General features: G+C 42.9%; 1 protein-coding gene across 1 annotated transcript; it reads left to right on the top strand.

Annotated features, from left to right (window-relative positions):
- The first annotated feature begins 40,191 nt into the window (after positions 1 to 40,191).
- Positions 40,192 to 191,235, top strand: TMTC1 (transmembrane O-mannosyltransferase targeting cadherins 1). The gene is made up of 20 exons (XM_062010316.1): positions 40,192 to 40,520; positions 55,634 to 55,811; positions 57,467 to 57,540; positions 58,673 to 58,849; positions 60,791 to 60,997; positions 100,498 to 100,579; positions 101,543 to 101,646; positions 113,200 to 113,389; positions 126,119 to 126,240; positions 140,353 to 140,517; positions 148,674 to 148,787; positions 164,847 to 164,990; positions 174,069 to 174,177; positions 179,234 to 179,336; positions 182,343 to 182,478; positions 183,283 to 183,427; positions 183,546 to 183,683; positions 183,871 to 183,993; positions 185,030 to 185,107; positions 185,853 to 191,235. The coding sequence occupies exons 1-20, from the start codon at positions 40,192 to 40,194 to the stop codon at positions 185,991 to 185,993; spliced, it is 2,859 nt and encodes a 952-aa protein (XP_061866300.1). The 3' UTR covers positions 185,994 to 191,235.
- Positions 191,236 to 245,634: the final 54,399 nt, after the last annotated feature.

The following is a 245,634-nucleotide window of genomic DNA, read 5'->3' as shown; positions in this document are numbered from 1 at the left end:
CACCCAAGAAATTTGCTAGGTCCTAGTGTTTGGATCACTGCTAATACCTTCCAGAGAAGCTCTGCCAGAACGTATTTAATTTATGAAATAGCTTAGTAACAGTGAGTTCCTCTATTGAGCTGCAATTTTAATCTAGCAGCGACATTGTTTAATTGTATCTTGTGTGGGTTGCTCAGTATGACGAGCTCTCCTGTAGAAAAATGGCTAGGTGATGAATGACATCCCGATTGCTAATTCTTCTTGAGGCTTTGAAGTGAACCTGATGATGTGGGGGCAGAGCTCCAGGTGGCTCATGGAATCATGTATACCATGTACCAGGGTGTTTGGAAGCTTCTAGCTTCTCTGCAGTTAGTAACAGACATACTGGATTAGTTGGGAAGTTGTAGGTTGTGATTGCCACTTTTAATAGGCTGTAAAATGTATATTTTTAAACAAAGTAGATAAATGGCTCCCGTGCTGCTTCCTGCCCTGACAGAGCATTGATCTCCTTCTAGCTAGAATCACATTCTAAAGCTGAATTCTAACTCCAGATCTCTTAAAGTGGTAATTTCTTTTTTGGTCGGTCTCCAATAAGGGCGAAAGATGACGAGGGTTTGCTTTTTCTTGTTACCAGGTATGTAAAATTAATAATTGAAATAATTTTATCACTTGTTTGATTAGATCACTGGGACTTCAACCAACCCCATGCAGTTCCCTACTGAGTTTATGTTTTTTTCTGTCAGAGCTCAAGCTGCATGGATTTGTGTGCGCATCAGGAAAGATTCTCCATATTCATAAAAATGAAATTCAGAGTAAAATACATAGAGTCTGGAAAGGTCATACTGGAATGTGAATAATGGATGTTTTCTTTTTCATGAAAGATACTGGTCTTTTGTCTCTCAGCACCTTATAGAACAGGGTATGCAACTGCAACAAAGAAAGGTACCTTAAGAAGCTTCAAAATAATTTCTCTACTCTTATCAAATATAAATAATCTGCACAACATACTTTGCCTTGCTCCCAACTGCCTGGACAGGTGGTTGTGCAGAGTGCGATAAGGGAGCCAAATGGCTGCACCTTTGTGTAGGGATTTGACCACAGCTGTGGGACTGACATTGGGACCTTGGTAGCTGTTGTGACTGTGCTCTGGATGAGCTATATGTGCATGGAGAAAGTATACTCTGTGTCGTGTTTTCCTCCTGACATATGTATCTTTCTGGAGAATGCAGGAGGTTAGAAAAGGCAATGAGTAGATGGAGAATGCCCTATATTGCACCTGACAGTGCACTCAGCAGACCTGGCTATCACCATCCATTTCTATGTATAGACCACTCAGAAAGGTGTCAGCATGGAGCGAGATGAGACAGATATATGGAGTCTAGTGTCTAGTTCCTCAGCACAAGGAACATAGCTGTTGAATTCTGCCAAACCCGAATCATCTCAGTTACTGTGAACATGAGTAGCTCCATTTGTATTATGGTTTTGAAGAAAGACTGCCAGGATCTGTCTACTATATCATTATGGGGGGGGGGGGGGGGGGGAACCACAACAGCCTGCCCATGCACAAGAAGTCCCCCAAGCATCGGTTTCACTAGGAGAGCAAGCATGGAAATTGCTCCATTGAAGAGTTACTTCTCCTGAAGCTCAATTACAGAATATTTATCCCACTGTATTGTTAATAAAAAGGTTTACTGATACCATGAAGATCGGGGTAAGGTAAGACTGTTGCTCATACTTTCCCATTGTGCTCTTCCAATCTCTAATTCAGAACCCAGGGCCATCTGAGCCACCAGGCTGGAGGATCTAAAGGACTTTCCTGGCTGCCAGAGGTCAAGAGGGGAGAATTCTGTGTAGCCTTAGACTGCCTCAGTTCTTTTGGTTGCTTTTTCCTAAGGCGTATTTGATTTTTAAATGGCATTTGCTGTTAGTGATTGATATTATTCTAATAAAACACACATACTGAAAAAACACTGCCACTGCATGGCTGAAGTAGCAGCTGTTTGTGGTTGCAAATTGTGCCTGGCTGCCTGTCAGAAGAGCTGGGTAGAGCGCTTGCGTTTGTCTCCTGTCTGCTCTGACGAGGCTTTGTTAGCCTCTCACTTTGCTGTTCTATAGCTTTTGGCTGCCTTGGTCTTTCAAGGTGTGAGGATCTTACCTTAAATCTTCAGCTTTTGCTTTTATTAAACAAAGACATGTTCTCACTTAATCATGGTTCTGCATTCCTCTGTCTTGCTCTCACATGTGCAGTTCTTGGGAGTGCGTGGCTGTCATCTGTGGAATTAGGAAGAATTGTGGTCTGATGCTGGATTTTTCTGTCAACAGATATTCTCACAAAGCATGGTTTATTAATCATTGGAGTCTCTTACTATTCTTTTTCTTTCTTTAGATTCAGTATTGTGTAAAATTTCTTTCCAGGCAGATTTTGAGCAATTTTTTTCAGTGTTTCAAGGACCAATTGCTGAATTAGGACTCAAATCCTGATTGAATGAAATTCTGTAACTGTACAGCAAGTTGGAAAGGATACAGAAAATGTGAGGCAAACAAATCCAAGGTTAACTATTGTTTTGTTTATAAACTGTAAATATTCAGTTTATAGCTTCATATTCTAGCTCTGTTCCTGATTTTAACAGGGAAGGAAGCTAAATTTACTTTTCACTGGACTGTGGAGTTGTGCTTGACTTTTAACTCCAGATTTTGGTTTCTGACAGTACTGCTACAGGGAAGAAAAGCATCAGCTACTTTATGTCAAAAGACATGTGCTAGTTTATTTTGTTGCCATCTTTGTGGCTTTCATCCAAGGTTTCTTGTGTTACGGAACACAAGTCCAGGATTTATTCTGCTGCAGGAGAGTGCCTAACAGGACACTTAACAGTTCATAATCTAACAAATTTCCAAAGCCATATTAAAGCACAAGGAACCATTCCTGTCCTGAATGGTTTCTGTTTCACAAGATAAGAAAATGTTACTGTACAAAATTATGGGTTGTTTTATAATATACCACTTTTAGTTGAAGAAAAATAGGGGGGAGGAAATCACCAACTGTGGATATGACCTTTAAAGACACACAGGTGAGCATTAGTGTATGTAGTGCTAATGGAGAGAGAGGGAAAAAGTTAAGCACACCACCTGATTTTAGGTTAGAAGGTTTAGCTTGTTAGGCTTTGGTAGGAGAGTGAGGGTAGCCAGTTGTGCTCCTAGATTATTCCATGCACTAAATCACCCTCTGGCAAAGCCTGCTACCCTCTCCTACAAAATGAGCCCAGGGAAATGAACCATCCAGGTTGGGTAGATAATTCTGGTAACGTGAGCACACCCCTAGTGAGTTTACTTGGAAAGGAAAGAGAAGCAGACAGGAGGTTTATTGCTGACAGTAATTATATAAGAAAAGTTTCCATTTACTCTTTAGTGGTTGTGTGCAAGTGTATAGTCAGTTTTGCTGATGCTTGTACCTGAGAGATTCTGAGACGCAAGTAATTACATGTATATACTTTGTCAAGTTACGGTAAATTATGGCCTTTCTGTTCTCAGGAGTTGAGCTATAGCTCTTCTTCTGTTTAACAGTGTGTTATGTTGCCATAATTGCACTAGCTATTGTGACATTTTTAGTGCATTTTATTTTTATCTCTTACTGTGGATATTTTAACCCAAGTAAATGATACCACAGCATTCAAGAAGCTTGTCAGGCTGCATTTAGGGTAGCAGTTCATCGGTGAGTGCTGTGAAACAGTGTCTATGAACATCAAAATTGTAGGACCTTAAAAAAAGGCAATTGGCAGTAAGAGGTCAGAACTCTGCTGAACAGAAGTGCCTAAAGGTAGGTGAGGTTCTGCTTATGAGATACTGAATGTGGCCTTGGGTGTGTGGTGTCGAGATCGAGGGCTTTGTGGTGACTGTTAGTCTAACCTTTAGACTTAGACGAAAACTGTAAAGAAGGGAAACATATAACCCATGGGGGAGAGCATGTTACAGAGCTGGATTTTCTATTAATTTCTATTACTATCCCTGCTTGAGTATTTAGAACCAGCAAGTAGTTCAAGTTAGAAAGGAGCTTAGGAAGTTTCTAGTCAACCTGCTGCCCAAAGCAGGATCATCTTGGAAATCAAGAGAAGATTGCCCAGAATTTTAATCCTGTTGGTGTTGCTGCCCTTTCTGTAGGATGGGCAGGGGCAATTCACAGTGAGCAGTGGCAGAATAGCTTGGCTGGGCTATGTGGGCAGAGATGATTAGGAGGGCAGGTGTTTGACTTGTTCAAAATGTGGTAACAGCAATAATCATGAATGGAATGGCTCTGTTTCAGACAATCAGAGGATAATTAGACTTTGCATTTGAAAGGAAATGAGCAGAAAAAGCAATAAGCATTAGGCATAGGTCCCACTACTTTGCAGTTTGTAACTCTGGAAACTACAGCTTGCTTGAAGTAGTATTAGCTCCATTCCAAGGCTATGTCACTTCCTCAGAGCAGTCCAAAAGCTGAAGTGTGAACTATAGTGTTCTGCGTTTTTATGAATGATAAGAGTTGTGCAGGCAGGGAGGGCACTAAGGGTATGTGTATAAGTGGTTATGGTGGTTTAACCCTGGCTAGGTGCCAGGTGCCCTCTGAATCATTCTATCAGTCCCCATCCTACACTAGACAGGGGAGAGAAAACTAGAATGAGAGGTTTGTGAGTCAAGAGAAGAACAGAGAGATCACTCAGCAATTAGTATCATGGGCAAAACAGACTCAACTTGGGGAGAAATTATTTGATTTATTAATGAATAATCAGAACAGAGCAGGGAAATGAGGAAAAAAAAAACCCCAAACCCAAATCTTAAAACACCTCCCCCTACCTCTCCCTCCTGGGACTCTCCCTCCTCCCCAGCCATGGCGCGCGGGATGGTGGTTACAGTCAGTTCATTGCAGATGGACTTTGCTGCTGCTTCCTCTCAGGGGGAGGCCTCATCACACTTCTTACTACTACAGTCCTTCCCATGGGCTACAGTTCTTTACAAACTGCTCCAGCATGGAGCCTCCCATGGGGGCAGCTCCTCACACCCTGCCCCAACGTGGGTCGTCTGTGGTGAGAACAGTCCTTCAGGTACCGACTGTTTTGGCGTCGGTCCCTCACAGGATCACAAGTCCTGACAGCAAACCTGCTCTGGCATGGGCTCCTCTCTCCCCACAGGCTCCCAGGTCCTGCCAGGAACTTGCTCCAGGGTGAGCTTCCTACAGAGTCACAGCCTCCTTCAGGCATCCACCTGCTCTGGTGTGGGCTCCTCCACGGGCTGCGAGTGGATCTCTGCTCCTTGGTGGCCTCCATGGACTGCAGGGGCACAGCTGCCTCACCATGGTCTTCACTACAGGTGACAGGAGAGTCTTTCCCCCAGCACCTCCTCCCCCTCCTTCTCCACTGACCTTGGTATCTGCAGAGATGTTTTCACGTTCTCGCTCTCTGTTGCTGCTGCTGTTTAGCAACAGCATAGCAATTTCTTCCCCATTTCAAATATGTTATTCACAGAGGTGTTACCTCAGTCGCTAATTGGCCAGGCCTGGGTCAGCTGTGGTTCCGTCTTAGAATTGACTGGCAATGGCCCAGTCAGCTACAGGGGAAGCTTCTGGCAGCTCTTTGTTTAAAGAAGCCACTTCTGTAGCCCCTGGCTACCAAAAATCTAAGACAAAACCACTACAAAGATATAAACTCTATAGCATAAATTGTAGAGGTGTGTGGGACGGGATGGTATAAAAGGAGAACCTATGTGAGAAATCAGTGTTGAATTGCAAAGTGTCAGCAGGTGTCTGGTAGGTTCTGCTTGCTGAAGGAAGCAGGTGGCTTATACACCAGAGAAGAAGGAACATCTCACTGACAAAGAATCTAAGCATGAGAGAAGTGGATGAATGAAGCGATCTCTGGGTTTCAAGGAGATGGGTTGTGACCCCCATGTTCCTAACCTTTTCCAAGATAACAAAGCATATTGAAAAAGGAGAAAAGGCTAGACAGGGAAATACTGGCTTTTGAAAGTTGAGAAAGGCACCTGCAGTCATTTACTTTGTGTTGCTGCAGGGGAGAGTACAGGCATGTTCCCGACCCTGAAGCTATTTGCTCAGCCCCAGCACAGAGCATGCAGCCAGCACAACTGTGCCTTTCAGTCTCAAGCTTTGCCATCAAGCTTTAGTATCTTTGCAATGACCCATCAATGAGAGGTGCAAATGCATTGTCTCTTTATGGATGTTGCTGCAGTTTTAGCACCAGTGCAGTAACTTCTTCTCCTTCTCCAATATGTTAATTAGAGGCTCAGCCTTTGTCAGTGATGGGTCTGTCTGAGAGCCAGCTGCCACTGGTCCTATCAGATACAGTGGACGCTTCTAGCAGCTTTTCAGAAAAGCCACACCTATAGTCCTCCTGCTATCAAAATCTGGCCACACAAACCCACTACAGATACACTAGAAAGCCAGATAGGAGACACCAGGCTGTGGGAAGGCCTAGATAAAAAATGGGAGAGAGAGGAAGAGAACACAGGTACACACAAGTTTAGGGGAAGAGAGAGTGCTATTAATACTTACATAGCCCATGTTTTCTTCTTCAAAACAATTTAGAACACATTCGTAACTCACTCCTAGATTCCTCCTGTCATGCAGGGGAAACGTTTTCCCTCTGCTGCCAAACCCAGGTGGCTAACGCAGAGCCAAAGGCTGCCGCGTTCAGGCTCAGCTCTGCCACGAAAGCCCTGATCTCGGCCAGTTCCCTCTCTCCGTCCTTGAGTTCTGCCCTCGGAGACGTCTCGGCGCCGTGGGAGCTGCTGCAGTTGCTGCGGCGGGCGGCCGGGACAGGCGCGGGCCGGCGGGGCGGCCGTGCCGCTGTCCGCGGTGCTGAGCGCCGCCGGGCCGCCCGCTTCTCAGCGCAGCGGTTGTTCTGGATACCCACCTCCTGCTTCTGCCCGGGCAGGAGCTCACGGGTTTCCTACTGGCTTCCTGCTTGGTTTTAAAAAGGCAAGCTGCTCTAGAATCTTTCTGCTTATTGTGTCTCTGTCATTTCTCAAGTAGTGAGGCTTTGTGGCCCACTGGAACCCACAGGTTTTACCCATTGCAGGTAACTCGAATACCTCCAACCAGGGCCACTTTTCCTATTTCCTTGCAGAAAGCTACTATTACTGAAATAACTATCCACTGAGAACAGTGGGGAGTTCTCAGGAAGATCATTCTGAAAATGGCTGTACTATGCCAAAACAGGGAGCAGCTCTGCTCACACCATCCACAGCACATTGAAAGAGCTGCAAAACCTGAATCCTTAAAATCCTGGCTGAACTGACATAGCTGAACTTCTGTATACTCTTGATTACAATACTCGATTGCCTAGAAGTGTTTACAGTACCTAAAAATAGCTGATAAATTCAAATTATCAGCAACATGTTCAGCACATAATACTGGATGCCACCCACTGGCTTGAAACATTTTTTCACTGTGTGCCTGACTTGCTGCAGGAGCCAGAAGACATGGAGGTGACACTGAAAGAAAGTCTTCCATCTTATCTAACTTGGTGGATCAGTTTTTGGTTCAGAGTTTTGTAGTACTAAAAGCTCTTTGCAAATGCAGAATTGGTGCAATCTGCCTGATGGTGTTGGAGAGCTGCTTCAAGTCCAGCATTTCCCAGGATAGCTGTTAACAAAGGCATTTCTATAGGTTTTATAGCATACATGTGGCACTGTGGGTTTGATCCATGAGAGGATCATATTGGGCTCTGCTGTACCATTCTATGGGTGACTAAGATTTAGCAGTTTTAGAACAAAGATAGATTTATTTTTTACTTTATTGATATGTTTAGGAGTTCCTTCTGACAGAGTATGTGTACCAGGCAGACTCAAGGAAGAAGAAATCTCAGCACCCACTGTAACCTTGATTCCCTAGGCTAACTGAGCATCCAAGGAAGGAGTATTTGAGAGAAGAAGATCCTAGATCTCTACACACATGACTTCTGATGCTGTAACCTCTGTCTAGCATCTCTTTGGCAGTTTTCTGGAAACCCATTTTTAGCAGTCTAGGACATTTTTTCCTTATGCTTCTACTTTTATCTTGCATTTGGCCCTACTACTTATTTCAGGGAATGACAGAATGCCTTTATCAACAGAAGGAAACCTTGATTGTACAAGTCACCAAGTTGCATTGCAGCTCTTGATGTAGAAGAGTTTTATTTCTGTATGTGTATCTTCACTTGCATAAAGGACACAAAGTTTCATCTACAACAATCTTGCTTTTAGCATAAAGGCTTGTCCTCAGGATCGTTGTTAGTATGGGATATTTTTGTGTTCTATGTTAGAATTCATATGATTCTAGGATTCCCAGCTTCTTTCCTCCCACATGTTCAAATAATGGCTGTACAAAGAGACTACTCATCTTGCCTCTGCCAAGGAAGAACTCATTTCTGCAGTCCTTGTACCATCATCCAGTCAGTCTTTGCCTACAGGACTATTCTGCCTAGAAAGAGTCAGCTGTAGAGGAAAAGCTCCAAGAGGGGAGCACAACTATTTGAAAACCTCCTGCAGCAAATCACAAAAACTGTTTCCCATTACAAGTTGTGCTTGAGGACTTCTATCACGTATAATTTTTCATCCTAGGATCTTCAAGAATCATGTATATGTAACTTTTAGATTTTTTTAATAGTGAACATGTCAGGAAGATCAGTTCAGGCAGAGCTCAAGTAGCCATCAAGATGATTTTCATTCTGTATGTCACTCATTTGTCTATTTGTCATTCCCAGAAGGCCAAATTTTTTGTTAGGTTTGATTGTATGAGGTGACAGACATAGACTTAGCTTCCTCCTTCTTTGCACTATTTGAAGCTTAATTGATGCTGGTTACAGAAAGATACTGGATACCTTCAAACACTGAAACATTTAAATCCAGGTAAGAAATTATACTGTCTGGCCAGTGTATTCTGTCAAGTGGAAGAGAGCTTCATTAAAGCAGAGCCATGTCTGTTAAGTCCCTGTTATAAAATGCTGCTTTTACGACCTTGTTATTCATATGGACATTTTAGAGAGACATGGAGCACCCTTAATTGCTCTGTGAACAATCTTAACATGCCATTCCTTTTCCAGAGATAATCACCTCCTAGTTGTCCTAGTCTAGGATATGACTAGGCTGCAGGGAAACATTCTATGTCCTTTTTCTTCCCTGTAAAGTGGAAATTTGTCAGTTTTGTATTAGCAAATGAATGAGAGTTTGGTGGAGCCCTCTCAATGCTCCACTGTGATATAAGGTTATGCAGTAAATTTACCAATGGCTTCTGCTGCCCAACAGGATCTCCACCTTAAGACTGTGTGGCAAATGTTCTGTTTTCAGAGCACATGTTTAGGAAATATGGCTCTCTGATTAAAGAGGCAATGGATTAGCTGTGGCAGCATGTTATTCTAATGAACAATGGCAAGGCCCCGAGCTACCTTCTAGATTTAGTTGGCCCTGCTTTAAGCATCCTGTTAGACTAGATGGCCTGCAGAGGTTCCTTTCAGACTAAATTATTCTGTGATTCTAATATAGCTGCCAGAATCAAGGGTGGCTTATACAACCAGTGCTAGAGCCATTGCTGCAGCTGCTCTTGGGCAGAGGTTTGGCTCCAAGTGCTGCTTTCATTTCTTCTGACGAGTGTGGTGGCACTTGGAGATATGGTTTCGGTGACTCCACTGTGGTAAGGCTGACTATGTGGTCTGAATGCTGTAATACACAGCTGTCTTGATGTGCCTCTGCCTCTCTGCATCCCATGCTTGGTTCTCTGCCTGCCACCATGGATGTGGCTCGATGACTACCTTTCTGCAGTACTTGCACGGAAGAAGAATCCCTGCAGCCAGACAGAACCCCTTTGAGCAGCTCTGGTGCTTTGTGAAAGGCTCAGGGCTGTCCAGATGTGAAAACCTAAGGCTGCCTGCCATCCCAGCTGGTGATCCACTGCTCTCTACTGTGGGTTGGTCGTTCTCTGTGTTTCTCACAAAGTTTCTGGCACAAACCAGGTCCAATTTATTCCATGGTCAGTCCTACATCTATACTGGAATGCAGATTTCACATGCCCCTTTCCACTGCTTCCAAACAAGATAAATCACTCAAGACTTTAACCTCTGATTTCTACAAATTATCTTTTTCAGCACTGTGTGCTGTGAAACCTTCCTGTAAACAGGCAGGAATTGAAAGAACAGGAGTTCTTTTGAGCTATACGTAAACCAAATCTGAGCCCTAACAGTGACATTTATGGAGGCAGGTGGCTTGTTGAATAGTATGCTCAACTGCAAGCCATGATACTAAATGTCAGTCTAGGAATGCCATAAATCCTATCTAAAAAGTGCTCTGATTGTTTTATGTCTCAACATGTTAGCCCAAAGCTCCACACACAAGAAAAGAATAAACAGTGTGGGTGGCATAATTGCTACATTCTTATATCCCAAACATACGCTTTTAGCAATCAGGACCTCATAAATTTTCCCTCAATGCTTGTCAGAGTTGCTTTGGTTTCCAACCAGGGACTTTGAAGTCTGCTGGCCCTTCTCCAGAGCTATGATCTTGCCTGTACTAATGTCTGCAGTTTTCAGGGTCTAGTAAAAGTGCTCCTGAGGTAAAAAAAAAGAATGGCTGCTATCAGTGAAAGACAGAACTTCACAGGTAGGAATAAGATGGGCCCATTTTAAAATGAGCCTTCTTTTCCTTATCACCCTCACCTTTGTACTCCCCTCCCTGCCTCAAGCTGTGGCTATCCTACAATTCAGTCCTTTTTAGGTTTAGCCTTTTGCAGCTTGTGCTGCTCCCATACTCATTTCCTCTGCAAATTCCCCACCCGATTGGCATTCGAAAATCCTACTCGCCTCCTCAACAGGGTCTGTGCAAATAGTGTCACCAGATTTTGAGACTGTTTGTTTCAACTACCTGTTCTAACCTGCTGGAAAGGCTCTGTGAAGCCTGTGACTGTAGCTGCTGGAGACAGGCTGCGGCAGGGTTTGCAGGGTGCAGGAGTTTTCTCAGGGAAAAGGATTTGAATTTATTTTACTTGTATATGCCTTTATTGTTTTACCTTTTATTTCTTTCATTTTATGGGATTTTTTTTTTAGCCTCCCTGGTATTGCCCAATAGTCAAAGCCTTTTGATTAGCATCTCCTGTAGGTTGAGGCCCAATAAGCCTTTAGCACTGGCTCCAAAGATATGTTCTGCAGTGTGACTTTTACTTTCCTCTGTTTAGACCCTCATTGCTGTTCTCACAACAGGACCCAGAGTATAACTCTGTCTAGAGTTCACCCGAGGAGCTGAAAAGGCAGCATCCTGCTTCTCTCTTGGCATGAGCTGACTTAACAACTCAGACTGGGATGTGAGTGCCAACCCATGAGCATCTGCTGCCTACGTGGGCTCTGCTGCAGGTCGCAGGTGCATGCTGGGCTGAGGCTTAGGCAATGCACAGTGGGGACTACGTGGCCTGTCAGCCTTCCTCAGCCATGGCAGGCTACAGAGCTCACTGATTGCTGGCTGCTGCTGTCCTCCAAAGCAGATGTAGCTTGGCCTGGTTTGGGTTTATGGGGAATGGTTTTCCCTTACTGAAACTCAACAAACATGGCACTTAATTGGGCCGTGTCTGATGACAGAGAAGTGAGGAGAGGAGGATGGGGGCATATTTGAGGTTGTTTTTGCAGCCCTAAACAGGCTCGTTCTGAAGTATTTTTTCCTCCTTCTGCTGAAAGCAGATTTCACTGTGTTCAGTCTAACCCTTAACTACAGCAGACCCACCACAGGGATGAACGCCTTCTTTGTAGAGGAGGAAGAATTACGTAGTGCTGCAGCTTTTCAGTGTGGCAAATGTGAAGTACTCAATTTATGCCATTATGACTCTTCAAAATGATCTAAGAAAATCACTTCTGAAGCCCAAACTTTGCTTACTTCTCGAGTGCAAAGATTAACCTTTTATGAAGTCTTCCCATTAAACCGTGCTGCGTTTGGCAGGAGTTGAGGGAGGAGGGAAGGAAACGATCTGGAAAGACAATCATGATTTAAGAAGCTGCTCTCAGACAAAGCAACCTCATTTTAAAATTTCTGTTTATCCAGCCTGTCTTTCAGAGACCATTTTTTGGCTATCAAAACACATTTATTTAGCTCTTTCTTTTATGTGACTAAGACCTTGTCAGGCAGTTCCTGGCTTGTAACTGCTTGATTCTGCAACCTTAACATTGGTTTGTATATAATTTCCTACACTTGGTCTTAGGAGACAAATGGGGGGGGGGGGGGGGAAAGCATTTTCCCACCATATGGAACCATATGTACCCTCACTGGGGTCAGCAAAATGGCTGAGCTCTTCGGACTGAGATTTAGCAGAGACCTCTGTTTGAATTAAGAGTGTGCAGAGAGAGCACTTGAAGAGCTGTTCTCTCTGGCAGGGTGGTCTGCGGTCCATGCCTGCCAGTGACCATGATAAGCAGTCCGCAGCTAGTCTGCAACAATTGTGTCAGACATCAAAATAAATGTAAGTTAAAGGTAGGACCCCCTGTTTGAAAAACATAGGCTGTGCCATGGTTTTACTGTGAGCCACTGGGCTGCAGGGTTTGGGAACTGCTGGTCTATGTGGCTAACTGTTATAAGAAGGTGGGCCACCTTCTTTGCTGAGGTGTCCTTCAAGTGACTGAAGAACCTGGGCTTTGATTCAAGTTGCTATGGAAGAGTGCTTTCACAGATATCCCTCCTATCTCAGCTTCTGTCTTTCTGTTGCTTGTGAGGGTGGTCTCTTCCTTCTAACTGTACAATCTGAGTGCTGTGACCAAGAGTGAAGTGACAGGAGAGGTGCCATCTGCACATATTGCTGACGTGGCTTATGCCACAGCGATCCTCAGCAGCAGAGAATTTCAGGATTGGCTTGGTGGGCTGTTGGATGCTTTAACTCCAGAGACCAGGTCCACCCTACATCTTTCTGTTTCTGTGTTGTCTAAAGGCTGTTCATGCCCCAAGAAAAGCACATTGTTTTGCAGTATTTTCTGTATTTCCTTAGGGGTAACCAGCTGAAATGAATGTAGCCCTGCCTAAGCAAAGACAATAGTAGGGATTTTTTGGCAGCAATAACCAGGGCATTGCTGTTTAGTAGCAGTTTATGAGAAAAAAACCCCAAACACAAGCTTTCTCATTCCTCCTTTCTGACCTTCTCTAAAGCTTGCAGCTTGTGCATATTGCCCAATATTACCCAATATTGCCATATCTCTGTGGCCCTCATAGCTCAACCAGCCTCCGTTCACTGCAGCCTGCTGAGCAAACACGATGTGGTCATGTTGCTGCACACTTGCAGCATTGATCAGCTCCTTGTAAATGATGTTACAAACATCCACTGTGGGTTTGCTGCATGTCTTGTGTGAGTGCAGAGGTCTCCCATTGTGACGAAGCATGCCAGAGCAAGCACGTGTGGGTAAATGAGAGGGGCTGGTGCACAGTCAACAGCTGAGCAGGAGCTGTGGGTTTTGGGCACAACTCTCTTGGACTGGGGACAGATTTCCAAGGCAGCAACTCATCCACTTCTGGGATACAACATACTATTTCCTTTCTGTGTTTTGAAGCCTTGCTTTAAAGCTTCAGAAGCTTCTAAATAAGGCAGTTGGAGACTTTTTTGATGATGGTGGAACACTGTGCTTTTCCCTAAATTCATCCTGAAAATGGCTGGACTAATTTTGCTGGAACTGTCTGAAAACATTTTGCCTGAGGCAAGCACATTAGAGGGAAAATTTCTGCCTGAACACTGAATATTTGGCAGTTGCAAGCAACTGAAATCATGGTCTTATAAATGGGAGTACGAGGCAAATTTAACTATTGTCATCCATGCCAGGTGTCTGCCTATGCTCATGTTTCTGGGTGGATACACAAGCAATGTGTGCAAGTTTGTAATATATCCTTTCTCTTTAGGAACCAGCTTTATTCTGGTAAAACTCATTACAGTCTATGAAATTACAAGCTCATAAATCTAATATATCACTGGAAAATCAGGCCCTATAGATGTGCTCTGCGTGTGGCATCAATCTATTTGCAATGTATATATAAATAAGATTTGTGGTGAAATGAGAAAAACAAGCTGCTTGTATATCATCTACGAATGAGCTCTATGTTGTGCTTAATATTTTCCAGAGACAAATGTGGTGACAGACTTATCAGAAACACTGGCTGAAATGGAGCTGTTGATCCAAACATCCTCCTCATCCTTTATCCCAAAGCCAAAGCAAAAATGAGATGTCCCAGCGAGTGTGGGGCATGGTAACATTATTTTTTATCATCATTATTATTATTATTATTACATTCAGATGTTGGTTGTGTTTACAATTACAATGCTGGCAGACAGACTCCATTAGAACTGCCAAAGCTGATCATCTAGCCCCAACTCTGATCATATTACTGAGAACACAGTCTGGGATTTTACAGGGACCGTATACAAATTGACTCTTTCTTCCTTGCCAGCTCATCTTGCTGTATCTATTTCAGAGTGAGGTACAACATCTATTTTATTGAGCCTCCACCACTTGTTTTGGATCCTTCTGGGTGGCTGTCATGCAGAAGCCAACAAAGTTAGTGGCTTTGTGCTAGTAGAGGGAAAAACACAGGGGTGTCCTTGTGGGTTTGGCAGGTAAGTGAGCTCATGTTCACTGTACATGAAAGATAAACAAGGGCTTTCTTTCTCATTTCGACACTTTTAAAAAAAATACTCTTCTTTTGTAACAAAAGGAATTTGTTTCTGTGGAGGAAGGGAAGTGCCTGACGAGCCAATATATGTCATTTCTCTGTGGTTAGGCTGATTATTTTTCTGTCCCAGGGATAACAAGCCAAAAGCACTTGGATGGTGTACATTGCATCCAAAGAATAAAGTGGGCCTAGCAGCTAAACTAGGACAAAACATATCCTTCAGGCAGGTCTAGCAGCCAGCGCTTCAGTGAGTTTCTGCTACACAGACTCTGTACCCTGAGTTTAATGGCTCACTGAGTGCAAATGAAGAAATGAGCAGGTTAGCTTGCCTTCTGGAGAGAAGAGAGATGTTCTTTGGAAAGTGGGGTAGATATTCGAATTCTATGCAAGCAGACTTGAGGAAGCAGGAACCCCAAGGAAATGGCCATGTGCAAAATGATTATGCTGAGAAAATGATCTAGGGTAAACAGTGGAGCAAAACCACCTGAGCTTTGATTTTTACTCCAACAGAAGGGCTATTTTCTACCGTAGGAATCACTCCCTGCAGCTGAATGTTAACTGTCTTAAAAAACAGCACTGGCTTTCCATGTCCTGCTTATTAAATCTCAGGACAGGAGCTCACGGGGCTTTGTGACAACAGCATCCTCTGTCTCATAAAACAGGGAAATCTCCAAAACTCCCCCTTTACCTGGCACTACAGCAAGGACACCGAAGTCTGTGGGTCCAGCTCTAATTCAGGGAAGGGGATTTCCTGTATCCCAACCGTCTCTTCCAAACACTTGGTGTGGAAGAATTTGGAAGAATTACTCCGTGGCAGCAGCTCCTTTCTTTACTGCTAGCAAGAGCTGTTATAAATGGAAATCCTCTTAAAAGAAAGTTTGTTTTGATGAAACTGAAATTTATGTTTATGTTTATTCCTTGGTGGAAACTGCTTGCAGACGTCCTTGGGTTTCAAGGAAATTGAAATAACCTTTTTAGTGGCAAAATTATTCATTCCATGCTACCCTGCACTGTACAGTGCTGCTGGCATGAAGAGCCTTGGAGAAAGGATGTGGCTTCAGGCTCAGTGGGAAATGGTTTCAGAAGCAGGCAACCAAAAGTAGCTTCTCACAGCAGAGAGATGCCATGGAAAGCAGAAATCTGCTGAATCCTGAAATCAGTGGGAGACGGATGTCAGGAGTCTGCTGCTCACAGAGATAAGACCTGCCTTGGAGGAGTGCAAAGGTCTTCTGTCATGTAGCTTGCAGGGTTTCCCAGATGCCTGAGCACCATAGTTGTTTTTTCCCTGTCGTTTTTGGAGGGAAGGCAGAGTTGATGTAGTTCTGCCAGTTCTCTTATAGCAGCAAGATTGTGCATCCAAAGTTCCTACTCTGTTTTGGGCTCAGGAAAAACTGTGATGTTGCTTTGAAAGTGGCAGGATTTTCCTGCCCTATCCAGCTCAACAGCCATGGGAGAGAAAAGTCTGGAGAGGGGGAAGAGAAGAGGCTGATCCAGAGCTGCTCTTCCTTAAGGCAATGTCTATCGGCCTCAACAATGCACTGCGAAAGTAAAAGGCAGTGATTCCTGAAGCACTACTCCATTTCCAGAGGCTGCAGATCAAGAGCAAACACCGAGGTTCTGCAGTCAACTCTTCATGGGCGGTCCCTCCCCCAGCTCTGCATCCTCTTGGAGAGAAGAAAAGAAAATGTGGAGTAAAGAAAATGTATCCACACATCCCACTTCAAAGACTTGGCTGGGCATGCATTTACCATGCTAAGAAACAGAGCTCTTTCCACATACTGTTCCTCTTGCTACTTGGTACAGTATTTCCATGTGCCCTTTGCTTTTATGAGATGACTGTTCTTCAAACTAGCAAGTGCTTTCCTTCCTTGCCCTCCTTTGTCTCTCTCCCTCTTTGTCTCTCTCCTTCTTTGTCTCTCTCCCTCTCCTAACTGCATAGTCACCGCTTTTGGCTTTCTCCCTTTCCTATCTGTTCCTCACCCCACACTGCCAGTGAATTGAGAAACATGTTTCTGTAGCCCAGAAGCCCTCACAAGAAAGTCATAAAATCTTCCCTGTCAGCAGTGAGGCATTCAGAGCTATCCAGGAAGGGATTGGTGGTGTGCTCTAGGCTGTAAGCCCACTGGAGGTTTCTGAGCCTTTTAGGTTTGTGTGAGCTGAAGTGGGAGGTAGCTTTGAGGACCCTTTCTCTGAGTTATTTTCTTGTTTATTTATTTTCCCCGAGTTCAATTTTTAGTACTTCTTTGGGGGAGTTTGTAGGTAAGTAGGGAATATGTTTAGCCTAAGTCAGCTGGTGTTGTTCCAGCAGCCCTTTGTTGTGGACAATTCAGGTCTATCTGTGTTGGACTGCAATCCAGAAAATTGCTGAATTTGAAAGAAATGATGTTGAGTCTCTTGGCTTAGAGAAGCTCAGCACAGAGGAAAGTCTTTCTCAAGCCCTTCTCTCTCAGCCCTTCAGATGGGCTGAGTCCTCGAAGTTGCTCTTTCAGACATCCAGGTCTTAACATTGGAAGCTGCCTTATGTTTCCCTTCAAGCTGGCAGTTTCAGCTAATTGGAACTAATATGTGGATTTTTCTAAGCATATACTTGACTCTTCTAATGGATTTAAGAGCTGATTTGTGTTGTTTTACTGCATGGTTTTTCAGTGTGCTGTGATAGACAATCCATATGGGCCAAGTAAAAGCCACTGCTGTGTGTGCAAAAGTGAAAATAAGAAGAGGAAGGTGCAGATAGTGCTGTCAGCACGGCTCATGGAGAGGAATCATTCCCCCCTCTTCTCTAAGCATTAGATATTTAGGTTTTGCATGACTAAGGACATAACATTATCTTCCCTGTAAATTTTGCTTGTTGCTAAGTAATTGTCTTTTTATTTGAATGAATAAGCAATTCTGAAGAGGAAACATAGCTGTTTGGTGGCTTGTTTTGTTTTGTTTTGTTTTCCTGTGGACAAATGCTTATGTAGAGGAGCAATGAAGCTCAACTTAGATGTTATTTTAAGCAGCTCATTTTTGCTGCCTGACCTATATGACTCAGTTAAGGTCAAAGAGAAGTGCATCAGATTAGATGGTACACCTCATGCTTTGGGCTGATGCTAATAGTTTTGATTTCTGGGACTGGAGGTAGAGATAAAAAGGCACCTTAATTCTACTAGTCCTTGCTAAATCTTCTCAGAGGATTTCTATAAGCTCCCTCTCTAAACCACATCATCCTTTGGTTTCATCTTAAAAAGTAAGGGCATCAACTGCCCTGTGAAGGACAGCAGCACAGAGTGCTTTCCAGCATAACTCTGTCCTGCTTCATTCTGAGCTTATCCAAAGCCATTAGGCTGTCTGTCATCTGTTTCATGATACTGCTTCCATTTATTTTGTGTATTGGGAGTAACTGATATGCTGGAGGGCAAGGCTGCCGTCATTCAGGGGGACATGAACAAGCTGGAGAAACTGGATGACAGAAGCATCATGAAATTGAAGAGGATGAATGCCAAGTCCTGTTCCTGAGAAATAATAACCTCATGCAACAGTACAAGCTGGGTCATGTCTGGTTAGAAACCGGTTTAACCTAGAAGGATCTGGTTGTCTTGATCAACAGCATGCTGGACAGAATCTAGAATGTGCCATTTCAACAAGAGCCACTCACACTGGAAACGGGGTGCATTAAAGCCAGTACAGCTGGCAGGTCAAAGGCAGTGATTGTTCTCCTCTATTCAGCATTGTGAGACCACATCTGGCATAACATATGTGGTTCTGGCTACCAGGAAGTATGAGAAAGTATGACTTTGAGAAACTGGAGCAACGTTACTGAACAGACATGAGCATGGTCAGGGGGCAGGAGTTCATAATGTTCAAAGAAAGACTGAGAGAACTGGGTTTGTTCAGACTTAAGAAGGAAACTCAAGTGGAATCTTATTGCTGCCTTGAACTACCTAATGGGGGTTACAGATGCAAAAGAGCTGCTGAGAGATGCCTAGAGAGAAATGACGAGAGGCACCAGGCACAATTTATACCAAAGCTAAAGAGATGCCCAGAGAGGCTGGAGGCCCTGAGTGTTATCAAAACTTGACTGTGTGAGGCCCTGAGCAATCTGAGCAAGTTTTGAAGGTAGCCCTGTTTGAAGGGAACAGTTGGACTAATTTTTCTCCCTATTATTTTGTATTTCACTTTTATTTAGTGGCCCTGTGTTTAGTCTTTTCCCAGCTCATCAGACTTCCCTATTGGGCTGTTAGATATTCAAGTTACAGCTGTTCATAGTATCTTACAAAAGAAATATGGCCTAAAGCTCTTGAAAGATAGATGTAGATGTGTGCCTGTGAACAACAGGCTGCCCAGAGGGGTTGTGGAGTCTCCTTCCTTGGAGGTCTTCAAGACCCGCCTGGACATGTTCCTGTGTGACCTGATCTAGGTGACCCTGCTTCTGCAGGGGGGTTGGACTAGATGATCTCTAAAGGTCCCTTCCAAACCCTACTGTTCTGTGATTCTATGATCTAGGTATGTCTAGGCACTATCCATTGTATGTCTAGTGCCGCTCTCACTGAATGCAACAGTTCAGCATTCAGGGGCTTCAAAGCGTTTGAGCCTATCACCCTTAACATTGAATTGTTATTGATTTCACTGGGGTTTTCTTACAGGATAAAAAAATTAACTCTTTACAGAAAAGATGGCCATCAGTAGACAGGTTACTGTTGCACAGCCCTTGTCTGTATCAGACAATCTGTTGTTTCCAAAGGCAAGTAAGAAGTGCGCTGCAAGAGCCTGCTTTGCTGAGCAGAGGGAGGAGAGCGCAGGCTCCTTGAAATCAATGTGACCAGGAGCTGACAGGACTTGTTGGCATTGCTTCCCTCATGATATCAGCAGAAGAACTGCAGCAGAGATGCCTGGAGAACATCAGGCTGCTTATCTAAGCCACAGTCTATCCTTGCTGTGACACAGGAAAGGTCACATTTGTGACTGCTGCACTAGGCTTCCTTCAGACCCTGCCCAACAGTTGCCTATGAATATGGAAGGGAAGAAAGAAATGAAACCCAAAGCTAGTAATGAGAAGGGGAAGGTAGCCACAGCATTATTATTGCATTGAGAACCTGTACATTTGCCAAATATATCTTGCTCCTTTTTCCCTAACAGATAATCCAACCTTTGCTGTTGCTGCCCATGGATGGAGTTATTCCTTTGGTTCTCACTGGTGGGTCAGAGGCTGGAGTCCCTCCTTGTCCGTGTTCCTGTGCCAGGGATGTTACAGTGGCTGTAAGCTTTCCTCATGCTTGCACTTTCCCTTAAAAACAGCAAGGCTGATCACAAGGAGACACAAGGCTGATCACAAAGAGAGAGGGGAGAAAATAACAGCTTTGGAACTTTTGCTTCCTCAGTAATGTTCTGTGAATTTTCTTGGAGGAAGTCAAGGAACTTGAAGATCCTGGGGGCAAAGTTTCACAAGGTCCTTCACGCTGATTGTGTGTTCTGCTACCCTTTTGCAGTTCAAGAATGCACTGCTTTCAGACTAACTCAGTACTATAATGCTTTGTGTTAGCTCGCTCCGTTGCTCAGTGTATTAGGAATATGCTTTTTTTCCCTAATAAATAGAAAAATAACTATTTTTCTCACTTAAAATTTAGATAGTACTTTTACCAATGACTCTTTCAACAAAGCCACCTTAATGTAATAGAAAATGCCAAAATTGTATTTCTCTTTTAATATATTTTGACTTCATAATAACTTGGCACAGCAGTTGCATTTCCATTGCCAGTGTAAATGGTACCTACACCCTATTACCAATAATCATACAATACCTGGGCACATCCCTGTAAATCTCACCCGCAATCTCAAGTGGATTGCTGTTCCCTCCTAAGGCCTGATGAAGATCAAAACCTAATGGAAATACATTTGACAGAAAAGCATTTTGGAAACCTATTTATTTCTTAGGACTACATTAGAGCACAAACAGTGAAATTATGCTAGAAGGATAGAGCCTTCACATCCTCGTATCTCTGAAATGCTTGCAAATAAATTGCAGTACTGATCCATATGTTTTAACAGGGTCACTGAAAGAGAGCCATTTGAATGCTTCATGCTCTGTATCTTCCAAGTAACTGCAGTTTAAGGGCTCAATTTAATGTTGTTTTTCCCACTTACATGTTTGAAGCAGAGCTTGGAATTATACAAAAAAGAGGCATTTCCCAATCTATTTTGAACCTGAAACCAACTGCCTGTATAAAGCCAACCCAGCATTATAACTTTGTGTGTTAAAACTTTTTACATTATGCTTTTGAGGAGGTGAAAGACGAAGGACTCAGGCTCTTAAAAATTTCCCTGATCAAGAAAAAGACTGGATGTTGAATTTTTTTTTTTTAATCTGACTCACACTCCATCCAGTTCTCAGTTCATTTATTTCTTCTTTGTCATTTTTCTTTGGTTATTTTTCCCAAGACATTGCTCCTAAGTTTACCTGTGGATTGACAGGACCTTCGGGAAAATGAAAACCAAGAGAAGTTTCGTGATGACTGAGTGACCTTTGAAGCTGAGGGTTGTGGCTCCTGCATTCCTCTCCCAACTGCACCCATAGCCTTTGCCATAGTCAGTGTGTGCAAATCGCTTAAAACTGTCTATGGTCCAGGCTGTCAAGATGCCTCAAGGTCTTTGCTGCCAGAACCAGTTTGAAAATGTTTTTCTCTCCACAGGAAATTCTGGCTTTGGTGGTTAAAAAGGAAAGGAGAGGAGAGGAGAGGAGAGGAGAGGAGAGGAGAGGAGAGGAGAGGAGAGGAGAGGAGAGGAGAGGAGAGGGGAAAGGAAAGGGGAAAGGAGAGGAGAGGAGAGGGAAAAGGAAAGGGGAAAGGAGAGGAGAGGAGAGGAGAGGAGAGGAGAGGAGAGGAGAGGAGAGGAGAGGAAAAAGAAAAGAAAAGAAAAGAAAAGAAAAGAAAAGAAAAGAAAAGAAAAGAAAAGAAAAGAAAAGAAAAGAAAAGAAAAGAAAAGAAAAGAAAAGAAAAGAAAAGAAAAGAAAAGAAAAGAAAAGAAAAGAAAAGAAAAGAAAAGAAAAGAAAAGAGGAATTTCTGTCCCAAGCCCCAAATTTGTAGCTAGAAGCTGCAGCAGGCTGAGAGCTCTGGCTGGGGACCATCACCACGATGTCTCTGAGACCTGTGACTACAGTGCCTTGTGCCACAGTGTCCAGTACAGGACAGTCTGGGCTTGAACAAACCTTCCCTCATTCACCAGCATCCTGCCCCTTGCTTAGGTGCTGTGGGGGTGCAGCTAGTGTGGTGTGTTCTGGCAGATGAGTTGCAGCAGGAATTCTTGGCCATCTAAGGCTCCTGAAGAAGAAATTTGTAGGATTTTGCAAATGTGTGAATTTTTTACATCTGATCAGGTAAGTTACCAAAATGAGTAATGAAAAATGTTGCCCTTTTTTTTCAGCCAAAGCAGTGCCTGTCCATCATCCCTGACATTACTGGCCCTTCATTGAGATAGTGGTGTTTGCTCTGAGATGGCTCTGGTCTGCAGCTAGCTAGTTGGTACCCCAGCTGCCAGCCTAGCTGTAAAGTCTCTTCCAAATCTTGTCCCTTCTCAAAACTGAAAAGGAATGTGAGCATCCAGCTCAGGGCTTCCTTCACCCCTCCATGTTCTATCCACATAAATAGAAATTGCAGCAAAAAGGAATTTTGACAACTTAACTTCTTGACTTCTTCATCACAGCAACTAGCACAAGAATTTCAGGGGCTTTATGTCCCCTTACTACAAGACTTGGCGTCCTCCAGGGTCTGACAGCCCTGAGGATTCCGTAGTTCCAGGTTTTCTTGAGTCTGTCAAAGCTCTGGGGCAGTCTCTCGCTTGAGTGGAGATGGTTACTCAGTTTGCTTTGCAGTAACCCTTGTAGTGTGTTAAACCCTGTAAAAGTCAGTAAGGCAGAACAGCTATTTCCCCAATAGAAAAAAAGGGGGAAAAAAATTGTTGTGTAAGTAAGTGCTTTTGCCAACTGGCCACTGGGAAGGGGTAGCCTCAGATGCACTTTTTGGCACGCTGGTGGAAGTGGCTCTTGAGGCAGTGGGACAGCCTTATGGAGCAGAACTGTCGAGAGTGGGTTAAGTGGTTATTGATGGCAGGGACAGTGGCTGGAAGCATGAGTGGGGCTATTGGGATGAAGAGAATGGTGAGAAGCTCTGAAGATATGGAAAAACAGATGAATTAGATTGGAGAGTCAAAGCAAATGGCATTCTTCAAATGACCAGGCAGGAAAGTCAGCTTCAGAAGGAAGACAAAATGATAGCTGGACAGTAAAGAAGGCAAATTAGTGAATGATACAGATTTTATTGCAGAAATATGCAGCAAAAGAATTTAATTACAGTCATGATTTATTAAAATGAGCTGGGAAGCATCCCAGTTCAAGGAAGCTTTTTATAGAGGAGGCAGCCCACATATTGCCTATCCAATTAGCAAGAGAGATTTGTGGACATAGGATGTGGAAACTGGCAGGCAGAGGGTGAATAGAAGCGTGTCTGTAAATCACATTTTGACAAACAATGAAGACTGTCTTGGCTCATCACAACAACTCCCCTGTCTGTCTCTTTTTTTCCAGTCCAGAACTGAAGTGTTTGTCCCCTCAAACAGCTGTCCTGTCTTTGTTTCTTTTGATGCTGTGAAGTTCATCAATATTCATCAGGGCTAGAGAGAAAGAGAGAGACTAATTTTTCAGAAGAGGCAGCTGAGTGACTCACTGTCAACACCAACACTGGCAACAGGATCCCTTGTCTTTTGGCATCTCCCACCTTCCTGCAGTAGGAAATCTACCCTGCCACTGCCATGCTGCTGGCTGGGGAGGTCTGCTGAGGACTGCAAGGATTCAACCATGACACCCCCACTAATCCCAGCAACTCTGAAATGACAGCACAGGAAAATCTAAGCAAGTTTGCAACGTGATGGGCAGGAGATTTAAAGGATGTGTGCTGCTGTGGCTATCTCAGTGGCAAAGGAAAGCCTCCCCAGTTCCTTTGAGAACTTTCCAACCAGCTAGTTGGATTGTCTTTTTTCTTTTTAAAATATAATTATTTAGTTGTTACCTAGACATTAAGGGTTTTTTTTAACTTGTGCACTTCTTTTCCAAAGTTCTGGTCTGAGCAGACTGCTTTTTTCCTCATTCTAAGAAGTGACTTCCTAGTTGGTATAATTGTAAAGCACCTGCATTTGTTTGAGGATTTACTATTGTTCAAGTGTTAGATGTTTGGCAGGGCACATGCTTAGGACAACTGTATTTGGGGATGACAGTCTTAAAGCCTGTTTCAAAAGTGTCAGTTACTTAATGCAAAGGCAGATGTTGTGGATCTGCAAACACTTGCCAAACTGGGAAGAGAAGCCATTGGAAGTGTTGGGCTGAGACACTTTGCAAGGCTCTGCAAGACAGTTCTGTCTCAGCAGCAGGGCTGACAGCAGAGCCCAAAACTATGTCTGCAGCCATGCACCGCATGCCTCCAACTGAGCAGCCCTGGTGACGTGGGATGGTGAGCGGAGGGACCTCATGACTCTGTTGACCCCTTGGTCTGTGCCAGCCTCCTTGGGGGTGTCACGTCATCTCAGTGCCTCTGACAGCACAGAGGCACCCTCTATGACTTGTGCATTTCTGGAAAAGATACTTGTGGTGTTGCATTTAGAAGTCACAGGGCTTGTTTCCCATGATGGCAATGCTGGCTGGAAGGAATGGCAGCAATGAGCCTTGACCCTGCCCTTTTCTATTTATTAGTCTCTGGGGGATGACAAATAACTGGTCTTTTGTAAGGTCTGGCTGTTCCATGTTGGCTGTGGCAGATCTGAAGTGATTCCAGAATTAACAATATGTCCCTTCATCAGGTAGCCAGTGCAAAAGCAAATATTGCACCCCACTGAGGAGAATGAAGTCTCACAGCTGAGCTGAGAGCAAAATGGCTGGGGTTTTTTTTGTTATTTCTGTACTAAAAGTTTAAAGGTTTCAGGTTGTTTGTGTTTTCTTTTGTTTCTTTTCAGGGGCTCCTTTATACCAACCAAATCAAGACATTTCTTCTGTACAGTCAGTGGCACTCCAGAAATGCTGATTTGTTCTCTGGAATTTCCAATGAATTTCTGCTGGCCCCTCAGGCTGTAACTCAGTGATCTCAGGTAGATGCTGTGAGTACTCTGGAGTCTTAAGTTTTATGTTACCTACATACTTACCTTTACTAGAATGAAACTATGGAACAGCAATAATCTTCTCCACTTATGAATCTTCATCTAATGGAGATGTCAATAAATCTGCATCCATAAATGCAGAGAAAGAGAAACAAAAATGAAACCCCAAAAGGTTAGGTATATCCTTTTGCAACTGTCTGATACTTAGGAATCTCACATTGTGAGGGACAAGCAAAGCTGCTGCTTTGGGGTTTTGGGGGTTTTTTTTGTGTCAAATTAATTTCCCACCGGTCTGGCCTTGCTATCAGCTTGGGATGTAAATGTGAAACTAACCCAACATCACTGAGATTTGCCCAGTTTCAAGTCTGAGTTGGATTTGCTCTTGGCAAACAGGTGCTTGTAGCTGATCCAAACCCATTCAGATGCTCTGTAGATGCTTCTCTGAGCCTCTCCTATGTTTAAAAATTGAAATGAAGCATAAAACCAGGTGCTTTCGGTGCTGTTCTGAACTATGGATTTTGTTCTTGTTAAAACACAATTTACAATATCTTCTGGTTTATCATTTTCAAAAAATGAGGCTCTGTAAGATAACAAGGTCCTACTTGTCAAATGATAGTGGAACTCCAGAAACTGCACTTTTCTCTGAGGCTCTGTTCCAATGCACCTGAATTCAACAGCCAACCCCTCAGCAAGGGGGAAGTGAAGGCCCCGTGTGTTGCAAACAAGGCTGAAATTAGTCATGGACCTTGCTGAAGGACCCCAAATAATGCAGAGGTTCAACCAAGAAGTTCTTAACAAGCCCTCCTAACCTGAATCTCAGTGAAAAAGGGACTCACATTTTCGAGATTCAGTATCAGAGGACATTTTTACAAAGACTTTTCTGAGGAGGCAAGAAACAGTTTGCTTTAGTTTTCTGGTCTGAAAACATCAACAGTTTGCTTTATTTTGGGGGAAAAAAAAGAAGAAAAAAGAAAAAGGTAAAGCCATTGCCACCATGCCTGCAGGTTTGCAAAAATAAAGGGAAAATGAGCTGCTCTATCTTAGATATTCCACAGGGTATTGAGATACAATAATGTACTGATAGGTTTTGCATTTATCAAGAGTGATCACGTTAATACTGAGCTAAAATGCTAAGTGGAGGAAATACTATTATTGTCCTGGCTGGAATCTGGCAGGATTCTTTGTAATTTGTGACTTACATTTTAAGTTGTTTTTCAGCTACTAGAACTATGGCTCCTCTGTGAACTGAGCTCGGAAAACGAAGGATAATAACGGGAGAAGAAAAAACTGCTGCAAACCCATCTAAAGGCAAATGGTTTAAACCTCTGGCTCCCAGTAACTTGCAGGAAATTCACTATCATTTTTTTTTTTGCAGTGATTAAAGGTGAGCCACTTAGCCCTGTGGGGGTTCTCTTGCCTCTGAAACACGTTTAGTTAATTATCACCTCTTAATTTATTTTCTACTCTGGAATAAGCCTTACTGTGGGAAGCAGAGCATAGGAAGCACAAGATGGTGCTTTTCAGTGGCAAAGCTTCAACTATGGCATCGTTTTTCATACTTGCACTGTTAAACCACAGCATCCACAAGGGAGGTACCGTAATAGCGAAATGCTATTAAAAATGATGGTGTATTTTACAAGAGCTTCCAGTGCCTCTCATAATATTTGCAGATAATCTCAGCTTGCCAATTTGTCAAGTCATTATTCTCCATCTGTGATATCCACTGGTAACCAAATAGATTTAAAATTCTTTTTTGTCAACATTAGTGAGCTCATCACTAACGTGTACAAAAAACAAAATGCAGGCATTAAATGCAGTGTAAAGACATATTGCTATTCTAGCATGCACTCAGACTCACACAATAACTGCCAATTAAAAATGGTAAGGTCTTCACTTTAGAAAGACAGAGGGGCTATCTGCCTTTGTACACTACTATCCAGGCATCTTTTTTTGTGGTTTGCTTTCTAGGGTTAGTGACCATGGGCTTTCTTCATCTGGCATGACACAGTTTCACTGAGACAGCCGCATGTATTGAATGTCAGCAGTTGCAGTTAGACAATCACTTGTACCAAATAAACTAAAACTAGTATGTGCACACAACCATAGATCCCTAAATGGCAGGCACCTTGCAGTCTCTGGAGAGGAGCATAGTAAAATTTGAAACCTTTTCTTCATGACCTGGATGTGGTCAGACAGGCAAACAAGTCCTTGTCCTGCAGATCAAGCAGGAGCCACTTCATCAGTGCAGCAGAAGTTCCTTCAAGGAACAGATGGAGAAAGTAGGTGGGAAAGACGAGACCTCTGCTCCCTGCCTTAAAACTTTTGAGTACAGCGTTGGTTTGAGCACTTTGCACATCACAGAATGGTGGGGGTTAGAAGGAACCTCTAAAGATCATCTGGTCCAACTCCCCGCTAAAGCAAGTTCACCTCAATCAGGTCACACAGGAATGTGTCCAGGTGGCTTCTGAAAACTCCCAGAGAAGGAGATTCCACACCCTCCTTGGGCAGCCTGTGCCAGGGCTCCCTCACCCTCACAGGAAAGTTAATTTTTACTTACATTTAACTGGAACTGTTTTTGTTCCAACTTACATCCATTACCCCTTGTCCTGTCACTCAAGACAACAGAAAAAAGTGTTGCTTCATCCTTTTGACATACACCTTTTAAATACTTGTGTTAATGAGATTCCCCTCAGTCTTCTCCAGGATGAACAGTCACATGTCCCACAGCTTTTCCTCATAAGTAAGATCCTTCAGTCCCCTGATGATCTTGGTGGCCCTGTGCTGGACTCTCTCCAGAAGTTCCCTGTCATTCTTCTCTAGAGGTCTTCAGAACCCATCTGGACATATTCCTGTATGATCTCATCTAGGTTGACCTGCTTCTGCAGAGGGGGTTGGACTAGATGATCTCTAAAAGTCTCTTCCAACCCCTACTGTTCTATGATTCTATGATTCTTGAGCTGGGGAGCCCAGAACTGGACACAGTACTTCAGATGAGGCCTCACCAGGGCAGAGTAGAGGGGGAGCAGAACCTCCCTCGACCTGCTGGCCACACTCTTCTTGATGCGTCCCAGGATGCCATTGGCCTTCTTGGCCACGAGGGCACATTGCTGGCTCATGGTTAGTTTACTGTTCAGCAAAACTCCCAGATCCCTCTCCACAGAGCTGCTCTCCATCAGATCAGACCCCAGCCTGTACTGGTGCAGGGTGTTGTTCGTCATACAACAGTACACATTACACACTGGCACTATGTACCTAAAAGAGTGATCTAGGTCTTCCATTTGCACATCTATTTGATTAGGTTGTGTGCTATTTTCATCGTCTTCCTGAACTGCAGTATTTCAACTTGACACTAGAGAGCTCCTTTTACCAAAGACAGCTCAGCAATGCGAAGGGAAGCTCCCCGAGATGTGCCTTCCAAGCATTTCCCCGCCTTCTAGGGGTATTTTACTCTTTTAAAGTTATTATTATATTTATGTTAAAAATTAATATTCTCAAGTGAAATATATCTCAGCCAAGAGAAGGCTGCGGCTGTAACTCCACATCTCCTACTACCCACCAAGGAAGAGATCTCACAGGAGCTGTAACTTGGGAACTAATTATACTGTTTCAGAGATGGCAAAAAGTAAGTCAAATGCTGCCAGCTTGGAAATTATAATTAACTTTTCCTCGGAATAATAGAAATACTTAGCATGTGTTTTATTATAACTGTTACAGCATTAGTGATAGTAATAGTCTATGTCATGCACCTATGCAGAGTACATGTTTTTGTCCAAATTGCTGGATTACAGTCACAGATGCAGGATGAATTCTAACTAGCTCTCTGCAGTCACTCTGCTGATAACCTCAAGCCTTACAACACACAAGCTATTGCTAAACACTACTCTATTAGCCAGCGATATAACAGGATGACGACTGGGTCTACTTTTTTCATTAGCTGTGTTTGACCTGTTCCTCTCCGTGTTACCTTTACCCTATCAATCATTTATTCAAAACCAAATCCAAATCTTCTGTGCTGTCACGGAAAGGGCATATGCATTCCTGCTGCTTAGACACAGGCACTGGCTGCTGCAAGATGCTATAGCCATGTGACATCCTAACATATTCCCCGTTACGGATTTTGCTGTAGGGTTTATTTACAGATAATGGTGTCCTGAGGTCAGAATAGTCCCATCCCACTGCTCTCTCAAAATCCTGGGATGTGAAGACTAAAAAAGTCAGTGCAAAAAGTTCAGAAAGGCTGGGGAAAGCCTTGTTCTGGCCTCTCCTGTGCACTGCATGGTTCTTGGCCAGGGCAGAAAAATACTGACCTGTAAGAACATTTGCACTACTTAAATGCTCACCAGAAGCAGAGTTTTCCTTGCTCCCACCTCCTTCCAGTGTGAAGCAGAGCATAAGAGCTGGTGAAATGTGGAGAGACTTTATGCCTCATCCAAATCTTTCTGTTCCCAATCCTCATGTCTCTCAAGGGCAGAAAACGGCTTTGCCATCAGGAGATACTTTTACTTCCTGCCTGTGTTTTATACCTGAGTTCCTTTCCAACTTTGAGCACATTGCTCAGCCTTCCTATACCTCGGTTGCTTCAATACTGAAGCCAAGAGTTGCTTTCTTCAAGCATTTCTTTTTCCTTGTTCCCCTGCCCAGGTTGGGACCAGGAGGCCTCTGCTGGTCAGGTGTGAGGGAATGCACCTCTGTGGGTGGTTGTTACCAGTGCCAGGCCAAGGGTGCAAGTGCCTCTTGGCACAGTGTCTAGGTGTCCATGGAGCTCGTGGCACAGCTGGGAGACCAGGCTGGCACAGCTGGCATTGTGGTCCACAAAGCTGGAGGCTCAATATTGCAGTTGCTTAGTGACCCTTTCAGCCGGATGGACCAATTGATTAGGAATGAAAATGTTCCAGATCTGATTAGATTATGTGCAGGCAGCTGACAAGGTGAAAATGTTTATTGTTGTCTTTGCCTGGGTGTTGAGGAGGATATTCTGCAGGAAGGAGTCTGATCTGATCAGGTTTATCTAGAAAGCCAAGGAAACAGTAGTGAGTTTTGAGGAAGCTTGTCTTGCAGACAGCCCAACTGCGTTAATGACAGCGAGCTGAAATGTGGCACGAACATCTCGTCACTGAGGTTTCAAAAGCAGCATGCGACAATGAAGGCTGAAAGACAAATTCTAATGTTTCTTTCTTTGTTCTTTTCAACTCACAGTCCTCTGAAAACGTATAGATAGATAGAAAAAGAGGATTTTCAGCTTAGGGCAGCTCCAAAGAAGGTCGGTGTGGGAGGGGAGAGGCTGTCTTTTGATTCATCTCAAATTCTTCTCTCTTCTGAACTGCTCTGTGTGAACCTTGGCTGTGTCATTATGCAGTCCATACACTGGCTCCCATACATGCAGAGCGAGTCCCCCATATGGCACTCATCAACTCTCTTCCTCAATGACCTTTAGCTACCTGGAGAATCCTCTCCTGTCTTTGAGAACAGAGAGCTCTTAACGATAGAAAAGAAAATGAAATCCAGCCATTACCTGCTGATCTGGAGCTGACAAAATGAAAGGGTGTGGTGAAGTCAGGACCAGCATGTCCCTTGCAAAACCCCATTTCTCAGAAATTTGTGTTTTATTATTTCCAGCCCTGGGGGCTCACATTACACCCTAGCCAAACCTAGCAGGGCCCTGTCATTCATCAGTCAGTTTTATGGCATGACAGGAGTCTGCAAAGTTAGAAGCCAGTTAAACAAATTAAAAAATTTAACAGGATCCTCTGACTGCTTCTTGCAAAAGAAAAAAGGAAATGCCTTGGGATATCTTTTCCTCATAGAGAGGATCATATGGGCCCCCCAAAGGCAACAGCAGCAAGGTGGTCACTGGAGAGAGGGAAAAGCTTACAAAATTTTTATGAAGGAAATTAAAATGTGATTCCTGTCAAGTCACCCCTCGTGAGCCTGTCTCTTCTCATCAACATTACAGACCATGTGATATTCAGAAAAAAAAAAAGCAAATGCTAGCTGTGGCTGTAAACTATTTCCCCCTTCCTAATTTTATTTTGATTCAACTATCCAGAGAGAAAATCTTTTGGGAGGTATCCAAGACCTCAGTGTCTGAGGAACTCTTTCTAGAAACTAAATAAAACAGCTCTGCCAATTTAACTGACAGATGTAGTTATTTCAGTGACAGAGCACCCTGGGACCTTCTAATTCTATTTAAAAAAAAAATGAAATTAAAAAGTTCACCAGTATTGCTTTGTTCATCTCCCAAAAATATTTTGATCTTAGGAAAAATAAAAGGCTCATTTCATACCGTTTCTATAAAAACTTGAGTGGATGGTGATCCATAGGCTACTCTTGTCATCAAGATGTTGCCCACTGTCAAGCCTGACTAATAAGAGTTTATAGAGCAGCAGTGAGCATAAGCGGTCTCAGTGACAGGAATACAAACTCGGCAGCTTAGCTTACTGCAGCTTAGTGAGGATTAATTTCCCACGGCAGACACCAGCCTCATGCTGAAAAGGCTAACCTCATCTTTATGAATTTTCTTGTCTTCACGATTGTCAAGCTATGTAAACACAGAAAAAACTAGAAATAGACCCAAATTACAAAGTGTGGATCTCTGCAATACTTCTTTGAAGTCGGGCTGTGTCTGAGTTTTCCTCCAGGCTCCTCTCCAGTCCTCTCCGTTACAAAACCATTCAGAGCAAGCTTGGTATGTTTTTCCCCTTTCCATCAACAGGTCTGTTTAAGGAGTAGTGAGATAAATTATGTTGACTCTTAGGTAATGAATTTTTTTTCTCTCTCTCTTTTCCTAAAGAAGGATTAAGAGCACAGAGGCATATTGTGGTTTGACAGAGCGTTTTGCTTGCTATTATTATCCTTTTTGTTTATACAAGAGAGTGTTGGCCTTTTGCACTGAGAAGATGATGAGGAGGGCATGAAAATCCTTGGGCCTTGTGGAGAATTACTCGTTATTCTTGAATCAGCTTCCAGGGAAGCTCTGTCTCAGCATACATGACCTTTAATCTACAAAGGAAAAGGTTGCCTTGTGCCCGAGGAACAGAGCTGGGGAATGAAGTTGATCATATTTAAGATATACCTGGCCACAGAGCATCTCTGAAAGCCTCTAGACAGCCTGCAGGTAAAACTAAGAAAGACCTAGGATGTGACAGTGAGGTCAGAGGAACCTCGAATGAGGCTCCTGAATCTGATGGGATGTTCCAGGGATGGAAGAAAAGAGCAGGTGTAATGTGCTGGAACTGGTCTACTAGAGATGACAGAAAAGTCTACTAGAGATGACAGAAAACCCTAAAGTGAGGTGTTGCTGAGGAGATTTAGTAAGAGTGAGCACCCTAGGTTTGCTCTCAAACTGTGTCTAGTTTTGATTTCTGCATCTTGCAGACTCCAAATGCTGTCCAGGAAGCTTCTGGACTCCTATTGCAGGGATCCTAGCAGTATTTCAGCTGAACCGCAGATGACTTTTGGCTTTGGGTTGAAGCCATGGGAAATCTTGTTAGCTCCAAACTAGGCAAAGCTCAGTAATTTGTTTTTCTTTTGTTTTTTTAATTGTTTAACAATAGAAATTCAAAGGTTACAAGTTCCTACCAAATGAGAGGAAAGCTGGAGTGGAACCAGGCAGGATAAGTCAGCTGAAACACATGAAGGGAGTGTGGGTGGGCATAAGAAAGCAAGAGAGACTCAACTTGGAGAAAGGCTGTGTTCCCACATTCTGAAAGCAGGAAGTCCTGTGGTCCCGGTTAGCAAGAGCAGATGAAAATCCCGAGCTCACATGTGTATGCTTGTCTTGGGAAAAACTAAGAAGTCACACGTATGTCTTCCCAGAGCATTTCAGGCAAGCCGAGAGTTTGCATTTATGTGGGTAAGAGGTGTGTGAATATTGTTAGCACATATGGCTCATAACCCCGACGTTGCCAGCTTTGTAGGCCCAAACGATTTTTGCAACACTGTAGTAGCAATGTAACAAAGAGGAAGGTGATTTTACCCAAAACAGGACTTGCATGCCCTGGATTAGGATTTCTTTTTCTCTCCTTACCTGCATTTCATGGCTCTATGCCTGTTCCTTTCTTCCTTGCTTCATTTCTTTAGGGCTTTGGTTTATAGCCTGTCTTCTGAGTACAATCTGTCTTCAGTTTAGGGAGGTCCTGGTAAGCTGCACATAGACATGCTGGCATCTTGATGACCTGGGTGCCATTTGCACCTACCATTCCCACAGTTCTTCTTTCAGTAGTCCTTCTGGTGTTTCTACACTAGATAATCACTTTCATTCAGAATAGGCTCGATATTTTTATTAAAAATTCCTTGAGTACTGCAACACATTTTACCTGCCCACAACAGCCACAGGTGTACAGGTGAGTGTTGAAGAGTAAGGATCACTGGGGAAGGGTCCAGTTTATCCTTCCACCAGTGTGAGGGCCACTGAGCTTCATGGTGTATGGAAACAATGGAGAGGGAAAGGGAGCACTATTGTTCCCAGTTGCCTGCTCCTCCACTCTCTTCCTCCCGATGCTACCCTTCTCAATCAGGCTTTCAAATTCTTTCCTTTGACAAGTTGTAGAGGGTTTTATTGCTTTGATTTTTTTAAACCGATCTATTAGCTATCTGTGAATTTCTTAAACACTTTAGGAAAATGGCAGCTGGCATGTGGTGATGTTTGCAGTGAAAAGCAGACCTGTGTGATGATTTTCCAGCTTGCATAGCATCAGTGTTGGCTTAGCTGGCTGTAATTGTGCTTCAGAACTTACCTTTGCTTTAACACAGCCAGAGCTTCTCATTACACCTTGGTGTAAGAGGACTAGTGCGAAGATGCAGTGCCCAGAGTAGCTGATTGATGCATAGTTTTATCTGGACTGTTTGTTCAACATAAACACTAGAAAGTTAAGCACTGTAAAATAAAACTGTAGCTGCTTGCAAAAATAAAATCCAAAGAAGTCACCTGAAAAAAAAGAGAAGTCGTATTCTTTTTCGGTAGCTTTTGGAAACTTTTGCCCTCCTCAAATTACAGTCACTCCATGTGGCTTATTCTACAATACAGATTTTCATATTTTTACTAAAATTTATTCCAGCTGTTGCTAATCATAGAGATAGGAATAATATTATTATACAGAGTCTTTTGACTGGGCTCGGTGCAGATTTATTAATTTGTAATTCCTCCATTTTAAACTGAAATAATAAAAAAATAGATGAAAGGAAAGAAAGGTAATTGTAACCACTGGCTTCCTCTTCTCCATGATGAAATCGAGCTTGCTCAGTAATCAGAGAATAAATGTAGAGATTTCCTGATTTTATCTGACTGTCTGATTTTATCAGACCGTTTGGAGTGACTGGAATTCAGTTGAAACTAGGGATGCCAGAAGACCTCATATATAAATCCGTTACTTTTTGGGAGAGATCTGCTACTGAATTCCAGCTAAGAGATGCCCAGAAAACAATTCCAACTGAATCTGAATAGGGAACAGACTTTGTTTTTTAAATCTCTCTTCTTATTTTGACATATAAACTTCCAAGAGATGATTACTTTGAGAAATGTACAGCCAACTCTGAAGGCTCAATGTAGGGTCAAATTAAACTGATTCACATCAGTTCAAGCTGAAAATGCCTCCTTTGTCTTGCCAAAATGAGATTCTTCTTCTGAATCCAATGTCTCCTTGCAGGAGTAATGGGAACCCAACCAGAATGCTGTGCCTAAATCCATGCTGCATTTGACTGAGATGCTTTCAGCACCTCAGCATTCACCTTTACAGCCACATGGCAACTTACACGTGCTTTTGGACAGCCTTGTAGGAAGCCTGAGTTACTAATGTCCCTTTCTCAGGAAAGCTATTCTTTTAAAACAACTTCTCTCTAGTAAGATGCCTGCTTTAAACAGTCTCACACCCATTCTCACCTGCCTGTAGTCAGAAACAATGTTCCAAGTAGAGTGAAAACATGGTCCAGGGCTATACACTGTAAGTGGAAAAAAAAAAGTTGGGTTATCCAAGAGTCCCCTGTTTTCTCATCCAGGAATGAGCCTACCTTAAGTTGGACCTTCCCTTTTAAAATTTGTAGTTCTTAAGCCAGTATCTGATTTCTGTGAAGTACATAACAATTCAACTTAAACTGTCTCGTACTTAACATTAAATAGATGAATGTTACAAGAGATAACTCTTATGACTCAAGCCCTATAGGCTGCACTTTTCCCTTGCTCTGATGCCATTAAAAACATCTTTCAGGCAAGGGCAAGACTGAGGACTCTCTTTGGCCTTGGGAAATATCTGCAGTGCTTCTGAAGAAGGAAGATTGCAGATCCATGCTCAGTAAGGAAAGAAAAGTGCTTTTTCTCTTCCACTCCCCATTCCATCATGAGGCTTCAAATACCCAAACTGAGCACACAAAAATGGAAAGTACTAATGCCCTCAGCCAATGAGTGAGTCTGCTGGAGTGGATGACTTCAGCAGCCTATGTCATAGTCTGCTCCATAGCTGAAGAATCTCTCAAGATTTATTCGGAGGTGAAGAATTATTCTAATTGCTGGGACTTGTATCACTTCTGTATTGCCCTTGACCTTTAAACTGCCAGTCACTCTGTATCATTTGCTGGATGCCTCTCCCCTGTCAAATTGTGTTGGTTCCACCCACCATACGGGTTCAAAAACCCTGTACAACCTTGCCCACAGACTAAGGCTTAACCTGGATCTCCTCAAAGGCAGAAAATGCATTTGTTGTATGAGCTGAAAAAGAGATTCTCTCTAATCCATTAATAACTATGACAAGCTTTTTCTCTGCCTGAAATCTCTCATTTTACAGAGGATGTGAAACAGGTGAGAAATGGATCTAAAAAATGGGTCACGGAGGATTCTGTGTTACATGCCATCTGTGTTGGGGTGAGAAACATGCACTTATGGGGATTCACCAAGCAGTGCTTACCACCATGTGATATCTTCTTCTTTACATAGCTTTGGAAAAAAATGGAGGGTTTGAATTATCAGGGATAATATTTAGCACACTGTGTGACTGACATAGTGAAAAGGTTTATTAGGGGATCATGGACTGAACTTGAAACATTACTTCCCTATTGAAAAGGGGAGGTCATCCTGAGGATGCTGGATTGCTTTGTCTCTTAAGGAGCACAGGACCAAGGTATTAAGGGCAAGAATGTTCCCTCTCCTGCTTGCAGTAATTATGGCTCTTGGCCACAGTTGAAAGTGAAACCAAATCCACAGAAACTTTCGCTTTAGGAAGAATTCACCAAAGAGCAGCTTTCTGTGGCCTACATAGACCTAGAAGCAACTTGATAACAAGCAAAAAGATCATAAACAAGGTTTCTCCAGCTGACTACAGCACAGCCTTTCGCTGCACCACTACAGTGCTCCCGGTAATGTCAAAGTTCTGATCCTACTTGGCTAAACAGAACGATGCCTGCACTGAACTCCTTGGAGGGGCTCTGGACTGCACAGATTGCCCTCTGCCTCTCCATAGTTCTTCCAATACAGGCAGCACGCTGAATTAAATATGCCAGACTCAGTGGTGGGGTTTTTTTATGTGTTTTTTTTAAGCATATGAACGTAATCTGTGTCAACCACAGATTATATGCGTGGCAGACAAGAGTTTCATCCTGGGGCTACTGAAATGAATTGGAAAACCACTCAGTAACTGACTACAAGCAGAAATCAATTGTACCGGTTACCAAATGACTTAGTTTAAATGTAAAATTGTGGTTATTTTTTTTCAGACAGTAAGAAACTGTTTACATGTGCTGCCTTTGAAATTTACCTCTAGCTATGACCATATGGCAATTTAACTTTTCAATTGTGTTTACCGCGTTCTCACACTTTAATCAGCCAATGCAGAGCTAAACTCCACAGAACTCCACATTTAAGCTTGAAACCCAAAACTTTGGCAGTGTCTCTCTGCCTTTGAGCAGCTGCCATCTTCGGATAACAACAGATCAATCCATGCTCAACCCTTTCAAGTGTAACAGTTCAAATGTATCTACCGCCTTGTACAGCCTACCGTATGTTTTACTCTGAGTGAGGGCTAAACTTTCCTGCTTCAGAAGTAATGAGCTCTGCTTAATTAGCAGAGCAAGCCTTTTTTTTTGAGCATCGCACATAATTAGTTTCAAGGTCTCTAGTTTTAACAGCCATTTGTTAACAATCTTTTTATATAGCTGGCATGAAACTTGTGATTCAAATATAACTAGGCAGTCAAATAGCTGGAGTGCTTCAACTGTACACATGAGTCCAGAACTCAGTAAGGCTTTTCTGAGAAGCACTTTGGCTTTACATTTCAGAAGCTGTGACTACTTTTTTCTCTACTTTAGGTAAAGAATCAAGGCTTGCAGGAGGAGGATATGCTTCTTATTAGAGCAGATATTTTTGGAAGTGACAAGGTAGCTTTGGAGCAAACCATCACATGGCTGGAATCTCTTTTCCCTCTCCCTCTATGTATATGCCTACATATATATATATATACATACAGACTTAAGACTCAATATACAGCAGCATTCAATACATGTTCTCCTGTTCTCTAAATAATGACTTTTTGCTGTTAGTTGCTTTATAAGAAATCAGGACTTGTATCAATAGACAACATCTTGAACTCCATCTCTGCTGCATGACAAGATAACATTTCCCTTTGGGGATCAAAAGGAGAAGACTGAGGGCTTGCATTTCATCAGGTCTTGCTGTGAAGAACAGGAGGTCTTCCTCTGGGGCTGAGTGGAGCATTGCTTTGACTCTTTCAGATGTTTGCTTGAGGGAAGAAACAAAAGATCTGGTCTATCTTAGAGAAGTGAGAACAGATTTTCTTTTCAGAGAAGAAACTTGACAAATCAGTTTGAACTACACTTTGCGTGTTACCTTTTGATAAGCACATAAGAAAACACATGAGAAGCAAATAGGGTTTTTTTCCCTTGAAGTCTGTAGGTTACCATGACAGATGAAAGCCAATAGCCAGTGTTGGTGTCTTGCTAAGGAGAGTAAGGACAGGAGGAGTCCTGAATGGGTCAGGATTTCCATCTCTTTCCATGCTTTTTTTGTGTTATCAGAGCATCATGGGTTATGAAAGTGAAGGAGAGATTTTAGATCTCTATAGGAAGCAATGTTATCTATTGCATAGAGTATGTTGTACTATGCTACATTATATGGCTGTGTATGTTACCATCACGAGATACTGACAGGAAAACCCTTGATGGGAAAATGATTTTTTGATCACCTCTTCATCCTTTACCATTTTAGAACTCTTCACTTTTTTAGGGGAGCTTTGAGCTAGTTAAGCTCAAAGGGTTGTGACACAGCAGGGGCTGTACTGGATAGCGAATGGAGAGACCTGTCCCCTGTCCCAGCGTTGTGTTGCCTGATGGCAGCCTGGAGCCCTGTTTTGTGACAGTGGGCTGCTGCCAACCTGTGATGAAGGAGAACAGAGGCTGAAAGACATCAACAAGAAAGGCTGTGTAGACCCCGGTTCATGGGGTATACCACAGGTACAAGGGTCGTGGACAGCCTGCCGATGCCCAGGTAGGCTGCTGGGTGCTTTGGGTGTGCTGGGGTTGCATCAGCAGTGCTGCTGACTCCCCTGCTTAGGTTGCCTAGCTCATGCATGGGTGGTACATTTGCCCCAGAGAACAGTTGGACCCTCAGCTGCCCATTCCAGAACTACAGATTCTGTTTGGTGGAGTAATTTAGGATTTCAGATATTACTTGCAGTCTACCATAAGGCAATTTCAACCTTTAAATCTTTCACACAGTTTTCACTTTCAGCACTACAGTCCATCCTTTCTGCGGGCTCACGGGCTTCAGTACTTCAGTGTCTCTGGATATCAGGCTGTTTCCTTCTGTGCCCAGGCACAGATGTTGAAGTCTAGTTTTACGTGCTCAAACTTTGAAACCTTGGTGAAAACGAATACTGACACACCACTACAAACTGTCTGCCATGCTGGAAGAAGCTCTGGGGAGCCAACTGCCAAATTGTCACCAGCCACTTAAAGGGAAAGTTTGAATTGCTGGCCCTGCTTCTGGTGGAGTTTCCTTCTGTCCCGGATATAAACATGCCGTCCTAGACGGAGTTCACTGTTATTTTTAGCTATGACAAAAGTGCATCTGAAAAGCCTGTTCTGTTGCACTTGGAAAATACCAGATCACTTAAAGTGCCAAACATGCTGAGGGGAAAAGCATTCCTGGAGAGGGCTTGCCCTGGACAGTCTGCATGAACTCTTCACAGCTTCCGCTTCTCTCTTTTTTCCCACGGGCAGGCAGGCACGCTCACAGTCACACACACACACACAGAGTGCAGCTTGGGACTGCACAGGCTTGTGGTGAACCATACTCAGGGTATCCTTTTTCAAGTACAAATTCAAAATATGTCCATCGTGTTCATTCACCTAATTGAATAGAAGCTTCTTTGCCAAGCAGTATTATTTCTTTATTTGATTTATAAGCAGGAGGTTTTATTTAAATGGTAAAAAGCATTAACAGAGTCTTTGTTTTTCTCTTTTCTGAAAAAGCCATGGCCACATACCTTTTATTTATTCATGGCTGAGTAGATGATCTGAACGTGGCCTTTCCTTAAGCAAAAGTTATTGAGAGTTGTCACGGACACAAGAAAGGTCACATTTGGGAGGGGACAGGCACACTGCAGTCATCAGAATAATGCTTGGGAGAAGGCATCTCTCAGGTGATTTTGGAAGAGGGACAGGTGATGGACTGGAGTAAAGAAAAGAAATTCCGTGGCACCAAAATGCCTTCCTCGCCATCAGGACACGATGGGGGACTGTTTGGCACAGATGATTCTGCAGCCTGGATGCTGTAGAGCAGCGTCGAGACTGCGGAGCAGCATCGATGCTGGGATCAGCGTCCATGCCGTGGATGCGTGGAGCCGGCTGGGACGTTCCCACTCCTCAGGTGAGTGTCACCCGCCGGGACGGGCCATGGCGGGGGAAGCACACGAGGGGATGGAGGAGGCCCCGGCAACAGAGCAGGCAGGCACCCGTCTCCTTCGAGTGACAGCAGCGACCCGCCGTCCCGGGGCTCCGCTCTGAGACCCCCAGCAGACCCGCCACCCGCGGGTAGCGCAGCCTCGCGTGGGTACTGCCGTGCCGTGCCGTGCAGTGCCGTGCCGTGCCGTGCCGTGCCGCGCAGCACCAGGCCGTCTCCCTCCCCGCTGTGCGGGGGGCCACCGCGGGCGGAGCCCACCCCGCCGTGGGGCTGAGGTGGCGGCGGGGTGACAGCGCGGCAAGGAGCATGCGTGCGGGGGGGAAGGAGGAGGAGGAGGAGGAGGCAGAGGAGGAGGGAGGAGGGATGGCGCGGGGAGGCGGCCGCTGTTTATTTGCAGCCGGGCAGGCTGCGCCTCGGCAGAGCGCGAGTGGCCGGCGGCGGTCCCGCTGCCCGCCGCGCACCGCACCATGCGGCCGCCGCTGCCTCCCCGCACCGCGGCGGCGGCGGAGCCGGGGCCCCCTGCGCCGCTCCCCGCGCCCGCACCCGCGCCATGGTGACGGGCCCGGTGCCGGGCTCCCGCAGCCGGGACCGAGCCGCGCCGCCCCCGTGCCCGGCCCCGGCTCCGTGCCCGTCGGCGAGCGGGCGGCGCGGCGGGGCGGCGGCGGCGGGGGCGGTGCTGGCGGGGCTGTGCGCCCTCTGCTACGGCAACTCCCTGCGGGGCGAGTTCGTGCACGACGACGTCTGGGCCATCGTGAACAACCCCGACGTGCGGGCGGCCGCCCCCGTGGCCGCCGCTTTCGCCAACGACTTCTGGGGCAAGCGGATGGCCGAGAACACCAGCCACAAGTCCTACCGGCCCCTCTGCGTCCTCACCTTCAAGTAAGTGTCCGCCGCCAGCGCCGCAGGCGCGGGGCTGGGGTGGCGGCGCGGCTGCCCTCCGCCGCTCGCCCTTCGTCCGGACCCGTGCACGGGCAGCGGACGGACGGAGGCGGACGGCCCTGGAGCGGGATCGGGGGAGCTTCCCGGCACCGCCGCCTCCGGTCTCGCGTCCCGGGCTTCGTGATTCAGCATTTCGGCCCGGAGCCGTACGGGACGGGGTGCGCCCCGGGGGCGGGCGGGGTGGTCCGGCGGGTCGGCCTGCTGGAAGTTCCCAGGAGCAGAGGAGTGATGAGGAGCCGGTGCGGGACAGCCCGCCGCTCTCCCGGCTGGTACCCCACTTCCTCGCCGTCTGGGAACAGGTGCCGCGTCTTCTCGGGGCTACCGGGGTGGGGTGGTGGTGGTGCTAAAAGGGAAACCCGAGCACTTACGAGTGATAAGGGTGTTCAAATGGAATTCCCTGTGAGGTCCTTCTCTGCTTGATGTCTGGTACTTTTCTCCGCAATTGAATGATCGTACCAGAAACTTCCCCGGTGCTGTTTTGCAGCAGACCCATAGTCATGCTCGTCGTTCTCGTTAGCGCTGAGCGAAGGGTCTGACCGCTCACGGGGACCGCGCAGCCCGGTTCCTGCCGGCAGCCTGGCGGCTGTAAGCCTCTGCTGTCAGATACAGTTGCCTGCGAGCTTCGAATGTTCTCCGTGCACTGGGCTGAGCTGTAGAGGAGTTTAGGTTTTACAGGGATAAAGAGAAGTTGAGTGGCGGCAAAGTAACTGACAGGTACCATCGCTAATCCTAGAAGAAACGCCCAGATGCTTTTCTCTCTCCCTCTCTCCGGGGAGAATGATCATCTTAGTTACAGTTCATGCAGTTGGTCATACTTTCCCTGAGCTTGTTCTCTTTTTAATCTGTTCTGATCGAACGGAAATGGTGGTGAGTGTTTACCACTGTTTAGTATTTTAAAATGATGTGGGTGCTTGCAGGGAACTGTGCTGAAGAACTGGGGTAAGCTGGACAATCTTTAGCACTCAGGTCCTGTTTGTGGGTGATCGGTTACAAACCGATGGCAGGCATGAGAACCAAGCTAGACAGCCAGTGGTGAGTACACCAGGAGGAGGTGTTGCTGGAACCTGGATGATTCTGCTAATTGTGAAACTATTCATCAGTATACTTGATTTATAAGCAATGTATCCAGAACTCTGTGAAAACTGTTCTGTTTCTGAGAGGCAAGAGTAGTTTTGGGGAACAGAGCACCCCTTGTGCTCTCCCACGGAGCACTTGCCACCCGTTTATCGTAAGGGTGGGCTTGGAGCTGAGAGCCGTCAGCGTTGGCTGTCTGGGAGAGCAGGGCTGGGTGGACACAGGGTGGCACAGCACTGATAAACCAACGCTAAGCAACACAAACTAGATTGTTTATGACAGATTTTGTACCTTCTCCTCAAATGGGCTCTCAGCAGGTTTCTGTGGAGAGCTGCAGGGATGTAGGCAGCCACAGGCAGAGCTAGACACAGAGTGCCTTCTCTGTCGGGTGTCCAGCCAAACTGTTGCAGTTTCGGGAGCATTTTGATTAATCCATCCCTCCAGAATACGTCTGGGGGTAATTTGAGAGCTGAGTGAACCTGAGTGTAGCACCACTGACCACCTTGCATATGGTATTGGTGCTGGACTTGGCCTCCGAGATCAGGTGGCAGCTTTGAGGTTATGTTATGCTAATTAGCAAAAGAATCTGAAACTTTAATAATGGAACGGAAACTAAATGCTTTAGCTCCCATTTATCTGGGCTCTGAACTTTTTTTGCCTTTGCCATTTAAAGGAAGGTGGAGGGATTGTGTGTGTGTGTGTGTGTGTGTTTTTAAATAAAAGGATGAAGTACTCTCTCCATCTAGTCCTTTTTGGATAATAGACTAATTTTGTGAGGAAGATTTCATCCTGAAATAGTTACAATAACTATACAGCTAAGATGTAGGGTCTAAGGCAATCATTTGTTCTCTGCTTTGCATTTGGAGTAGGAAAGGAATCGTTTATCTTCCCTGGCTGCAGAGGAAGATTATTTCTACTGAGCCCCAAAAATCCTTTCTGCCCCCCCAGTTTCCACATTCTTCCCATTTCGTTTCTACCAGTAGGGTGTCAGAGGAAGATGTTAAGATCTGAGTGCAGTGGATCCTCCAAATCCAGTGCTTCCAAAGAGACTCGAGGAGCTTTTGCCAAGCAACACTGAGCCTGTGCTTGAGCCCTACGCTGCCTGCCGGAGCCCTCTGCCCCTGCCTTACTCAGCAGCAGGTTGCTGGTTATGATCTGTCCTCCTGCAGAAGGAAAAAGGATTTATCCTGATTTCTGTAAAATGCTCAACAGAAATGGACTTTTAGCAGGATGGTAACGAATGTCATTTGTTAATATTTTTGTTACAATTTACTGCATCCACTTAGGATACTTGAGAAAACTCTCTGATATGGGCTTTACAGGATCTTGCTGAGGAAGAGGAGAGACCAAAGTTTTTCTTTTTCCTTTTTTTCCCCCCCTTTTTTTCCTTTTTTCCTTTTTCCTTTTTCCCCTTTTTCCTTTTTCCCCTTTTTCCTTTTTTCCTTTTTCCTTTTTCCCCTTTTTCCTTTTTTCCTTTTTCCTTTTTCCCCTTTTTCCCCTTTTTCCTTTTTTTCCTTTTTTTCCTTTTTTTCCTTTTTTTCCTTTTTTTCCTTTTTTCATTTTTCCCTTTTTCCCCTTTTTCCCCTTTTTCCCCTTTTTCCCCTTTTTCCCCTTTATCCCCTTTTTCCTTTTCCCCTTTTTCCTTTTTCCCTTTTTCCTTTTTCCCTTTTCCCTTTTTTCCCTTTTTTTCCCTTTTTTCCTTTTTCCCTTTTTCCTTTTTCCCTTTTTTTCCTTTTTCCCTTTTTTCCTTTTTCCCTTTTTCCCTTTTTTTCCCTTTTTTCCTTTTTCCATTTTTTCCCTTTTTCCCTTTTTCCCTTTTTCCCTTTTTCCCTTTTTTCCCTTTTTTCCCTTTTTCCCTTTTTCCTTCTTTTTCCTTTTTTCCTTTTTTTCCTTTTTTCCCTTTTTCCCTTTTTTCCCTTTTTTCTTTTTTCCCTTTTTCCTTTTTTCCCTTTTTTCCCTTTTTTCCTTTTTTTCCTTTTTTTCCTTTTTTTCCTTTTTTCCTTTTTCCTTTTTTCCCTTTTTCCCTTTTTCCTTTTTCCTTTTTTTTCCTTTTTTCCTTTTTTTTCCTTTTTTTCCTTTTTTTCCTTTTTTTCCTTTTTTTCCTTTTTTTCCTTTTTTCCTTTTTTCCCTTTTTCCCTTTTTTCCTTGCTTTTTTTCCCCTTTTTCCCTTTTTTCCCCCCTTTTTCCTTTTTTTCTCTTTTCCTCCTCTTTTCCCCCTTTCCCCCTTTCCCCTTTTCCCCCTTTCCCCCTTTCCCCCTTTCCCTTTCCCCCTTCCCCCTCTTCCCTTCCCCCTCTTCCCTTTTTTCCTTTTTTCCTTTTTCCTTTTTCCTTTTTTCTTTTTCCTTTTTCCTTTTTTTCCTTTTTTCTCTTCCCCCTTTCCCCTTTTTTCCTTTCTCCCTTTTCCCCCTTTCCCCTTTTTTCCTTTTTTTACCTCTTTTCCTCCCTTTTTCCCCTCTTCCCCTTTTTTTCCCCTTTCCTCCTTTTTTCTTTTTCCTTTTCCCCCTTTCCCCTTCCTTCCTTCCTTCCTTCCTTCCTTCCTTCCTTCCTTCCTTTCTTCCTTTCTTTCTTTCTTTCTTTCTTTCTTCCTTTCTTCCTTTCTTTCTTCCTTTCTTTCTTTCTTCCTTTCTTTCTTTCTTTCTTTCTTTCCTTTCTTTCTTTCTTTTTCTTTCTTTCTTTCTTTCTTCTCTTTCTTTCTTTCTTTCTTTCTTTCTTTCTTTCTTTCTTTCTTTCTTTCTTCCTTTCTTTCTTTCTTTCTTTCTTTCTTTCTTTCTTTCTTTCTTTCTTTCTTTCTTTCTTTCTTTCTTTCTTTCTTTCTTTCTTTCTTTCTTTCTTTCTTTTCCCTTCCCTTTTTCCCTTCCCTTTTACCATTTTCCCCCTTCCTTCGCTTCTCTTTTTTGCCCCTCTCCCCCTTCCCCTTCACCAATTTCATCAAATCCAAGGCATTATAATAGTAGCAGAATTCTTTATCTAGTTGCTCTGCAGCTAGATGAAACTCTCATCTGGAAAGGCTTATTTTGAGTCTTGCTGTACTTAGATTAAGAAGCTGGGAGATCTCCAAACTGCATGCACAGAACAGATGTGAAGGGTGGGATGAAATTTATATCTACAGATCCATCAATCTGCAGAAACTTTGTCTCAGTCTCTTTTCTGTCCTTGGTGGCTGTGAAAGCAAGAGAAAGAACTCTTCAGTCTCTTTTTCTGGAGGCTTTCAAAACCTGCCTGGATGTATTCCTGTGTGACCTGATCGAGGTGAACCTGCTTTAACAGGACTAGACGATCCCCAGAGGTCACTTCCAACTCCTACCATTCTGTGATTTTTGTGATCCTATGATGCTCTGGAGATTTTTCATTAGACTGAACTTATCCTACATATATGCTGCATATTCCTGAAATGATCTCAATTAAAAAAAATTATCACCTGTCTGTCAGAAAAAATGTAAGGAGACATTGGGGAAATATTCTAACAGTAGTTCAGTGTCCCTGACGAATTGAAAGTCTTCAGTGGCAGTCCTCATTCCAGTAGACTGATGCTCTGGAGCGAAACAGTGAAAAGACCTCAAGTATTTGACATTACTCACACCAGATCTGTCAGGATGAATGATCAGAGGAAAATAAGAGCGGCTCATGTTACTGGAACCATTGAGAAAACATTATTCAGAGAACTGCTGCATTGCTTTGTGTAGGTTAACATCAGAAGGAGGGTAAAAAGCCTGCACATGAACTGTTGAATTAAATTATGTTTGCTTTGTGTCTTTGAACTCCCCTCACCTTTTTTTGCTACTCAATAAAGTGTGTTAAAACTAGTTGGTTCAGAAACATTCCTACTAAATGTGGGTAACTGTCAGTTGACAGGTCTAGCACAACTCCTCATCTGCACAGGAGCTCACATGGTAGGCAATGGTTTTCCTTAGTCTTTTGGAAAACTTACTTCATGCTCTCTTCTTCAGTTGCTGTCACTCAGACAGAGATGTTTATCTCCAGCAATTTTCTTCTCAAAGAGGTGATTCAACATACTTCTTTCTAAAGAAGGCAGCTTGTTGGACTTAGGCTATACTATTTCTTGGTGTCTTCCCTGTAAAATGTTAAGATGAAGTGTGGAAAGAAAGTAAAAAAAAAAAGATCTGTCAGTTCTAAATTCACTCAAGATTTTAAATTTAAACTGGGAGCTTTCTGTCTTACACCTTGTCTCCACTAACAGAAGTTCAGTGAATCATTTATTCCCTCAGTAGCACTGAAGTTATTCCTTAGTTCCAGTGGTTTTGAAAAAAATGTTTCTCAACTGTTGAGGCAGAAGGTGCAATCCTCAGTGCTGTCTTCCTCCCTCTTTCTCTTCTTGTCTGCCAAATCCCTGTTTAGACAGATTTTCAGGCCAGAAACAAACAAGTGATGGAAGTTTGATGTAGTCAGCAGCAGAGCAGACTGAGCCTGAAGGTGTGCAGTGGTAGGAAATAGTGAGAATGAAGCCCTTTGAAAGACCTCGATGCCAAGATTTAAAGACTTTTAATCAGAGATCAGCCTCCTGGTTTTGCAGATGGTTGAGAAGTGAAGGCCCTGACTGCTCCGCCTCTTTGGCAGCAGGATGGAGTGCACAGCCAACGCAGATGATGGTGAGGAAGATGCCTCAAGGAACAGTTCACCAGGGACAAAGAGTGGGCAGAAGGGAAAAGGTATAGACAGGTCTAGGCCACACAGCCATGACAAAGACTCAGGAAGATGACACTGGATAGAGAGGCACAGGAGATAACCTGGTCTTGCTTGAAGGAGGTGGGAGTGACTGTTGACTGGAAATGTGCTTGACTCTGTGGGGAAGCAGTGAGAGTGTCCACTCTGTCTGCTTCTGAGTGACTCTGGTGGCCCAGGAGGAGAGGAGCTGGAGGAGACAAGTTGTAAAGGGGAATGCAACACTCTCACCAGAAGACATATAGACACACAGTTTATGCCCAGAGCCATCCTACTAGTACTCTGTCTGAAAACAAAAATGGGAAAAACTGACAAGTCCAGGCTGTGCTCAGTTGCTGACAGCGGAACAGATGACTCCCTGGGTCTGCCCAGCAAGGCTGCTTATCCAGTGATGGCTTGGGTACATACATGGCTAGGGAGTGAATGAGACCCGTCACCAATGGTTCAGCATTCTGTGTGGGCACCAAGAATCTAATGTAAGACTAGCAGTGGCTTCGGATCAAAGCCTTAAGCTCGAGTTATATGTAAACGCATGGCAAAAGGGAATAAATTCAATAATTCATTGCCAACCTTCTGATCTATCTAGTTGCTTACAGCTGATCCGTCTGTTGTTTCAGCTAAATCACTGGCATGAGTTTCAAGGCCAAAGAGCTTAAGAAAACCAAAACAACCTGGGGCAGAAAAAAAAAAGACCTTAGATTTTATTTGTTCTTGATTTAATGCTATATTACTGTTTGACATCACAGGGTAATATAGAGGAGCTATAATGTGTCAGGTTAAATACACAGCACGCGAGTATTTTCTTCACTTTGTACATCTATATTAGGGCAATACCACAATATTTAAGGTTGTGTCAGTATTTCTCCTACAGCTTAGTCTAATATTTCTACCCTAGGTATAGTAATCGCTCTCCATACTGATATTGTGATACCTGCCATGAAATTGATGTAGTACTGGTGTAGCTGCGCTGGGTGAGGTGGAGTTTGTGAGTGAGGCAGCTGCTTTTATTAGTCTGTTTGTGTTATAATTGGAATATATAGATGCATTTCTAGGCATATAGGCTTTTCATCTGGCCCAGAGCAGAATGCCTTGCTGTAATTTCAGGTCTGGGAGAGGGTGCTTGTACCTCAAGGCCTGGGTTTTTTTTCACCAAGTTCCCGGGGCATAGAAGTATCCCATCCCTGTCTCCCACCCCTGCCTTGAACATAATTTTTGTAGCAGGCGTGTGATGGTTTTGGTTGTAGGTTTGAGCTGTGCTCTCATAAGAAGACTGGCAGGGTTTCTTGCACCTGGAAGGAGGAGAGGAATCCCGAGGAGAGTGAGAGGGAAGCTCCCTGCCTGAGGAGCAAAGGCACAGACTTGGCTGGGGGTGCATGCCACTGTGTTGCTTGTAGCCAAGCCCAGAGGTGAGGATGTGCCCAAGATGAGAGGTGGATGCAAAACATGTAGAACTTCTGCCTACTTGCAGCATTTTCTCAGTCTTTAATACTCAATAAAATACATCTGTCTCTTGAATTAAAAACCTTTGATTATGAGGGGAAGAGTTCACTAAAAGGTCCAGGCAGATTCTCCTGAAAGACTTGGCTGAGGTGAATCCAGTCACATCCACGTTTGCTGCTTGCTTTGGTGGTATTTTGTCTCTATTTAACATCTACCACTTCCTGAGGATTTTCGCTCATCTGGCATTGTATTCCTCTTGCACCAATGTCACATTTTCTTTTGTCATCGTTTACCTAAGAGGCTCAGCTTTCAACCAGCCTTCTTCCCCACAGGAGCATCCCTGTCAATACTCTTTAGAGTCCATGAAAATAAAGTGCTCTGGCTGCTGCTGGTTAGCTAAAGGCATTTCTCTGCGTTTACTTACGTGTTTCTGTCTGCTTTCCTGGGCTTTTCCATTTATTGTCTCTCAGATTTAAAGAAAGGTAGATTTAAAAAAAAAACCCAAACACTGTGCTCTTTTCACACAGTGTGCTTGGGTTTTTTTGTTTTGTTTTTGTATAAATTAAAATGACACTTCCTTCATGGTCTGTAGCTCGAGCTGAAAGATTACCAAACTAATTTCAAAGTTGGTGGAAAAGTCTTGTACGCAGTTTGAAATATTGTCTTCATTAAGCCTAATAACTTTAGACTACATTTCTGTTAGTGTCATTTTCTGGGCTGTCCTAGCTTGGTCCTTGATGACATCTCACATCTTTCTCTCTCTACACTCAGAAGAGGGCTGCTTGGTCACTTCTCAGAAGTTTCACGAGATGTTTGTTTCCTTCAGCGCATGCTCTTGCTGAGATGCCACTGAAGAATTATTTTGAGGACAAACTCTGTTTTGTTCAAAATCTAGGTAAAATTATGCCTTTGTCAGTTTGTGAATTGTCATCATCTGGCTTTACTCAAAGTTTTCCAAGGCCATTTTTGGAGACAAATCTAAAGCCCCGTGAATGGTGCTTTTGGTATTCTTAACACAGGAATGATCATCAAACTATGCTTTCTGTGGTCTCACTAGAAATTTCTGCCCTGGCATATTTGCTGCTTCCCAGGTGCTGCTGCTTCCCAGTCTGATTGTGTTTTCTGTTTTCCTAAACATGCTGTAAAGCAATAACCTGTCTTGAATACCAACACTTAACTAGTGCTCTTGCAAGTGATGAGTGTTGTGCTCTAAGGCAATTACTGTAGCTTGGGAATTGATATGGCCTCTGTCTTCTCACCCATCCCCGTTATAGCAAATCAAGTAACAAACCATGTAAGCCTTATTGTCCATTTAATTCTGAGGCATTGCACTGTACTGTGAAAAGATTATCAGCACAAATCAGCACAAAGTGCTGTTGCACTGCAGTAGGAACTCTGCCCTGCTTGTGTTGGCTATTGCATGAACACTGCTGCAAAGGGGGCTTATTTTCTTTTTACTGCTGCAGGTATTTCGTTAATCTTTGAGCTGTTTCCACATAGAGCTTTAACCATTATCGCCACTGATGCAGCTGCACCATTTTTGGAATGCAAACACTCATTTTTCCTGGCACGTACTAAGTAGATGCATCTGGAGTTTATAAGGAGGTTCCACCATGCACTGAAATCAGGCATTAGTTTGCATAAGTTTGCCATATATATCACACATTTCTAAAAGGAAGGGAAGATCACAGGGAACTTAATCCATCCTTGTATGTTAGATTAATTTATATAAATCTGCGTGTGAGCCTTCCTCTATAAAAACTGTGGGGGTTTTATGAGGTGTGGGATGCTCTGAGACTTTCCATTAACTGTTACTTGCTATAACAAATTACCATTATTATCCTGTGCATTTCTATTTCATAACATGTTGTATTTTTTTGTTAGTCTTTTGAAAATAATAAACCAGATTAAACTAAACAAGAGCTGCCCAGGGATAATAACAAAGTCTATAAAAAGAGAAACTCTCCAATTATGGTTTACCATATTATTAAATCATAAGAGGCCTTAAAAAAAAGGTTGAATGAGTCTTCATGCATACAAGTGGATAAAAAGCACTATATTAGAGCCTGGGGGTGCTGATGATTAAATACTATAACTGGATATGTATGGATTTGTCTGTGAGCCTGTACTCTTGCAGCATAGACTCCTCTGGTTCACCAAATCCCACTCAATTTCCAAGCCCTTCTGTATGGGGAATTGCTTACCCAAGAAGATGTGTTCCTGCCTGATAACTTATCCAGAGGAGGCTTAAGTGCCCGTGGCTTGAGGGTAATGTGGTGCATGGTCTCCCCTCTACAAATGCTGTTCTTAAAATGAAGCAGCTGTGCAGGGTGGAGGGACGGCAGGTGGTTAACTAGGGATGCTGATAGATGTTGCTTATTGTTTTAAGAGCAAGAGTGAATAATTTTCTTCTGGAGAGCTCTTTTACAAATGCTTCTCAATGGACCTTTGACAGCTGGTGACTGTGAAAGTCTCTTTTTGAGATTGGAGCTATGTAATTCCTTTTCCTAGAGCGAATGGTGGAGAAAAGGAAAAGCTGCTGTAGGTGACAAGGCACACTATACTACTGTTCCTGAAAAAACATTCATTAGCCTTAACAAAATAATTGGATTTTTGTGTTAGGGTATATACCTTTTCTTTTGATCTATCTCCTGCCTGGATATGTAGTTTTGGCAGTGTTTTGCCTTGAGTGTGATATGCGGAACGACACATACTGCAACACATGGGAGATAAAGATTGGTCTTGGGTCAAGAGTCTTTGCTTGAATACATGCCCAGATGAGGCATGTGATCAGTGCTGAGATTTCTGTAAAGAGCTTTATTTTGATGGTAGCTTGGGTGATGCTGATCAGTTCTGTAAGAAGATATCTGTAAATATCACCTACTATTGAAAGAATGCTTGGTATACATTCTCCTGTTCCCCTGGGCCTTCTGAGGACCTTTGCATTTGAACTGCTGTTCACCACTTCTCTGGAGGCTTAGCACTCCGTCTGCCTCCAGGGAGCCTTCCAGCAGAACTGTTGAAGCAATGGAAAACTTTTCTTCTCTTGAGTGTTTTGCGAGCAGCTCCCCTGAGGAAAGACATCCTTGTCTGAGATGGTGGTATCTCCATTCCTAGGAACATGGTAGCTTGCTTTATTCAGCCCCAAATCTTTAGAATACTATTCACAAACACCTCTCTGGTTTGATGAGTGGTCAGTTCAAAAAGCCTGGCGCATTCCAAAGTGTCTGCTGTCTTGCCTGTGTGCTCTAACAAGGCCATAACACCTCTCTTACAAGTTGTGTGCTAAGCTCAGGCAGATGTTGCGTTCTTCATGTAGAAGCAGCTAAAGTCTTTCAGCCCACAAAGTGCTGCAAATTAGAAATGATGATAATATTGATGTCTTTGGGACTTGAAACTTAAAAAATGAAGTATTTTCCCTGTTTGTGAAATATGTTAAAATAAAGAGAACATCTCCTGCTCTGATAGAGAACAGCTGTTGCCTGACCGAGCTTCTGTTCATTAACATCATGTTGGAGAAACACCAGTTCTTACTTAATTTTGAGATCCCAATCTCTCTCAAAGTCTTGTCTGAGAGACCTGGGGCTGTTTGGCCTGGAAAAGACAGAAGGGGGACCTTGTCAACACTAATGGAGACCCAAAGGGTGGTGTCGTGAGGATGAAGTGAGTCTTTTTTTCTGTAATGTCCAGTGAGAGGACAAGGGTTAATGGACACAAGATGGAACACAGGAAGTTCACCTTGAACATGAGGACAAACTTCTTTCCTGTGAGGGTGAGGGAGCCCTGGCACAGGCTGCCCAGGGAGATTGTGAAGTCTGCATCTCTGGAGGTTTCCAAACTCACCTAGATGTGTTCTTGCATGACCTGATTGAGGTGAACTTGCTTTAGCAGGGAGTTGAACTAGGTGATCTCTAAAGGTCTCTTCCAACCCCTACTACTCTGTGCTTCTGTGATCTTGATGAGGGAACAGAGGGCACTGTCAGCAAGTGGGAGTGACTGACACACCAGAAGGCTGTGCTGCCATTCAGTGAGACTGGACAGGCTGGAGAGTTGGGCAGGGAGAAATCTAATGAAATTCTACAAGCATAAGTGTAGAGTCTTACATCTGGGAAAGAGTAACCCCGCGTACCAGTACAAGTTGGGGAATGAACTCTTAGACAGCAGTAAAGGGGAAAGGGACCTGGGAGTCCTGGTGAACAGCAGTATGGCCATTAACCAGCAATGTGCCCTCTTGACCAAGAAGGCCAATGGCATCCTGGGGTGTATTAGAAGGGCTGTGGTTAGTAGGTTGAGAGAGGTTCTTCTTGCCTTCTATTCTGCCCTCATGAGACTGCATGTGGAATATTGAGTCCAGTTCTGGGCCGATTGGTTCAAGAAGGACAGGGAGCTGCTGGAGAGAGCTCAGCGCAGGGCCACAAAGATGATGGAGTGGAGCATCTCTCGTATGATGAAAGGCTGAGGGAGATGGGGGGCTCTTAGCTTGGAGAGGAAGAGAGTGAGGGATGATCTCATTAATGTTTACAAATATGTGAAGGGCAGGTGTCAGGAGGATGGAGCCAGGCTCTTCTCAATGATGTTGAATGGTACGACAAGGGGAAATGGATATAAGCTGGAACACAAGAGTTTCCAAAGAAATATAAGGAAGACTTTCTTCACTGTGAAGGGAAGGGAGCGCTGGAACAGGCTGCCCAGATGGGTTGTGGAGTCTCCTTCTCTGGAGACATTTGAAACACACCTGGATGAGTTCCTGTGTGACCTACTCTAGATGGTCCTGCTCTGACAGGGGAGTTGGACTAAATGATCTTTCTAGGTCCCTTCCAGCCCTTGAGATTGTGTGATTCTGTGATTTCACTTCCTTTACTGGCTGAGCTGTATACTATGTATAATTACTATACAAATCTGTGAGAATGCTGCTGCCAGCAAACAAAGACAGGACTTAATCTCTGTAAGGGTATTAAAGTTTAAGAAAGGAGAAGCATTTTTTGATTTACCCATCCTCTTCAACTCCACTGCCCTGAAGTTGCTCCAGTGAAGCAAATTTGGTTTTCCAAAATAGGCTGCCTTTTTTTTTTCCCAATGGGTGTGAGAGTTTGCTAGGGAGCTTTGTAAAGTTTTTGTGACTTGGATTAGAGCTGTTTAGAGCCCCAGATTCCCTCACCCATTTGATGTACAAAAAATTCAACCGCTGCTACTGTTTCAAAATCATTCTGATGGCATTGTTTCAGGACAAAAGAATGTTTGCTTCGTTGCCATGCGGCCTAATTTCTTGTGACAAAGAGCTTTAGTAGCAAAAAAACACTGATGTGAATATAGCACCTGCACACATTCACATTTAGTGTTCATGGACCACCAAAGATGGCACTTAAAACATACACTGAGGCATACTTGCAGTCACACTTTGCTATTTAATGCCAGGCTTATCTAAATACCATGGTGGTGTTATGTTTGTGTCTTGTTCTGCCTTTTTTTACTTTTTATTTTTTATTTTTAGAAGAATACACAGGGGATTAGCCAAGCTGTGAAGCTGATGCTTTTTTGTAGCTGTTTTCAATAGCTTACATCAGGTAGCTCACAGCTTACCTGCCTAGTTGAACTGACGCTGGCCCCAGGAAGGAGAGTGAAGAGCACACCCTGCCTTTGGGATAAGTGACCTGATAGAGGCAAGAAGATCTCTTCTCTGCAAAGTTTTGCCTCTCTTACCAGTAGACCTGTCTGGAGGATGGGAAGTAATCAGGTGTGAACCATGGAGACTTAATGAGAGATTCTTTAAGATTATTGTCAGATGTCCTCACAACCTGGCCAAATGAACAAAAGAATCTCTCACATTTTGGTGTGTGGGTTCATATCTGAGCCCATTTGTCCTCACTGCCCTCATCTGCCTGCATCTATTTTCTCCAGAAATCAGGTTGCTGGAGCCTACTTCGGTGTTTAAGGGGGAGTGATGGTGCTGATTTTACTCCATCGAGCTGATTTACTGTCAGTAGTGATTACTTTGTATGAAGAATGGGGTTCTGCAGGTGATCTGTGCCATTGCACACATCTACAGGTGCCTCTGAGCGGGAAATTCAGCTCCTTTGGGACAGGGTGGCCCTGTGCTGCCCCTTGTACCCTGCAGCGTGCTGAAAACAAGATTTAGGCCCGGGTATTCCCACTGCTGCAGCGTATTTACAGCTGAAACTCTGGCTGGGTGTCTGTTACTGCCATTTGCTGTAGTTTGTCATTCTGTGCTGGTAGAAGTGAAGAAAAGTGATGTATACTGCTGACCTAAACTGGCTTGCAGGAGAAATTGGGGGGGGGGGGGGGTAAGAAAAAGAAAAAAGCCCCAACTCTTCATATATTCTTGAGTCACACAGACTGATGTCTTGTCAAAATATAGCTGCATCAACCCATACTTCAAAGGGAAAGGTTAAGTCATGCTAAAATCTCACTTTTCTCAAACTCTCCGGGTTTCAGCTGTTGCCTCCACAAACATTCCAGTGGGAGCAGAGTAGGAATGCACAAGTAAGACTCCTGATCTGGTAAAGTTGGATTGGCCTGGAAAATGCAGCCCAGGACAAATAGCACTCTGTTACTTATGAATAAGGAATGTAGAGAGTATTTATAAAAAGCATATGTTGTCTGGCCCTCACAGGCACACCATACCTCCTCTGTCTAACAAAAAGCCTACAGCATTTGTATAGTAGTAACAAGTCAGTGGCTTTGCTGTTGCATCATGTATGTCATGAGAGACCTGGAGTCTGTTAGTAACAACAGGAAGCATTATTGACCTTTAGCATGTTTGTCTGTTAGTAACAACAGGAAGGATTATTGACCTTTTAGCATGTTTACAGCTACATGCAAAATGTTTACATTGGGTCTTTTTCTTCACTGTGTGTCTTGTCGTTTTGTTTTTGTGTTTTGTTTTTTTAATGTCCTTTACTATCAGTGCTTCCACATTTTTTGTTCATAGATGGAGTGTTCTGTAAATACACTATGTGTATGTGGGTGTATATATGTATATATATGTTTATCCAAATGTACAGATGCAGTTAATTCTAAAGAGTTATCTTCAACTGCATGTAAGGCAAAACCTGTCAGCAGCTGTTAAGCAAGCTGGCTATGAAAAACAGTGACCAGGAAAATGTATTAATACCTACTGTCAAGCAAATGTTGCAACAGCTTGTTATATATATTTTTTAATGATCGACATGAATATTGAACCTTATTTGTCTCATTGATTCTAGGATGACATTAGCTAACATGTCTTTACCATCAGTGTCCTTATAAAAACGATGCTAATTATTAGACCATCTTGTTAGTGTAGTCATTCACTTAAATGAATGCTTAACCTTCATTATGTGAAAGTATTTGAAAGTTAAATGGGAATAAATGCACCTGTGATGCCAAGCAGATGCTCCAGCGACTTACTCAGTCCTTGTCTTGGCTGTTTCCAAGCAAAACCATCTATTCTGTAGTCAAAAATAACTACGCATATAGTAAAGCTGCCACGTGGCTGAGACAGCCGCAGAAGGTGCCAACAGGGAAATCGGACAAGTGCTGATGTTGGCTGGTGTTAGTTGCTGCTGAGGAAGCACAGACATCGTCTTGCTGCAGTGAACTGTACTTGGAGGGCGTGAGCCTCTCCCATCTCGGGTGCCAAGAAGGTTGTGAAATGCAACTGCATATTTTCAGAATCGGGGAGTGGTTTCCCTTAAATCAGATAAACCAGAAGTTCAGAGTGGTTTTCACAAATTAGTTTAATAGCACTTACATTAGAAGACTACAAATAAGGCAAAAAGCCTAATTTCAAGTGTTTGAAAATGTTCTGCTATTACAGGACCCCTCCAGTCTAGTAATGGCTCCTTTTTGTTTCCTTACAGGTTAAACATATTGCTGGCTGGTATGAACCCCTTCTATTTCCACGCAGTGAATGTAATTTTACACTGTCTAGTGACTCTTGTACTGATGTACACTTGTGACAAAGCTGTGTTCAAGGACTGTCGACTTGCTTTTGTCACGGCGCTGTTCTTTGCTGTGCATCCCATTCACACCGAGGCTGTAAGTATGTGAAAAAAGGTGACACAAAAGCTAAAAATAAACACATGCTTTATTTACATCTGAGTCGTATATAATAGAGTACTTGTGATCTTTGCTGTGGAGGAGAGAAGGGGAGGATATATTATATTTAAAGTGATTTCCAAGAGTCATTAAGGGAAAAGTGTATTGATACTTGCCATCTTGCTGCTCTGACACTAAATTCTAATTGGCGGTCCTAATTGGCGATGACAGGAATAAATGGACAGACATTCAGCTGATGAAAATGCCGAGTCTTCTGAAACGAAAGACCTCAGTGAGGCTGTGCTCTCCTGCTGGGGCATTGTTGCATGCCTTCAGTCATCTCCTATGGTCATCAATTTAAGGGAGAATAAGTGAAGGGAGCATTAGTGTGTATTCTGAGATTGTTCAGATAGAGATGATACGACCCATAGATTAATTTTTATTGATTTCAATTAAAAGCTAGGAGGATCATCTTCAGAAAAAAAACCTGGTTAGCTTAATAAACATTGTGCTAAGTTTACAGAGCAACAGCTCATATTGGACGTTTTTCTGTTTGTTAGAATGAAGCGTTTAAATACATAGTCACGCTAAAGCCACGATCTGTTGCTGTGGGGAGGCAGTTCTGTAGATAAAATGAGTCTCGCAGTCTTTGAGAAGGAAATGCAGTGTCTAACTATCTCTACTTAAAAAAAGAGATGCACTCGTTAGCTAAGATACATCACACTCTCCTTATGAGCCTTTTTAAATGAGCGAGGGAAATGGCTGCCACAGCTGAGAACTTTTGAGGAGAGATTACCTTAATAACAAAAAGCCACAAGCTTTACAGTTACTCCCTGTGCTGTCTCATATGAACTAATCAGCTAGGCTCCTTTTGATAATACAGCTTTATATTACAAGGGAGGTTTTTAGAAGAGGCACTCTTTGAATTTATTTTTGTCTGGGTCAGAACTTAAAAAGGTTAAAATAAATGCCAGAGCGCTGAGTATAGCTTAATTATGTAATCTCAAAAGAGCTGAAATTTCAAAGGGCCTTTTATTTGCTTTATGGGCAATTTTTAGAACTTTAGGACACAGAATACTGACATAGTTTGTAAAAAGAGTGTTTGTACGATCTTCAGTATCCCCTTTCTTATAAAAAGATTTGGTCAATTAATACGTAGGAAAGAAAAAATCTCATAAACTCTGATTATTCAGAAAGAGGGTAAATTACATACCACTCTATCACTTTTTTTAATGACAAAACTCATTCAAATATTAATTATGAACTCATTCCTGTATAATGTCTTCTCCAAAGAGTTGCTTTTCATTCGCCTTTTTCTTTAAAAGAAATGTCAGTTCTGGAGGTTGGATATGTTTCTCATTTGTGCCTTACTGTACAGAATTGAAACAGTTCACTAAAATGGGCATTTCTCTGTGCAACTTTATTAATGTTTTAAAAAGAAAGAGTGGGCTTACTCATTTGTTTTGCCAAGTGAGAAACACAGTGTTTCCTGAGCATATCCTATACTAAGTAACATTTCACTATATTGAGGGAAGGTAATACTGAAAGATGAAAAGCTTAAAATAGTAGCAATTAGTACGTGTCTTTGAAACAGTCACCACGTGCCTGTTTATAGATGTGTTTTTACATGTATGTGTCTCTTTTTTTCCTTTTAGGTAACAGGTATAGTAGGCAGAGCGGATGTCCTAGCCTGTCTACTCTTTCTGTTGGCTTTTCTCTCCTATAATAGGTGTGTATCCTTGCTATCGCTTGTGACAATATCAAGAAACGCTGTAGTCTGAGGAGGAGACAAAGGGGAAATTGATCAGTTTTCAGTTGTTGGCAGAGGTACTTCCGCCAGCACTGTGGTGTGGAAGCGCCCTGGCCTCTACTTGCAGCTTTGGTGCCAAATAAGTGACTCTTACGAGAACAAATAAACATAAAAAGAGAAGTCAATGTGTAAGAGCCCCTGTTCCATCGGCATTACAGCTGACCATATACTAGAGGAGGGCTTGTGGAGCTAAAAATGACAGAGAAATGTTTTCAGCTGAATGGGCCTTTGAAATGCACGCTGTGACTGTCAGACTCTGAAATACCTGGTCTCTGAGAGCTAAGGGTTGTGTCTAGACCATTAGTCATCCTTTTCAGATGAAACCTTGGCACTGTTTGCTGGTCTGTGTCCTAAAACTGTGACTCAACAAGTACAGATAAAGAAATAGCTTTAGTCGGATGGGCTTTCTGCCCCTTTCGCATTGCTGTTTCATTTAGGAATAGCACCCTGTCCTCATGGCTGTGGAAAAATTGTTGTATCCCTCTTGGTCTCTTTGCTACAAATCTGTAATGCTCTTTTCATCAGAAGATTTCAAAGATATAAAACTGGTAGTGACCCTTCAGGGATCGGCTTTTCCGAGTTTGGTTCTTTCTTACCTTCTTCCCTCTCACACAGGCTTGCTGCCCAGTCTCTTAATGATTAGGACATATCTTTGATTCAGGGGAGCGTGGGTGGGATGGAGGAATTTTTGCTTACATAGTGCATTTTGTCACGTAAGGAGAATTACATATGTGTGTTCTGGATGTCAGAAAGCAGGTGTTTTTCTGTCCTGTCTTTGTACTTTCTCTGCCTTCTGACTGTTTCAAGTCCACTTTATCTTTCTGCTTGTCATTTTTCCTTCCTCTGCTCAAATTCTTGGTGCATCTCTCAGTATTTGTGTTTTCCCTTCCTGTCCTGTGTCTAAACTTTACTTCATTTATCAGCGGAGTGGATTGTTCATGTCACATTTACTAGCATCTTAAGAATTAAAGCATCTTGGTATTTGTGTGAACATATTAAACATGAAAATAACAGAGAAGTTAAAATATTTGTGTCAAATCTATTTTTTCAGGAGTGTGGATCAGCTTTATGTTGGGGAACATTTCCCTCCCACTGCCTCCCCATTCTTTTTGCTGCTTAGTTTATTCCTTGGGACGTGTGCAATGCTGGTGAAAGAAACTGGAGTCACTGTGTTTGGTGTGTGCTTGGTTTATGACTTCTTTTCCCTCTCCTGCAATGGACTCAAACTGTAAGTAAATTGCTGTGCTCGCTGTGCTTTTCAAGTGTTGCCACCCGTGTGTGGAAAAGATACATGATTATATACAGCACTGTGGGAGATAGACATGACCTGCTGAATTAGATGGCACACATTTGACAAATTTGGAGGGCACCCAAGATTTCATTCTGGGATTTTGTTTTGTTTTGGTTCTTTTGTTACTCTGTTGTTTGCTGAGTAGGTAGACCAGATGCGAAAATCTGATGCCTAAAATGCTTGATTCAAGTCTGCCAAAACTAACATTTACTTCTGCCATGAGACCTCTGACTAAGCATCGACATCTTAAATTTTTTCTGGCTTAAATCCATCCTTTTGCAACATCTACTTGATTATTCAGTCAGAATATCATGATTGTATCAAAAAGTGTTGTGATTGTGGTAAAATCAGGTTTGATCCCTTCCGTCCTTACAGAATGGAAAAAGAGGGAAAATACCCAGCCAGTTCTGGAATGATTGGAATTATTAGCAGCTCTCAGCAGTCACTGGAGAAAAGTCAAATACTTTGAAGCTTGTATCTCTCAGCCCACTTAGTGTCACAAATAACTATGCTATTCTGTGTCTCCATGAAAAGTCAGGAGTCTTTTGTTTGATAGAAGCAGTTTTCTATCCATTTCTCTGTCAAACCATACCTGCTGCTGATCTATAAACAAGTGAATGTAAGAGCTTACTGCTCTTGCTCCTGCCATAACATCTTGTGTTCCTACTGGTGCTGCCCCACACTCTCTGGAGCTTGTCACACCTCTGTGTGAAGTAACATGTCTTAGGTTGTGAAGAAGGACACTGAATTCATGTTTCTGCAGTAGTGAGTTAAATCAGCTACCAGAATGGTTTGGAGCATGCCAGAGCTGGCACAATGCGAAAGTGGCAAATGCAGGGAGGAGAAAAGAAACTCTCCCTATTTCAGGAGCATCCTGAATTCCCTCCTGTTTTCAACCCTTCCTCTAGGTTCTAATGGGGGATGAACCATGTTTCAGGCCCACGTGCCTTCCCTTCAGCCTTTCTAGCAGGAATAGCAGTCAGAGAGCAGGGTATGATGGATCAGCAGAGGATTTATTTTAATCAGACATGTAATTCATAATGGTGTGACTGGTGGGCAAGTAGCCAGCGAGGAGTTTCTGGGGACTGACAGCCAGCATACTCGTTAACACTTGCATTTACAGTCTGCCAGGCACATTCCAAGAGCTGCCTGGCTAAAGGTACCACAAGAGGGCAAAATCTTGTGCCCTCCTCCTTCCCCCTCCCCTCAATCTCAAGTTTCCTGTAGGCTTGTATTCCAGTGGCCTCTTCAGGTTATTCCTTTGCTTCAGTGGCATCCATTTGCCAGATGCAGCAGTGAATTAGCTTACGAGAATGAAGCTCTGTAGTCCAGATGTGCTACATTCTTGGATTTGCTCTGGTTGCATGTATTGTGCACTTTTCTCTGTGGCACCCAGGATTTTATGACTGTATTTGGCTTTTTTAGGGGGCAGCAGAAGACCATCAGCTTTCTACATACTGCTGAAACTCACCTCCTCCTGCTCCTTCCTCCAACCTGTATAGATTTGTTTTCTGTTTAAATGAGGCAGAACACCAATTCTTTTTTTGCAGGAAAAAAACCTTAGGAATAGCACCATATTCTTCCTCATGGTGCTTCCCATCTCAACCAGAGGTCCAGGGAACAGCTTGGTATGGAAATTCTCATCTGCTGCTGCTCTCTTCCTCTAGATCTAGTTAGGAATTAATAAATCCTGCCCTCCGATCATGCAAAGACTTTGTATTTTGGATTAAATAAAACATTGTCTGTTGCAGTTGAATATCATGTTGTGTTGTTTTCATCCTGTTCAACCTTTTGATGAAACATGAAAAATGAAATTCCTTAAATCCTTTTCATTCACATTTCCCCTTTTGTTTCCCTTTTCTCTGCATGTGTCATCAGGAGAAATGGAGGGATCCACCAGAGACTTGCCCGGCAGCCGACGGCCTCTCCCTCTGCCCCGCTGCAGGTGCCTCTGGCTGGCCGGGAGAATGGGAAGCAGCGCTTTGCTCACCGGGGCACCTGGAGCTCCTGCCACCCGGTGTCACCCGAGGAGCAGCGCAGCGGTGGCCTTTCTGTGCCCAGCAAAGCCATGTGGGCCATTCGGAGGTACTGCTGGCTACCCGCCGCTCCGTTGGGCTTTAGTTTGCAGCTGATCTTGCTTTAAAGTGTCAGGTCATTCACTTCAGTTTAGCCATTTTTATCCTGAAATGGGCTGTAATTTTTCTTATGCTACTGGAGAGGGAAGGGAGGAGAAAGTGGAAGGAGAGAATTGAAAAACGCATTTCTTCTGCTTGGAAAGAGGAGAATATCTGAAGACTGTTCATGTCCTGCCACTTTCTATCCTAATAACGATACTGCTAGGCAATACTCTTTCCCAGCTTCTCCATTGAAAAAGCCAAAATTATAAGGCCAGCTTGCATGTAGTCATGGTTCATTCCCAGCGTTGAAGCACCATGCAGTTGAGTCTGTTTTACCCAGAACCATAATTGGCAGTGAGCCCTCCCTGCCCTTGTCTCAATCCACAAGGCCCTTGGTTATCTTTTCTCCTCCCATCTCACTGAAGCCTCCACCATCGTATGGTAGGTGGGAGTGTGTGGTGAGGGTGAGCAGACAGCTGCGTGGTGCTTCATTGCTGACTGGGCTTAAACCACGACTCACGTGAGGAGAAGGAATATATGCATGTATACAATAATGCTTGAAGTGAGGTAAGTGCAGTGTGACCAGAGTATTATGTGATGCTGCTATTTACATATGCACTTGTTTGTATAATTTCTGCATGTGGCTATACATATATGTAGAAGTGTGTGTGTGTATGCATATTTATGTATATATATGAAAGCAGAGGTGGTGCCCACTTCTGCTTTATGCCTAAGAATGTGCATACAATGGTGAGAACCAGGCTCAGGCAATAACAGAATGATTTTGACCAGTTGTGTCCAGCCAGCTTGGTGTGTTCTTTGGGGAAGGAAGTACTCCAGGGCCACACACTGGTGTGGGAGCAGTTCTTGGTGCCCATGTTCCTGGGGAACGGCACTGAGTTAATAAAAGCATTTAAGGGGATATGACTCAACAGCCACCCCATGGATCTGTGCCGGAGGGTGGGGGGATGGTTCTTTTAACCTTAACCTTTGTACAATATCCCTGGTAGCCTTTGCCCTTCTCACCCTTTGTTACTGGCTTTTGGTTTTAACTACAAAACGGTCACAGTATGCTTTAATTTAGAGACTTGCAATAATGAACTGGCCCACACTACCAATTCCTTGGAGAAAGCATTTTGTTCTTTAAATAGATCAGTAATTACTTGCTGCATTTCTCCGATTATTTAATGGTGGGCAGCTGAATGGGCCCCATGGAGCACTCCTGAAACCTGGGAAAGGGAGTGTTTTATTCCCAGACACCACCCCTCATTAATCAGTCCAGTAGGAGCTGTTTGTTTGTTGTTTTTAAGTAATCTTGCTGCATCAGTATTGATGGCATATAGGTGTTAGATGAGAAGATCTTCTCAGATCACAGAGTCAATCTCCTCTACCTGTACTTTAAATAGTTCAACTCGAGCAATTCTGTCCTGCGGATGTTTTGTTTGATTGGTCTGATTTAGGGATGGTTGGGTTTTTGGTTTTGTTTTTAACAAGGAAAGGAGGGGGTTTGTTCATGTTGCCTCTCTGTGTGGGAATCTGTGACCCAAAAATGGTGAGGAAATCAAGGCTTTTTAGAGGTAAGTGGGTAAGTGATAACTGCTCCAGCACATCGGGTACAGCTTCTGAAGTTGTTTATTTATTTGAATTTATTTCTTCTCCTGTATCCCCAAATGGGTAGCACAATTACTACGTGTGAGTGACATGGGTTGTTTCTCACATGCCAGGCTGGAAGGGGCTGTCCAAAAGCCTTGTTATAATATCATGCCTCTAAAGTTTAGGACACGGAGAGAGGGAGTAAGCTGAGCACAACACTGGTGCAGTTGCTATTCCTGGCCTTTGTTCACTTTTCTCTCAGTGCTTTAATTCTCTTTGATACTTGTATTTGTTTTTATTTTTCCTGATGGATACTATGGTGATCAATAGAAAAAAATGTCTCCTGTCTTGCTTCATCTTCTTGTTCTTTTTCTTTTACCTCTGTTTAATTCTTTCTTCCTACTGCTCTTTTCCTCCCTCTTTGGCTTTGTACTTTTTCCAGACACCCTCCCTCTGCCCCTACTTTTGGGAATGTCCCTTTCTTACACCAAGGGGAAAACCTCTAGTTCTCCAGCCTTTTCATGAGAGGCTACAGAAGCATGGAGAAACTGTGGATGTGAGATGGCTTCAGAGAGAACTCATCCATGCTGCTAACTGGCATTTGCTTTTCTGTATAAGCCACTCCTCAAGTGACTGCTTCTGTACAGCACACTTGCAACAGCGTGTTCTGTGATGATTTGGTGTGGCATGCCCAAGGCAGGGCTGGCTTGATAGCAGTGGCTGAGAGAGAAGCCTACTGACACACACTTATGTGAGAGTTGTGCCGAAGAGAACAGGCCTGGGATGGGTTAATGGATGCTGCTTGGAAAGAAACTTCTCTAAAACACTGTTGGCAATCTTCTTTGCTACTTTCTTTCCTTTGTTCTGAATTTCTGTTTCATCCAAAGGCAGGATAAGACCAAATAACTTCTTGTGGCACGGAATAACAGCCTCATAGAACCTGGACAATTTGACCACTGTCGGCTCATCTAATGTCAATGTTTGCTGGTCACTATGAAATAGATGTGCTGCAACAGCATTTGTAATTCAAGAGATCTTCTCAATTCTTGACCACATGGAGCGTGCTTGCAGTAGCATGGAACAGCAAGATTAAATGTACTGCATCTCACTGACTTTTCATATGACATCCACGTCATGTGGAGGTCTATGGACTGCTACCTGATCATATAACTGCACTTCTCCGTACTTCCATTTGCTGACTCCTTTCACAGGACAGATTAAAATAGTTGAAATACTTCCTGTACACAGTCTTTTAGTGCTATTGGCACATGATACGAAGTAGGAAGCATTCAAGGCAATTGGTGTGTTAAAATATAATCCATCTGGTTTTTTTTAAAATAAAAGGTAAATACTTGCTGTAGATGGAAAAAAAAAGAGGGATGAAAATTGTAGTTCCTGTCAAATATACAAAGTTAATGACACAATTTCTCCTCTGTAATCGATATTTCTCCAATGAGTTGTGGAGGTCTCTTCCATGGCAAAAGGGAGGGGAAAAGATTTTAAGTATTTCCGAACCTCCAATATTGGAGAGCAGATTGGGCACATTGAAGTAGCCTCAAGTACCTCAACTAGTGTACCAGGTTACTGTTTGTAAGGTCTTCATTAGAATGAAATAGTTGTGTGCTCCTTAAACTGTACTTTTAAGTACTTGTAATGTGATTAATTCGATTTCTATTTAATTTATTACGTATCTTGCTACTACAGCTGACAGATAGGCAGCAAAATGTAATGGAGGAGTTAAGGGAATCAGTCTAATTAGCAGTAACTAGAGCTAGTTCTGTAAATTCTTGGTGCAGAGAGATTTCTGTTCTTTATTGTCACTTCAGCTGTCCAGTGAACACGCAGATTGCAGTCCCAGCTGCCTTCAGGGGTAAGGAATGAGTTAGTCTGGATGAAATTGCAGCTTTTATCACTGCAATTTGTTGCAATTTTGGAGACGCCAGCATATATTACTATTCAAACAAGGTAACTGGGATCTCTTAAGAGTTTGATCCATCTCCCTGAGTTTTAAGACCTGAAGAGGCTTGTGACCATATAAGCCCTCCCATATGACACAATGGAGAAGGGCAGATGGGGACTTTCATGTCAGGCTTGCACTTCTGTTTGAGATAAGGCCAGAGCTTCAGTGCTTTCACTGTGACGGTGCAGTATACATAAGCAATATTAAAAAGCAATATGAGTACCAACACCTCATTGCTCACCACAACAATACTCTGTTAGATCCATGAACATGTTTAACAAGGAAGAAATATGTAAAACAATAAATTGTCCCAGACTCTGGTGCAAGTTGTATCTGTAGTTATTGTCATTCATTCTCTTTTACATTCTCATTCTCCTAGTTGAAGGCCTGTGGCCAGTGAGGTTCCACAGGAGTCAGTTCCGGGGCCAGTCTTACTCAACATCTTCATCAATGACCCGGATGAGGGGACAGAGTGTACCCTCAGCAGGTTTGCTGATGGCACCAAACTGGGAGGACTGGCTGATTCCCCAGAAGGCTGTGCTGCCATTCAGCGGGATCTCGACCGGCTTGAGAGTTGGGCACAGAGGAACCTCATGAGGTTCAACAAGGACAAGTGCAGAGTCCTGCATCTGGGAAGGAACAACCCCATGCACCAGTACAGGCTGGGGATTGACCTGCTGGAGAGCAGCTCTGCAGAGAGACACCTGGGAGTCCTGATTGATAATAAACTGAACATGAGCCAGCAATGTGCCCTCGTGGCCAAGAAGGCCAATGGCATCCTGGGATGCATCAAGAAGAATGTGGCCAGAAGGTCAAGGGAGGTTATCTTTCCCCTCTACTCTACCCTGGTGAGGCCTCATCTGGAGCCCTGTGTCCCAGTTCTAGGCTCCTTAGCTCAAGAGTGACAGAAATTCTGGAGAGAGTCCAGCAGAGAGCTACCGAGATGATAAGGGGACATGAGTGATCTCTCTTACAGGGAAAGGCTGCAAGATCTGGGGCTGTGTGGTCTCAAGAAGAGATGGCTCAGGGGGGACCTCATCAACACTTATAAATACTTAAAGGGGTAATGTGAAGAGGATGGGGTGAAGTTTTTTTCTGTAGTGTCCAGCAACAGGGGTAACTGGCACAAGATGGAACACAGGAAGTTCCACTTGGACATGAGGAGAACCTTCCTTCCTGTGAGGGTGAGGGAGCCCTGGCACAGGCTGCCCAGGGAGAGTGTGTGGTCTCCTTCTCTGGAGGTTTTCAAACCCACCTGAATGGGTTATTGTTTAGCAGGAAGTTGGGCTAAATGATCTCTAGAAGTCTTTTCCAACCTCTACCATTCTGTGATTTTGTGATTTGTTGAGCCCCCTTAAAACTGATATGTGTGGTTTTGACACACATATTTTCTTTTAATTCCAAGGCTAATTATAGTTGTAATTGTGCCTCACACTCAGCATTGCTAAATGCTGTCCAGCCTGTGGACACTCTCATAGAACCTAATCACCCTGATAATTTTGATCTTTGTAAATGAACCTGTGGTGAGCCCACAGTCCAAGCTTCTTGAAAAACAGTTTGCATACTTTTGAAACTGAAATTTCCGTTTCTCTTTGGTGACTTACAAACTGATTTCTGTTGCAGTCTACTGTTGGTGATTTAATCAGTGAGACTCTTCCCTTAGAATGGACAATAGGCCGTTGTTCAGTGCTGTCATTTTCCATGTACATGAACTGTCATATTATGTTTCATTGTGGTTGGTTGGTTTTTTCTAAATTTTGCCAAGTGAGAATTCTAGAGAGAAGCAGCAGGTGTACTTGGAGCTGTGCCCAACAGCATCACTTTAAATCTCTCTGTATGTGCAAAAGAGGGTGAGGGAGCTCAGTACTCATTAGTACTGTGGGGTCCAGACACAAAACCCCATTGATCCAAAATTCAATGAAATCCTTCAGGCTATAGCAGGGATAAATGTGATCTGATGACTAAACTGGTAGCAATGTACTTTTCTTTTGCAGTAGCAAGGGAAAGAAAATGGAAACACTCTGCAGAATGTGGTGCATTACAGGGATGGCTGTGCTGGCCCTGAGATTGATGTACTATGAGGAAAAGTATGTTGAGGTCCTAACATATCTCTCCCGAGTCCTCATGCAGCATGAGTGGTCAGTGTTTGAGCTGAAACAGATGCTGTTCTCCAAGGTGAACAGAGGGAGAGGATGGGGGAAGTGTCGACATACACAATGTGCAAAGATCTGGAAGTTGCTTGATTTGTGTGCTCACTGTGTGCTTCTCTTTCCAATTCTTGTGTAGCAATTATTTTTATTTTTTAAAATGATGGATAATATAGCACACTTTTACCTTTACATGAAATCCCTCTTAATAAAGGAGAAGTCTCAGCTGCGTTTCCCCTTGCCATGCAGTGTAATGCTGCTTCCTAGGTTTAGACCCAGTATGGTCTGAATAGCCCTTATATTTTCTTGAATTTGTTAGAGGGAGTTTTATAGGAAGGTGTGGCTCAGAATATGAAACCGCCTGGGTTATACAAGTGTGAGGAAGACACTTTCTGTTAGATTTGCTACAACTTTTGGGAAAGTTGTTCTTAGTTGCACCCAGGTCAGCGTCATTGCATTCATACACAAAGCACAGCAGTAAGATGCATTGCATGCCTTGTAAGAAAACATGCATTGTTTTGATCAAGGGCAAATGTACGACAAAAGAGAAACCTGGATACTTGCTGCTGGCTGAAAAGTTCCTTGCTGTGCAACTGCAAAATAGCAAAGAAGAGTTATAGAGCTTTGCAAACACCACAACAATAGTTAGTGGAGAAATCCCAGGGCAGTGGCCTGGTTTGAGATTCAGCTTGTGGTGAAAAAGGCCTGGGAGTGTAGCAGTAAAAAGTATTTTCTTCTCGAGGAAAGCAACATGAGGAACCTGAAACATTAAGCAATGGAGCCAGCCTAGGCATTCCTCTTCCATTCTCACTCATGACCTCCTGAGGGTTCTGAGGTTTTGAAAATAAAGAAAAAGGTCCTAGTCTGCGATGCTCTGAGCAAAAGTTGGTGTTGGATTGCCTCCCTGTGAGAGGAAGGGAAGTTCTGACTTGTCACTGGCCATAGGCAGATTTTTTTGAGAACTGATGTTTAAAATTGAACAGAGAATAGGATGACACAATTTCACCCCAAAAGACAACTAAGACCATGAGTCCCAAGGCCTAGGAAGGCACAATGTGTGCTGAAAGATTACAGATTAGATAAGTGTCATTATTATCCTAGTAACTGTGGGATGCCTCTTCTATGGTGTTGCAAGCTTCATTTTTCATTGTAGCAGGTTTGCTAACATTCTACCATTCTTGCTATTTAGTAAACTAAATGAAGTTAGGCCCCCTTTGGGGAGGTGTATTGTGGAGGTGGATTTGGCCTGTGGTTTGCTCTTCTTTGAACTCAATTCGGTAGACCGTTTCTGCATTGTGAATCTGAGCAATAGTTCTAGATACTGCTGTGTCTATGCCCTGTCTTTTCAGGAAGTGTCCCCTAGCAATAATACATGAATCTTCTCTTTCGCCTGCAGTCAGGGATGATATTTATTGTTATGCTCAAGATGGTACCTCAGGCCACCAGAAGACTCAGCTAGAGTCTAGAAATATGTGAGAGATAGGTGCCCTTATGCTTTTAAAGCCTTGGTTTCAGCCAAAGATTTATGCACACTGGCCTATGACTGTCTTTCCAGTGAGCCCTTGTGTAATCTTGGAAAATAATTCCAACTCCTTTTTCCCACGGTGTGTGCTGGAAGATGAGGTGAAGTAATCCATGCTGCTTTTCTACCTCCATTTGTGCGATGTGGTTGTTCTAAGCCTTCCCCCCAAAAAGCCAAAGACTGTGTCTTTTATGTGTCTTAATCTTTGAAATCTGCAAGTGCTATTTCAATACAAATAACTGAACTCATTGCTAGCTAACTAAAGTTTATTTTAAAACAGCACTACTTTGGTATGGTGATGACTAATGTTGTGTGCACACACAAAAAGACATGTTTAGACATCATTGGGCTGCGAAATTATGCATGGATCAGGTAAGAAAGGCCTGATTGAATTTTGGCCCTGTTGTTTGTTTGCATTATGGCAATCTTTATCACATATCATTTTTTTCTGCATGATCCCTGCTCTATTCATTTCCTAGAATGTATAGTGCTCACTTAATGAGCAACTATTCAATATTTGTGTCTTCCTTGTCCAGAGCATGGCCCCATGTCCTATTTACTTCATGTTATTCAAGTCTTGCTTGGAGGCAGATTAACATCTAACTTCTCGATAAATTCTCTGTGTACAAGCTACCAAGTCCTGGTATTTCCTTGCAGTTTGTTGCTTCAGTCTGTAATCTTTTAACTTTTGGCATAGCTTCTGGATGTGTAATTTCCTTGCTTTTCAAAACAAGTAGAAGGAATAGCCAAAAATTTTGCAGTGGGGAACCACATGGGTGTGAACAGTTGGATTGAAACTGTTGGATCCACCTCACTGACATATGCTGCTTGAGCAAGCAGACTAGCTGATGACAGCAATAGATTGTGCTCTATGGGAGTCAATATTAAGAGAAGGGGGATGTTTCCCCTTAGATATTTGCTGACAGAGGAGGCACAATGACATGGTGTTCCCTTCCAGACGCAGAGAGGAATAAACCTCAGCATGCCCCTTCCTTCCTCTCTCGCCAGTTTCTTGTCCTGCCTTGTCTACTCCAACCTGCCTTCCTCTCTTCCCTTGCTTGTTTCTCTTTAGTCATTTAATTGCTTCCAGTCTTTTGCTCCTCAGGCTTTGCATTTTGGATCTTGTGTTTTTCTTCCAAAGCTACTGTGATAAACTCTCTCTGCCAGGGTCCCCCAAAGTCCTTGCCCAGCTTATTCAAGAGCCTCCACCTATGTCCTTGCATTGCATATCACATCCTCCATGTGCTCCCCACTCCTCCCGTCTTTCAGGTTCAGTCTTCTGCAGTAGGACCTTTGCCCAGCTAAGAGGGCAAGGTCCCTCTGGGGTTTTCCAGATATTAGCACTTTCTGTCTCTGGTTATCTTCTCCTCCCCTGCTTCATGGGCTGCTCTTTTTGATCCCTTTCCTACAGTTTTAGGAATTGGGCTCTCCTCAACCCTGTACCTAACTCAGGAGTTAACAGCTGTGTGTGCTGCCTGGGCTTGAGGAGGAGAGCCAGGTAAAACTGAAGACCTTGCACTTTTGTTTGTGTATAGAAAAGGAGGCACTTCTGCAAACTCTCATTTGAGTAGAAGAGACTTGGTTTTAAATTTGACTTCCTTTATTGACTCATTTTAGCTACTATTCTGGATAGTGGTTCTTGTCTTGCAGTACAGAAAAACATCTCTTTCTCTGTTTTAAAATCAATCCAAGAAAGAAGTGGAAAGTAAATGATATCCACTGGATTATTAATATGTGGCAGTATCAAGAAGCTCTGTTTATTTCAGCAAGTAGCAAATAAACTTAAGTAGTTGGGCTTCACACACATTAAATGTCAGAAAAAAAGAGCAAGACTGAGTCTGATGTTATTTTTCTTCTCTGCTGATGACTTAACATGTTTTAGCTATTTATTTTTTTCTTAGGGAAGGTCCTTCAGACTTTTGTTTAGTCCATGAAGATCCATTTTTGTGAGTCCATTAGTGGAAGCTTTGCCTGGGACAAAGAACCACACTGTGAAAAATAGAATTAAGAAGGAGAGTTAATGGCTGTTTTAAGCTGTTTTTTTTCCCATCTTCTGAAAGATGCTGATCACTTACTCATTCATGTGCAGAGGCAGTGGGGTTTTTTTTTCTCTCTCATTAATGGGAGTTGCATTTAAGCCCCGAAGGTTGCTTAGGCCTCTTCTGTTCCCTCTGTTGCTAATTGGAAATCCCCAATTTGTAGGTGCAGTCTGTGTGTCTCAGAGCTGACTCACAGGAGACTGTTCATTCCCTTTACTTCACAGGACTGCCTTTCTATTCACAGTTCATGGCATTCTCATTAAACCCGCGTTTGAAATAGCAGAGCGCCGTGTTCATTGGCTTTCTCTGAAAGCCCTGTAAACCAGTGTCAAGGAATTAACAGCGTCTAAGAAACAGAAAAACCTTAATGGCTTGCCAGGTCATTTTCCTTTCAGTAAATCTGGTTTAGTTTGACACAGAATGTTATTTCAGTCACCTAGGAAATTAAAAAAAACCCACAACAAACAATCCATAGCACCTGAGGATAAGTGGCACCCAGCTTTTTTCAGGGGTTTCCCCAGAGCTAATCTAAATGGAACAATTTCTCTCTTACATCTTTGACTTCCAGGCACATTTTTGGACATCTAGCAGAAACTTCTAGGCTTTTCTCAGGAGTGAAGATTCAGGTGAAACTACCTACCTCATTAATGACTGATGCTTTCCAAACTGGTCCATGTCTCCTCTGTGAAACTGGTAATCACAGCATGTATTAATTGAAGGACAGCAGGCTTTCGGGATTATGTGGCTGTAGGTTTTCGCAGCCTGATACAAGCAATCATTTGCTTGAAACCATGAGGACGCCAGTCTCATCAAATATGACTTTAGGTGGATGGTTCCAGTTGTGTGATGAGTGTTACTTTGATTTTATTAATGTGAAGTAGCTGTTGAGATTTAGTATTTGGTTTAAAAGGACAAAATCCATTCACATGTCTAACGTGTCTCCCATCCTCCCTGTATACTTCCAAAGATTAATAGATCCTTCTCTGACTAGAAACTTAATCTTCAACTTAATCTAAATAAGAGGACTAGTAAATCCACTTTCACCTTTCTAATTCAGTTATCCCAATATCCTTTTCCAACTAGTGCATTAGAAACCTTAATCCTCTTCTTGGCTTGGAAATGTTGGAATGCTGCAGGATTGTTGAAATGCAGATTTTTTGTTGCCGTTCTTTTAGGCAATTTCCAGAATGTGAATATCCAGGAAGCTTCCATGCAGTAGGGGCTCTTGTAAATGCATTCCACATTCCCAGACATCCGTGCTGAAATTCAGATACTGAGCGAAGTGAGCCTTGAAAGACAAGGTTTGTGTATGGGCTGTTAGAACGCTGCTATAGTGTTTGCTTTCTGGGTCTCACAGGTCTCACGGCATCTGAGGAAGCTTTACTTTGCCTTTTGAATTTTCATTACCTGCCACAACTGATAATGGAGCTTAAATGAAAATCTGCCACTGAAATATGTTGTAGCTGTTGTTATTTTTTTTTTCACTCTCATTTCTTAGATTTTGTAGTCTAAAGTATTCTTTTGCCATGTGGATAATGCAGTTGTTCCTTTTGTTTAGAGCTTTCCCTGGCAGTGGTTTGCCATCATCAGCCCTCTGTTCAGGCTGGAGGCTGAGAGTCTGCTCAAATATCTCCTTTTGTGACCTTGTAATCCCTCATTTTTGCAAATCAGCTGTAGAGTAAAGAAATATGAAGCATAAAATTTGAACTTTGAAACTAAATGTGATCGTACTTTGGTTATACTGGTACAGAAACTATGGAATAAAACACAGTTTCTTGTAATCTGTGAAAGATGTCAACAAACATGCTGGGTATTAATTTTAGAAGAAAATTAGAAGGAAAACCTGTCTCCTCTTTGCTTTCCATGGAGATAAGCACATTAGGAGTGGAGGGGAGAGGAAACATCACCTTTGTTTCTCTCCCATGAAATGCAGTTTTATGCAATCATGCAGCACATACCGTTCTTCCAAGAACACGTTAGGAATTTCTGCAGAGGCAAAGCTGCTGTAAAATGAGGGCTTTGAATTCTCTTGCAATGTTTTGACATTGCCTGGTTTAATTGCAGGTATGTAATCTCTACGTAATCTCATGTCAACAGTTTGTATCACTGCCGTGCCTGAGAGTTATCTGTAAATGTTTGAAGAGAGATGTTTCTTTTGTATTTTGTTAGTAAGCTCAATTCGTTTGTTGTTGTTCTTCTCCCTCTTCTCCACCTTTGTCTCCAGTGTTAATTATGTCACACATTAATTTTAGAAGATGAGTTACTCGGAGTATAAATGTTTTTGGTGCAAACATCAGGAATTTTCATCTGTAGAAAGCTGTCACCTGGTCTATGACCTAAATGACTGCTAATGCCAGTTTTTCCAATCTATCCGTTATGGATCAGCATTCCTTTGCTGATCTTGGCTGATGTTCTGTGATTTCACTGTCACGACCCTGCTTATGATCCTGAATGAGTAATTCCATGATGAGATACCAATACGGAAACCCAAATTCCTTCATTCATTGCCCGTATAAATTTTTGGAGATGATGGAAAACTTTCCACACAGAAGGCTTTTTCATGCATTCAGTCTAATGCTATGCATGAATATGAATACAGGATTTTTTTTTGTGGGAGTCCTGTTTATTTTCCTGAAGAAATACATTTACTTTATATTAGGATTTTCTATTGAACTCATATCAGTTTATTCAACCTATTAGAAGAACATTGTGGGAACATCACACACAGTGGTCCACCTAGCTCTAGTATCTGTTTTCTGACTGTGTTCATTACTAGATGCTTACAGAGAAGAAAAGAAAGGGAACAGGGCCAGTATAGGGTTATCTTTCCTCACCATGTATATTGAACGTGTGCCAGTCAGTGATTTAGAGTCTATGGATCTGGATGCTTTATCTGGAGCATTGTGTTTAAAGCTCTCCATGGACCCGTCCTCTGTGGAGTTCCATAATTCCCTTTCTAGAACCCTTCTCTCCTCCAGCTTTGAGGACATCTTGTTGCAATGAATTCTGTGATTTAATTATACCTCATATCAAGAAATCTTTTCCTTTGCTTGAAATCTGATATTTTCATTGGGAGCCTTTTGATTTGTGTAAAGCAGAAAGTAATTTATCTGGTTCCCTTCCCCAAGCCCTTCATAATTTTATAGTATTTTTATTTATACTCCCTTTTCAGGATGAAGAGCCCCATTCTGTTGAGTATCTCTTGACGTGAAAGCTATTGTGCATGTCTGATGAGCCTTATTACCCTTTCTGCTACCTCTTCAATCTCATTAGATCCTTTGAAAACTGGACAGAGGACAGAATAACATGCAGTGCTTCAGATGCAGGAACACCTTTGAATTTTATTCAGTGTATTATTGCTTGTTGTTTCTCTTCTAAATGTGTCTACAAAAGTTGCGTTTTTCAGTGCTGATTTACGACACCAACCTTTAAAAATATTTATTCTTTTGCTCTATCAGCAGACTGTGTAGGTAATTGAGATGTACAGTAAAAAACTCAATGGAAAATGTGAGTATCTTTTATTAGTGTGTTTTGAATTGTGTGTGCTGGTTTTGCCTGAAGAGCATCCTGCAACTGCCTGGCCTGTTCCCCATCACAGAGGGAAGGCTAGAGCAAGATGCTGAACTCAGCTAAGATGGGCCACGCTGATTTTAATGCCAAAGAAGACACCATCAAGCTCTGTATCAGATGTGTCTGGGCATTAATTACCTAGGTAGGGGTTTACAATATCTCCTCCTTTCCTTAACTGCTACTTAGGGATGAGAAATAACTCAAATTAACCTGGCTTAGGCAAAGCTTGTGGGCCTCCTCAGATATGAACTCATAAGACTGACTCTTTCTCACTGCTTTTTCTTGGCTTCAACAGTTTTCTCCTCTGTGGTGTGTTTACAGTGCAAAGGTGCTGCAGCCACCATCTCAGCTGCCTAGGACCTGTGATGTGTGTGTGTGTCCTCTTTGTTCAAGTGTTTATGCTCAGTCAGCTAGGGAGAAGTGTTACCTTTCTAAACCAAAGGGCAGAAATTCACAAAGAAAACTTGATATAAGGCAGAGAATTAGTCCAGGATTTCCCAAATCTTGAGCTAATCTACCTCAGCAGAAGTCTTCCTTTTCTTTTTTTGCCAGTAAATTGCCAATTTATCTCTTAAAGTTTGCTGAAAAGACAGAGGCTCCTGTCCCCCTCCCCTTTACTATAAGCTGAAAGCTTCAGCATTTGTTGTTATGAAGATCTAGACGGTGCAAGCCATGATAGCTGCTATCCTAGGGCTTTCATGTCACTATTTGTTGCATTATTTACTTTGATCTAATTTGGCCTCTTGGCTCCATCAAAAGTGCCTTTCAATATGAATTAATTAAGAGAACTGTATTTTCTTCTTTCAACTGCCTTTAAAAGAGAAATGGTCCCCAGATGGCATTAGAGGAGGCGGGAGGTGTGTTTTCTTTCTGCACAAGCCATGCTTTTGTCATAGACCAAAGGCTTTCTCTGCCCTCCGTTACATTTTGGGAGTTTGCTGTTTTGATGGATTGAAGGTGCTTTGGAAATGGAGTTTGGAAATGCCAGAAATGAATGAGTTCCCCTCAGTGGCATCCTAGCCCAAATGAGCAGCTTTCTAATAATAAAGATGACTTTAATATTGCAGCATCCTGTCTCTGCAGAGCACACAGTTAATTATGAGGTGTGAATAAGGAATATGTTTCACAGTGCCTTGGCAATTTTCTGAGTTCACTGATCCGTAAACAAGATTATTCCCTAATAGTCCTTCATCTCTGCCATTATTACACAAGGATGTTCAACTTTAAATTAAATTAAAAATGATCATCTTTAAAGTTTGTTGAGCCATGGCTAATCTTTTGAGAGTGTTTCCAGGATTTACTGTATTAAAATTGCTTAGTTATTTGGGGAGGAGAGATTCTTTTGTCATTCTTGCTGTGCCATTTTTATGAAGACCACACTGTAGCAACTCTCTGCTGGGAAATGAGAATTGCACTCATTTTTCTTTCTTTCTTACTTTCTTTTCAAAGTCCCTGACACTGTCAGGCAGCTGATGTTTTGGGGGGAAGAGGCTTCATCAGGGCACATGGTTTTTTTTTTTTTACAGTTCTTTCAGTAGCTGCCAACCCAGGAGAGAGTGACTAAATTTGATACCCAAATGCCAGTTATCCAGACTAGCTCTGTCCCTGGCCCTCTAGACAGTTGGTATGGGATGGAACTGACATAATCTATTGGCACAAAACTGTCACATGGTTTGCAGTCTCTTGGGGTTATGCAGAGCTACAGCTCCTTGAAGAGAATTTTACCATTACTAGGAGTGTCATTGTAAATTTTTAAGGTCAAGAGAGACCATTTATGATCATCTAATCTGAACTGGAGCATGATGCAAGAGAAAGAGCTTTGTCAAAGAATTACTACGTGAAGCCTGAATTTGTTTGAGCTATGTTGCACATCTGTCAGTGAGGTAGCACAGCCCTGACTTTAGACTTGGTGTAATGGAACGTTTGAAGTATCCTTAGGTAGATGACTGCAGTGATATGCTATTCTCACTGTTAAAAATGTGTGCCTATTTCTGGTCTGATTTATCTAATTCGACTACCAAGCACTGCATCTCATTATGTCTTTTTCCACTAGATTAAACAGGGCTCTCCTAGCTGAAAGTTTTGCAGTCTGTGATAGTTGTTTTATCATTCTTCCAGGCAGACTGAAAGGCTGGGCGTCCTCAGGGTATGTCTACCCAGCAGTCACTGTTGTGATGCAGTTTATGTACCTGGTCTGAGACTTGTTCAAGTATGATTATCTCGGGTCCTGCTAATATGTCTGCAATAGCATGGAGATCAGAGCAGGTGAAGCAAGCTTTCTAAGCATTTACCAGTCTTTTATTGTTTGTTTGTTTGTTTTTCCTGTGGATTTCATGCTAATCTATTTCAAAATAGTAAAATAAATAATTTTTCTAGCACCAAAGGTGCACATTATACAAGTCAGTACTTTGAGTAAAAACAAATGGATTAGAGTAAAATTAGCGTGTCTTCGATAATAAATCCCTACAGGGCAAGAATGAGATCTTCCCATGTGTTTGTTGTGTTTCTAGCACAACAGTGTTTCAATCTTAATTGGAAAATTAGTCTTATAAGGAGGTGCACTTGATACTGCATCTGCACACACAGATGACATTTGGATGGTGCACTGCTCTTGATCTTAGGAGCATTGCCACGCATTAGCGAACACAAGTGCTCAGAGCTTGGAGTTGACATTTTTTTCTGGAGGGGCTGTGAATGAACACGTGCTCTTTGAAATGCTGCACTGAGCCCTTGTTCATAGTAGCATTGGAGAAAAAGGGATGGAGAAATCCATAAAAAAAGATAGATCATCCTTTTTAACACAAGATTGTCCCTCACAATATAGTTCCTGGCAGGTTTTATATCAAGTCTAGTTTTAGAAACAAGAAAAGATATAGATTGATATCTTTATTTCACACTCAGTGTGTTTTATAATCAGGAAGTATAATTTCAGAGGGGAAAAATGCCTTCTGCTGAATTGCTGGCAGCCTTACCTAGAGTGTGTAGGAAGCTGTCAGGAAAGCAGGGATGTCAGGTGTTGACCTACGCTGATGGTGCTTCATTTGCAAGATTTAGTCAGATTAAAGCACAAAGTAATATGATTAATATGTCTCCAGCTTCAGTGTTAAAGAATACATAAGACAGAACATCAGCATCATTCCTTTATACCAGCTGAGACCGTGACCTGGCTGGCTGACTACTCCATGGGTACCATTATCTTTTACATAACAGGTTTCATATTCTCACATTTCATTTTTTTAAGCATCTGTTGTTACCTCTTCAGAAACCCCTTACAAATTAGAGGTGCATCTTGCATAACTGAAGAGCAATTATTGTTCCATTACTAAGTAATGAAGTGCACACTTTTATGGAAGGAGTGATGACTTTAAATATGATGAAGTTCATCAAGATTCCCAAGGTGATTTCTAGAAGTGTTTTCTACCTTCAAAGTTTATATTTTAAGAAGTGGCAGATCTTACGTCCAATATCGTCTTTAGAAAAGCTGTTAAGGAAGAAAATGCTTCTATGAGAACTTGAAGAAGGAAGCTGTTTCCATATCAAAGTCAAGGGAAATGTTTTGCATCATCTTGAAAGATGCCTCCCCTACCATGGCCCAGATTTTGAGGTAACTTTGATTTAGTGTGGTGTTTTGTTGTGCTATTGGCCCTAAAGTAATTCTGCCAGGATACAGAGTAGGTTTTTGGGGAGGCAGGAGTCCATATGTTGTGGTCATACCCCAAGTTACATCTGAAGAAGACTTTAGTTTTCAGCTAGATAAAGTTGCAGAGCTCTTGAGTGAGTCCAGATGGTGCTCCCGGGGCCTGCTTTTGAGCGTGGAATTCCCAGCGCAATCACTTGAAGTGGTAATGCTCACTGCTAGTTAGGACTTCTTGGGCTCCCAGACATTGAAGTACTTGAGCAGGGAATTATTTCAAACATTAGTCCTCATGTTTAGTGCTTTTTGAGTAGAGCTTAGTGTGATGATCATGACCTGCTAATCCCTCTAGCAGAGTCCCCCAGTAACTGGGACACATAATCGTAACAATTACTGGGTCACTGCAGCCGAACAGCTGGTGTTGATCACTGTAACTCTATTTATGCTCTGTACAGTTAAGGTTTCCACATCTCTAGTATCCTCATGACAAGACTCAGGCCTCTGCAAGATTAGTGAATGGGATGGCTAGGGTTGCAGATCTGACCATCTTGCTAAGCCTGCATGTTGGATTCTTTTTACCTTCTTAAACTAGGCATGGTGAATTTTAGACCATTAATTTAAAAAGCCTTTTCCAGCCTGTTAATGCTTATTTTATTAAGTAGCTTCTCTGGTAGGAGTTGCTATGGCTGTAGCAAGAGAGGTGTATGCTCTGATACGGTAAAAGAAAATAAACCAAAACCTAAACGAACCAACACAACTCTGGAGACAGTGTACAGATTGTCACTTCTTAAAGTTATGTCCTTCCTTCTGTCCAAGGAACACCAGATGGTGAGGAACTACTTGGTTTACTTGGCATAATCCTCTGATTCCATGAGCAGGCAGTTACTTAATCCCCTCATAGACTGGCTCAGCATATCCTTGTGTCCATTTGGATCCTCTCCAGGGCTCCTCTTGAAAGGGTCTCCACAGTCCGACAAGCTCTCCTTTCCCAGCCTAAATGCCTCGATGGCCAATTTATGCCCACTTAACCCTTCTGTTGACCTTTTCTTCTTAATATATGAGCATTTCTCTTGTCTTCCTTCCTATTTGTTAATTCCTGGGCACACAAAACTAGAGAGACTGCTAAATGAGGTACAAAGCTGGTAAATGAGGTACAAAGCCAGTGTTAAAATGTGAGAATTCAGCACCAACTCTTTATTTCCTAAGCTGGAGGAGGGAACACAGAGGATTGCTATGGGTTGTTAGTAAATAAGGTAATAGCCTTCTTAGTGACTTTGTCTAGGCAAGCTTTGTGTAGTGGCAATGGCTGAGATTCTCCAGAGAAGCTGCCTTTGCTTTTGCCAGAGAAAGGTATGTTTGGCATGTTTGTTTTTATTTTTATTTATTTCTTTTGGTGAAGTGCCATGAAAAACTCATTCTGACTTGCAGCCATTTTGAGAAAGCACAGAACAAAAAAAGATCACCAACTGTAGAGAACCTCCTGCCTGACAGCTGGACAATGGGAAGAATGAATTTGAATTACTTTGGATAGTGTCTTGTGCCTATGCCCTGTTGTACACTAGTGCAAAACAATCTAAGTGAGGTGAGAACTGAAAGTTAAGCTGGACCTGAAACTTAAATGTCATCACTTTCTCATAATGTTAGTCAAGAAACTTGCTGCTTCATGCTTTCTTCTGAATGCTCAGAGGCATTAGTTCTTATTATATCAGCCCTTTAGGAAATGTCAGCTCCCTTTTCATGGTTAAGCTTCCTTTACCATGCTGGTGGGGTCCTTCTTGCCCATTGTGTTAAAGTCTGAGTAACTGTGTGAAAACAATGTAGCCTGTAAGCAAAGATAATATGATTCACCATTTAAGAAAAGAATGTCTTTCTTTTACAGGTAGTGTACTTCCTAGAGGGACATCTCTCTTCTTTTGCTGTCTTTTCCATGGATTTCCACCCTGAAGTCCCCATAGAAAGAGTGTGTTTTACTGAGCAGGAGTGATTAGCTGCTTTTTAGCTTTGGGAAGGGCATGCACTTTAAAAACCTCTGTCTCCTTTGGAAGGTGTGTAGGCATGGTCCTCCCCTTGCCTGGCACAACCACAGTGCTGACTAACCTTTTTAAGTAATTGAACTTGAAAATCTTAAAGGTCTTTTCCAACTAAAATGATTCTATGATTCTACAGCCGCTAGGTGAAGTTGGAGGCTTTCCTTGGCTACAGCTGGCCTCTGTGGACATGTGAGGCAATGCTGAAACTGCTATTGGATGAGTTGTAGTTTGGGGTTGCTGCTGAGTGAGGGAAGACCTCTGTGGGCTGGATTGTTTTGCCCATCAGCTGTGGAGCAACGGCTTCAGGAGCATCGCTCTCCAGCTCTGGACAAAGAAGCATCCATTACTCAGCAATGGTACCACCTCCTTTTTAGCTAAGAGGGAAAAAGCTAAAGAGGAAATAATTTGGACCTTCATATATTAGTGGTCTGAAGTGTTTCTGGTTCAGAGAATGAAACTTTCTGTATGAGCTTGTGTGTGTGGCACTCTGCTCCCTCACCAGATTCTGATGGCAGTGTCAAGTGAAGGCATTTGACCTTTCAGTATTGGCATTGGGAAGATACTGAGGCTTCTTCACACTTCCCAGCAGTTGAGTAACTTTAATTTCCTGAAAGCAGTGGAAGGAATGTTGTCCTCTCCTCTCTCTGCCAGACTTCGAGAGGTGAGTTCCTTCGGGAGGTGAAATTGTTTTGGAAACAAATTTGATCTGAATTATTTTCTGTAACAAAAATAGACTCTGTGGTACAGTCTCTAGACCTGATGTGAAGGCTGAATGTTTCTGTTCTGAGGAGGTGCCTTTGCTGTCAGGCAGTAGATGGCTCTATGTGTGGATGCCATGGTATCTTGTCTGAATAACAGTCATCAGTTATGTACTGAGGTCCAAAGAGTTGAAACTGTTCCAGTGTGAAGGGTTTCAGATTTCCTGTTTAGTCTTCTATTTTTCTTGCTCAGTACAGTCTTTTATATGGAGCTATTTATGTTAAGAAACAGTGCCTAAACAGCTCTGCTGCTCTGTTTGCTCTGCTTTCCTCTCTGCTTCTGCCCTCGTGCTGTCTTAGGTCTGGGTGGCTCAAATAGAGAGGATCTCTGCTCGGGCATGTTCTGTCTTTTCTGGTGGAGACTTGCTGCAGTGTGTGGCGATTGTGATGTCCCCTGACCTGCTGCCTTTGGGAAAGCATTGTCATTTTGCTGCTGAACTCATGGCTTTTCAAATTGTTCTTTATGTCTGATAAACTACTAATCAGTTGCTGCTCCCCTAGAGACTGCTTTTTGTTGTTATTTTAAGAGAAACAGTCATTATAAAACCAGCAAACGATGTCTGATGTGAATGACTCTCCTTTGTTTTACTTTCTAGCCCTGCCATGTTGGTAAGGAGATATTAATGGCTTTCATAACCTTAGTTCATTTTGATGGCATGGTGTTTATGTATTATAGGGTAATAAATGTGTACTATTCAGTAGAAATGAAATTGTCACGTTAGTTCTACTTTTCTTTTGTCCACAGATTTGTTAAGCAAATGGATGTATATTTATGGATTAGGTATCTGATGTAGGAAAGTGTTCCCAGAAGACAGTAAGAAATTAATATATAGAGACCATGTTGCAAATTGTGTTTAAATAGCTATTGCCTTCATTTTCCCACACTTCAGTAGGAAATCGTGCTGCAGAAAGAAATAAAGACTCTGTGATAAATCTTGAAAGAAGTACAGATGAGGCATCCTTATTAGACACAGCAATTACCAACTGCTTTGTTTTGGATGGTGTGGATGGTCTGTTTGGATGTGGCTATTGTGTAGGTGTACTGGGAAAGCAGAGGAGGGCCAGGATTAAGAAAACTATCTCTCGAATCTCTGTTTTCAGTCTCAACCAACCTAGTATTTCATAGCAGGAGCATAGGCTACTGAAAGCACTGCAGAGGGATAAAACGCTGGTTTTACTCTTCCTCCCACACCTCTCTGCCCTCCCAGCATCACCTCTCTGCCATCCTCTGCAGTATATTGTCTTTGACATGGTTGGTATGTTGTCAAATCTTTTTTGTCCTTTTTTTTTTTTTGGTGGTGGTGGTGTTTTCCTTGCTCTGAAACAAAAGATTCAGCTTTACTCCCTCTTCTTGGTGTCTGAGTTTAATTAATGTTTTTGCAAAGTGTCTTAAGATCCTTGGATAGCAATGTGTTTTTGGCAGTGGTTCAATCTCCTGGGGAAAAGCGTATGCCTTAGAGTATAGGAGAAAAACAATCTAGAAGGTTTTTAGGGCTAGAAAAAGGTAAAAAAAAAAGGGAGATTAAAAAAATTACTTTGACTCCTGTAATCTGAAGCTTCAGTCTCATAACAGCATATTTTTTACTAAATAGAGTATTATTCCTTCTGGAGTTGGGAGTCATTCATCCCTGTTGAAATCACAGGAACAATGTTCATTTTGCACCTATCACACAGTATTTCCTTATGCAGCCTTAGCCTTCTCTTCTCTTCTCTTCTCTTCTCTTCTCTTCTCTTCTCTTCTCTTCTCTTCTCTTCTCTTCTCTTCTCTTCTCTTCTCTTCTCTTCTCTTCTCTTCTCTTCTCTTCTCTTCTCTTCTCCCCTCCCCTCCCCTCCCCTCCCCTCCCCTCCCCTCCCCTCCCCTCCCCTCCCCTCCCCTCCCCTCCCCTCCCCTCCCCTCCCCTCCCCTCCTCTCATGATAGAAATTAAAAAGAAACTTTGAAACCTGTCAGCTGTTGTCTTAAAAAAGATGGAGTGCATCCTTTTTTAAGTGGTTGAAGGAGCAAAAACCACAAAACCCTCTGGATTGCTGTGAGTCCACAGTTGGGTAAAGATCCTGAACATGTCTCATAAACTATGCCAGGGCTGGTGGCTGTACTAGCCCTCTTTCTCAGTCTCTAATGTGAGTGCTTTGAAACGGTTTAAGGCTGTTACCATTCTTCAGTCATAAAGTTATCAGTGGGACAAAACTGGTGAAATGGTCACTCCTGGATTTTAAACCCGAATGTAAGAATGGAGTTTGTAATTCATTATGAGGAGGCTGTGGTGGTATCCTAGAGTCTCTGACAGTTTTGGCTCCTGCAGTGCCTCATCAGCATGGAGCTGCTGTGGGCTGGACATGCATGCATCAGATGCTGCTAAGCTCTGAAGTAGTCTTGCAAATTTTCTGTAACAGCGTGGATAGAGAAGTCCTGAAAAAAAGACTAGTTAGGCGGGTGTTTTGGGTTTTCTTTTGGTTTTGTGTGTTTTGTTTGTGTGTTTTTGTTGTTTTGTTTGTTTGTTTTTTTAAAGCCATTATTTTCATAAGAGTATTTGTTTGGGTGTTTGGGGTGGTTTTTTTGTGGTTGACTTGCATGAAGTGGCTGCTTACAAAATACTCTTAAGGAAACCAATGTTGGTGTTAGGAATGTCAGGAGTTACCTCTGCAGTTCCTGTAAAATGGTTAGCTTCATTTTGTTCTACATTTTCCACATGCTTGCTCTGAAAAGTGTCCATGAAATAGCTTGAGGACATCTGGAAAGCTAGATCATAGTACTGCTGCAGAAAGCAGGGAAGTCATTTGGGATGGAAAGCTATGTGTTAGATTTGACAAAAATATTTACTTGCTGGTGAAGATACATTGTAGCAAGCACAATCAGCTCCTTTTTTGAGACAACAAGGAATTTCATGTCCTATGTTCTCCCAGTTCATTTCCAGCAGTGATGATGGTGCTGTTTTTTCTGTGCTAGGCATTGCTATGGATTGTTTGGTTTAATTCACTCTGCCATTCCCAGAGGTGAAGTCCTTGAAAATTGTGATAGAAAGTATGACCATGGCTTATACATTTCTGGAGAGCCATCTGATAGATACTGTAGTATGTAGGGTGGACAATTTGCTTATGTACAAAGCGACACAGGTAACAGTTATAAAAATTTGCGTCTGAGGAGAAGTCCATCAGCACAGCTTGTGTTTGGTTCAGCAGTGGTCACTGAGAGAGGGACTCTGGTGAGATGCAGCACCTGTGGGGCAGCCATAGGTGCTCCCCTCTCAGGCCCTAGGTGTGCAATCCCCAAGAGCTTGTCTTGAGTGCGGCATCTTGGGAACTGTTTGGTCCCTGGATCTCGTCTGAAGCAGATGACTGAGGTATGATCACATTGACAATCTGCAAGCCATAAAGCAAACTTCCCCACCTTGTTTTTTCAGAGTTGCCTCTGCCAAAGTGCTCAAAGACTGGCTGGCACTTGAGGCTCTGGATAAGCTTTCCTGTGGCCTTCTCATTACTGATTTTAAACATGAGTTACCATATCAACATTATTTGTATTCTTTCTTTTTTTTACTCCTGTCAAGAGGCAATTTGTCTGTGTACCACTATTGTGAGATGACAGAAGCTTTTCCATTTATGAAACCGACTCTTTGACCCACAAAGCAGCAAAGGCAAAGCTAACCCCATGCTTTTTAAGGCCTGACAATGTATTTTTCCATCAGTTGCTGGGAAGTCAAAGGCAAGGTTGCCAAGAGGGTGAAAGTATCATGCAGTCTTTTGTTCAATAAATACTAGACCTAGATTCCATCAGTAGTTCTAAATATTTTTGTCAGAGCCTGAGCTGTATCTGGACAGTGTGGGTTTTAAGAGAGCAGAGGGATGTGAGGTGAGCTCTCCCTGTAGCTGATGAAGAGAAGGACGGTCCCCAGAGGGTGACTCAGAGGGAAAGATGTCTCTGCGTCAGCCCTCCTCTCTCCTCCCCTTCCACTGCTGATCAAAAAGGGTGCATGGGGAGGCTCATTTCCTGTGGCAAAAAGTAGCCTTTCTGTATACCTCATTTGCTTCCACTACTGTTTTTTGCAGGGGTTTCCAACAGCTTTCACCAGGATTTTAGTATATAGCTTGGAGTGTTTCAGGAGAGCAGATCTATCAGACTCCTGGGCGCATGCTCTCCGGATGTAGTTGTAAGGGCAGAGCAAAGAGTGCAGGAAGGGAAGCGTGTCCCCTTGGGTGTGAGCGCAAGCATTGAATCCTGAGCGGTGGGTTGGTTAACGCCAGGAATGCTGGCAGGATGTGGATGAACAGCACCCGATGGGATTGTCTCATTCTCCATCAAGTGCTGGCCCTCTACCAAAAGTTGTTTTAACAAATAATAATAAAGAAGTGGAAAGAAGTTACGATTTCTGCTGTGAAATCAGCAAGAGGTGGCCCCTGATAGAAGTGAAAGTGGGTGGGATGGGGTCTGTAGGGCTTCGGCTCCCTTTTCTGTAATGTGGTGTATGCTGATATTATTTATATCAGATGTGGCCTTGTGCAGTCAGTAAGAGAGGAGAAGAAATTTAAACAAATGAAATACCGGGCACTTTTTGAGTTTTAAAGTGAGTTTGTGTGCAACTAGGGCATGGTTGGCTGAGACAAGGGGTGTGATCTGGTGTCATACAGTCCTTATTCTAGAGATTTTACCAGAGAGGCATACACAGGACCCCAGTTACATGTTTAAAATACTTCCACACTCACCAGGTCAAAACCATGAAGTTGGCTGCAAGCCTTGCTCTGTGGCCAGGAGATGGGCAAAGGGGCAACCTCCATACATCCAGCACTGCTGTAACATGTGCTAGAGGTGGCTGTAGCTTCCAGCCTGCTCACCCCTGCCCAAGCAGATGAGCTGGTAGTGGGGCAGCCTTGGCTTTGCACCACTCCAGCTACCATGGGAGCTGCCAAAATCAGTGTGCAGCCTCTGCCAGCAAGGAAACAAGGCAAAGTGCAGCCTGCTGACCTTGGAGGAAGGAGGGAATAAGCATGAGCTCCTGTTGACTCCCAGCAGGGTGAAAATTAATTTATTAGATTCATCCTATTAAAAAAGGCCACCTGGACAACCTAAAAAGCTTTGCTTAAACTGAACTGGTTTTTATTATTAACCCTAACCATCTGCAAAATAACCCCAAAACACAAAAGAAAAAGTAAAAAAAGCATTTCTCAGTGAACAGTATGTTTTGGGCATTTTGTAAATAAGACGTGTAGAAAAAGAGTTAGATTCAATAACAGCCACACTTTTCCCAGGAGTGGGATAGAAAGAGGAGGCTATTAAGATGCTACTCCTTGTCCCCACCAGCCTGGGTTGCTGAAGGCTGGTCAATGCTACTCCACTTGTTTTTTTTTTTTTACTTATGGAGCTTGCAAAAGTGCAGTGTGAAGATGGCACAAAGTTATTTGCAAATCTGTGTTGAAATAATCGAAAAGTTTCAACTGAAACATATGCTCCCTTCCTCTCTGAGCATTTTAGAAATGTTACTGGTTGCCTGTGAAACTATCAGTATGGCACATAAAATAGCTCAGTCTGTGTAATAAAAAGGGAAAACTAACCAAAGGAGACAAAGAATCAGTTCTTCAGGAAGTGGTATTTCACCCAGCAGTAAAAGCCGCCTTCTGAGATGTGGCAGAGTGGGGTCAGATCAGCTCTTTCTGGAGAAACTTGAGTTTACACCTCATCTGAGCACCTGCCCACTGTAGTCAGTGAAGCTTGGGCTAAACAGTATTGTTCTCTGGTCCCTCTCTCCATATTGCTCATTTGTGTAAGATAGTGCAGGAGACAGTCTGATGCCTTAATCTGTATTTACATAAGGATGCAATAACCTTCATTCCTCCTCTGTGTTCCTCTGTCGTGCCCCATGTTCCCCTCCTCTGTATTCCTCTATCCTCCCCCCTTTCCCCTGTTTGGAAATAAATTGAGGACTCAGTTTCATGTGATACTTGTAGCACTCATGGCTCGCCTTCAGGAGTTCTCCATTTTTTTTCCCCCCTTCAGTATGTTCACAAGGAAGCCAAATCATTTAAAGCACCTGGAAGATCCCTGAACCGCTACAATTCTATAATCATTTCCCTCCCAGCTTATAAAACTGTCTCTCTTTAGTTTGCAGCCATGCCTTTTCATTGCAGATTGAAAAAATAAAGGTCTCTGTGGACTGTGCTTCTCAGTTCTCCGAGAGATCGATTGGATCAATTTGCCTCTGTGTGTTTCGACATCTCTGTCCTAATTCTGCAGACAGCCACTCTGGTGTGCTGTCAGGTGGGAGAGACTCCTGGATCTGCTTGAGGCAGTAGAACAAGCTAAAAAAACCCACCAAAACCCAAACTTCAACTTGTTTAAAAATCCAGTGAACTTAAAAATGGGAGTGGTGGGTTATTGGTCTGTAATAGGTACTGGTGAATCAGGCAGAATTTTTCATTTTACCTGAGGTGAGCAGCCTGCAATGGTTTAGTCAAGACTTTAAACTGATACAGATGATTTGTAATGGGTTTTGTAACATGAGTTTTGTTAATTTGCCCAGAGCACAGCATGTTCATCAACACTTTGCCTTAGTTTGCTCCATCCATCTTGTAAAACCTGTTTCTTTTGACCATTGTGAAAAGTGCCCTTTTCTGCCTTCTCCATCATAGCCCTGAGCTATCAATTAAGGAAACACAACTGGAGCAGATGCAATAGCTTTGCTCAAGAAAAGTACACTTCAGCAAGCTTGTGCTCTCTGAATGAAGCTTTGATAGGCAGCAGCCACTCAGGTGAACTCTGCTCCACCGCTTCTCTGCTCCTCAGAAAACACCACAGTAACCCCCTGCCTTGAGCAGGGCAGGTTAGAGACACCTCACCAAAAAGGAGAAGTTCTCAGCCAGGGTGGGTGTCCATAGAGTAGATACCTCCTATGCTAAGCACCACATGGGAGGTGTGCAATGTCCGAATTTAATAGAAACTGCTGCTGGTTGGGACATTTCTCCTTTCTTACCCATGTGGGATTTACAAGCTAAGTGTGATTTGAAAGCCTACGCCCTCAGTGAAGATATGTAGCTGTCATCTTCCAAAACACCTGGGTTCTTCCCTCTGTGGGAGATGGTAGTGCATGGGGCTCGCCACTTGCTTGGTTGGCCTGTAGGGTCTTACTAGAGTGGCCTCTGCTCTCTTCTGCCTCTGGCTCTTCAATCTTAGTGAGTCTCAATGAGGCCTTTGGTAATGATGTTGGTCTCTGTATTGGTTTCTGGCCAATCAGTACAGACAGCTGAATCAGTACATTTGTATGGTATTATTCTTACTTTCTCATTTTTCTCAGAATAACCTCCTTTCTTCAGGGTCTGAGGGAAAGAGTTTTACATAGTTAATTCAAGAATGTTTTTCTTCACATCCATTTCATCACTTAAGAAGAACTTCAAAAGAAAACTAGGAAGCGTAAAAAAGAAAGCCACTTTTCTGGAATAAGCAAAACATTACCATTTCACATGTTTCCTACTGAGACATATTTTGGAAAAAGACTTTTTCCTGTGTATAAATACCTATGCATGTGACCCCAAATTTTTCACAATGGCTTACAAGCAATAGCCTGTATTGAAACATCTCGTTTTTGCACTGTATTTTTAAAATCTTGCCTTTGTTTTTGCTCCACGGTTCAGGTTGCTGTGATTCGGTTTTGTTTGGCTTGTGGGTATATTGGGTGCTTTACTCGTTTAATTGCATTTTAACCACAAGAGTATATGTGATTGGCACTTGAAATCAAGTCTTTATTTCTCTGGGAATGTTTGCAGAATAGCAATTCTGATTGCTGCTTTAAGAATGATACATTTAATCAATAACTCAAAAGAATGATACATTTAATCAATAACTCAAATACAGAAATAATGGCAGCTATCTGTCTTCAGTCTTGGCTGGTAACATTAACTACACCGGCTGGTATTTTTTTCTTAATTATTCAACAAGGGGCTATTTATTGTGTTTAATAATAGGATCAAATGCATGCACTGCAAATATCAAAGGGGAAAAAGAATTGGTTAGCTTAATGAAAATATTGTTTCCTGCAAGCAAATCTATGCAAAAGTCTTTAGATCAGGTTTATTGCAGTGTTGCTTGTTCTGTGGCTGCTTTACAAGTGAATTTGGATTTGGGTTTTCCTGCTTTAGCTGCGATGGGACTGCCACCATGCTGAAGAGGAGAGGCTGTGCCACTGTTCCTCTGTAGTGACTTTTGATGGCCTTTGAGGCTCTGCAGCAGTGGTCCTGCAAGGACCACTTTTTGTGGTAGCTCAGGTACTGCTTCTTCTGTTTCCCCTCTTCCATCACCTGTGCTTTCTTGTCTGGACATCTGCATTGGTTTTGACCAGATTCCATCACTATTTGGAGTCCAGAAAAGCACAGAGCATGGGAGTATCCTCTGAGGGACCTACAACTTTTCCCGTGATGTGTGGCTCCTTCTCTGTTCCCACCAGGGCCTGTCTTCCGACACCCTCACCTCCCTCTTTTTGGCTGGCTTGTGGGATGGGTGTGATGCTGGAGGATGCCCCGTGTGGTAGCCAGAGCGAGTGTCTCTTTGGCATTGCGTTGTGTGGTGCGGCTGTGGAGGAGCACAGATGACCTTATTAAAGTGATCTTTTTTGTGGCTTACCAGAAGGACCCAGACTATGGCCATGTTGGAGGGTGATGAAGCCTTGAACAAACTTCATGATGTGTTTTTATGGGTATCCCTCAAGCTCAAACAGGCAACGTACCTTCTAGTGCGGGGTGCCTGGGGAAGAGAGGCTATCACTTATGTGGGAAGGAAAAACTATTTTACTGTAAGGGTGAGGGATTGCTGGAACAGACTGCTCAGGGAGAGTGTGGAGTCTCCCCTGGAGGTATCCAAACCTGACTGGGTGAGTTCCTATGTGACCTTAACTAGATGGACCTACTTTAGCTGGAGGGTTGGACTAAATGATGTCTAGAGGTCCCTTCCACTGGGGCTCTTCAGCTTGGTGAAGAGGAGACTGAGGGATGACCTCATTCATGTTTACAAATACATAAAAGGGTGGGTGTCAGGAGGATGGAGCCAGGCTCTTCTCATTGATGTCCAATGATAGGACATGGGGCAATGGGTATAAGCTGGAACACAAGAGGTTCCAAAGAAATACAAGGAAGAGTTTCTTGACTGTGAGGGTGACGGGACACTGGAACAGGCTGCCCAGATGGATTGTGGAGTCTCCTCTGGAAACATTCAAAACCCACCTGGATGAGTTCCTGTGTGACCTGCTCCAAGTGGCCCTGCTCTGGCAGGGAGATTGGACTACATGATCTTTCGAGGCCCCTTCCAGCCCTTGAGATTCTGTAATTCCAACCCCTACCATTCTGTGATTCAGTGATTCATTCTGTGAAGATTTGGTTGTCCCTGCAAATACACATCTGAGCGTTACTGAGTGTCAGCTCTAGCCCCATCCTGTAAAAGTTTGATGTTGGGGAGCATGTTACAGGCTGCTGCAAAATCTTCAAGGCAGAAGCTATTATTATTTTTGGCAACATCCTGTAATCTTTCCTGTGAGTAATTGTGCAGGATCTTTCATGCTTGCAATGCTTTTAAATATCAACATTTAAACCCACTTCTGTGGAGACAGAGACTACAAAATTATGTAGTTTTCTTGCTACTGCTTATTTTTGGAAGTTGCCAGTACAGTTCAAAGCAAATATCTTAGTGACTTAAAGAAGACTGGAATATTTGTGGTCTTAGTTCTCTGGCAATAGATGAGACTGAGTTGTGGTCAAAATAGGATAAAACATAATTATTTTTTTTACTTCTGCCAAGCTTCAGAATCACTCTTTTATTGGTGTGCTTTTGCCTTTTACCACTTATTATCTGTTTAGATGAAATATAAGGAATAGCTTTGCAGAGGAAATCCATTTAAAGCAAGCCACTAATCTTTACTGGCTATTGCGGATTATTTGTCACAGATGAACCCTATCATAACTGAAACACGAGTGCCTGTGATGAAAGAACCGGTCCATTTTTAATTTGAAGAATTTAAGGATTTGTGTGTAGATGGTTGTGTGGAGAAGGGACAGAGATGAAAGTTGCTGGAAGTATGGTGTTTGGTATTCCATGCCAACAGTAATTGCACAGGCACAATTTACTTACAGGGCTGCTGACAAAAGAAGTAATTTGCTGCCAATTTTCAAATTGTTTTCTTTCAGATTCTTTCTGTGTCGCAGTATAACTTTTTCATTGAGTTGCACTTGATTGCAAACATCAAAAAGTTCCTCTGAAAGGATGCCAGCTCTGAAGAGTGTTTTGCTGCTTTGCTGTATTGCTAACAGACGCATGTCATTCATATTTTAAAATAACAATCTATTTTTGAGGATGTTAAAAATAACAGTTTCCTAAAATGAAAACAGTGAGGAAGGGTTTGTTGTTTTTCTTAACCATTTATTTTGTATTTAGAGATAGCTGTGACATATTTACAGATAGCTTTATTTAATCTGATACAGAAGCAAAGGGACATGCCAGATCAAATGTCAGATTAAGAATTTTCCGGAAAGGAAATACCTTCTTCCTGTAGTATTTAGCATTAACATTCAGTAAACCGTTAAGTAACTGATGCATGGTTTTCATTTTGAAGGAAAAGTTTGTGGAAAATGGGCCAGGCTTCATTTTGAGGACAATACATCTGAATTTAGTGTCTCTGCCACGGGTGGCTTTTGACAGACAGGCTGGATCCAAACAAGGACCATCCCTTTCCATTGTGTGAATTCAGGGAAATTCTCAGTGTAAATGAATGTTATAACCTCTTTTAATTTAGAAGGCATCAGGAGAACCCGTGCAAGCTTTTCGGTCTTCATTAACACCTCTTATAAGCAAACTGTAGCTGCTGCTGTAGTGCTTCATACACTAGCTATTGCTCTCTCCTTGCTTGCTATCTGCTCCCACAAAATCTGTGCTAACATGGTCTTTTAACCTAGCTCCAGCCCTTAGAGCTCACTGTCCTAAGGCAGAGGTGGTTAGAGGAGGAAGGGCGAAAATTATCAAATGCATGGATGTCCTCCCACTGACTCTTGCCTTGTTCTCACTTATTTTTTCATTGTCACTTGCCGTTTTTCCCTAGATGTCCATAAACTGGTTTTGGACATCAAGGCTGCTGAACTCCCCATACAGTCCCCTGACTCGACCTCACCTTAGCAGTGTGATAACTGCTTCTCCTTCCATCATCTTACCTCTAGGTCAAGGATTCAAACTGCTAATGTGTGATTTCCCCCCCCCCCCCAAAATTAAGTGAAAAATGTGAGTTTAAATAGAATTCAAAAAGTAGTTTAGGATTGTAAGTAAACTATGGAAGAATTTTTTTAAAATCAAAACAAATAAGTTTTAAAATAAAGGGGTATTCTTCAGGCTACATTTATGAGGGTTTCAAGCAGTTATTTTCTCCTCACATTTCTTTGCAAGTTGTGCCCACATTTCCTTCTGAATCCAGACTTTCACTTGCCACATTCACTTGATTTACCAGAAATGCTTACAACTAAAACATTATGTGCCTCTCTGAGCATTTAAAAAAACTCGATTTTGAGCAGATCCCAAATGATGATTTAAAAAATATAATTCACATCAGGAAACATACTTAAGAAAAAACCCCACAACTGAGCATTTATCTTGATTGAGAGCAGGCTCAGCTGTGAAAGTTTGCTTTCTTCCCTTCCTCCCTTAGGTCAAACTCTGTACCAGTAAGTGATTTAAATACCACAAAGAGTGGTTTCAGGAGCTGGGATTGGGATCAGCTGACCCTTACCTACCCCTATGCTTTTCATTGGTGCCTATCACTTTTGTTTTTAGGGCTGATGCATGGAGGAAGAAAGAAGTGAGGGGCCTTTCTTCAGGAGAGTTCTTTGCTGCTCCTGGCATATCCTCATAGTTGTGCGGGGGTGGGTGCTTGGGCTCTTGCCTTCGCTGGGTATATCCACTGCTGAACTGTGGTCCTCACTGCATTTTCTGGAGTCTGGTTGCCTGACTGGTGCCATGTATTTGTCCATAAGATGTAGACTGCCTGAACGTGGTAGTTTCTGTTTTGTCCTGTTCTTTATGTTGTAGCTCTTCTCTCCTGCCCCCCTCCCCCCTGTAATTTTTCATTTGGTCTTTTTTTGGCCCTGTCTTTGAATCCAGGGTGGTTGGCTGTTGTTATCAGTGAAGTGTATTATTTCCTACTTGGAGGTGTGTATCTTTCCTCTCCTGTGCAGAGTGAAGGAGGCTTGCCAGAAAGAGACGGACAGTCTCACAGACATTGATTTTTGTGCTCTTTCTCTGCTGATAGAATGGATTTATTCCCCCTCTTCCATCCTGTGGTAAATTTGTAAATTTACCTTTTTTATTTTAAAGTTTGCTTACTGAGATGCTGGGTAAAGACAATGACAAAAAGTTAGAGCCTTAATTCTCTAATTATACATACATAATTATAAAGCCACTATGTCTTCTCCTGTAGATTAGCAGACTACTTGAACTAGTGTGTGTTTACTGACATGAGACACCTTATGGAGACCATCAAAGCAACACAGCAGGCCTCCATGTCTTTTATGGCCTGTTTGTAGATTTTTACTAGGACATTGGATTTGCAGGGGGACACTTCAATGTTTTCCACTCACAATACTGGAGCCTTGTGCATGAGTGGAAGATAACCTCCTCCCCCTTCATATAAAAGCTGGCAAGTCAGCTATTTTTAATTTTTTTGTTTTTGTGATTAGGGGAGGATGTTTTGGAGACCTGGCAGATTGCACACGCTCTGCCTGTGCCCAAGCAGACTCCCTTACCCAGCCTGGCTTCCAGAGTGACTGTGGCCCTTGGGTGCTATGCTGCCTTTTGGAGAAAACTGTACTTGCGAGCTGCCAGCTTTTTTTCAGTGCAAAGACACAAAGGCAGCAGTCAGTCTGTAGGAGTCCTGGCTATCCTCTGTGGTTTTGAGTCCATCTGTTCGTGCTAGATTGGTTTGTTGAAAGCACAGCTGCTTTTCTTAAGTAGGGCTGCTCTGGGGAAGGCAGGCTCTTTCCTGTCTCTTGTGCCACAGTCCAGCTCCTGAGTGCTCACTGGGGACACAAGTGAATGTAGCTCCAGTGGCAGCAGATTTTGGATACTGCTGCTCAATCTTTGATAGCAGCAGGGTCTGAATTATCTCCTGGTATCTCCATCTTTTTCTTCTTTGCTCTCCAGTCTGGACTCCTCTTTGCTCCCAGTCTTTTATGCCTACCTTCTTTCTTTTATATCACTTCTCTTATAACATGTATTAACATAGCCTCTTCAGCCACAAATTTCCTGCCCTCTGCAGTTGAAGCAAATGGTCTCCTCCAGGCTTAAGAATATGGGCGTTGCAGGAGACAGAATCTTGTATCTCTAATGCTTTGCAGGAGCAATGTAAGGAGAATCTGATGCTGTTCCGGCAGGCTCCTGCTAGATGGGTATTTGGTAGGGCTATTTGATACAAATCTTTAGTGAGCTTTGCAAATTAAGATATTTCTCCAGTGGCTTGTTGCATGCCCAGAAGCAGAGCGAGTTGTTACTGAAAGCAACAGCAGGCGCATCTCTGCAGTCCCTCTGCTAAATTTCAAATCCCTGCTCCAAAGTACAGAACCACTGAAGTTTTCCTAATAAAGCAGTTGCAGGACTTTATTGATATGGGCAAATCTCTAATTGCTTTTTCAGGAACAGACTGTTTTACTTGATACTTTTCAATGAAGAAAACAATTTAATCTTGACACAAAACCTTCTGGAAGAGAAAACTTTTTACAGCCTGGATGAATAAAGATTGTCAAAAGAACTACCATCTGAAAACAGGGGTTTGTAGTTGAATGTGTGGAGCAGCCAAAGCTGCTATCAGTGCTTCTGATAATTCAGTTGCTTGAAATACTTCTACACCAGCCTTTAACTGGCCTAGGATGGGGAAACAATGAGCCTCGTGGTGGCTTTTAGTGCCTCAGGTGTGTGTTGCAGAGGAAACAAAATGGCGGAAATCAATGGAAGCTTTAAATTCCGGGCACAGTTCTTTGGTTTCCTGAGATTGGGTGGAAGGTGGCTGTGCTTTGGTGAGGTCTTATTTTTCCTGTTAGCCCTGCTCCACCTTGTCTCCTTGTCATGTTGTCTGGTATAAAGGGAAGCCCTTTTTCATCTTCTTGGTCACATCTTGTTACTTTTTTCTCTTTCTATTTCTGTTCCCTTACTGTGCCTCTCTCCCCATTCCTGCCAGTATTCTTCCTCTACTTTCATCCCACACAGAATAAGGTATCTATTGCCTAAAAGAATGAGGAAAAGCTACAAGTGGGATTGCCTACTCTGCTGTATGTGACAACAGAGTTATGCCTTGCTCTGCTTTCCCTGAAAGTCCAATAAATAAATAGCAGGAAGTCCAAATGTGGTCACAACTGAAAATATGCATGAAGAATGTTACATTATCAGTGCAAGTGAGTTAAAACAGTTGTAACTTTCTGAAAACCTCCCCTTTGCCCCCCACACAGTTGGTAAAAATGCTTCTGTTTGTGTATGTTTATGCATCTGAGTCTATGTGGATAGTGGTGGCTGGGGTTTAAGATTTTCTGGGGAGATAAAGAGCGAGGATTCCACACCTATGCTCTGAGGAATGTCAAGACTACTCATAAAGAAGGAAGCAGGAGGGCTTCTCTTTCTTCTCCCTTGCAAAACCTGTAGCTATGACAGGTGTTTTTTTTGCTGTATTGGCAGGTATTTTAAGCAAATGAAAAATCTATGTGTGTCTGGAATATATTGGTTTTTCTTTTCTTAATTCAATATTTTTGTTCCACAATGAATTTTCATTCATGCCCTGGGATATCACATACGCTTGTCCTTTGACACTTACCCTTAAGGAGGAATATAGGCCAAGTTAGGTTGAAAAGATACTTCTCCCATAAGATGTAGCTGGCTGGACAGATTATAAGGCGGTCATCTTTAAGCAGAGAAAGTAAGATGGTCTCTACAGACAAAATGTGGCTCCTGTAAGACTTGTGCATTCTCAGCAGACGAGTCTATCAGACTGGTCTGGAATTAGATGTGCCTTGACCAATGACCTAAAGCTTTGACATTCAGTTAAAATGACCCCTTCTATGTTTAAAAATGTCTTGATTAGAAGTGTCTTACTGTTGTTGTTCATTAAGAGTAAGTTAACAGCCTGGCTTTTTGGCTCATCCTTCTAATGTTTTCCTTTAGTATTAGGGTTTTGAAAGTGCTGGTTAAAAACTCTGGCAGTTGCTGGGAGCTGGATCTGTTTCCTGAGAAGAATGTAGGAATTAATGATCTTCTCACAGCAGAGACCTGGACAAAACAAGATTTTGGAATACCAAAGCTTGTTTTACTGCATACTTATCTTGGTCTATTAGATGTCCCTAATGGGGAACATCCATTACACATCTTAATTGTTTGTTTGCTTCCCTTGAGAAAGCTGTCAAAGCAAACACAAGAGCAAGTTCACATTTTACACCAAAGCTGAGTCAGCTGCAGTGTGGGATAAATGCATTGCTGATATGGGCCTGTGGTATCTCACACAGCTGTGGCAATGAACAGCAGCTGAGGAGCTGCCCCACTCCTTTCTGCGAACTCTAGATGCCTCCAACAGTACAGGCAGATTAAGAAGGCTGCCTGCTTCTTAGAGAAGTTTGTTTTGATTAACACAGAGTCCATCTGGTACCAGCAAAGTTTACATTCCTGTAAACTGCACAGTATTGAGTTTTACTAGGCCACCTACCCTGCTGTCTTCAATTATAAAACCTCTGAGTGCCCTGATGATGTAATTGATTTCAGGATGAGCAGTGCTTTTCAGGAAGCTGGAGCTGCCAAATGTCTGTCTTGGCCTCCGCTTGAACTGTTTGGGAGAAGTCCCTGTATTATTAAGTATTTCGTGGATTTATTGTTTGTTGTGATTCTGGTTGCTTCAGGGAGTATTCCTGAAAGGCTTTTAAAAGATAGCAAATAGGTAGTTACATGCTGGGTTTGCTTTGTGGGAAAGCTGGCATGAAGCAGAAATAGAACCTCTGCCTAAATAGGCTCTTTTCACACTTGTTTAGCAGACCTGGTGATCTGTATTTCCTCCTCTGACTTTATCATTTCATTATGAAAATCTGAGAGACTCACACCTTGAAACCTTCACCTTCTGTGAAGGTAGCATTTTCCTGCGCAGAGCTACCATCAATACAGTTTTCCTATGTACATCCCACACTTGTTCTCATGTGGGAATGAATACATGTGTGTGTTTTGGCATGGGGAGCCACATTATGCTGGTCGGGGTGGAGCAGGTGATAGGGAGTGGTTGTCATGAGCAGCGGGATGCTTGGCAGCCTGGAGGGGCTGGCAAATGCATAGAAATCTGACCTGGAAATGGCTATAAAAGAGCCATTTAAAATGGGTAAAACCCAGTTAAACTGTTGTAATAATAGTGTCTTTGATTATCCCAGCTAAAGACAAAATAGAGCTTTGGCTGACCACAGGTTGTCATTTTACATGCTGTGTGTCACTGACATTTAGCCAACTTCCTCATCCAGGTCTCATTTGCAGTTCATTTGATTTTAATGGATAAACTGTGTACTGTTCTCCACCTTCACCAGATAGGAGATATTTTACTTGTTACCTTCCCTGGAACAAGCCTTAGTGAGGCATTCTGGAAAACCATAGCATTCTTGTAGAGCTTTGATGTATTAAGCATAACCCATATGTTTATGATGCTCCCACAGGTTGATCTGAGGGGCAGACAGCTGGATTACCAAGCAATGAACTATGTTATCTTTTGTGGTTTCCAGATAGACTTCAGGACAACTTTGCTTCTTAGTTGAACAATATTGGAAAGAAACATTTCTTTACTGAAGCTGCAAAGTAGCAAAATGTTTGGAGGAAGGATCAGAAAGCTCACAGCTCTTTGAACTCTTTTGCTTCACCCATTCCCAGTTACCCATTGATTACATTCTGGTTCCTTCTTGCTTGCTGCCCATCTGCTCTCTAGTACAGAGTAATGATTTGCAGTTGCTGTCTGCATGAGTTTGTTTTTCTCCTGGATATGTTACTGCTCCACACAATAAACTGTGAGGGCCTGTCAGGATTTTTTTAAATGCTTTCAAATACTTTGCAGTGGACAGAGCTACCCTGCAATTCAGATTAACTTTGGCTTGCAGGTAAACTCATGCCTCAAAACTGTGTCTGGTAGCTTGCATGGTGTTATGCTTGCTGCAGGGAAGGTGCAAGATTTGGTGAATGGCATTTAGTTTTCCATAAACAGACAAAAAAAAAAAGTAAAAATCGAGATGTTTAAAGAGTAAGCATTCCTGCACTGTACTGCTAAGGATGAAAGAGCAACTTTCAACTTTCCATTTTCTTCTCAGGCCAGAATTGAGAGGAAACAGAGAGGTGCTAATCTTGAAGGCTCCTCTATGTTCTGTGGTGGTCTCCAGACCTAGATCAATGTTTGCAAGGCCTCAAGTAGAGGCACACTTTCCCAAGCCTCAGCAACCTAAAATGTTTATCCTTCATGTTGAAGTGCTGTCTTCACAAAACAGCATGTTGTCCATAGAAGTTGTTCCAGCTGGAATAACTTTGCTGCAAGCTTGATCTGTTAACAGCCAGAATCTTGCTGAGCATGGCAAAGCAGTGGGGTCTGCATGTCCCCACCCTCATGCAGGTGCAGCCCCATGAGCTTGTAGCCTGCCCAACTATGAATGGCTGTTCTGGAGGGTGACAAACACATGGCCTGGAGATGATGGCCACCTCATGAGTTTTAAGTCACTAGTGCGAGGTGATGCAGTTTCTCAAGGATGAAATTGTCAGAGTTCTTGGCACCAATAAAAGTACTCTGCTGTCTCTAATTGAAGTCTTGGAGAAAAAGTTGACCTGTTCTGGCTGATATTTTCCTAGAATAATTCCATCTAAAGCAAGTATTTGTAATGGAAAATTTATACCCAGAATTTTGCAGATAATTAAAAACTACACACAAGTGAAAATCAGTTCTTGAAAAGTCAGACCACGCGATTAATAGACGGTTCTCCTTGCTCCACCCATAAAAACATAAACAAAATGCGACTCAACACTTCTGTTCCCACTGCAAATCACGAGGGAGTTGAGTTTCATAAAAGGTTTCAGTAGGGAACAAAAGACTGGGGTTTTATCCAAGTGCTATTAAAGTCATTGAGAGTCTTTCCTTTTGGCACCAGTGGGCTGTGGAGCAGGACCATGGTGAACACTTGAAGGCCAACCTGACCTTTCATGAAGAGAGAAAGCTGAAGGCTTAGTTTCATCTCACTTGTACTTGCTGGAGCCTGATTAAAATCAGTGGGAGCTCAAAAAACTATGCACTTTGCAGAGTTTGGCCCTTGAAGACTAGTCTGACATTTACGTTGGATTCGGTGCTTAAATGTCAACATTTGTAAATAAGTAGACACCAAAGACTGAAAGTCATCTGGCTTGCTTTATAATGTATGTTTTGGTTCCTAAGTTTTAAGCGTGAAGCTTAGGGAAAGTTTTCTGAAGAGCAGTCATTTTGTAGAGAGTACGCAGATGTACTTCTTTCTTCTTGTTAAATGCTACTTCTGTTTCTTGCTGGCTTTGCCCCTGGTGCTTTTGTCTGCAGTGTAATCTTTTCTCCATCTTGCCATGGTGACCAGGCTTACAGACTTCCTACTATAGAAAGTTTGAACAAAAAGTCAGATATTAAAGACTCTTGGCAGCATAAGGAAGTGCCACAATCTTGTTTTTTTCGAAGACTTGAATGGTGGAAGCAATCACGATAGACTATCTTGAGGAATGTTGAAAGGAAATGCGCTGTGTTTTCTATGCTAGATGCTAGTTGATTATTAATTATGTCATTAATTATTAATTTAATTAATATTTCCTCATATTTACAAGTATCTAAATGGGGAGTGTCAGGAGGCTGGGGCATCCCTTTTATCTGAGCTATCTAGTGGCAGGATGAGGTGTAATAGGATGAAGCTGGAACACAACAAGTTCCATTTAAACATAAGAAAAAACTATTTTACTGTAAGGGTGATGAAGCCCTGGCACAGGCTGCCCAAGGAAAGTGTGGAGTCTCCTTCCTTGGAGGTCAAGACCCGCCTGGATGCGTGACCTGATCTAGGTGGACCTGCTTCATCAGGGGGGTTGGACTAGATGGTTGCTAAAGGTCCCTTCCAACCCCTACCATTCTGTGATTCATGGGAGCAATGTATGATGCTTTCATGCTTCTTGCATGCAGGAGTTGTGATTCATGCTGCTGTTTTTGTAAATCACTTAAACAGAGAATCCTGAAACTGATTGTATTTTACACAGAGGAACCTGCAAATGTTTTCCTTCTGAATTTATTTTGTTTACTTGGTATTTATAACGTCTTAAAATTATTTGTCATTTTTTCAATAGTTTTCTACTTTGTACATGCTTAAAATATTCCTGTTGTCTCTTCTATATTTCTTTTGGTTTCTCATCATTTTATTACAATGACAAAGCCTCTGTAAGGTTCAATAGAAATGGAATTACCATTGAATTAATGTCATAGATATGGCACCGTTTGTTATATTAAGAAAGCTCCTTAGAATTTGGCAAGTACTTCTACTCTGTATTAAAATTAATTTGTAGTTTTGGCTCCAGATACAGTTACATTTTGTTCATTGAGAAACAAGGAGGTTTTTATGAACACTCCTGCAACAACAAGCCACCTGTGTGTTTATCTCTGCAGTTAATTATCATAACATCTTTTCAGAAGAACTTGTAGTGAAACTTAAGTGTGCAGAATACATTTAAAAAAAAATAATGCTTAAAATGAATTCAGTTCTGCCAGACAGTTATTCCCACCTCTAGAGACTGAGCAGAGAACTGGGAACAGGGAGTTTTTGCATTTTAATCATGGCCTAAAATTGAATCGTTCTGTTTGGGTGACCTTTTAAAAACGTGTCTTGGTGTAGTCTTTTGGGAATCTGAAGACAAGATATCTTAGTGAGACACACGTGGGGGTTTTCTGAGGATTAAGAAGTTAATTAATGATTTATTTTTGGTTTAAGTCCCACTAAAACAAAACCAGATTTTGATGGGAAACTGCAGTGTATTACAGTGTGTGTTATTTGAAGAGGTCTCAATATTTTACTTTATTTATGTGGAAAGAGATTTAAAGAGTAAGAGTGATGTCATTATTGCTGCACATTACTTTAGAGTAGTTAAAACAATGTACTGCTTTCTTTCCAGTTTGAAAAATGAGTTAACAGTTTCAAAATATTTCAACAAATACTTGTTTCCTCATATTTCAGCTACTTGACTGCAAATAACAACCAGAATTTCTTGTATACTGCAAGGCCTTTTTTGAAGAGAGCTGCTTTGGTGATAAGCTATGTAAGTACAAATGGACTTGACCATATATTCTTGTGTTTGTGACGACAAAATGCATTGCATGGTGGTATCCCAAAAGACTCGGACAGTTTAGATCTTAATACAAAGTTAGTCTTGTAAAAGAGTCTAGAAAACTTCAGCTGAGCAAAGACAAGAGTATTGTTGTGTTTTCAGCTAAAATTTTATTTAAATTTATAGTGGTGGCTTGTACAACTGTGTAATCATCTGCAGGTATTTCCTGACCTAAATACAGGGGGCTTTCTGACGTGCTGTGAGTTTCAGTGTAGAGCTCAGTAAGAGTCACAAGAAAAGCTCAGCGTGCAAATATTTGCTGCTTGGCACGCTCCAAGCAGAACCTGACAAGTTGCAGGGGCGAAAATAAGGACCTCTGTGGGGATGTGCAACTCCCTGTGCTGCTCTAGGAGCTGGACCCCTTTGCTGGTCTGTTGACAAGTGGTTCCCAGACAGATGGAAGAGTGCCAACCCAGAGAAGTCCTTCCAGGGATTAGGATTACACAGCATGAGAAACACCAGTGGAACTTATCCTTAACACCTATGCCAGCACGAGTGAATAATAATAGCTTTTAAGACATCAGCTATGTTTTTCCCTTCTGTATTTTGGTAGAGGTCAATAGCAAAACTGCAAGTCTGAGCCACAGCAGGGTGATAGATTTGTCCTTCAAAGTGCTGTCTTTGTCGTGGGTAGCTGAGATCTGTCACCTGCTGCCAGTAATGAACACATGAAGGGTGGGAGAATGCAACAACTTAACATGCTATCTGTGCTGAGGTTTGGCAGGTTTTTCACTATGCATAGGGTGGCAAAATTCAATTTTGCTTAAACCGGGCTGGCTGGGCTGACTCACTTCTAGGCACACAGCAGAGCATGGAGAGGTATCACAACAAAGTGTTTGCTGGAGGCCTTAGTTTTAAGTAGCACATCAATAACCGAGTTATTGTTCTTTGAAGGTGATTCTCGTGTTGTATTTCCGCCTCTGGATAATGGGAGGATCCATGCCAATGTTTTCGGAGCAGGACAATCCAGCTTCATTCTCACCGTATTTTCTGACGAGGTACAATGCCAGTAATCAAAAAAAGTTTTCAAAAGTGAAGTCTTGACATAATTTTTTCTTTGGACTAAGAAGTGTTACAAATGGTAAATGTGAAGACTTACTTTGTTGTCTTAATTCTCCTTTATTTCTCTGTCTAGAACAGTAAATAACCAGCATGATTTGAGCACCAAAATGTACTCTGGGTCCTGTAACATTAAATTACGAATGCTTTCTTACTGAAAAGTGTGGACTTATTTTTATGCAAAGCCCAAAGTATATTTAATTGTCTGAGTACAGGACTGGGAAGCCCAGTGATGGAAACCGAATCCTAAACTTTAAAACTGACTGCTCCTGGGGTATCATAGAATGGTAGGGGTTGGAAGGGACCTTTAGAGATTGCCTAGTCCAACCCCCCTGCAGAAGCAGGTCCACCTAGATCAGGTATGGGATGCAGGCATTCAGAGTTTCAGCTTCAGCTGAAGTTTGCGTAAAAAGTGGATGCCTATGCCTGATGGTGGAATATCTGTGACTGCTTGGTGAAGGTGGAAGGCAGGATCCCAGTGACACAAAGTACTGCATAACACTGGCTATGCATCCGATGGGCTGTCATGGATTAATTAAAACTAACAAACCTAAAATTTCTGCTCATAGATTTTTGTTATTTTATCACTTTTTGTTTGTTTGTTTGTTTAAGGTACATAAATGTTTAACTTTGGTAAAAAAGTTGGATTTGTTTTTCATCTTGCCTTGGACTCAGTGTGTGTTTATATAAGTTTATACCACAGCCTTCTGGCTCTGCTGGGCCTGGCCAGCAAGGCAGTGGCAGATACAGCTTAGCTCCTCCCTTCACACCTAACCAGGCCAGTGTTCCCAGAAGGTGGCAGGAAGTTGATTTCGCCTTGAGACAGGGCCATGTGCGTAGCTGTTTGCTCTGGTTAGCTACTGAACTAGGGAAAGACACTTTGAAGGTTTCTTGAGGAATTTCCTAATGCCTCAAAATGAAATGGGATCGGTGTCACTTTCTGGCCTTGCAGACTTCTCATTCCAACAGTGGAATTGCAGCTGAGAGACAGGGTAAGATCAAGAAAACCTTATTCAACATCTGCGGCGGAATCAGACTGGATCTCATTTAGGAGACCTTTATGATAATGTGACAACAGCTCCTATTACCATCAAGGCTAAAAGTGCTTCCAGGAAGCACATTGTCAAATTTGGAAAGCTCTGATCTGTTTGCAGCATTTCTGGCAGAGTCATTAATACCAGACCCTGTGCAGCACAGCATGAAGGATTTGCTGCTGTCTCTTTTTGATATGTTTATGCTAAGATGGGGGTCATCAAGTCAGAAATGATCCTGGCCTGATTCCAATTACATGTTCTGTGCTGCAAATGTCTTTCGTGTGTTTGTCTCTCTACATCTCATAATGACAAGGGAAGGGTTTTTAAAACCTAAAGCAAAGTCATTCTTGGGGTATGAAACAGTGACTAATTTGTACCTCTGGTGCTGTGGATTTTATTAACAGCCTTATGAAAGACGAGTGTGCTGCTGGGTGAGATCTGCCCTGACCCCAGCAGCAGCCCTGGCTTCACCTGCAGTCCCGCAACACCTACCTGCTCCAAAACTAATTAAGGAAACCTTTGCCTGCAAAAAACCAGTATTATTGTTCGAGAGGGATTCTAAAACCCTATAATTAGCCCAGTTCCTCCACTTTTGCTGAGCTTGATCTTAATCCTCCCTTCAGCCAATTTACTCAGAAGCCCGTATCTTTCATCCAGAAAACCCAATCCTTCATCAAGCCTGGATGCTGGCTGTTACATGGCTTTCTAATATGTAGGCTTAAACTTACCTGTTCAGTTACTTCCCTGCTGATCTATCTCCTGCCTCTTGTGGCTGATGCTCTGGCATGGGTCCTCACAACAGAAACTGAAAAGCAGGTTTGTTGCTGAATCCTGATCAGGATTCAGTTCACAGATGAGACTGGAGGCAAGGCTGCAACATTGGCCCAAACTCCATCCAGGAGAAAGGGTAAGAGGCAGGAGTAAGGACAAGTGAGAACATGCATCTGTAGAGGACCATCCAGGAGACAAGCTACCTACAAGCACAGTTCCAAGATCCATCCAGGAGACATTCACCGAATCACAGAGTGGTAGGGATTGGAAGGGACCTCTAAAGATCATCCAGTCCAACCCCTCTGCTCAAGCAGGTCCATCTAGATCAGGTCACACAGGAACGTGTCCAGGCAGGTTTTGCAAACCTATAGAGAAGGTGATTCCACACCCTCCTGAGGCAGCCTGTGCCAGGGCTTCCTCATCCTTAAGGTAAAGAAGTTTTTACTTAAGTGGAGCTCTGTTTTCCAGCTTTTGTCTGTTACTCCTAGTCCTATCACTGGACACTACAGAAAAAAGTGTTGCCCCATCCCCTTAACGTACACATTTCAAATATTTGTGAGTGTTAATGATGTCCCCCCGAATTCTTCTTGAGGCTGAACAGCCCCAGATCCTGCTGCCTTTCCTCATTGCTGAAAGGCTTGAGGATATTCAGCGTCCAAGTAGGTGCTAGTGTGTGTGACAGCTTGCCTAGCTGGTGAATGTCCAGTTACATGGGAGAGTTTGTGGTTATGGCCCACCCTCAAGGTAGCTACCAAGCAATGTGGGTTCCTCGGCTATGGACGCCCACAGCAGCAGCATATGAAGAGTTGGTGTGAGAAGCTTTTAATGAGGTTTTGAAGGCAGTAATTGGATCACAGCACTGAATTTAAAGCCAGGATATTTGCAATTTGGGTTGAGATGGGAGGAAGGGAGTGAAAAAACTAAATTTAGTGTGAAGACCAGAGGGAGAAGCCTCGTGAAATTAAAACAAAGGCCAGTGTTGAGTGATGATCTTGAGGTGGTTACTGACACATTAACTGTGGCTGAAGCAAGACTTAGTGCTCAGGCAACGGGCAAGTTGTTTTGTAACTCTGAAAATCATGCAGGGCACAAATGGGAGTTTCTGTTTGCAATCATTTGTCTTTATTTACACTGAGCTGGAAATGTGGCTATCGTGTCTTGCCAGGGTAAAGGTTATGGTTTTGAACAGAGTTAAAAGTTACTGTAAGACTTGGCCAACTCTGTGGGGCTAAGATGAAGGCTGATGCCAACAAGGGGAATAAAAAAGAAAAATAATAGCTTGAAAATATGTGGCAGTCTTGCGAAATGCGCAAAATTTGATCTGAAGTTGGCTGACATATGATGAACCCAAAGAGGTACTGTTAAGTTTTGCAAGGTTTCTGTGTCTGCTGGTGAGCTGCACAGGTGTGGTTTGTCCCAAGGCTTGGCAAGTGTTATTGGAGCTAGGGTTAGAGGCAGGTTTAAGTTACAAGTTTGACAAAGTATTGAGTAATGCATTTTTGTCAGCCCTTATGATGCTTGTAGTATAAATTAGATGACTGAGGGTGTGAGAGATAGATGTCTTTGCATCCATGATTTTGTGGAGGAGAGGAACATATAGAAATTAAGATGTATCAAATGAATCCAAGGAGAGACAGGTTCAAAGCAAGCCAAAGGGGTAGCTTGCAACAGGTAGTCAGGCTGCTTGGTTGCAGGATGCTGTGGGTGTACTGAACATTTATGCAGGTTCAAAGAGAGGTTTACCAACTTAAAAAAAAAGGAAATCCAGGTTACTAAATATGCAGAAACTGTACAAAAAAATATGTCCTTGCATACTTTGCTTGGCATTAATTTTCAGTCACTGCTGGAGAGAGGATCCTGGTCTGGACAGATCTTTGGAATCATGGACTGTGCTGAAATAGTGACAGTGTGTTCACTATCCTTAAGGTTACAAGTAAATGAGGGTGTAAGTAAATGCTTTGGAAGTCAGTACATGAATGCATCAGCTCATGTAAGGTACTGGATTTTTCTAATATTCTCAGCCACATGTCCTTCAGTGTATTGCTCAGCAAAGGTGATCTGAGAACATGGAGTCTGTCTATCATTCCCTTTCTTAGTGGAAGCAGAAGTGAAGGTCTTGGGAATGCTATTTATAAACCTTACCATTAGAGCCGGTCCATACAGGCTGTTGTATGCTGCAGAAAGGATGTACACTGGACCTTCTCCAGTGGCCTACCTTATAGAACACAGATTTCCTGTTGCTGTGACTTGCCATCCAAAAATCTGTTATGGGTAAGCTATTGTGATAGAAAACCCAATCCCAAACGTCTTTTAAAATGTTCTTGCTTGTATTGGATGAAAGTTGAGGAAGAATGCGATTAGAAAGGTTTTGAGAGCTACCCCACTTTAGGTATACAGTGTGCTGAAGTGCAGCTCGAATGCTAGCGGGGCGTTGAGTGGTGGGTTGTCATGCTTCAGATGTTTTGCACAATGTTTCTTTCTTCTGCCATTCTTGAGAGTAAAGACATAGGAGGCCTCTGGGTAAACAGATTGTATTACTAACACCACAGCAAGACAAAGGAAATGTCCATCGTACAGCGTGTCTCAAGGTGTGTGAAATGGATTAAATACTACCAGTAGTTTAAGAAAATATGGGGGGTTTAAACTATATCTTTGGGAGTCAAGTTATATTAATTTCTGCTGGCATCTGCCTTGTGACCTCCCTTGGCTGATCACTCTGTGCGTGAAGCAGGCTTATTTGTGGTGTTTGCATTAAATAGTTAAGGCATTTCTATTAAGACTGCCCTGAGATAACATTGTCCTGTGGCTGAACTGCTCTCTCTATAAGCTGCCTTTCTGTATTTCTTTGCTTTTTCAATCAGGCAGATGAGAATTCAGTGCCACAGAAAGCTGAAAAAATGCCTATATGTAAAAACTGGCACATACTCTTTTTCAGAGAGATTTGTGACTCTTTTCTGATCAGTGCAATTAATCATCCCAGTTGAAACTTCCAAGGGAATGAAGTACTGATAGGTACACAGTGGACCTGTGCTGGAGAAGTGAGTCTGTGTGCCAGACAGTTCTGCCAAGGCAACGGAGTCAAGTGCAGCTACTACTCCAGTATAGGACTTTTACTGACCTTAGGCTAGAGGCTGGCATTAAAATAGATGCCATGTGATGTTACATGTGCTTAATCAGCCAGACTTGCACATGTTTTCTGAGTGGAAAAGTCCTGCCTGTTTTGTCAGGTTTCTCTATTATGTACCCTAAGGTGCTTAACTTCCTTCCTACACGTAAACTTTGCAGGCACCCAGCATTCAGGGCTCCCTTCTAGACAAAAGGGAGAACAACAGTGTCAGTAAGAATTGTTGTCATTCCCACCCAGGAGCCAGACAGTCTATACATTAAGCATAAAATGTATTCTTTATTCCGAAGGGGCTGAGGGTCAGAGGAAGGCCTATCTGGAAGATGGTGCTACAAAGCAAAGGCCATCTTACTGTAGCAGGTTCTCAGAGCAACCTGGTTTCCCAGAGAAAGACTTGAGCATCTCTCTCATTTAAGTTTTCTTGGTTTAATGAACAAATCCAGGTAAGTAGTGCTGCTCAGTACACTGGCTTGATAGCCAATTTTTAGTGAGTCATGACTCTTGCTGCAACTGCTGGTTATACAACAAGCCTTCCATGACAAAAGCCTGCATATGGTTTGGAGTGGGTGCAGCCAAAGCAGAGGCCATTGACTCCAATAGGCAATGCATTCTGCTTTCCAAAAAACTTCCACACAGGAGGGCTAGATCATGGCCAGTCTCTGAGGCAAAGCAGCGTGCCCAAGATACCCCTTTGGCTCCTGCGAGTGTGGGTTAGGCAACACTCTGGGGTACAAAAAACCATTTGCAGAAACACTGTCACAGGCTTTATCAAGTCTGTTTTTTTAATTTCCTGAGGATCAGCCAGCAGTATCTCAGTGAGTGCCCAGAGGACCCTCCATGCCTTGCTGCCTCAGTGAGCCTCTTCTGAAGCAGCTGCTCAGTGGTGGCTGGGGCATTTTGGCGGCCTGACTTCTGGAGTGTGCTGCTGTTGATGGCGAGCTGAGGATGGCATTTGATCACAAGGCATGCTCTCACCCACAGAGTGCAGGGCTTTCAAGAGGGAAAACAGTATGAGATCAGTCCCAGGTTTTCCAGCATTGAGGCTCTGACAGCAGGCTTCGGTTTCACTGGAAATTCACAGGCTCTCTGAGAGTCTTTACTCTTCAGGAATTTGATATTTTTCAGATTCTTAGCCACAGACTTGAAACAACTAAGAGAGCACCATTCACAAGATCAAAGCTGTTCAGGCTGTGAAGCTAGAGAGGACAACATAGCCTGCCTTTTCCCCTGTGCCCCTGGTGCGCATAAATCCGCTTTCCCAAGGAGCTACCTTGCGATTCATTAAGCTGCAACTCTCTTGTTTATCCACATCTTTGTGTCTCCTACTCCTGTCCTCTACTGACTGGCAGCTCCTTTGCCCTAGATGAAAAAGTTCTGATGAAAGGGAATACACAGGCACTTTTTTCCAGCTGTGAGTATACTGTCTCTAGCTGATACTTAGGCTTGGATGTTAAATTGGAATTTGTCCATTGCTTGTTTGTGTAGTCTTACTCCACCAGCACCAAATGTACCCGATAGACAGAGTGTGATTTTTCTTCTAAGGCTATGGGAAGAAAATGTTTAGGCTAACGATATATAGAGCAGAGGAATAAACTTGTATGACTGGACTGGCAGTTCCCCAGGGGAAGTGCAAATATATGCAATTTTAAGACAATATCCTTAAATACCACCACCTGGTTATAATTGCATCCACATGTGTCCTAGGAGGACGTTATTGTGAAGCAGCTCATCAAACACACTTTGTTTTAGGGCTTTGGGGAGAATGAAGAGAGCCTCGAGCTGAAGTCAGTTTAGCTGTTAATACAAGTGAGAAGTTCTTTTCCCTAATAAAGTGACTTTTCTCATGCTTACAGTGAACTGAAACCTCCCTGAGCCCCTGGCCATGTGAAGGTCTTCTTAGAAGAGCATTAACAAGATCTGTGTCTTCTGAAAAAGCAACAACTATCTTCCTGCGTCCGGGGGGGGGGGGAGGGTTCATATACCATGTTCTTTTCCCAAATACCCATTAAATGCACTGTCATTGCCTGTCTTCTAGATAAGTCCATTTTTTTCCCAACCAGGAGAATACTTTGCCTTTGCTTTGCTAAAATCCCCAGTGCAGGAAAACCTCACACTTGAAGGTGGATGCCCTACTATGTCTTCAGGGGAAAGGAAGGTTGTTTGTCAGGAATGGGATGGCTTGTCCCAGAACGGGGTAGGTGGTAGTTTGCACCACTGTATACACTTAGAAAGAATAGGGTCACTGGCCCCTACTTTTCCATGCAGCTTTGGTGGGGTACAGTCTGAATCTTGTAATCAGTAGCGTAGCACAGTTTAGAAAGAAATGTATAATCTTAGTCCCTTGAAGCTGGTGAAAAAAGCTTAAAATGCTCCAAAATCAGAAAGCAAATGAAACTCCTCATAAATTTCTCCAAATCTTGTATTTTTTAGCTAGTCTCTGAATCCTCATGTACTCTGATTGCCTGGGTTTGGCAGAGGTGAGACTAGAGCTTTTCTAAGCTCGTCAGTCTCTGTTACAGCAAAGGGTAACAGACAATCCCTCAAGTACTTTTCTGTCATATTGTTTATGGCTTTAAGTAGTACCCTTTACTTTCATTTGTGCAGCAGAAGCAATCAGTTCAGATAGTTGTTTTCTGCAACAGGTTCTAGGTATGAGTCATCCTGTATTTATCTCAAACAAAGCACGCAACAGTACATTTAAGCTAAAAAAATTTAAACTAAACAAACTGGATTTCCATGACAACACCTGCTACCTACAGGAGAGGCTGTATGTTTCAGAATATGCTAGAGATTCTGAGAAGTGAAAAGAACCACTTGATACCCACTGAAACTTGGATTTCCATGTTCAATTTGCAAATAGGAAAAAAAAAAACCCCACCCCAGACTCTGCTGTAATGCAAATACTGTTACCCAGCCTGGGGGAAAACTGATTGCCAATTAAGAGGCGAATTTTTTCAGTCACCTCACCAGTAATACACTGTCTTTCCTGGGATTAGCTGATAGAGCTGGAGATATTACAGGCAGGGGTTTTTCTCTCTTGGAATTCCTGAACAGCAATATAGAGAAGATCATTAATTTCAAATGTAATTCACTTAGTCAACTAATTAAAAGAAAACACTTTTGTTGTCATTTGCAGGTAAGCTGCTGAAATGTAATTAGCTCCTGGAATGATTCCATGAATCTTTGGGTCTTTTCAAAATTTGCAGATTATTTCCTTGATGTGTCAGCTTTGAGAAGGTTCTTCCAAAGTTTCTCCTGCATTTACCTTTCTCCCTCGTTAGCCTCGTGATATGAGTGCCACACGAATGTCAAGGAATATCATGTGCTTTCAAGAGCCAAAAGTAAAAAGCAGTGCTGAATTGTCAGTAACTATTATTAGCATCCTGTTATTTTTCTGTTCCTAGTACCTGGAATAGCCATAGCTTGTAGTGCTTGATATTATACAGCCATCAATCGTATTCAAGGATGGGTTACCAATGCTGAAAGCATAAACAAACTTTTTGCTTGGATCGGAGCTTGCTCTTTTGAGGCTTTCTTGCAGTTTACAAATGCCTCCTAAAATCAGACAGTGCCCTACTGGAGCTTGCTTCTGTGCCTGCTGATGGCACATGCATGTTCAATGAGAGTGGTTCAGGCTTGACAATGAGACATGTGACCAAGAGTTCTCTAGTGTAGTGTCTGGAGAGGCGAACCAGTTGACCATATGTAGATCGTAATGACTGTTCCCAGGCTTTAAAATAGCTCACTGCTGTTGGCTGAGTGTGTTTAAGATAATACCTATTACAGTTATGAAACACTGATTGTCCATGTCCTCTGGGACCTGCCTCTGGCAGCAAGTCGTGAATATGGCTCTCAAGGAAGATAGAAACCCCACATGGAAGGAGAGACTTGTTTGCAAACCTTTCCAGATCAGTGTGTGTCCTGGAGCGTGTCTTCTCGTCTTCAACAGCAGTTTGTCCCAGCATTCCAGGAGAAACGCATGGACGCACACTAAACTTACTACCCTGAATTCCTCTTAAAATTTGTTAAACTGACTCAATTTATTGTGGCAGCAAACTCTGTGTGTTTATTCTGTGCTGTGCAACTATTTATCAGCTTCTGCCTTATCAGTGAAGCTGCAGAAAAGCAACTAGTCTGCCTTTTAACTGCAATGCTGCAGTTTGCAAAGACTCCAAATGTTGCCTCTTTCCTACCCAGCAGCCCAGTCTGAGTAAGTAGGGCAGGATTTCTGGTGTACGTTGTGGTTTGCATACAAACTGTCACGAATATTGTGATGCTTATTGAAAATATGAATGGGCCAGGGCACAAAAGGACACTCCCTGCAAAAACTAGCTTCTCCTGAGCCATGAAGTGCAAAACTAACTCAACGCTTCTGAAAATCCTATCTGATATACACAGTTGGAACTATATAGTATGCTATGAGAGTATTTAGAGTGACATAAATGGACATGCAGTACCTCTAGAAATGGATCTCAGTTTGGCATTTACTATGTCAATAAAATGCTGACAACCTTTTCTGACCTGATGTTGTATTGGGGCTGGTACAGAATTCTGGTTTGTATTGTGGCTGAGCAGAAGTGGGGTCAGGCCACATGTTGCATCACGAGTGAACACCTTGGTTTGCTTAAGCTTTACAAGATTTTGTGCAGATATATTTCTCTCTAATGCAGGACAGGAAGGATTTGGCTTGGTAACTGGAAAAGACGTGTGTTTCTTTTAGAACTATCGCAATTGTAAGTGAACAATCAAAATTGTAAGAAGACTTTGAGTAAAATTAGATTATGTTTTTGAGGGATAGTTTCTTAAATAGAAACTGACTTTTTAATCACTGCCTCTGTTAAGAGAGAAGATGGATTTTCTTACTTTGCCCCTGGTGTACTACCTCAGGTTGGGAAAAGGAAGGAAAATGGAAGGATGGAAGAGAAACATACCAAATGTCTGAAAACCTTGAAAATGTGGGAACATTCTATTTTCCATCAGAATTTGGAGCTTAGAAGGATTTACAGGGAAATGAGAATGTGCCTTTTCCACTGTTTACAGTGAAACATTATTCCAGCTCTGTAAGCCTCCCTGCTTTTGGGTTGCTATGCTGCTGGAGATGTCTGTTTTTTGGATGAGAAGAGACATTGATACCCTATTTGTGGTTATTTTAAAATCTTTGTACAAAAACTTAGGCCTGTTTCATTCCCATGTCTTGGTTCAAAACCCCATTGAGAACTTCCATGTTGCCTGCCTATAGTCACATTTAGCTTCAGTGTCTTACCCCTTCTGTCACAAATATAATGTTGTAAGTGTCGTAAGTAGCTGTATTTTCACCCCAGGGAGACACATTTGTAAATGGTGAGTGAAAAAATCCTCTATCTACATGGGCTGGCATCGCTTAGGCATTCTTTGTTATCATTTTAATAAACCTGCTAAGGTACCATAACAACTGGGTGTGATAACAACAGCCAAAGCAGCCTCAGATGGAAGAAATCCTATGAAGGATAGAATATAATCTAATTTCTTTTTAAGTACTTGCTGTCTTTTGTGCTGTGTACAATGTGAATTTTTCCACTTGCAAACCAAGAAAGGGTTTGTCTGTCCTAAGACTGTTGCAGTTTGACTTGACTGACTTCACAATTGCTGGAATGATCTCCAGCCTCATGCACACAAAAGTATTTGAACTTTCATAAATTTTGTTTGAGGGGATGCAGTGTTGGGCAAGTAAGTGCCAAGCAGCAAAAGGTGAAGGGGAGAGGAAATGTTGATTTGATTTTCTTTTCTTGTTTTCTTGTTTTTTTTGGTTTTGTTTTCTTTAGCCCAGTTGCACACATGCTGCTCTTGTTCAGTCTTCTGAAAGCCCTGCATACTTCCCATAGGGCAGCTTGTTCCCCATTTCTATTCCTTATTAATTTCCTCTCTGTTGAGAATACCAAGTAATGAAGATTACAGCAATTTGAAAGACTCCCTACTTCTCCATCACTTCTGTGGCACATCTCATGCAAGTTATCTCCAGCCGTAACAAGCTGTGATGGGATCAGCCAAGAGTCAGCCTGTGCCTTCTTTTTTCTGTATTTTCTCTGTGTGCCAAGATCCAAAGAGAAAAGGCAGAGAGATCTGACTTTAATTGCTCAATATTGTGCACATAAGAGAAATCCTAAATTGTCAGTTAAACCCAGCTAGAGGGATATTTTGTGTTGCAGGAGCGATGCAGTGAACTGTGCAATGATTCTGTGTATGTACCTGCTTTGTTATTACCCCTTTATTGTTGAAGCTGATAGAAAGTCACTTCAAAAATCTAACGTTTGAATGGGAAGTGTTAGTTTTTCAAAGACTGGTGCATAGAAACCACATAAATATTATTGCTCTTCTGTTATTTCTTTAAATGACTTGTTGAAATACCCAATATCTATGTTAGCATCTCTTCATTGAGAGAGGGGTATGGTGTTGCCTGTATTTGCAGAGTTCTGTTGTTGGACATTTTTTCCTTCCTTCCATATAATATGGGGTAATTGCCAAAGGAGAATATTTCATGTGTTGGTAGTCATTCCATGTATTACCTTATTTGCTTTCTTTTGCAGGTTTCTAACTTATTCCTACCTTCTGGCCTTCAATGCGTGGCTTCTGCTGGCACCAATCACCCTGTGTTACGACTGGCAGGTCGGTAGCATCCCTTTGATCGAGTCCATCTGGGACACGAGGAACTTGGCCACAGTATTCCTGGTGCTGGTGATGACATTACTCAGCCTACACTGCATAGCTGCATTCAAGGTAATGCCAAAAGACACGCAATACAATATCTTGTTTAAAATCTTGTTTCCTAATCTTCAGATGGAATGGTCAGTAAGCACAAGTTTTCCTCTCAAATGCATGGAATGGAAGTGAAAAAAACCATCCCGCTATGTAACTAGTGCAGGCAAGCTTAACAGATGAAAATATCTAATTGAATATCTCAGTCTCTAATTGGTCTGATTTGAGGGCAGAACTTGGCCTGGAGTCCTGCACTCAATTAGTGTTAATGATCCAAACCCCACTGAAGTTGTTACGCATCTCTGCCTCTCCTATAGCCATTAGGCTCTTTGTCATTTGCTTCAAACAGGGCTGGGAACTGTCATCCACAGAGCCATTTGGAAATGAAATCAATTATTGTAGTTGTACCTTTGCTGAGCTTCTAAAACCTAAACATTGGATACATCTTGATGAGAAGATTTCTCATCAGTGGAGTAATGGAACATGGGAAATCTGAAATGATCTGGAAATTTTTTAGTGTAAATAATAGAGTTAGTATACCATGCTTCAAAATTCAGCATTTCAGATACACTTAATCATATGGCAGAATTGAAAGGGAGGTTGGACTAGACTTGTCAGAGGTCAGATATACAAGTACCCCTTTCATAAGGGGTTTGTTTTTTCATGTATCATAAGGAATTACAAGCTCCCTTCAACTGCTTTGCGGAAACATCTTTAGGAAAAGTGTTGGTATTCATTTTTTAAATAGTGCAAAAGTTTCTCTTCCTTAAACGTGCATGTCATTGAAAAGCATAGTAGGGGAGTGATAGGTTTTTAATACCTATGTTATAATAAAATGTGCAGGTCATGTATGTGCTTCAGTCCATCCTGTCAGTCTTCCCTGTGCTCCTGATAAGAGACAGAAAATGAACCAAACAGTTTGAGACTGTGGAGTCATTAATTTAGATTATACATTGACAGATGCTGTATGGGAAATATGGGAAAGTACTCTATTAGGTATTCACTAGTTCTTCCTGCAAGTTGTACACCATTTTGTATTCCTTCTACTTTCATTACCCACTGATAGAGATATTCAGAAGTGTTTGTATTAGACCTAATCTTATTCCCAGGGAAGTTAATGATAAAATTCTCATTAGCCCAGTACTGAACACTTCTGAAAAATCATATCCCGTGGTGTTTGAAGTTTCGGTTGCTTTTTATTTCTTCTCCTGCTGTCAAAATTGGTACTATGTATAAGATTAATGTTGTTGGTTTGCTGTGAAAAAAAATCTTTTTTAAGATTATCTAAAGACATTTTGTTTTATTTTATTTTGGGTAAAATGATAACCCAGAAAGATTCCTTTGGGTAACATAATTGTTTGTCTTCCGTCAAACTGCAAACCAACGTATTTCAAAACTCTTTGTGCATTAAATGTCTAGATTTTATCTTGTTTTTATTCCTTCTGTTTTTGTTTTCTTAAAAGCAAAACAATTAAGTCTGGATTTATGAATACCACTGTTTGATTTAAAACTGCAACTTAATGATTTTTTTTGTGAGAAGAAGTTCACTTCTTTGCTCTTAACCACTGTTAATGTTGCATTAAGCAACACAAATTTTGGTCTCTAGTTATTTATCTGCTGGATGCTTTGAAGTCAATCTTATAGATCCTTTTGTGTTTATCTTTGAAAACTCAAAATGAATCTGAAGGGATCTGTTTTTGTGTCTAACTCAAGTAAAAGCTCATCTTGAGAAAGTGCCCCAATCAATCTTACTGAGCCTTCCAGAAAACCCAGTGTAACCCTGGAACTGGTAATAGTTCCTGGGGATCAACTTGGATGTGCTCCCCAAAGCCCTAGATACTATTAGAGTATTAGCTGAAATACTGTGTTTTCCAGGAAATTCTAAATGTTTTGGGCTATTTTCTATTTTATTTTTAAAGATTCTCATGACAACCCAGTTGTGATATTGCTGTTTAGTAGCAAGAAGTGTTATGCTAAGTAATATGAATTATTGAAGAAAGCAAGCAGTAGGAAGAGGGACATTTCCTGGAATTAAATTATCCTGTTTGGCTTCAGTTGCTATCAGGAATCTCTCCTAGAGGAAGGAGAGGGAGTTCAGGACATGTGAACTGCAGACATAATTCATTATATTGGACTCTTAAGAAAGCTTTTTTTCCAAATGCAACAGCAGTGGTCTTTCATATGTCATTGTTACTCCTCAAAAAGACCATCCTTTCGTCAGGCTCTCAGTATTTTGCAGCTTGAGGACATCATGAGATGCATCAGTTGATTTTTCACATTTTGTGAAGTCTAAGATATTCTGCTCTGTTTTTGAAGAAAACAGACAGAACTGTCTTTGCAGCCATTTTTTCTCTCCTTTTTCATTGCAAAGTCTGTCCTGGAAGCAGTAGCCTGCAATTTTCTAAGAAATGGTTTTAGAGTGAACAGGCATGCAGTTTGTGTGCCCTTCATTTGAGTTGTAGGTGTGCAGGGGTAAGAGAGGACAAAACCTCATATTAGTTCTCATTGTCACTGACACTTTCTGTGGCTTGGAGAACAGAAATGCTGGAAATTATTTTGGCAGAAGTGAAGACATTTGTGCAATGAACACTGAACCAATTTTCAGTGGTGAGAGGTGATGTGTGTGGATCCACAAAACAAGCTCACAGGAGACTCATAGACTATATTACATGGACTGTAATTAGAGAATGCAGGTATTGGATTTCTGCCTTCATTGCCATTGAATTTTAAACAGGGCTAATTTGTTGTTGACGTTTGTGATTAGGATAATAACCCTATTGGCGTGTATCTGTAGTGCTGATAGAGGGCATCTAAGACATGAAGCTTTTTTGTTCCATTTCATTTTGTGAATGTTGTTATACCTCAGAGAAGAAACAGTGCAAAATTTCTACCCTTAAGTGCTTTACTTCAAACATCCCTGTTACTAGATGGGAGGTGTAATGCTGAAAACTGCAGAAAAAGAGAAGACAGCTCATCAGTTTGTTATTGTTTTGAGAGAGAAGCCTCCCTTCTCATCCTCTTCGTGCACTGTTGTCCTCCTTACATAATGAGGAAGTCACTTGAAACACCGCTGTGTTAATTCCTGTATATAACTTTCATTTGCTGTGTTGTTTAGTCTGCAAAATGCTAATCCCTCTTGCTCCCTCCCAAAGAGCTCCCCGTGAGCAGTTCCCCAAAAAGGACTTGTTGTTCTGCACAGTATTTGGGTGCAGAGCCATACTTGTCTCTTGCTGCCGTCACCTTTATCATACATGACAGCATGTGTCTTCAGGAGGCATGACAGGAGTAAATTTCCTTGTTACATCTTCCACTGTGGGAATAAAGAACCTTGCTATCATCTCTGGGCAAGATTTTTATATAGTGACTAATGTGACAAAGTTGCAGTCCATTGTTTAGCAACTCTTTGAAACCTCTGGAGACTTAATTTTTCAGCCCACAGGTGCCCAGCATGCTCTGCCAATTTGCCTCTCTTGAGCTGTGTTAGCCAAGGCACCGATGAGTCTTGAAATCCTCAGGTTCTGCTCAGCTCCTTGTGGTGAACTTCCTCACCTGGTCTGGTTGGGCTTTGAGTAGCATGCTGGGGATATGCCAAAGGCTGAGGATGCTGTTGCAACCCCTGCATCCTAGAGAAATAATACTTGGTAAAAGAGGATGAGATTTAGTTTTTGTTCATTTTCAAAGACAGTCTCATCTGCAAGGTGATCTGTCTTCCGGCTTTGGGACTAGGTAGATTACAAAGGTACCAGTGAAATGGATGAAGCACTCTCTTTTTTGTTGCCAAGCGTGCCAATTACAAGGCCAGAGAAATCATCTTTTTGATGCTTCAAATGGCCACTAATGTACTCAAAAGGCCATAGAACTGCCTTTCTGTGCTGGAAGAAATAGTGAGCACCTGGTGAACTAGAGTGGACAATTGTTGGCATATCATCAGGACGATAGTTATTTCTTTGACATGTCATAGTAATTCTATGAGCATGAAATGAAAAACCCTTCAGATGTTTGAAACTCCTTATGGCATTTTTAGGTCGTTACTTAATTAGCAGTGTGATTAAAATGCAGGTTGTCCTGTAGTTGCAGCTGTGAACACATGTGTAGTGCACATGATGAATCAAATTCCACTTTCTGTATAGTATCTGATATATCGAGGGCTGATAGTGGGAAAGCTCATGTGTGTGTGATAGGGTGATTCAGAGTAAGGCGATCTGGAAAACTAATTTGAATCAGTCTGGGGAAATGTATTGTCCCTCATGCTGCTTGGCCCTCATCTTACCTTTATACTCATGACCAGCCCTATGGAGGTACCTGGTGGTGGTTCACAACACTTTCTACTTGTTCAGCAGCAACACATAATGATGTGCATGTCTCCCTGCTCATGTCTGAGAAGGGAGTACTACTGATGTAGTACTCAATTAAAAAAAAATAATCTCTAATGTCCTTTAGGATATATCTTTTCAAAGAACACGCTTTGCTGCTGTGTGTCACATGGCTACATATGGTCCAGGAAATTGAGATGATTTTCAGGTTATTTGCACGAGATATGAGATGTATATGAGAGATATATTATCCTGTTCTTTGATATGCTACAGTTGGTTGTTTTTCACTTCAGGTCTAATTTTAAGGTACTGCTGCCTCTACATTTCTCTGCATACAAGGCATTTTACACCAAATTATTATGAATTTAATTCATGCTGTAATTGGCATCATATTGCCATTTATCTGGTAGTTTATATGTATGGATATCATCTAAGCACATTCCTCAATCACTCACAGACTGTATTTCTTAGCTGACAGTGTTTAATTCCATCAAGGAGAAGAATGTGTTTTATGTCTTCTCTTTGTGTGCATGTTTCTGTTGTTTTTGCTAGCACTCATTATGTGAATTCTGTCATGCTATTTACTTTACTCTGCACTCCTGAGACCTTTGCCTCATTTCCCAGGTTTGGCATTTCATTAATAAATCACAGCTTATGGACCTTTCTGGGGAACAATTGCCTTTTATAATATTCTACAATAGTATCAGCACAGTTAGAAAGCATACCTAGCAAAATTCATATGCCACAACACTTCCAGAACAATACCTGCTTCAAAGGCACAGCAAGGTGAATAAGGCTATTTATCGATGGAGTCTATCTGACTAGCTGGAAACCACAGTCATTTTCATAAAAGGTCCATTTAAAATAAATCCTGCTTTCATTTTCCTGAGGGCCCATTTGAATTCCTTCCACAGAAAGAGAAGGTCAGGACTGATGTTCTTAATCCTTAGCAGCGAGGTCTTTGCTATGCCGCTTCTGTTGTTAATGTTTGCTGCGGGGAGAGAGTAATAAGCCAGAAAGACTCTGTTTAGTGAAAGCTGGAGGAAGGGAGGGAGCTGCTGGCGGGCAGGCCCGGCATGCCTCGTCGACTGCGTTTCTGCTCCATCGAGTGCCGTAAGCGGATCAGCTGCGGGTCTCCGGTGGGGCTGGAAGAAAGACGAAAGCCTTCCCAAGGTGTTTGCCGTGCCAGCTGTCAGACTCAAATGCAAGAAGACATCTTCCTCGGTCTGTATGTGATTGCCGAGAATTAAAAGAGCAAATGTAGGAACTATCAAAGTACTTTTTGCATCAGATTATTTTATTCTGTTGGTAGAAGTTTGAAATGTGATATGCTGAGTAAAGTATGTGTAAAGCTAAAGAAGCTCTGCTTTGGCTCACCATGAAGGACAGGCTCTTAACTTGTGCAGGAGTTTCCATGCTAGGCAGGTCATTTTCATAGGGGCAGGTAGTTCTGCCCATCTCATCATATTAACATGGAATTGCTGTATTTTCAAAGCCACTCTTTTTGTTTCTAGCATTTTCTTCTTCTGATTTGACTTCAAGGCCCAATCAGAGCTGAAAGGTTTTGGAGTGCCACAAATAGTAGGGGTAGATAGGGGAGGGTAGGTGGAATGAGGACCAAGAAATTTACAGCTAGGGGTGATAGTAATACTCATTGTAACATTAGGCTGCCAAACTACTGTGTGATTTCTGTTAGGACCCTCTTTCTCTATGTTACCTCTTAAGATCAAACTCACCATGATCAGTTTTCAGAGAAAATGCTTTTACGCACTGCAAGCACTGTGCATGCATTTAAATTTTAGCTTTGCTTCCACACCTCACGTGCCAACCCCATATGAAGTGAAACAACCTGCAGACACTGAATGAAAGGGAAGAGGGGAAGAACAGCAACGAAGTCAAAAGCATTATTCTAGTTCCTGGAGCGATTTGTTGACTTTCCTATTGGAATGTTCCACTTCTCTTTTAAAGATGCGTGTGCTCCTGCATCCTGCTCAAGTCAGCTTGTCAAGTGGAATTAGAGGCTGCAGAGATTAAAGATTGGGAAAATGAGTTTATATCTTCAGGGAATTTTAGAAACCTGGGTAAGAAGGACTGTAAACACACAGCTGAATGGATGGGTAGCTAAGATCTACAGTGAAAAAGAAAGTAGTAGATATCAAAATTTTGCTTTAAAAAGCAAAATACTAAAATACTAAAATAAAAAGCAAAATATTGGTAGAATATACTTCTGTGCTCTGCTGTGGGTTATGGGATTGGGAAAGAACTATTGTGGTGGTTTGGCCTTGGCTGGGTGCCAGATGCCCACCAGATCATTTTATCAGTTCCCCGCCTAAACTGGATAGGGAGAGAGATTCATGAGTTGAGATAAAGACAGGGAGATCGCTCAGCAAATATTATCATGGGCAAAACAGACTCAACTTGGGGAGAAATTGATTTATTAATGAACAATCAGAACCGAGCAAGGAAAATGAGAAATACAACTAAATCTTTAAATATCTATCCCTACCCCTCCTTCTTCCCAGGACTCGACTTCCTTCTTTTTAAATAATCTTGAGTTAGGAAGCCAAACATACTTTCAGGCCTTTTGATTCAGTTTTTGAGTTGTGTATGTGTGACTGTATACCAGTTGCTAAATAGCTACTGCTGCTGGTGGACTGGAAAGTAGTTTTTATTGCTGCCAGGTGCTTGAAATAGGATTCAATGTGTCAGGTAGTTAATAAGCAGGCAGCAGTAATTGTCAAAGAGAGTTGGAAATCTCCATGGCTTGGAAGTATCTGTGAAGTATAAAAATTCTAGTCAGTAGTAACTGTGGGTGATATGATCAGAACTAGATGATCACCAAGGAAAGTGGAGTTATTTTAGGAAGACAGTGAGTTGCTAAGTTTGGCATTCAAGCATCTGGCACTACTGAAGATGCAGATTTCTTTTTTTAATGAGATCAAAGAGTAAAACTCCTGATAAATTGTAGTGATTACAGAATTTGTGGCTCTTTTGGTAGGAGCAAGCTGATTCAGATGGATGTCTGAACAGATTTGGAGTTGGGCAGTTACCTTTTCCTTGCCAAATGTTTGAGTTTTTCAGACCGTCTGCTGACAGTTGACTTTTGGCACCATTCACTCTTAAGTGATAGCACAGGAAGCAGAGTGAAACAGCTACAGCTCTGCAGTGCCCTCTTGTTTGGCCACAGAAGATAAAAATGCATGCATCCCATCCTGATTTCTGCTGGTAACCTGAAGACCATACAAAGGGATGTGTCCCTAGGACTGATTCCTGACTAGCTTTTTATCACCTTATGCATGAATGCAGAGGGAGTTTTACATGCTTCTGTGTTGTCCCTTTTATCTTTAATACCATGCATATATAAAATGCAAGAGTGGATATTTGGAGATCCTGAACTCTTGCCAGGTGAGATGCTGCCAGTGGTTTGGTGCTGGCTGGTGAGGAGTCATGTTGCTGAGCTGCTTATGGCTTCACAAGTGATTGGTACAACAGGAATACATGAATTGTGTGCAGCCTGTACTAAGGGTTTGCACAAGTGGAAGTTTGGAGTAAAATGAAGAAGTGTAATCTTCTTTCTGTGGTCTACAGTCACGTAGCTTCTTTGAATCTGAGTCTCTTTTGATGGATAATGCATTTACCTCCTAGGCCTGCAAGCATTTGAAAACGTGTAGTAGCAATCATTGCTTTTATACAGCCACGCACTACCAACTTTCCTGGATATTGGCTTTTCTGCACTTGCAGACAGATGTTCCAAGCATAATATCTCACTGTCTGCAATTGACCGTCCAGAGCTTGCTGGCAGAGGGTGATTTATGCTTTTGTACAGAGAAAGTTTTTACTCCATCGAGCTGTTACTTCCAAATGGTGAAGAGGTGATATTTGCCTCACTCTCAAAATAAATTTTTAGGGAATGAAATTAAAACCATTTGATTTCCACCTTCCCATCAAACAGACAAACATGTATAAACACCTTTGGAAATGTTCCAAGGTGGAACAGAATGGTATTAGCTTGGACTTGTTTGTCCAGCTGCTGTCTTCCATGAGACAGGACTTCATCCAGCCAGGAGTAAGGTTGTCTTCATGGCTCTACTTTCCAACAACTCAGCCCTTCTAGGCGCTGAGGAATGTGAACATAAGTCCTGCCATCACAGTGTGAGACTTAATGGATCTGGCATGTCAGATTAAGCTTTCTCAACTGGAAAAATAGGGAATTTACAGTAGGCTTATGCAAGTCTGTAGTTTATGACAGATATGTCGAAGTAATCTGCATACTGCCTGTATGTACTTTGTGAGCTCTGGCATGAGAACAACTTGTAATTTAACAGTAGTCAGCAAATATTTATTTGTGGCTCAGGAATATGTGTTATATGTAATACAGGAAAATCTCTTTCACTTGTAAACTCAGGACTTTCTTCCTTTCCCCCTAAACTGCCAAGGAAGTCATTTTTGGAGATTTATTGCGGTATTGAAGTTTTTGGCCTTGGAGTGCTTCTCTACTATTTTGTTTGAGGAAGTTTGTCAATTTTTTTGCCTTGCCTTTGCAAGACGAAATGATGTTCTTTAGTTCTTTGATAAGTCTGTGAAAAATAGGAGTTTGAAAAAAACATTATTTTTTTTTGTTTCTTTTGCTGGGTTTGTTTTGGTTTTTTGTTGACTTTTTTGTGTTTAGTTTTGGTGTTTGTTTTTTTTTTTTAACAATATAATGAAGACCTAATTGTAATTAGGCCCCCCACCAAACTATCTGCTATATGGAATGCTATTTTAGTTTGAAGTCACTTGCCTTTAACAAAAGGAAACATCCAAAGGTTAATTCAAAAGTACTGTGGTGGTGTTCTCTCAACCCCCCTGCTGAGAACTTTGTGACAAATAGGAAGAGAAGTTTTATATTTCCAGAAGAAAGCACTATGTTTCAGAGGAAAGGAGATACCTCTCTTCAAAAGGAATGACATGATCTATAATTTCTAGTCCAAGCTTTTCTACTTTAAAGAAAAAGAAAGACAAACAGAATTGCCTACTACTCTTCAAAACCTTTTACTACTGCTCCAGGCACCTGGAAAGTGCAGGCCCTGCCACCTTTAGCTTCACTCTCTCTTAAGTAGTTAAATTAAAAAAATGGTCCCAATATTTCTCTTTTTTTCTCTATAAAATATCACAAGATACAGGTTGATGGTTTTTTTTCTTATTTTCAAAACACGTGGAGGGCATCTCCTTTGGCTTGTGTTGGATGGAAGATCCTGCTGCCCAGTGTTCCTGCAGCCCTACAGTACCAGTCCTTGCTGTTCTTTCACAATTCTCTCCTGCTTGTCTACTCATTTATAAATCTATCAACCCTCCCAGAGGAGGGGGGAAGAAAAGGTGAATCTGCTAAGTAAATTTTGATAGGGAAAAGGATACGGTGTCTTATGAGACTCACGCTGTTAGCTTTTATGGTACCTACGGTACACACAATCTTTTTAAGACATCATGGTCACGTTTCTGTCCTTTTTTTCTGTTTTCTCTGAGCTGCCTAGGCAAGCAGATGTTAGCCTTTGCTGGGACAGTAGGGACAGATAGCTCTGCCATACTTCCAGCTCTTGCAAGACTGGGACAGAGGAATATGCAGCTCTTGGGTCACGGCAAAAGCTGATTTTGCTCATTATCTAAACTAGGGAAGTAAGAAATGAGATCTGACTGTGAGTAGGGTAAATTTTTCCTCCAGTATAAATTCTGAACTATAGGCAGCCAGTGATTTAGGAATTCCTTGTGACAGAGGCCATATCCAGACCATCTTGTTAACGACTACAGATGAGTTTCAGATGACCGGTTGCTCTTCCCGCCAAAGGGCTCTCTTCAGCCTCTCCTTTTGCGCAGGATCTAGCCACATGGCCAAGGTGTCAAATACACAAAGTTTCCGTACAAATCCTGGAAAAAATAATGGCTGTGTGGAAGAGAGAAACCCCAAGTGAGCTCTGGAATGACCACAGTCCAAGCTCAGTAGTTTGACCTGCTGGCTCACAGGCAGGACCACACGTAGCACAAAATCAGCCGAAGCCTGGACTTCAAGGCTGATTTGCAAAAGCTTCTACCTTGAACCAAATACCTTAAAAAGGGTGCTGCTGGCTGCCAGATGTTTTTTATTTCAGAAATAAGTAGCGCCATGGGGGGCTCTGCTGCTCTGTGAGGCTGGTTTATGAGTGCTGAGCTCCTGCCTCTGAGCCCTGCTGGAGGGACTGAGCTGGCAGCCCTCAATGGTGTTAGTCTAGAGCTGTGACTTCTTGTGAAGGGAGAAAGGGCACAGAATTGTTTTTTCCTTCAGCTGAACTAATTCCCACATTTTCCTCTTTTGCATTTCATGTATGGATTTTATTTGTCTTTTGCCAGCATTCAGTTTCCTTTGCTTATCTGCAATGCTGCAGCCTTGAATAACACTGTGTCCTTCCTGGAGATGTTAACTAGAGGTTGCTTTCCCAATTATTGATTTAACGAACAACAACCAGGGTAATATTTGATAGCTGGTTTGTTTGAAAGCAAGAGTGTATCTTGGGGACAGAGAACATTTTATGCATTAGCAGTGCTCTCCCTTTGGGCACAACGTATCTTCTTGTATTTCTGGGTCTTTGTTGTACTGGGGTACAGTAGTGGCAGGAGATGGGCAAGACAAGGTGGGAAGTGAGTGTCAAGTGGCAGGACATCCAGAGCTGTGTGGGAAGGAAGTTAGAGTTGAGCTACAACTGATAATTTGCATTCAGAATTGAGAAATAATTTTTAATTCCTTTTTTTAAAAATTTCTATTCAATATTCTGTTGTAATTACAACCCAAAATGACCATTACTGGTCACCTCTGCTCATTAGCTTTATACATTGGTGTCATCTTCAGCTCTGGGAGTAATGTATTTTAGATGTTTTTGTGACTGGAAGAAGACACTAGTAACTGTAATTCAAAGATAATGAAAAATCAGGTATTAGAAGTAGGTAACTGTGGTGTTTAAAGCAAGTATTGATAAAGAAGTTTGGAGACATGAATTGTGGTCTCCTCTCTGCCTCGTGTTTTCTCTTTGAGCCAGAGGAAGCCAGCGCACTTTTTTGTGATCCTGTGGTTCAACTCAAAAGCGACATCAGAGCCTCCTTGATGTGTTACCCTTGCAGTTGGTGTCCATCATAAATGTTCATTGTCTTTCCCACAGAACAGGATGAGCATATTTTAATACTGGGACTTCTGAATTTCAGTCACTGACTAGGCCAGTGGTAACTGGTCTTACAGTCTGTAGCTGTGCAAAAGCAAGACAGGTCCCACATCATTGATTGACTCTGTTCCTCAAAAGTCTTGTTCAACATTTCTAAATTTAGATCTCCCCAGTAAAGAGAAGACAATTTGCTCTCTGAAGCTGAGAAACTGCCCACAACAATTAAGAAGTGCTGCACCCATTAAGTGATTCTGGTTGCATCTGTTTCTAAGCATGACAAAGCTTCTGCTGATGGCTTCAGTAGCTGATGAGGCAGTGGTATCAAAGGATGGGAAAGCACAGATGTCTGCCCAAGTGATATAACAGACCTAATGTTACGCTTCTGTTAGCCTGATGTCATTCTTTGAGACCATCAGAATGAGCTGATTCCTCCTCATGGATTGGAGCTAAATCTGAAACTCAGTTTGCCCAAGGAGACTTGGGGTCTATCCGTGACAAGAATGGCAGCATCCTGAGATGTTTGTGTCGCCTTGCAGATCACAGTTGTTTTGAATTGCATGTGGCAATTTTATTTCTCCTCAAAGAGCGAGCCAACATTTAAGTGAGCTCAAGTGAAGGGCATTAACTGAGCTTAAGTGAAAAACGTTAATTTTTAACATATAGCACGTCTCAAATTTCCAACTGTGTATGAGTAGGGAGACCTCAAAAGTATAATTTCAAGTTTAGATATCGTCTGGAGAGGGATAAAATGACTGCATTAATGTGCCATTTGGGGCTAGTTTTCTTTACAGAAAATGTGACTGATTGCACAGCTTTTTCTCAGTTATAAACACTTAGAATTGAGCACAGCAATCTGTGTGTATGTGATACGTGTTTCTGTATTTACATACAGCCACAGGGAGGTAGACTTGCTAATACACACATTCATGCTATTCTATACGTAGATATTAACAATATAGAGTATACTTTAAGTACTACCTATGCCATCTGAAGAGAGCTGCATACAATAGAGCTGAGCTTGGAAAAGGTATCAAGGGTAAAAATACACACTGTGGTTAGCGCTTGTGCACTTTCTGGGCATACCAGAAGCACAAACAGTGTGTAAATAGGGAAGAACAGTGTATTGGGGTAATTTTTTTAAATGCAAAACATATTAAATGTTAATCTAAGTTTATTTTCTAATAAATAAGAATCTCAAAAGGAAAGGGAAAAGTTAAGGGTGAATTAAGTTGGATTTTTTTAGTTGATATTTGTTTAATTTTGTGTTATTGCAGAAACTGGAACACAAAGAAGTTTTGGTTGGCTTGTTGTTCCTGGTTTTCCCCTTCATCCCAGCCAGCAACCTCTTCTTCAGGGTGGGATTTGTGGTGGCAGAGCGAGTCCTTTACATGCCGAGGTAACTATTGCAATTGAATTCCTTTCTAATGACACCACCATCCCTACTTTTCTAAAAGCAGGCATGATTGCTTCTTCCCTTTACATTGCAATACTTCAAACATTAGACTGGTAGTGAGTGTGTTCTCTGCCTTTGAGTTTTGGCATGATAGCATGAGAGATTTTATAGCTGGCTGAGAGCAGATTGCTTGTCAGGAGCAAAGCTACCCAAAATCTGGTTTTGGTTTTTGGTTTTTTTTTAAACACAGTTCTTTTGGTGTGCTTGAAACAGCTTAATACGGAGATAAGGTATTGTTTCTTGAAGATTGTCTTCAGAGACTCTTTTTCTTGGTAGCATTATCATCTTAAGTTTTCCAGTGTCCTTACCTTAAGGACAGCAGCTGAAAAAGTAACCTGTCATATTTCTATTGTTGTATTGTTCAGCTTTCCCACTATATTAGGTGGTCATTAAAAGCAAAGGTGACTATTGCTATCTTAAAAGGCTGCTGACTTCAGTTCTGGAATATGCATATGCCCTTCTAACTGTAAGCTATTGATTGCATACACATCTAAGAGTGGAGGATTCGCAGTTTTTGAAGAGGATGAGGAAAGTCCAACCACTTCTCTGTCCCTCAGTTTCTGTGCTGGGATATCCCTCAGCTTCCAGCCTCTAACATTTGTCACTTCAGCAGTCTGAATGCTTAGGATGGTATTTACTCAAGGACAACATTGAAGTGTTAGTTCTGACATCTCTACAGTATCCAGACCAGAGGCTGCAGTGGCAGTCAAAATATATTAATCCAAGATGCACTATATCATTGCTCACTTCACAAAATCAGAAAGTGGTTGAGGTTGGAAAGGACCTCTAGCGATGGTCTGGTTCAAACCGCCTGCTCAAGCAGGGCCAGCTACAACCATTTATCTGGGACTGTATACAGACAGGTTTTGAGTATCTCCAAGGAGGGAGACTCCACAAGCTGTCTGGGCAGCCTCTGCCACTGTGCAGTTTGTTCCAGCCATGAGTACAAATCATCATTCTTGAAATCTGCAAGTCAGAAAGCCCAATTCTTACTCTCAGGTGCAGAGGGGTTATCTCTTAACGGGAACTGCCATTGTGAAGCTGAGTTACTTTGTGATAACTGAAACAATAGTTTTATTCCACAAAACATTGAAATTGTATTCCTCAGAAAACGTGGATCCAAAAACCCTAAGCCAATTGCCTAAAGGTGGTCTTTTGCAAAGCTATATGCATATTCTGATTGCCATTTTTATAAGCACTGTCACAAAAGGGCTGCTCACTGGTGTAAAATTCAAGCTGTATAGGAGCTGTTGAATCTATTACAAGCTTCTTAAGCAGTTAGGCTGTAGCTGTGCTTTGCTACAAACTGACGTGCTTTTTGAGTCAAATCTTGCTGACTTTGTTCACATCACTAGCTTTTGTTTGCTGAGAGTACACCTGAAAGTCTAGTGAGTGAAAACTGTCCCTTGGAGTTGTTTTGCAAATGATATTCTCAACTAATGGATCTTGCTTCATTTCAAATTAACTTGGAAATCAGATTGCTTTAAATTCATGTAACAGAAAATGAGGAAACACATGAAAGCGCAAAGCTATTAAGGAAACAGTCAGCTGAACACAGGGCTGTGTTGAGTGGTTGCATTTCTGAATCTCAAAAGAACAACTGCGGAAAATACTTCAGCTGTCAGCAGTTCCTTGTCCTTCTCCAGATGAGACTGCTGATATAATGAGAGGAGGGGCAATGAAGAAGAAAAAACGATATGTTTGCACAGAGAAAATTAATCAGCGTTAACATGTGTGCATATAGTTTGTATAATGCTTTTCATCTCCCGAGGGCTTTGCAAATATATGACCTACAAAGTAGGTAATTGATAGTTGCTGCTTTCTTTGCAGACAGGAAAACTGAGGCACAGAGATTAAATGGTTTCTCTGGAGTAAGCCTGTGTCAGAGTCCTTGAATCTCATGCTTCTCTCAGATCACTTACATCCTGCTTTGCAGTGTTTGATTTTTGCTCTTAGCCCAGGCTGGCAGGCAACTGTCATGAAAAGCGAAGGCAAACCCTGGCAGTTTGCAGGAGACGTGAGCAGTTCTCACCAAAGTGTCCAAAGAGCACTGAACTCTTGGCTCCAGGTTACCAAGAAATGAGTTCTCTTACATCCTGTAGGTGCAAAATGACAGAAGTGGTAAGGGGGACTTCTGCAAACATTAATGACGATGGCAGAACAAAAGTAATATGAGTTTGATTTCTTTTTTTTTTCTTATTTTTTCCCTCCTTGAGAATGTGGCAGTTTAATACTCAAGGCTTTAGAAAGGACTTGTGTTCTTTATTTAGAACAGCCTTCAGCAGTTTTCTTCTGTTACCTCTTGAAAATGGCTTTTCCTATCCTTTGCCGTTCCTTCTCTAAAACTTAGCACGTCAGAGGTTGTCGTTCAGCTTTATCTAGACAAAAATCCTCATTCAGATGGAGAGAACTCAGTGATCTGTGCTTTTGGACTTATGCTGGAAGGTGCTTTTCTACCTCTGTTTCAAATAATAGCCTTTTATTAGTATTTACGGATGTGACAGTTGCATGTGTGTGTCACAGCCTGAAGTCCTAATTCAGCGTTGCTCAGTAGTTACCTGGGCAAAATGTCAAGCATTTTCTTTTAAATAAAAGTTTAGTAAGGACTCAAGGGTTTATGTAAAATATGTTGTTAATAGAAAGGAACAAGGAATAAGCCTTTTGCTCGGTGTCTAATTATATGGCTAGGCTTTGCTTCTGGGGATTGATGGGTATTTGGAACAATTCCTCTTCTGTCTGCAGCTGTGCCTCAGGGGAGAGGGATATAAGCTAAGTAAAAATGGTTGAATGTTTTATTTAATTGACTCTTGCAAAACAGAAATATTTGGAGATAATATTTCTTGTATTTAGCTTTCATTTCAGGGTTACAAGCACTTATTTGTTTAAGTCAGGCATTGTTAATAACAATATTACTTTGCCATGAAAGAATAATAGGAAAACAGCATTTTCTTTCAACTTTTCATTTTATTTTTGTTTCTGGTTTTGTATTCTTAAGAGGGCAAAACTTGTTTTCAGGAGGACTACGGGTGTGAAATATATGTCTTGGGAGTGGTGGACAGGATACAACTCTATATGCCACGGTTTTCCAAAGAGGCATCACAATAAATAGCTGGATCAGTAAGGGACTCAAACCACTGCAGGGTTTTCCCTCCTCGAAATGTAGATGTAATTATGCTTACTGCGTATCTGCTATTACTGCTCAGAGCTACACGAACAGCCCAATTGTTTGACAATCCAGAAAGACTCTGTGCATCCAGTTATTCTGAGCCATGAATAAGTTGTACTTAAATAGGAGAAGGAGCTCTTTCTTTGTGTTGCCCTTTACCATGCAGAAACTAGAGGCAATACAAACTCTTGGGCCATCTGGGAGCTGCCTACCTTACCGATGCACCATCAGAGGTGGGGTTGCTCTCCCCTCAAGGGATCAGACCTTTTCTGCCAGAGCAATTTCTATGCTTTCCTCATCTGTCACTGCTACCTTGCTAGCAGTGGCTCCTGGCTAGGCTGCTGTATTGTAGCTGGACAACTTAAGCTGTTTTCACAGCCTCATATGAACCAACAAATCAACCAAAACATTGCTGGATGGCTCATTTCCAATTTGTTGAAAGCAATAGGCAATCCAGTGGTACCTGCACCATTTTTACAGCAACTCATTTGAGGTAGATATTGCAATGAGCGGGTTGCAAAGTGCACAGTTACTCTTTCCTAGTACAGGCAATTATGGATTGTTGCCATATTTTTCGCCACCTCTTCACCATACCAAGAGTTGACGTTGCAACCCTAATTGTCAATACTAGAAGATGAGATCACTGCTATATACAGGATGATATTTGCTTTGGCATCTATCTCAAAATCTGTGAGAAAACCATCATCTAGAGAAAAGAGTGCTTCTATTTTTCAGGAACTTAACACATCATGTTAAAGCTTTCCCTGTGCCATAGCAAAGCCAGAACCATATGAATTTTTACCTTCACAAAGAGCATGGTTTTGGTTCTTTGTGTTAATACAATTATTTCAATTAGTGCAATTCTGTACGTTATTATCTTTTGTAACTGGAAAAGAGCCCAAAACCTGGTGGGTAGTACAATAATCTGTAACTTTTATGAATCTGAGTGTTTCTGACCAGAAGTACCCTGTGCTTACACGGCAGCCGCTTGAGGATGGGACTTAGCGGTGCTTCTTTATTCTGAGAGCATGTTATACTCTCTACATTATCTTAATTTTCTTGAAGAGCTGTTGTGTAATGGGTTGATGATCTGTTTTCATTTCTCTTTGCCACCTTTTTCTTTGATGTTGAGGCTACAAGTTCACCAGGAGCTGAATTTCTGTTTACCTTTCAGAATTCCAATGGTATTAAATCAGATCCCAAAAGGGATCATCTGGTTTACAGAGGAAGCTTCTCTTTTCAATTGTAGTCAAACTCTGACCTCAGTGAGGTCAACAATGAAAGTCCCATTGACTCCATGGAGCCAGTTTATCTGCTCCCTAATCTCAATTCAGCAACGTAATTAAGCTTTTTGCCCGCTTTCAAGTTAAATCCACAATTCATTTGGGAATTAGATATGGAATCCAGGTTATACCTGTTCCATTTACATTTTAAAATTAATTATTTCAATACCTTACTTTATTCCTGCTCTTTTTGTGAGGGACATGGAGCAGATGAACTTCAGAAGGAGCAAACTGGATTATGTTCCCTGTCATTTGGCCATGGACCTGAGGGCACTGGGAAGGGACTAGGAGAGCATTATGTGATGGCAATGGGCCAGCCCCAGCCTGATCTCTCTTCACTGTGAGAGGTGCCTGTCCCTGCTCCAGAGGGTTGATTTGAGCAGCAGTCTGCAAAATGGCTTGTGGCTGCAGGCAAGGAAGTTGGGACCTTGGCTGAGGCAAGCGACTCCAGTTCTTCTTCGTCATCTGTTAAAAGGGATAATAGCTGCACTCTGCCGTTTGAAAGAGGGCAGAGAGAATTCTCATTCATTAATGAGAATTAACTTCTTGTAGAGAGGCTAAACACTGCAAGGAGCTACTGTTTGGATGTTTATCCAAACTTAAGCTCCTAGTTTTTGAAGGCTTGCCCCACTCTATTAAAATCTTTAAGGGGAAATCAAAGAAGCCATCTTCTGCTAATGCAAGCAAGAGATATTGAGATACTAGTGCCATATATTTTGGCAAAAGATGATAAAGATGTAGGAATAAAAGCTGAAATGATTGTGCAAAGCTGAAAAAGATTAGCTCATGGCACGTTTTGTCTAGACTGCAGTCTTGCATTATTTTAACTAAATTTAAAACATGCTTTTGAGAAACATGTTGCTTTTTGGCCATGTACAATCAATTCAGGAAAAAGCTAAATTTGTGTGGAGTATGAGCGTTAATGGCTATACTGGAGAGATTTTTTTTGTTTCGTTGTGATATATTGGGTTAAAGGAAAACCTTCAAATGCATTTATTCTGCTTTTGAAAGTAATACAGACATGTCAGGATATTGCTTTTAAAAATAGTAATTAGTTTTATGTCATCTTGTGGAAGTAATCTACTTTCTCATGTTGATTAAAAGAGAAATTCCTAAGTGCAAGGGATCATGTTGCCCTTAAGAAGATGCCCCGTGAAATTTAATAGAAAATAGTTTCTTACATGAAGTTTTTGGAGACTTGCAATGGAATTGAATGGGAAATTATGTCCCTACTATAGAATTCCAAAAGTTATATTATGGTATTTTAATTAAAACTGGAGCATAAGAGTCCCTTCCCCAGTAAGGTCTGTAGGATTTAGGGAAATTTCTATGGAATCCACATGGAATTATATCAGATATTTCATTTCAGATGCTCTCTTTCTTTACTGCATATAGTAATCAAAAGCCTGAAAAGTTTTTGCATTACCTGTAAATACTTCAGATAGGAATCTGTTGGGAGTGAAATCTTGGACTGAAACACTCTAATGAGCTGAATTTTTGTATCATGTGTCTTATTGGAACGAAGGGAAGGGGAATGTGTCCAGATGTTAAATAGCTATTTGAAGGTTAGCAGAATCATTCATTTCTAGTCTGTATTTTCTCTCTAATAAGGAATCTCTAATTACATCATGTTTTGTCTAAAGGACCACATTGCTAGTGGGGGTAAATCATTTTGATGACTTAGCTGATCATGTCTAAGTGTCTTTAATTTAGGCCTGCACAGTTTTTAATTTAGAGCCAAGGACAAAGTGTAACACTAACTCATAAGGTAACTCTCCAAATTAGATGTATTCTGCCAGTGTTTATGGTTCTCTGCATCTTTGCTTTATAACTTAAAGACCTTATTCCAGGCAAAGGCCTCTTAATTCTGGTGAAAATTTGACATTGTATTCAACAGGCTCAGTAGTAAGTTAAGTGTGCTGCCAGTTACTTGGTTGTCACACTGATATTTCTGAGCTGTGAGGCTTGTTTTTTCCAACAGGATTTATTTTATGTGATAAATATTATACCTTGATGGTGTTTCTGAAATCTTTTAAAACCTCTAGTAACCAAGAAAAAAAGAAGATGTTCATTCAATGTCATCATTACTGGGAGACAGGCAATTTAAACAGCATTTGTCCCCTTGTCCTCAAAACTCAGTACCAGTGAAGAAGCAGAGATGCATAGTGAATGCTGCTGGCTGTCCATGTGTCACAGAGACACATCCTCCTTGCTTTTGGATGTTTAGTCCAAAAATGTGACAGTTCCAACAGATTTTTTCCCTCCTAGTCTCAACTGGTCGAGCAAGTTTCAATACCACATTATCCCATGGAAAATAGGACATTTTAATTAATCTATAACTTTGCCAAGGTGTGTTGACTACAGTGAAACTTTGGATGAGAATAGTTGGAAACAAAAGACTTCTCCAACTCCAGACAGAGTTTATGGTTAAGAGGACATAGATAACAGAAATTGATGCTGGGATGGATGTGGCCCAGAATGGCATCTTTGGCAGAGATGCTCATCTGAGAGTTGGGAGGGCCATCAAGGTCCATCTGCCACACATCAGCATTTTCCCAGGATTACTAGTGTTGGATCTATGTCCTGATGGATCACTCGGTAGTGGAAGTTTGATTCAGACCTGATCTAGGCCCATACTTGCACTCCTGTCAAATTGGCCAGCCATTAACTTGCTGAATTTAGACTGACCTTGTACTTGCTGCGAGAGAAAATCTTGATCCAGCAGTAAGCTTGGCAGTACAAAGTAAACTTCTCAAAGTTTATGGAATACCTTTGGACCAGGCTATTCCAGATCAGCATTTGGAATTTTGATGGATTTGGATGACTGGAGAATTTTGAGGGCCCCAAATCTGGTGCACTACAAGTGTGCTCACTTAGTGGATCTTCAGCTCTCAACCTGTCCTGATGGTTTGAATCTGAGTGAGCATGGTTGCAAGGAGTGCCGTGACGTTGGAGTTTCTGGCTGTTCTGGGTGAACTGGTTGCAAACCAACATGCACGTACAAATAAACTATTTTTCCAGATGAAAACCTTATTTTAAAGTCTAGATTTTAGCCTGGCACAAAACAGCTCCAGCCTTGGAAAACTTGATATTTTTCATAAAGCAGCATTGTTGCTCCTCTGTCAGCACTTCTCATCATGGAGCTCTGTGCCTGAGAGTGCCTTTTGGGGCAAAAAGAGCAACCTCTAGCCATGCTTACTTTTGCCAGTGCTCCCTTCCACATCTGACTGCTGGGTAGTGAGGCAGGAGCAGCACACATTGCATGCCAAATCCACTTTTTTGCAATCAATTACTCCCCATTAGAGAAGTGTGAGTGGATCTGATGAGTGTAACAGGGACAGAAACGCCTTTTCCCCCTGCAGCAACAGCCCTGGCGGCAAGCTGCATTTCAGCTCTTCCTCTCAAGTGTATTTCCTCAGCTCAGGCTGCAGAGCTGGAGTGGCTTGGACTGGAAGCACAAAAAGCCTGTCGTGCCAGGTAACATATTTGTGGAACTGAGGCTAGGAAGCTTGTGGGGAACTGTAAAACCAAGAGAATCAAATGTTTGTGTTCAGCATTTGGACTTGGCAACAGACACAGTCTTTCTCAGGGCTGCGCTTCCCACTCTCTGAAGGGCAGCAGCAGACTATGCACTTGCTTTAAGTCATGCAAGCAAGGGTTAAACTTACTTCAGAGCTGCTTGAAAGTGCGGGTTAGTTTTTATGAAGGGAAAGGGAGTCATCTTAAATAAGTGCTGGAAATCAAGAAGGAGGTTTGCAGCCCAAAAAGAGCCTCCGGGGTGAAATGTCAAAGCCAAGCACATTTTCTGGTCTCAGTATAGTTTTGAGATAATCCCTTTTGTTGCATTAGCAGCCCCTGTACAAGGCAGTATTTCTTCCATGCTTTGACAGGCTGCTTATAGGCAACTCTTTTCCTAACTGATATGCATGTGTGTATACATCTGGATTCTTATCTAGGCTGAGCTCTGAAATCTAGAATAACTGCTTTAATGAAACCAATAGATTTACTCAAAGTTTTCATGTGTGTAGTTGAGACTAAATCAGTTTTTAAAAAGCCCCACAACTGCTTCACAAGATTTGATATCCCTGAAGTAACCACTGAAAAGTGTGAGGGAGGCATCTTTTCTGCATATTTCTCTCACCCTGAGCTTACAGCCCTACCTGGGTGAGTTAGAAAAGGCTGGGACTGCAGTGCTAGTGTCCAGGAAGGTTCCCTCTTGTGCGGTGCCTACAAACTGCAGCTCTCAGCCTGCTCAGCCGACGCACTTCTACGTGGAATGGAAACCTGTGCTGTGCAAAGCTGCAACTCAGAAAATACAGCAAGATACGTGACTAGAACATACCTCGATTTTCAGCAGCCTTCTGCAGCAGTAGATCTCCAAGCAGTTTCTGGAGGGGGTAAGATGGTTTCTGGTGCAGGCAGATTGCTGCAGCAGAACGTCCTGATAATCTCAGGCTGTGGTACCAACCAACACATGTCTTTGATTAGGTACAATCACCAAGAACCAAACCTGGCTAAGCTGTTCCTGACTTTTTACTAAATGTGAGAAATCTGATCCATAAAGGAGGAGAGGAGCTGTGTGTAAGAACCATCAGTAACAGCCTTGCCTTTGGAAAGGAGCCATATTGGCCAAAGGAAAGATTGAATTTGGGATCTAAATATCTGAGAAGTGTTTGCAAATACTAAGTATCTGCTGGTTTGGCTCTTGTTTTAATCAGGCCATACATGTAATGCACTATGGGAAACGGGGTCTGTGTGCCGCTTCATTCCCATCTGCTTGTGCCTCCTCTCACTTCACTTCCTTGCAGGTGGAATAGTATTAACAAACCACAAAAATTATAGATGAAAATCTGTCATTGCACAGCCCCCTGCATGCAGTCTGATGGAAACACATGGCAATGGCACTGAGGGTTTGCCTGCCAGGTGCAGCCCTACCCTTGCTGCAATTCAAGATGTGCCTAAGGTACCACTTTAGTACTGCAGGAGTCCGAAACACAAGGAATCGTGAAGCCTTTGACTTGTTAGTCCATTTGCTGAGCTCTTCTACAACATCATTGCATTTCTGAAGCCATGGGTTCTGCCCTTAAAGAGATGCTTGTTGTTAGCCCTTGGAAAACCTATTACCATGTTAATCTGTAAGGGTGTTCCTCAGGTCCTGCTTCACATCTGACCACAGGGACCAAGCTGGTGTGGACTCTGCACAGTGAGAAACAATTGTTGTATCAGATTGTTGCTTATCCTACTGCAGGGGAAAAAAGAAAAAAGCCTAGCAGTTTTACCAGTGGAAAATTAACTTAAAAAAAATAATAGTGGATATGGGATTTTGCTTGTTTGCTGTTGTTTTCTTTTCACTACAAAATATTTCAGAAAAGTGCTTGCATGAGCAGGGATGACAATGCCAAGAGAAAAGCACTTCAGGAGAAATGGTCTCTTCTCCTCCCCTCTCAAGGAAATGATAGAGTTCACAAAAAAGCAACCCAAACCATAACCCCACAGGATCAATACATATGCAGATAGCCGTGATTTAGTACTTTTAAGTTTTTCAAGTGGCAAATAGGTCTTTGATGAAAGGTCCTTTTGAGAGGTTAACATTTTTTTTTTCCTGTAAATGTGAGTAGAACTTGATTTCCTGGCGAGCCAGCACTAGCATTTGGTATAGAGTCAAATCTCCTTCACTCTGAGAAGAAAAGATAAAGTATTTGGGTCTGGCAGAGTTAATTGCAAAGAAAGTGTCTTAGAGTCACTAGGTGAGTTACTTTAATTAGATAAGTGCAGTCTCACCAGTGTGGGCTCTTCCCACCACAGCAATGCTGCCCAAGCTGCTTCTGACTCGATACAACTCAGTGCAGCTTCAGATGGCTTATCTGAAGCCTCATGAGGTTGGGAAGAAGGGAAATGGGAAGAACTTGCATCCCATGGGTGCCAGGACTGTGGGGGAGCTTTCCAGGTAGAGCAACCATTGGGATATGTTGCTGATGCAACAATTTCATCTTAGCAAGCTTTACTGTTTCAAAACTTCATAGTCTCATTAGTACTTATGGTACTAAAGCTAATTTCTGTGCTGGGGTAGTTGAGTCTAGTGTCAAACAAGTGTGTTGTACAGTTTGAGTGATTATGTGATTTTAGGACTAGGAAATAATAGTAATATAATTATGGCTTTTTAAGAGATGCTTAATGCATTAGTGTGGATGCTTTTGTTTTGTTTAGAGCAGATCTGGAGAAGGAGTCTGGATTTGCCTTGATTTCACTGTAATTATTTGGCCCTAAGGTAGAAATGTGAGGAGAGGTGCAAGACTTACTAAGGATAATATCTTTGGGTATGTTGCAGGGAGTTGTTGTTTTGCAGTTTGTGGCATGAAATTATAAATGCACACGCTTTCCTGGTGGCAAAGGACACATGAGTGCTTTCTGTGCTTTGGGAGACCTTGGCCTACAAAAGACCTGCAGCCAGGAATGTAACCTCTGCTCTCAGCCAAGGAATGGACTTTAAATGACCATGGAATGAATAAGGCCATGTAAAAAAAAGCCTCTTCACCCTATGTCTGCACCAAAAGATATCTGACAAGATAAAATGGGCATGTCGTTCCCACCCTTTTCTTGATGATCTGTGGCAAGAAATTGTCTGGAGTATTAAGCCAAACTCACCAGTCTGTGAAAATAAAAGTATTTGCCTACTTTATGCTTTCTGATCCTTTTCCTTCCTTTTGGATTCCTACACACTTTATAGTGCAAATATAGTGACCATAGATTAGTTTGGCTCTAATTGTGGCACAACTACAACTCCATCCTGACACTGTCGCAATTATCTCTGTCTTACTAAAGTGTAAATGATGTTTCAACCCTGCACTCTTTAGTATCATTCCTTTAACCTTACCCTTAACAGCTTTGCATTTTGGGATTCTGATACATTAGCTGCATGGCATCCATTTGAGAACCCATTCCCTTTACTGCCAAATCCTGTAGTCTGGCTGCTTTGCTGAATGTGGATGAAGACTCTGCCTTTGGGTTACTTACCTGTCCGTCTCTTAGGGATTCCTATGAGCTTTCTGGCAAGATACCTTGCTTTTCTTCGCATACTCCCTTGTGTTGTGGGTAGGCCCCTGAGCTGTAGCTTTGGTATCTTGTTTGCCAGCCCTCTGTCAGCAGAGAAAATCACTTTATTGCCATGTTTCAGATTCCTACTCTGTAAGGAGTAGGAATACAAAGTGCTTTGGGAGCCCTCAGTGGAAAATGCCATGCTCCATACCTGCACTATGTCATTGCCAGTGCAGCTGGGATTGGAGCTGCAGTCTAAGATGGGCCCTTATTCCTCTCTAGCAGCCAATGTCTCTTTGTTACTGTCATGGCAGTGCACTGCAGGTATTCAAGAATAACCCCTGGAAGCAGCAGCTTTCCAGTGGCATTACAGTGTAAGCTGTAATGCAGTGGTGGCTGTGCCCTGGACAAGCAGACTGAGTGCTGGTGCTAAGGCAGAAATTCCCAAAAGCTGGGGCAGGATTTGACATAAATACCAAGACATTGACGTTTTACATTTTTTGTTTTCTGGACACATTCACAATTCTGTTACAGAAAGCCTGTTCTTGAAAATGTGAAGGTGTAGGGAAATTCCTTTGCAAATGGCCTTATGCTAAAACAATTAAATAATGTTTATGTCAGATAATTAATTCCAAGGGAAGGATGAAATTGCTGAAAAGCAAAATAATAGAGTGGAAACAGTCTACCACTTTTTGAGGCATTTCTTATTGGAAAAAGAAGGCTTATTACTGAGATTAGCTTTTCAGAGATGTTAAAGTAGGGTTCAGTAGCTATAAAGGCTGGATTGTTTGGCACCAGGATCTTGGTTTGTAACTCTAAATGTCTGCATGCATTTAATGTAGGTGCAATAAACATGTGTGCAAGGCAATTAATTCATGGAAAAAAGCAGTGCAAGTGTCATAAGAAACATGTGGCAGCAAAATGCAGACATAGTTAAGTGAAAATGAAAATTATGCCTTCTAAAAAAGTGAGAGCACTCTAAAACAACAATGAAGAAGTTTTGATATGATGCTGTCTTTGGATTTACCCCCGTGTCTACACCTGTCTCCTATGTGGCAGCTCTACCATGCCACTGACAGCACCACTCCCTGGTGCCGATCAGTAAGTACTACAGAGGTACTTTTTTTCCCTCACTGAAAGCAAGAATTATTGTCCCTCTCCATCCTCAGGAAACCCAGGCAATAGCAATGTCCTCTTAAAAGGGCAGGGAAACTGTGCCAAGAAGCACCCTTACAACTCCTCAAAGGTGGGATCTTCTTCTGATTTCCAGATTGACTTTCACTCGATCACATGCTTGCACATAAGGTCACTCCGATAGGGAGATTGTGTTGGTTTTTCTTCCACTGTAACAGACCCACAGGGAAGTTGCTCTGATGTCTTGGTACAGACCAGGAAAGCCTGTAGCCCTCCAGCTAGAGCACAGGCAGGTATAATGAGCTGTCTGTCTCCAGCCTGCCAGTGTTCAAGTGTGGGATTCAGATGAGGTTCAAAGTGTGACAGTGTCTGGAGAGGGCTGCTGTTGTCCCTGTGTATTGGTGATCCCCAAGTATTATTTCAGATTCTTCTGCTCCCTTTTTTTCCTTCAGGAGTTGCTGCCTGAACCAAGATAGCATTTAAGTCTAAAACTAAATCAGGTGCTAAGTAGCTGTGATGAAGAGTTCTAGATAAGCTAATGAAATTCCTTGAGCAATAGGAATTGAAATGCCTTTTTTTAAATGCCAACTAGTATTAACCCTGCTAAGTACAGCAACTGAAAGCACTCCATTTCTAACTCAGAGGGACATCACTGGAAGAATTAGCATAACCCTTGAATTAAGGTAAATAATGACTGAATTGATTTAGAGTTAAAAAGAAATAAGACTTCGGTTCACAATGGGGAAGTTCACAGGAAATGCCTCAGTAATTATACTGGGAGGCTGGGTGCTGGAGAAGACCAAGTGTGGTTTTGTGGAAAGGCAGCAAGGGAGCTCTGCTAGCACATCTCAGCTGTTCTGGAGCAGGGACTAGAAGGGACAGGCTGGCCCTGATGTTGACATGCAAGACCCAGGCAGGGACTCCTGCCTTTTGATGCGGCCTTTGTCATCCACCCCTGCTGCAATGTTGGCTACAACACTCTCTCTCCTGTCTCAGCTTCGCAATTTGTAAACTAGAATTAATAGCGGCCACCACTGGGGTTGTTTAGAAGTTTCCCAGTGTTAAAATGCTTCTTTCACTTCAGTGCTGCTCCAGTAGTGCTCAGTATTACTGTTATTACACGGTACTTTCTTAGCTTGCTGTTCAGAAAAGCAGCTGCCTTCTGTGGGCTGGTGTAAGCTACCATTATGCTGGGTGGTATTATGTACGCTACTGTACTTCTGGCATCCGGGTCTGTCATTTAGATTAATTGGAAAATTGTGTAGTGACTTGAAGAAAACTACTGTTGAATTGGAGTTTGTTAGCCCGGAAAATATAATTAGTCCAAAACCCGCTGTGATTGTGTAATAAATGTATTAGTGAATGGTCTTGCATATAAACCAGAGAACTGGGATGTAACTTTTGATACCTTTTCCTTTCTCTTTTTTTTTTTTCCAGTATGGGTTACTGCATCCTTTTTGTCCATGGTCTAAAAAAACTGTCTACATGGTTAAAGAAGTGGAGAATTACAGCTCTGACCCTCTTTGCTTTACTGCTGCTGCTGTTCTCTTGGAAGACAGTGAAACAGAATGAAATCTGGCTGTCACGAGAATCCCTTTTCAGGTATGAGTGACCACGGGAGAACACTTGCATTTTTGTGTTGTTTAAAATAAGTTTGTTACATGGAATAGTTTTCTTTAGCATGAGTCCTGCTATTGATGCACTGCTGTGATTAACATTTTGATTATTATAAAATAACACCCACTTTCTGGTTTTTGGCAGCTGTGCAAAAACTGGTGTCAGCACTTTATGTGCTTATGCACAGCCTTTGGTTCTGGCACTCACATTTTTGAGGCGCACTGTTATTAAATAATTTCAGTGCTGTAGGTTTACCAATAATGTAACACTTTCTTTTTTAAAGACATGGCAAAAGTTTGTAACAACCCTCCAGAACACCACAGTAATGCTATTGGATATATTGAATTTTCTTTAGCGATGTTCTTAATGACAAAAATGAAATGCCATGAAGTGCCAAACTTAATGTACCATATTTCATTTTATTTGATTACTCTTTGCCAAACAGCTCTCTTTACAACCTCATTTATATCTTTTTTTTTTTTTTTTGCACTGAAACAGACTGTTTCATTTTGTGTTTTGCTAGCAAATGTATTGCATTTGCCTCCAGCTGCTTTCAGCAGTTGTCTAATTGTGAAATAATTGCAGAAACGCAGGTGATCTGCACACGGGTTGCTTAGCTTTATTTTCTAACTTATTGGCCAGAGCAGAGTTTAATTTACACGGCACTAAGGAATATGAAATTATTTTTTATGTGTACCCTTCGGTCTTCAGGAAACACTATTGAAGTGACTGGAGCTCTGTTAGTGGGATTTTTTCCCAAAAAAATCTGGAATAGAGGTTTCTTTGCTCCAACGTGATTCATTGCCTGCCTCCGTGAAATGTTGTTTGCAGTTCAAACCACAGCAGCCATGGTGACCAGCCTGGGCTTGTGCAGCGCTCCTCACAAAGCGGAGCTCCAGCCCAAACCCTTCTGGCTAACGGTGACTGCTCAGAGGAGACAGACACCATTCCAAGTTGGACAACTCTCTTGTTGAAAGGGAAGTGGGGAGGTAGTAATTCCAGGCATCATCTGGTATTGTGTTGCATATGGTTGGGGTTACCAGTGTTTAAGAATGGTGAAGTCAAACTGGAGCGGATGACAGGAAGACATCTTCTCCTAAGGAGCACTCTTGGGATGATAGGAGCTGCCAGGGAGTCTGTCACAGAAGAGAAGGATAAGGTTATGTCTGCTTAGTTGGATGCGAATGGACTTCTGTCCATTCTGCTTCCATTCAAAGCAGAGTGTGAACATCTACAAGCCAGCTTCATTTCAGAAACCGTGGCACTGCTTCAGTGCAGCACTGAGGTGGAGCTAATACGCCTCAAGGTAGGGATTTTGGTGTTGCCTGGGATGATATGCAGGCCTCGGTGGCTTGGGTCAAGCTAGCTCTCTCTTCAACTCAAGTCTTTTGGGGACAATTCCAGGAGAGAGACCTGCCCTGGGCTTTTGAGAAGAAGGCAAAACACAGGTGTGCTTCTGCTGGGTCACCTTGTATGAGGGCTTGCCCCTGAGAGCAATCAGCAGCAGATGCCTAGGAAAGCAATGTAAAAACAGGGCCAGCAGCAGTGATGCTTCTCTCCAGTCCTTTCCCAGCTTGCAGTAATCTTCAGTTTAAATATTTCCTGAGTCAGAAATCACTTGCTTTTTTTTTTTTTTTTCTTTTAACAGCCACTGATGGACTTTTCTTCCATTAATGTCTCTGACTGCTTTTTCGAATCTATTTATAGTTTTGGCTTCTGCAGCATCCTGTGTGCCGGGCTCTGTTGTTAAATTACACAGTGTGCACACTGAGATTTTGTTTCTGCATGCTGTGAGCCCTCTGCCTGATAATCTTATTTCATGTCCCCCAGTTCTGGTGTGCTGTACGAGCAGTGAGTAACAATTTCACCTTGTCACTTATCTCCTGCCTTCCATGTCTTTACTTTCATGTCCTCACCCAAGACTGCCTCTTTTTCATACTGGGGTCTGATGGTTTTGAACTTCTCTCATATGGAAGCCATTCTGCATTTCCTGCTCATGAGTCTTTGCTGGATGCTTTCAAACTCTCATCTGTCCTTTTGAGAAGGACACCAGAACCACCTTTCCAGAGATAAGTGCAGTACAGTAATGTAGGACTGCTTTTAGGGTTTTATTTTCTTCTACTAATTGCTGATCTTCCACTTGCCTCTTGTGACCTCCCCTCAGCACTCGGTGATATTTTCAGAGCACTGTCCACACAAACTCCAAGGTAGCTATTGTGACTGGAAATTGTGATTTCCATTCTACAAATTTCTATTCTATTTCCATTCTATTGTGTCTCTAAATTGTGATTTATAGACATCAATCTATGTGTATATTTAGAGTGTGTGTGTGTATACATACTCTCTCATACTTGTCCCTGTACTAGAATTACATTTCGACTACCATCTTCTTGCCCAACTTTTAATACAGTGAGATCCTTCTGCGACAATTTGTAGTTAGCCTTAATTCCTGCAGCGTGATTCACATTGGTGTCCTCAGCAAATGCTGTGTGCCCTCTCTTCAAGATCCTTTGTGAACAAGTGAAGCAGCTCAGCTGCAACTGCATGTCTCTTGGGAACCTTGTTTACAGTTTTCTCCAATTATAAAAACTGTTCACATACTCCTGCTCTTGGCTTGCTGACTTTCAGCTAGGTATTGATCCAGGAGAGGATCTTCCCTCTTACTCCATGATACCTTTAAGAAATTGAAAGTCTTTAGTGAGAGATTTTATCAAAAGCCTTTTTGGACATTTAAGTGCAGAGCATTGGTGTATGTGATTCTGACTTGAATGGACTATATTTGGATTTTCATATAAACTTTCCATAGTTTCATTACCATGTACCTGTCGAGTCTATCAAATAACAACAGATCTGCTCAACTAACTTTTTTTTGCAGACTACAAGGTTAATTCTTCTCTGATGGATTGTAGTTATCCAAAAGTTTGCTAGAACTAGTCTTTGTTATGGTTTTCCCCAAATTACCTGGAGAGGAAATCAGAATTACTGATCTGTGGCCTAGCAGATCCCTCCCCTGAAGCCAAATGACTTCATGTTCATCACTTCCCATTTCTCTAGTGCTGGCCTCATTTAAATGATAGGCTGCATACCGCAGCTGATAGCGGCTTCATGTTTGATTTCCCTTGAATCCATGCTATCAGGCCCAATGGATTTATAAGTGTTCTTGGTGTTCATTTGTGTTAAAGCCCATTTTAACTGCCGCTTCAGTTTGAGACAGTGCTTCAGACTTTCCCGTGTAAGGAAGGGTTCCCTTGTGGCAACCTCCTTCAGCTCCCCTGTAGTGAGCACTGGTGCAGATAATCCATTTAGCTTTTCTGCTGTGGCCTTTTCTTCTTCAAGCCTACTTCTAGACCTTCATCATCTATTTGCCTTAGGGGATCTTTCGCAGGTTTCCTTTATCTGATGTATCCCATTATTATCTTTGATGGCTTTAGCAAGTTTTTCCTTAAATCTCTATTGGTCTGCCTAATTATGGTTTATGTTTAACTTGCTGAAGTTTATACTCTTTTCCTTTTTCCCTTTTGTAGCTATGATGTTCACTTTTTAAAGGATGTTTTTCATTTCTTATAACCTCCTTTACTATGCTATTTAACAATATTGGCCTTTTAGTTATCCGTTTAAGATCTTTTTTTGATAGATATCACACATCACTCGTGAGTCTGTAATACAGTAGAACTCTTCTTGCTGATTGGAAGGAAATGCAAAAGAAGAATAATGTAGTAAGAACACAATATCATCCCAGGAGTGGGAGATTTCTGGGGCAGAAGGAGGCGGCTATATATATAGGCTGATGAGGAGAGGAGGGAGAAGCGGATGGAGGCATGTGCAGCAGCAATAAATTGCAAAGGACAGGGCAGGAGGAGGAGATATGGAGCAGTAAAGAAGTATGAGGGAAAGTAATAAGGAAACAGAGCAAATCTATAGATGTGGGAAAGGGGACATAAATCAACCTACTTGATAGTTTCTCTGTGTATTGAATTATTTTGGATTTTTTTAAAAGAAGCATGTGCTGGGGACTCTATACTCCCATTCCTCGTTCTTCAGTCTCTTTTCTCCAGTTGCTGTTTTAATTAATTACTGCTTCTTCCTTCTTCTGAACTTTTTTCCCTCTTCATCTCTACTTTCCGTTCCTATGTTTGCTTGAATGTATTTCTTCAGGGTCGATCTGTTTCAGTTGCCTTGGCTGAGACCCGTTCTGTTAAACACACTTTCTCTATGCCTGTCCAGGAGACGTCTGTGTACTCAGCATGTTACCATTTTATGCTTGTACTCCATTTTGCCCCATTCTCAAGCCTTACCCCACTTTGACATTATGTGGCAGCATCTAGACCATCTCTAGACCATCTTGAGTCTCAGTCTCCAGCTCAGGAGACTAGTTTTCTGGATGCAGAAATCCCACCAGGTCATGGCTGAAGGGAACAATGTGGGGGAGGAGGATGCTGTCTGAGGAAGTGATGCATTGACACACAGGGGCACAAGCATATGTGCAAGGACTGAGAAGCAAATGAACCACAAGAAGTGGCCAAATCTGTAGATCTAGATATCTGAGACATGTTATTCCAATGGGTATCTAGAAGTCTCAAACAGTTTGTCTTGCTGTATTGGCAGGTGGTTAGGGAGGGCTTACTTGTTAAATATTTAAGGAACTACCCTATGTAGAGTGAATGCACAGGCCAGGAAGTCAGACTCCAGCCGCAGTCAGTGTTAATGTCTGAAGCCAGGGAGAGGGAGGTGAAGGCTGTGGGCTAACCTCTGCATCCGCTGTACCGAACTTTTCAAGGTTTGTCAAGCTGCCATGTTTCCTGTTGCTCCTGGAAAGCATCTGTGAGCACTGCCCACGTTTGTGACAGTCCCTGGAAACGCAGTTTTAACCAGCATAAAAGTGGCTCTTTCTTAGTCAGCAGCTTTCCCTCCCAACCCAGGTCTGCTGACTTCAGTAATTTGCAAAGACCAACCCAGCCCCAGAGGTGGCATTTACTGCTGTGTTATTTTTGTTAATTCTGAAAGCTAGCTCAGCTGAGAGCAAGTCCTGCTGCATTTTATGCATCGTCTACAGAACAGTTTAATATAGCACAACATTGATATCTGTGAAATCGATACAAGGGTGTTTGTGTCATCCAGAGAATAATTTCCTGGAGAGAACCTTTATTGATGATAATGATTCCCAAAGCAAGGAAGACCCCTTAGGTCTCCCAGGGCTCCTGCTGACGCAAGAGTGGCATCATTTCCTTGTAAACTGAGGACTTTTCCTTTGGAAATCACAGAAAATCAATGAAGCCTCTGTCCTGCACTCAGTCACTTTGCAGAGCAGTGCATGCACTTGGAAACACAACAGAAGGGATCACAGGAGACTTTCTACAGCTGAAGTGGGATTTGGGTAAGGCTGGTATTTGAGGTTGGAAAGTACTAGTGGTATTTTATTTCTCTGATTTATGGCTAATAGGCTTTTGCCTTTCCATGGAGAGGAAGCGCTATGTAAAAGGTTTGGCTGTTGTTTATTTTCCACTCATGTCACCGCTGTCGTAGAAGTCGAAAAGGAAGGAAATCCTCTGGAGAAGTGACATCAGACCTCCGTGGCCTTGTTTCTGGCTTGAGCCAGATCGGTGCCATAGGTCCGAAGGGCAGGTGTATACTGGGCTGGGGAAGAGAGAAATAGGAGAGTTTGGAAAAGCACATTGGAAAATTAGATTGAAATTGTGAGTGACTTGGGGCTTGTGGGAAGCAGAAATGGAAAAACATTGTGTTCTGCTTTGCTATTTATACTCCACCCTTTCCTTCTTGGCTTTAGTTAGGGACATTGTTGTTTCCTCTGTCAACGAGCAAACAGCATTCTCGCCTGGTCAAGAATCAATTAGCAGGGCTGTTTGCCTGTACTCTCCTAAAAAATCCTGTTTGCATCCAGTGCTGTGTTTGCTACTACCTCCCACAGCACAGATCCTCCAAGCAACCTCCCTCATTGCTATGTGCATTTGGGAAATGAAACGCTCCCCTCCCTGCCCATGTGAGGAGGAGAAATAGGTCAGGGAGTGCGAGCAGTGTGATGCAGAAGAGAGCATCTTAAGAACCCAGACCGATTTCTGCCTTTCCTCTGTCATCCCCACCTCCAGCAGAAGCATGCAGATGAAAGAAGCTTTATTAGTGACATTTTCATAAATGGGAGCAGCAGGATTAACAATAAATTCTTTTTAAAGGGAAGCTGTCCTGATTTAAAATATTTAAACGTGTGCATCTTACTGTTAAAGCCATGTCTAGTTAGCACTGAAGTACTTGTGCATACATAATGTACTCCTCACTGTTAACTCGGTTTGTTCTGTTTCAACGGGGGCTGTAGCAGAGCCAGCAACTCTTTTGCACATAGCTCTGAGAGAGCAGCAGTTTTGAGTGGCTGTCCGTGTCTCTGCCTGTAACGCTAGCCCTGATGTAATGAAACCCTCTCTGTGTAAGAATTAATATTCCAGTAATGCCCAGAGGTTGTAAGTGTGTAGTTAATAGCTCCCAAGGCCAATGGAAATTAACACAGCCATAGCAGCCACATATTACTTGCTGCTGGTGCAGTATATCTTTGTGAAAACTAATATAGAAAATCATTCTCTTAAGAATAGCATCAATTAACTGATTTAATTCAGCGATTAGTCACAAAATGTCTTATTCCTGCAGTGCTCCCAGTAAGTAATTTGGAAATACCTGATGATTAGGAAGCCAAATGCAAGGTGTATTTTTAATTTCAGTAGGCAAACTGTGACTGTGTTGTGCTGAACTCTGTAAGGCAGCCGTGGGCGAAGCTTTGGAAGCTTTTACAAGTAGGCATTAGTGATGCTTGATACCACTGGCTGCAGATAACCAAAAAGATACCTTACTTGCCACTGTGATTCTCCAGCATTGTTTGACAATGAAATCCCCAGCAAAGGGTTTCTACAGATGTGAGTGTGTTCTCCCCATGGGAAGAGGTGTGCACTCTACTCTGGGGGCTCATTATGGTTAACTTCCATGCCTCACAAAGTTAAACAGGAGAGACAGACAAAGGAAAGCAGCAGGACTTGGGAATTTCTGGATCCTTGCTTTTCCTACCTGAGGTAGGAGAGTCAGAGATGATGATGGGGGGAGAAAGGAGAACAGCTGTCAGGAATCTGCTTGTGAGCAAGAAAGAGCGCTTTGTCTGCTTTTGGATAAACAGATTCATCCATCCTTGTTTCCCATTACCTCAGAGAGTCCCTATTTATGTGCTGGAAAGGATTCCCCCATTAAACATTGTACTGACTTCTCTGGATTCTTGCAGGGGAAATGTTTCCATGGCATACGTGCTCTGTGATTTCTTTCTCTCTTTAACCTTGAAACAACATTTCCCCTAGCTGTGCAAGGTGTACGTTGCTCTCAGTTAAGTAAATAAGCATACACTTGCTCTTCTCCTTTTGTCTTTGTGCCCTCATTATTAATTCCAAATGTTGAGTCTGATCTACATATGGCAGGGGAGATGAAGGGGAGGAAGGGAGTGGCTCTGCAGCCTTGTGTCCTCAGTCCTGTGTTAGAATGCTAGAGTGTGTGTGACTTGGCAGCTGAAGGTGAGAGTCCCGTTGGCCCTCACCTCCTGGCCGTACTCTGCTCTGTGCTAAGTGGTGCCTATGTGCTGGCTCAGTGCTCATGGTATGCTGTGCATTCCCTCTAGTGGCTGATACCTATGGAGAAGATACCTTCTTTCTGCAGCCTTCAGCCAACACACTTAAGATTTTCATAAGGTGCTTCATGACATTTGAGTTTAAGCAGGGAGCCTGTTATGGCTATATCATAGAAGGTACTACATGCTTTCCCTTCAAAGTATTAGCCTTTCAATATAATACCTCTGAAACACAACATCATCTGACCACAAGGAGACTTGCAATGTTGGCACTAGATGTGCCTACAGTGACAGCAGCCAGGACGAGGCAATTTGCTGCCACATACTGATGTCCACCCCAGAGCGTAGCAATGTGTGGGGCAAGCTTGGAGTTGTGACAGAGTTGTTTGGGCACCAGTGTGCAGCAGGTGATAAAGTGGTCAAGATCAGAACAAACTTTTTAGAAAAAGAGACCATGAGAAGAAGGTGGACCTTGTGAAAGGTGGAATAACCTGGTTGTTAATACCATCCTGCTTTCTGTTCCTCTTTGCAGCTCAGGAGTGAAGACCCTGCCCCACAATGCCAAGGTGCACTACAACTATGCCAATTTTCTGAAAGACCAGGGCCGTAACGTTGAAGCAATCTACCACTACAAAACTGCTCTCAAGTAAGTCCCTTGAGGGCCCAGAGAGGCTCCAGCTGCATGGTGCAGCCTGCTGTTAGCTCAGCCTTTGTCCGCCAGGCATGGTGGTGGATTGCCTGCTCCTCATTCCTGGCTCCTAGGTGCAGCTCGACTTTTGGAGGCTGAGAAAGTTCCCTGGCTCAACGTTTGCATGTCATTAAATGAGGTAGCTGGTTTCCCTCCAGCTCCACATGTGTATATATATGTGTGTGTGTGTGCACTTCAATAGATGAGAGAGAAATGTTACCATAGCTACACACTGAGCAATGAAGTGTCATTTATGCATCTGAATGTATGCTGGTAAGCAGGAGGTGGTTGTCATAAATGCATTTTCAGGTTCCTGGGCCATTTATCTTAGTAAATTGTTAATGGTGCATGCCTGGAAAATGCCAGTGCTGTAGCCATCTGAAGTGCAGTAATAATAATAGTACTTACTACTTGTATTGAGGCTTCTGTCCACAGAGGTCTGCACGAACACTAAACTAATTGATCCTGAAAATGCTTCTGTGCAGTAACAGTAAATATCATTACTGTGTTTCTGTGCAGGGGAAGGCTGAATCTTTACATTGCCTTGCCAGTAGATGCATGGTAAATCTGAGCTTGGGGTTGAGCTGTAATAGGGTGCATTTTCTGTGATATCTCTGCAGGACCCTCCTGACCACGCACAGGTGGGCTCACTCCCTGTTAGCAGCATGCTCTGCACACCACTGCTGCTGGTGCTGTCAGTACAGTTCACCCAGGGCCTTGGCTGCTGGGTAAAGGTGATTTTTAGATTTTTTTGAGCAGCATCCTATTCTGTTTTGCCATTCTGGGCATTTGGGAAGCCATTTAGAGAAACTTCCAGTCTATTTTTTAATGTTTCCAGGAATGGAAAATCCAGCACCAACATCAATAAATTGTTCCAAAGGTTAATTGCCTTGGCTGTTGAAAATGTTCTCCTTTATTTTTAGTCTGATTTGTTTAACATCAGCTTCCAGTCATTGGATTTGTTTACACCTTTAAATGTGACACTGAGGATCTCGTTACCAAAAGTCTTTTTCCCTTGGAGTGGTCAACTCCTCCTTTAACCTGCTGCTTGATACAACCTACTAATGTAGCTGCTTGCATTTTCAGTATTATGTGAGTTTTTGCACTTCTCTGAACTTTCTCTAACCTACCAGAAAACCCAATTCCAAGTTAAAAAGAAGAGGGACTAACAAAAGTTATCCAAGGACTGTAGTTGAACATTCAAGTACACAGAGTAACATAACTGCTTCTACCAACATCATTCAGCAGGATCTCAACTGGCTTGAAAGTTGGGCAGAGAGGAGCCTCATGAGGTTCAACAAGGACAAGTGCAGAGTCCTGCGTCTGGGGAGGGATAACCCCATGCACCAGTACAGGCTGGGGGTGACCTGCTGGAGAGCAGCTCTGCAGAGAGACCTGGGAGTTCTGGTGGGCAGCAAATTAAATATGAGCCAGCAATGTGCCCTCATGGCCAAGAAGGCCAATGACATCCTGGGGTGTATCAAGAAGAGTGTGTCCAGCAGGTCAAGGGAGGTTCTTTTCACCCTCTACCCTGGTGAGGCCTCATCTGGAGTCTTGTGTCCAATTCTGACTTAGCTGACTCCCCAGCTCAAGAATTTTAGGGAACTTCTGGAAAGAGTCTAGAAAAGGACTACAAAGTTGATTAGGGGACTGGAATGTGTCTCTTACAAGGAAAGGCTGAGAGACATGGGGCTCTTCAGCTTGGAGAAGAGGAGACTGAGAGAGATCCTTATAAATGTTTATAAATGCTTAAAAGGCAAGTGTTAAGAGGATGGGGTGAGGTGTTTTTTTTTTTCTCTAGTGCCCAATGACAGGACAAGGGGTAACAGACAAAAGCTGGAACACAATAAGTTCCACTTGAACCTGAGGAGAAACTTGTTTCCTGTGAAGGTGAGGGAGCCCTGGCACAGGCTGCCCAGAGAAGTTGTAGAGTCTCTTTTTCTGGAGTTTTCCAAACATGCCTGGACACATTCTTGTGTGACCTGATCAAGGTAGTATTACTTTAGCAGGGGGTTGGACTAGATGATCTCTAGAGATCCCTTCCAACCCCTGCCATTCTATGATTCTGTGGTTCTGTGACATTATCTCCGTTTGTGTAAATGGGATCTGCTGACAAAAGATTTTGCTCTTTTCTAATTCAGCAACACCCATTTATTATAATTATAATGCTGTCTTCTGCTCTGCAGTATTTCAATTATGAAAGAGTCTGTTTTGAGAACTGCTTGCAAACATTCCCCCAGCTTTATCAGATAGCACAGTTTGTGCTGGTAGTATTGTTTATAGACTATCTAAAAGCCTTGCTGGGACTTGGAGCCACACAGAACCACCCATGCTCTTTTCTAGGTCCTTGTCTCTGTGGCACTGGTGCCAGTCCTCCATTTGCTTTAGTAATTTCAGAATTAGTTGTCACTTTTCAAAAGTGAGCCCCTGTCCTCGCTTTGTGTGTTCGCTGTCTGACCTGGCAGTACAGTTCAGAAGTTAGAAGTCTGCTGGCTCTACCCTTGGGAAGCTGCATTACTTGGTCCCACCAGTTGTATCTGCACTTCCACTTTCCTTGTTTTTACCTCTCCCTGTCACAGGGAAATTATTTGAGACCTGTGTAATAAGCAATAAAACAGTCTAAGTAAAAAGTGTAGTGTCTTCTCCTGTTGAGAATTGCATTCTATGTTTTCCCTTAAGACACCCCTTCTAAAATGCCTGTAGTGTGCAGGCCTTGCAACCTCTGCTGGATGCGTGCTCATGACGAATGCATTGAAATGGTGAAGGTGGTGGATGTGGGACAGGCTACATGATGGCAGATATAGTGGAAGACCCTAGACAGTTATCACAGAAAAGAACAGATATAATATCCAAGCTCTTTATGCATCCTCACAGACCCCAGCTGTGCAATTGCTGCTCTGATTTTAGATCAATTTCTCCACAATTAAAGAGAAAAAAGTAGTAGCTGTAATATCATGAGCAGGTTTTGTGGTTTAGGGTATTTTTGGCCACTGGCCTGACCTAAAAATGGAAGGGTTGTCAAGCACTGGGACAGGCTGCCCAGGGAAGTGTTTGAGTCACCATCCCTGGAGATATTTAAACGACGTATAGATGAGGTGCTTAGAGACAGAGTTTAGTGGTGGACTTGGCAGTGCTGGATTAGTGGTTGGACTTGATCTTAATAATCTTTTCCAGCCCAAGTGATTCTATGATTCTATGAAGCTGAAGCACCACTCACTTCATGAATTTCCTGGTCAGAGAGTAGGCAGGCCAGCAGCTCAGGTGGTAACATTGACAAGCTTCCTGTATTTCCCAGAGTCAGTTCAGGTGAATCCACACTGCCCAGATTACAGAAAATGCAAGCTACTCAAAAGACTTCACAATCCAACGGCAGCACTGTCAGAAGTATGGGAGATAAAAATAGCATATCTGTCCTAGTGCAAAGGGAGCAAATCAATAAGGGAATTAATAAGGAAATGGAGTCAATAAGGACATGAACTGCAGCCACTGACACCTGGGAGGGAAATCCTCGGATGTAGGAAAGGGAAGGCAGCATTGTTCCGTATAGTCTCTGTCTGAGGCACGTGGATGATGGCTCATCCATCATTCCAGCTCACTTCTAAAGCTTGTGCCAAATTACAGTGTAGGTCTACTTGATCTCCAGTGAATGTGTCTAACTGTTTGCTAAACAAAAGTGATCCTGTCAGTCCACACTCGGCTGCTTGAACTGCTTGCAATTACCATTCCACCAACGTAACGATGTGTTTCTACATGCTGCTTCTCTGCCAGAAGTGTCGGTTGCCATGTAGCTCCTCAGCAAAGCAACCCATTGCTCCTGTGATGTGGCTATAGCTGTGGGAAAGGATATTGAAGTGCAGACAGGTTATGTTAGCGAAGTAATAGCAAGTAAGTCCCGGGAAAGTTGTTTCCCGATGCTTTAATCATTTGCTCCCATTCTTGCTTTCAAAGGTGGGCAGGATCCTCTGTTGGCATGTGTTGGTGTAGCTCTGTTAACTTCAGGACAGAGAAGTGGTGGAGGATGCTAATGTGTGTTTTCTGACAGTGACACTGCAGGGTGGGTTTCCAAGGTAAACTCGGCAACTAATCCCAACAATCACCTGTTGATGCCATTGCAGGTGACCTGTCAAAAAACACTTTCCTTGCCCCAGCCGAGGAGGCAGTGACCCAACACCCTGATTTAGACTTCAGTAATTAGTGCAATCTAATCATGCTGTCCAAGAGCAAGGGAAATTAAAACTGAAATGAAATGCAAAAGTGGAGAACAACATTTGAATTAGAGAGGAGGAGAATGAGAAAAAACAAAGTTCTATGTGGTTAGGAAAAGCTCTTTCTGTATGTTGAGTTCCAGAAAGGGGAACAGAGGCAAAGGCCTCCAGAGATGGAAGATGAGTTACCCATAAAACAGACCTGATGAACAGCTGGCATTCTGCCATTGTAACAGTGGGTTATAAACCTTTCATCTTACCTTCAGTAAAACAAGAAAAACACACTGCTGGATTAGACTGCTTTGCTGTTTTGCCTGACATATGGTAGTGACCCCAGGAGATATTTGGAGTTTTTTCCTGCAAAAACTAATGGTCAGAAATATTCCATCTGAGGTCTGAGTTGACCATGGCTACTCTTGAAAGCTGCCCTTAACATACTTGCTGCTGCTTCTGATGCAGATTTGTGGCTGTTACTAGGAATTTTGGAGATCCCCTGCTCCTGGAGATCAAACAGTGCTGCTCATATCTGAAATAAAACTTGTGTCGCCACTCTCCTGTTTGTGAGTGAGGTTATGAGGTTGTGCAACTTCGCGTAGATATGAAGAACAACTCTAATGGGCTAATGAGGACATTTTTGCTGTTGTTGATAGTTACCAAGCTTCTGTCCTGCATCTCTCCAGCCTTGTTTGCTTGACATTGGTGTTCAGACTGTTTTAGCGCTCCTCTGGAACATACATCAGCTGACATGTGGAGAGAGAAAAAGAGCAGAGCCTTAAACCCCATTTGATTTGATTTCATTATGCCTTTAATAACCTTTCTAACAATGGAGAGGGAGGAAAAAGAAATTCACCTTCCCTGCTACAGTTGCAGTCGTTCAACATTTTGATTCCCAAAGCAGCTCTGTCTTGCTGTCTATCTCTGTGTTTGTTACCAGGGCTGTGCTTCCCATGGATGGCAGATCAATGTGAGCAACAGCGGGGGGCTGAAGGAGGTTGCTGGGTTTTTTTCTGGAGTTAGGTGGATGAGCATGCTCATAATAATTCTGTGCTATTGAAGCTTTATTTCTGTGTCTGGCAAAAAGTCAACATCTAAAAATTCAGGTTTTCATTTTTGGATATAAAAACATCTAGATTTTGCCCTTAATTAAAAGTGTTAGAGTATTGTGTTTAATAGTGGGGGAGAAAGAGTTATATTTGAGTAAAAACAGGTACTGTGACCATCAAATGATACAAAATGGTTGAATCATAACTGAATCATTTCTTCATAACTTATTTTTGCTCAATGAAAGTCATAGAAATAAACCAGGATTGGGGGACTAAAAAGGAAGAGTCCTGGAAAGAAAGAAATACAGATCGTAAGGCTGGAGGTGAAGAGAAGGAGACTTGGGCTAGCCCTGCAAGCATCAGGCACCTCAGAGTAACCTAGAGCTGTGCTCTAGGGTGCTGCTCTTTCACAAGGGAGATACGAACAAGTGTGTAAACTGTCTCTTGCCATCCATTGTAAAGTCCTGTACAGGGTCCCGGAGGAAGTATCCACCATATATGTAATATTGTGAGTTTACATATGTAAGTGTACTTGTGTGTGTACATGAGAGTTCACACAGGTCTTCAGAGAGCCTGTGTGTGTGTACATGTGCATCAGCAGGTTTGTAGGCACGAGTTCTCCTTGGACTTCACCTGCCAAATACTGCTGACTGAACAGAGCGGGAAGGAGACCAACATGCCACCCAGAAACCTCCATTCTCCCTTGTGGTATCTTCCAGAGAAGGGAATCGGGCAGAAAGCCTCAGGCTGGCTTTCTTTGCAGCTCAGGGAGCTGCTTTGGTGCTCAGCCTTGAGAGAGAGGAGGGAGTGTGCCAGGAGGCAGATGAATTGGTGTGAAAACACTTGGTGCTACAACATGTGTGGTCTGGCTCTTGCAGAGCTTGCAAGTAATACAGTTTGAGGCATTGCTCACAGCATGGGAACTAGGGACGCTGGTTTGTGGCATCAAGAAGTGTCGCGAGATCACGCTTATGTATACTTGGTACTCGAACACAGGCTAGAGGGAGGAGGAGGCAGGAAGGGTACCATATCTCTGTCCCTCACTGAGGAAATAAAATTGATTCATAGCATCACTGGAATGGATAGAAAAGGAGCAAGCAAGACTGCTCTTTCTCCTCACTCCACTTTAGAAATAAAGCCCTAATGCTATAAGGGAGACTCAAGTTTCTTGCTAAGCTTTCCCACACACCTTCCCACTGGGTTTTTATATATCTTAAATCAACAGTATCTGGGGTTGTTTAAATTCAGCTAAATTGCACTCTCCATGCAGTAAAAAAAATTGTGTTCATACAGCCCTTTATGTGCATGTCTGTGTGTGTGCCTTGAAAATGCCTCTCGGCATGGACTGCAGGTGGCCTTGGATACCATCTGTGAGTTATTTCTGGAAAGAATTAAAATACCAGCACCATTTGTTAGCCTGTTTTTACAGTGAGTCAAAAATGTGCCTTGCTGCTTTGCTGCGACTGCCAGGGCTGCCTTTGCTCCCCATACTGTGAGTGCCTTTCTAAGTAACTGAATGTTACTTAGGTCAAGCCCTTGGAGCAAGCCCTCTGGTTAGGCATTTGATGGAACATCTTCATAGAGATTTCACACAATACCCTGTGGCAGTGGATATTACAGACTCGAGGCAGATCGTGTCCAAGCAGTCGGAAGTATCTTTGCACAGTGTTCTTCTGAATTGCGCTTTGACAATAGGCTTTTGGGGTAATTGGTGCTCTTGTGTACGTATGTGGGGGCTGTCCTGAAGCTAGACAGAATAGTTGAGTGATTTAATAGTAATTGATGTCTAAAAAGGTTGCCTGATAATTTAAGTCGGAGACTTAATGGCCTTTACAACACAGTGCGTGGGCCAAATTACTTCAGCCAGCGTAATTTATTTTCAAACCTGTTCTCTATAAAGTGCTAATCCCAGTGTGATTTGGGGTGTGCTCCACCTCTGCTCAACTTTTCCACTTTTTTTGTGTTCAAATATCAATCAAGGCACGGGCTTTTATTTACTCAAACTGGTGAAGTGCAATCATGAGCCCTGATGCAGAGGTAGTATGTGTGCAGTCTAACTGTACTGATGATGATAGCAGCTGGATGTGCCTGCTGGGATGGACAGATGCATGTATAGTTCACCCCTGGACACTGGTATTTATAGGCAGAGTCCTTTCCTAGATTATGGCTTCTATCGTGGGTGCAGGTCTTTCTATATTGTCCTTCAGTGACTTGCTGACTTTTTCAAATGCATCTTCTTGGAGAAGACCCCCCCATCAGGCATGAGAATGACTGCTCTGTAGCCTTCCTCAGACACTATGTCATTGCTCTGACTACTTAAAAATCCAGGACTGATGCTAAAAATCTGGTGAATGGAAGAAGCTTCCCTAATGAAGCTGCAAAGCTGGGACAAGGCATGTATTTTGATTTTTATGTGGGCTGTGCACAGAAAACCTTATGGCTGTGTTTTGCAGGTATTTAAGTCTACTTTTCACTTTTGGCTAATGAGAGCCTCAAATCCAAGGTTTAATTACTTATCCCCACAGCTATTTCTTCTTTCCTAGCCTGATGTCCTTGTCTTTATGAAAACTTTGCTCAAAGCATCACTAGGTAGCACTGATTACTGTCATGCTAAATCATCAGAGACTTGTCTTTGCTGGTCCAGAAGGGTCAGCAGAACAATTGGTTTCCTATGCACGTCTGTCAAGGATAACCTTGGACTTTCCATGAAGGCTTGGCAGGAGTAGCCGACATACTCTGCTTATCCGCAGATATTTGAATGGCTCCTTTGACCAGTTTGGGTAGTGCTGGAATGGGGCTGCTCTGATTTACACCAAAGAGTGAGGCAACCCCCAGATGTCTCAGAGGCAGCTGTGATCAGGGGTGACAGTATGAGGCTGTACAGCTGCCTCCAGCACCTGTGAACCTTGGGAGATGACAGGCGTGATTTCACCCCATCTGCTTAAGCGAGATACGTGGTATTATCTCATCTCCTCATGTAATGGGCTGGTTGAAGCACTTGCCCAATGGTCTCCTCTTTGCTGTGGTGTCCCTCTAGTTTCTGTGGGCTCCATGGAGGTTCCTGCACCGTTTGTGCTGTCTGTAAGACATGCTGTGAATCATTTGTCCTTTGTTGGGCTTGAGTGGTTCCTGGGATTTTCAGGACTTACACAGATCCTGCATAAATTCTTTATGTGAGAGGATAAGCAGGCAGCCCAATTTGATAATGTCACTGCGGGGAACATATGAATTTAGCAGGAAAGGTTTTATTTATTTATATTTAGCTATGACATTGTTTGATTTAAAATCCTTTTTTTTCTTTTCTACTCTAATTCTGAAGCTTCTGTGCCTGCCCAAGTTTGAAAATTTAATGAAAATTCATAAATTATTATATTGTTTAATGTGCTACAGGTTTTGTTTTTAAAATGACGTGGTTCTGGATATGGTGGTGTGGGGTTTTTTTCTTAATGGCTGCCAGACTCAAAGAATTCATGGGACTTTTGTCAATTTACAGATTAAATCTATTCAGCTTCTCTGTTTTTTTCACATTTCTGTCCTGGAGAGGTTTCCTTTGATATTAGGGTACAGCACAGCTGCCATCCCTTATTGCTCTGCCTATCAGTATCGGAGGCTGACCCTGGTGAAAAGGTTTGCTGGTGGCAGGACACCCGTGGACTGCTGTTCCTGCTGGACTTTTATTTCTTCAATTGGTCACTGTCTGCAGTTCAGCACTTACTATTGATACCAAATTGGCCTCTGGCTGGCTCAACTGAGATCAAAATCCTGCCAGCCGCTGACTGTAGCTGGAGGTTGTGATCCCCGCAGACAGCTTGTGCTATCAGCAGAGAGGCAACAGTATGGAGCAGGGAAATTTTATTGTTGTGGCTTTAGCGATGGGCACAGAGACCATGAGAGACAGACTTGTCCCAGGCCATGTGGAAAATGTGGCACAGGTGAGCCCAGTCTCTCAGTGTCCCCGTTGTAGGTGCTCAGTGCCAAAACGTAGATGATTTCTGCCCACTAGAAGGTGGAAGGCATTTGAAGTGGCCTGAGTTACCCAAGGCATCTGCGAGGGAACTCCTACCTTTCAGCAGGAGCAGCAGGGCATTGGTGACCAGGCATCCCTGCTGATGACTTTTTAAGCAGGACCTCCATCAGGACCTGAGACAGTCCATGTAATGCCAGTGAAGGACCTTAACAGGACCTGCAGAGCTGCATAGGGATGCTATGTGAGCCCCTGGTAGCATGCTAGGGGGAGATCGCTCCCTGTCTTATTCCTAACATTGTGTTGGGCCCTGAGCTGGACTACCTCATAGCTGAGTACATGGAAATGGACATGATATAATACCCAATGCTAGGCCATGCTGTGTACAGTCAGGAGTCTGACTGCTTTGTCACGCTTTCACTGAAGAAGATTATGCCTGAGGCTTTCAAAGGAACCTGAAAGCATTAGATCTCTCACTTGTCTGACTTTCAACAGGATTTCCAGGGGTTTTTTTTTGATTTGGGTTTTTTTTTTTTAAACATAAAAAAATCCCAGCCTGCTACAAACCTTCTGCCAAGCTGAAGGGTGTTACCTTTGAGGGAATATTGATGCAACTACTGAAACTCTGCAAAACAAAACCAGCTTCTGCTCAATATTGCAGGACCATCTCTTCCTCCATAAAAATAATCAAAATGCTCCAAATTGAAAGTCTTTTTGAGAAAGACATAGGATCTGGCTCCACATTGTGTGGAACAGCTCTCAGAACAAAGTACCATGCTATTATGAGGCCATGGCCTGAGTTGTGGGCAGTGCAGGATTGTGCCCATAGGATGACTAGTCTTCGAATTACATCAAGTTTTAATTCAGCTTGACAGAGAGCTTTATTGAGAACTTACATAAATACATGATAATGAGTGTGATGTAATAGTAAAATTGGCTTGAAATATTATAATGGAGTAAATATAAAATAGGCAGTGTAGAAATTTGGTGCAGATGAAGCATTATTCATGTAACATTTTTACTTTTGTGGGCAAAATGATGCCAATAAATTATTATGGTATGTGTTGAAACGGGATGAAATATACCTTAAAAACAAGTTGCCAGGCTGATAGCAAGTAATTGGTAGTTAAGACTTGCCTCTGTGCACTTAATCTGGCTGAAGTGAGCCTCTGGGATGCTGGTAGGTTCACATGAGCACCAGGAGACCTGAGAATGGGTAGAGAGAAGGTATTCTGTAGTATAGAGGACCTGTGAGAGGAGGTCTGTCCCAGAGCTCATCAGCCCCTCTTCTCTTTTTACCATGAGAGGCAACACAGATGTTTTGTCATAGCGATACAGCAGTGGTAATTAATCACAGCTGCCTCAAAGGTAGAGTGTTCCCTGCAAGTGCTAAGTTTAAATGCATTCTTTAATCACAAGATATATTAACAGAAAACAGGCGTACGAGATCTCCCCAGCTGAATCTGTTGCCCATTTTTCTCTCTAGCAGAAATGAACACGCTTGGAAGCCCTTTGGATATTGTGCAAGATGATGCAGGGAGGCTTTTTTTGACAGCTGCTACATGGCCGTTAGGTTAATGATGGCCAGTGCTACTTGGAGCTTTTAAAATGGCTTTAAGGACTTGTGTTTTAGGTCTCTGAGAACATGCTTTCAGCAGGCTTGTCGCCAATGCTTGGAGGGTGGTGAGGGGCTGGGCACTAGGTTGGGGCATCAGGGAGAGTCACTCTGGTGTGTGACATCTCAGGGCTGCCCCAGCTCTGAGAGATGGCTCTAGACCTCTTTTATCATGCGGTGGCTGCGAGTGCTGCCCAGATCCCTGAAAGCTGGTGTTGCAGCCTTTTCTATGCTGTGGTAGTTTCCCAGGCTAATTGCATGTTAGTCTGGCCCCATCCACTGATGGCTGTACCCATGTAACACTTAAGAGCAAGTGGGGAGTTGTTGCACAAATACCTTTTGCCCCTGAATACCTCTGGCACCAACCCAAGGGCCGTTTAAAGGCAGGACTTCAGCAGAGCTTGCTGGTTGTATAAGTGGTCTCTCTTGATCTGAGTTAAAAGAATTAAAATTCTTAGTGGATTTCAAGTTGTAGTCATGACAACAAATTCCCTCCCTTTCTCTTTATTTCTGAATTGTCAGATATGTTGCCAAACAAAACTCCTATTTTTTTTTAAACCCTTATTTTTCAAGTAATAGCAGCATTAAATTAAAAACCAAAAGAAACAGTCCTCAGTGTTTTGAAGATTGTTTATGTTTTATGCCTGGTATCTTCTTGTGAAAGTGGAAGTCTCTTGGCTGTACAAGTGAATAAGGCTTTTGTTCAGTGATATTAAAGGGAATTTTGCTAGCCTAAAAGAAGTGGTAATAATTGCTAACAGGAGTTCTTGTGCAGTGTATACCTGTAATAGTTAAAGAGAAAGCTGCTTAAATTTATTCTGACAATTGCAGATACAGCACTGGAGGAATCATTTGAATTATTCATTCTGCAACAAGGAAACATCCCACTTGTCTTCTCTTTAGAAATGAAATCCCAGTCTGATTTTAAATATACTTTTATGGCTTGGTTTCCCTTTTTTTTAAGCAAATTAGGCATTTCAAGATTTCTATTATAATTACGTGTGAATGTAGGTTTTTAAAGAAAATTATTTTGATTTCTAAAGGGAAGGAGAAACTGGTTTTTTTTTTTTGCATTAACTGCTTCTTGTAGAATAAGTTTAATGAAATTCAGCTTTCTTTCATAAATAATGCAGCACTTGCATTTGATTAGGTGAAGCCTAGAGGAATTTCGACCTAATCAGATGCATAGCAAGAAGGATATTGTCTGCAGACTGTTACCATTATCAATGGTGGTGGCAAGGAAAATACATCTCCATGTGTGTCCACCTAGAAAGCCTGGTTTCCTAAGAGAAGTTGCAAAACAAGGTATATATGTACCAGCATATATTCCTTGTGTCTCAGAGTGTCCTTGTAAAACAAGGTCTGGGTTCTGAGTATTGTCATTATTGTAGCATGAAAGGACTTCAGGTTACCTTGTCCCGGTAATGTGTTTTTGACACTTCCAAGAAATAAATACATATGAGGGAGAGACAATCTTTGCAACAGAGAGTTTACAGTCAAAACAAGCAAAGTAGACATTAGGATCTTTGGGACCAATTCGAAAAGTCCTGAAAAACAGCACAAACCTACTGATAAATAAATAAAAAAAGTACATGTGCCTCTATTGATTAAAACAATAGATCACATACAGCAAAAAGCAAGCTAGTTTGCAGATGGTTTATCTGCAAGTTCTGCAAAAGCATTTTGAGAGTTCCTGAGTAAATGCTGCTTTAGTTAGTCACTTGTGGTCAAGTTTTACGCTCTTCTGTAAATCCAGCCACAAAACTTTGTTCTACTCTGGTTTTATCAGGAAGCTGTTATTAACAGCAGTGAGTGTGCATGAACAGAGGGTAGTTTGAATAAGGCCATTGGTCCTTTAGTCAACATCCTTGTTAATAAACAAAAAAAAGGTCTGGTCCTCATTCTTTAGCCCTAAAGCCAGCTGACATAAATTGACCTGAAAGTATTCAGTAAGCCTGAGAGACAGTGGCCAAGCCCAAGCTGTTTTTTAGGGCCAAACCCTGGTTTAGGAATTATTTGAGGGTGGTGTGAAACCTGGGGGCCATGTTAACAGTATAACAGCATGGATGGTCGTGGGCTCAGGTGCAGGCTCTGGTTACTTTACTAGAAGCGATGCTCTCTGCTTAACTCAGTTGAGTGGCATCTTGCTCTACAGCTGTAATAAAGCAATATTCCAGCTAAACCTGTAAAGAACTGAACCCTGGCAACAAAGCCCAACACCACTGCCTTATCTCACTGCTCAGATTTTCCTTTTAACGTTTGTTGAGATATGTAAAATTGCAGATGTCAGAGGTTCTTCCAGCCAGATGCTAAGTGGGTTTAAGCTGACAATTTGTGTGAGAGCTGCGGTTCTGGTTTTCCACTTATATTTCTTGGAAGAGGCATTGAGATGTAATGAATAAATCTAAAACACAAGAAATAGAGCCCAGGATACACGGGAGACGTGCTTGCATCCTGTGATTTGCTGTCGAGAGGTTTTAGCACTAAGCTCAGAAGTGTATTTATGAAGATGCTGGTCAGAACTGTGGAATTTAAAGGTGAAATCAGTTCTCTTTTTTAATCTTGAGTTTTCGTTCTTCTCCAAATTGGTGCAAGCAAATCTCCTGGGCTTGAAATGCCACGGGAGCAATAGAGGCCAAGAAGAGAATTAATTTCTGAAAGTTTGAGAGCAAAACGATCAGGTTTAGAGCTGTAAAATGTTAATCGGCTTCTGACTTTTCTAAGAATTGTCTGAAATACTTTTGCCCACTCAAATCTCAAGCGGGTTCATCATCAGGTATTAGAGCTATTTTTATGTGTGAGTACTGACAGAATTATTGTACAGCTTTTATCATAGCCAACTGTGAAAAAACAAAACCCAACCAACCAAAAAACTCAAACCTCAAAACTCCCAGATGCCAAAATCCCATGGGAGAAATGGGAAACAAGGCTTAGTCCTCAGTCATTTGCCATAAGGTATATAAGATGTTCTTTGCTTGAGATCCTTGTCATGTTATCACATAGAGCTATGTCTCACATTCTGAAGAACAAGGCAACTTGGTCCTTTCTATTGCACCCCTGCTGTTATTGTGGAAAGCATTTCTCCCAGTCAGCTTTAGCTGAGGAGACTTAGCCTTGATGACCAGTGGATTTGAGGGCCTAGGTCAAAACTCAACACTTACATCTTCATTACTGTCTTGTCCTTTGCTGATGCTTCTCCAAGCACAGGTATCTTCTCACATCCCAAAACTCATCAGGCTCACTGAGTAGCTTCAGTGATGGAAAGGAAGAGTATTTGAATGCCGACTGCAGTCTCGCTGTGAATTTCCTACTCTTTACTCCTCTGTGAGAAGATCAATTAGGGAATTCTTCAAAAATCAGCGGTGCAGGAAATGCAGGTAGTGTGGGTGAATGAGGCACCTGAGACTGAGAGATAGGATGCTTGTCTGTACAGGAGGGATGTTGATAGAGTCTGCAGTCATTAGTTATTATGAATAATGGTCAGCACACTATCCTTTGTCATTACAATAGGTGAAATTTTAAAAAACATATGTGGCTGCATCCTTGAATGATTCTCTCCTCGACTATGTGGCTTTGTAGTCCTTGTCTGATACGCTTGGTAATGGATGGAAAAAAGACTTTGAGCTCTTCTCTTACTTAGTTGTAGGAAGCATCCTGAATTTGTGGCTGGTGCATGTCCATTTCTCCTGGAGTTCCCTACTGCATTCCTACCTCCACCCACAAGAAAGACCTTGCCAAAATCACTTATGTGCTGTTGAGCGAAAATGTGACTGATACAAATATTGCAGCAGTGTATAAAATGCTAAATTATTCATGGTACTTAAGGACAGAAAATCCCAAGGCTGAACTGACATAATGAAAAATGCCAGGCAGAAAAAAACCCAGCATGGAAAAGTCTTAGACTAAAAACAGTTGCAAACTTTAGAGTCAGACTACTTTATAGAGTCTTAGTCCCTTCTTCTTTAAGTGCCCCTCCTCATGCTGTACCCTGGGCTGTCATAGCCAACTGCTTATAATGTCATTATCCAGATCACTTTCCCATGAGCAGGGACCTAAGGCAAAGAACTGCCAGATGACTTGTCCTCATCCAATGGAAAAAATGGAAAATCTGCAGTAGCAGCAGGATTTGTGACTAGATCTTCTCAAAGTGAAGCCTTGACCATCTTAAACCACTTCCTCTCCATCATGAGTGAAGCACTCACCTGGAGGAGTACAATGGGCAAACATCCCTGTGCTATTTCATGCGAGGGCATCAGACTTTTTTGCCCAGGTGGGCTGTCATCTTGCCTGAGACCTCTGCAAGCTTCTGTTTTTCTGTGTCATAATGAACCTCATGTTTCACCCTGTATAATAAAATCTTGCTGTCTGGAATTTTTTTTTTGTGAAAGACCTGCAAAACAAAATATGAATGTAGGAATGCAACTTTGAGAATTTAAGCAGCAGAACAGACCATGACGTGCTTCTTAATTCACAGAGAATTTTAATAGAGATACACTGTGTCTAATATGTAGTGTTATAACTGAAACAGGTAGGTGTAAAGATAAATCAATTAAAAGGAGAACCGAACCAAGTGGTAAAAATGTACAGCTAGAAGCTTAGGTAATTCATACTGTTAAACAATCTGTTTCTAGATTTTTCAATAATTTTGCTTGATCCTGAAAACATTGTACAATTTTTCAAGTTTCAGATTTCAAGTTTCCTTTTGCGCTTTTATTATGATTTTTATTGTGGAAAACTGATCTTAAAAACTCAACTCAAAACATCAGTTTGGACAGTGTTGTGTTGGTTTCTGTGTATATCAAAACATATTTTGGTTGGAAACATAATTGTGACAAAGCAGTTCTTGCCTGTTTGAAAAACATTTTGAATAAAGAGGTTTAAGATGCTTTAGTCACTTTGTCTTTTGCTTGGAAGGTAGAATAGGTTTTCAAAGCTGTTCAGTATTTCTTTTTGCCCTGGAGGCATACAGGAGCTGTAGGAGAAAGATATGATTTGCAAAGTCTTTGGGAGTTGAAAAGGTTTCTCAGGATCCCACCAGGACCTGCAGCAAATTAAGGGAAAGCAGCGTTTCCTTCACTGAGCAGTGTTTTCCTTTACTGAGCGCTGCACAGCAGCGGTGATGGCTTTAGTGACCTCCACTTTATTTGTCAATTAATGAGTGTCTGTAACTTGTTATTTCCTTTTTCCTAGACTGTACCCTCGACATGCAAGTGCTCTCAACAACTTGGGGACATTGACCAAAGACGTAGTGGAGGCAAAGGACTACTACAGACGGGCCCTTCAGTTAAACCCTCAGCACAATCGAGCTCTTTTCAATCTTGGCAACCTGCTCAAGTAAGTGGAATGCAGAATGAACACCAAGGAAGTTCACATTCCCTAAACACACATCACCAAAGTAGTTTTTTCAGCCAACTGGCAAAGGAATGGCATTATTCCTTATTGCTGGCCAAAACTGCCAGTGCAAAGATGAGGTTTAGTTTAGATATCACTACATTGTCTGCCACATCATTTCAGGTGCTACTTACAGTTGTTTTTTCAGCTGGAGGGAGATCACTTATTCCAAATCAGGCATCAAAAAATGAGATGCTTAAAACCAGCTAGGCACCCATCTCAGCAGAAAAGTATAAGGTTTTCCAGTGGAGCAAGCCGTGTTGTTCAGACAGGCGTCTCATGCATATCTAATAAAGAACACAGATCTAACAAATCTCTCTCTCCAAGTTTCTACTTCTCCTGATTAGCTGTATGGGTGGTTGATGCATAGTTCAGCCATAAGCACCTAACTCAGAGCAGCAGATTTGTCTCATTGCGAAGGGTCTGGATTTGAGGGAAATGCTGGCTAATGTCCCTGTACAGTTACTGTGCTGAGCAAGAAGTTAATCAGCTCATAATTTCACTCACTGTTATTTAGAGTTTCAGCCTTTAGCAAGGAAAATAGCAGGCGATCGTAATCATGCAAATTAATTTGCCTAACCATATCTAAAAACTGAACTTAAATCTACACAAGAAGTTTTGCCAGTATGGTAAGATCTGCTAAGGGTTCAATTAAGAAAAAAAAAATCTCTATTCCTGCTTTACTATTTTGTACCAACAAAAACCCCCTTGTTTTTGTGAGGACAGCTTGTTATTTGCTGACAGAACTGCATAAACTACAGCAGTAAAAGAACATTTTTGCTGATACAAACAGCAACTATTTTCCTGGTACTAGGTCTCTGGTAAATCTTTTAGAGCAGATGGGGCTTTAGTGTTGTGATGGTTTAAAAATGGCCCTGTCTCATCAAAACATGCTTGATCTCTTTGGTTGTGAAATGTGTATTTCGAGTGTGAGTTTATATGACAGGTATTAGATATATTGCTGAAGTTCTGCCTGGTCCATTCAGAAGTGGATAAGTTGTCAAAGTAATATTACAAGCAAACCTGATGGCATCTGAGTAATCCTTAAATAGAAAGTAGGTGTGTGCTTTACTCGAAATAGTCACAAGAAAGGAAAATGGTAAAGACAATCTTATTACAAGAGAAATAGAAGGTCTTTGTATTATTCATGAAATTTGGTTGATTGAAATTAATCTTAGGTGGCAATGCTGTTTAAAAATACATATTGTCCTTTTAATTCATCATGTTTGCCTTAGTTATTATTCTCTGTGTTGTTTGTTTAAAAAAAAAAATGAAATATTAATCAAAAGGACATAAAGCAGAAGCAGCACCAGAATGTCCTGTGTCTTTAACACTTAAATCTGGCCTGTTGATGAACTCTTATGACCCAGCAGATAGGTAGAAACTAGATTTGTTGCACAGGCAAATCACAAAGGAGATGTGGGAAAATCTAGTAGAACTGCTGCTTGTGTGCAATATGTCATATTCTTTCCTAATCTGATAGTTAAGATATTGTGTGTCCTGCTGGGCTGTACATGCTCTGCATCCTTCTGTGGTGCCATACATTGCATATATGCAGATGTTAAAGGTATGTGATCCTTGTTCTAAACTCAAAAGAAAGCGCTCGGGTTCCACCTGCCCTTTTCCCACATCCATTTACACCCATTTTCTAGACTTTGTTTTTAGATTTCCAAAACAACCTAGTGCATCTGGACACACTTGGCTTTGAAAACCTTCTAAAAAATAGAGTTCATGATGGAGGAATTAGCACATCCATAAAGCAGATACTGGGCAGACAGATCTTATATGTCTCCTCTAAAACATTAGCCCAAACCCCTTTGCCAGGACTTTCCTGCATCAATCATCAACTTAGCAGTGATTATCAGCCATGCTGGAGCATGAAGTGACTTGTGAGATGACCAGACAGGAATTTCAAGCTCCCCTTTTGTTTTTATTTACATTTGCTGCCTGTCTTTCCACATTATCCTTTCGTATCTATGTATATAGGGCAATCAGCATTTTGCAGACACTAAATGCTACTGTAAGCTAGGTAGTAAGTGAAAATCTGCAGAATATTTGTATTGAATTTGTGTAGCAAGGTTGTGATAGTGACAGGGCTATCGAGGTGGCTTTTGTGAGAATCTGCTAGAAGTTCCCACTCTGCCACTGCCACACTGCTACAAGATAGACTCACCACCGGCCAAGGCTGACCCAGTCAGTGACGGTGGTAGCAACCTCCGTGATCACTTATTTAATGAGGAGGGTAATAAACCCTGCACAATTCCAGCGGCAGTCAGGAGAGAGAGGAGTGAGACTACGTGAGAGCAGCAACTCTGCAGACACAAAGGTCAGAGAAGAGAGAGGAGGAAGTGCTTCAGGCACCAAAGCAGAGGTTCCCCTGCAGCACGTGGTGCACCCATGGTGAGGCAGGCCCTGCCCCTGCAGCCATGGAGGCCACAGGGGAGCAGATTTGATGTCAGGACTTGTGATCCTATAGGGTACCCGTGTTGGAGCATTCTGTTCCTGAAGGACTGCTCCCTGTGGAATGGGGCAGTTCATGGAAGGACCCACTATGGAGCAGTTTGTGGAGGACTCCTTTGGGAAGGACCCTACATTGGAGCAGAGGAAGTGTGAGGAGTCCTCCTCCACTCAAAGCAGTAGCAGAGATGTGTGATGAATTAACCACAACTCCCATTTCCCTGTATCCCTGTGCCAATGCAGGAGAGGATGTAGAAACCCAAAAAGAAAGGAGAGGTGGGAGAAGGCATTTTAAGATGTAGTCTTTATTTCTTATTACCCTTTTCTATTTTGACTGGTAATAAATTAAACTAATTTTCCCAAGTTGAGTCTGTTTTGCCCATGATAGCATTTGCTGAGTTATCTCCCTGTCTTTATCTCGGCCTGTGGACTTCTATTACATTTTTCTTTCCCCTGTCCAGCTGAGGAGAGGGAGCAATAGAGTGGCTCTGGTGGGCACCTGGCATCCAGCCAAGGTCAGCTCAAAACAGTATTACAGGCAGGTGTTACTTTCTAGTTGTGCTGTGAGACGTTATGAAGAGTATTTTGATATTTATACGTGTATCAGAGAGAGGATAAATGGTCAAGCCATAAAAACCATTTTCTGTCCCCTTTGCAGAGGCTTCAGTGTGTGGTGCAGATCAGGAGACAGTTAAGGCATGTCCAGTAACAGCACTACTTATACTGGGATGTGTAACAAAACTGTCTGGCATGGGGAATTCCCAGTTGAATTCTTCTGAGTTCCTCATAACCACTCCTGCTTGTAGAATGGAAATCTGATGGCAGGTGTTAGATTTCACCTACTCTGGAGTGCTGAGAGGAGGAACTCCAGGGTTTTGGAGGGATGGGTTTGCTGTTCCCACATGGGAATCTGCCTTTTGTTATTCCCTGTAAATAAGCTATTTAAGCATCCATTGCTTGTAATTTAAGCTTGAGTCAAAATCTGGTTTGTGTACCACAGGGTGGAATTTTAAAGTTTTTGTCTGCGGAAGGCCTAGATGGAAAAGGATGTTTTCATTTTCTGTTTGCACATAATGAAGACAGCTATGTGCCAGAAGATGAATGTTCTCAGGAAGCATTGCAGGGTAATGGCTGAATAAGCTTCTGGTTTTGTTTACAGATCCTAAAATGAAGTTGTATGTCATAATTTTCTTGCTGAATATAAATATCGGAGAGTAGACAATTAAACAATGCCAACAGATTTCTTAGTTAAAATAGACTCAAAAGATGGCCTACCTAAAAGTAAAAAATCTCTTTCTCCTCTTCAGTGATTCCCAATCAGTGACATGGAGCAGCCTGATGCCACTTTCTTGTGTTGTTTCCCATTCTATGTATATTTACAGCTGCTGTTGCTCAGCTGCTGTATTTAGATTCAGTTTAGTTGAGATACAACTTGAAAAACTGAGATAAATGTCATACAGAATGTCTCACAGATTTGTAGCCTGTGGGATATTCTGTAAAGAGACAAAAATTAAAATATTATAAACATTTGAATTAAATATTTATCTTGACTTTCTGTTGCAGCAAGATTGGGAGAGAACTTCTTATTTATGGTACTGTATCTGCCCATACCTAAAGCACTTCAATATCAGTACACTATTTCTTATGAAGAAAAGCCTCATAACTCTTAGGTGCTTTGAGAATGTTATGACTTCATTTTCAAGTGGAAAGTGAAATGCCTAGAAACAATGTCCACTGAAATATTGAGTTTATTCAAAGGACTGATTCAGACAATGTGCCCTGGGCGTTTGTTGCCATTTTTTAATCCAAGTTAAGCAAACCCATCTATTCAGAGGAAGAAGGACTATTTGCCCTTTTTGATACAGGCTTCTGGAGATGCATGTATGTGAATGTGCTATCACAGGCTTGTGTAACTGTCTGAAGATGCTGAAAAACATCAAACAGATATTACATGTATTGAGATTTAAGATCTTTCAGAGAGTGAAACATTCCTATCTTCCATTCAAAGAAGCTCAGTGATACTGCATCTGGCTTTCTGGGAGGTCTCTGGTTAGGATACTCTGTGTTGTACGAAGTACTTTAGTTATCTGTCAGTATCACATACACATTGTAGCTTGTTTATTCTTCAAAGACACAGATGTCACCTTCTCTCCATGCAGCCTGTTCCAGTGTTTGACCACCCTTGTGGTAAAAAATATTTCTCCTTAAGTCTAAACAGAATTTCACATGGGCATACTCGTGTCTTATCCTGTCACTGTGCGTTTTTGACAAGTTTGACTGTGGCTTCTCTTTATCCTGAAACCAGGTAGTGACAGGCAGCCCTGAAATCACTCCTGAGTCTTCTTTTCTTCAGGCTCCACAGACACAGCTCACTCAGCCTCTCCTCAATGCAATAGGTACTCTGACCCTGACCTTCTTTCATGATCCTGTGTTGGGCTTTTCTCAAGTAAGTCCATGCCTCCTTTGCTCTCAGGAGCCCAACTCTGGACAGACATTGCTCCAGTTGTGGTCTCACAAATATCATATGAAGAGGAAGGATGACTTCCCTGGACCCACTCTTGGCCTTCTTTGCCATGTAGGGTATGTTGCTGGCCCATGGTCAACTTGTCAACTGAGACCCCAGTTGTCCCCTCAGCCTATGTTTGTGCATGGGATTATTGCACTCTGGACATGGGACTTGCATTTGCTTTTGTTGAACATCATGATATTCCTGTCAGACCTGGTCTTGATGTCTGAAAAGCAGCCCTGCCTTGCAGTGTGTTGCCTGCTCCCCCACTTCAGTGACATCCACGTAGTATACGTGAATAGCAAAGGAATGCATCTAAATTTATCTGAATCAATTTTAAGTCAGGGTCACATGGGCTTAGATGCTTCCTTTCAGACAGGCAGAGTTAGTCACTGCAGGCTCCCCTTCGATTATGGTGTGAAACAAAGATGAGATGCTCAGAAGTGTTATGGAGCTCTTGTTGAGTTTTGTGCTTCTGGCTCCAATGCAGTCAAACTAACTTCACAGAATAAAACAAATCTAGAAAGTTAAAAAGTCCTCTAGAGCACTAATTCCTAGCTTCCTCTTTCTTTTGCAAATGAAATTTGCTCCGGTGCTAACAGCCCACACACAGCCCTGTGCATCGCCAGACTTCTGTGGGGTGGTTTAAGCTGGTACTTCTCCAACTGCGAGGCACTTGCAAAAATATAGAAGAGAATGCTTCCGGTAGAAAGAGACATTTCTTACTATTGGCTCGGAGATGCTGATTGTAGAGGAGAGGCTGGGGGCTCGAGTGGAAGAGGGAGACAGGACAGACCATTGTATGTCAAGATAATTTAAGGAAAAATTGGATTAAGTGATCATAGACTCCTTATGTCAGTTGAATTTGTTCCTCTCTCTGTCAGAGCAAAGGTATACATTACCTAGCTTTTCCTGCTCCAGATCCCCAGTTTATGGTAAATTAGTCCATTGGACTGTTCTTCCAGTGCTCTGTGCTCTCCCAAATTGTAGGAGATTTATAGAAGCGATGGCATTGATCCTGCAAAGTGTTGGCCTTGATCCAGGAAAGCACTTCAGCCGGTAATTAATTTTCAACTTGCATACATAAAAGTTAAGTACGCGTTTAAGTGCTTGGCCAAAGCGCTTGGTATCTTGAGCCCTCTGAGAAACTACTGCATCTGCTTTTTAAAATCTAATTCAGTCTGTCACATAAAAAGATGCCATAATCGTTCCTTCTCTATCCCCACTTTCAGGATACGAACGTTGTTCTTGGATCAAACAAAAAGAAAAGGGCCATTTTGAAAAAAGAGTAATTAAGAGGGTTGCCCCATGTTCAGAGTGCATGCTTGTGGTTAATGGGAACTTTTACTGCTGCTGAGTGGATCACTTAATCCTTTTATTTCTGTAGCTGGCATTTCCTACTTTTTCTTTTTTGCCAAACATCAGTACCTTTATAAAGCAGTCATCTGTTCTTGATTTATAAAAATGTGTCGTGAAACTCCAGCCAAGGGATCCAAAAGCTTTATAAATTGACAAGCTAGCTAGTCTTTAATTAGTGTAGAAGAAAAGTGGTTCTTTATTTGGTTTTGCTTCATTCATGTAATTTATATGAAACACCACTAGAAGAGAAAAAGACTAATACAAGTGGTTTTACTTAGCTTAGTGCACAGGCAAAATGTTCTTCCAGTTAAACAATTAGAAAGGAGAAAAATCTGCAAAGCCACATATATTATCAGCTGAAATTTGCACCTTATAAACAAGATCTGGTTACATGACCATGTCAGTTGAAATCTAAGGCTAAAGCAGCACAGTGTTTGCATATTTTCTGTATCCCAGAACCCTTTGTTTCTTTTTGTAAGTTTTGCTATTCATATTCTTTTTATATCCAAAATAAGGAAAAAATTGTTCCAGCCCAGCTAAACATCCTTTGTTATTTGTTCAGGAAACCTTCTAGTTTTTCTAAGGATAGAAATGCAGAGTGATACCAGAGAAACTGTAGCTCAAATAAATAACCATCCTTAGATTTTTGTTCAGGAAATCTTGTCTGTTTTCCATGGCAATAAATGAAGAGCAATGCTGGAAAATAACTAACTTGTCAGCATAGCCATCTCTCAGCTATCTCAGCTGATAATCTATAGGATCTGAAGACCAGACTACTCTATCCTAATGATTGACTTGCAAAGGAATTATTTGGAGATCCTAGGCAGATTTTATTTAGCAATATTTTAATTTCACAGTATTAATTTAACTAAGTCATAAGTGGATTTGTAACAGCACTTCTTGTCTAAGAACATGCAAAGACACTGCAGGGGTTTTTAAGGAAATGCAAATGTTTTGGTGTCTCCATCCTACTGATATGTGAGCAGGATTGGTGAGAGGAAGTGTCCTGTTCCCAGGTCAGTCAGTGCCTCAGTGATCTAACTGGGGCCAGGCCTCTGAAGACTCACTCTAAACCTAGTGTTACACCAACAGCTTCCCTTCCTGTAGGGCATGCGGCTTCCCAAAGACATCACTGGGAGGGTCTTGTGCTGTACTTCATGCCTGGAAACACTTTTGCTGTCATATTCTTCATGTATCTTTATCTCATAGGATTAATGTGGCAGAATTTGATGTCTTTGCCAAAAAATGTTCCTGGCCAAGAAGGCCAATGGCATCCTGGGACGCATCAAGAAGAGTGTGGCCAGCAGGTTGAGGGAGGTTCTGCTCCCCCTCTACTCTGCCCTGCGGAGGCCTCATCTGGAGTCCTGTGTCCAGTTCTGGGCTCCCTAGCTCAGGGAACAGGGAACTTCTGGAGAGAGTCCAGCACAGGGCCACCAAGATGATCAGGAGACTGGAGTGTCTTTCTTATGAGGAAAGGCTGTGGAATCTGGGACAGTTCAGCTTGAAGAAGAGACTGAGGGAGGATCTCATTAACACAAGTATTTGAAAGTGTATGTCAAGAAGATGGGGCAACACTTTTTTCTGCAGTATCCAGTGATAGGACTAGGGATAATGGACAAAAGTTGGAACACAAAAAGTTCCACTTAAGAAAAAACTTCTCTACTGTAAGGGAGGGAGTACTGTGAGGGAACACTGGCACAGGCTGCCCAGGGAGGTTGTGGAGTCTCCTTGTGCCTGGACGTGTTCCTGTGTGACATGATCTAGGCAGACCTGCTTGAGCAAGGAAGTTGGACTAGATGATCTTTCGAGGTCCCTTCCAACCCCTACTATTCTGTGAAAAGATAAATATTGAATCATAGAATTGTTTGTTTAAAAAAGACCTTTAGGATTGAGTCCAACCATTAAGCTAACACTGCCAAGCCCACCACTAAACCGTGTCCCCTCTCAGTGAAAACATTCTTCTTAATCTCCACTCTAAACCTCTCTTGGCACAACTTGAGGCAGTTTCCTCTTGTCCTATCACTTGTTACTTGGGAGGAGAGTCTGACCCCCACCTTGCCACAACCTCCTTTCAGGTAGGTGTAGAGAGCGATAGAGTTGTAGAGAGTCTCGGCTCAGCCTCCTTTTCCCCTGGCTAAACAACCCCAGTTCCCTCAGCTGCTCCTCATATGACTGGTGCTCTAGACTCTTCACCAGCTTCATTGCCTGTCTCTGGACATACTCCAGCACCTCAATGTCTTTCCTGTAGTGAGAGGCCCCAGACTGAACAGAGTATTTGAGGTGGTTATGACTCAACAAACAGTGTATCTGGCCTGTATTTGCTTGCCTGATAGCCAAAATGAAATACTTTTTGCTCTTCAGTGTGTGGTGTTGAGGAATGCACTGTTTTGGGGGTGTTTTATCTTCACTGGGATCATTGTGTAGTTCTCAGCGTGGCAGTCACCAGAACAGCAGACCAAATGGCAGGTTCATTAAAGCCTGTGTCCTCCCAGTTCCTGAGCATAACGTATGGAAACAGTAATGTGCTGCGGAGATGCTGGGTGTGCAGACCATGGAGAAAAGGAGCACAGGAATCATTTAGTCTCTGCTAAAAGGGTGAAGATGTGAACTTTCCAACTCATTAAAGCAGTTCCTCGGTGGTATGACCTAAACATGTACTTAAGAACTGTTTCTTTTTTTTCCCCTCCTCCATCTCGCAGGTCACAAGGGAAGAAGGAGGAAGCTGTAATCTTACTGCGGGACTCCATTAAGTATGGCCCAGAGTTTGCAGATGCTTACTCAAGCCTGGCCTCTCTGCTGGCCGAGCAGGTAAGGGGCATGGCTCAGGCTCCTGTGCTTTCTGCACCTGTGTACACAGTGCTGCACGTCCCAGTGGAGCAACTCTCGAGCTGCTTTAGAGATGCCTTTCTTAGAATGAGAGGCAACTCGTTCGCAGTGAGTTGCACCCACATGTTGTGGCTCTGAATTAAGTCACTGTGGAAGTCGTGAGTAAATACCTTCTCTGCAGCTCCCTGCGTCCGTTGGCAAAGTCTTAATCCGTTGCACCCTGAATGTTGTGACAGTAGAATAGGCGAGTGCTTCCCCTTCAGACACACATGCCCACATAGATAACCTTGAAAGGTCATAATAAATCACTCCAAAGTCAGGAACCAGGTGCCCTCTGCGGCGGAGTTCTGCCCCATGTGTGCATGCAACAGAGTATGGCCCTTAATTACCGTGGTAGGTGATCACATAGAGTGGGAAGGCTCGCTAGCTTTACGTTGCTTTTAATGAGCAGCTGTTCAATATTTTATTTAACCTCATTGTTCAATATGTGCCCCGAGGCTTTATTTACTGTGCATGGCCCAGGCTGCTCTCTGGAGGCAGGATTACTCATTTCCTATCGGGCTTGTTCCCCATGCTCATTACTCAGGGCTCTCCCCACTCTCTGCAGTTAGGTAATTTATTTCTACAATGTTCCTGTGAAGTGAAATATTGTCCTCATGGAGGAAAAGGGAAATTGAGCCACAAAAAGCTTGAGTGAAGAAGCCACAAAACATCGGTGCCCACATCAGGACCACCAAGCCCTGGCTTTCTCCACACCTGATGCAGCAAATGAAGGGTGCTATGCTTCAGGTGTTGCTCCCACCAACTGTGTCCCCAACCAGTGTCTCCAGTCTGGTGCTATAGGGGTGGATGACGAGATCCTCATAGCAGCACAGCTGCAGCACACCTCTGCAAACTTCTTGAGAACTGGTTTTTTTTTCTCCTCCAAGTTTCAGATGTAACTGTTCCACAGCATGGGGTGCTAAAGCTCTCTTAAAAGGTTGCCAAATGCAAGTACAGACAAAGCAAAATGGTATCATGTCTCACTGCTTTCCATTAATCTGGTTAGTGAAGTCTCTCTGCAAGGGAAGTGGATGAATTTCAGCAAAACTATAAGCAGGGTGTCTTGTTCTGATTTAGGCTTCTTTAATGATGTAGGTACTCTGCAAAACACAACTCTGATATATGTGGGTTACTGAAAGGTGTACTGGTTTATTTTCCCTTTTAAGTGACTTGCAAATATCTAGATATTATTGATGTTAGCTGCACAGAGCTGGAAATATAGTGTATGAATTGAAAGAAGAGTCTTGTTGAATGGGAACTGTGCTTTCAATAAGCCCATCAATGAGGAGTCTCCTGCATGTATAGGAAATGAGTCCTCTACGGTAATACCTGCTCTTAATGTTAATCGAACTTATTAATTACAACCACCAATTGTAAGGTCAACAGAGCAATAAAACCATTATAGAGTCCCAAGGCCTTCTGCCCAAAGCAAGTGCCATGGGTAAGTCCAGCAATAATTAATCTACTCTTATGTACAGATTGTTCATGCTCTTGTGACTTGAGTAAGTGGTAAGGAAAAGAGTTAGTATAATTTCCTCAGAAAACAGCTATTTCCTGCAGGCTTTTAACACCTTCTCATGTTCAGCCACAGCAGATTACTGCTTGATTGTGTAGCTTCTGCCTAGCACACCCATCCTAGTGAGTGCTGTAGGGGCCATCCTACAAATATGTGTTGCCGCCCTTGGCTATGAGCTGCAGAATTTCACCCTACGGCTGTGTGCTTCCTGGAGGGATGTGGGCACAAGTTTTGACATCTTCAGCCCAAAGGATATTGATGGGACTCCGTTTTTCAGTTCAGGGTTTTCCTCTTCATCCAAGTGATAGTGTCCAAAATAGCTAAGTTACAATCCTATTTTCCTGTCTACACAGACTCTCTCTCATGGCTGTAGGGCTATCTGTGATGCCAGGCAGCATGCAGTAGGCTGCATGGACAGCATTGCTGTGGAGCTTTGGGGCACGGAGCACAAACTGATCCCCTCTTGCTGGGATGAGAGGGAAAGGGGCTGAAGGGCCATAAGTGGCACGTTTCAATAACTCACATGAGGTGACCGTGCCTATGACAAACTGCTGCTCCTCCAGCTTTGCCCTGAGGCAAAGAATGAGGGAAATGGGTAGATATGGCTTAGTGAAATGATTCTGGGATTGCCTTAGTCAGTCCCATGAAGTGTGTTCCCCCCATAGCTAAAAGGTGATGAATCTGAAATAGGGCTTCCGGGTCCTTTCCTTCTACAACTGTAAAAAATGCTTCTGAGTGATGCACAGGCCTGTAACTCAATGCAATTGGCCTCTTTTCTCCCTGATAGTTGATTCTGAAGCATGAGCTGATGTGAAGAAAAAAAACACTGCCATGTTGTTGAGTTTGACTTGTTTGTGCTGTTTGTAGATGCCTGGCCTTCTTAGTGCTCTTTCTGCTTGGTATTATAACTTGGTTGCAATGTTTTCCTTTTTTCCCCATGATCACTGTGGTGATGCTGATATCAGAAATCAAACATTTTTGTTCACCATTTCACAACACTCCTGTAACACTGGTTCCACAGGATTTACTCTGATAGACTGGAATGGTACCTTCTTCTCAGCTCCTGCAGTTTCATCAGCCATCTCCTGCTACTTGATGGCTGTTTTCAGGCTCTAGTTTATGGTTTCAAGCGAGTATGTGTTGATAATACCAGCATACACTAAAAAAAGAAGAAACTTTTAAACTTAGCTGCAGAGAAGAGCCTATTCAGGCATAACCCAACTGAAAAAACTGAGCCATAAAAAAAGAAAGACTTAAAAACCCTCTATTTCAACTGAGAGATCCTCACATGCATAATTTTTTTTACTATCATAAAAATCTCATACATTTTTTAAGCCCATCTTCTGAATTTCGTGAGGTTGATAAATGTTTCATGAAGGTCTAGGAGCAGCATTATTAAGTGTTAATGAGAATCAAGCCTTGATGAACTTAGAGAATTTCTCCCAGGAAGAGGAGAGGCTTTGAGGGAGAAAGATTGGGCAGAAAAAGCTGGTCCTGCCCTTCCCCATTTTTAACTGTGCTTAATACAATCACTTTCTTAATCTATACAGACTCTGGGCTGAGCCTGAGGCGTGCAAGGTCAGGACATTAGGTGCCAAAAAAGCAATGCAACCATGATAAAAATGCTGAAAGTGCTCAGTATTGGTGAGTGTGAATATTTTGACATGGGACAGAACTAATACAGTTTAACGCAGCCATTCCGTGCTCTAAAGATCGGGTTTATGATCAGTAAATAAAATGTAGAAAGCTGACATATGTGCACACAAAGCCACATTCCTTGGCTGAAAATTGAAATTTGAGGAAAAGAAACTGATACAGGAATCTTTGAAAATGTGTCTGTTAATGTCTTGGTGCCACAGATGCTTTCTCATTTTAGTCAGTTCTGATGATAGCTATACTTTTCCTGACCCTGCAGGATAATGATGTCAAATTCACATAAATATATCCAAAATGTCCAAACTTAAGCACTTTTAAAAAATGTGTTTCTGTGTTTTATCACACGCTATCTTTTCTGCTGGCTGACCTTTATCATGTAAATGTGAAAGCACTTAACCATGGCAAACGATGTGCTTTCATCAAGTCATACTCTTCCAATAAGATTAATTCCAGCTCTCTAGTTCTGAAATAGGAGGTGAGAAAGGAGTCCACACATTTAAGCAGCTACAGAGCAAAAGCTTCCATCAGACACACCCTTTAAATCCAGAGAAAGGCTCAGAGGCTCTGGGATTTGCAGGACTTGAGAAGAGTCCATATCTGGGAATGGATTGACTTCTTAGTTCAACATGAAATCGAGTCCTGAGCAGGAGTGCTGCTTGCAGCCTCCAGGCTTCCCTCAGCAGAGACCTAGATGGGTGATTTCACTTGGGACCATCATCAGAAGGCTGTGGAGTTTGTCACCGTAGGCCTGTGCTGCTGCACGGAAGGGGAAGAATTGAAACAAGCATCTTGGGAGTTGAAGGCTTGCCTGACACCCGTCTGCACCGTGCTTGTCTGCAGTTCCTTCCACAAATACACCCAACAGCAAAGCTCTGAGGTTAGGGCGATAGGAAGACACTGATAACCTGTGCTAGCAGGCATGCAGGCAATGGACACACTCTCACTGGCTGGAGGGAAATGGAAACCTGATTAAGTTGCTATTTGATCTAAATGTGACACCTTATTTTCATTTCAGGATCGGGCTACCTCAGGCCAGATAGAGCCCAGCCAGTGGGACACTTTCCATAAGCAGGGTATTCCCGAAGAAAAGACCTGTATTTCTCCAAAATTGTTCAGCACCAACAAACCTCCTTGAAATCTATGCAAAATGTAAAGGCTCAGTGTATCTGGGAATTGACGTGGTGGCACATCCCATGAATCTCACTGAGCTACATCTCACTCATTGACAATGCCTGGTTTTAATCTGATTCTGTCAGATTTTCCCCACTCTTTTTATTTCCCCCCATCCTCCTCCAGCTTCCCTCATCTCCCTGTCTGAGCTCTCTATCCCCCAGTCCTCACACATGCCAAGCATTCTTTCCTTTTATTTTCCCCACTGCTTAGGGAATGAGCAGCAGAGCTCCAGAGGGGGAAGAGTTAGCGAGCAAGATGCTCATTAAAGAAAGAAATTAAAATATTTAATCTCCCAGGTGGCAGATATTTCTCAACAGAACCAATCCAACCCCTGTTGCTGTGTGTTTCCTGGCCGGGTGTGTGCCCAGCTGGGGCTCACTGATGTTGCACAGGAGCCACATTTTCCAGCTGGTATTTGTGTTTCACAGGTAGCTCCAATGTATGGAAGAAAGCTGTGTGAATTGCTCTGGGGTACTAGACAGCAGCTATGTTACATCCATGCCAGGGGGTAAAGTTTTGGCCTAGAAGGCAAGGATGGGCTGATGCCCCGAGCCCCCTGTGCAGCCAGGGAGTTGTCACAGGGTGCAGGTATGCAGCAAATGGTGCTGACGCCCTCTCTGTCACAGCTAAGAAATTTTCTTCTCTTTCAAGGAACGGCTTAAGGAAGCAGAGGAGGTCTATAAGGCTGGCATAGAGAATTGTCCAGAGAGCTCCGATCTGCATAACAACTACGGCGTTTTCTTGGTCGATACTGGTAAGTGAGAAGGAACAATGGATTTTCCCTCTCTGCCTTATTTGCTTTGATTTCTTTGATTCAGCAGTACACATCTAAAAGGGTGTCAAAAGCTTTGAAAGCAATAGATGTGCCTCCACTGTAGCTTAGAAATAAATATCCCCATGCTGATGAGATGGCACAGCGTACTGAAATTTGTAGTCAATGCAGGTACTGTGCAGCAGTGGCATTCAGCCCAGCTGTTCCCTTCAGTGTTTCTCACCATCTTCACACAGGCAGTTGTTCTCTTCAACTGGAGCTGGGCAGCACCCTGACAATACTGCTGTTTCTCTAGGGAAGCGTGGCCACATCAAAACAAATCCCAGGAACAGAAGTGGATCATTGTGGCCCTTGGAGTACTTGCAGCTCTACTTGGTGACAAAGCAGCTCTTCAACTCTAAAGGTTGATCACCACTGCTATAAAAACGTGGCTTTTAAACCACAATGATCTGTGAAAACAAAACCTAAGATGCTATGGGATAAATTGATTTCTCAGGAGCCCCATAACGACATCCAAAGCCTTTCTTTTGTGGACTCCTGGTTCCCATCCAAATTTCCTGTACTTGGGCACTTCCTGGCATCCACATAACAAACAACAAAAAAAAGCTGCTGTAATTGCTGCCTTTTACTGACAGCTTTATAAGCAACGCCAAGTTTGACAAACAACTAGTGGAAACCAAACTGCTGCCTCACTCTGGTTCCTTCAGAACAGAGCTGAGGCTCAACGGTGAAATATTGTAGGTTTAATGAGCGTGGTTGCTCCTCATTCTGCCCCTTTCACGCTGTGCCCAGCTCTGGTGGTGCTTGGGAAGAAATGATGGTGATGTCTGTCAGTCTGCAGCTGTCTGTCCTACCTCTGAGCTGATGTTCAGCCATTGCACTTCTGTAGTACCAGTGTGAAATAAATACCAAGTTGAAATAAATACCAAGCACAAATAAGCATTCATTTAAAAAAAAAATGAAAGTCATCATGGCATTAGCGACAGAGGTTGAAGTTCTGAATTTGTGCCCTGGCAAGACTCAAGCTTGCAAATAACAAAAATTCCACAGTAATTTCACTGACATTGTACTCATCTTTGCTTCCCAACCCAGATAAACTGTCCCATTCCTGCCAAAAATTGAGGTTCAAACGCAATGCAGCGTACTTTCCATTTTTTGCATTTGTGTATTCTGCCAAAGTCAAAACTGACTTTTCCTGGTTTACTCCTACACTTCCCTACACACAAACAACAGAGGAAAAAAAAAAAAAACACTGACTTTTGATACTTCAGGAATGATGTGTAAATAACCCTCCTGGAGCCATGACAAGGCGTGAAGGAAGTGGCTGGTAGTTAGCCCATCACAGGCTGTGCTCTTCCCCGGCAGGCACAGGGAGATGCTGTGAAGCACCATGCCAATTAACTTGGACTTTTTGCAGCAAGCCTCCAGCAAATGTCAGCTCTGGGGAGCCATAACTCTAGACAGCTCTGCAGTGGTCATAGGCACTTAATGTTTCTCCTTAATGATGCACATTGCCCCTGTGTGCTGGGCAGGGAAGGCACTGGCTGACTTACAGACTGAGGTGCATGCTCAGCTGCTTCCCAGGATGTTTTGTAGGTAGAATTTTCAAAAACATCTGCCTGCTCAGCAGTGGGAGAAAACTGAGGCTGCTACTGGATGTTTTGGAAAAACCCTGCCCTGAAAGATACATCCTTGGCCTTGGGTGAATCTTAAGTGCTTCTAAATCTCCCTGCAGATGTCCCTCCTCTCTCTCTCCTGTAAAGGAGATGCCAGTGTTACTTTGAGGTAGATAGTCTCAGGAAAACCAAAAAGCTATGAAAAGAAAATTCCCATGGCAGCATATGTTTGCATGGGCTGTTTTCAAGTGCTGCTTTCCATCTAGAAATGAAATTAAATACATTGTGAAGTTATTTGGTTTCAAAAATGCCAATCGTCAAAAGCTTTTTTGGTGGATAAAGCTCCACGAGTATCAGTTTTCATCAGGAGATTATCTGGTCTAGATTGTGCAAACCAATTAAGCACTGGAGTTAAAAAAATACAATATTGGCGTTGCTGAAGTGCTGCAACTTTTTACGTGTGCATTAATTTATTTAATAGGTAGTCAGCAGGCCTTGCCTAAAGAAAGCACTGCAAGCTCCTTCTTGAGGAAAGCCTTAGATAAAGAAAAATATCTTATTTGGGGTAGTGGCACCTTGTATTTTGCAGAATGTTGTATTTTGGGGTAGTGCTTGGTGATGTCTCGGGCTACCTACGGGACCTTGCACCAGGAGATGGGGCTTTTTTTCCAAGAGCAAAGCAGTGCCACCCGATGGCTCCTCTGCAATACAGAGATGGTGCCAACGGGCTCCAAAATAGGCACCTAGACACCTCTGGTCTAAGATTTATTGCCCTGAGGTGGGAATTGGCCAGTCACTGGCAGCTACTCCCAGTCCTGTTGAGCGATGCATAGGGGCTGAGCAGGGCCAGTGTGACAGAGATGGAGGGAATAGTCTCTGCTTGGAAAGAGCTGAAACTGTTTGTGTCTCAGGTGGAGAATAGTGGGTGGCTTATTGTCTGTGTTTCTGTTGCCCGTCTCTCCAGTGTGCCAGGAGGTGGTACACGTACCCATGCTCCCTTTTTGGGGTGGGCTTTGTCTTTAGCATGGGGGATGCATCCCCCCAGCAGCATGACAGGAGAGCACTTTTAGTCAACAATTGTCTTCTGGTGACTGTGCTTTTGACTTGCAAAATCCCACCCCTAGAAAAATCTCTTTCTAATCCCACCTCTAGAAAAATCTATTTCTCAGGATCGTCCCTGGATACTGGAGCTTGAATCTTAACTTGGACAGCAATTTTTTAGTCTCTGGAAAAGCAGAGGCAGGATTTCTTTCTCAAAATGGTTCACATGGCACAGGGCAATAGCTGAAGGAAATCCCAGAGCATTACTGCCTGCTGAATTCATGACAGGATTTTTCTGAGGCACCAGTTTAACGGTTATTCTCCTCTGCAGGGGCTCCAGAGCGAGCTGTGTCCCACTACAGGCAGGCCATCCACCTGAGCCCTTCACACCATGTGGCCATGGTGAACCTGGGCAGGCTTCACCGCTCCCTGGGGCAGAACAAAGAGGCTGAAACATGGTACAAGCGGTAAGAATTTAGGATGGGAGGCGGAGATTTCCCTCCTTCTCCTCCTGTACAGCTTGTCTCTGCTAAAGAGCTTCTGATACACAAATCTGTCAGTGCATATTTGGGTTTCCTCTTCTTCTTTCTCTGTCTTTTTGAAATCAGATTTACCTTTTGCTTATTTGGTTATTTTTGAGGAGTGCTTGGATGACACACAGACTCAGGCAGTATTGAGTTGCCTGGACTGTTCCCAAGTCCCCAGGATGGACATACTGGTGCTGTTGGCTGGGAGATGCTCTAACAATAAGGCCAAAGGTTTCTGGGTGGCATGAGCGGGTTGTTAGCATGACTCCCACCCTGCTTGAAGCTGGTCTATAACTGCCACACCGGTAACAGCCATAATTGCTGCAGAGCCCATCACCAAAACCTGAGCAGCATCAGGAACTCAAGCCCTTGCTAGCAGTATACTAGTAGACAGGCTCTGCCTCCCAGTAAGCAGCAGGATGTGGATGGGGAATGTGGGGAAAGGGGACGTTTCCTCCTCTTTGTCTTCCAGATTTGTGCTCACACTCCCCAGATTCTATCACCATCAGCTACCTCCACCTCTGCTGCATACTCACATGCATGATCCTCTCCTCTTCTCAGGTGGCCAGAGGTATTGCTGCTTTGGGCACGCTTATCCCTCTCTGGGACCTTAAATTTGTGCTTCCCAAGATGGGATGAACAGGGGGCAGAGCTTTGCTGTCCCATCTCAGCACAAGCCTCACTTTGCTCTTCCACTTTGATCCGCACACCAGCTGGATGCATCTCTTTTTCCCCAAATTCCAGGGCACTGAAGGTCTCCCGGAAGGCTGAAATCCTGTCCCCGCTGGGAGCTCTGTATTACAACACAGCACGCTACGAAGAGGCCTTGCAGGTTTACAGAGAAGCGGCTTCGCTGCAGCCTTCAAACAGAGAGATCCGACTGGCGCTGGTGAGTGCGGCGCCAGCTCAGCCAGGGCAAGGCCGTGACAGCGGGGCAGCAGCTGCTGGGTGCAGCATCCTCTGTTAAGCTTTTTAAAATCATAACCCTTTGTAATGTGACTCCATAGGCTCAGGTTTTAGCCATGATGGGACGGACAAAGGAAGCCGAAAAGATGACGAATCATATACTCCGCGAGGATATGGGGTGTCTGGAGTGCTACCGCCTTCTGTCAGCCATCCACAGCAAACAGGAGCACTATGCCAAGGTACCGTGGTTGTGGCATATGCCACAGGCATCTAAAAAACTCATTTCCATGTGTCTTAACAGTGTGGGGCAAACAAGGGAAGGAGGAAGATGACGGTTGTGCTGGGAGGCCTTGGTGGTGAGGAGAGCATGATAGAAGGGGAAAGGTACAGAATACAGTAACACAATGTCTTCTTGCTTTTTCACAGGCACTTGAAGCTATAGAAAAAGCTCTTCAGCTAAAACCAAAGGATCCAAAAGTCATCTCAGAGCTCTTTTTCACTAAAGGAAACCAGCTAAGAGAACAGAATCTCCTTGACAAGGCTTTTGAGGTATGACTGCTCTAAGCCCTGTGGATAGTTCTATATGTTAAAAGATAGAGTTAGCTCATTGCATCTGATACTCCCTGGGGCATGCATCCTGGCTGTTGGCCTTGGGAGCTCAGCAGTTCACCAGTGGCACAGCTAAAGCTATGGGGCAGCTAACTTTGCCAAAATTAGTTCCGTTTTTTGTCCTCATTCCTCTGTGGAAATGCAGCTCCCCGGTCTGAGAGGTTAAGTACAATCATGGAGGAGCCTAGGCCTTTTCTCAGTCCATGCAGCCCCCGCCCCTCTTGCTGGTGATGGCTAACTCCAGGTGGCTCAACTGGAAGCTTGGAGACCTGTGAGAGCCTTCCATGTTTTTGTATCTCACCTCCTTACCCAGTAGCTGAAAGATTAAATGTGGAGCAGGCAGCTTGATAGCTCAGAAATTGTTAAAGAGTAGTGTTAAATAGGATATGTTGGGACAATTCTGAATATTCTTGATATTCCTAGAGAAGTATAATCCTGATTTGAATCCTTTCCTATTGTAACACCAGAAAAACAGTGCTGTATGACAGAGTCCGGGAGGTCCTTGTTCGTCCTCTCCTGTGCAGTGTCAAAAGCAATGGGGAAGGATAGCACTGCCCTCAGGTCCTTGTGAAACCTCCACACAAGTGACTGTCTGCCAGCAGCTCCAAATTAAAGCCTTGCAGATAAAGAGCACCACAGCCCACACGTGGCTTGTGCTTGTCAGGCACCTGCCCAAGGGAAGAACCCTGATGTGCAGGAGATCCTATTGGTGCAGGGTGGCAGGGATTAGTGTGGCTTCTCATATGGTGCTGAGAGCAGGGAAAACCTGCAAGATGAGCTCAGCAGTGAAGCAGTATATTATGTTGCCTCTGCTGTAAAGAAACTGAAATTCAGTTCGTGCATTGTATATGGGAAGAATTTGAAATCATATTTTAAATGGATTCAAGAGAGGAAACTTCATTTCTCTTTCCCCTCCAGTACTGGTTTTGTTTGAAGAGTCAGACACTTAACCTAAAAATGTTTCCTATCTCCGTAGAGCTATAAACGGGCTGTGGAGCTCAACCCAGACCAAGCACAGGCTTGGATGAATATGGGAGGCATTGAGCACATCAAGGTATGACAATTTTGCTTTTCCTTAAGCTGTCAAGTGCAGAGATTGCTACTCAGAACAGAAAGCTAAATTCGTTTCAGACTGCCAAGATCTATGTGTTTGTGAACACTGAGTGTCCCTGACATTTTATCCAGAGAGGAGGAAAGTCTGTCCACCCCAACCGGAATTTACCAACCAGGTTGCTTGGAAATATGTATCCTGTAATGTAAATCTCATATTTTAAGAGAATGAGCTGCAAGGAACAACCTGCCTATCTCTAAAGTTTTCCTGGTTCTGTTGTTGACCTGTCTTAGAAAAATGTCACTGTGAGACGACTTTTAAGATTCCTCTCTACCTAATTAATTTAATAAAGATGTCTAATGCAGAATGCTGGCATGAAATTATGGAAATAGACAGCCTGCCCTGTGGTTGCTTATCTTTTTGAATACTTTAGCATATCATTATGATTTGAGTCTTAAGGAGTCACATTGTGTGATATCCTCAAGCTGTCCCGTTGCTGAGTAAAATTAACTCTTCTGGCACAACGTGATGGAAAAACGTAAATCTACTTCTTGCCGTATGTGTTTGATCAAATTTGGGCTAATGACACTCAGGGATCTTTTTCACAATGAAAAAGTATTCTCATTACCTAACAATGTCAAGTTTTCTAAAACTCTTTTTCCTCTGTATTGTGATCTTCACGATTCCCAAGGAATGAACTTTCTGTGTCAGGAATGTGAATGAGATCTGTCACTCATTTTCTTTGTAGGGAAGCTACGTCACTGCCCGTGGCTACTATGAGAAAGCCTTACAGCTGGTTCCAAACAGCAAGTTGCTCAAGGAGAATCTGGCCAAACTGGATCGCTTGGAGAAACGGTTTCAAGAAGTCCAGGAGAAGGACCAAACATAGCATTCAGTCACCAGTGGAAACAAACTCATGCCCCTCAGAGAAGTGTATGGTGGAAGCCTATTGCTCAAAGTGATGATGAAGGAACTTTGATAGGATTCAGAATGGCAGAAGGCAAATTTTGAATGCATGTTTATGTTTGACCAAAGTTACAGGAGACACTCAGCTCCTGTGGGACATGCTGGAGAATGAATGAATGAAAACATTCCTTTAATCAAGATTTACATTTAGGCTGAACCCATTTTGATCACACCAGGAATGTGGGTGGGACATGTACCTTCAGTATCTCGGTTATCACTGGGGAAACCCTGGAGACAAAGCAATCACCTATTGCAGCAGGGGTGAAGTGGCACCTCCTGTTACTCAACACAGGCTCACCTCGTCCACATAAAGTACCACTGATGGGTTTCGTTGCAAGCGCTGCCAGATCCCTCTGAGCCAGGAAAAATGGTCATAATGGTCACATAAAAAGGTTTCAAGGGGTTAATACTGTGGAAGAGGTAGCTGCTTTTACAGCTCTAATTGTGACTTGAAAATTATTCTAAAGAAAGGGAAAATGGTATCCGAATGTCACCTTAGAAAGATGATTCTACAAGTAGGACAAATGATCCTTTGAGGGAAAACCTCATCTGAATGTTTTACTCATAAGAGTCATTTTGTAGCAATTTGGGTTAATAGTGTCAGTATTATCAAATATCATATGGCTTTACCCTTTGCCCTCTCCCTCCAGGACAAATAATTATTACTCTGAAAAAAAAATGGAAGCATCCAAAGATAGTTGGAAGATCTACGATTACTTGTCCTCCTGTGCAGTCCCCACTAAAGAAACAACCAACCAATCAGATCAGTGTAGGAGGTAAAGCCACGGAGAGATTAAAGAAGATTTTCTAGCCTGGAATGGTACTGAGAAGGCTTTTTTTTTATGGATGTGCAGGAACAAAGCCTGTTTATCAAAACACTTTGTCGAAGTGTTCTCACCCACTCCCCCAAAAGATAAAGAAAATGACCTATAGCTGATCCATCATAAATCTATATTTTTAAATACTGAAGTGGGAAGACAAATTCTCTTCTGAAATGGGGCTTTTATTTTTGAGCTTTATTTATTTAACTTATAGTAATACTCAAATAAATAATATATTTTCACTGGTTTATATGAGTTGAGCACAGCTGGCCATATGGCTGGGCATTGGTGACTTGTATTGTCTGAACTTAGAACAATGCAGTACCACAAGACACGCTTGGAAACTCCCCCTGATGATGTTTCTAAAGTAAATGGCTGTAGAGTACATGGGACGATACTGTCACTCCAGCAGCAGCACTTCTGCTGCTTCCACCAGGGTTTGCACCAGTTCACGTGGCATGTTAATAGGATTGTGCTTGGTGCTACTGCCTTTGGGTGTGGACAACAGGTTAAGTCATCAGTTTGTTCCTCTTGCATCAGGAAACCACCACACAAAAAAAAGTTGTTGTATGTGAACTTGATTGTGTCAATCCCTGCAGAAGAGCATCCTGGGCTTTGCCATTGTTAGTAAAGGACGGTCCAGATTAGTTCTGTGATGCCTTGATACACGTCTGTCAAGAAAAGCCTATGTGTCAGTGACCCATATGACACTCAAATTTACTTGGTGCAGGCCATGTCACCTCAGCAAGCTTCAAATTCAGCCAGCATGATGGGACAGATGTGTGCTGGTGGCTTGGCTGGTTTCCTTTAAAAAGCTCAGTGTGTGGCCACTGCTGGTGGTTCAGTTACTGACAAGTTGTTAGCATGACACAGCTGTATTTGGAGCTTGAGGGAGTCTTCACTGGTGCAGATGTCTGCCCTGCCAGGGACTGTGGACCTGCTAGAGCCGTGGCTGTGTGCCCACTGATTCAAGGCTGGACTTGGGAGGGATAGGTCCCAACTTGCCAAAGAGATCAGCCAGTGCCCACAGCTGGGCAGAGATGGGAGGGAGTGGCTATTGTGGGGAGAAGGTGGTGACAGACATTTCTGGGCTCTCTGTCTTTGAACTACCTTCCCAAAGGAGCAGAAGGGACCAAAATAAGTCTTTTGCTGGTGAATTTCCCCTTCTGCTCCCAGTCCCAGCAGCCCACTTTGCTTTCTAGGGCTGAGGGCAGGTTTGAGGTCTTGAGTCTGGGTCAGCAACCCTTTTTTTTTCACATGACTTTTATGTCTTTGGATTTGCTGACATTTCTGCACGTCTCCAGCACAGGCACTCCACTAAAAGCCATGCATGGAGGAGTATTGCACAACATTGGTACTGCCAGGATGGCCAGGAATAGATGGAGTCATACCAACAGAGTCTGATGGAATGGGGATACCAATGCTTAAATGGGCTCTATGAGCAGTTGGTTCCCCACTGTGTATTGCAAAACTACAGATGGCTCGTTACTGGGGTATTCAGAGGTACCTGAGTACTGGAGTACTCAAAGAGCTCCCTGCCTCTGCCCAGGGTGAGCCTTCCTTGGGGGCACTTTCACCAAAGACCCATGTGCCCAAGCCGGCTGCTTGTCTGTGGTATGGCTGTGTGGCAGCGAGTCTGGGGCTGTCAGAGCACTATTTCAGGCAACCCCCAACAGCCATGCCATGCAAACCCTCCCCACAGGGGGAGGCACCTGCAGAGTGCTCCAACAGCTACCTGAAACATAGGGGGATAGGTGTGTGTGGGGGGAGATATTTCTCATTTGAAAACATGTATCAGCTATAAACTTTGCTTCATAAAGTTATATTAAATAAATGCTATATATTCTACAGGCCCCACAACAGTGTGGCTTCAAATTGTGGCCAATGGAACATATTTTTTCAAATAAAGAAGAAGTTGTATTTTTTATAGCAAAGCCTTGTGAGGGGGAAGAGTTGGTTTTGTGTTTTTAACTTCAGCTTAAATCTTAGTTTGTCTTTCCTGAGAGGCCTGGTAGAAATGATTGTCCCTTTCCTGTCCTTAGAACCTGATCAAAGCCATCTTGACCTCCTAAAACCAATGCATGTCTAAAGGTATAATATAGCTTTGGGTGCCTGCTTCCCAGATTACCCAAGGATTACTATATTTGCAACACTGTCTTACTTGCAGAATAATGTAGGAAGGTGAGACCATCCGCCTGGTGAGGGAGGCGGTCTGGTTGGAAAGCATAGCATATGTTCATCCACTCACCTGAATTAGGCAGGTAATGTATCTACAGAGTTTAGTTTCAGTCAAACTGGATTATGTTTATATGCCAAAAGGCTGACTCTCCACATTTTGAAGAGGGGTTTGTGGTAGCTATGGAGAGAGGAGGGCTCGATTTTCCTGAACCAGCACTTTATACCCCCCTATGCAGGATGACGGTGATGGTCTGCAAACTGGCAGCGTATTTGGAGGAACGATGGTTCAGACCCTGGGCTACCAAAGCAGTAAAACTTTTATGAAGTTCTGAGCTGACTCCCTGTCTCATTGGTGTCCACACTGAAGTGTTGTGTTCGTTGAGAACATTAATCTTACGAAAGGTTTATTTGCAGGCGAAGAGGAATGGAGTATGATACGATATGGGTTTACCTCCAGTGAAAGGAAGGGCAGTTGTGGAAGATAAATAGAGCAACTTACTTTGTGATAAACTGGATATTATCCTAATTAATCATAGGAAATGTCCTCTTCTTCTAGCATTGCACAGGTTCTAAAATAATGAGTTCTAAATACATTGTTTTCTGCCAACTCCAGTGCTCAGCATGGTTAGCAGAGATTACAAATTAATAAATGGCTGAAGCTTTACCTTGTGAGGGAGAGTTTGCTCTTTCTGCAAGCTTCATTGGCTAAACCTCAGTGCTCACCAATACTGAAGTGGAGAATTAACACAAAGCTGGTTAGACAGGACTTTCATATATTCACTGTGCATCTTAATTCTAAATGAGAAACATAATTGTGTTGCTTTTTCCTTTCCCCGTGAATAATATTTTTGGCTGATAGATTTTTGTTCTATTTCATTGCTTATTTAAAGTCTCACATTCTTTACTTCTATTCCTTTTCCCATCCCCTGAGATAAATGATGTGGTGGGGGCAATTTCTCTCTCTTACAGACTCCTTGGACTAGAATTTCCTACAAATGCGCAGGCAACTTGTTTTGGCCAAAGAGTAAATGAATGCAGCAGTGTAAATGTCCTTCAGTCCAGAGATCTTGATGAGGACAGGGTGGGGGGTGATGGGCATGTATGCACATGGGTGAAAGAAGTCTAAATCAGAAAAAATCCAAAATAAAGAGCCTAACTTGCAGGGGAGGCTGGAAATCCCTCAAACTGTCTAAAAGCTACAAAAGCTTTTCAACAGTTACAGAAAAAAAACAGGTGAAATATAATGTACAGTATTTGGTAAAGAAAAATGATTGCCATTCTAATTTTAATAATTAGGTCATTTAAAATACAATTGTATTGTAAAATGATTGTAAAATACAATCTTTTGTCCCACTTGTCCTCAGCTCAGTGAAACAGTTGGTATATGCTTAAGCCTCCTCAATCTGTATGTGATTTAAGTTGACCAAGTGCTCAAATTCTGTCTTTCATATATGCAATTATGCTCAATCGTTGGAATATAATAGCCCTTAGAGAGGGGTGGTTTTTTTCCTCCAACCTTCTGTCTCTTGCAGCAATTTCAAAATGCACCATTTTGCTTTCATTACATTTAAAGCCAGCAGAAAACAAAAAAAAAGGAAAAGAGGGGAGGGTCAAAAAGCGCTTGGCATTCACTAGTGTTTCATTGTGGCAAAACTGCTTCAGGAAATGTTGGTAACTTTGTGCAAAAGTTCATTGCCACGTTTGTACTGACTTGCTGACATTTTTTTTTCTTCTGGAAAATCCACCTCCCCCCCCCCCAGTGGTATCCTCTGTAAAAGTTATGGCTTCTCCACCTGTATTACTGTAGAAATCTCTGCCTGAAGTGGATGTCGCACCGTGTGTTCCTCTCACTCGGGAATTGTTTGCGTTGCCTGTTGTTAATATGGTTCCTACTTCTGTACCTGATTCTTTTTTAATCAGTTGTATGTGTCTTTTTCTTTCTTTTTTTAAAAAAGAAAACAGCCCATGGATTTGAAAACTTTTAAAAAGAAATCCACACTTAGCAGTTGCTGAATATATGTCAGTGGTACAGGAACTTGCAAAGCCTTTGCTTTTTTCACCGTGGGACTTATGGCTAGACGTCACATAAAGGAGCTATGCTCTCCAAGTCTTTGCAAAAGAAAATGTATGTAAATGTCTATTTTGTATAAAAAGTAAGAAAAGTAAGTGTCACGCCTGGTTTTGTTCTCTTGGCTGTGAAGTCACTCTATTCCTTAGGATCTGTTCCTCTGCTGGAGGTGATTGAGACAAAGTTTCGTACTCCACTTGCCTTCATTTTACTGCCCAAAGAGTCCCAGTGATTGCTCATGTAGGAGCAACTGTGAAGCAAGTGTATTTAAGTCTGGACATATAAAAGTATTGTAGCAGGCATATTTTGGAGTCTGAACATGAGAAAGGATAAAGGCTGGTGTGTACACCATCTTGATGATTGGACGTGTCCTTCTGACATAAGCTCTTCATTTCAGGCTTTATTCATCTGTCAGGGATGCATCAAACTAGGCTACAGATCACAAAGAGGAAAACAACAGAAATTTAAAAGAAAATAATTTTATTCTAATTCTCTTCTTCCTAGCAGATATTCCTAGGTGTTCCTGCATGCTCCCAGGGCTGGGTTCACTCAGAGGATCATGTTGCTGAGAAACACCTCCATTGAAAATGGACCTGAATCAAAAGCCCTGAACACAAGCCACAGTGTTTCCAGCCATCTTTGTGTATGTAAAACCCTCTGTAGCATAGAATCATGGAATGGTAGGGGTTGGAAGGGACCTTTAGAGATCATCTAGTCCAACCCCGCTGTAGAAGCAGGTTCACCTAGATCAGGTCACATAGGAACTTGCACACTCACTTTGAAGTCAGTCCTTACACCCTAAAGTTCTCCCAGATCCCAACAGTGCAGGGTTTCTTAATTGAGCTTGCTACCCAACACCCACCTACACCGAGGGACAAATAAGATGTGTTGATCCCATATATTGATGAGAAGCTGCTGGAGGTGTCCAAGTCTCTTGCTGTCCCCTCTGAAGAAAAAGGCAAACACACCACAGTGCTTTATAAACACAACCCTCCTGGCTGTCCCAGGTGACCTGGTGTTCCGGTTTGGGCCCCTCACTACAAGAAGGACATTGAGGTACTGGAGTGTGTCCAGAGACATGCAACAAAGCTGGTGAAGATCTGTAGCACAAGTCTTATGAGGAGTGACTGAGGGAGCTGGGGTCTTTTAGTCTGGAGAAGAGGAGGCTGAGGGGAGATATGATCACTCTCTACAACTAGCTGAAAGGAGGGTGTGGCAAGGTAGGGGGTGGTCTCTCCTCCCAAGTAGTAATAGGACAAGAGGACACAGCCTCAAGTTTAGATTGGAGATTAGGAAGAGCTTTTTCACGGAGAGAATTATTGAACACTGTAACAGGCTGCCCAGGGAGGTGGTGGAGTCACCATCCCTGAAGATATGTAAAAGATGTGTAGATGAGGGGCTGAGGGGCATGGTTTAGTGGTGGGCTTGGCAGTATGAGGTTAATGGTTGAACTAGATATTAAAGGTCCTTTCCAACCAAAGGATTCTATGATTCTGTGAGGAGAGGCTGCAAGGTGAGGAACCTGACTGGACTGGCCTGTGCTAACCGTCCACTGCAAATGACATGAGATTTGTTTCAAAGCGCAAGGGTTGAGGCAGCACAGGGCAGGTGGCAATGGTGAAGAGGGATATTAGATCCTGCTGCCATCTCCATGAGGAGCAGGCAGCAAACCGCAAACAGGAGAGTTCAGGGAGCCGGTAACCCCCAGGGAAACATGGGTAGAGACTCTCCAAACCCAACTGAGTTGCAGCACTGCAGCCTGAACTGCCAAAACTAATTGGCCTCTCAGCTATTAAAGGAGCTGGTTAGGTAGGAGGAGGGGGAAAGTTGTTTCTTTTGTGTGTAGCCTGGGTTCTGGCACTGTGTGCGTTCCCTGGGCTATGGTGGGAGCAGGGCTTGTCTTGCTGCAGGTGTCTTTTCGTGTTCCACGCAGTGAGAGTTCTGTGGCGAGATGTGCCCTAGTATGGGGGCTGCAGCAGCCATCTCTTTTCACAAGGGACTTGGTGTGCTTGCCTCTGGTGGCTGACTTTGGTGTGCCTTTGCTGTAACTTTCTTACCTTCTCCTTATTGCTGCTCGCCAAAGCCCTTTCCTTGGCTGCCACGGCAAGTGGGCCATTCCCTATGTAGGCTGCTGAGCTGTGGTGTGACCCCTTGGCTATGCATGAAGCAGCTTGATCCTGCTGAACTTGTTCACTTGATGACCCTGGGGCGGTCAGGTCAGAAAAGCATCTAGGAGAGCAATGAATGGCAGCACCTTCTCTAATCATTCCATACATCCTCCAGTGACTAATGTTTTTGTAACTCCCTATCTGGCCCGTTCCCATATATATGTAAAAAATTATTTCCTATTGATGCTTTTAGGTAAGAGAGGGAAATAAGCACAGGGCACACTGCCAAAGGAGTCAAGTTGGGTACAAGAGTGGTGATCTTCAGAGTGACCTGTTCCTGTTAATAAAACTAGTGCATTATTAGAAGGGCTGTGGTTAGCAGGTCGAGAGAGGTTCTCCTCCCCCACTACTCTGCCCTCGTGAGACCACATCTAGAATATTGTGTCCAATTCTGGGCCCTTCAGTTCTAGATGGATGGGGAGCTGCTGGAGAGAGTTCAGCACTGGGCCACAAAGTTGACGGAGTGGAGCATCTCCCTTATGAAGAAAGGCTGAGGGAACTGGGGCTCTTTAGCTTGGAGGAGAGGAGACTGAGGGGTGACCTCATTAATGTTTACAAATACATAAAGGGTGAGTGTCAGGAGGATGGAGCCAGGCTGTTCTCAAAGATGTCCAATGATAGGACAAGTGGGAATGGGTATAAACTGGAACATAAGAGGTTCCAAAGAAATATAAGGAAGAATTTCTTCTCTGTGAGGGTGAGGCACTGGAATAGGCTGCACAGGTGGGTTGTGAAACCTCCTTCTCTGGAGACATTCAAAACCTGCCCAGACAAGTTCCTGTGTGACCCACTGTAGGTGGCCCTGCTCTGGCAGTGGGGGTAGACTAGATGATCTTTGGAGGTCCCTTCCAACTCTTAAGATTCTGTGATTCTGTGAAAAAAGATCTACTTAACTGGGGCAAGAGCTGGGATAACCAGCCAACTGCCATCCATCCCACTCTGCTCCAATACGATGCTGGCGCTTCTGCCATTGCTAATGTTATTTCTCTTCCACCTAAGGGAATGGTGTTTTCTCTGTCACTTACCTCCCTAATAAAGTCTATTTATTTTCTGCTTCACTAGTAGACTTGCTGCTATAGCAATAATAACTACAGTCTCTTGTTGGAAAAGCTAGTCAGCAGCAAGGTCTAGGGAGAGCTTGGTCCAAGTCAATGGCTTAGAAAATTGTGCCTGATTTTGTGACTGAACTTCCTGCAGTAGTCAAATGCTTTGAGACAAGCAAGTGTTCTGGGAATATGATTAATGCTATTAAAAAAAAGAGAGAGAGGCACTGGGCTGAATGGAGCAGTAAGGAGCTCAGCTAGCAGCTCTATAGCCAGGAGTGCAGCAGGAGTTGTGCAAGGATCCCACAACCTTGTGGGATGAGTCCCACATGGTGGTGTTGAGGTCTTAGGTAGAGGAGAAAAATCTGGGCTTCTTAGTTCACCAGCACTCTGATAAGGTGGTGGTGAAAGACTGATGGGCTTTCTGATGTCTGTCAGTCTGATGGGAAGGTTAAGCAAAAAGCATTGCCTTAAAGCCTACACATAGGACTCAAAATTAGAGAGGGCTAGAGATATGTTGTGATAGTTGGTAACATTTTGGATCCAGACTCAGTCTCCTGGTGACTCCAGTGAGTTCTTCCAGCTCTCACCACGGCAAACACAATGTGAGCACCTCCTAAATAATGAGTGTTACACTGCTTACATTTGCTTGGCTGGGAACTGAACTCTTGTCCAAGCCTTGGCTTGGGAGAGGTAGGGAACCTTTCCTATTGGCATAAGAAACACATCAGACCAGAGTTATTAACAGAATGAGTTTTATCTGGTGCAGACATGGAGCCAGCTGAAAGGAGTGGAGGAAGAATTGCTGTTCCCCTTTTGGCAAAGAAGACAGAAACCTGATGCTACCCCTCTCCCACAACCAGCTAGCCTGGAGAAGCAACCTCCACTATGAGATGTTACAGTTGTTTCCTTTTCTTTAGGTCCCAAATATTTAAGATCGTTCTTCCTGTATGATCTTTGCTGTGATGGTCATGATCTGGAGCTGACCTGAGGGAGCAGCAGACCCCTTCTTCCTCCAGACAGAGTGCAGTCTGTCAGGCCTCAGTGTGTGCATCATTCCCTGCTGAGAGAAGACTGGTGGGGTTTTTCCCAGAGAACAGAAATGGGGTTGCCAGGAATTTATCTCAAACTGCAGAGTTCAATGAAGCATCTAAAACATAATCAGGCTCAGCTATCCCAAAGTCAATGTTTTCTGTGCTCATTGCCCACGTTTCCAAGGCGTAATCAATGCCAAAAGCAATGTGAGAAAAATCTGTCTCATTGAGATGTGTTTCAGACCAAAGCCAAGACTTTGTGCTGGACCAGCTCAGTTCAGACATGAAACCTTTTGCAAAGACTTAACTTTACATACAGAAGCTTTGAAATAATAAACTTTAGAGAAAGTCAGGTGACATCATTATAACCTGTTGCACTTGTTTCTTAATTTTGTAAGTCCCAGGTGTGTTTCCTTAAGGATAATTAGGCTACTGGATAAATCTATATTTGCTTTTTTTTAATGACTGTGCACACACACCATGAAGATACCTCCCAAGGGACCTCAGTTTTGCACATATCAGCTTCTTATCAAGAAATGCAATTTTTTTATGTTTTCATTTATCTCCATATAATTGCCTCCAGCTTAGAGCTCAGCCTGGAGTCAGGAAAGCTGGGATACCAGGGATTTATCCTATCAATTCTCTACTTGCCAGAAGAGCCTGTGGTGGTGCATTTGAACACATTGGGGGTTGTCTCACTCCAAAGCACTTTTGTTTCTGTCTTCTACATTGGCCTGAAGTGGAGAATTCATCCTGTTGACTTGAAGAGCCCAAATGATGCTCTGCCACTGGGATTCTTCTCAAATTGTTGGACATATAGAGTTGGTGCCTGGAGGGCAGCTTTGGCTGGTCTCTGTTGCAGTGCATTTCCTTCCTCCCAGGCAAATGTGTTTCATCCTCGAGTCATTGAATGCTGCTCACTCAAGGGCAGAAGCTGGTCTCTAAAAGTCCTTCTTGCTCAGTTTCTCCAGATGACTTCCCTCCCAAAGTGGGAAGGAATGAGTTGACCTAATGGTTAAGTCACATCTCTGGCTGGTGTGAGCTAATGAGAACGCAGACCTTTTGTGGCATGCACCAGCTGAGGATTTCCTCAGGCTTATGGGACAGAAAGAGGTTGCAGAGGTGGGAAGGGAGGATGCCTCATCCTGGTTTTTGCTGGCATTGAATTAATTTTCTTCCTAGTATCTGGTACAGGGCTGTATTTTTTATTTAGTGGGAGAATAATGTGATAAGGTGCTGATGTTCTTGATAATTGGTGCTTATCTTAAGTGAAGGACTTTTCAGTTTCACATGATGTGCCAACAAGCAGGTGCACAAGAAGCTGGGAGGGAGCATGGCCAGGACAGCTGACTCAAACTAGCCAAAGTGCTATTCCATACCACAGAATGTCATGCTCAGTATATAAACTGAGGGAGTTGGGGGGGAGGGGTGGATTGCTCCTCAGGCATTGGTTGGTGAGCAACTGCATTATGCAGCACTTGTCTTTTTTGGGTTTTGTTTCTCTCTCTTTTTGTTATATTTCTTGTCATACTATTACTATTTTATTTATATTTATTTATAGCTATTAAACCATTCTTATCTCAACCCAGAAGTTTTTTCTCCCATTGTCCCAGTGGGAGAGGGGGTGAGGGAGTGGCTGCATGGTGCTTAGCTGCTGGTTGGGATTAAACCACAATATCCCCTGCTGCAGAGGAAAGCTCCATTGCTCAGTGGATTGTTTTCACATAAGGAAAAGCACTGAGCAATGACTGTTGGATGATGCCTTAGGTGTAACTGACCAGGGTGTGACCTGATTTGAGGAAGTACCACTTGTTTGCATGTTGCCAGAGCAAATGCTGGCACCTCTGAAAAAACTGTATTTGCCACCTCCCTAGCACCAAATTTGAGTCCCTGCATGTGTAGCAGCTTGAAAATGTAGGTAGTAGCATGAAGTGCAGGAAGGTACAGGAGTGGGTGGTGTAGGGACAAGGTAGGGTACTGGGGTCTGGGGGATGGATCCTCTGGAACCCTGCCTAGCATCAAGCCCTGAGGAAGCTCTTGCAGCAAGAAAGAGGAGTGAAAAGTCTGGTCACTTTTCTTTTGGGGTGCTCTAGGGTCTTGTATAATATTGGGCCTGAGGGTGGCTGCCAAAGGTCAACTACAGCTTGAAAATGACCTCTCCTGGGCTTGTGGCAGCTGGGCATCCCACAGAAGGAAAGGAAAAGCTTTTTCTTTTTTCCTTTTGAGAGGAAAAGTTGTTTTGAAGAGATTACAAGGTCAAATCCTAATGTCCTGTTCATCTCAAAGAACAGAGAAACACTGATGAGGCAGAAGGAGAAGCACTGCAGCTTCCTGGTAAAAGCAGGCCTGTTATTCCTAGCAGTCACATTGGCTCTATGCTTTTAATGCAAGACCAGCCTCGTAGGTCGTGCTAAAGACCTCATAATGGGTAGAGACAATAAGTGGCCCCTTTGACAGCCCTTTTAAAATCCATTACATTGTAATTGCAGACCAGTCAGCTTCACATCTGTTTCTTCCTCAACTTCAGCATCATTTTTAAGGACTAGTATTGAATAATGTGAAAGTTACTATGGTATGAAAAGTTCCAGGTGCAAGATTAACCTTGATAATGAGGCACCCCTTTGTTTCTCTGTTCAAGGCAAAACTATCTGGTGCTTTTACTCTCCACTGTTATGCTGCCAATGCTTTTCCTATGTTCCCGTTATCACAGCATTTGCATTGCCAGGCAGTGCCTGTGTCAGACATTGCTGGGAAGTGCAGACACTTTCCAGTTCCAGTAAACAGGCTTCTGAGATTAAAGCTGAGTCGTGCCCTTACTGTGTCTGTTACTTGTGGCTGGAAGTGATTAGAAAATGAGAGGGGTGGTTTCTCTGAGTGGGGGGGAAAAAAACCCCAAAAACATTAAAATCTCAATTTACTAGTAAGCATTGAAGCAGCAGCTCAGGTTAATCCCACTTACCCTGATTCAAAACACTTGGGACCACACTTCAGGGCAGGCAGTCATAATAAAGTGTGTGCCCTCAAGGCAGGCTGCCCAGACTTGCCACCTCCAAAGGCTGCATGGGTGAAATAGTGTGGTGGTAATTCACAGCAGTTGCACTTTAATGAAAGGGTGCAGTCCCATGGAGGTAAGAGAAGGTATTGAGGGCAAGGGATTAAAAAAAGCCCATCAACCTATAACACTACTAGAAACCAGACTTTAAAGCTCTTGTCTGAGCACTGCAGTATTTTGGACTCTAATGAAAAGTCTGGAGAGTAAAGGCAGTTTCTTCAGATCTGGGTTTCGTCCCATTTGAGTAATAGTTCAGGCAGACCTTTAATCAGCCCTAATTACAAAGATTACGAGTGCACCACTGTGTTTCACCCTGTGCTGTGAGAGTTGTTAATGGAAAACACTGACAGCCAAAGCAGAGACGACTTGTGAGTCTCCTGTGGGCATCTCTCACAGAACCCCATTCATATCTCCCATTGTGTACAAAAATCTCCCATCTTGTGCCTCAGAGCACTTGTTAGATCCCTAGAGGAGAGTAAACTCCTTTGCTAAATATCTAGTTTGCTAAAGATGGTATCTCCTGTCCATCTGTTTGTTGGGAAACTCTGCTCTGATAGCATAGCTACCTATCTAATTGCTACAAGAAATACTGAATAGTGTTTTGACTCTGGAGCTGATTGCTGTAAGGTTAACTCTGACATTACATTGCTTATAAAATATGCAGAAAAAGCCATAATGGGCATAGGCTTGCCTAATGTTAATTTAAACTACATGTAGCTTCCTAAAATCATCATCAAGCTCTCAGATGTAGGCTTTTGCTCATCTCCTAAATGTCCTGATAACAAAATTAACAAGGAGAGTGTATGGGTCCAGAATGACTTGGCAATCAGTTCCCACCACTTTTAAGGCTTCTCACGTGCCATGTAGGATCCCAGACTTCAGGTAACAAGGGATGACCTTGATGTTTCAAGGCCAAAACCAGCATAGGGTTTCTGAGTCACAAGGTGAAAGATAAATCATCCTTTTTCCTGAGCTGGCAACAATGAAATCTGCTGGCACCTTCCATGGCCTCCTGGCAGTTCTGTGCTGCCCAGGTACAAACAATGGCTTGATGGACAGCAGATGAAACAAGAAGGCTATTAAAAGTAAGTTCAGCTTTCCCAGCTGGAGGTCAGGTAATCCTTTGCCTTGCTGCTAATGGGAAATCAGCCCAGCTGAAAGTCCTGTTACTGAAAGCCAGTTCCCAGGACAGGAGCATGTTGTGGGGTTGCAGGCTCAGTGTCAGGGTGGGAACTTGCAGGAGATTTTTTTACTTTACAGCAGCAGCCCTCATCAACTTGGCACTGATTCTTCCCCACCAGGAAACTCCTGATGGGCCTGGTGGTGACAGCAGTGGAAGGCCACCTCCAGCAGGTGGGCATTTTCTAGCAGAAAAGCACCTGAGGATGTTAATCAACAGTCAGCTGAACATGAGCCAGCAGTGTGCCCAGGTGGCCAACAAGGCCAATGACATACTGGCCTGTACCAGAAACAGTGTGACCAGCAGGACCAAGAAGGTGATTGTCCCCCTGTACTCAGCACTGGTGAGGCCACACCTTGAATACTGTGTTCTGTTCTGGGCCCCTCACTACAAGAAGGACATGGAGGTGCTGGAGTGTGTCCAGAGACAGGCAACGAAGCTGATGAAGGGCCTGGAGCACAAGTCTGATGTGGATAAGGGAGCTGAGGATGTTTAGTTTGGAGAAGAGGAAGCTGAGGGGAGACATGATCACTCTCTTACAACAAGCTGAAAGGAGGTTGTAGAAAGGTGGGAGTCAGTCTTTTCTTCCAAGTAATGAATGACAAGAAAAGAGGAAACAGCCTCAAGCTGTGCCAGGAGAAGGTTTAGATTGAAGATGAACAAGAACTTTTTCACTGGGAGGGTTGTTAAACACTGGAACAGGCAGCCCATGGAGATGGTAGAGTCACCAACCTGGAGATATTTGAAAGATGCATAGGTGCAGTGCTGAGGGAACATGGTTTAGTGATGGGCTTGGCAGTGTGAGATTAGTGGTTGGACTTGAGTCTTAAAGGTCTTTCCTAACCAAAATAATTCTATGACTGTGACAGGCAGGAGAAGAGCATCCCTGTCTCATTTGTCATTACGCACTCCATATTCAACGAGCTGCACTACGCTGACTGTGGCATGGCCCTGTTACACATGCAGCACCCAGCCCAGTACGGCAAGCAGGAGACCAAGGAGATGAGTCACCACTTCAGGAGGGTGCTTTATGCTGGCAAAGTGCTCATCTGATGCACTGGTCCAGAAAAACCAAACCCTTCTTCCTTCCTTTCCAATGCTCTCTATGCTAAAGAGGTGTCCCCTAAGTTATGCATTTAATTCTTATCAAAGTCACACCATTGTGTTAATTCTTGTCCTAGGCTTTGATTAATTGTCCCAGAAGTTTACCCCTCTGTCAGGGTCTGTGCTCTGGATATGGCCATGCTTTCTGTGTGCCCCAGATTACTGTGTGTTTTTGTGTTCCCCTTGTATGAACTGTACTAGTGTGATTTCCTTCATCCCTCTTATGCTAACACTAACTCCCATCTAGGTGCTGCAAAGCCATCAGCTTCCTCTTGGCCACCACCCTGGGCTATCTGCTAGCATTGATCTGCAAGAGTCATGCCTCCTGAGAAGTGTGTAGATTGAAACCTTCCCTCTCTAAATACTGCTGCAGGCAAAGGCAAAGCCTCTGGAGCTAATTTTAGGGTCTCAATGTGAAGGAAGTGGTACAAGCTTTCAGCTTCCTGGGCTTTTCAAACACAACTACCTAAATCCTATAGAACTAGGATGGGTTACAGCCAACTGGCCATGACTGCCTGTGACCATCAGATGGCAGATCAACCAACAAAAAATAACATTCTGTCACTGTCATGTCTCAAATCACTGGCTTGGGTGGTGATTGCCTTACAGTTTGCACATGACGGCAGGAGTAAGGGAGAATTAGACCCAAGAAATGTTAATTTTGAGACTCAGATACCCTATCAGGCAATGGGAGGAAAGCTGCTTGAGGGCAGCTCGCATGCCAGTATTCAGTCTCTAGGCATGAATTGGTCTTGGCATCATCTAAGCCATATGGACAACCCTTGAGGAAAGTACAGGTCTCCCTACTTAGCCCATCTGAAGGCTGGGCACTGCTTCAAGGCAGCCAAGGAGAACTGCGATCCATTTTTTCTCCCAATATCAAGATAAGAATAGTCTGAGTCTTGATTGGACTGAGCTGTATCGTTTGGCGTTTTCATGTCCCGCATATCTCCTCTGATCTGATCAGCACTCATCTTTGGGGAGAATGATGTAAAGAGTTTCACACCATCAGCCTTTTCCCACACTGCACATGATTGATACAGAGTCAACTTGCTTTCCTTTCCTGATCCTTGCCATACTGGTCTACCTCCTTTCGCTTTTGTCCCATTCCCAAGTATTCTCCTGTTTAACATTCAAAAGTGACTGACAATCTTCCTGATCTCTGCCTCTGAATTTGCCATGTGTAAATTCAATTACATGTGACTATACTTTGTATTCCCATTTTAATAAATAGTCCCATGTGACTGCAGTGTTTTGTGAGGGGGAGAAATGGAACAGTGAGACTTCAAAGATACTGTTTGTACTTGTAAATCAGACAAGATCTCTGAAGCACAGGGTTTAGACACTCATTTGTGCACCTTTTTCTCCATGGGGAAAGTTCACCTCCATGAGGTTCAGTCCATCTGCCTTCCCCACAAGGATGAAGGCTTCCAGGCTGTGACACTAGCTGGGACACTAGGGTGTGGCTAGGGCAAAGTGTCTGAGACAAATGGCAGGGTCTTCTGGGTGCAGTTGCAGGAATAAAGGGTAGTGTACAAGGGAAAAGAGCCCTTTATTTCAGAAATAGAAATGCAAGAGAAGGTGACTGTTACCAGATGGAAAATTCAACTAGCCCTTTGCTCACCAGTTCTTTTCTCCTTGACTGTAGGACCAGCCCTTGTAGGGATGTACAGATTAGCATTTTCCTGCAGCATGGGACCTTGGAGCACAGTAGGGCAGGCTGCACTTTGCAGTGCTGTTGTGCATATTCACATGTGTTTATCTGCACCTTTCACAATGAGACCTGTCTTGAATCAGGGGGCTATGAAAGTGGGTTTAGTTTGTATGTAAAAATGTGTACTTTTTTGTACTCTCTCCTCTAGATATCAGAAATATGTTCCCTCAAAGACATTGCACTTGCTTGAGTTTTAGTGGGTTTTAAAGGTGATGGGAATATCTGTGAACATTGCTTTTTATTTTTACATTCCCAGTGGTTTAGGGCTCATCCACAGGAGAGGAGACAGAGGAGACTTGTCTCTTCCCCACTTTCCAACAACCCTCTCATTAAAGTGCACAGTCTCCCAGCCAGAGCTGATCTCTTATGCTAGCAGCTCACTGAGGGCTTTGTCCTGACTCCTCAAAGTCTCCAGCCCTATAGTAGTGAGCTGTCTTTCAGATGCTGGACATAGCCTGGAGTGTCCCACAGTGGCTGGGGTGCTGGATCCTGTCCTTCAGTGTGCTACCACGTGTGGCTCCATACTGTGTGCTGGTTTTCTGATGATGGGACGGGGATACATGCATAGTAACAGCTTGTCTGCCTTGGCTTCTGCTGGGCACAAGGGTTGTCCTGTCCACCTGCAAACCTTCCTATGTCCTGGAGAGAAAGGGAAGCACTTTGAATAAGGGCTTTACAAGGAGCATCAGGATAACAAGGCAGGAGTCATCATCTGTGAGTGGGAGTAGGGATGTGAGCAGGAGATTGAAGCATGATTGCCTCCTTACCTAGATCTGCCCTGGTCATTACTAGTAGCAGGACCTCCATCTCTGCATGCAATTGCCACCACCTCTGCTGAAACCTGAGGGGACCTTCGGCACTAGAAGTCCAGGCAACGGGCAAAGGAACCTGGCATGGGCACTGATACTAGCAGGTTGGAAAGAAGGCAGTTCTCACCTCTCCCTTGATGTCCCCCTACACATACTCAAGACTTCTGATACCTTCACTCAGGCTCACTGGGCAGTGGGCTGCAATACAGAAGTTTGCTCAGTACCAAACTCATCTCTGCTGGTCTTAACGGTATGAGTGGGGCCAGTCTTGCCCTGCCCTAGGGAAAGCTGATGACCAGGCTGTCATTAGTCTTCTTGGAGGGTGCATTTGCATGAATGTTTTTTAACCAAGCAGCAGCCTCGGAAGCTCCTTGCCCACTGTCATACCTTGTGTGAACATTTTCAAAGCACTGCTACTGATGTTAGTGAAATGGCTTTCATTGTTACATTCTTCATGGGGAAAAAAGGGGTCAGTGTACAAGGAAGGGCAGGTTGCCAAACTGCCAAGTCAGATCAGGGATGTGAAACAGCAGAGTTTAGGTTGGTGCATGTTAGATTAAGCAAGTGCAGCTGAATGAGCAGGAATGGTGCCAGGCTCTCGTGACCAGGGAGAAGCAAGCAAGGTTGTGTTGACTTCTGCAATGAAGCCGTCCTGTCACGCAACACTGTCAAAGACTGGGCTGTATGTACAGGAATAAAGGTCACCTTTCCTCCCCAGTGAAGTGTGGACAGGGTGACTCTGGAAGTCTCCTTGTGTGTCTGGCAGCATCTGGGCTCTGGTCTGTGTGGTGTCGGGGCGGGGGGGGGGCATTTTGCCAGATGGGATACCCATACCCTCAAGATACCCCCGACCATGGCCTGAGGCTCTCCAGGCATCTTCTTCCAGGTGGCTGCATTTGTGGACTTTCTTGCCCATGAGACCAGGTTGATATGAGTACTGGGAAGCTTTTCCCTCTCCTACTTGTTTAGCACTATAGGGATTTAAATTACCCTGCTGTTGCTGCCTCCCATCCCTCCACCCATAGCAGTTCTGTTTGATTTACACCCACTGCATTAGCAGCAAGGTGTATTATCTATCTGAGATGGCAAACCCAAAGGTTTAAATAAATAAATCCCTCTTCAGATAGCAGGTTTGACCACTGCATCCCTGAAGGAAAAGCAGAAGGCTACTCAAGCTGCCCTCTTTCTAGCTGAATGCTTCCCTTCCAGCCCAGTGAGGTGTCCCTTGAGCGCTGCACACAAACCCTGCTCTAATAAAAGCCTGCTTTGAGCACTTGCCAGCTCGAGATCTGAACTGCTGTTGTGCTCCTGAAACGGCATGTGGGATTGATCGAGGGTTATCTCCTCATCAAACTCAACTTTGAATGCGTACAGGAAGAGGGACGACGTTTTGAGTGCTGCAGTTTTAGTGGCTTATCAGAGTGCATTTTAAAGGTGGACACAGGTCTAGCGACTCCCCATCGGCCGCTTGCATTTTTCTATACGGACAATTACAGAGCTAATACAAGTTATTAAAGAGATGGTGTTATTTCTGTCAGAGCCATCAAAGTTGAGGCGTTGGTATTAACTAATACCCAAGTTATTATGGCTTTGCTAGGAATCCTTAATGATTATGCTTTCAAAGGGGGACTGTCTGCAGCTAAGAGGGTTTCCCTTAATTGGGAGCAGTAACTGGAAGGAGCAAAAGCCACGTGGCTACAAAGTGGATGCTCTACCCTTTGCCAAGCAGATTAATGCAGACCGAACGCCCATAGAAGATGAAGGGGAGGCCAACATAAAAGTGATGCTTCATTAAAAATGAGCTTGGAGTCACCATGTCAGCTTTGAGCAGGCTGAATGAATGTGAGCCCACTGTGTTGATGGGACAGCTCTTTAAAGTTTGGGGATTTTAAGTAGGACTTTGGGGAAGAAATTGTGTGCTCATATCTGAGGCTTCTCTCAGCTGCTTGTTAAGCACTGTGTCTGAAACAACTGCAGGGCCATAGCTTGTATCTTGGCCGATAGTGCCTGTACTGCAATATCCCGTACAACCCTTCCCTCTCCCTGGCTGCTGTGCCAAGCCCTCTTCATGCACCAGTGGAGCACAGCTCTCAAGGCATCCTGCTCTCTGGAGCAGTTGGCTGGCCTTTGGAGAATAATTACCCTGACAACAGCTAACTAAAATTTGGCTGTAGTAGCCAAACACTGAATTTTCTTTGGGACACCTGCTGAAGTTGGAAAAGAGTTTGGAAGTTCCAGGCACCACTGGACTGGGAACTGCTGCCAGCAGTGTCCAGATGACAGCAGCTGTGTATTCCCTCTTTGCTGGACAGGATAGTGCTGTGGGGAAAGGCAGGAAGACACAAAGTGTGTTGTAACACACATTCTATATAAGCCACTCTTACAAAGTGGCTGTGACTGGCTAGAGATCTGTTGCACCCTTTATCCTTTGGTCTGGCCCGTATCTAAGACAGCCCACACAAAGAAGCTTTCAGCTCCTGCAGGAGGCAGGGGAACGAGATGGATTGGGCTGGCAGTGTGTCAGCAGCACAGCACAAAGCTATCACTGCTGTAAGGAAGTGTCAGTCCCCACCTAGTGCTGAGCAAATTCACGGCAGTCATCTGATATCGGTAACTCTCTCCCCACACAGTTTATGTCGAGAGAGGAGATGATAAAATTTACCCGGTGGAGCTGGTGACCTCAGTTGTCATCTTCTGGCGTGTGCTTGCAGGGAAGTTGTTTCTGGAGACTCACAGCCCACTGTGAGATCAAAGAGGGTTAAGCTCGGCCATGCAGATACATGCCTTTGCTATTTCTTAGTTCTAGCCTGTTCACCTGGGAGGTAACCATGCTGGAGGGCCAAATCGTTTTGATACGCTTCAATTTAGATGTAGAGTGCCAATGTGGGTGTGACCATGTCTTTTCCACTCAAACAGAAAGACACAGAGCTAATTAGTAAGTCTGGATGCATTGAAGAAGCAAGGGTTACTGGGTGTAATTTCTTGTCACTTGTCATCATGAGGAATAGCAAATCTAGCTGGCTTTCAGTAGCCTTTGTATTTCTCACTAAGAATCTAAAGAGCTGGAAACAACACCCAGAGCAGGACAGGTGAGACTGAGGAACACGTTCATATTTGTGCTGGCATCTAGTGCACTGTGGTGGGCATCTCAAAAAATGTCTTTCAGCTGTATGTTATTCTGCCTTGTCTCGAAATATGACTGTTTTACTCCTGCAGACCCTGAGTAGCAGAACAAATCGAGTGCTCAGCCTTGCTTAGCTGGTGCATGTCCAGATGAATTTCCAGTGTAGTAGCAGAACCAGCAATTGTTGCATGTGCTGGAGACACAGCTCAAAGTCTGTCTCTTCCTTGGTTCAAAAGTGGTTCCATGGCACAACAAACATGCAGATTACTGAGCAATTGTATAGATGAGACTAAAAGAAACGTGGCTTGTTGTTCCTCTGTAAGGTGTACTTAATACTGAACTGATAGAAAATAAACATTTACTGCAAATGCTGGCTGCCTCACCGCTCTACTTAGTACTAATAGCAATGTATTGATAACAATTTTACTTCTTAGTCTATGCAATTCATCCTCTAGGAATATTTTGTTTTTCATGTGCTGGTTTTGGATGAAGTCCCATGTCCTTAATTTCTCTATATCACCTCTAAATATTTTATAGGTAATGAAAGCTGAATAGCGTTTGCATTCAGTGTGAGAAGAGGCCTTCCCAATGGGATCTAGCCTAATGAACCACTGCAAGATTTGCCTGAATAAATGTATGTTCAGCCCATCTTTACTACCAGCTCCTTGCTTCCCTCAAGTAAGTCCTGCGGGGATGTCTTCCCAGCTCCTCTGCTGGCAGAGTCGGACCAAGTCACTGGTATATTTGTTTCTGATGGGAGCAATGCTGGCCGTGGCTTCAGGCTCACTTCCACAGCTGTCCTTATGGACACTGAAGCAGGTGACCCTTTGCTGATGCTCTAGAAACACCTTTCCTCTCCTTTCTGACCCTTTTCAAATAGTAACGATCCTTAGCATGCCTGGGTTCCTTAAAAACCAAGTTGTTGATTTGGGTTTATTAAAAGTAGCGTATAATCACATCTGTTAAATTGTCTGCTTCTTGTGAGTTTGGGCTGTGGGAGTGTCACAATGTTAGCAGAGGAGAGAAAGATTGATACTGCTAATTACCCTGGCTTGTATCCCAGGAACACCAAGTGCCACTGGCTCATTGAAGCTCCAGCAGAGTATGCCGTAAAGGTAATAAAAGCAGAAACTGCACTTAAACCTCTGCACTAAGAACTGTTCAGGAGAGTGATTCAATAAAATCCTTCCAGAAACATCTGTGACATGCAAGACTATAAACTGTAAGCTTTCCAGGTCAGTGATTCTTTGCAGGGCATATTTTGTCAATTAGACATCACCTCTGAACTAATGTATGGAGGGGCTGTGACTGTTGAAGTGCATGAAGTCTGTAGACACCTATCTCATTTCAAGATACCTTTACTTTGAAGTCCAGCACAGATTGGAGAGTAAAGGGAAGGTAGAGAGCACATTGCAAGTCTTTTCCTCAAGGCAGTGTCAAAATCCCCTCAGCCACTCCTTAGCCCCACATGAAGGTGTGTGCTTCTCATTGTGTATGGGCTGTCTGATAACAGCTACCACTCATAGTACCAGCATCTGTGTTTATTTTTATTGCCTGTTGCTGCTTGCTTGTGTGCAGCAAGCATCCCACGAAGATCACCCCAGCCCACGATGAGTCACCTTGCTATTTACATTGCTCAAAGCAGCAATATCTCTCTCCCCCTGCTGCCTCAGCTAAGAGGTGGCAAAAGTGTTAAACCTAGGGATGCTTGAGGGCATGCAAACTTGTTGCTTGGGCTGCTGCTGCTCTGTTGGTGTGAGAACTTGTGGTCTGGATTGAAAACAACACAGACAAATGAAAAAAAATCACCCACTTTCCATGCCTGAAGGAAAAGATCTTGAAAGGGCACTCCACACAAGACACTGACTGTTCAGAACAACAAGACATTGAGTTTTGTAGTGAAGATGACAGCTGAAATGCTGTAAGGCAAAGCCTAGGCCAGCTTCATCTTCTGTAGACCTATCTGTAGCCTTGCACAGGAGGGAGTAGACAGACCAAGGTTGCTAACACTGTTTTGGTGCAAAATGTGACACACTCACCAAAGGAAGCCATGCTCAAATTGTTCTGAAAACTAGCTTTTCTCCAGTCCATGGTTAAGAAGCGTTTCAGTCTTGATGATTTCTTCTTGCTTGTCAGCTTTGCAGCTGGAGTTTGAAGACTGTACTGTACAACTTAGCCCAGCCTGCAATTTTGATGCAGTTACTGTTTGTGGTGATGTAGAAGAAGAAAACCAATTGGATGAGCACTAATTGTTTCAGACTTAAATTAGAAATCCCTGTAGAAACAGATGTTTTATCACTAAAATATGCTCCCTCTAGTAATGTGGTACTCAGTACCACTGGAAAGGCTTTTGCAGTAGCTTCAAGGCTTGCCCATCTGTCTCGCCCATCATGGTGCAAGGCATATCATGGCACAGGAGATCATTCTAGTCCAAGGCTGCTCTTTCTCATGGACAGCCAGCTGGTATTGTGGGACTGGATATAGGACTGTGGCTTATGTTCTGCTGCAGAGCCAGCAGAGAACATAAGTATGTGCTGCTGGATCAGGTCACCATACTGCATCTCTCTACCAAAGAAGAAAGCAAGAGTGACTTTGCTCTGTGTCATTGAAGATGACAAATGTTCAAAGTAAGGCAGAGCAAAAGACCAGTTGTTGATGAGTGTCTAATTCCACTGAAATGAATATGAATTCTTTATGAATTGAGCTAATTCTCTTGGAATTTCATCAATGAAAAAAATCTAACTCTGGGGATCACTTTCCCCCACTTTCAAAAGGAAATATTTTAAAAGTTCCTTAATTTAATTCTGTTTCAGTTTAATAAATATAAAAATCTTTAACATTAGTGGAATAAGTGTTCTTAATTTTCCTTGTTTAAACACCAATATTTCCAGACGTTTCTCAGACTTGGACCAAATGAAAGCATGTTGTGACTTGGTAAGTAAAGGTGAAAAGCTATCTGGCACTCAGAAGTCAAGATATTTGAATTGTAGTCTGGCTACTTCTTCACAGGTTTGTATGTGAGTCAAAAGACAGAGCAAAGTGGTGAGAAGTTGTTTTTTTTAACCTTTTTTTTAAATGCCAAATTAGCAGGGTAAGAGCCTTGGGTTGTCCTGGGTTTGCCATTGGCAAGTGTTCTTTGGCAAACTACTTCTATTTTTTTTCCCCCATGTATTTTGTGGTGGTAGTTTAGCTGCATGTGTTTACCAAATGCTGAATATGTATTAACACTACAGTTCCCTTGAAAAGAAATCTGATTTCCATTGGAAAGGAGTATTTAAGTGGGGTGGAAGAAGGCTGACAAATTTGGATCTGGAATCTTTCAGAGCTTTTAACATCCTGGAGTGTTTCACTGGATGCTTTCCAGCACAGCTTTGCCATTGAAAATTCACATTTTTACAGGAAAGCTTCTCTGGAATTAAGTGCAAGCTTCCTATCCAGCTGCAATGATGGGACTCCCAGATGGTCTGAAAATGGAGTGTTCTCAATAGGAAGAAATGTCTAACAGCTGTTCTCTAGGTCCTCAACCTGTATGTATAGGCCATTCAAGAGAGACTTTGCTTGCACCTCTCAATAGCGACAAATACAGTTCTCAAGTATGGGGGGTTTTGTGCAATGAAGGGCATTCACACCTCTAAAGGTTACTTGTAATTCCACTATGAGAAAATTAGGATTACTTTTGTGTACCTGTGGCATAACAGTAGTAGATTAATTCTGGCTGCTATTGCTCACTGATATCACTGATTGTCCTTGCTTTGCAGGCACCTCCTCTGTGAAAGTTCTTGTTTTAATTAGAAAGTTACCAAGACTCGAGGGGTTGGGGGTTTTTTTTAGAAACCTGGATTAGCTAAATCCACAAGTGCTTACAGGATGGCATTTCTCATCTTAGAAACGCAGATTCCCACAGATAATTTTTGTGAATTCTTAGCTCCCAAACCAATGCCGAGTCCACGAAGTGCCAGTACATTCTGAATGTGATGAGAAGAGCTTCAGACTGTTCAGAGCCTGGCTCACTTTTGTTTGTTCAGGATAGTAGAGAGATGCTTGCTGTGTCTAAGAATGTCTGCGTCATCTGCAGCTATTCTTAGACACCTGATCTTATTTTTTAGGTTAATCCTACTGCATTCAGTCAAGGTAACTTTAAAACAGAATAGCTACCTGTGGCAGAGCTCCCTTCCCTGAATAAGACAGACAAATCAAGGTGGATATATATTTTTCCTCACTGGGAAATGAGATGACTAATTTCTGTTACCTGAAACAAGCAGCCTTGTTAATTCTGTCAGTCTGATATTGCCCTTGAAAATCTCATTATAGAGGAGACTTTTGATCCTGGGAGTTAGTCCTGCTATTGTTGCTTTCTACTCTCATCAATGTATGCCAGCTGCTGCTTGAGGGGATGAATAACTTTTCCCTTTCAGTGTAGGGACTTTTTTTTTGAGAAGATGGGCCAGAGCTATTGACTCAAATTGGAGCCAACTCTTACTTCCTCTCTTGCAGAGGAAGCAGGAGGAGAAAATTCAGAATGAACTACCGCACCAATGTTGCCTCTGAAGGATGCCCCCTTAGGTAAAACAAATAAATTCTGCTCAGTTGATCTAGGCTGAGGAGTTTTCCTCCAACATATAAGAGGATTATGCAGTGAGGCAGATGCCTTCTGACCACAGGTCCCCTTTTGTGCACTTCTTGCAAGAACTAAAGGGGATAGGCAGGTGATCCGTCTCTCATTTTCCTTATGTCTGGGGTGTCTTCTTCATTCTAGTTGCATGCACTTCCTATTGGGAGTGAGGACACAGGCCAGAGCACGGGAGAGACTCACTTTAAGTGACCAAGTCTCTTTTGCTCTCTGAAATGCTCACCTGAGCACTGAAGCTTTCATGTATTATATCTGTTCTTACTTCTCTCACCACTTCCAGACATAGCAGACAACTTTGGTGTCTCCTGTACCTTGGCCTTGCTGTATTCACTGTGTGAGGTTTTCTGGTAAAATAAGAAACTTGCCTGTGAAAATATGACTAGTTTTCTGGCTCTTTTGCAGGTCCCTGTGGCCTCTCTCTGGTTACTGCCCGGTGATTGTTTGAGCATATTAGTGGAGATGAGGAGGCCTGTCCTCATTGTTGGCCGTGTCATGCTACTCTGAAGCTCCTTGAAGACTACCAGTGTGATGGGGCTACCCATTGTGTGCAGCTGTGATTATGACCAGCACATCCCAGGCCACCTCTGCTCCTCTTATAGAATTGTTTTGGTTTGGAAAGACCTTTAAGACTCAAGTCCAACCACTAACCTCACACTGCCAAGCCCATCACTAAACCATGTTCCCTCAGCACTGCATCTATGCATCTTTCAAATATCTCCAGGGTTGGTGACTCTACCACCTCCATGGGCTGCCTGTTCCAGTGTTTAACAACCCTCCCAGTGAAAAAGTTCTTGTTCATCTCTAATCTAAACCTTCTCCTGGCACAACTTGAGGCTATTTCCTCTTTTCTTGTCATTTATTACTTGGAAGAAGAGACTGACTCCCACCTTTCTACAACCTCCTTTCAGCTAGCTGTAAGAGAGTGATCATGTCTCCCCTCAGCCTCCTCTTCTCCAGACTAAACAACCCCAGCTCCCTCAGCCCCTTGTCCTCCAGACTTGTGCTCCAGACCCTTCCCAGCTTCGTTGCCTGTCTCTGGACACACTCCAGCACGTCCATGTCCTTCTTGTAGTGAGGGGCCCAGAACAGAACACAGTATTCAAGGTGTGGCCTCACCAGTGCTGAGTACAGGGGGACAATCACCTCCCTAGTCCTGTTGGCCACACTATTTCAGATATCAGCCAGGATGTCATTGGTCTTCTTGGCCACCTGGGCACACTGCTGGCTCATATTAAAGTGGCTATTCATCAACACCCTCAGGTCCTTTTCTGCGGGACAGCTTTCCAACCATTCTGCTCCAAGCCTGTAGTGTGGCGTGGGATTGTTGTAGCTCAACTGCAGGACTTGGCCCTTGGCCTTGTTGAACCTCATACAACTGGCTTCAGCAATCACTCCAGCCTGTCCAGATTCCTCTGAAGAGCCTTCCTGTTTTCAAGCAGATCTGCACACCCATCCAGCTTAATGTCTTCTGCAAAATTAGAGTGTGCATTTGATCCCTTCGTCCAGATAATTAAGGATATTAAACAAAACTGTCTCCAACACCAAGCCTTGGGGAACACCACTAGACTCTTCCCATGCTGAGCATTCCCCCTGCTCCTCTGGTCTTGGGCATAAACAGCTGGAGAACTATAAATTATATTCACACCTTCATGTCCTCTACAAAACCCTCCTTAGTTTGGTCCTGCTTGTAGAAGTGCCATTAAAGTTAATTGGGCTATCTGCTATCAGAGCTGTAGCAAAGCCAGAACTGATGGAACACATTTGCCATGGTGAGAAGCTTTTGCTCAGCAGTCCTGGGAATAAGTCACTAATTAGAGAAGAGCCAGAAGGGATGTATGACTGCTGAATAAGGAAGCTGTATGGATGACTGTAAGTAGCTCCAATATGTTTGCTTTCATTATACGGATCAAATGAACCCTTGCATTGGTCAATGACAGCAGGAGACCATGATAGAGCCCCGAGAGAGTCAACAGAAAAGGTTGAAAAGAAGCAATACCATTAAAAATCTTGACTTTGGTGTATTTGCCCCTACAATTTTTCTCAATCTATATGCACAGTGTTGACAGCAAAGCAAAATGACTGATACGTAGCACAGAGTGAAGAATGAGAAAGGAAATTTTCTAACTCATTCAGCTAACTTGCAGTTTACAGAAGTATGTTTTATATCTGATTCTTATTACTAGCAGTAAAAACTCTTAAAAATCTAACAGAGATGACTGATTGTCCTCAGTATCTTACTCTCTTGGTGCTGAGCAATATGTCTGTCTATAAAAAGCTTACTGATTCTTTTTTTCCTAATGGACGGGAAGAAATATGTGTGGAAAAGAAGCACAAGTGACTCACACTAGTCTTCTGTAAAACCTTAGTGACTTGTGTTTGTACAATGAAGCAGTCAGCCTTCACTCTAGGGTCAGAAGACCTACATAATCAGTCCCAGAAGATCAGAAGATTTCTCAGATGAAAAACAGAGAAGTAGAGGATTTGTCTTCAAAGTCCTTTCACCTTTGTTTCATGACCTATTGTCATGGGTTTGTGTGGAGCTGTTTCTGGTAATGGGGAAGGGGCTATAAAGACAGCCTCTGTAAGAAGTTGCTTGAAACTATCCCCAGCTCTGAGTCAGACCCACTTCTGGGGCTGAGCCAATTGTGTGCTTCCATGATCACTTTTTTAAGCAGAAGAAGCCAGAAGAGGAGGGTTCTTCCTGTTCCTTCTTGATGTTTGTGCTTTTCTTTTTCCAGCTGGTGGAGGTGGAAGGAGTAGGGAGAGAAGCGACCATGTGGACTCCAAGGTCAGTGAGGGAAGAGAGGAGTAGATGTGCTGGAAAAGAGACTCCCCTGCGTCCTGTGGAGAGGACTGGTGAAGCTGAGAGTTGTTGGCAGTTCATGGAGGACTCCAGGCCAGGAGTGGCAACTGTGTCAGGAGAAGGCCATGAATTTGTGTGAGGGCAGCATTCCATGCCTGGAATGCTGCTGGCCACAGAGGAGTCCCACGCTGGAGGAGTCTGTGAGCAGAAGCTGTAGCCCTTGGGAAGAACTCACACTGGAGAGGCTTGTTAAGGACTGTATCCTATGGGAGGGACTCTATATTGGAGCAGGGGAAGAATGTGAGGAGTCATCCTCCTCTGAGATGAGAGAATCAGCAGAGCCCATCTGTGAGACACTGGTCATATCCCCCATTCCCTGTCCCCTCCCAAGACATTGAGCAGGGAGGAGGTAGAGATATCAGGAGCAGTGAGCTGGGCCCAGGAAGAAAGGAGGGATGGGGGAGGGACATCTTAAAGTGCTGGTTGTAATTTTCTCATCATCCTACTCCCTTTTTGCTTTTATTCCATTCTGTTTCTTGTAGAATAAACTTTCCTACTTTTCTCTCTGAGTACTGGAGTCTGTTTTGCCCAGAACCATAATTGGCAGTGAGCCCTCCCTGCACTTGTCTCAATCCACAACAACCTTGGTTATCTTTTCCCCTCCCATCTCAATGGGGCCTCTGCCATCCTAATGATGGTGGAGGTGGATGTGGGGCACCAAGTGAGAGATTGTCATGGTCCTTTGTTTCTGGCTGGGCAAAACCAAGACACCTATTTTGAGTTTGGTCATTGCTTGTGAGATTTTTGCCCTCTTCTTCCTTTACAAATATACTTTCAGAATGTACTTCAGGGACATCTTGTTCCTTCTCTGCCGCAACTCCTCTGCCCTGGTCAGAGGTGAAACGGGTGAAAGCCATCACTGTGCATTCCCAATTTGACATGGTGAGCTATGACTCTGACTTTACTTTGATGCAGCTGAGACGTCCTTTTGGAATACAATGCTGCTGTGAGGCCAGTGTGTCTGTCCAACGCCACAGAGATGTTATTTGCCTCTGCACTGTGTCTGGATGGGGCACCATTGAAGAAGATGACTCTTCTGATTTTGCACGTTTGCCTGTTATGTGCAGAACTTACATTTCCATCTCATATTTTATTCTTCTGCTCACATTTAACCTCGAATTTATTTCCCAAGCAGATGGGAGCTGAGCTAGGTGGTTGCAGCAGACACAAGTGCCTGTACTTGAGAATGAAATCTGTGAGAGAAATTACTTCAGTCACCCTGGAGGGATCATAGCCAGGATACTTCGTGCTAGCTTCGGTTCTGTGGGAGGCCAGGACTCCTGCCAGGTGAGGTAAAACTAAAGGTGAGCACTCCTGAAAGTGCCTGCATATGGATGTTAGTAGATCACCTAAGGGAAAGGACTGGGAAGGACAGAGTAGAGAACAGCATATAACAGGTGACAGTTAAATGCTCCAACAGCTTACTGTACTTTAAAGAGCAATAGATGCAGTCAGTCCTTATGGGAGCTATAGGCAATGTGGAGTGTGGCTTGGAAGTAGGACCACAGAGTTTAATAATTTTTCTCTGGACTGTAATTTTCATGAGACCTGTGGAGGAGAGGATGTTCTTGTCTTGTCCCATTTCTCATCCCAGTGAAACATTTCCCATTATGTCTTGCTTGAGACTCTTACTCATGACATTTTTTTTTTGTCAAGATAAATAATGATGATTTCTATTGTTTTCATAAAACTCTTGTATTCAGAACATTGTTTGAGAACTAACAAATCTCTCTGAAATCATGAGGCAAGCAGGTGAGAACAGCTGAGTAAATAAAAGGCAAAGTAATTCTGACTGAGTCACTGTCAAGCTAAACTGTGAGTTCTGCTCAATGCTGCAGTCTTATGGCAGACGTAAATTATGGGTAACACTAAAGAGCACTATTCAATCATATTTTTTCTGCAGCCTGTGCTCAATTTTCACTCCATGCTGATAAGCAAGCCTTTAAATCAGTCTTTTCATTCCAGACTAGGGCTGAGTTGCACTAGCACCCATATGCCCTGTTCCTGCACCGAAGCTTTTTCTTGAGCAAACTTGATCCTCAGGAGCTCTCTTCTTAGTAGCAGAATTGTGGAGGCCAAATCATAGACTCATAGAATCATAGAATGGTAGGGGTTGGAAGGGCCTTTTAGAGATCATCTAGTCCAACCCCCTTGCAGAAGCAGGTTCACCTAGATCATGTCACATAGGAACATGTCCAGTTGGGTTTTGAAGACCTCCAAGGAAGGAGCCTCCACAACCCCTCTGGGCAGCCTGTGCCAGGGCTCCCTCACCTGAACAGTGAAATAGTTTTTTCTTATGTTTAAGTGGAACTTTTTGTGTTCCAGCTTCATCCCATCACCCCTTGTCCTGTTACTATCTACTATAGAAAAGAGGGATGTCCCAATCTCCTGACACCCACCCTTTAGATATTTATAAATGTTAATAAGATCACCCCTCAGTCTCCTCTTCTCCAGACTAAACAGCCCCAGTTCCCGCAGCCTTTCCTCGTATGAAAGATGTTCTATACCTTTGATCATCTTGGTGGCCCTGCACTGGACTCTCTCCAGCAGTTCCCTGTCCCTCTTGAGCTGAGGAGCCCAGAACTGGACAAAGTACTCCAGATGAGGCCTCACCAGGGCAGAGTAGAGGAGAGGGTAGTTCTGGTGGCCCCTTGGTTTGCAACAAGGAAAACAGACCATTTACTCTTCACAGCATTGTCAGCTAGGGTATTGGCTGTGCCAGCCCAAAGAAACCACAGGTCTATTCAAGGCTGAGGATTTTCCTAGCCTCCCACAGCCAAAGGCTGCTGATGAAAGATGAAGATTTTTTTATCTAAGGGAGAAGAGTCCTGAATATAACTCATTTGGATAAAATATGCCAGGCATATCGAGGTTTTGTCTGGTTGATTTTGTGAGACGATTGAAGAGAAAAAAAAATCAGGTGATTTTCTGTAGAAAATCCCTTCCTCCTGGTTCCCTCTAAACAAGGCTTACTGGAATTTATAATGGGAGTTTCAGAAGCATAAGACTTGTGTTTAGTGCTTATGACTATCAAATGAAACATAACCTTTGGACAGATACTTTTGTCAGTAAAAAGTGGCTGCTTGTGAAAAAAAACCTACCAGCCCCATGCTTTGATGGACAGAGTAGTTTGGGACAATGCTGTAAACTGAACTTGTGTCCGTGAATGATATAATGGACACCACATACAGAAGTCTGCAGGATAAATTTCTCCATAGAAAGTTCTAGAGAAAGAATAACATCTACTAGTGAATAAGGACTGATCAATTCAAAGTAGTTGTGTATTTTAGAAAAGGAAGAGGCCCCTGTTCTTAAATTGAGGGCTTTCTCAGGCAGAGAAGTGAGAGGAACAAACCTGTTTAGGGTGTTGCACATGAACCCAACATTATCATATTGCTTCCCTGCACCAGCTCGCTCTCATCTTCTTTCCCAGAATTTTCTTTTCCCGCTGAGGCTCTTCAAGTCAAGATGAATTTGGCTTCACACTTCCATTGGCAAATGGAGAAATCTCCCACTTCAACTTGTTTAATCTTATGGGATTTGAGAGATTTCAAAGAGCCACTGGATAGCATCAAGTCTCTTTTCTATGTGAAACAATCTGATTTGTCATTCTAAAGAACTGTTTTGCTGTGGCTTAAAGTAGTTGCACTGGGAAACTGCTGATGCAAAACATTTGTCTCCCAGAGCTTTATCTCTCCTCTTTCCATGCATGTGCACATACACAGCCAAGTATGTAGCTCTCCATTTAATGAATGGCTGTGATTGTCCCACAGCATTTCTTGAGAGAGAGGAAAGGGCTAATCTTGGAGAGAATTCTCACATTTCTGCCCATCCTGTGTGTTAGTCTATTGCTGCCAGACAAAATGGAGGACTTCTGATAAAAGGAATATTTTTTTCTGTACCCTGAATAAAGTGTGCTGCAGTTATGAGCAGGAAATGAAAGTGTATATATTAAAGAAAAGAGCATGCTGTGGATAATGCTCCACTCTCAGATCAGATGAGCATTTTGACTCTCCTGTTTTGCGCTGCAGCTGCTGGTCTTTCTCCCCTGTGGCATCATTCATAGTCCCACACTGACCTAACAGAAATGTTAGTACAGGTGCTGACTAAGGGAGAACTTTCTTCTAAACTGAAAACAGTTAACAAAACAAGTCATCACTTGTATGGCAGCCAGACTATCCCCTCAGATACGCTGAGAGCTGGCTGGAGATATTTCATTCCTTTGGATATGACACAACTGGCTGCTGACCACTGGCTCTCTTAAAGGCTGTAATGGCTTTCATGGATTTACTGTAGGTCAGGCACTTAATGCAGCTCTGTAGCTGTAAATCTTTCCCAGAGGTGGAGGCTGTAGCACTGCTGACAACTTTTACATATGGCTTCATACAAAAGATTCAGAGCCTCAAGGGCTCTTTAAGACTGATACTGACCATTGGTTTCTTTATCTGACCTTCATATGACTGCCTTCCTGTTGCAGGGAACGTTTGGCCATGATGCCTGTTCCTGAGTTCTCTAAGTGTGCTGTGCCTCTCCTCAGATGCTGAGCAGGAAGTGCTGCAGGGAGGTGGCAGTGCACCGGAGACCTCAGTATGGGAGCAGCCATCAACATTGCCCACACAGTTAATGGGGAAGACGTGAGTGCAGAACTGTGTGGAGCTGTCACCTGCCAGAGGCTGCGATGCTTGGCTTGCAGAAGGTGATTGAGCTAGTTCAGTTTAGGAGTAGCTCTGGGTAGAGTCTGATACCAAGCCTGCATCTTCTAACATTTGGTGCAGGCGGACACGTCCATGGATTTTGGCCTGAGAAAAGTGTGTCTGTACACACAGCAAGAGAGGAGGGAGGGAGGCTGGTGAGCAGAGCCAAGGGAAGGAAGAGTCCTGTAGCTAGAAGCAGCGAGCTTGTGTGGAGGAGCCAAGAGCCCATTAACACTGATGCTGCAGGTTTCCTGTGCACTTGGATACGTTGCTTAATCTGCTCTATTTGTCCCTTACCATCCTTAGAATGACGTATTGCTTTACTTTTTTCATCTTGCATGTTTTGGACTCAGTTTCTCAGGGCAGGGACAGTTTCTGAATCTCTTACACAAGCACTTAGTGTAACCAGAGCTGTGGTCTTGGGAGAGGCACTCTGTCAGCTTGCTGCTGCTTTTAAAGTACAGTAAACAGCCCCATCCTACTGATGTGCTTCCCCCTGCCCATTAAGCATTTAAATGTTTCTCCACATCTGATCTGTGTTGGAGGAAGACTGATGGAAAAGCTGAAGTACCCCATAGTTACTGGTTGATGCTAGCTCTGGCAACAAACTGGAGAATACTGTTGCTCACAGCTTTGAAAAGCAATCTGTTCTGGAGGGCACATGCTACTGGCTCTGCTTGCGGACATGCTGTAGCCAGGGTGTTGGCATGCAATGTGTGCTTTCCTCCTCTTTCTCTCATTGGCATCCTTACTGGCACTCAAAAACATCGCACCACTGAGATAAAAATAGGTCCCTCGAAGTGATAAACAACAGGAGGCGGGGATGCTTCTCTCTTTGGGAAACTGCAGCATAGCCAGCGACAGTGGAGACATCCTTAGCACAGCAGCTCCAGGGGCTGGTTAGCAGGGGTTGAAAATGCACTCAAGGCTCTTGCCAGCGCTGGAGTGGGCTTATCTCAGCTGAGCTGCTCATCTCTGGGTGAGCTCAAAGCCATGGTGCTGTAGTGACCCGAATTCAGATGTCACTCTGGGTGAAAAAATAGGTTCTTTTTTTTACAGCCAGTTTTCCTGGAGGAAGGGTATCCTTCCCGTAACCCATCTTGGCAGTGCTCTCTGCAACTGTGGGTCATGCTTCCCTGTGTGTGTCCTGTGGCAAGTGCTGCTCTGCAGTGCTGTTCACACCACAGCACCTTCCTCAGGAGGCACATGTTCCTCATCTCCCTTCTGGCTTTGGAGGATTCTTACCCAGCAGGAAGGCTTAGCTCTCCCCTCTGCACTGTCAGCATCTCGTGCAGGCACACAGAGACATGGCATAGTGTCAGCATCCAGGCTGAGCAGAAAGTTCATGAACATTGGTGTGGGAGGAAGCACACTTAAACAGAATTTAAGCTCCTCTACAGAGGGTATGACTTTAAAAACTGCTGCCTTGGGAGGCAAGCAACCCAATTACGCTTGGTACTAAAGGGACATACAGTTCTCATTAGTGATCTTGTTTTCTCTCCTTCTGCTCTGTTATAACCGCTCAGATACTTCCAAATATTTCCCTGTTGAATTGGTCTCTTATTTAACAAGTGTAAAATCTAACTGCATTGTGTGTGCATGCAGCTACAGGCTAAGCCTGCTCTCCTCCTGTGTTTCTGGAGAACCATGGAGTACATAAGACAAAAACACAGTATTTCATAATGCTTGGCAAGGGCTGATCACAAGATCAATTAAAAACAAAAAGACATTTCTTCCTCAGCAGCGAGCGAGTATTTGAGGTTGGTAGGTCTGTTAGCCCAGGTACTTGATCAACCTGGTACCTATTTATTTGGTTTTCAGGTACTGATTCAAAGCACAGCTCAGAGCAAATTTCCAACCAAGTCTGCTTTCTTGAGGCATGGCAGCTCGCTTCTTTATGCTACCTAGCCTGTGTCTGCCCTACCTGAGGCTAGGGTGACAGGACTACCTTGTGACCTTATATACTTTGAGAACTTGTACCAGCTTGCATGCTGGACTCTAAGAAAGGACGTAACTGACAGGAAAGGGGACTTAATTTATATATTTTTCCTTAAATCCACCCTATGTAGGATCAAGGTTTTTGTCAGGTCCATTCATTTTGGCCAATGAAATGTGTGCTTTTCCAGTGACTGTAGCAGCTGTGCTCTTGCCAGTGATATCGGGATACTTAAACTTCCAAGTCCAGAAATGCCAGGGTAGCTGGGGGAACCAGTGTTAAAAAAAACCTCAAAACCAAGAAAATAAAAAGAAAACTAAATATTGGAAAACCATTTCCCACTAGCTTTATTGACCTACTAGACTATCTTCAATCATGGATAGAACTGGCAGGTTTTGTAGAAAGCTCTTACTGTCTTTTCTTAATGCTTTTATCACTGAAGCGCACATTTATCCACAGAATGTGCGTCAGAAGTGGAGTTAGAAGAGCCCTGGGGGTTTATCTCTGCTTCTTCTTTGTCAGGATTTGTGGGAAACACAGAAGTCCTCTTGGATACTCTGACCATCTCTGAAGGGTATGGCAAAGATTATAGTAAAGCATCTGTCAATAACATCATCACTGAACTGCCAAGAGGGGTTTCTTGGGATTTATGAAGAGAGACAGACAGGAAGAAAAGTGCTAGGTAACAACAAACAATCCAGCTGAGGACACTCAGTCCTAGAAAATTCTTACTTTCACTTGAGCCAGTTTCAGAAATGGTTTCCATCCCCAGTTGCATGGTTCTGATGTGTGTCAGCCTTAAGTTAAGCTTCAAAGCCCAGGCTGTAAGCTTGGCTGAGGACCTTACTGCCTACGTCAGTGCGCCGCACTGACCCGGTAGAACAGTTCTCTTGGTACACTAGAGAATGATAAAAGAGGCTCTATAGAAATAAGCTGTGGTATTTGGGAAAATCCTTATGGACAGTTGTCTATGTAACAGATCTGTGACCTCTCGTGTCGGGAGCTTGTTTTTCAAAGTCCACCCTCCTTCCTCCATATCCTCTTAGACAATGCCATGAGATGCAATGATGGTTAAGTATTATTTGTTTCTTGGAGGCGAAATGAAGGACACTGAAGCATTAGCATCTGGGAAACAAGACTGTGACTCTTTATAACAGAAAATGACTTATCTTTAAAGCAGAAGGCTATGATTTTCCTCACCTTGACCCTGCTGAGATGCTATCCCATCACTGTTAGTCTAGACAAATGCAATCCCCAGAAACAAAAGAAAGAAAAATTGAAATGAAAATGAGAGCTTTAATGTTGTTTACTGGAAAGTTTGAGTTTCTAGAGGCTTATAAGTCTGCATGTATACTGCACACTGTGCAGTTAAGTAAAATTTAGTTGGAAGTGCAGCAAAACATCAAGATGTGTGGAGGAAATGCTTTTTGTTTCCTGTTTTAAAGGCTATGTACATAGAGTAGGGGAAGAGGAGGAAGGGGGAAGAGTGGAAGAGAGCGGGTTGTAACATCTGCATCTATTTAAAATGGCAAGTCAAATACTGACTTTTTTGTCTGCTGTATGTACACAAGTGATGGGCTTTAATTAAGCTACTTTCACTGAAATACTGTAGAGTCACTGGAGCAGATTCATGGCCATGTAAAACACAAACATGGTGCCAGTGTCTGAAGGGGTAAAGAATAAGCCATGCTTTACTGTGCAAACTTGAGGAATCAATTAATTTTTTTTAATACTGTTTGAGGCTTTGATTTATGTCTTCCCCCTCCTGCACACAGTTATTCTGAACGATTTGGAAGTACAGAGGAGCATGACAGGTATTCAGAGGCCAGTCTGGCTCTCTACAGGGAGAGACTAAACAGATTCGGCAGGCTTCATGGTACAATGGTATTTGGTAATGGAAATGTAATGGCTTCATAGACTGCCATGGATGACACAGAAAGGTAACTGATGAATGCTTAGTCACTAATTTTTGCAAGGTAAGGAGTTGGGACATCAAAGGGAATTATTAGACAGCCATTTGAAAGTAAAAAGGAATAATTAGGACTTGTTGGCACAAAATGTAAATGAAAGTGGAGGGAGTGATAGGAAAGGAGTGGGAGAAAACTCACGAAGGCTAGATCTTGCGGAGGTTTCATCGAATGTGCTGAAGGTTCTCTGACTTGGGAAGTTGTTCTTTCTCCCAGCATCTCCTTTCATCTCTTCAATGTGTTATTTTTCTTTTTCTCCTTCATCCTGCCTTTTCTCTGCCTTTGTGCAGGTTTATTTCTTTGTGATTACAGATGTTATAAACTAGTTACACAGAAGCGTTTCTCCTGGGTGGGTATCCACACTGATATCTTGATAGTGTGGTAGAGAAAATCACCATCGGCCTTTGGGAGTCTTGGGGGTGAATTCGGGTGTATATGTTCTCCAAATATTTTAAAAATTAAAACCCATTTGGATAACAGCTCTCCTGTGTAGACCCTCATCCTCTTACATCACATTAGTGGTAATGGCTAATGCTCTAGAGAGGAAGCCCTGTTTACCTTCTATCTGGATGTAGAGGAGGGCTGTGTGCATGATCATATCTCTTGTAAAAGGGAAATAAGCTGTTTTTTTCCTTGACTCTTGAACAAAACCACTTTTTTGTTACCTAATGCAGCAGTAATGCTTCCAGACAAAGACCTTTAGGGTAATAGAACATGCTCAGAATATCCTTTTTTAATTAAGAAAAAACAAAAGACACCTACCAAATCTAATGTTTAGCATGTCAGTTAACTCCAGACTGGGAGTGAAAGGACAGGAGAAGAGAAAGATGGAGGATGTGCTGAGGAGCTCTTAGAGCACTCCACAGCTGTCTTCCTCCTGGAACTTATTTATAAAAACAGACAAAATATTCTAAAAGTATGTCTATTACAGCTGAAAATAACAGCTTAACTATCATAACTATTTATATGCAGGACAGAGGAAAATACTATCAGAAATGGGGCCATCAGTCAAACTTTTCCAGGAACAGGAATCTAATAGATAGTTCCCTGGAGCATCCTCCAGCACACAGACTCGCAGCTATGTAATAGCATTTGTTATGGCTGGCAGTTTTTCAAGGTTGGGTATATTAAACTAGATTCCTATGTCTATTTATATGCCAACATATTGAAACAGCCTGTTTTCTTTTTTTTTTTTAGCTCCTTCCTTCTCCAGAGACAGTGAACAGCAGAAGTCAGTGGGTGCCTGTCTCTAAACCAAATTACTTTCACTGAGGAAACTAAAACACAGACTTGGGCTTTAATATCAGCATGAGCTAAAACTTTAGGATGATGGTATGACAGGGAAGAGAGAGGCTGGAAAATTCAAAGAGACAGAAAGTAACACGAAAGCAATTTAGTATGCTTAAAAACTGAAAGTACTTATTGGTGGAGATAGAGTAATGGCAAATATTCCTATCCCATTTTTAATTTTAGACCAAGGATGAATCCTTAAGTAGTCTAGCAATGTTTCAGGACAGATAAAGTCAAAACAAAGCCTAGACTCATAGGTAGACTTGGGGCAACTGATACAGTGCAATACACTGAATAAATCCTTGCTGGCCAGCAGTAGACTGATACGTAAAACGTTGAAGCCTGAAACAAGGCTGAAGTAAGTTTAGTTTGTAGGATTATGATGAAGAAGGTCTGGCGTGGTAGAATATGAATGTAGTAGCTTTACTAATTGTTTCTTCCTCTAATTGAACACATCTTTTTCCAGATTTACTTTTAAAAATAGTATTTCAAGGTTCTGTTCTTCAGATTGGCTCTCACCCATGGTTCATGCTGTTTCCAGGGGGGTGACGTCATTTGGAATTGCCCTAGTCCCTAGTGAAATTCCATTTAAAACTTAATTTTAAGGCTGAATTTAAATGTTTTACATTCTTATTCTTCCAAGGAGAAAAACCTGGCAGTGCCCAAAAAAATCCTAAGGAGATGAGCTCAGAATTGTCAGGGTACATGGGTGTCTCTGTTCAGACCGAGAAGGAATGATCACCAGGATAGAGAGACCACAACGTACATAAATGCCACCAAGTGAGCTCCTGAATTCTTCTGGCTTTTTTAAACTGCTACATGAAATGGCAGATGAAAATGATTTGTGGTTGAAAACCTGAAAACACCTGTGATGTTGTTTTTAAAGTATCCATAGCCACTTCAGAACATGTTAAAAAACTGAGCAAGCTCCTACAAAAAAAAGTTAGGAAAGCTGATGTCAGTATCTTCTTTCCAGCAAATAGTGAACAAACCTGACATCTCTGGGCAAAGCTTTCATCATAAAGCATCTCAGATGCCCAAAGATGGTGTAACTGAGAGATTAACAACAGCTATCCTAAACCATCACTAAAAATCTTTGGCACTTTCATCTATCTCCTTTTCTCCTTCCCTTATGGTGCTTAGTTAGGATAAGAGATAACTTTCCATTCACAGGGCAATACTAAACTGTTCGAAAGCTTAACTTCAGAATTAGTGAATAATATGACCAAAATAGATTTGGACCAGGATCTCTTCTTTGATTTTATTTTTTTTTTCTTTTCTCTTTTTAATGAGCATTACAATCCCTTTTGCCTTTGCTCACATTTTGATAGCTATCCCTAGGAAATAAGAGCCAGTTTTAAAATAGACTGTGACTTTGTTCTTTGCTTTGTGCTGCAGCTGCCACTAAAGGATTGTAGTCCCATTAAAATCCATTATTTGGCTTGAAGTCTCAGACTTCTGGACTGAAAGAAATGTCTAATTGTCTGATGATGTATGAAGGACTTGGACTGACCAAAGGGTTAATAGGTGAGAGAGAGCTCACTGTAATGCTGGAGCGAGAGAAACAGGGCAGCTAAACTAAGTTGTTTTTGTAGACAGACAAGAGAGTTTTATAGTGCATGCACCCATGCTCCAGAAGAGATTGCTGATAATACTTGGAGTTACTTCATTTAGGTCAGTATCTTTCTCTTCCTAGAAATACTTTTGCAATCAGACATGTTGGAGATGGGGTCCTAATCATGGCTTGGCTGCACCTTGGAACAATGTGAGTCTGTCTAGGTTGCTCTTTATCAGGCTTGAACTTGCGGCATGTCAACTTACTGTGTGTGTGTCTGAAGTTGCGCACTGAAGACAAGGCAGCAGGTCAAACCAGTGGGACTGAGGGAAAAGAAGCTTTTTTCTACTGCCCTGCTAAGTGAAGGTAGGTAACTACTAACTAAAGAGCTACTGTCTTGGTTATGTAGAATATTGCTGGAGAAAAGAAGCTGTGCAAGTATCTTCTGCATGTGGAAGAGAAAGCATAGATTAGAAACTTAAACTGTTAAAGCACTTAGGGAGACAAGGTTCTTCAGTGTCAGGTCTCAGTCATGTGAGACTCTCCAAGTTACTTATTCCCCAGAGAATATAGATGTCTGGCAGTCTTGTGAGCATTGCATAATGTCTTGCACAAAGGAGCCTGAGGTGGGGGCTGCCTGTCCAAGCAGGGATTTCTTCTGAGTAGTCCAGCCGGAGTGAACACTTCCCACTAATAATTTCTAATGGCTATAATGGATGTCTTTAGCTATTCGTCTGTTTGAAGAAGGCCCTTGCTCTGGTTACAGGTATAGCAAGTTATCTTCTGGCCATGTCTGTAGTCTAATGTATGAACTCAAAGCTGAATGACATCAGATTTTTGTGTTAAGAGGCTTTTAGAGAAGGAAATATTTTTGGACATGGCATTTTGAAAGACTATGACAGTGATTAGTGTCTGAATGGTAGGGCCTAGTGGTAGCAGGCTTCCTGAGAGCTGTTGAGAGCAGATCTTTGTCACACAGGGCTTCTTCACTAGAAGCAGCCTGGACTCAGCAGCTCTTACTTTCCAGCATCGTGGCTGTATCTGAGAGGCTTCTTTTATCAATCCTTCTTTTAAAACCTTTTTTTCCTTAACCTTTTGTATCTTGGTGCTTGTCTTGCTCTATGTTTAAAACAATTTGAACAGATGCTGATGCAAGTACCAAAGCCACCTTGTGCCATATGGACATCAGGATCTTGGTGTGCAGAAATGTTCACTGGAATGACTTCATGCCTTCCTAGTTCTCTTACTGCCCATCTCCACTCCCCACCCCCCAACTCCTCGTCCCATGTATTTAGACAAGAGAAGTGGTTATTAAATTAACCTCTCTGAAGTATGGGAGAGGCATCCATACAGAGCATGAGAACAATTTGACCATCACACTAGGCTTCACCTCTTCACTCTTCTGAGCAGGAAGGGATATTGCATTGGCCACTAGAGATGTGCCATTTGAAAGACCTCAGACAAATCTTGGCATCCACTAGTTTGATACTTTGAGTATCAAATGGCTTGGATTAAAATGTCTGTCCTTGGTAATAAGTACAGGGGCTGTGTCTCAAACTACTTGGCAATGAGTACAACTGCAGTATTTTTTCCTGCAAACTTATGTGGCCAGAAGTATCTTGTAGCATATTTTCCACCAGCAGCTTCCTGACCCTGCATTTCAAAACTGATAAATCTGTGGGATAGAGAGGCTTCAAAATCCTTCTTGAGGCATTGTATCAGCAGCCAACACAAAGTGAGCACGAAGGCAGCAGCCAATGTAAGTAAGTCTTTGGATCTTTTCCTGCCTAGGCCACAAAGCAGTCCAGTTGTTTAAAGACTGTCGAAGGCTACAAGCAGGGACATTGATAATATTTATTTGCTGCATGTGCTTCTGCTAACGCTATTGTCTGAAATCGCTTCAAGATACTCTTCTGTGCTCTGACGTATCCAAAACTGTGGCAAATTAATTCAGTGCTCACCCCAGGCGCTTCATGCTAGGTGACAGTCCTCATATTTCTGCACTTCCCACTGTCACCGAGACAAATACAGACACGTCCTTATGGAATGACTGTTTATTTAAACTAGTTCTGGACTTGGCTTACTTTTGTTTCAAACAAATGCTTACTGGGAGGACCAAACGGTCTTAACATGTAACTGGCCTCTGATTAGTGAATAACCACTGTCTGGAACCTGACACTATAAACAGGAAGCAGAAAGCCAAACAGTTTAATCCATTTCTGCTAACTTTTGCTGGAGAGCTTGGCTGTTCTTACTAGAGAGTTGTGCCTTTTCCCAGGGCATGCAGAAGGGATAGCGGGAGCCTGTTATAAAAGGGCTAGTTCCCATGGCACGATCCAGAGTTGCACTAAAGAGATAATAGCGAATATGTTGTACCTCAGCCCTTTAAATTCTCAGTAGGTTTCTCCCGACCAGCTCTACCAATGACAAGCTTTTAATAGACTGATTTTGTGTTAAACTTTTTTTTCCTCCTAGACTCATCCTCCGTATTACAATTGTCTGAGGAAAATGGATACTGTTCACTTCTAGTTTTGTTTCTTTCCTCCCTCACGCTAACACCTCTTGCAATCAGTGGTGGTGGGATGCAAGTTATGTATGTACTGTTTAATTTGCTGTTACTGGAGATGGTTTGGAACATTTTAGCAAGCTAATTTTAGAAAATGGAGACTTTCTGTAACGGAAAGACTTCATAAATATCATAATGACAAAGAAAAAAAACTTAGCAAATGCTTCTCACATGCAAAATATGACTTTGTGCAGTCGGTGGAGAGCTGCTTACCCAGTATATGTTGCCAGTCTGCACACATCTGGGACATCAAGATACAAGTTCTTCTTCAATTGATCAGGTCTTTATTTTTTGGTATAGCATGTATGGACACCTTCTACTCTTTTAAAGGGAAAATGAAAGTGTTCCAAACTATCTCCAATATAGGTGCTTCGATCCCACCAGTGGACTATTGTGGACCTTTCGGTGGACATGGCTGTTCAGAGCAAGTCTGGTGCTTATTTGGTGTTGGAGCGTATCAGTTAACCCCGATGTGACCAATTAACCGAAACAAACACCACCACCACTAACAACAAAAAAAGCCCCCCCCAATTCTCACTAATAATGAGGAAATAATTCTGGAGATGTGGATTTCCGATGGTAGATCCATCCACTGTGCTGGACTGCAACAAGTACAGAAGGACTGTCAGACCCATGCAGGAAGCTCGGGATGAGTGAAAGTGGCTGGTCAACCCTGCCATCCTGGGCCTTCCATTCAGCCTACAGTAAGAAAGCCAACACTTCTGCAGAGGCTGTCTAATTGGTGAAAAATAAGTCCTGACAACAGCACACTGCAACTTCAGGTGGGCAACATAGTCTCACCCCAGAGCACTGAGGGCTTGCTAGACTCCAGACAGAACAATTTCTAAGCCATCTTGTCAGTCCCGGCAAATAGCGTTACTGTTTCCCACATGTCTACATACATCCAAAACTGCCCTCCAGCAAATGAAACCTTCCTATGTAGTGTCTTGTACTGCTAGCAGTGGTGTGTACCTGGCAATTAATGTGTGCATGCAGTTGTGAGAGAGCTTGTCCTCTGCCTATATTACATCTCTGCCCTGTCATTATGTACTTACTGACCTCAATGAGGCTGAGATTCCGCATGCTTCCCTTGAACCGTCATTTCTGTTGTATGTAGACAACCATGATGGTGCCATAGGCCTCAAATATTTAATAGAATCATAGAATGGTAGGGGTTGGAAGGGACCTTTAGAGATCATCTAGTCCAACTCCCCTGCAGAAGCAGGGTCACCTAGATCAATTTCCTCTTCTCCAGACTAAACAGCCCCAGTTCCCACAGCCTTCCCTATATGAAAGATGTTCCATTCCCCTGATCATCTTGGTGACCCTGCGCTGGATTCTCTCCAGCACATCCCTGTCCCTCTTGAGCTGAGGAGCCCAGAACTGGACACAGGACTCCAGATGAGGCCTCACCAGGGCAGAGTAGAGAGGGACAAGAACCTCCCTTGACCTGCTGGCCACACTCTTCTTGATGCATCCCAGGATGCCATTGGCCTTCTTGGCCATGAGGGCACATTGCTGGCTCATCTTCAGTTTATTATCAATCAGGAATCCCAGGTCTCTCTCTGCAGAGCTGCTCTTCAGCAGTTCGCCCCCCAGCCTGTACTGGTACACGGGGTTGTTCCTTCCCAGATGCAGGACTCTGCACTTGTCCTTGTTGAACCTCATGAGGTTCCTCTCTGCCCAACTTTCAAGCCAGTTGAGATCCCACTGAATGGCAGCACAGCCTTCGGGGAATCAGCCAGTCCTCCCAGTTTGGTGTGAAAATTAGTTCACTCATCATTAGTTCATTCATCATTAGTTCATTCATGAAGTTAGTTGTACAGCCCAGATTTGTAGCTTCGATGTGAGCTCTATCTTTATTGGGGTCTAGTTCCTGAGTGAGTGACTGACTCACCTCTAGTCTCTCTGTGATAATCCTAAAAGCAGCAAAGCTTTGGAAGTACAAGTCAAAATTCTCTGTCAGCACAGCTCAGAAAGCACTGATACCTCCACTGGGATTCCCCAAAGTGTCCCTGTGATGTAAGGTTATAAGTCTTGAAGTGTGAGTGTTGCTTGGCAGTAAATATTACAAGTGAACTTTGGACTTTTCCTTTGTCTGAAGTATGGGGGATTTTTTTAGATTTGAAAAATTAGGGTTTTTTTTCCTTCTTCCTTACCCAGATAGCACAGTTCTGGGGAAAAAAAAGTCTTACTGCAGAATATAAAAGATGATGACACCATGCTGGTGAAAGCTGTGCACACACACTATGGCTTTGGTGGATTTTCTTTCAGAAATGACCTGGAGCGGCAAGAGCTGTACTGTTTGGAGCCACATCATGTTCAGCTATGCTGGAGTTAATAATTATAATAAGCCTCTGACATGGAGCATATTGTTTAACATGTGTGTGGGGAGGAGCTGGGAGGGCGTTTGTATATCTTACACAGTAAGGGATGCTCAGAGTGCAATAAACAGCGATCCTTTGGGGAGACTTGCTTCCCACTGTCCAGTTAAAACACAGCATGAGGGTTAGGAATGCTTCTGCCATAGTCAACAGGCTTTGAATAAGGCTCCTCTGAGCAGACTTGTCCCTGATTTTCAGGTATAATTGTGGGCTATACATGATCTAGAGAATAACAAAGATCACCTATTCTACCTGTCTTTCCAACCTGTCACAGCTGTACTATGACCATTAAAGTTAATGAGCCAAAAATAAGCATGCATGACCTGAGGGAGCTGTTCTTATTTTTTTTCTCCATAAAAATAGGTATACACAGCACTAATGTGATGTGAACCTCTGTACTGGTACAAAAGTAATGGCTGAGACTGTAGGGGATGAAATTTAAAGAAAAAAAGCTATTAAGTTGTCTGTACCCTTTGCCTAAATCACAGAACATTCTTGTTAGAGGACTATTTTGCTGTAGTATATAATTTAGATTTTATCCAATAAAGTGCAAAGCTTGGATAGAGCTGACAGAAACAATTCCTTCAAGTTTGTTATATGAAACTTGGGGCAGGACTTGGGGAAAGCAAAGGGGAAGAACTGAAGCCAAGTATTAAGCAGAGGGGAAATGTGATCTAAACAGAGCCAATGCACAAGAACAGAGCATGTGAATAAGGAAACTCTGTAAGCATGTGTATTTCACCAGGTCCTGTTAATAGTATCCAGAAAGAAAATGCCACGGTCCTTCCAAGAACTGCCTAACTATGGCATTAATGAGGGGAGGCTTCTGCACTTGAGGAGTGAGGTCCTGGGCCAAATTGGCCTGAGGAAAGTGTCTTCCCTCAACCTGCTGGATCTGTGCCTCTTTAGAGCATCTACTCTCAGAAACAGCCTTCAAAAGATGTTCATTTTGACTGGGCTCAGACAGTTGTATCAGGAGAAAGCCAGATCTGACTCATTAAAACAGTGCTCTGAGGCATCCAGCAAGTACGCCAAGGGAACATACACATTACTAAAGCTCTATCTCATCTGTTTTTGCAGTCTAATTATGGGATATTTGGGAGGAGAGAGAAATCAAGAATTGAATGACGAGGCCAAAAAACAGGGTCCTGACAGAAGTAAGAGCAGGGAAGCTGTACCTAGTGACAATGGGAATTTGCTTTTCAGCACAGGCAGTTCTGCAGCAACAGCAGGGAGGAAGCCAGCACTGCCATGAGATGCTGAACAGTGGGGTGGGGAGAGATGGCAGCAGGCACTGAATATAGCTTACTCTGACATTGTATTCGGTTTGCATAGCAAGCCTTTGGTAGCAGGGTAGGGGTTGGGTTAGCCTCTGTGAGAAGCTGCCAGAAGCTTCCTCTGTGTCCAACAGAGCTACTGTCAGATAGCCACAGGACAGACCTGCACAGCCAGTCAGTGATGGTGGTAACACCTTTGTGACAACACATTTAAGGACATGAGGGGAAAGTTGCTGCACAGGAGCAAACTGTAGCAGGAGGAAAGAGTGAGAAAGTGAGAGCAACAACTCTGCAGGTCAATGAAGGAAGGGAGGGGGTGCTCCAGATTCTCCTGCAGCCTGTGGTGAACACCATGGTGAGTCAGGCCATAGAAGCCACAGGGGAGCAGAGATCCACCTGCAGGCCGGGGAGGACCCCACGCCAGAGCAGGTGGATGCCCAAAGGAGGCTGTAACCCTGTGGGAAGCCCATGCTGGAGCAGGCTGTTCCTGAAGTTCTGCACTCTGTGGATGAGACCCACATTCGAGCAATTTGTGAAGAACTGTAGCCCATGGGAAGAACTCACATTGTAGCAGTTTGTGGAGGACTGTCTCCCACAAGAGAGACTCCACGCTGGAGAAGGGAAGGTGTAGGGAGTCTTCTTGAGAGGAATGGAGCGGCAGGAAAAATCCGTGATGATCTTCATGTAACTTCAATTCCCCATCCTCCTGTGCTGCTGGTAGGGAGGAGGTAGAGGCTCAGGAAGAAGGGAGAAGTGGGGGAAGGTGTTTTAAGATTTAGTTCCTATCTCTGATTATCCTTCTCTGGTTTGATTGGTAATAAATCAAGCTAATTTCTCTAAGTCAAGTTTGTTCTGTCTGTGAGAGTAATAGCTGAGTGATCTCTTTGTCCTTGTCTCAACCCATGAGCCTTTTGCTATATTTTCTCTCCCCTGTCCAGTTGAGGAGGGGAGTGATAGAGTAGCTTAGTGAGCACCTGGCATCCAGCCAGGGTCAACCCACCACAGATATGAAGGACCTCCAATGACCTATCTTGAGCAGTGACAGCTCAGACTGAGGGCAGTGCTAGGAGTGACTACCCCTGCTCCCTCAGGAGGGGGACCAACAGCCTACACCAGGGTTTCTGCCTACATACACGAGATTTCACCAGTCAGAAATCAAAACATTGGATTGATTTGAACACAAGCTTTTCAGGTTTTGTTTATTTTTTTCCCCAATAGCAAGGCTGTGGCATACACTGGGTAAGTGTTCATTATTCAAGTCATCTTCCTGCAGACGCTCTTCGGAAGTTCAAACTTGAGCACTCAGTTTCAGAAACTCTTTTTACTGCAGTAAAGCTTGTGGTGTTGTAGTGCTGATATAAATTCAGTTCCTGAAGAGTGCCTAGGAAATACTGTCCTTCAGTGTTTAGGGGCATGTTTAGTGTCAAATCCTTTATGCAGCTGGTACTCATCTGTCAAAATAAAATTGGTACCCCCTGTTCATCTCAGGTAACCAGATTTGCCGAGGGAAATAGTGGCTGCAGCAGCAGCAGGGATAGCTAAGATGGACTGTTTCAGCAGCAGTGCTACTTTGCTGAAAAGGAAGTGATCAGGAATTTTGTGTGATGGCTCATCCATTGCAAATATACCCTCAGGTTTCAGAGAGATTTGTCTATGCCAAGGCCATGCTGACACAATTCCATTTGCCTTTTTATTTGAAAGGGGATGTTTAAATATACATTCTTGGAGGAGAGAAAGGTGGTGTCTGACTTACCTAAAGCTTCCTATGAGCTGGTAGCTAAAAACTAGACTTGAAAGAAAAGCATACTTGTGAAGAAGGATTTTAATGCTCAGCCCTATCAGCATGTGTTAGTGAATTACAAGCCAGGAAACCTCTGTCTCCATTCATCTCCTCTGGTTTCAGTGCTGTTGTGTACTGTGTACACATCTGTCCTTTAAATAGAAAATAGCAGGCTCTTTTCCAGCTCAGTGCTGTGGCAGTCCACTTGAATATGGAAATATAAACACAGGAGTGCAAGACAACTTCATGGACGTTGTCTAGCCAAGTGAACTTGGCAACCAAAATGGCTGAAGAATGTCAGTCTACCCTAACACTAGGTCATTTGAGTATGATAGTTTAGTAAATCAGAAGTTGTACACACAGTCTTTTGGCTTATCAAATACTAGTCTCTGTTGCTTAAAAGAAAACATTCTGCCTCCTATCCCCATCCCTTGCTGCTTTTGGAAATAAAATCTCAATTTGTAGCACAATTCAGAAAACAACAGTCAATCTTTAAAAAAAATAATAGTTCCCCTGAACTAGCAGAGCTGTAAATTGCAGTATTTTGTCAGGCTGCTGTTGCTGATGACTGACTTGTCACATTACAACTAACTTTAAAAAACTACTATGCCATCATGACAGCAAATGTGTTGTGGGTTTTGGCTCAAAGATGTGTTTTCCCCAGTGTGTCTTCAGCTGTGCAAATAGAGCAGCTTAGGGTTTGTAATTCAGTGCTGTACCACAGAGCAGGGAGGCTTCCTATGGTGAAAATGTGCAAGGCACTAGTTGAATAACATCCTCATTGAAACCTTCATAGGTCACCATGCCTGCTCTTAGTGCTCTTGGAGCTGGGGAGAGGGAAACCTATTCCCAGAACTCCTGATCAGCCAGTAATGACATCTTACATGAAAAAAAAGGACGTGCTGCCCAGTGGAGTGACAAGCTCATCTGAAGCACGGTCCTGCCCATGCCTTGGCAGACCGGTAGAGATGCAGGGTGAAATCAGCCGCTGGGACGTGTTTGTGGTGACAAAGGAATACCTGGCTTGCCATATGGGATTTTATATCTTAAATTTCTCTTGGAAAAGAATGTTAGGACAGCTTTTGGTAAAGCTGAAAAGAATCAGTTAGCACTCATCTGATAATTTTTTTCTTAACTAACCCAGAAATGGGCAGCTAGGGGTAACTACTAACTGGGTAAGGTAAGTTTCACCATATAAAAAAGCTTAGACTAACATTGCAGAGCTAGAATTGAAATGAATACATAGAGTGTATCTTCTCTTCATGTTGTCCTCAAAATCTGGTTCATGTTCTCCTTTTGGACCATCTGTTTGATGCAAAGATGTTTGGTAAGAGAGAGACATGGTCCAGTGCGAAGTGAAGCCCTTTGTACTGAGGAGTTTTTCCTCTCCATATTTTTACAAGCAAGTCTGGTTCTTGTATTATAAATATGGGAAAGGGAAAAACAGAACTAAGAATTATGTGCACCTCACACGGGGCACCAACATACTGTGGGAGGAGATAAGGTCCCCGTAGTGCACCCAGGGAAATGGCTGGGGAAGGCAGTATGGGTTGCACCTCCCATGGGAAAAGGCAAACCCATTCGTGGGATTGTCTTTGCTCAAGGGCCTGGCTGTACTTGGTGGGTGATGAGAAAGGATGGGGAAACTCGATGTGTACCTCAAGGAGACTTAACCTTGGGGGAAAAATAACCTGTTATGTGAGTTATCTGTTGTAGATGAACTTTGAAAGAAAAACCGAACAAGTGGACAAACCAAGCCGGTGCTGGTGCCCAACACTGCACATACTGTTTCCCCTGGATATTCATCTTGATGGATGAGACAGAAGTTATGACCTGCTCCAGTGAACATCTACAGAGGATGAAAGATATAAGAATGTTGTTTGTTTGTTTGATGCAAGATGCAAGAGGGAATACAAGAATGATGTTTGTCTGTTGAAGAGTGGGGGTACTGGTTAATGAGAGTATATAAGAATGTATATGGATTGTTAAGATGGTTTGTCTGAGCATGACATAAATGGTATGGAATAAGGGGTGGAGACTGTAGTGGGTCTGGGACGGTAGTGATTTTCCACAGCAGCTCCTGCAGTGCTGTGCTTACTGTTGATATCAATATTATGACTACCGCTTGCACAACATCGGGGCTGTCCCTCCAGCATTCCTTCCCCCACCTTCACCAATAGCTGTGAGTGGGCATGATCTTGGGAGGGACTATGGCCAGGACAGCTGACCCAGGCTGACCAAGGAGATATTCCATACCATATGACGTCAGCTCAGGAATATAAACTGGGGGAAAGGAGCAGGAAGGGGAGGCGAGATTCATTTCTGGCCTTCCCAAAGCAACCGCTACGCGTACTGAAGCCCTGCTTCTCGGGAGGTGGCCGGACATCGCTGCTGATGGGAAGTAGAGAGTAACAGCCTATCTGCTTCTGCTTTGCTTCCCGCGCGCGCGGCTTTGCTGCTTATTTATTAAACTGCTTTTATCTCAACCCACGAGATTCCCATCTTATTTTCTCCCCTTCCCTGGCTTGCTTCTCGGGAGGTGGGGGGTAAAGCGGTGTGGTGGGCACCTGGCATCCAGCCAGGCTCAAACTACCACAGCCCTTTACAGCCGAGAGTCAATGTTAGGAGCATCATGTTCCCAAACATTAGAAAGTGTAAGATAAGCTGCATAACAGCAAGGCTCCGTGACCAGCACAGGAACTTTGCTCTCATTGGTTTACTGTAATTGCAATGCAGTTAATGTAAATCTGCTATTATCGTGCCCCACGTTGGGCGCCAAAAGGGCTGTGGTAGTTTGAGCCTGGCTGGATGCCAGGTGCCCACCACACCGCTTTACCCCCCACCTCCCGAGAAGCAAGCCAGGGAAGGGGAGAAAATAAGATGGGAATCTCGTGGGTTGAGATAAAAGCAGTTTAATAAATAAGCAGCAAAGCCGCGCGCGCGGGAAGCAAAGCAGAAGCAGATAGGCTGTTACTCTCTACTTCCCATCAGCAGCGATGTCCGGCCACCTCCCGAGAAGCAGGGCTGCAGTACGCGTAGCGGTTGCTTTGGGAAGGCCAGAAATGAATCTCGCCTCCCCTTCCTGCTCCTTTCCCCCAGTTTATATTCCTGAGCTGACGTCATATGGTATGGAATATCTCCTTGGTCAGCCTGGGTCAGCTGTCCTGGCCATAGTCCCTCCCAAGATCATGCCCACTCACAGCTATTGGTGAAGGTGGGGGAAGGAATGCTGGAGGGACAGCCCCGATGTTGTGCAAGCGGTAGTCATAATATTGATATCAACAGTAAGCACAGCACTGCAGGAGCTGCTGTGGAAAATCACTACCGTCCCAGACCCACTACAACCTTTTGAAGATAGAGGCACTGAGATACTGAAGAAGGAGGCATAGATGGTAGGGGAAAGTCGAGTTGCATAATTAGAGCATGGCAAGTAATTCCCCAAAGCATGAACCCTAACAAGTTCTCTTCTCTAGTTGTAGGCTTGTATGAAGCAGAAGCAGATCATAAATTAATGTACCCGGCGTTGCTTTTGGGGGAATAGCTTTGCTCTCCAGGATGGCAGCTTTACTACACTTCAAATATTATTCCTGATTCATCCTTTCAGAAATATCTCATGCACAAATCCCACAGCACTGATGGTTGGGGTTTTTTTCTGCTTAAAAAGAGCACAATACTTATATGCTGCACCAGCTCCAATTTTTCTGTCCTTTGACCATACTGCCCGCACAGACATTCAATTCAGGAGGAAGTTCTCTTGACTCCCAACTCCTTCATCAGCCCATGCTGCAGTTCAGGCTAAATTGGCTTACTTGTTCCAGGGGCTCTTGGATTTGTGTACTGAAGTGTGGAGGGAGAGAGAAGGCTCTTGCTTGGCACTAGCTGGATGTGCTTGAACGCCATGTGCGCTCTTTTTTTTATGGCACAAGAAATAGGACTATGAAATCCCAAATAGACTTCTCATTAAAATGTCTCAAATAGCCGGGAACACAGCATGTCCTGATGCTTCTAGAAATCTCCTTCCATTAGCAGTTACTGCACAAAGTTGATTGTCCTATCAAAGAGGCATGTTCTGCTTAATTGCAATGGAGATGTTATCCTGGCTCACTGTTCTCACTTTGTGGATTTTTTCCTCTTTGCTTAAAAGCAGTTTAGCAAGAAATCACAAGCTGCTGATTGAAAAAGCAATTTGAAAAAAATAAATTAAAAAAAATTCAGCAAGTGCTGGTTTAAGATGAGTGGGAAGATGTTTTCTTTTGCTTTTAAAGAAAAAAACCCTCTACAAACAACAACAACAACAAAAGTTTTGATTAGTCTTCTCCCAGAATAGCTTGTATTTAATGTTGGGGCTCAGATGTCTTCCTTTTAATGCACTAAATAGCTTGTCATATTTGCATGTGGGCTGAAAGGCCTCCAAGAAGAATCTGTAACATTTGACATAACTAAAACTTATAAAATAAAAAGCAGATCAGTATATCCTTGAAGCAAAATAGCCTGACTGGCTGGAAGCTGTGATTTAATGTCTACATTTCCTTGCGAGAGCCAGTTCTTTGTGTGTATGTTTTGTTTGGATACAGAATGAATGCACTCCCATGCAAATAAGGATCAGTCACTATTTTTCTTCCCAAGACACACACAGGATTTGATCTATGCTTGCTGTACTCTCTGCTCTCTTCTCATTTAGTGGCACTGTTTGTATAATTGCTGCTTTTCTGATTAAAGTGCATAAGTACAAGCTGAAAGTTTGACACGAGACAGCCAATGCTTTTTAATTGCCTCTAGCTCAACTCTAGCTATGGAACATCTCTTTGAATGCAGCTGACTTGCAAGAAAGTCTGGGAGCGAAACGGCACACTTTTTATTTATGCTTTTTCTCTGGCAAAATTGCTCTGTGAATTTTTATCGCCTAATGGTTTCTCTGACACCTTTTAAAACTGTTTAACTCTTCACTAAGAGACCGTTTTATATGAGACTTGGGCCAGTAAACCATTCCTGTGATCTGAGAAGTGCTATCCTTCCTTCACAGAGCAATCCATTTTGAAATTAGCTAGGCCTGCCTGCTCAAGAAGAACTCACAGTTGCTTGGCTGCTAGTCCTGAATGGATATATTAAATACCATATTTCTGTTAAAAAAAAAAAAACACAGCAAAAATCTATTGCTGACTAGCAGGTCCTGAAATTCATGCCTGTCAAGGGTAGCATAAATAGTTTCAGCGTGTGATTTTTGAGAGAATAGTAGTCTCTGGCTTAGTAAATACACACTTTCATCCAGCCCATTGAAAAATGTGATTATATAAGGTGGAAATCAACTCTGGCTTCAGTGAAGCTGTGAGGAACTGGCTTCTCTGCTGGTCAAAATGCCTTTTACGAGTGACAGGACTCAGTGATACCATTGTTAATTGACTTACCCTGTACTGAGCTATGTCTAGCCTTGTTGTCCTTCTCCCACATGGTTCCAAAGCACAGTCAGAAGCTCCAGGTCTTCTCTCTCTTGTCTAAGGCATCCTGTAGAAATGCTCTTACCCTGTTTCACCCCCACTGATGTACAAGGGAGATCCAGTCGATGGCGGTTTAGACAGAACTTTGCTGTTGCCTCTGACCAGCTAGGTGGAGTTGTGCTGGATTTAAGCACTTTGAATTTTCTTTTGGAAACTGAGTGTTACGGATAGGTGTTTGCTCACTAAGGCACATTGTAAGAGCAGGCTCCTGGCAAGTGATGTGCTGCTTTCCACTATTTTCAAATAAATGTTTCCAGCATGAAGCCTAAACTATATTTAACTTGCATTTGTATATGAGATTTGGTACTTAGAGGAGATCTGGGGCACCACCAAGCGCAGTGAATAATCCCAAAGAAGGGGCATGAGGGATGTGTGCCATAGGCAGAAAATGGGGGCATGACAGCAGAAGCACACCATGCACTAAAATAAGGACAGTCTCCATGTTTAGACTTGCAAGAAAGAGGATAAGTTTCAGAAGGAGAGAGCACAGAAGTTTTGTTTGGAGTGAAAGATCTTCAGCCCTAGCAGTAGATTGGACAGTAGAACTGTCCTAAAGACTTGCAGCTGGCCATCAGTGAAGGAAGTCAACTACAAGTGATCCCAGGGTCCCTAATTACTACTACTTTCTCCCTTTCTTGCCCTGACCATGGAGAGGAATGGCAACTGCAAATTGTGCTCAGACTGGGTTTTGGATCTTGCATTTACTGTGAGTGCAGCACTGCTTGGATTATCCGGTAAGGAAACTGTTTCACTATTTTTGCTTTTTGACCAGGAAATGAAAAGGCTTCAATGAGGGCTATTTGAGTTTAATTTCTTAGTAATCGTTACTCTCTTCATCCAGCAGTTTCTCAGGAAATACAGTTCCTGTTGAAAGCCAGAGGAGCACCTTACTCCGCCACTCCCTTCTCTAGCTCAGATGGAAATAAGTACATTTTTTCCACCAAAGTAAAAGCACTATATTTAGCAAAAGTGTGGGCTGTAGCCTACTCCTCCATTGTAGCTCCCTGGGAGATCTGCTCAGAGGTGACCTGGCTGGAAATACCAGCGCAGTCCAGTACTAGCTGGGAGTCTCAGAACTGCTGAGTGCCTTATTCAGTTATCGGAGCCTTTCAGAGTGGTGAGGCATGAGAAAGGATGCACCCACCTGGCCTGCAAGAGACAAGGCAGGGATAACTTTTAAAAAGACGCAACAGACTCAGTTATAACAGATATTTCTCAGAGTAGAAAACAATTATTTACTTGCTTGAGGGTTTTTCTTGTCTGCCTCTGTTTTTATTGAGTTCATTTTTCTTTATTCTTGACCTATGATAGCTGAAACAGTCTTCCTGGAAGAGAGACGATGAGTGTGTGTATGCACACGGTAAGGAGCTGGGGAGTAGCTGTCAAGCCAGCTTGCTGAGTGAAGGATGCTGTGTGATTTAGGTTCAACATGGCTCACCCATGACCTGTGGTTCCCACACGAGACTGGCAGTCCAGGCAGGTCTTCACATTGTTTTTTCTTCCTTAGCTCTTTCATCCTGCTTGACCGAAGGCCAAGTGAGCTTCAGGTTCCCTTAAAGATGAGATCTTTATTTCCCACAGTTACAAGCAATAGTAAGAGACTCCTTATGAGTAGATGCCACGTTGTTAATATACATGGCAGGCTGCACACTGCAACATGTCTGTACCTCCAGGGAACAGAGGGAAACATAGTCAGTTCTTGCTGCCCTCTACCTGCTCCTGCTACTCAGTTTCCAGGTGGTGAAATCTTCTCCTCACTCAGTGCTGTGAGGTACATGAAGGAAAACGTGTCTTTACACTTGGTGGCATGGTGTGCTGTAAGCTTGGACATCTCTTTCCCTCTTTACAGCAACATGCTTGTCATTGGGATAGTGTGTAGACTTCGGTCTTCTGTCTGGATTTGGGTAGTTACAAATACGCTGCGCATTGAGTCACTGTCCTAATTTTGAGGTTGCATACCCTTTAGAGTACACATAACTAAGAAATGCTCTGTCTCAGGGTTCCTTACCTTCGGGCTTCCTTTAGCTATTCCCTCATTTCTCTCCTCTGCTGCCACCACGTGGACCTTCCTCTAAGGTTTGTATTAATCTGAGAAGAATACATTCCATCCTTGATTGTACTACAGTTTTTACCTGTGTGCAACATTTCTTCATTCGCCATCAAGTTCAGCTGGGAGGATTTAAACACATAAATATAACAAAACAAGGAGAGACAATCTACATCGTGTCTGTGTTTCCCATATTGCTGTTGAAAGATTTCCAAAGGGTGTAGGTCTTTCACACTCTAGAAAAGGTTATCTAGAGTAACTGACGGTGCATAGGCGGTTACAAATCTCAGACAGAAGTTCCACAGACATCTCAATCAGAAGCCAGGCTCAAGCCTGAGCAAATTTTTCCAAAGGGCTGTTCATGAAGCGATTGGATACAGAAGAATCTGTGTCACCAAAGGTTGATTGACTGGTTTTACGTACCATACATTCAGCTCGGAAAATTGCGCTGGGGACTTGACACCATTTACGCACTCCTGAAAATACTGTTTTGAGAGCAGAACTCTATTAAAACTGCTGACATGGAGTTCTGGAGAAGGAGAGAGAGACTAATGAAGATGTCTGGTACAGCTCATACAATTTAATGACAGACAGCATTGGTGCAACAAGACAACCCAGATCCTGTTCACCTTGAGGCTTATTCAGGCCAGAGCGAAGTGAATAAATGTATTTGAAATTGGACACAGACAAGGATGATCTAATTTTAGATTGAACTATAACTTATTTTCCTGCATTTCTCTTTCAATAACCTTCAGCATTATATTAATAATTTATAATCTGATGCTATATAAAAAAGCAGTATATAATTGCAATGCTCTTAAAAGTGCGGGAATTAATGCTGGTGCAGCTCCCACAACCTTAGCTTTTGTGAAATTAACTTGTTTCAGTATTACACATGAGCAAATCAGTCAGCAAGTCCAGATTTTGATTACTTGTATAGGGTATCAGAAGGGAAAAGAACAGTACTCTTTCTCTCAGCAATGTAATGTTGAAAGCAATGGGCAAGTTGAGGTGGGAGATCTTCACCACTGTCTTCTTTCAGTCCAGGATGCAGCTCAGGGGTAGCTGCTGGAAGTAAACATCTGAGAGTGTATTTTCCTCAGTTTTCTCTTCATTTGATCACTTTACAGTCTTGCTAGGGGGAAAGGAAGTTTAAATGAGACACCAACTTTAATGCATCAAATGCAATTCTAGGTGTGTGGAAAGGTGTGCAGAGTCCAGTTGTCCACAGTGATATATGGCAGCTGGCAGGACAGATCACAGCTGGATTCAGTCCTTAAAGACCAATGGCATCCTGGGATGCATCAAGAAGAGTGTGGCCAGCAGGTCAAGGGAGGTTCTTCTCCCTATCTACTCTGACCTAGTGAGGCCTCATCTGAAGTACTGTGTCCAGTTCTGGGTTCCTCAGCTCAAGAGGGACAGGGAACTGCTGGAGAGAGTCCAGTGCAGGGCCACCAAGATGATCAGGGGACTGGAACATCTTTCATATGAGTAAAGGCTGTGGGAACTGAGGCTGTTTAATCTGGAGAAGACTGAGAGGAGGTCTTGTTAACGTTCATAAATATCTAAAGGGTGAGTGTCAGGAGGTCGGGGCATCCCTTCTTTCTGTTTTATCTCGTGACAGGACAAAGGGTAATGGGATGAAGTTGGAACACAAAAAGTTCCATTTAAATATAAGTTCCATTTATATTTATATAAAATATAAATTTAAATATTTTATTTATATAAATAAAAACTATTTCACTGTTCAGGTGAGGGAGCCCTGGCACAGGCTGCCCAGAGGGGTTGTGGAGTCTCCTTCCTTGGAGGTCTTCAAGACCCGCCTGGACGTGTTCCTGTGTGACCCTGCTCCTGCAGGGGGGTTGGACTAGATGATCTCTAAAGGTCCCTTCCAACCCCTACAATTCTATGATTCTATGATTCTGTATTAACCACACAGCAGGACATTCAATGTGGTTACAGTATCTGAAAGAATAACTAAATCTCATATGGTTTTACCCCTTACAATAGCTCTGACAAAGAAAGTTTGGCCCCAGGGCTGTGAAGTCCTGGTGCCAATATGAAAGAGAATTGCTATTCAGCCTGGGAGAATGAAGAATTACTCTTTCCATTTTCTCTCTTTTTCCTCCCTCTACTGGCCAACAGAGTAAAATCATAAAGCATTCAAAGTGTTCTTTTTGTCTTCAGAGACATCTTAATTTAGAATTCAGCAAAACTTCCAGCTCTGAGTCATCTTGAAGTTAGAATTAAGTGAGCAAAAATTTGTGCATCAAAGACCCACCTGAGGTTTCCTTGCTCTTCTGCAGCTAACTTTGGTTTCAGCCCTTGGCTAGTGTCTTTCACAGGAATTCTCTGAAAGGTTCATGTCCACAGATGCCTTAGACAGAAAATGCCCTGAAAGAAATCCTGCTGCATCTGACTGCCTGGGGCCAGGCTGACCATTATCACCTCAGTACTGCAGAATCACCGAGGTGTGAAGGCACTTCTGGAGGCCTCCAGTGCAACTCATGCACAGAGCAGGGTCACCTCAAACATGTTGCCAGAGGCTGTGTCTAGCCAGGTTTTGAATATCTCCAAGGATGGAGACTCGACAACTCCTCTAGGCATAACATAACTCCTCTAGGACAACTCCTCTCATCATGAAAAATCTTTTTCTTATGTTTCATTGGAATCTCCTGTATTTCACTTTGTGCCCACTGCTTCTTGTCCTTCCAGTGGGCATCGCTAACAGGTGTCTGACTCTATCTTCTTTAGTCCCTTCTATCAAGTATTTATAGGCATGGATACGATCCCACTGAGACTTCTCCTGATTGTATTGGTGCCTGGGGTTGTTCCTCCTTAGGTGCAGGACTTTGAACTTCCCCTTGTTGAACCGAACTTCATGAGGTTCCTGTCAGCCTAATTCTCCAGCCTGTTGAGATCCCTCTGGATGGCAGCACAACTCTCTGGCATATCAACCACTCCAGATTTTGAATAATCTAAGGGTACGCTCTGCCTTCCTGCCTAGATCATTAATGAATGAAGATGTTAATAAATAATGATCTCACTATCAAGCACTGGAGTCTGACGGAATGGAAAAATAAAAACCACATCTTTCAGAAGCTGTTGTCCTGTGTAGTGCACAGATGATGGAGAAGAAAATGAGTTTGTCCTTGGTTTCCATACATGGCAATGAAGTGCGTTTATGGAGCTGCTCAACTCCCGAGTGAAAAACAGCCTCACTGCTTCCCATCTGAGAGGAAAATTTGGCCAAAGGATAAAGCTTCTAACTCAGCTGGTGTGGCAGATCCTGATGAACTCTTTCACTAGCTGTCTTTCTCAGATCTTGAGATTTCACTACACAGCACATTGATAACATTGTCTGGAAACATATCACATCCATTACTAGATGTGTCCACCTCTACAATCTGTATCGTACGTGTTTCCTTGATAAAACATTTTTTGAACTAAAAAAGTCACTGTTCTTGAGAATACAGCCTATGTCATTCTGTTCCCTTCTAGAAGCTTTTGAGGATGCTATCAGGAAACCTTGCAAATACCCAGTATTCATGTTAAATGCTTTTACACCCCAGAGTTTTAGACTTTTCCTTCTATAATGGTTTATATTTTCTGAAAAGAAATCTCCGACTATAAAATGAGATGATATAGCAACAAACACTTTTTAAAGTCTGCTCTCACTAAAAGAAAGCCTGTCCAGCTGCATTAACAGAAATACGACCCTCTTAAACCTGCTCAACCCCTTACAGAAGAAAGCTATATTCTGTTCTGCCTTAAACAATTTAGTAGCAGCCATTTCAAAACCAGCCTTCAGCGTCTTAGATGAAAATATGCTTTTGACAAGGCTGCTAAAAATAAAAACCCCGAAAAAAAAGCATGAGTAATAAAAGGTATTCTCTTAAAACAGCTGGTGAAATAATGGGAGGTATACTGCAGCAGAGTTACATTTTGCTATTTACTATTAATGGCACTTCAAAGCTTAGGTGTCTCTCTCCTGTTCTGTATGGGAATTATGTGGAACAGATCTACTTTAGATTTAGTACATTCTTTAGACTGACAGTGAGAAAACCCATCTTTAACCATCTTTTTCTCTCTCAGCACAGCTCTTTGTCTTTCTTTCCAGCTTCTTCTGATTTTTTTCGTCTATGGAGGACTAGATGTTTTACAGTTTGCCTTCTCATATAACTACAAGTATCCTGTGTACTGTGGTAAGATGCATTTCTTACAAGACTTCTTGAAATCTTCCAAATAACAGGTTGACCCCACCATTGAAAACACTTTTGAAGGCATAACCTACAATACTTTTGGCTATGTTTTTCATGGCTGTTTGAATACAGCACTTTGTACTGTCTATCTCTCCTTTCCCCTCAAACTCCAGGACAACAGCGCTGCTTCCATAGATCACAGAGAATCCTGTATACTAAGGACAAATATCCCATCAAGGCTGAACAATTGTTTATAATTGACATAATTTTCATCATCATGATGCTTGTTGGTCCAAGGGCTTTTAAAAAACTTTCTACAGAGGTTTGTGAGGACATAGTTCAATCATCACTTTACAAAGTAAAAATTAAATGTCTCAATTCTGACCTGAAGTTATTGCAGTGAAGGGACAGTGGGATGTGTATTCATTGGAATATAATGTGAATAGTCATAAGCAGGGGTAATAGGTTTGTTGACTTTCTATCCAAATAAATATGGCACACAACAGCAATGCAGAGCCCCTCCTCAAACATTGGTATTCTGCAATGCCGGTTTATGGCTTCAAAAAGTTAAATCCATTGGAAA

Source organism: Colius striatus, chromosome 1 (assembly GCF_028858725.1).
Source record: "Colius striatus isolate bColStr4 chromosome 1, bColStr4.1.hap1, whole genome shotgun sequence".
NCBI classification, from domain to species: domain Eukaryota; kingdom Metazoa; phylum Chordata; class Aves; order Coliiformes; family Coliidae; genus Colius; species Colius striatus.
This window is presented reverse-complemented; position numbering and strand designations above follow the sequence as displayed.

Excerpts from the sequence above, each read along its gene's own strand:
- TMTC1 (XM_062010316.1), top strand. The coding sequence starts at position 40,192 with ATGGTGACGGGCCCGGTGCCGGGCTCCCGCAGCCGGGACCGAGCCGCG. Across the intron at positions 55,812-57,466 it reads ATCCCATTCACACCGAGGCT|GTAACAGGTATAGTAGGCAG; the intron begins GTAAGTATGTGA and ends TTTTCCTTTTAG. Across the intron at positions 164,991-174,068 it reads AATCTTGGCAACCTGCTCAA|GTCACAAGGGAAGAAGGAGG; the intron begins GTAAGTGGAATG and ends TCCATCTCGCAG.